The sequence below is a fragment of the Macaca fascicularis genome, chromosome X (assembly GCF_037993035.2).
Source record: "Macaca fascicularis isolate 582-1 chromosome X, T2T-MFA8v1.1".
Classification (NCBI taxonomy): domain Eukaryota; kingdom Metazoa; phylum Chordata; class Mammalia; order Primates; family Cercopithecidae; genus Macaca; species Macaca fascicularis.
The window spans coordinates 92,417,740-92,661,532 of record NC_088395.1 but is presented as its reverse complement, the minus strand read 5'-3'; the positions used below and the strand labels follow the sequence as shown (position 1 = coordinate 92,661,532).

The 243,793-nt window shown below is 37.1% G+C and overlaps 1 protein-coding gene and 1 pseudogene across 20 annotated transcripts; both read left to right on the top strand.

Annotated features, from left to right (window-relative positions):
* The first annotated feature begins 883 nt into the window (after positions 1–883).
* Positions 884–192,100, top strand: CHM (CHM Rab escort protein). 20 transcript variants are annotated; one of them, XM_045383981.2, is made up of 16 exons: positions 884–958; positions 21,657–21,723; positions 74,723–74,795; positions 77,626–77,750; positions 91,075–91,462; positions 96,130–96,246; positions 97,136–97,256; positions 98,705–98,930; positions 142,694–142,771; positions 152,700–152,804; positions 153,179–153,242; positions 159,550–159,646; positions 174,802–174,900; positions 180,290–180,450; positions 183,980–184,035; positions 188,409–192,100. In XM_045383981.2, exons 1-16 carry the CDS (start codon positions 910–912, stop codon positions 188,581–188,583), a joined length of 2,001 nt encoding a protein of 666 aa, XP_045239916.2. In that variant the 5' UTR covers positions 884–909; the 3' UTR covers positions 188,584–192,100. The 20 variants fall into 20 exon arrangements, with proteins under 20 accessions (XP_045239916.2, XP_073885195.1, XP_045239915.2 ...); XM_074029094.1 differs by having other exon boundaries at positions 75,806–77,750; XM_045383980.2 differs by having other exon boundaries at positions 884–1,021.
* An 11,534-nt stretch (positions 192,101–203,634) lies between these two features.
* On the top strand, positions 203,635–204,355 carry LOC102124325 (swi5-dependent recombination DNA repair protein 1 homolog pseudogene; annotated as a pseudogene).
* Positions 204,356–243,793: the final 39,438 nt, after the last annotated feature.

The window sequence follows — 243,793 nt, the reverse complement described above, 5'->3', positions numbered from 1 at the left end:
GGGAAGCGGTGGGAGGTGACAGACCTTGAAGATACTTATGAGAACTCTGTTAGCTGTTAGACATAGACGACCTAAAGTCCCTCGTCAAATACAATCACTTTAATATAAAGGCCATTTAACCTTAATTATTTCTACGGTAGCTTATGGAAACGAATAGATTGGAAACTAAATGTAAACTAAGGAGAATCTTGCATGAACTTATCTAGTTCGTGCGGAAAATCAAGTTCAGACTCAACAAACGCTTATCCAGTACAACTATGGTTTCATATATTTTTTCCCTCTTATAAAACAAGGCTAATCTATTGCCCGAGTGGCTGTCTGGACTAATTAGAACAAATGCGGACGCGGTGAGAGTTCCATTCTGAAGAAACTAGGGTGAGAGGTTTTTCGTGGGTTTTCATTGAGGAGACATGGAAACGAAAAAGATATGGAATATATTTTGAAAGTATTGGTGTGAAAAACCGTGCCTCGAGGGCCAACACGAAAGTACAGACACGACGGCGGGAAACAGTTTTTTAGGCTGGAATGAAAATCTCCTTTGTTCACAGAGCAAACCCCTTTCAATTTCACTCCGCTCTCCGTGTCTCCTAACAATTCTTGCTTCAGTATTGTCAAGGGGTATCCAAGTCTCCCACATTCATCCTAGCTAACGGAATAACAATCTACATTTCTTTCCTACTTCAACCCTCCAGGCTAAATGAGCTACAGCACTCAGCCTGGAAAATCAGTCGAGCTTTTAATTTACGTGTAAACATTTTAAATATAATACTGTAGTCGCCTGCCAGGACCTTCCACCCAAGAACTACACCACCCAGAATGCATTGTTTTCCTTTCCGCCTTCCACTGAGGGAATGCCTAACTTGATCTCATTTCCACAAGTAATAGTCACATGACGCGTTTCCCGTCAAGATGGCGGATACTCTCCCTTCGGAGTTTGATGTGATCGTAATAGGGACTGGTATGTGTAACCTGGTACTTCCTGGACAAAGTTTAGGAAGACTGTCTTGTTTCTATTTTTTCTGTGAGTGGCGAGTTTTGGGACAAACATCGTGGGTCGAGGGTGGGAGGGAGAACGGAAAGGAAGTGAGGTAGTCCGGAGTCAGCGCGGGAATTGGCAGTTACAGGGAGGGGCTTGGACCCGCAGTGCTTATCGCCATTTGAGTAGGGGTTGATCTGGTCGATGCTGATTGCTGAGGTTGGTTGCTGCGGTGATTCCTGTTAATTTCCTTAGAGGGAAGTGGATGTGCAGTGTCATGAAATGGAGGGTCGGGATTTTATCAACGGAGACGACTTTGGCAAGACATTATGATTCCTTCCTTATTGATTTCAAGGTGATATTCCCCATCATTTTGTCTCGCCATTTCATAGGACTTTTTCATAGATTTGTATGATCCTAGGGTACATCGCAGCTCAGGCACAGCTTAATCCTCAGTTTTACAAGAAAGATGCTCAATTATTGCCCATGTGCGTATGGATTTACTAGGGAAAGAAAACGGATTCTATTTTGTTGAGAAACCTAGGGAATTGTATTTTGTTGAGGTAGCCATTATTCCTGCTTTATGGTGCTTAAAGCATTTCTACCGCCCATAACTGAATGTGCTGAGAATAAGGTCCTGAGTTCCAGTTCAGGTGTGTGACCTTATCTAATTCTTTTCCCGTCGTTTGTTCTTCATGTTTTGGGTGGAACCAGAAACTCCTCTGCAATTTCTGTTTGACATATGCAGTGTGCAACACGTAGCAGAAGACATGTGGCAGCAATTTCATTTTTTTTTAAAAATAGTGTAAGGGATGATCATTTTAGGTGGGATGAAATAGGTTGTTTGATGGGGTTTTCTACTGTTTGTAGAATGTGGTAGGCCAGAGAAGCTCTGGTGGATGGGACCCTGTCCATTGTGTTAATGAATTCAGTTCGTTGTCTTCTCAAACAGCCATGATGAGGAGCAGCCATGTTTTCAGGATGGGAGTAAAAATAATAGCTACCTGTTTTCGAATGCTTAAAATTTCCTAATCACTGTGCTAAGCACTTTACAAGCCGGACATAATCCTCACAACCTTGTTAGAGTAGTAGGTACTCTCTGCATTTTGTAGAAGAGGAAAAGGGGACTTGGAAAGGTTGTAATTTGCTCAGGATCACACAGCTTGTAAATTTCCAAAGGCCCCTTCCATCCCAGAAAAACAATCCGTGGTTCTGATCCTCAGAGTTGACCCATATTCGTAGAAACAATTGAGAAAACCTGGTTTTAGGCCTTGCTTAGTGCTAGTGTGAATTGCTTGAATTGGGGCGGGGTGGGGGGGAGGGCGCAGGCACTACATCTCTCTGAGCCTCAGTTTCCTTGTTTTTGAATATAGGGAAGGTAAACTAGATGGGGTTTATGTTGTCTAACAAAAAATGCCTGGGTAATAGTTCTCAGAACAGCACGGACCTGTTTATTCGTAGCCTGAAAATAACAGCATGGCTACAAATAACCTGGTTGTAGTTGCTATGAACAGATGTTGGATGAGAGCTGGAAAGAGCCAATGAACTATTCATTTGTTCTTTCCAGTCTATACTAAAACTGAGAACAACATCCATTTTGGAATAGTTGTTATACCATACTTGAGATTTATAATCTTGCTTTTTTTGTTATGTAGGAACTTGAGGTGTTTTTAACAATTTTTTTAATCAACAATTTTTCTTTCAGGTCTGGGTTCAAATTTTAATTGATGAATGTTAATTCTTATGAATGATGCTAATGCTTTTCGTATATATTTTGCCTTCTGTACAGTTCAGATTTGGAATACATCCATCCTGATGGAGTTTGTTTTGGTAGAGGTAGGAAGTTATAGTGAGTGAGCCAGAGAATTGCATCAGGTGACATTGCTTATATTTGGAAAAAGACTCATATTATATTTATCCCAGTGAGTGCAATATTATTTTTCAGTGTTTGGGAAGAACTTATTTGAAGTTAATCTTAAAACTGAAATTTTTCATATTGTTTATTGGTGACACATTCTAGGTTTTATCAAGCACATTGCTTAAATTTATGATATGTAATTTTGTTTTTAGGTACATCAAAAGTGTAAAAATTGAATAAAAGAGTCATTCCCCAAATAAACGATTCCAACAAATCAAAAGTGTAAAAATTAAATAAAAGAGCCATTTCCCAAATAAATGATTCCAACAATTCCAATCATTATTTATTTTTTAGCGCGCTTGGAATATTTCTCTTGTGAAATAGTTTGCTGAAAGTTGCCTTTAAAATGTTTGCTTTATTAAATGTATTACATTGAGTAAAACATAGAAAAAGCAGTGTTTCATAGATTCAGTTGTATTAACAAAAGTAGAAGCAATAATGCATGCATCAGAAACATGAAGAAATAGGCTATTAGATATACTTTTTAGCATATTTAGTCCTAGGTAAAATGTCCTAAAGGGACAATTGCTTCATCAAGTATAATCATGTGAAGATAATATTTTATAATCCCTTTGACCTTGATTAACTTGCATTCTCATTTTCTGTAATTCAAGATGGAAATTTTTCCTTAAGATCATATTTTCAGGAGATTATGGGAAAAATAAACTTTGTATTTTCTTAGTTAAGCCCATTTCCTTCTGATTAGAAAATACAGTAAATATCTCTTGAACACCCAAAGACAGAAGAGTAAGATAAAGTGAATTGTGGAAAAAATAGAAGAAAATGGAATAAAGAAGGAGGGTCAACTGGAGTCTCAAGGGAGAGGATAAAAATAGATATATGTGGTAAGGGTCTAGAAAGTGCTCCTCCATAGCTTGGGCACAGAATTGTCATTTTTCAGGATATTTTGCCATTTAAAAAGTCATTTAAATGACAGTTTTGTGGATTATAGACAAGTACCATTGGTTTCAGGTTAAAAATAGTCCCAGTAACATAACATCTCACTGGAGGTGACTTATCTGGCAGCCTGTGTAATCTGCAGCACAGCAGAGCCAAGAGCTCAACAGAAGAGCAGTCAAGATGGAAGTTATAAGACCTATATGATAGTATTGAAATGCTTCATACATAGGGGAATCCCTGAGATCATCACTTAGAACATATTCATCTTCATTTTAAAAATAATTCTAGCAAGTTCAGCATATTAGAACCACCCCCTTAGAAGATACAAGAAATGTTATCAACTTCTGAAAAGACTATGTTTGGTGGGGGGTGCTCTTAGGCATATAAATGACAGTTTATATCTGTATAGGAAAGGGAAGAGAAAAACACGTAAAATGCAAACTTAACATCAAACATCACAAGGCCCCGATAACATTTAGTGTAGTGACAGATATTCATTTTTCAGGTCATTCAACCCACGTTTATTGAGAACCTAGTCCCTTCCCTTGTGAAGTTTACTGCATTGCCTATTCTGAGGAACTTTTTGGGCTTCCTAAAAGTCATATCCCCAAAGCTGTTCTTAAGACAATGTAGGCTTTTCATTGCATCCTTCTTTCTTTTTGAAGACCATACAGAGATTCAGCCTGCATTTTTTTTCCCTTTTTAAAAGCACACTGCTCACATCTTTTGGAGTTCTTCCCCTAAGATGGGCTGCAGAGTATGTTAGCTTAATTTTTCTCCTGAATAGGATAAACACATAGATTCTTTTGATTTAAAAGTTTTATTGTTAGCCAAGCATGGTGGCGTGGGCGTATAGTCCCCCTTACTCCATAGGCTAAGGCGCAGGCATCCCTTGATCCTGGAAGGCGGAGGTTGCAGTGAGCTTCGATGGTGCCACTGCACTCTAGTCGGGGAAACAGAGTGAGACTGTCTCAAAAAAAAAAAAAAAAAAAGAATAAAGGTTCATTGGCCAGGTGCAGTGGCTCACAACTGTAATCCCAGCACTTGGGGAAGCCGAGGTAGGTGGATTGCTTGCTCAGGAGTTAGAGACCTCAGCCTCCCAAGTAGCTGAAATGGGCAACACAGCAAAACTGTATCTCTGCAAAAAAATACAAAAATTAATTGGGTATGGTGACACATGCCTGTAGTCCCAGCTACTTGGAAGGCTGAGGTGGGAGGATTGCCTGAACCTGGGAGTTTGAGGCTTCAGTGAGCTATAGTTGTGTCACTGCACTTTAGCTTGGGTGACAGAGCAAGCCCCTGTCTCAAAAAAAAAAAAAAAAAGCTTTATTGCTAAAGATTATGGGGAAAGAGAAGGGATAACAAAGATAAACACGAGGGAAATTATAAGGACTACTGCCCCTAAATCCTGATTATCTTGCTAGATAGTGTTTAGCACCATACAGTAGTAGATGTGGCAGCATGGTATATGGTAATCACATGACCATTCTATTGTGTGATTTTTGGGAAAATTACAGAATTTCTTGCGACATCATTTAGTTCATCTGTAAAGTGAGATTTCAATAGTTGATCTTCAAGGTAGGGATCTACCAGCTCTAAAATTACCATTGTATATTTCTAACACCGTGTCCTTGAGAAAAGGCTAAATTGTGTTCTGTGTAGTCTTTTTAAGAAGGAAGGTCAGTGTTTAATATACTTCAGAAATTTTCCTATAAAAATGGCTGATATGGTTTGGATATTTGTCCTGCCTAAATCTCATGTTGAAATGTTATCCTTATTGTTGGAGGTGGGGCCTGGTGGGAGGTGTTTGGGTCATGGGAGCAGATCCCTTTATGGCTTGGTGCTGTTCTTGTAATAGTGAGTTCATTCTTGCAGGATCTGGTGGTTTATTTAAATTTTTTTTTTTTTTTTTTTTTTGAGACAGGGTCTTGCTCTGTCACCCTGGTGGAGTGCAGTGGCACAATCATGGCCCACTGCAGCCTTAACCTCCTGGGCCCAAGCAATCCTCCCACCTCAGACTTCCAAGTAGCTGAGATCACAGACATGCACCACCATGCCTGGCTAATTTTTTTTTTTATTTTTGTAGAGATGGGGTCTCCCTATGTTGCCCAGGCTGGTTTTGCACTTCTGAACTCAAACAATTTACCTGCCTTGGTGGCCCAAATTGCTGGGATTACATATGGGAGCCACTGTGCCTGGTCGACTGGTTGTTTAAAAGTGTGTGGCATCTCCCCACACTCTCGCTTGTCTTGCCTGTCACCAAGGGAGATGTCTGCTTCCCCTTTGTCTTCTGCTATGACTAAAAGCTCCCTCAGGCCTCCCCAGAAGCCGAGCAGATGCCAGTACCATGCTTGTACAGCCTTCAGAACCCTGAGCCAATTTAATCTCTTTTCTTTATAAATTACCCAGTTTCAGACATTCCTTTATGGCAACATAGGAACGGCCTAATAAAATACAATAACTGATTAGAAATGGCATTTTCTTAAAAATGATAGGCTGCTTTTTTCAGAAAAGGTCATGTAAGTAGCACAGTCCCATTCCTTGATGTTGGTGAATTTAAACATTAAGGTAGTTAACCTTGACTGGCAGCTCATTGACTTATGATGATGTTGGAATAGCATCACTTCTCTAAGCTTTGGAGGATAGTAATATTGTAGGAGGTGTTGTGAAAACTGATATTTACCAAATATCTGTTTGTGCCAGCCTCAACACAAGTGATTTCCTATATATCTAACCTAATCTTCTCCCAGGATGCCTGGATGTGGTTCTCAAATCACAGGATGGCCATAATCCTCCCTGTGTATTTCCAAAATCTTCACATCTATTGTCTACAGTGGATTTTTAAAAATTGTAAGATGCCACCTATTTGTGGATCGTGGCGTGAATTCCAGCATTATAAAAATGAGGTAGACTATATCAGAATGCATGTAGTAAGGATGAATGTTGTTTTTTTATGTATATATAACATATATATAACATATAACATCTATGTAACGTATGTTTTTTATATATATAACATTATATATATGTATATACACACGTGTACACACACACACACACACACACACTCGTTTTTGGAGAGGGCAGGGTCAAAACATTTAAAGCCTAGAGTATATTGATCAGCTGAATGACATAACGAGTAGGAGTGAAATGGTATTTCAAAAGTCGTTTAGTTTTACAAATGCCATACATTACATATATATATTTTTTCACTTTGACATGCGTGTATCTCATTTGAGCGGTATAGTGTAGCGATTGACAATGTGGCTCTGGAATCAGACACTCTGGGTTTGAGTTCAGCTATTCCACTTGTGTCATCTTAGACATTTTCCTTATTCTCTTTGTGTTTCAATTTTCTTATCTATAGGATAAACTTCACAAGACTGTGTTGAGGATTCAATGAAATAATTCCTATAAAAATGCTTAGTAGGTGCTCATAAAATTCAGTTGACTTGTATGGTTGTAATGCCATACCAAGGTGCTTTTACTACTACTGTTATTTCGTGAATGCTTTCCAGGAAGGGGTCACGATTTTCGTGAAGAATGGTGGAAGGATTGAGTGTCTGATTTATGTTTCCGTCTTCTCATTGGCTGCTTGGTGGGAAAGACCTTTATGTGTCTATTATCACTATTTCTATCAGATTTCTTACCTAGTGGCTTACAGGTTTTCTTTTTTTCTTTCTGTTTTGTCTTCTCTTTTGTTCACTAGCTTGCATTATTTATCATTGGTTTTCCTCATAGTTTTTGGAACAGATTTAGCATTGGTCTTATTTGAGGTATACTATGAAACACTCCCTTGTCAATGTAAGAGATGCTATAGGAGCGAAAGATAGCCTGCAGATTTTGCTGTTCCGAAAAATGCTTTGCACTTCTTCAGGCATTTGTTGATGGAAAAGTATGTTTTTGTTTGCTTCCAATACCTAGAAAAGTAAAGAGTTATCTAACTCCGGAGAAGACTCTCTGGGAGATGCGTACCCTTCTCTGTAAATCATGAATTTGAGCCAATACCTCAGAGAGAGCCACATCTGTTACCATAGTTTCCTCTGCAGCATCATTTTCATCTCCCATGCCTCATGTCATTTTTCTCATTTTCTCCAGTGTTTTCATGATGTTTTGGATAACAGGCTACAGCAATTAAATTCAAATATGGCAGCTCACCATTACATTCTTGTGTTTAACATAAAATCCCAATGCACAGAAACAATTATAATTCCATATAATTGACCTGTTAACTCATGCTAAATCATCTGCTATTCAGTTTCAGTGCATTCTTTAACTAAAAAGTTAGTCTGTGCCTGTTCTGTATGTAAATATATTTCAAAGTAAAATAGGCTAAAAATCACTGTTGGTGCTCATTGGAAACATTTTGGGGGTGTTTAGTTGTGGCCAGCAAAATAGGGATACACTGAAAGGTTGATGTTTTGTTTTTGCTTTTCTAATAATTTCATTTAAGGTTTGGTGTAAAAAGAGATGATAATTTACCACAGATATTGCTTTTTTAGAGCATGATTATGAGAGCTAGCATGTTATATTGAGGGTGTTTTTGGAAAAAAACAGTTTGCAAATAGACAGGAGAAGAGGCCAGAGGCAGCTTGGCCAGTATGGTGCTTAATGTAGGTGTTTCATCTCATACTGGATTTTATCAAGAGCTGAAGTAGGTAACGTATTACTTGACTGATTTGGTTTTTATCACATTTTAAAAAGTACTGGTGAAGCAGGATATTTTCCTGACCCCCTTTGCGGGACTTGCAAAGGGGGCACCCTGTTTACTCAGCCCACTGCTTTCAACTCTTCATAGGAGGGAGCAAGCTAGTGAACAAGGCAGGAACTGGAGTACATGAGTGCTGGAGTCGGCCTGCTGCTCTGGCGCCAGGAGGAGTGAACTGCACTCACTCCGACCTGCTGCGTTTCACCCCTCACAAGAGGAGATATGCAGTTGAGTGGGTGCAGGAGCCAGGGCAAGTGCTTTTGAACACTGGCAGGAGACAGCTCTGTGCTGGCCCCATGGTAGCATCTCGGGGGTTGGTGTCTGGCCCCCTGAAGCTTCGGAGGGAATGTTATAGTGCTCTTTTAGCTCTGCTGTGAGCAGACGACTTAAGGGTTAAGAACTCAGGGGGTCCTCTGCCTTTTTTTTTTTTTTTTTTTTGAGACGGAGTCTCGCTCTGCCGCCCAGGCTGGAGTGCAGTGGCCGGATCTCAGCTCACTGCAAGCTCCGCCTCCCGGGTTCACGCCATTCTCCTGCCTCAGCCTCCCGAGTAGCTGGGACTACAGGCGCCCGCCACCGCACCCGGCTAGTTTCTTTTTTGTATTTTTTAGTAGAGACGGGGTTTCACCGTGTTAGCCAGGATGGTCTCGATCTCCTGACCTCGTGATCCGCCCGTCTCGGCCTCCCAAAGTGCTGGGATTACAGGCTTGAGCCACCGCGCCTGGCCTGGTCCTCTGCCTTTTTGCGTTAGTCGGCTGCCTTCTACCAGTGAAGGCAAAGGGCAAGTGTGACAGCCTTTTTGTGTCCACACTCGTGGTTCCAGAGCTCTTGTTTGGCGTCCAGGAGAAATGAGGTTGCATGAATGAATTGAAGGATGGTAAATGTAGGGAATCGTATTGCTGATGGAGATGGCCCTCAGTAGGAAGGGGAGCTGAAAAGGGGATGGGGCAGGAAGGTAATCTTCCCCTGAATTTCAGCTGTCTGGCCGGATTCTTCTTTGAAGTTACGCTGTCAAGGTGTCCCTCTGAAGTCGAGCCACTTCTCTCCAATGTCCGACTGTAGTCTCCAGTGTCCAACTGCTTCTCCTCTCTCTGCTGGCTGAGCCTGGGGCTTTTATGTACACAGGATGGAGTGTGGTGTGGACCATGAGTAGTTTTGGAAAAGGCAACATTCGCACGGGAAAACAGGGATATAAGTTCTCACTTAGTGCCATGGTTTCAGGCTTGAGGGTGGGGTTTTCTCAGGGACTTGCCCTTTTCTGCCTAGAATTTCCCTGCCTCCTGTCCCTATCACTAACTTCTACTCCTTCTTTTGAGTATTCTTACCTGTCTTTTTTTTTTTGGTCCAGGCCAGTATTCTCATTGAGTTATTATGGCTATTAGTTAATGGCAGTTTTAATCATTTTATATTGCTTTGAAATGTTATGAATCATGTTTCTGTGATCTGACTTTGCACATTTGTTAAACTAGTCTTTTATACGTAGATTTAAAATCATCATGAGAAAATTTACACAAGCTATAGAGAAAATAAAGTTTTATACATGGGTATCAGGCATATTAAGAAGATGCTGAGCTGTGAGTTCAAATCCTTATTTTCTGCACCTGTGTTACTTTGGTTTCAGCTATGTAAGCAAAATCAATGATAATTAGAAAATTATTTCTAGTACCTACAACACACTGTCAAACACATGAAAAATATTATCTAACATTTGTTATATGCCAAGCACTTTGATAAGCCCCTGCAATGCACTGTCTCATTTTCACAGTAACCCTGCGGTAGATAGTATATCATCTGCATTTTACAAATGTGAAGCCTGAGGCTTAGCTAAGTTTGACGTAGGTGAAACAGTTAAGACCGAAGTTTTTCTGACTAAGGTTGAGGTATTAGATTAAGATTAGAGTATTAGATTAATACTTAATTAGTATTAAGGTATTAGATTGCTAGAATCTTTCAATTGAAAAAATAGCTCATAGTATCAAGATTAGATTATTTTGCTCTGGGTTTGTGGTTGGCAGTTATTTTATTTTGGAGAGTTACCATTGTTGACACTAAAATCCTGATTCCAACAGTAGCCTCATGATGTCAGCTTCTTATTATTAACAGCATCATGACATCTGTGTCAGCTTGCAAACCTTCTTTTGATGAAGGTGAACAGAATGACCTGGTTGTGTTTATCCCTTAAAACCAAAGAGAGAATCCACCACTAAAGCAATGGCCAGAAATGGGATCAGAGATTACAGTTACATTTTAAGACATGATTTGCTTCTGTAGGAATTCTTCATTGATCCTGTAAAGATCTCAGTTAATTTAGAAAGTTTATTTTGCCAAGGTTAAGGATGTGCCTGTGGCACAGCCTCAGGTCCTGATGACTTGCCCCAGGCGGTAGGAGCACAGCTTGATTTTACACATTTTAGGGAGACATGAAACATTAATCAATATATGTAAGATGTATAATTCATTGGTTCCATCAGGAAAGGCCAGACAACTCGAAGTGGGGAGGAGGCTTCTGGGTCATAGGTAGATAAGAGACAAATGAGGAATAGTTACTTATGCCTTAGTCTGTAGTGAAACAGTAGGGCAAAGGAAGCCATCAGATACGCATTTATCTCATGGGAACAGAGGAATGACTTTGAGTTCTGCCTGTCCTTTGGTTGTCCACAAGGAATTTCCTTATTGGCAAATTGTGAGGGAGGTATGTAGCTTTTTAAAAAATCTTCGTAGCGATCTTATTTAGGAATAGAATGGGAGACTGGTTTGCCCAACACAGTTCCCAATTTGCCTTTTCCTTTTGGCTTAGTGATTTTGGGGAGATTTGTTTTCCTTTCACAATCCCAAGGTACATAATTTCCCACTGAAATATTTGTGCATGTGCTGGGGTTTGCCATTTTATGCCTTTTTTAGTGTTCTTTGCTTGCAAATTTAATTTTCAAGATTAAATATGGGACTCATTGTCCTGTTTATGGAGCTTTTTTTCATTTGGTTGACTATTCTTTTGTTTCCTACAGTCTTCAACAACTGTCAGTGCTTACAATGGATACACCATGCATCTTAATTGACAGGATGGATATGGTAGTACCGTTTTTGGTCCAAGGGCCTGCTCATTATAAAAAGTAGTTTATAAAGCTGAAAAGTTTTTATCTCTATTTTTTGTAAAATGATTTTCATGATAGGATTTTATATAAAGGGGAAGTTTTTTTGGTATGATTTTTATAACATTCTTGAAATAAGTACTCATTCTCTTTCATCATCTATTTTAGACTCATAGCTTTATAAGTAATGCAGTAAAGATCGTGTTTCTTCTGTGGTACATTAGTAAAATATGTTCTGAACACAGAAGCTATTTTCCTTATCACTAATTAAATATTATGTTAAGTTTGAAGAGCACTGGGCTGGGTTATACTTTGCTGAGAAAAGATCATTTTGGTCACTTAAATTACAATAGAAATATTTGTGTTAAGAAAATTAAGTAAAAATCAGGCCAGGCACCGTGGCTCACACCTGTAATTCCAGGACTTTGGGAGGCCGAGGCAAGTGGATCACCTGAGGTCAGGAGTTCAAGACCAGCCTGGCCCACTTGGTAAAACCCCATCTGTACTAAAAATACAAAAATTATCCAGGTGTAGTGGCAGGTGCCTGTAATCCCAGGTACTTGGGAGGCTGAGGCAGGAGAATCGCTTGAACCCGGGAGCTGGAGGTTGCAGTGAGCTGAGACCGTGCCATTGTACCCCACCCTGGGTGACAAGAGTAAAACTCTGTCTCAAAAAATAAAAAATAAAAAAAAAAAGAGAAAATTAAGTAACAATTAGTTGTAGTAGAGACTATTTCCTGGCAAGGTTAAGGTCTTCAGCAAACATTTACATTTATTTAACAAAACTTTAAGAGATTTTGAGTTGATGTAGTTTTCTCCATTTAGATAAAAAACAGGGTATTACATCCATTTTTAAACATTTTACCATGGAAAATTTCAAACACAAAAAAGTAGAATAAAGTAACCCTCCACCTACTAGTCTCCTAGTTTCAACAGTTATCAACTCATGGCCTGTCTTGTTTTCTCTGTAATGAGGACTAAGCTCTGATTTTTTATCTTGCCCAAATTCCTACCTAAGGGATCTCGGGAGTCATGCCCTACAAACCATAAATTCTCATCAGATAAGTTTTATTTGAACCTATATATCGTGACTTATTTTTCCGTCTGACTTTGGTGTAACATTATGAGACAAGGAAATAATATTTAACCCCAAAATATATTTCCTTGTCATACCTTGAAATTGCCCTGCAAAGTCTCTTGTGGGAAAAATCCATATTCTATAGAGAATCGCCTTCCCCCTTTATTTGCTTCCTTTCTTTCCAGATCCAGGAGGTAATCAGCTAAGAGCCAGGCACCTTTTTAGGTCCAATAAGAAACATTTTACAACCTGCTCTGTCTCTGAGGTCTGCTACCTGAGAGATTCTTCTGCACAATAAAACTTGGTCCCCACAATCCTTTATTTTAACCTGAGCATTCCTTTCCATGAACCCCAGGTCTTGAGATAAACTCAACCAATTGTCTGCCAGAAAGTGTTTAAATTTACCTATAGCCTGGAAGCACCTTCCTCTGTGCCCCCACCAGCTTTGTGTTGTCTCGCCTTTCTGAACCAAACCGATGTATTTCTTAAATGTATTTGATTGATGTCTCATGCCTCCCTAAAATATATAAAACCAAGCTGTGCCCCAACCACCTTGGGCACATGTTCTCAGGACCTCCTGAGGTCTGTGTCATGGGCCGTGGTCACTCATATTTGGCTCAGAATAAATCTCTTCAAATATTTTACAGAGTTGGCCGGGCACGGTGGCTCACGCCTGTAATCCCAGCACTTTGGGAGGCCGAGGTGGTCGGATCACCAGGTTGGGAGACCCAGACCATCCTGGCTAACACGGTGAAACCCTGTCTCTACTAAAAATACAAAAAATTTGCTGGGTGTGGGGGCGGGCACCTGTAGTCCCAGCTACTTGGGAGGCTGAGGCAGGAGAATGGTGTGAACCCGGGAGGCAGAGGTTGCAGTGAGCGGAGATCGCGCCACTGTACTCCAGCCTGGGCGACAGAGTGAGATTCCGTCTCAAAAAAAAAAAAAAAAAAAACCCACAAATATATATTTTACAGAGTTGAACTCTTTGTGTCGACAGTATCTGACAGTGTCTTCCACTGTTTCTCTCATTTCACAATTCAATCCTCTGTTATTTTGAAGCAAATCCTAAATATCATATCATTCTATCTGTATGTATTCCAACATATATCAAAAAGTGTAATGGCTCTCCTTTTTAAACATAACTGCTGTTTTGTTTAACATGTGCTTAACACTTGTATTACATGCCCTCCTTTGCATCTTCAGTGTTTTCTAAGGCATCTATCCATTTTGTTTCTTTGGTCTTGTGCTCTTCCTAGTTTAGTTTTCATATCTGAAATGATTTTGTCTTTAATTTGTTAACTCAATTTTTTCCAAATGTTCCTGTCACCTTACTTTTGAGTTTTTCTAATTTCGATTCATGTTGTTCTCTCAGAGCTGCCACCATTTTGTTAATTTCTTTTAGCACATAATGCCATAGGCTATATTTTTCATCTAATTTGTGAGGCTTTCTGACATTCTTTTATTGTCTGTCAGGTTGTTATTTTCTTCCTTATTCCCTTTGGTCGTAATGTACATTGAATGTGGTTCAACTGAGATCCTTTTGCGTTGCTCATTTTTAAGTGAAATAAGTTCTCCCTTTGTTTTCAATAGGAAAGATAGGCCAGTAAAACCATTCAAACTGTTTTGCTGTAGACCTCTCTTCTGTGTTTTCAGGAAGTAATCAAACATGTAGCCTGAAATCTGCCGGCTCTGGCTCTGTTACGCTCCCCTAGTTTTGTCTAGACCTTCTTTTTCCTTTGCCTCTATTTTCCCTGTTCTGCTGAATTTGGATTAGGTTCCCGGCAGTTACTCCTCAGTGCAGGACTGTCCCCTCATTCACAAGGTGAAGTCTGCAGAACCCCTTCCCAGAGTCTGCTGCTGTTCTCAGAATGGCCTGCCAAGCTTCCAGTGAGTGCCTGATAGCACTTTTGGTGTTTTCTGGCTCTCAGGGCTGTAACAATTTTTTTGATCTTCTCTTGATTTCCTTTTGCACACTTTCTTTTTCTTTTTCTTTTTTTGTTTTGAGACGAAGTCTCACTCTTGTCACCCAGGCTGGAGTGCAGTGGCGCGATCTTGGCTCACTGCAACCACTGCCTGCCGGGTTCAAGCGATTCTCCTGCCTCAGCCTCCTGAATAGCTGAGATTACAGGCACCTGCCACCATGCCTGGCTAATTTTTGTATTTTTAGTAGAGACGGGGTTTCACCATGCTGGCCAGGCTAGTCTTGAACTTCTAACCTCAGACCATCTGCCCACCTCAGCCTCCCAAAGTGCTGGGATTACAGGTGTGAGCCACCACACCTGGACTGCACACTTTCTAATACCATGTGGGTGTTACAGCTATTGGTGGCTTGTAACTACCCACTTCTATTTTGGGTTCATGATGATATTGTATCACCTGGCTTTGTTATGGATATTGTCCCTGGGAGTTTGGTTTGGGTATCCTGATTGTACTGGTCTGTTTTTATGGGAGTTATAGGGGAGAATCAACAACTGCTGCCATCTTTACAGAATCCTCTTTTTATCTTTCACTTTATCATTTGCTCAAGAATAGAGGTCAAGTTGTTGACCTAGCATAAACATTCACTTTTCAGAACTTGAAACAAACCTTTGGGTCACTTATTCCAAGCCCTTTATTTTATCTAATAAGGATATCTATAAGGAATCTGAATTCCAGAAGTTAAGTGACTTTCCTGAGGTCACAGCTATTGAAACCTCAGGAAACTCTTTTTATTAGCCATTCCTAAAGGCTCACACCATAGTGAAGTTTTACAAATTAAAATAAATTTTCCAAGTTAATGTTTTAGTGGGTAGTCTATTTTTCAAAAAATTCTAAAATTACATGGCTATAAATACACATTTTCTTCCATGAGGAAGAATTTCGGAGATTTTAAATTACATTTACTAATATGTTTAGTATTTTGTGGGGAGGTCAGAGTGAATAAAAATAATTGTCAATTTAAAAATGATATTTTTGTCTTTATGTTGTGGTAGTTCCCTAGGCTACTTTCATTTCCAATTTTTCCCTTTTTATGGTAGTCACTAAAAAGTAGACTTAAGATGTAAATATTTAATATAGAATTTAAGATAGGAATCAACAAAACTTATTTAAACCTGGGTTGAAATTTAGTTTCTGCTTAATTTTGTGATGTCATTATTTTTTGAGTGGCTGCAACATGAGTTAAGTATGTAGTTTCACCTTTGCATTCATTGCTCAATCAAGTTTTGCTTGCCAGCAATTCTGTTTTTCCTAAAAAAGAAGTTACTCTTTATTAAAGCAGTCACAGTAAATTTTCTAGTTCTATGTAATTTTCTTTCCATTCTGGTCTTCACTGGTTATAAATAACACATGGAATGACTTTCAAGGTAGAAAGCAGGAATCCATTTTGAAATGTTCTGTAAAATAAAGAGTGATTTATGGTTTCATATGATTTGAGCTGAAAGTACTTGGGCTTTACCAGGTCATCAAAGTCCTGCCAGGGGAATCTGTTATTTATTGTTCAATATGCTGGGAGTGGTGTAAGTAGTTTATTTTATGTTTATCTTGTGTAAGCATAGTGTTAGGAAAAATCAATCCCAGATACTAATACATTTTAAGAATATATCATGGGGAACTAACCTAAATATTATAGTTGTAAATGATGAGGTTTGACATTAAGAATTTGGATTAAAGGGAGATTTTGAAAAATGAATGAATAATGGTTTTATCCCTGTAAAATATTTTAGGTGAGATTCTTGGGTCCTGATTTTAACTTAGCTCCTTCATTTGATAATGAAACATCTCTATTTTATCTAGACAGGTTTTTAGAAAATTGCAGAAAGCTGGTACCATACATGTTAGTGTATGATGATATAACATCCATAAGCTTCTAATTTTTTTTCTAGCTGCCGCCTTTGTAATGGAACCGCAACTGTAAAAGGCATGATGGAGGAAACCTCGGTTTCCCCCACTACAACTGTTATGAAATGCTAATTTAATACCTAATATTTACCTGTGTTTAATAAAAATGACTTGCCAAAATTGTTGTCTTGCATCAGAATTATACACGCTTGCTTTTAATACTGTGGCAGAGAAGTTGTTTGGTACAGCCTCTCTAATGAATGTAATAGTTATATTTAATGATGTGAAATGTTTAGATGATATTAAATGTTTGATGAACCTCTTTAATTTACATGAGGAAAAGGTTATTGGACTTTTTAAAAAATGATTTTAAGTTGCTAGATCTTTGAAGATAACTTAAGTAGATAGTAAGCAAGTGATAGTTTTTTTCCTTCAAATAGCTAATCTTATTGAAGGGGAAGGAAGAGGAGGGAAGAGAAGCAACATTTATTGAATGTCAGTGACATGCCAAGAGCCACTGTGTATAGTGTTTAATATCATTTTGTACCTGTTCCTCCCTGCACCCATATGAGATGTATTATTAACTCCATCTTACAGTGAAAAACATTGTACTTGTATATTTGTGCTCACACATTTTACAGAGTGTTTCCAGTGGAATGCTGTGTGATTTGACCCTAATCTAGGTTATCTGTATCTAACTCATGTCTGGCTTTTCCTCGTGGGAGAGACTGTATAGTTCAAAATAAGCACATACATGTTTCATGTAAATGCCTCACAAATTGTGTGAACTTGAGTAGTTGTTCACTTTTTTAAGACCAAAAAGTTTTAAGTATGTTAACTTTTCCTAAATAATATATATATATTTTTTTGAGACAGAGTTTTTCTCTTGTTCCCCAGGCTGGAGTGCAATGGCATGATCTCGGCTCACTGCAACCTTCGCCTTCCAGGTTCAATCCATTCTCCTGGCTCAGCCTCCCGAGTAGTTGGGATTATAGGCATGCACCACCACGCTTGGCTAATTTTGCATTTTTAGTAGAGACGGGGTTTCTCCATGTTGGTCAGGCTGGTCTCAAACTCCCGACCTCAAGTAATCTGCCCGCCTCATCCTCCCAAAGTGCTGGGATTACAGGTGTGAGCCACCGTGTCCAGCCCTAAATAATTTTTAAAAACCATGAAGCATAAAGCTCCAGTTTTATACAAGTTTATCTCCTTGCTTTGACTACATTTTTTATTTTTATGTTTTGAAACCCTGATTTGAGCATGATCTGGCTAAAGTCCTTTCAAGACTCCCTATTCCTTAGAGGTTCAAGTTCAGATACTATAATTTGGCTTCAACCTCTTGGAAATTTTTTAAAATTTTGTTTTATGTTGATAAGAAGACATGAGATCTGTGCTCTTAACAAATTTTTTTAAGTGTACAGTACAGTGTTGTTAACTACAGGTACAATGTCGTAGAGCAGTTCTTTAGAAATTATTCTTCTTTCATAACTGATACTTCATGCTAGTTGATTAGCGACTCCCCATTTCCCTCTCCCCCAAACCTATGGCAACCACCATTTCACTTTTTTATTCTGTAAATTTGCCTATTTTAAATACCTCATATAGGTGGAATCATGCAACATTTGTCCTTCTGTGACTGCCTTCATGTTTGTTGCAACAATGTTCACAATGGGTAAGATGTGAAAATAACCTGAATGTCCATCGAGAGAAGAATGGATAGAGAACCGTGGTATATCCATATAAGGGAATATTACTTGGTTATAAAAGAAAAGTAATGAAGTACTGATCCATGCTGCAACATGGATAACCCTTGAAAACTTTATGCTAAGCGAAGTAGGCCAATCCAAACACTTTTTTTTAAAGCATCACTTTTTGGTTCTCCCTTCCTTTAACTTTACCAGGAATGCTCCTTTCCACTTTCCTTTTTCCGTCTTCTGCACTCCTCAGTTAGGGTTGTTAGAGACCCTTAAAGACCCAGCTAATTTCTCCTGTTCTTTGGAGCTTTCCATGACTCCCTCTACAGAGGGAGTGTTTCTTTCCATTGTGTTTCTATGACAGTTTTAAATAAACTTACTATTTTTTAATCTCTTTAAATTCTTGTTATATAGACTCTGAGCTCTAACAGGTAGGGATTATCTTGCAAAAAAAATGTATGGCAACTTCTCACTACCTAGCACAGTTCGTTCTCACTCTCCCTTCCTGTCCCCTTCCCCCATTTTCTTTTTTTTTGTATTTTCTTCAGCAAATATCTATAAAGAACCTACTACATGCCTCCTGTCTCCTGGAAATTCTGTTTATTGAATGGGTGAGAAGAAATATGAAATCTTGGCCAAGAAGACATTGTTAACTGTATTATTGGTTTGCTATTTTAGTCATTCTAAGCATGAAGATAATAGGCCCTTGCCATTTAACATTAGAACAGCTTATGAATTTCACAAACTTATGGGAATGTTTGGATGGAAGTATTAAGGAAAAACACAAATGATAGTCATTTTGGCTTTATGTAATTTGGACTCAGATCATGTTCAGTATTGAAATCCATTCTTGGCTTTGCTTTAATAGCAGAGATTTGACTTCTGACATTGTTGATCACAGCCATGGAAATAACCACATGCATAACTGCCTACCCCAAGTAACAGTTATTTTGGACCAAATGGAGGCGAGTAATTTTATTACCGTTCACCATTGGAGTTGGCATCTGGTCAAAATAGGTGTATGTTTGGGGTAGTGTTAGATGGAAATATAATGCTTCTGAAATATCGTTCTGAAGGATAATAAGAGTAGATAGTGTTCATAGGGCAAGTACCCTTGCTAAAAACAGAACTGAATCCTATGTGGTAGATCACGATATTCTCATTGATAGATGAAGAAACAAAGGCTCAGAGAAGTCAAGTGACTTATCTGAGGTTGTGCAGCTAGGTAAGTAGCAAAACCAAGATTCAAGTCTAAGTCTGTCTGATTGAGACCATGCCTGTTTCATTTTGTTGCTGTATTGTCCTTAAATCCTCATTTTCAAACTTGCATCCAAGTTGGAGATAGTGAATTAACAAGGTAATTTGAAGTGAGGATATGGAATTACGGAATTACTTGATATTTGGCAAGTTATTTAACCTTTCTTAACCTATTTCTTCACATAGATAATACTGCCTGCCTCCTAGGATTATAATAAATAAATAAGATGATGTATGTGAAAATACAGTGTGAAGGATAAAACCCTATACTAATATTTGGTGGCATTGTTATTAATGCTGTCATTATTACACATAAGAGCATTAATCTTTAAAATACTAATTCTGCTTCTTGAGTATTTCTTTGCCATTATCCTTTTAACTAAGCTGCTTATCAGCTTTTAAAGTACCATAATGACTGCATTTCACTAAAAAGGAGAGTTATTTCTTTAAATGTGACAAAGTTCAGATGGTCTTAAGATTTCAATAAGGGTTTTAACTTAAATAGTACATTAGCTATTTAAAACTTTCTCTTATTTCCCTCTACTCCAGATAGTCTTATTTTGTTTACTTGAATTACATCTAAAGTTAAGGTTGGAACTTTATGATGACTTGTTTTAGTGATTGATATTTAATGGTTATTTTCAGTACATTTGTTAGAACTTTTTTTTTTTTTTTTGAACCAAGCATTACATGCCTACAAAATGTTCAACACTGGAAAACTAGTCCTCTGTGAAGGCAGGCTGGAGTTTGTGTTTAATATGGTTTTTAGCTAGAGACTGACTATATCAATTGTTTCCATATGCATATTGTTTTTTATATACAGAAGATGACTTTCCCTTTTCCTGAAATCCTTGATGCTTAGTGTGTAGTTTAAACCCTTGCCAAAAGACAGGTGCTGTTTCTTTTCCACTAAGTAAGAACACGAGAAGATCAGGATGTTTCATCATGGTGAAGGAGTTCATAGTAGCACTATAGAATTGCACTAAACTTTTAAAGCATGCTTTATTTTTATAACTAATATAAAAAATACTAGCTTCTATCGACATGGTAGATCATATGACAGAAAGTTATTGAAGAGTCTGGAACTTACAGGGTATTAACTATCAAATAGAAAACTTGATTTTTTAAAATCATAAAACATCATTATCTTTGGCAATTTTTAATTTTTTGTTGGTGCTGGTAGAAGTAATATATATATGTCTTTTTATGATAATCAGCTTTATGGTATGATTAAGTTTGATTCCAAAGCAGTAATGTTTTGTTTTCATGCTGCTATATTGGTCAAAAGCAAAATAATGTATCTTATAAGCAGCCAATTTCTAAACTAGCTGACATATTTCTTAAGCTAAAAAATGTGTGCCATTCCTCTTCAGAGGCATTGTGGCTTCGGAGTTATATCTGCGTTTAAATTTCAACTCTAGAACTTTTTTTTTGTTTTAATCATTGGGCAGAAAGTTAAGATATTCGTGTCCCAGGTTCTTTTTCTTCTCTAAAATGCATATGCAGATGGTTACCTCTCAGTGCAGTTGGGAGACTCAGATGAGCTAGTGTGTGAACATGGTTTTTAACTGAATATTATATAGTATTTACAATTCCTCATTGATCGTAATTTACATACAAAAATATTGTAAGTACTTTTAAAAATTATTTTTTCTTGCCAAATTAAGCAGAACTGCTTTTTTAAAAATATCTCTGGCCGGGCGCGGTGGCTCACGCCTATAATCCCAGCACTTTGGGAGGCCGAGGTGGGTAGATCACAAGATCAGGAGACTGAGACCATCCTGGCTAACATGGTGAAATCCCGTCTCTACTAAAAATAGAAAAAATGAGCTGGGTGTGCGGCGCCTGCGTGTAATCTCAGCTACTCGGAAGGCTAAGGCAGGAGAATTGTTTGAACCAGGGAGTCGGAGGTTGCAGTGAGCCGAGATCATGCCACTGCACTCCAGCCTGGTGACAGAGTGAGACTCCGTCTCAAAAAAAACAAAAAAACAAAAAACCAAAAAACAGAATCTCTTCCACATAATAAAATTTTCAGTATGAGTAGTATATGTTTAAGAAACATCTTACAGTATAATTAATATAAAACTTTATAATTCTGAATACTAGCGAGGATGGGTCTCTTTGGTTAAACTATTCTATATAGCAATGGCATGAATTGAACATTTTATGTGAAATATATATATTTCTACATTCTAAATGATACAGGTGTGTGCTTTTATAGGTTTGCCTGAATCCATCATTGCAGCTGCATGTTCAAGAAGTGGCCGGAGAGTTCTGCATGTTGATTCGTAAGTTTATCAACGATAGCATTTAATACTTCCTAAATATCTCTATACAAGATTAAAATTTACATAAACACATATATGTCTGTACCTATGTACATGTATGTGTGTATCATACATAAACTTAAGTTAGGAAAAAGACTGGAATTGTTTAATTTTAACCACTAATATGTGAAATATATAGCATACAAGTTTTACTATTCTGTGAAATAGTGATCTTTCCTTTGAGAATAAACCAAATGCATCATTTTATTTTTCTCATGAGTGATTTTGTTTAAAGTAACAAGTAATTCTCCAAGAGGCTTGGAAACCTCATGCCTGCCCCTTTTCTTCCATATGTGTGTGGGTATATACAACCTATATATGCTGTTGTATTTTAGACTTCATATTCGATGATTGTAAAAATCAGCCAATTGATTTTGAGTATTATTTTCTTGAACTTCATCAAAATTTAAACTTAGGAAGTTTTAACTAGGAAAAATATCTACAATTATGTTTTTCCCTTTTTTCTTGAATGTGATGATAAACAGGAGGTTGATGGAAAACTCGGGTTTAAGATAAAGCATAGATTAAATCTCTCCATTTCTATATCCCCCCCCAAACAAACCCCTAATCTCCCACCTCTCTATTAAGTGCTTTTGACTATTATATCTTGGCACTTCAATTGTTCATTGAATAGGAATAGAAAGAAGAAACATACTTTTTATTTTCTGTTAGATATTAACTACAATGTTTTTCAGAATGCTACAATATTAAAAAAAATTAGATTTATCATAGCTTGTAGTGCCTTCCCAGATGTTATCTCATTGTAAATATGTGGGAATCTAAAAAGTAGCATGAGTTAATCTTCTTTTAACCTGTTCTGAATCCATTTTGAAAGCATATTAACTCCTCTGTTATAATAGCTAAGTTTTGGGAACAACTGGATGGAATTTCTAAATTGGATTCAGTTTTCATACACATCCTGCCTTTGTAATTCGCTTTTACTATTTCACTATTGTATGCACGACTGCTTGTGTTAATCTCTCAATTCAGTCTTTTTGACATATCATGGATTTGCATGTCAGAAAATCTGCTACCTTGGGCCAGATATGGTGGCTCATGCCTGTAACCCAGCACTTTGGGAGGCTGAGGTGGGCGGATCACTTGAGGTCAAGAAGTCAGGAGTTTGAGACCAACCTGGCCAACATGGTGAAACCCCATCTCTACTAAAAATACAGACCTTAACTGGGCATGGTGGTGCATGCTCATAATCCCAACTTCTTGGGAGGCTGAGGCAGGAGAATTGATTGAACTCGGTCCGGAGGTGGAGGTTGCAGTGAGCCGAGATTGCGCCACTGCACTCCAACCTGGGCGACAGAGAAAGACTCTATCTCAAAAAAAAGGAAAATCTGCTACCTTGAAGCCCAGGTACTGAGACAGTATGCTTTAAAATATTAATTCATATATATTTTTGATGAATTTATTTAACCTAAAATTAAAAATAAAATACTTGCTTCTCATTTCTCAAAAGTAGAATGATAGTAAAAGTTGTTATTTGTTGAGCTTGTACTATATGCTAGTCAACATATTAGTTTCTTTATACATGTTATGTAACTTAATTCTTATCACAGCCCATTAAGGTAGGTGGTGTTATCCCAATTTGACAAATGGGGAATGTGGGACATAAAGACATTAAGTACTTTTTCTAAATTTACCTTGTGTAATTTTAGTTTCAAATTTACTTTGTGTGTAGGTATGTGTGTTGTTTTTTTCTTTTTCTTTTTCTTTCCTTTTTTTTTTGACACAGGATCTTACTCTGTTGCCCAGACTATAGTACAGTGGCATGGTAATAGCTCACTGTAACTTCAAACTCCTGGGCTCAAGTTATCCTCCTGCCTCAGCCTCCTGGTAACTAGGACTACAGGTGCATGCCATTGCACCCAGCTAACTTTGAACATTTTTTGTAGAGATGGAATCTCGCTATGCTACCTAGGCTGGTCTTGAACTCTTGACCTCAAAAGATCTTCCCAAAATGCTGGGATTACAGGCAAGAGCTACCGTACCTGGCCTATTTTGTGTTTTCTTATTCCAGAACATGAGGTCTTCCTAGAATGAAGACTATTTTATAAATCAAATTGAGTTTACTCATATTCCAAAAATAAAGTTTGATTAAAAATATAAGAACCTAGATCTTACTTTGACAAGCAGTGAATCAATTAGAAAAGCTTGATAATATGGTTGTCTTAAGACATTATAGTATAATAAAAATGGCATTTCAAAGTGACAAAACTTTTCTTCTTCTCTTGTACATCCTCCGACTTGATAGCTTTTGAAAGTTTAGATACATCTCGATATTGATTCTCCCACACCTTAAGCTTAGATTTGGGGGCTTCTTTGGCACCATTATCTGAGGGTAATGGTTGTCTGCATACTGTTGATATCTCCTGATCTGAATCTGTTCTGAGCCCCAGTTTCATGTACCCTATCATCTGATATCTTCATCTAGATGTTCCACGGGCACCTTAACATGGCTAATATTAAGCCATGAATTCATCCTCCCCATTCTCACCTCAAAATGTACAGAACCCAAAAAACAGCATCCTGCTCCCAGTCTTTTGGAATGATAACATCGTCTACCCAGTTGCTCAACTTAAGACACTTGGAAACTTCTGTTGATTTTCTTGCTTTATCCTCCAGATTTATTCAGATGATTTTGATAATAATAGAAAACATTTATTGAGCTCTTCTAGGTACTATGATACATACTTTGAAAATATAATTTCACTTACATCCCCTAACTTTAATAGCTCTCCATATCTCTTTTTCTTTATGTCACTGTCATTTCCCTCGTTCAAACCTTGTCATTTCTTGGCTGGGTAAGCTCATAACCTCCTGACTTTATCTCCAGCTCTCTAGTTTATTTATCACACTGCCACCAGTCACATCACTCTGCTGCGTGAAATCCTTCAGTGTTTCTCTGCTGCCTATGTTAGTGATTTTCCAAGTTTAAAAAAAGACTTAATGAGGGAACTGAAACAAAACGATGAAAGCAGAACTGCTGTGGTTGAAATGAGTGGGTCTGGGTCAGTTTAGATATAACTGGCTTATAGGAGAAAGTCCAGATTTTCTGTATGTCATACAGTGCCCTCTATGATGTGGCCTTGCTTACACCTCCAGCCTCATCTCTTGCCACTTCAATCTTTAGATGTCGACACCAGCAATGCTGAAATTTGCCGTAGCTGAACATATTGTAGTCTTTACTTCATCTTCCTACTTTTTGTCTGGGATTTGCGTAAGGTATCCCCTCAGCCTGGATTGCCTGTCTCTACCCCTCAGCCTGGCTAACTTCTATTTGTCTTTCAATGTTTAGCTTCCATACCACCTCCTCAGGGAAGTCCCACTTCCTCAAACCCCACTGGCTATGTGTCACAACTATGCTCAGGTTTTTATAACACTGTATAAGAGTGCTATGACATTTATCATACTCTTAATCATTCACTTCCCTGTCTTCCCCACTACCCTTTAAACTCTTACATCATAGGTCTTAGTCATCTTTGTATCTCCAGCACTAGCACAGTTGCTGGTATGCATTAGATATTTGATGGATGGATAAGTACTAATACATATTTGTGTATATGATTTTTTTTTGTTAATGGTTAGTTTGGTGATGTATAATCTTTATGTCACACACATTTTGGATAAATAGCTGTTGTTAGAGATGTAATCTGTGGCTAAAAAAGTATGCAGTCAGTAACCTTGACTTCTAGTGTCATCAAGTTTTTATACTATCACTGTTCATTCATTTTTATTGAGAATCTTTGTGCAAGGAATTATGCTAGAGGTTAAGAATGCAAAGATAAATAAAAATACACTGACTCACAATCTAGTAAGGGAAGTAAAATAGATCAAGTGCTATGCTGTTTGATGGAGGTATATATAAGGTGCTATATGGGGACAACTAACTCAGTGAGAGGGCTCCCCATAGGAGTAGGTACCTTATCTAAGGTTCTAAGGACAGGTAGGATTTCATCGGATGAGATGTACTAATAGGGGTTGGAGCTGGGAATAACATTTTGGACAGATGGAGCAACATGTACAAAGACTTGAGAGATGAAAGAGAATGACAAGTTTGGGAAACTACACATAGTTGAGTATGACAGGCACAGAGAATATACAATTAAGTACAGGGTGGGATGGAAAGTTGAGGGTACAAAGGTAGGGCTCAGGTCAAAGAATTACTTTATCTTATAGACGTTAAAGAGCTATTAAATGCTCTTAAGCAGGGGAATTAAGTGATCAGATGTGTGTTTTAGTACTACACAGTAGAGAGTTGGTTGGAGAAGGGTAGGCAGACCCACTAGGTGGCTGTTTGCAATGATCTAGTTTAGGGATGATGACCTGAATAAGCTATTGGCAATCAGAATGAATAAAAGGTAGAAGGATTTGAGGTTATAGCAAGAATTTTTGGTGGTGGATCAGATAAAGTAGGTGAGGGAATGGAAGGAATTACAGATGACACCCAAGATTCTGGTTTGAGCCATTTGGTGGATGGTGGTGCCAATTTCATTTACTTATGTGAGGAATTCAAGACAATGTTCAGACTTAGGGATAGAGCTGGGGAAGGGAAGATACTGTGTTCAGAATTGAAGATGTTGAGTTTGAGGTACTACTGACATACCTTGGTGAAGAGATCCATTCACCTAGGGATGTGTATGTGTTTGTGTATGTGGGTATATGTATAAGGAGCCTGAGTGGAAGATCTAGAGCTGGAGATAAGAGATTTGGGCATTATTTGTGAATAAATGGCCGTTAAAACCAAAGAAGTGAATAGAATCATCCTGAAAATACATATAGTGAAACACATAACAGGCAAGTATAGAAACCTGGGCAAGAGCAACTTTTAAGGCATGGGTCAAAGGAGAAAAGCCACCAAACGAGATTGAAAGGAAACAATCAGAGGTTGAGAAGAAAAGCAAGAGGGTGTAGATTTTCATATATGGCGACTTTACTCCTTGAAAACCTTAGTATCTCTCTACCCATAGAGGAGAAAGTCTTAAGGAAAGGAACATTTATGTAATGTTTTCCTGCTCTGGGTCAGGATTAAATATTTTCTCATTTAATACTCATTTTAGCATTTAAAACTCTTCATCAAGTTCAGTCTACTTCCCCAGCTCTATCTGTCATGTCTGCTTTACATATAAAATTATACCATATATCTGTGTTCTGTGGACATGCCTTTCTTTGATTTTCTAAAAATAATTTTTTTAAATTGTCATTTAAACATGTAAAGTTTACCATCATAACCATTTTTAAGCATTGAGTTTAGTAGCGTTAAGTATGTTCACATTGTTGTGCAACAGATCTCCAGAGCTCTTTTGATCTTGCAAAACTGAAACTCTGTACCCATTCAACAATAATTCCCTATTTTCTACTGCTCTTCCAGCCACTAGCAACCACTGCTCCACTTTCTGTCTGTGATTTTGACTACTCTGGATGCCTCATTCATATAAGTGTACTTACGCAGCACTGTATTTGTCTTTTTTGTGACTGGCTTATTTCACTTAGCACAGTGTCCTCAAGGCTTATCCATTTTGTTGCATACTGCAGGATTTCCTTCTTTTCTAGGCCTGGATAATATCCCACTGTATGTGTATGCCACATTTTGTTTATCTCTTCATCTGTTGATAGATATTTGAGCTGCTTCCACTTCTTGGCTATTGTGAATAATGCTGCTATGAACATGGCTGTGCAAATGTTTTTTTCAAGATCCTGATTTCTATTTTTTTGAATAAATTAAAGTGGGATTGCTGGACCATATAGTAGTTCCACTCTTCATTTTTTAGGAAGTGCCATGCTGTTTTGCATAGTGGCTATACTGTTTCACATTCCCACCATTCCTATGCTTTGGCTTTATTGGGAAGTTGTATGTGAGCTTTTAAGCCAGAATGCCTGTGTTCAGATCTTGGTTTCTCCACTTACTAGGTGTGTAACCTTTGGCAAGTTATCTAATCTTTCTGTACCTTAGTTTCTTTATAAAAATGACATAATATTGGTACCAACGTTAGCAAAATAAAAAAGGGCATAATATTTAATATCTAAGGTTGTTGTTGGGATTAAATCAACTAATCTATGTAATGGATTTATAACAGTGCTTCATAGTAAGCCCTCAGTAATGTTAGCATTTACTGCTCTTAACAATGCTGCTTCTGCCACTACAGGTGAATAGCCCTTTTCTGAAATGCTTGGGACCAGAAGTGTTTTGGATTTCAGATACACACACACACACATACACACACATATACACACACACACGTATCTGGGATTCAGATATATATACACACACACACACCCCAGAGATATATAGATCAGATACATATATCAGAGCTATATATTGATATATTATGATATATATCAGATATATACATCTGATATGATATATATCTGATATATAAGATATATAAGATACAGATATCAGATGTATATATCCATCATATATATCAGATATATCAGATATACATGATAAATATATATGATACATGGTAAATACATATATATGATATATATATCTCTCTGATATATATCAGAGATATATATAAGAGCATCTACTGCTCTTAATGCTGCTTCTGCTGCTACAGGTGAGTAGCCTTTATCTGAAATGCTTGGGGCCAGAAGTGTTTCAGATTTCAGGTACGTATATATATATCAGAGATATATCATATATATCATATATATCATATATATATCATATATATCAGAGATAGATATATCATATATATCAGAGAAATATCTCTGATATATATGATATCATATATACAAATTTTTGTAATATTTGCAATATATAGTAATATTTGTAATATATATGTAATATATGTATTCGTAATATATATATTTTGTAATGTTTGCAATATATATAGTAATATTTGCTATATATACATATATTTGTAATATTTGTGGTATACTTACTAGCTGAGTGTCTCTAATCTGAAAATCTGAAATGCTCCAAGGAACATTTCTTTTGAGCATCATGTTGGCACTCAAAAAGTTTTAGATTTTGAAGCATTTCAGATTTCAGATTTTCTGATTTGAGATGCCCAACAGGTACTAATACTACTGCTACTATTAGATAAGAATAGTGGGAAGCCAGATTAAAGGAGTGACTAATTATGCCTGTGAGATTTGTGGAAAGCGTCACAGAGGTGACATTTCAGCTGAGTCTTGAATGATGTGGGGTTTAATGAGGAATTGGAGCATTTCAGAAAGAGGGAACATACTGAAAGAGCATGGGATGCTAGGTGAATGGTGAGAATTTTAGTAGGACTGGAAGGTAAGGTAAGTGAATTGGGTTCATGAGAGTTGAAATTAGAAGAATTAAACTGGAATCATTCTGAGGACCTTGTATGCTGTGGTAGGAAGTACTGACTTTTGTCTTTAATAATTATCTTTAATCTCATTCTGTCTTTCCTTCAAACCCATATTTCATGCTTCAGCATATCCTGTCAACTCTACTTCCAAAAACAACCTAAATCTGTTTTCTCTGTCTCCACTCTTCCTCTTAGTTCATCCCACCATCATTGCCATTGGACTACTCTGATAAGCTCCTTATTGATCTTTCTGTTGCTACTACTGCCCCAATTTTTGGCCTTTTCCTCATTTCTAACTGCAGCATTTATGATTCTCTTTCTTGCTTACTATACTGTGCTATTGCTGTAACTATGCACTCATTTTTTATTTTTATTTTTTAGGCTAGTCAATTGAAGCAATGGGAGTTGAAAAGGAGAAGGAGCAAATAAATCTGTAACTGATTATGATCAATTAGTTGTAAATACCACCACACTTGGACCAGCCTCAGGACATTTTTTCATTGTTAATATTATTTATGCCTCTTCTCTGTTTCTTTCTCCTTGATCTTTCTTGCCAGATATTTGTTTGTTTTATTAGTCTTTTCAAACAACCAGCTTTAGCTTTATTGACTCCTTCAGTGTTATCTTCAATATGTACTTTTATCTTTATTTCCTTTCTTTGGCTTGGAATCCATCTTGTGCTTTTTCTAACTTTTTGAATTAAATTCTTAGCTCTTTATTTTTAAGCCTTTTTGCTTAATAAAATCATTTATGACTATATAGTTTCCTTTAAGGACCACATTAGCTCTCTCCCATGAATTCTATGTATTTTCTAATGGCTGTTATGATTTCTTCTCTGTTGGTTATTTAGAGGTTATCTTTTTAAATTTCCAAATATATTTTTAAATTTCAACATCTTTATTGACTTTTAAATTCCAACACCCATGACAGAACATGCAAATGACACAAACTAAAGTAAAAAAGTTCCAGTATGCCTCCTTTTCCTGCCTGCATCCCACCCACTCTGTCCCCTGTCCCACCTCCCAGAAGCAGCTACTGTTACCTTCTATACGTTCTCCAGAGAAGTAGGCTACAGAAAAATATGTATTTATAATGTGTATGTTAGATTTGGTGTAGAAAAATTGTAAGATACTGAGCAGTTAACACCAAGGATCTCTCATGTTGCCTTTTTGTAACCGTATCTACCTCCCTCCTCTGCCACTCCCCTGCCTTCAGTTCCTAACCCCAGTGACCACTAATCTGTTTTTCATCTCTGTTATTTTGTCATTTCATGTATAGAACTGGACAGTTTGTAAACTTTTGGCATTGGACTATTTCACTCAGCCTAATTCCCTGGAGATCTATCCAGGTTGTTGCATATATCAGTAGTTCGTTTATTTTTATTGCTGAGTGGTATTTCATATTACGTATGTATCACAGTTTGTATAAGCATTCCTCTGTTGAAGGGTACCTGGAGTGATTGTATTTTATGGCTGTTACAGATAAAATTGCTATGTGAACATTTATATAGTTGTTTTGGTGTATGTGAACATAAGTTTTTATTTCTCTGGGATAAATTTCCAGGAGTACAATTGCTGGATCATGTGGTAATTATATATATTGAGCTTTTTAAGAAATTGCTATTTTCCAGAGTTCCTATACTATTTCCCATTAACAGTGTATGAGTGATCCCGTTCCTCTGCATCTTTGCCACAATTTGGTGTTGTCACCTTTTTTTGTATTTTTGGTAATTCTCATAGTTGTGTAGTGATATCTCCTTATTTTAATTCACATTTTCTTAATGGCTAATTATCTTAAACATTTGTCATGTGCTTATTTGTCATCTGTATATCTTTTATGATAAAATGTCTTCTGTATTTTGACTATTTTCTAATTGGATCGTTTGTTTTACTGTTGGGTTTTGAGTGCTTTATGCCTTCTAACGAAATACGTTTTTAACTTTAGTTTTTCTTTTGATAATTGGTTACCAATTTATTTATTATTTATTTATTTATTTATTTTTTATATTTAAATATATTTAATTTGTTTAGGTGTGATAATGATATTGAGTGTTACATTTTTTTTTTAAAATTTATTTATTATTATTATACTTTAAGTTGTAGGGTACATGTGCATAACGTGCAGGTTTGTTACATATGTATACTTGTGCCATGTTGCTGTGCTGCACCCATCAACTCGTCATTTACATCAGGTATAACTCCCAATGCAATCCCTCCCCCCTCCCCCCTCCCCATGATAGGCCCCGGTGTGTGATGTTCCCCTTCCTGAGTCCAAGTGATCTCATTGTTCAGTTCCCACCTATGAGTGAGAACATGCGGTGTTTGGTTTTCTGTTCTTGTGATAGTTTGCTAAGAATGATGGTTTCCAGCTGCATCCATGTCCCTACAAAGGACACAAACTCATCCTTTTTTATGGCTGCATAGTATTCCATGGTGTATATGTGCCACATTTTCTTAATCCAATCTGTCACTGATGGACATTTGGGTTGATTCCAAGTCTCTGCTATTGTGAATAGTGCTGCAATAAACATACGAGTGCATGTGTCTTTATAGCAGCATAATTTATAATCCTTTGGGTATATACGCAGTAATGGGATGGCTGGGTCATATGGTACATCTAGTTCTAGATCCTTGAGGAATCGCCATACTGTTTTCCATAATGGTTGAACTAGTTTACAATCCCACCAACAGTGTAAAAGTGTTCCTATTTCTCCACATCCTCTCCAACACCTGTTGTTTCCTGACTTTTTAATGATCGCCATTCTAACTGGTGTGAGATGGTATCTCATTGTGGTTTTGATTTGCATTTCTCTGATGGCCAGTGATGATGAGCATTTTTTCATGTGTCTGTTGGCTGTATGAATGTCTTCTTTTGAGAAATGTCTGTTCATATCCTTTGCCCACTTTTTGATGGGGTTGTTTGTTTTTTTCTTGTAAATTTGTTTGAGTTCTTTGTAGGTTCTGGATATTAGCCCTTTGTCAGATGAGTAGATTGCAAAAATTTTCTCCCATTCTATAGGTTGCCTGTTCACTCTGATGGTAGTTTCTTTTGCTGTGCAGAAGCTCTTTAGTTTAATTAGATCCCATTTGTCAATTTTGGCTTTTGCTGCTGTTGCTTTTGGTGTTTTAGACATGAAGTCTTTGCCCATGCCTATGTCCTGAATGGTACTACCTAGGTTTTCCTCTAGGATTTTTATGGTATTAGGTCTAACATTTAAGTCTCTAATCCATCTTGAATTAATTTTCGTATAAGGAGTAAGGAAAGGATCCAGTTTCAGCTTTCTACTTATGGCTAGCCAATTTAACCAGCACCATTTATTAAATAGGGAATCCTTTCCCCATTTCTTGTTTCTCTCAGGTTTGTCAAAGATCAGATGGCTGTAGATGTGTGGTATTCTTTCTGAGGACTCTGTTCTGTTCCATTGGTCTATATCTCTGTTTTGGTACCAGTACCATGCTGTTTTGGTTACTGTAGCCTTGTAGTATAGTTTGAAGTCAGGTAGCGTGATGCCTCCAGCTTTGTTCTTTTGACTTAGGATTGTCTAGGAGATGCGGGCTCTTTTTTGGTTCCATATGAACTTTAAAGCAGTTTTTTCCAGTTCTGTGAAGAAACACATTGGTAGCTTGATGGGGATGGCATTGAATCTATAAATTACCTTGGGCAGTATGGCCATTTTCACGATATTGATTCTTCCTATCCATGAGCATGGTATGTTCTTGCATTTGTTTGTGTCCTCTTTGATTTCACTGAGCAGTGGTTTGTAGTTCTCCTTGAAGAGGTCCTTTACATCCCTTGTAAGTTGGATTCCTAGGTATTTTATTCTCTTTGAAGCAATTGTGAATGGAAGTTCATTCCTGATTTGGCTCTCTGTTTGTCTGTTACTGGTGTATAAGAATGCTTGTGATTTTTGCACATTAATTTTGTATCCTGAGACTTTGCTGAAGTTGCTTATCAGCTTAAGGAGATTTTGGGCTGAGATAATGGGGTTTTCTAAATATACAATCATGTCATCTGCAAACAGGGACAATTTGACTTCTTCTTTTCCTAACTGAATACCCTTGATTTCTTTCTCTTGCCTCATTGCCCTAGCCAGAACTTCCAACACTATGTTGAATAGGAGTGGTGAGAGAGGGCATCCCTGTCTTGTGCCAGTTTTCAAAGAGAATTTTTCCAGTTTTTGCCCATTCAGTATGATATTGGCTGTGGGTTTGTCATAAATAGCTCTTATTATTTTGAGGTACGTTCCATCAATACCGAATTTATTGAGCGTTTTTAGCATGAAGGGCTGTTGAATTTTGTCAAAAGCCTTTTCTGCATCTATTGAGATAATCATGTGGTTCTTGTCTTTGGTTCTGTTTATATGCTGGATTATGTTTATTGATTTGCGAATGTTGAACCAGCCTTGCATCCCAGGGATGAAGCCCACTTGATCATGGTGGATAAGCTTTTTGATGTGTTGCTGAATCCGGTTTGCCAGTATTTTATTGAGGATTTTTGCATCGATGTTCATCAGGGATATTGGTCTAAAATTCTCTTTTTTTGTTGTGTCTCTGCCAGGCTTTGGTATCAGGATGATGTTGGCCTCATAAAATGAGTTAGGGAGGATTCCCTCTTTTTCTATTGATTGGAATAGTTTCAGAAGGAATGGTACCAACTCCTCCTTGTACCTCTGGTAGAATTCAGCTGTGGATCCATCTGGTCCTGGACTTTTTTTTTTGGTTGGTAGGCTATTAATTATTGCCTCAATTTCAGAGCCTGCTATTGGTCTATTCAGGGATTCAACTTCTTCCTCGTTTAGTCTTGGGAGAGTGTATAAGTGTCCAGGAAATTATCCATTTCTTCTAGATTTTCCAGTTTATTTGCGTAGAGGTGTTTATAGTATTCTCTGATGATAGTTTGTATTTCTGTGGGGTCGGTGGTGATATCCCCTTTATCATTTTTAATTGCGTCAATTTGATTCTTCTCTCTTTTCTTCTTTATTAGTCTTGCTAGTGGTCTGTCAATTTTGTTGATCTTTTCAAAAAACCAACTCCTGGATTCATTGATTTTTTGGAGGGTTTTTTGTGTCTCTATCTCCTTCAGTTCTTCTCTGATCTTAGTTATTTCTTGCCTTCGGCTAGCTTTCGAATGTGTTTGCTCTAGCTTCTCTAGTTCTTTCAATTGCGATGTTAGAGTGTCAATTTTAGATCTTTCCTGCTTTCTCTTGTGGGCATTTAGTGCTATAAATTTCCCTCTACACACTGCTTTAAATGTGTCCCAGAGATTCTGGTATGTTGTATCTTTGTTCTCATTGGTTTCAAAGAACATCTTTATTTCTGCCTTCATTTCGTTATGTACCCAGTAGTCATTCAGGAGCAGGTTGTTCAGTTTCCATGTAGTTGAGCGGTTTTGATTGAGTTTCGTAGTCCTGAGTTCTAGTTTGATTGCACTGTGGTCTGAGAGACAGTTTGTTATAATTTCTGTTCTTGTACATTTGCTGAGGAGTGCTTTACTTCCAATTACGTGGTCAATTTTGGAGTAAGTACGATGTGGTGCTGAGAAGAATGTATATTCTGTTGATTTGGGGTGGAGAGTTCTATAGATGTCTATTAGGTCTGCTTGCTGCAGAGATGAGTTCAATTCCTGGATATCCTTGTTAACTTTCTGTCTCGTTGATCTGTCTAATGTTGACAGTGGAGTGTTGAAGTCTCCCATTATTATTGTATGGGAGTCTAAGTCTCTTTGTAAGTCTCTAAGGACTTGCTTTATGAATCTGGGTGCTCCTGTATTGGGTGCATATATATTTAGGATAGTTAGCTCTTCCTGTTGAATTGATCCCTTTACCATTATGTAATGGCCTTCTTTGTCTCTTTTGATCTTTGATGGTTTAAAGTCTGTTTTATCAGAGACTAGTATTGCAACCCCCGCTTTTTTTTGTTCTCCATTTGCTCGGTAAATCTTCCTTCATCCCTTTATTTTGAGCCTATGTATGTCTCTGCGTGTGAGATGGGTCTCCTGAATACAGCAGACTGATCGGTCTTGACTCTTTATCCAGTTTGCCAGTCTGTGTCTTTTAATTGGAGCATTTAGTCCATTTACATTTAAGGTTAAGATTGTTATGTGTGAACTTGATCCTGCCATTATGATATTAACTGGTTATTTTGCTCGTTAGTTGATGCAGTTTCTTCCTAGCCTCGATGGTCTTTACATGTTGGCATGTTTTTGCAATGGCTGGTACCGGTTGTTCCTTTCCATGTTGAGTGCTTCCTTCAGGGTCTCTTGTAAGGCAGGCCTAGTGGTGACAAAATCTCTAAGCATTTGCTCATCTGTAAAGGATTTTATTTCTCCTTCACTTATGAAACTTAGTTTGGCTGGATATGAAATTCTGGGTTTAAAATTCTTTTCTTTAAGAATGTTGAATATTGGCCCCCACTCTCTTCTGGCTTGGAGAGTTTCTGCCGAGAGATCTGCTGTTAGTCTGATGGGCTTCCCTTTGTGGGTTACCCGACCTTTCTCTCTGGCTGCCCTTAAGATTTTTTCCTTCATTTCAACTTTGGTGAATCTGGCAATTATGTGTCTTGGAGTTGCTCTTCTCGAGGAGTATCTTTGTGGCGTTCTCTGTATTTCCTGGATTTGAATGTTGGCCTGCCCTACTAGGTTGGGGAAGTTCTCCTGGATGATATCCTGAAGAGTGTTTTCTAACTTGGTTCCATTTTCCCCCTCACTTTCAGGCACCCCAATCAGACGTAGATTTGGTCTTTTTACATAATCCCATACTTCTTGCAGGCTTTGTTCATTTCTTTTTCTTCTTTTTTCTTTTGGTTTCTCTTCTCACTTCATTTCATTCATTTGATCCTCAATCGCTGATACTCTTTCTTCCAGTTGATCGAGTCGGTTACTGAATCTTGTGCATTTGTCACGTATTTCTCGTGTCATGGTTTTCATCTCTTTCATTTCGTTTATGACCTTCTCTGCATTAATTACTCTAGCCATCAATTCTTCCACTTTTTTTTCAAGATTTTTAGTTTCTTTGCGCTGGGTACATAATTCCTCCTTTAGCTCTGAGAAATTTGATGGACTGAAGCCTTCTTCTCTCATCTCGTCAAAGTCATTCTCCGTCCAGCTTTGATCCGTTGCTGGCGATGAGCTGCGCTCCTTTGCCGGGGGAGATGCGCTCTTATTTTTTGAATTTCCAGCTTTTCTGCCCTGCTTTTTCCCCATCTTTGTGGTTTTATCTGCCTCTGGTCTTTGATGATGGTGATGTACTGATGGGGTTTTGGTGTAGGTGTCCTTCCTGTTTGATAGTTTTCCTTCTAACAGTCAGGACCCTCAGCTGTAGGTCTGTTGGAGATTGCTTGAGGTCCACTCCAGACCCTGTTTGCCTGGGTATCAGCAGCAGAGGCTGCAGAAGATAGAATATTTCTGAACAGCGAGTGTACCTGTCTGATTCTTGCTTTGGAAGCTTCCTCTCAGGGGTGTACTCCACCCTGTGAGGTGTAGGGTGTCAGACTGCCCCTGGTGGGGGATGTCTCCCAGTTAGGCTACTCAGGGGTCAGGGACCCACTTGAGCAGGGAGTCTGTCCCTTCTCAGATCTCAACCTGTGTGTTGGGAGATCCACTGCTCTCTTCAAAGCTGTCAGACAGAGTCGTTTGCGTCTGCAGAGGTTTCTGCTACGTTTGTTATTGTTTACTGTGCCCTGTCCCCAGAGGTGGAGTCTACAGAGACAGGCAGGTTTCCTTGAGCTGCTGTGAGCTCCACCCAGTTCGAGCTTCCCAGAGGCTTTGTTTACCTACTTAAGCCTCAGCAATGGCAGGTGCCCCTCCCCCAGCCTCGCTGCTGCCTTGCCGGTAGATCACAGACTGCTGTGCTAGCAATGAGGGAGGCTCCGTGGGCGTGGGACCCTCCCGGCCAGGTGTGGGATATGATCTCCTGGTGTGCCTGTTTGCTTAAAGCGCAGTATTGGGGTGGGAGTTACCCGATTTTCCAGGTGTTGTGTGTCTCAGTTCCCCTGGCTAGGAAAAGGGATTCCCTTCCCCCTTGCGCTTCCCAGGTGAGGCAATGCCTCGCCCTGCTTCAGCTCTCGCTGGTCGGGCTGCAGCAGCTGACCAGCACCGATCGTCCGGCACTCCCCAGTGAGATGAACCCAGTACCTCAGTTGAAAATGCAGAAATCACCGGTCTTCTGTGTTGCTCGCGCTGGGAGTTGGAGACTGGAGCTGTTCCTATTCGGCCATCTTGCTCCGCCCCCGGTTTCCAATTTAATTACACTATAATCAGAGAATGAGCTCTGCATGATATCAGTTATTTGGTATTTTTTAGAATTGCTTCATGGTTTGGAAGTATATAGCTCCATGTGGCTTATTGTGTTTAATTGTTGGATATGCAGCTCTATATGTTAGACCAAATTTTTTTTTTTTTTTTTTTTTTTTTTTTTGAGACTGAGTCACGCTCTGTTGCCCAGGCTGGAGTGCAGTGGCGCGATCTCGGCTCACTGCAAGCTCCGCCTCCTGGGTTCACGCCATTCTCCTGCCTCATCCTCCCGAGTAGCTGGGACTACAGGCGCCCGCCACCACGCCCGACTAATTTTTTATTTTTGGTAGAGACGGGCGGGGTATCACCGTGTTAGCCAGGATGGTCTTGATCTGCTGACCACGTGATCCGCCCGCCTCGGCCTCCTAAAGTGCTGGGCTTTTTAGGCTTGAGCCACCACGCCAGTCTCTAGATCAAATTTGTTAATGTTATTGTTTGAAATTTATGTTATCTATTAATATTAACAGATAATAATAATTCTAATTAATAGAATTGAGGAGTATATTAAAACCTCCTATACTGATAGTGGAATTCTTATTTTTCCTTTCAATTCCAATTTTTGTTTATATATTCTGAGTATAGATAGGGGCATACAGGTTTAGAATTTTGATATCCTTGTGTAATTACTCTATTTGCCTAGATTTTTTCTTTTTTCTAGCTTTTTTGTAACTTTTTTCTTTAAAGACTATTTTGTATGATGTTAATGTAATGACATTAGATTTCCTTGTTGTATTAGTTTGTTTTCACACTGCTGATAAAGATATGCCTGAGACTGAGAAGAAAAGAGGTTTCATTGGACTTACAGTTCCACATGGCTGGGGAGGCCTCAGAATCATGGCGGGAGGCAAAAGGTGCTTCTTATGTGGTGGCAGCAAGAGAAAATGAGGAAGATGCAAAAGTGAAAACCCCTGATAAAACCATCAAATCTTGTGAGACTTCGTCACTACCACGAGAACAGTATGGGCTTAACCATCCCCATAATTCAAATTATCTCCCACTGGGTCCCTCCCACAACATATAGGAATTATGGGAGTACAATTCAAGATGAGATTTGGGTGGGGACACAGAGCCAAACCATATCATTCTCGCCCTTGGCCCCTCCAAATCTCATGTCCTCCCACTTCAAAAGCAATCGTGCCTTCCCAACAGTCTCCCAAAGTCTTAACTCATTTCAGCATTAATCCAAAAGTCCACAGTCCAAAGTCTCATCTGAGACAAAGCAAGTCCCTTCTACCTATGAGCATGTAAAATCAAAAGCAAGCTAGTTACTTCCTAGATACAATAGGGGTACAGGTATTGGATAAATAAAGCCATTCCAAATGGGAGAAATGTACCATAGCAAAATGGCTATAGGGCCTATGCAAGTCCGAAATCTAGTGGGGTAGTCAAATTTTAAAGCTCCAAAATGATTTCCTTTGACTCCAGGTCTCACATCCAGGTCACACTGATGCAAGAGGTGGGTTCCCATGGTCTCGGGCAGCTCTGTCCCTGTGACTCTGCAGGGTATAGCCTCCCTCCTGGCTGCTTTTATGAGCTGGCGTTGAGTGTCTGCTGCTTTTCCAGGTGCAAGCTATCAGTGGATCTACCATTCTAGGGTCTGGAGGACAGTGGCCCTCTTCTCACAGCTCCACTAGGCAGTACCTCAGTACGGACTCTGCGTGGGGGCTCTGACCTCACATTTCCCCTCTGCACTGCCCTAGCAGAGGTTCTCCATGAGGAGCCCGCCCCTGCAGAAAACTTCTGCCTGTTTATCCCGGCATTTCCATACATCCTCTGAAATCTGGGCAGAGGTTCCCAAACCTCAATTTTTGACTTCTGTGCACTCGCAGCCTCAGCAACACGTGGAAGCTGCCAAGGCTTTGGGCTTGCACCCTCTGAAGCCACGGCCTGAGCTTTACATTGGCCCCTTTCAGCCAAGGCTGGAGCCGCTGGGACTGGGGCACCAAGCCCCTAGGCCGCATATAGCAGGGAGTTCCCCAGCTTGGCCCAAGAAACCATTTTCTCCTAGGCCTGCAGGCCTGTGATGGATGGGACTGCTGTGAAGACTTCCGACAAACCCTGGAGACATTTTCCCCATTGTCTTGGGGATTAACATTTGGCTCCTAGTTACTTAGGCAAATTTCTGCAGCTGGCTTGAATTTCTTAGAGAGATATATATATTTTTTCTATCACATCGTCAGGCTGCAAATTTTCCGAGCTTTTATGCCCTGCTTCCCTTGTAAAACTGAATGCCTTTAACGGCACCCGAGTCACCTTTTTTTTTTATTTTTTGAGACAAAGGCTCACTGTCTTCTAGGCCGGAGCGCAGTGGCGCGATCTCGGCTCACTGCAAACTCCGCCTCCCGGGTTCAAGCAATTCTCGTGCCTCAGCCTCCTGAGTAGATAGGATTATAGGCGCCCGCCACCATGCCTGGCTAATGTTTGTATTTTCAGTAGAGACGAGGTTTCACCATGTTGGCCAGGCTGGTCTCAAACTCCTGACCTGAGGTGATCCACCCGCCTCGGCCCCCCAAAGTGCTGGGATTACAGGCGTGAGCCACCGTGCCCGGCCCCAAGTCATCTCTTGAATGCTTTCTTTGCTGCTTAGACATTTCTTCTGCCAGATACCCTAAATCATGTTTCTCAAGTTCAAAGTTCCACAGGTCTCTAGGGCATGGGCAAAATGCCACCAGTCTCTTTGCTAAAACATAGAAAGAGTCACCTTTGTTTCATTTCCCAACAAATTCCTCATCTCCATCTGAGACCACCTCAGCCTGGACCTTATTGTCCATATCACTATCACTCTTTTGATCAAAGTCATTCAACAAGCCTCTAAGAAGCTCCAAACTTTCCCACATTTTCCTGTCTTCTTCTGAGCCCTCCAAACCGTTCCAACCTCTGCCTGTTACCCTGTTTCAAAGTCACTTCCACATTTTTGAGTGTCTTTCAGCAACGCCCCACTCTGCTGGTACTAATTTACTGTATTGGTCTGTTTTCACACTGCTTATAAAGTCATACCCGAGACTGAGATGAAAAAGATGTTTAATTGGACTTACAGTTCCACATGGCTGGGGAGGCCTCAACATCATGGTGGGAGGTAAAAGGCACTTCTTACGTGGCAGCAGCAAGAGAAAATGAGGAAGATGCAAAAGTGGAAACCCCTGATAAACCCATCAGATCTTGTGAGACTTCTTCACTATCACAAGAACAGCAGGGGTAAAACCTGCCCCCGTGATTCAGTTACCTCCCACTGGGTCCCTCCCATAACACATGGGAATTCAAGATGAGATTTGAGTGGGGACACTGTGAAACCATATCAGAGTGATATATGAAGAAATTTCTATTCCTTTAGAATAAAAAAAAATAACTTTTTCATGTATATATTGAGACTAAACTTCTAAGCTAATCAAAGTGTTTTCTCAAGCAGTATAAGGCCCGCCCCTCTCATGTTTTTTGTTATGTAGCATTTTGGTGACACTTTGACTTTATACCTCTTTTAATCATTATTATTGTTGTTTTATTTTGTAAATCAATGCTTATCTAGATTTACCTTTGTGCACCAGTTTCTTTGCTTGCTCTTCATTCTGGCACCAGTATCCTGCTTCCTGAAGTTCTTTCACCCTGAGTCTGTTGGTGGTACACTCTGTCTTTGTGATCCGCCCGCCTCGGCCACCCAAAGTGCTGGGATTACAGGCGTGAGCCACCGCGCCCGGCCTATTTCATTGTTTTAAAACATGTAAAGCAAACTTGTTTTATAGTGATACAACATTTTTCTTGGCCACTTTGCCAACCAGGGACCTCCACAGCCAGCAGCATCCCCACTGCCTGGGCCTCACTTGGTCCTGGGCCTTCCACTGGAGGTGACCCGGCCACTCAGCCTTCCTGTGTTGTAGATTGTACTCGAGTTTGGTGGTTCCCCTAGCTCTTTTCCCGCGTTCAGGAAGAATGAGGATACACTGACAATTAGAAGGGTCTAGATGGGCAGAGAAGAATTTTATTGAGCGATGGAAGAGGAAAGGGGACTCCGGGTGGTTTCTCTCTCTCTTAGTGTGGCTGTGTCTGGGGCTTTTTATGGGCTCAGAATAGGGGAATGTGTGCTGATTGTTTTCTGAGTATGCAAAGAAAGGCTAAAGCAAAGGCACCACTCAAAGTTGGGCATAGTAGTGTAGAAAAGCAATTAGGAAAGGGTAAATATAAGTAAAATAGGTGAAGGGTGGGGATCAGTCAGAGGAAAGCATGCCAAACAGGAAGACAGGTTTTCAATGCAATCTGTGGATTTGACTTGTAGCTTGGCTTTCAGGCTTTAAACTGTCTTCAGCTTGGAGGTGGGGTTTCACTGTGGACGTGCCGCTATCTGCCTAGGCCTTTGTCTGTCTCCTGCCACTATCGATAGCTTCTTTCACATATTTCCATTATATTGCCAGGTGAGGTATCAGAGCCCTAACACTGGGAAGTGGTCACCTCGTGGGTTGGTAAAAAGAATTTGCCAACAACAGTATAGGTTTGAAAAAGGAAAGTTTATTAGGAAGAACTCTGCAAAAGGTTCCAGCGGGTTGCCTCAATGAGAGGACTGAGCGTTCAGCCGTGGTTTTTTCCTTAGGGGTATTTGTGGACCTTAATGTGGGAGCTTAGGGTTGTAAAATGAGTTTCAACATGGCATTCCAGAGATGTATAGAAATTTTAGTTACTTATAAAAGTTGAAAGAGGCCTGGAATCAGATGTCAACTTTATATACCAGGGAAGTTTAATTATTTCTAAATTCCCTAGATAAGGAGTTGATCCTCCAGATGGCCTGGTTGATGGTCACCAGGTGGTCTTTGCTCCCTTTTAAATTCCTCAGATAAGGAGTTTTTGTCTCCGGGGCCTGTTCGGTTGCCACCAGGTGATTTTCACTTTCCTCATATATAACGTTTATGGGGGGTTTAATACGATTTGTTATTTTCTCTCCAGCTTTAGGGTCAGTATTTTTCCTTCCTTTTTCCCCTGAAATGTTGAATTTTGAATTTCTCTTAAGTGGAACTTTGCCTGGGGGATCCCTATGTTTTTGCTGAGTGGTTTTGCATTTCCTTTTGCCTCATCACTTACTGCTATTACTAGTGGTCTTAGTTTCCTATTACTGCTGTTATAAATTACCACAGTTGTAGTGGCTAAAACCAATACAGACTTATTCTTTAGGTTCTGTAGGTCAGAAGTCCAAAATGAGTCTTATGGGGACGAAGTCAAGGTGTAGGCAGTGCTGCATTAGTTTTGGAGGTTCCAGGGAAAAATTTCCTTATCTTTTCCAGTTTATAGAGGTCACCTGAATCCTTTGGCTCATGGCGCTTCCTCCAACTTCAAAGTGCATCACTTCAGACTCTGCTTCTCATTCCATCTCCTTCTGCCTTTGAATTTTTTACCTCCTCATTTTAAGGAACTTTGTGATTACATTAGGGCATACCTGGATAATCCAGGATAATCTTCCCATGTCAAGATCCTCAATTGCATTAACAAAAAGCATTATATTTTTTTGCCATATAAGATAATACATTCATAGCTTCTGGGGATTAGGACTTGAACATCTTTGGGGAGCCATTCTGTCTACCACCTTGGGCCAAAGCAGTGTTTGTGTTTATTTCTAGAATTGAGGGTTCCTGTTGTATGTGAGTAGTATAAATTAGAGCACTATATTTGTGCTCCAAGTTTACAGTTATATATGATTGTCAGGAAAATTTCCCCTCCATCTACAGTCATGCTTCAGCAGCATGACACCATGCATCTTGCTGTCTGAATATATATTCTCTCATACCTTTATGCCTTTTTAAATGCTCATCCCCATTGTATGTGAAAATTCTTTCTCCTCCTTCAGGACCCATCTAAAATACTGCTTTCTATTGATGGCTTATTTGATAATCCCAGTAGTATGAATTTTTCTCTTTGTGTTTTCAAGTACCATGCATATTTTTGTAATGTAACATTTTTCATACTGTATTATTGTTTGTAGATCTGTCGGCCCTATTAGACTCTTAAAGATCAGGAATCATGTCTTATACATCTATATATCCTCAGTGCCTAAGAGTGCCTGGAATACAGCAATCCCTTAATAAACCTTTGATAAATGAGTAAAGTTTAAGAATATATATATGTGCCAAGCCACTGTGCTGTTGGTAGTAATTTACAATTGCCTAGTATAATTGCCTAGTATAAAAGAAGAATTGATTCCTTGCTGATCATCTGTAGATTTATAAATTTATGGTAGTTCAGATGGAAGTCATCTGTTGATGAGAAAGTTGAGTGAACCCAGTGTCAAATGGACAGATCACAACAGGACTGGTGCCAAAACTAAGATCTTGTTCCTATTCCAGCATTCTTTGAAATATACCACACTAACTTTGCTGTTGATGATTTGTATTACTCAAACTAATTATAATTTATAGACAAAATACAACATCATTACCTTATATTTTTGGATATTCCTCAATTAAGTTCTACTTTTGAATGGGCTAGAAGCATGCTTCTAAGAAACTGTAGTCGTATTCTGGCACTTGGTAGGGTGATGGTGGAATATAAAACTACAGGATAAACACTGGAGCATCTGCCTGGTATATAAATTTTATTAAATTGAAAACATTAAAGTTTTTATTGATCTAAGTTTAGACTTAGATAAAAGTTGTGAAATTAGTACAGATAGTTTTTGTACATACTTAATTTTACTTTCCCTAATGCTAATATCTTATATATCCATAGTATAATTATAAAAACTCAGGAATTAATATTGGTAGAATACTATTAACTACAGACCTGATTTGAATTTCACCAATTTTTTTCTTTTTCTTTTTTTTTAATTATACTTTAAGTTCTAGGGTACATGTGCACAATGTGCAGGTTTGTTACATAGGTATACATGTGCCATGTTGGTTTGCTGCACCCATCAACTCACCATTTACATTAGGTATTTCTCATGATGCTATCCCTCTCCCAGCCCCCGACCTGCCGACAGGCCCCCGTGTGTGATATTCCCCTCCTTGTGTCCATGTGTTCTCATTGTTCAACTCCCACTTATGCGTGAGAACGTGCGGTGTTTGGTTTTCTGTCCTTATGATAATTTGCTGAGAATAATGGTTTCCAGCTTCATCCATGTCCCTGCAAAGGAAATGAACTCATCCCTTTTTATGGCTGCATAGTATTCCGTGGTGTATATGTGCCACGTTTTCTTTATCCAGTCTATTATTGATGGACTTTAAAATTATTATCATTTATGGATTTTTAAAAAATGTTATTCTGTTCCAGGATCTGGTCCAGGATACTACCTTGCATTTAGTTGTTAATAGTCTCAGATCGTCTTCCCCGTGATACACTGTGGTGTTTTCCTATGCTGATTTTTCAGTTTTTCCTTTCTCAGCTTCATATGTTTATTGCAATTATTTTATAAAGAAGAGCTGAGCCCTCTGCCCCATTTATTTATTTACTTATTTATGTCAATATGGGCTCATGGATATTTATATTATTCTGCTGTTTATAATCCAGTACTACCATTGTTTAGTTTGTTGCTCAACTTGTTCTAGCTTTGGTCACTCTGAGTTCTTTCCTTTTGATTCCTATGTAGTTTTGAATGTCCCATCCTTGTTTAAGTACTTCCTGATACCACAAGATGCTCCATGTTCATTTGTTATTTTTCTTGCTCTTGCTGGAGAATCAACCACTTACCTCTATGAGAGAGGTTTACATTAGGTATTTCTACAAGAGCCTTGCCTCTATGTATTTGAGAATCATGTTTAGAAACCAAGATCTGAGCACTGGTTGTGCTCATTTCTACTAGGCGTTGATGTTTCTAGGTCCTCTGAGCTAGTTAATATATTTATGTATATTGACCTATTCATACGTATATATCTACATTCTGTACCTATCTCCTTCTATATATAGAGAATATATATATTTAGCGTGTATATATGTGTATATATATACACACTAAAAACCATACATCTGTGTTGATACTTTCAATCAAATAGAATACATTTAAGAATATTATTTAAAACATTGATATATAGTGGAATAAGACGCAAAATTTACCAGATTTTTTTGTTAGGATGACCCATGAAAATTAAACATTTTGTTTTTATATAGGACGACTGTAAGCTATCTCCTGGCTTCCCCTATCATAAGCTTTCCCTTAAGCCATGAGAGCTGCTTTGAAGGAAATGTTGGAAGCCTTGTGTTAGTGTACACTTTGTCTGCTCTGAGATGGTTGACACATAGTAGGTACTCAGTAAATACTTTCTGGATGTATGACTCAATATAGTAGTATATGACTGGTGGACCAGAAACTTACATTGTTCCATGATCATGGTCAGAATTTGTAACCCTGGCCATCTTGACAGATGTATATCATTGACCATATGGGAGATTCGGTAAATAAATTAACCCTTTCGATTCACCATCACAGCTAGAACAACAGCAGTTAGCACATATCCTGGCATCATCTTGTCATATGAAGGACCTTCATTGTCTTTGTTACTTGGCAGAGCACCATCTGAGTGTAGACACTTCACAAATGCTGTTTGGTAATAGTGTAGTGTTGAAGAAAGCTTACTGTTCATTTCTATGAAGAATAGTATACGAAAGTTTTCATAGAACTTCTTTGATTTGCTTTTCAGCTTTTCAGTTTTTTAAGATTTTTCCATTTATGAAGAATGAATGCTACTTGATATTTTCATTAATGTTTTAAAACAATCTAAACTGTAAAAATAGTACAGTAAGGACTATGTTCTGAAGGGGTTGGCAAACAGTCCAGTTGCTTTTGTGAATAAAGTTTTTTGGAAAACAGACATGTCCATTCATTTTTGTATTGCCTGTGTCTGCTTTTGTTAGACAATGGCAGTGTTGAGTAGTTCTAACAGAGACCATATGGCTTAAAATATTTACTATCTCACCCTTTACAGAAAGTGTTTGCTGACCCTCCTCTAGAAATTTTTTTTTTATCCTTATAAACGTATGTATTGTATATTTAACTACAATAGCTTTTTTCTCTATTAGAGGAAGATAGCGAATTAAGGATCAGAGAATAATTAAAATTTATTAAAATAGTACTTTTAAAGCTTATTGCAAAATAATACATGTATACAGTATCATGAAGACAGCAATAAAAAGCATACTGCTATCACTTTTTAAAATATAAATGCCATGAATATTAGTTGTGGCATTTTTAAAATTATACTTTAAGTTCTAGGGTACATGTACACAACGTGCAGGCTTGACACATAGGTATACATGTGCCATGTTGGTTTGCTGCACCCATCAACTCGTCATTTACATTAGGTATTTCTCCTAATGCTATCCTTCGCCCAACCCACCACCCACTGACAGGCCCTGGTGTGTGATGTTCCTTGCCCTGTATCCAAGCGATCTCATTGTTCAATTCCCACGTATGAGTGCGAACATGTGTTTGGTTTTCTGTCCTTGTGATAGTTTGCTGAGAATGATGGTTTCCAGCTTCATCCATCCCTGCAAAGGACATGAACTCATCCCTTTTTATGGCTGCATAGTATTCCATGGTGTATATGTGCCACATTTTCTTAATCCAGTCTATCATTGATGGACATTTGGGTTGATTCCAAGTCTTTGCTATTGTGAATAGTGCCACAATAAACATACGTGTGCATGTGTCTTTATAGTAGCATGTTTTATAATCCTTTGGGTATATACCCAGTAATGGGATTGCTGGGTCAAATGGTATTTCTAGTTCTAGATCCTTGAGGGATCGCCACACTGTCTTCCACAATAGTTGAACTAATTTACACTCCCATCAGCAGAGTAACAGCATTCCTATTTCTCCACATCCTCTCCAGCGTCTGTTGTTTCCTGACTTTTTAGTGATTGCCATTCTAACTGGCATGAGGTGGTATCTCATTGTGGTTTTGATTTGCTTTTCTCTAATGACCAGTGATGATGAGCATTTTGTCATGTGTCTGTTGGCTGCATAGATGTCTTCTGTTTGTATCCTTTGCCTACTTTTTGATGGGGTTGTTTTTTTCTTGTAAATCTGTTTGAGTTCTTTGTAGATTCTGGATATTAGCCCTTTGTCAGATGGGTGGATTGCAAAAATTTTCTCCTATTCTGTAGGTTGCCTGTTCACTCTGATGGTAGTTTCTTTTGCTGTGCAGAAGCTCTTTAGTTTAAATAGATCCTATTTGTCTATTTTGGCTTTTGTTGCCATTGCTTTTGGTGTTTTAGTCATCAAGTCTTTGCCCATGCCTGTGTCCTGAATGGTATTGCCTAGATTTTCTTCTAGGGTTTTTATGGTTTTAGGTCTAACATTTTAAGTCTTTAATCCATCTTGAGTTAATTTTTTTATAAGGTATAAGTAAGGGATCCAGTTTCAGTTTTCTGCATATGGCCAGCCAGATTTCCCAGCACCATTTATTAAATAGGGAATCCTTTCCCTATTTCTTGTTTTTGTCAGGTTTGTTAAAGATCAGATGGTTGTAGATATGTGATGTTCTTTCTGAGGCTTCTGTTCTGTTCCATTGGTCTATCTCTCTGTTTTGGTACCAGTACCATGCTGTTTTGGTTATTGTAGCCTTGTAGTATAGTTTGAAGTCAGGTAGCGTGATGCCTCCAGCTTTGTTCTTTTTGCTTAGGATTGTCTTGGCAATGCGGGCTCTTTTTTGGTTCTGTATGAATTTTAAAGCATTTTTTTCCAATTCTGTGAAGAAAGTCATTGGTAGCTTAATGGGAATGGCATTGAATCTATAAATTACCTTGGGCAGTATGGCCATTTTCATGATATTGATTATTCCTATCCATGAGCATGGAATGTTCTTCCATTTGTTTGTATCTCTTTTATTTCCTTGAGCAGTGGTTTGTTGTTCCCTTTGAAGGGGTCCTTCACATCCCTTGTAAGTTGTATTCCTAGGTTTTTTATTCTCTTTGTAGCAATTGTGAATGGGAGTTCACTCATGATTTGACACTCTGTTTGTCTGTTCTTGGTGTATAGAAATGCTTATGATTTTTGCCCATTGATTTTGTATCCAGAAACTTTCCTGAAGTTGCTTATCAGCTTAAGGAGATTTTGGGCTGAGAAGATGGGATTTTCTAAATATACAGTCATGTCATCTGCATGTCAGAGACAATTTGACTTTCTTTTTTCCTAATTGAATACTCTTTATTTCTTTCTCTTGCCTGATTGTCCTGGCCAGAACATCCACCACTATGTTGAATAGGAGTGGTGAGGGAGGCCATCATTCTCTTGTGCCGGTTTTCAAAGGGAATGCTTCCAGTTTTTGCCCATTCAGTATGATATTGACTGTGGGTTTGTCATAAATAGCTCTTATTGTTTTGAGATATGTTCCATCAGTACCTAGTTTATTGAGAGTTTTTAGCATGAAGGGCTGTTGAATTTTGTCGAAGGCCTTTTCTGCATCTGTTGAGATAATCATGTGGTTTTTATCATTGATCCCGTTTATGTGATGGATTATGTTTATTGATTTGCATATGTTGAACCAGCCTTGCATCCCAGGGATGAAGCCGACCTGATCGTGGTGGATAAGCTTTTTGATGTGCTGCTGGATTTGGTTTGCCAGTATTTTATTGAATATTTTTGCATCGATGTTCATCAGGGGTATTAGTCTAATACTCTCTTTTTTTTGTTATGTCTCTGCCAGGCTTTGGTATCAGGATGATGTTGGCCTTACAAAATAAGTTAGGGAGGATTCCCTCTTTTTCTATTGATTGGAGTAGTTTCAGAAGGAATGCTACCAGCTCCTCTTTGTACCTCTGGTAGAATTTGGCTGTGAATCCGTCTGGTCCTGGACCTTTTTAGGTTGGTAGGCTCTTAATTATTGCCTCAATTTCAGAGCCTGTTACTGGTCTATTCAGGGATTCAACTTCTTCCTGGTTTAGTCTTGGGAGGGTGTATGTGTCCAGGAATTTATCCATTTCTTCTAGATTTTCTAGTTTATTTGCATATAGGTATTTATACTATTCTCTGATGGTATCTTGTATTTCTTTGGCATCGGTGGTGATATCCACTCTATCATTTTTTATTGCATCCATTTGATTCATCTGTCTTCTCTTCTTTATTAGTCTTGCTAGTGGTCTATCAATTTTGTTGATCTTTTCAAAAAACCAGTCCCTGGATTCATTGATTTTTTTGAAGGGTTTTCTGTGTCTCTATCTCTTTCAGTTCTGCTCTGATCTTCTTTATTTCTTGCCTTCTGCTAGCTTTTGAATGTGTTTACTCTTGTTTCTCTAGTTCTTTTAATTGTGATGTTAGGGTATCAATTTTAGATCTTTCCAGCTTTCTCTTGTGGGCATTTAGTGCTATAAATTTCCCTCTATACACTGCCTGAAATGTGTCCCAGAGATTCTGGTATGTTGTGTCGTTGTTCTCATTGGTTTCAAAGAACATCTTTATTTCTCCCTTCATTTCGTTATTTATCCAGTAGTCGTTCAGGAGCAAGTTGTTCAGTTTCCACATAGTTGTGCAGTTTTGAGTGAGCTTTTAAATCCTGAGTTCTAGTTTGATTGCACTGTGGTCTGAGAGACAGTTTGTTATGATTTCTGTTCTTTTACATTTGCTGAGAAGTATTTTACTTCCAATTATGTGGTCAGTTTTAGAATAAGTGCGATATAGTGCTGAGAAGAATGTATATTGTCTTGATTTTGGGTGGAGAGCTCTTTAGATTTTTATGAGGTCTCCTTCGTGCAGAGGTGAGTTCCTGGCTATCCTTGTTAACTTTCTGTTTTGTTGATCTGTCTAATGTTGACAGTGGGATGTTAAAGTCTGCTATTATTATTGTGGAGGAGTCTAAGTCTCTTTGTAGGTCTCTAAGGACTTGCTTTATGCATCTGGGTGCTCCTGTATTGGGTGCATATATATTTAGGATAGTTAGCTCTTCTTGTTGAATTGATCACTTTACCATTATGTAATGGCCTTCTTTGTCTTTTTTCTTCTTTGTTGGTTCAAAGTCTGTTTTATCAGAGACTAGAATTGCAACTGCTGCTTTTTTTATGCTTTCCATTTGCTTTTTAGATCTTCCTCCATCCCTTTATTTTGAGTCTATGTGCATCTTTGCATGTGAGATGGGTCTCCTGAATACAGCACACTGATGGGTCTTGACTCTTTATCCAATTTGCCAGTCTGTATCTTTTAATTGGGTCATTTAGCCCATTTACATTTAAGGTTAATATTGTTATGTGTTAATTTGATGCCATCCTTATGATGTTCGCTGGTTATTTTGCCCGTTAATTGATGCAGTTTCTTTATAGCATCGATAGTCTTTACAATTTGGCATGTTTTTCTGTGGCTGGTACCAGTTGTTTCTTTCCATGTTTAGTGCTTCTTTCAGGAGCTCTTGTAAGGCAGGTCTGGTGGTGACAAAATCTCTCAGCATTTGCTTGTCTGTAAAGGATTTTTTTTCTCCTTCACTTAGGAAGCTTACTTTGGCTGGATATGAAATTCTGCAGTGAAAATTCTTTTGTTTAAGAATGTTTAATATTGTTCCTCAGTCTCTTCTGGCTTGTAAGGTTTCTCCCGAGAAACCTATGGGCTTCCCTTTGTGGGTAACTTGACCTTTCTTTCTGGCTGCTCTTAACATTTTTTCTTTCATTTCAACCTTGGTGAATCTGACAATTATATGTCTTCCTTCTTGAGGGTTATCTTTGTGGTGTTCTCTGTATTTCCTGAATTTGAATGTTGGCCTGTCTTGCTAGGTTGGGGAAGTTCTCCTGGATAATATCCTGAAGAGTGTTTTCCAATTTGGTTCCATTCTCCCTATCACTTTCAGGTACAGCAATCAAATGTAGATTTCATCTTTTCACATAGCCCCATATTTCTTGGAGACTTTGTTTGTTTCTTTTTACTCTTTTTTCTCCAACCTTGTCTTCTTGCTTTATTTCATTAATTTGATCTTCAGTCACTGATTCCCTTTCTTCCATTTGATCAAATCGGTTATTGAAGCTTGTGCATGCGTCACGAAGTTCTCCTGTCATGATTTTCAGCTCCATTAGGTCATTTAAGGTCTTCTCTACACTGTGTTTATTCTAGTTAGCTACTCGTCTAACCTTTTTTCAAGGTTTTTAGCTTCTCTGCGATCGGTTCGATCTTGCTTCTTTAGCTGGGAGAAGTTTGTTATTACCGACCTTCTGAAGCCTACTTCTGTCAACTTGTCAAAGTTATTCTCCATCCAGCTTTGTTCTGTTGCTGGCGAGGGGCTGCATTCCTTTGGAGGAGAAGAGGCACTCTTATTTTTAGAATTTTCAGGTTTTCTCCTCTGCTTTCTCCCCATCTTTGTGGTTTTATGTACCTTTGGTCTTTGATGTTGATGACCTACAGATGGGGTTTTGGTGTAGATGTCCTTTTTGTTGATGTTGATGCTATTCCTTTCTGTTTGTTAGTTTTCCTTCTAACAGTGAGGTCCCTCAGCTGCAGGTCTGTTGGAGTTTGCAGGAGGTCCACTCCCGACCCTGTTTGCCTGGGTATCACCTGCAGAGGCTGCAGAACAGCAAATATTGCAGAACAGCAAATATTGCTGCCTGGTCCTTCCTCTGGAAGCTTTGTCCCAGAGGGACACCCGCCTATATGAGGTGTCTGTCAGCCCCTACTTGGAGGTGTCTCCCATTTAGGCTACATGGGGGTCAGGGACCCATTTAAGGAGCAGTCTCTTTGTTCTCAGAGCTCAAACCCTATGTTGGGAGAACCACTGCTCTCTTTAGAACTGTCAGACGGGGACGTTTAAGCCTGCAGAAGTTGTCTGCTGCCTTTTGTTCAGCTAAGCCCTGCCCACAGAGTTGGAGTCTAGAGGCAGTAGGTCTTGCTGAGCTGCGGTCGGCTCCGCCCAGTTCAAGCTTCCTGGCCACTTTGTTTACCTACTCAAGCTTCAGCAATGGTGACGCCCCTCCCCCAGCCAGGCTGCTGCCTCACAGTTCCATCTCAGACTGCTGCGCTAGCAGTGAGCAAGGCTCTGTGGGCATGGGACCCACTGAGCCAGGCACGGGAGAGAATTTCCTTGTCTGCCGGTTGTTAAGACCTTGGGAAAAGCACAGTATTTGGGTGGGAGTGTCCCGTTCTTCCAGGTACAGTCTGTCATGGCTTCCCTTGGCTAGGAAAGGGAAATCCCCCGACCCCTTGAACTTCCCAGGTGAGGTGACGCCCTACCCTGCTTCAGCTAGCCCTCTGTGGACTGCACCCACTGTCCAACCAATCTCAGTGAGATGAACCAGGTATGTCAGTTGGAAATGCAGAAATCACCTGTTTTCTGTGTTGATGATATTGGGAGCTGCAGACTGGAGCTGTTCCTATTCGGCCATCTTGGAACATTTATGGCATTTTTCTATGTTGTACTACATTAGTTAGAATGAAAGAATAAGGGGCTGTATTAAAAAGACCCAGACACAATGGCTTGAAAACAATAACTGAAAATATTTTGTGGGTAAAACAAATGTGAAGGGTCCATGAGGACTCTGATTCCTTTTATCTCATTTTCTTTACCACCCCCTAAGGTTTTCTTTGTTAGCACAGTCTAAACTGGGTCATAGGTTTGCCCAGGTTCCAGCTTTCAGAGAGGAGATAGAGAGTGGATAGACCTTTGTCCTTTTAAGTCCTGGGCCTGGAGTAGCATATATCATCTTTGCTCATAGTTCCCTGAAAAAACTAGTCATAATCCACATACAGTTTTATTGAGTTATAAAACTCATTGCTAGCTTGATTGCCATATGTCTACATCCAGCTGTGGGAGAGGGGAGATTCGGTAGAGAGGTAGTGGTCTTTGCTTTAATTGCATGCAATTTTCAGGGTCCAGAGTGTTAACCATTACACCATGGGGCTGGCTTAATTGCATGCAGTTTTCTTACAGAAGATGTACTTTTTTTTTTTTTCTTTTAAACAACACTTTAACATGTCAAAAATAGTTTTTCAATTGATTGTAATGGGCTGTGATATGGCTCGGATATTTGTCCCCTCCAAATTTCATGTTGAAATGTAATCCCTAGTTTAGTAGGTGGTGCCTGGTGGGAGATGTTTGGATCATGGGAGTGCATCCCTTGTGAATGGTTTAGCACCATCCCCTTGGTGATAAGTTAGTTCTCACTCAGTTCACGTGAGTTCTGGTTGTTTAAAAGTGTGTGGCACCTCCCCCTTGTTCTTTTGCTTCCACTCTCATCATGTGAGATGCCTGCTTTCCCTTCACCTTCTGCTGTGATTGTTAGCTTCCTAAGACCATTTCCAGAAGCAGATGTTGGCACCTCGCTTCTTGTCCTGTCTGCAGAACCTTGAGCCAACCAAACCTCTTTTCTTTATAAATTACCCAGCCTCAGATATTTCTGTATAGCAATGCAAGAATTCCCTATTACTGGCAGTATAGTATTTTTTTAATGCAGATGAACATGTCATGATTTACTTAGCCATTTCTCTACTGTTGCATATTAAGCTGCTCCCAATTTCTTGTTATGAACAAAATGTAAACATATATGCATGTCCTTTCTATTTATAAATGTCCAATATTTAGAAAAAAGGCATTGTCCCACATCTTTGTCATATTTGTGTGTTTATAAAATAGACTTATGATATTTTTCTTATTTGTATTTTTCAACAATTGATCCACGATAGTTGTATATATTTTTGGGGTATATGTGATATTTTCATACCTGCATACAATGTATAATGACCAAGTCAAGCTATTTGGGAAATCTGTCATCCTAAACATTTGTCTTTTTGTTGGAAACATTTAAATTCTTCTCTTTTAGCTATTTTGAAATATGTAATTATTTTAAACTGTAATTTCCCTACTGTACTATCAAATACCAGAACTTATTCTATCTACCTATACTTTTGTACCCATTACCCAACTTTACTTCATGTCCTCTGTTCCCTTTTCCTTCCCAGCCTCTGTTAACTGTCATTCTGCTCTCTACCACCATGACATCCACTGTTTTAGCTCCCACATAGGAGTGAGAACATGAGATATTTGTCTTTTTGTGCCTGGCTTATTTTACTAAACATAATGATCTCCAGTTCCATCCATGTTGCTGAAAATGACAGGACTTAATTCTTTTTAAGGCTGAATAGTATTCCGTTGTGTATATATACAACATTTCTTTATCCATTAAACCATTAATGGACATTAAAGTTGATTCCATATCTTCACTGTTGCGAATAGTGCTGCAGTAAACATAGGAGTGTGGATATCTCTTTGATATACTGATTTCCTCTTTTTTTTTTTTTTTTTTGAATATATTCCCAGTAGTAGGATTGCTGGGTCATATGCTAGTTTTACTTGTGGTTTTTTTGAGGACCCTCCATACTGTTTTCCATAATGGCTATACTACTTTACTGATCTTTTTCTCTTATTTAAACAACTGTCACAAAGTCAGTTTGACTTTTTGAGCTTGTATAATTTCTGTGCCTCAGTAAAACTGAATGTTACAGTAAGGATTTACTGTACTTTTTTTTTTTTTTTCAGGAAGACTTACCAGTAGAACAGTAACCTGAACTAATGAAATATTATTTCATCCTGATAAAACTGTTGAGTAGGGTTATCTTTCTTATTTTCATTAAATCTTTCTTACTTGAAAACATTGAATATTAAATGAGACAAAAACTGTAAGACTAACAGCAAACAAAACTACACTTTGACTATTTTATGTGCACGTATTACATTCATGACTTCGTGAAGATCATCTTAGTACTTGTAATCTTTTGCCATTGTTTGCATGTATATTCCCTTCAAGTGATGTTGGTTGATGATTCTGAAGTGCCCCACTATAAATATCAAGTACAACCTCTGTTGATTTAGAAACACTGTCTGTCATTATCAAGAGCAGCTAATCTTATTCAAAATAGTGACTTCATTGTTGTATTCCCATACATTTCTGTAGACATATGTTAAACTAAAGTGAACTTCTGCTATATTGTAATTGAGGGAGCTCTATTTTTGTGTGCCAGCTATCTGCCTCAGTAAATGTAAAATCTGTAGTTTTTTTCAGAGGCTACAATTACTGTAAATATTAATGAGCTGCGGGCATGTGAAATTTAAAGAACAGATGTGATTTAAAAGAGCAATTTGCAATTCTTAAATGTAGAGATTGGCATTTACTTTAAACTTGAAGTTGTTAAAGGGAGGTGTAGTAAGCACAGAAGTTGATACTTCAACAAAATCTACTTCTGTTTTTGTTCAGTGTAATTTCAATTTCTATAGTTGTTCATTTACATGATCTCAATTGATCCTTTTTTCTGATAATTTATGTCATTTGGTTTTATATTTTTTAAATATCAGTCTTCACTTTCTGTTATATACTACCTTCATATATATATTAACTGAATTCATTTAGATTCAGCTTTTCTTATTATTAAAAAGAGAATACTTAATATTTAGGGTCTTTACATCTCATTATACTAAGTGTTTGGTAAATTTATGTCATGGGTCCAAATAATTGTCATAAATGCAGTTGTTGATTTTTAAATCTTATATAATAACCATATTATTCCTAAAAGTTGAAAACATTATGTTTTAATAATTTCACCAAGTAAGCATATTCATCTAAATAGTATTATGTTAGATTAAGAATTGATGATGTCACTGAAAACATTGTTATATTTTAAATATTTCACCAAGTAAGCATATTCATCCAAATAGTATTATCTTAGATTAAGAATTGATGATGTCATTGTTATATGTCTGTCAGTCCCTGGGCTAGATTTCTCTTTGGCCTGACAAATAAATTTTTTTTTTTTTTCCTAGGTAGGAGTTGTGACTAGTTAGGAGTTGTTTTTTGTTTGTTTCTTGGTTTGAAAAAAATCCTTTTTTGTATAATTATAAAAATATACATATGCTTGTCATAAGAATTCAAGCAACGTATAGATCTATATATTATAAGCATATATGCATACATACATGAAAGATATACATGTCATCCTTCCCATATACCACTCCCAATAGACCATCAATATAGATTGTCCCCAACTTCTGATGGTTTGACTTATAGTTTTTCAACTTTATGATGGTATAGAAGCAATACTCATTCAGTAGAAATCATATCTCAAACTTTAAAATTTGATCTTGGGCTAACAATATAAAATAGGATACTCTCTTGTGATGCTGGAAAGTGACAGCCAGTCACAGCTTCCAGGCAGCCATGTGATCTTGAGGATAAATAGTTGATACTCTACAATGTTGCCTGATGATTTTGTCCAACTGTAGTCCAATGTAAGTGTTCTGAAGATGTTTAAGGTAGGCTAGGCTAGGCTATGGTGTTAGGTAGGCTAAGTATATTAAATGCATTTTTGATTTATGATATTTTTAACTTACTGTGGGTTCATCAGAATGTTATAAGTCAAGGCACATCTGTATACATGAAAAATGAAAAATACGCATTATCTTTCCCACATACCACTCCCAAGAGACTCATTATAGTTTGTTATGTTCTGTGCAGGGGACTTAAGAGAGAAAATTTCATGACAGATGAAGGAACGTATGAGTGAAAGGATGAAATGAAGTGAATCGAAGTAGTGAAAATATGCCATGATAGTATCTCACCATCACCTCTGTGTATTTACTCATTCTTTTCACATTTGAGAATATTATTTAGTAATATTATGTTAAAGAACAATACAAAATTAATTTTTTTTTTTTTTTTTTTTTACAAATAGTTGACAAAAGCTACAAAACTAAATGAGACCATATAGGAATGTATAAAGAAAATTCATCCCAATAGATTTCTTGGGAGCTGTAGAGCTATGGCTGACAGTCATTTCAAAGTGTAGCTTGAAATCTGTGTTGTGCTACTGAAGATTATCAGGATATCTTGTAGTTTCTTCACTTATTTATTTATTTATATAAATATGTTGCCCAAACTGGAGTGCAGTGGTGCCATCTCAGCTCACTGCAACCTCCGCCTCTTGGGTTCAAGCAATTCTCCTGCCTCAGCCTCCCCAGTAGCTAGGATTACAAGCATGTGCCACCATGCCTGGCTAATTTTTGTATTTTTAGTAGAGATGGGATTTCACCATGTTGGCCAACCTGGTCTCAAACTCCTGATCTCAAGTGATTTGCCTGCCTCAGCCAAAATAGTAGGATTACAGGTATGACCCACCGCCACCAGCCAGCTTCTTCACTTTTAAGGGAGAGTTAGAATTTTTTTCTTCAGGGCTTTGTAAGGTAGGGTAGGTAGTAGTGGTGGGGAAAGTGGAGTAGGGGCTTTTTGTGCTCATTTTTTCTCCAGCATTGACTTGACACTGTATTGACATCCGTTTTCTTACATGTCGTTGTTGGCTATGTTGTGGCACTCAAGTGGGAGACCCTAAAACTTGTCAATAATTGCTACTTCTCAAGAAATATAGAAATTATAATGTAATTAGAAAGCAGTTATAAAACTGATTGAGGTTATGTTCTTTTCTAGTTCCTGGGTATCGAGGTGAACAATAAAACAGACTATGACCCCTGCCTTTGTGATGGACCTTGGGCCCTAGGGGGTATAGACATTAAACATGCTCAAATTTTATATTATAAACTGTACTATGAAGGGAAAAAGGGGAGCACTACTAAAGAATAATAGGGGCATCATTTAGATTTGGTGGTAGGAGGTTGGAGTGAATTGGAGTGGCCACAATGCAATAATCCCTTATTGACTTCTCACTATGGATATGACACTCTGAAAGTGTTTGAAATATAAATGAAAGAAAATGACAGAGGCAAGTCTTAATCATATTAGGTTTATTTGCCAACATTAAGGACATGTGCCTGGGAGTTAGGTCTTTGCCTTTCTCCAAAGATGATTTTGAGGGCTTCAGTATTTGAAGGGGAAAGGGCAGGGCAGATGTTGAGGGAAGAAAAATCTTTAAAAACTGTGTCAATAGATAAAAAGACAAAAGGTTTGCATCCTTTTGAATCTTTAATCAGCTTTCACTGAATACACAATTTTCATGTGAGCAGAGGTAGAGGAAATAGCCACTCATACCTTCATCAGGCTCAGTGAATCTGCATTTTTTTTTTTTTTTTTTGGAGACGGAGTCTAGTGGAGGAAGCAATCAGATACTTATTTGTCTTAGTAGTGGTGGGGAAAGTGGGGAATTTCCTTGTGGGCAAATTGTGAGGGAGGTAGGTTGCTTTTTATCTTCATAGCCATTTTATTTAGCAACCAAATGGGAAGCAGATCTGCGTGACCCAGTTCCCAGCTTGACTTTTCCCTTGGGCTTAGTGAGTTTGGGGTCCCAAGATTTATTTTCCTTTCACAGGGAGCCAGCATTATTTTCCTGTTTAATCCTTTTATAGAAATAGTTGATTTTTTTAGTAGAGCCAGATTTTTTTGGCTTGAAAAAGCTCTACCTCATTGACTTATTTCAGAAATTGCATCTGTATTCGTCAAGTCAATTTTATGCTATTTTTCTGCCTTGGAAATTAACTGTACATATGTAGAATTAAGTGAGAAATTTAGTTGTGATGCCCTGCTTTGGTAATGAAAGGATAAAAGTACTATGTGTAGATGCTCAATTGTTATTTGCTCTTAAGAAAACAGTATTCGTTCAACAGCTATTCCTGTGAAGTTTCTTGTTAGTGGCTTGTTTGGAAATTAAGATGGGTTAGTTTATATTTTCTTTACTGCAAAAGTAAAATAAAATGGCTCTTTCTCTTCTACCAAAATAATCATATATATGTGAATAAGGTAACTAAAAGATAAGTATTTTAAAGGTTTTAGATTCAAGACTACCATAAAGGGATAGGGGAATAAAGTAAACATAACTTCACTTAGAAGAAATTATCTATTTAGATAAATAAAACAGTACAACCCTGTAAGGGTGAGAAAAATGTATAAGTATCTAAGAATCAGTGTTAACTTAGTTTTCTCTTTCCCTTTTTCCCCCATGTTGAAGACAGATTTTATGATGTCTGTGGAAATAATTTATGAGTGAAAGTGATTGTCGTTTGTTCAACCTAATCTAGTATTCAAGATGTAACCTGTTGAAGCCAACATGATGTAATAATAGCTACCATTTACTGAACAGTTACTGTCTTACGTGTCCATGTGAAGAGACCACCAAACAGGCTTTGTGTGAGCAACATGGCTGTTTATTTCACCTGGGTGCAGGCGGGCTGAATCCAAAAGAGAGTCTGCAAAGGGTGGTGGGATTATCATTAGTTTTTACAGGTTTTGGGATAGGCGGTGGAGTTAAGAGCAATGTTTTGGGGGCAGGGGGTGGATCTCACAAAGTACATTCTCAAGGGTGGGGGAGATTATAAAGAACCTTCTTAAGGGTGGGGGAGATTACAAAGTACATTGATCAGTTAGGGTGGGGCAGAAACAAATTGCAATGGTGGAATGTCATCAGTTAAGGCTATTTTCACTTCTGTGGATCTTCAGTTGCTTCAGGCCATCTGGATGTATACCTGCAGGTCACTGGGGATATGATGGCTTAGCTTAGGCTCAAAGGCCTGACAGTTACTTGGTGCTCTACTAGGTATTTTACAAGTGTTTTAACTTATTTAATTATTACATTTCTCTAAAATAAGTATAATTTGCCTCCTTTTGCAGATGAGGAAACAAACTCAGAGTCCAATGTCACATGCATATTAAGGGAACAACCAGGTTTTAAATAGAGGTCCATTTGACAACAAAGCTTGTGCTCTTTCCTCTAAGATAAGCTGTAGGGTTGCAAAAGACACAAATACTGGGTTTGATGGTGGGGAGGTCTGGTTCAAGTTATGACTCAGTCACTGATTATTTATGTGACTTGTCTTGTTTTCCTCAACTGTGAAATGGGTCTAGTGCAAAACCTCCTTTGAAGAATCACTGTGAGGGTCCAGTGAGTTACCTGTAAAAAGTTGAGGTGTGGCTGCTAAGGCCTAATAATAAAATGTAGCAGGTTCAACAAAACTTTTTTTTTTTTTTTTGAATAATAAGGAATGTTTTCACCCTCTACTTTGGAGGGCAGAGTGGGAAAAATATTTAAAAGTAATTCATGTATTTGTATGGTCTTAAACCAAATGTCATTATATTTTTAGGTCACTGAAATCCATATTGACATTTGCAAATTTCAGGAGGTTCATTTGCAAATGATAATACAGTTTTTGCATGAAGAGAGAATTTTTTTCCCTTAGAGCTTAAACAGAGGCTAAATGGAGACAGCTCTTAATGTAGAAATTGTGAAACATCAGCTTCTCTCTAGATACCACTTTGACTTGTTTATTCAGTGGATTTGAATTAAGACAGCTTTCATATGACTAGTGTTTGGGTGAGGGAAAAGGGACAAGATGGAGGAAGGTGAACCAGATGGAGCAGTTCCTGTTGTTTCCGGGGTCTTCATCACAGATTTTCCCGCGCCCGGGAAAAGAACCAAATCAACTGAGCCTGCGCAGAATGACGTCAAGCCGGCCGGGGACACCGAAATTCAAGCAGCCACTCCTACACACACGCCCCAAACTCCTCCCCCTCCAGCTCCCAGGCATAAAAGTCCGCCCCCAGCAGGAGCCAGTGTGACTTCTTCGGCCCCGCATTTGTGGACCGGAGAACATCACCCAAGAGCGCTGGCGTGACTTCCCTGGCCCCTCCCCTCCCCCCACACACACACCTGAGGACCAGAGAACCTCGTCCGAGAGTGTATGCATATTTGCAAATAAAAGGCTGCCACTTTCTTCACTCATTTTGGCCTTTATTGATTGAGAAACAAAACAACTAGAAAAATACAAGCAAAGATAATTGAATGTACTGCTTCTGCATACAACTCCCTTCTCCCCTTGAACAATTTCTTTACTATCCTTCCTCTTTCGAAAATAAAGAGAAAGGTTTTTCTATTATATTTTTTTCCTTATTTTTTTGTTTGGTTTTAGTTTTATTGTTTTGTTGCCTTGCTTTGACTTTGAAATGGCAACTGTCCCTACCAACCGTTGGGTGGGGGTGGTACTTGAAGAATATCAGTCAGTTTCACAGCTGAAAGTATGCTCTGCAGCAATAAAGCTTTAAGCTTTTATCTGATATTCTAATTTTGCTATTTTTCCCATTAATGAAAATGAAGTTTAATTTTCCCTTCCAAGAAAAAGGAAGGGTTAAATTTAAGGAACCATGAATACTCTGAAGTAAAGGATGGGGAGAAAGGGAGAGGGAATCATCTGTCCTTAACCCTTTGATCTGTCATTTCTGTCCTCTCAGCTGTGTCCCCATTCTTGTTTCTGTTTGTCTTCTTCCTTCTCAGGGTTGTCAGTGAACGTAGCAATGCCTGACTGGCCCTGGACTGTGTTAATTGCTTGCACAGGGTGCTGGAAACTCCTGTGGGTACATTCTTCTGTGTTCACATTTTGCAAGGAGAAGAGGATGGTGATGATGCTGTTGATAACTTACTATGTGCTAGGCATTGCTTTAAATACTTTCATTTCCATGTTACAGGTAAAGAAATTGAATTTTAGAGTAACTTCTGTAAAATTATTGACTGAGATCTTGCTGCTAGTAAAAGGCACGGCTACAATTTGAATCCAGATTTGTCTGGTGCCAAAGCCTTGATTAATATCATTGTATTCATCGTAATAATTCCCTTAGTTAACTATAATTATTATGCATTAAAGATTCAGAGATGACTAAGCTACTGTCCTTGCCCTTAAGTTGCTCTCAGTGTAGTCACAGGAAGCATTCATGTAATCTAATTATAAGACAGCATGACAAAACTCTAATAGAAGTATGTGCAAAGCTATGGAAGCACAGGGATCGGTTCTTTTTGAAGAGTTGAAGGCTTCATAAAAGACATGATACTGGATTTGAGTAGTTCTGTCTGTTTTTACTAGTTTCATCATTAGTTTTATGGTGGAATAGCATTTGGGGCATAGGCAATAGCACTAATAAAAGCAGAGAGATATGCAGGCACTTGGCTCACTCAAGCAGTTTTGAGTGTGCAGTTGTGGTTGATGCATGGCAGAGAAAGGCAATGTCCAGAGATAAGACTGGGGAGTTAGGTTGGCACTAAGTTTTGAAGGGTCTTATAGCAATGCTAAGGATTTTGGACTCTACTCTAGAAGTATTAGTGAGCCATTAAACATCTTTAAGCTAGAAATGGCTTAATACGGTTTGCCAACACCTGATCACAATGGCAGTAGTGTGAAGATTGAATTGAAAGGGAAAGAAACTACAGGCAGGGAAACCTTTGATAAGACTAATGTCATAGATAGATAAGAGGGAGTGAGGGCCTGAAATAATGCAGCAGTGTTAGGGATAGCAAGGATAGAAGGGGCTTAAGAAATTAACTAGAATGGATATGTGAGGAAGGAATAATGAGTGAGTTTAAGATATTTTTATTTTTTATTTTTTTTTAGCATAGGAGGTTGTAAGGATGGTGTTGCCATTTATTGAGATAGAGAAACTGAATGGATGACCAAGTTGGGGGTGTGGGACAGATAATAAATTTGTCTTTTGGACATGTAGAGACTAAAGTACATCTGGGACTTTTTGTGAAAGGAGGTGTCCAATAAGCTCATGACTCATGATCTATGTTTTCAACCAACTAAAGTAGATTTGAGTCTGGAGCTCACCAGAGGGGCCCAGATCGGAGAAACCAATTAGTGAGTCATCAACAGAGAAGTGATAATTGAATCAGTGGAAACAGATGAGATCTCACAGAGGGAAACAAAAATTGAGGGCAACCTTTATGTATTATTTGCTCATCTACCTGCCTTGGTTGTCTATAAATGGATTTGAATGGGTGGACTAATGTGTAATAACTAATAACTCAAACACAGGAAGATCTCTCTCCAACCCTAATGACTGCAAATACAATCTAGTATTTCTTTCTGGCAGGACGATCTGATTACCAAACTTCTTGTAGATTCATAGGGCTCTCTTAAAACCAAGTAACATTTCAAAACAACATGTTGTACGTGAGAAATATATATACACTTTGTGTTTTGTCAATTAATAAAAGCAAATGAGATCCTGGTCTTCCTCTCTGACATTAGAATTACTTCTGCATACTCTATCATAGAGGCCCACTTTCCTTGGTCTTGGAATGAGGAGATGGTGAAAGGAGCTCAGCTTTCTTGTGTAGCAAGTATGTGGAACTTACAGTAAATGAGAATTTGTATAGGGAGTAAGTCCAGTATATTTTCTAGCCTATTCTATTATTTGTCACCAAGGAGATAGTGACATGTCATGACTCTGTGGTACTTCAACCAAATTTAAATGAAATAGAGACTCTTTTAATGTCTATAGTATATTGTACTCAATAATATCTGGCAAATCAATAGTAGTAGACATGCCAGACTATTATTTTCCTATTGTTATCAAATGTGTGAAGGTATTTGTGCACATTAAATGTGAGATAAACAATAAAATTGGTTGTATTTTAGGTCCTAGAAATGAATAGTTTCCCCAGCTCTGACATTAGAGTAATCATAGCCATGGAATTATTATCCAGATGAATTGGGGTAACAAAATAAAAGCTAGATTTCATTCCATCTACTGTTTGTAAATAGATGCCACTGTCTTTACTTATAGTAAGTCAGATTCCAGAATTTGTATTATATGCTTATGTTTATAATTTAAATATTCTAATCTTGTAAATTATAGGAGACAGCGTGTTTAGTGGAAGGAGCAGAGGCTTCGGTGCCTGATAGTCCCTGGTCTTAAATCTGGGTTTTGCCATTTCCTAGCTGAGTGAGTTAGACAGTATTCAGCTTCACAGTTGTTGTTTTCTCCCTAATTGTAAAATGGGGATAATTGTAGCACCAATCTCTGGATTCTTGTGAGAATAGTGAATATAAAATGCGAAACTCAACGTATTTAGTACCCTATTTTTCTTGTTCTACTTAACATGGATTAAGCCAGCATTTCTCAACATATGCTTTATTAAGCCCTAATCCTTCAATATACTTTTTAAAAAAAACATGTTTGTTGGTTAACTAAATTTGAGAAATTCTGCCTACTGCTATAATTCCCTCTTGGAGAGCTATAACAGACATTAATGTATTTAATCGTGCTGAGAAGCCACCACATAAACAAATCTTTTTTTGTTGCTGTTGTTTAAATTTTTCAACCTAACATTTTCCAAATTTATTTTGTTACTGTGCATTTCTTTTCTTGGAACACCTATTAATAATAGCTCATTTTGATGGGGTACATTTTAGAAAAGGTTAATTTAGTAATCAGGACCAAGTACTACTCAATTAAGTGTTTAACTTCATTGAACCACAGCTACCATTATATCTTGTGGACTAAATGGTGCTAGCCAGCTTAAAAGTTTGGGAATTTGTATGTTGTAATGGACAGGATTAGAGGTCAGGAGAACCGAGTTTCAATTGCAGTTCTGCAAATTGTAACTGTGTGGCCCTGACTAGTGACTAAACTCTACACAGACAAGTCATAGTGTTCTCATCTATGAAATAACACCCTTTCTATCTGCCTCACAAGATTGCCAGAAGAATCTGTGAGAAAATAGTTGTAAAAAACAAGTTGGGAAATTAAAACTGCTGTCAATGGAAGATGGTATTTCTACTACTCTAGGAAAAGGAATTGTAGGAGCAGTGAATGAATAATAGGACAGTCTGAGATTGAGCTATGCTGTTCTTGTTCCCATCGAGCAACCTTGGATATCATCAGCTACCTGCCTGAAAATATTTTCAACTCCTAATTTCTTAATAATTAGAATGGTTCCCAGATGAATGTGCTTGAATGTCAGTAGCTTCATCTTTTGTTACTGTTCTTGGACTTGCTTACAGAAGCCATTTCACAGTACAATATGTAGTTTAGTAGCATTTAGCTATGCCTGCTGCTGAATATTCAACACTGAATTGTAATTATGATGCACAATGGAAAAGAAGATTGTTAGGATTTAATTAATAAGCTCTAGTTAATGGGTTTAATGCTCAGCCTTCTCATATAGTTCAACTTTCTTTGAGTCTACATGTAATATTTCTTTTCTGTTGAGATGTTAAGCAAACTGATATTGCTTTAACATTAAACACCATGTGAAGGATGAGAAAGATCTTGATTTAGTTTCAGTACTATTTTTTTTCTATTATCTTCTTGATGAGTGTTAAGGGAGGGTTGTATAACTTATTTCCTTATTGTTTCTGGAAAACCTTAGGTGGCACTCTGAATAAGCTATGCAAAGCTTTCAAAAGATTACAACCATGTTTTCTACAATTTTTTTTTTTAACTTTTAGGTCTACAGGTACATGTGAAGGTTTGTTACATAGGTAAACTCGTGTGATGGGGGTTCATTGTACACATTAGCTCAGCAACTAGGTATTAAGCCCAGTACCCAAAAGTTATATTTTCCACTCCTCTTCCTCCTCTCACTCTCAAGTACACCCCAGTGTTTGCTGTTGCCTTCTTTGTGTTCATAAGTTCTTATGATTTAGCTCCCACTCGTAAGTGAAAACACTTGGTATTTGGTTTTCTGTTCCTGTGTTAGTTTCCTAAGGGTAATAACCTCCAGCTCCATCTGTGTTCACGCAAAAGACACAATCTTGTTCTTTTCTGTGGCTGAATAGTATTCCATGGTGTATATATACCACATTTTTTTTTATCCAATCCATCATTGATGGACATTTAAGTTGATTCTATGTCTTAGCTATTGGGAATAGTGCTACAGTGAACATTTGTAGGCATGTGTCTTTATGGTAGAATTATTTATATTCCTTTGGATATATACCCACTACTGGGATTGCTGGATTAGATGGTAGCTCTGCTTTTAGCTCTTTGAAGAATGTTCATACTGCTTTCCACAGTGGTTAAATTTACACTTCCACCAACATTGGACAAGTGTTCCCTTTTCTCTGCAACCTTGCCAGCATCTGTTATTTTTTGACTTTTTAGTAATGGCCATTTTGACTAGTGTGAGATGGTATCTCATTGTGGTTTTGATTTTCATTTCTCTAATGATTAGTGATTTTTTTTTTTTTTTTCATATGCTATTGACTACATGTATGTTTTCTTTTGAAATGTGTCCATGTACTTTGTCCACTTTTTAATGGGATTGTTTGTTTTTCTCTTGTAAATTTGTTGAAGTTCTTTTTAGATGTTGGATATTAGACCCTTGTCAGATGCATGATTTGCAAAAATTTTATCCCATTCTGTAGGTTGTGTGTTTATTCTGTTGATAGTTTCTTTTGCTGTGCAGAAACTCTTAAGTTTAATTAGATTCCACTTGTCAATTTTTGCTTTTGTTATGATTGCTTTTGGTATCTTTGTTATGAAGTCTTTGCCCATTCCTATGTCCAGGATGGTATTGCCTAGGTAGTCTTGCAACGATTTAATAGTTTTGGGTTTTGCATTTAAGTCTTTAATCCGTCGAGTTGATTTTTGTATATGGTATAAGGAAGGGCTCCAGGTACAGTCTTCTACATATGGCTAGTCTGTTATCCCAGCACAATTTATTGAATAGGGAGTCTTTTCCCCATTGCTTGTTTTTGTCAGCTTTGTTGAAGATAGGTGGTCATAGGTGGGCAATCTTATTTCTGGGCTCTCTATTCTATTCCATTGGTCTATGTGCCTGGTTTTGTACCAGTACCATACTGTTTTGGTTACTGTAGCCTTGTAGTATATAGTTTGAAATCTGGTAACGTGATGCCTCCAGCTTTGTTCTTTTTGCTTAGGATTGCCTTGGCTATTTGGGTTTTTTTTGGTTACACATACATTTTAAAGTAGTCTTTTCTAGTTCTGTGAACAGTGTTGTTGGTAGTTTGATAGGGATTGCATTTAATCTGTAAATTGCTATGGGCAATACGGCCATTTTAATGATATTGATTCCTCCTATTCATGAGCAGGGGATGTTTTTACATTTGTTTGTGTCTTTTGATTTCTCTGAGCAGTGGTTTCTAATTCTTATTGTAGAGAACTTTTACTTCCCTGGTTAACTGTATTCCTAGGTGTTTTATTCTTTTTGTGGCAATTGTGAATGAGATTGGCTTTCTGATTTGGCTCTTGCCTTGCCTATTATCAATGTATAGGAATGGTAGGGATTTTTGAACATTGATTTTGTATCCTGAAACTTTGCTGAAGTTGTTTATCAGCTGAAGGAACTTTTGGGCCGAGACTGTGGGGTTTTCTAGATATAGAATCATGTAGTCTGCAAACCAAGATGGTTTGACTTCCTCTTTTTCTTTTGGATGCCCTTTATCTCTTTCTCTTGCCTAATTGATCTGACTAGGACTTCCAATACTATCTTGAATAGGAGTGGTGAGAGAGGGCATTCTTGTCTTGTGCCAGTTTTCAAGGTGAATCCTAGCTTTTGCCCGTTCAGCATGATGTTGTCTGTAGGTTTCTCATAGATGATTCTTATTATTTTGAGATGTATTCCTATAATACTTAGTGTGCTGAGAGTTTTTAACATGAATGAATGTTGAATTTTATCAAAAGTCTTTTCTGCATCTATTGAGGTAAACGTGGTTTTTGTCTTCAGTTCTGTTTATGTGATGAATCACATTTATTTATGTATGTATGTTGAAGTAACCTTGCATCCCGGAGATGAAGCCTGCTTGATCGTGGTGAATTAACCTTTTGATTTGCTGCTAGACTCCATTTGCAAGTATTTTGTTGAAGATTTTTGCATCAATATTCAATCAAGGATATTGGCCCAAAGTTTTCTTTTTCTATTGTATCCCTGCAAGGTTTCTGTTTCAGGATGATGCTGGCCTCGTAGAATGAGTTGGGGAGGAGTCCCTCAGTTTTTTTGGAATAGTTTCAGTAGGAATGGTACCAGCTCTTCTTTTGTGCATCTGGTAGAATTCGGCTGTGAATCCATCTGGTCCTGGGCCTGTTTTGGTTGGTAGGCTATTTATTTCTGATTCCATTTCAAAGCTTGTTATTGGTCTGTTCAGAGAATCAGTTTATTCCTAATTCAGTCTTGGGAGGGTGTATGTGTCCAGGAATTTATCCATTTCTTTTATGTTTTCTAATTTGTATGCGTAGTGGTGTTAATAGTAGCTTCTGATGGTTATTTATATTTCTGTGGGGTCAGTGGCAATACTCCGTTCGTCATTTTTAGTTGTGTTTATTTGTGTCTTCTTTCTTTTCAAGTCTAGCTGACGTCCTATCTATCTTATTAATTTTTTCAAAAAGCCAACTCCTGGATTCATTGATCTTTTGAATGGTTTTTCCTGTCTTCATTGAAATTCTTGGTTGCAAATCTTTTTCTTTAAGAATGTTGACTATGGGTTCCCAATCTTTTCTTGCTTGGTTGGTTTCAGCTGAGAGGACCACTTTTAGCTCGATGGGGTGCCCTTTCTCTCTAGCTGCCCTTAATGTTGTTTCTTTCATTTTGCCTTTGGAACATCGGAAGATTACGTGTTTTGGGGATGATCTTCTTGTGTAGAATCTTGCAGGGGTTTTATGTATTTTCTGTATTTGACTGTTGGCCTCTCTAGCAAGGTTGGGAAAGTTATCATGGAAGATATCCTGAAATATGTTTTCCAAGTTCTTTGCTTTTCCCCTTTCTCTTTCAGGGATGCCAATGATTTGTAGATTTTGCCCGTTTACATAATCCCATACTTCTCAATCATATTGTTTATATCTTTTTATTGTTTTTTATTTTTGTTGGTCTTATTTTAGAGAACCTGTTTTAAAGTTCTGAGATTCTTTCCTCAGGTTGGTTTATTCTGCTGTTAATACTTGTGATTGCATTGTGATATCCTTGTATTGTGTTATTCTGCTTTGTCAGATTTGTTAGTTTTTTTTTGTTTTTTTTTTAAAATTATTCCAGCTGTTTCATCCTTCAGCTCTTGTATTGTTTTATTGTGATTCTTAGCTTCTTTGGGTTGGGTTTCTCCAGCTTCCTGAATCTCAAAGATTTTCATTTCTTTCCATATTCTGAATTACATTTCTGTCATTTCAGGCAGCTCAGCCTGGTCGAGAACTCTTGTTGGAGAACTGGTGTGGTTGGTTGAAGGACATACGACACTGGCCATTTGAGTTACCGGAGTTTGTACATTGGTTCTTTCTCATATCTGCCTGTGGGTATTCCTTTAACTGAAGCATAGACTGAGTACAGTCAGTAGACTTCTTTTCTGGTTCTTTTCACAGGACCAAGGCTTTGTGCACAGTCTTTATTGGAAGCTGACTTCTTGTCTTTGGTTTAAGAGAGGGCTATGTTAGTGAGTATTTTTGGTCTTGAAGCCTTGGCGTGTCATCCAGCAGGTGGCACTTAAGTGTACTGGTTAGTTGGTAGATTCTTGCTTGGTCGTGTCTCTGCTACATTTCCTCACAGTTGCAGCCATGTTCCTTATCAATACTCTGAAAGTGTGCGTTCCTTTCCCCCTTGAGTGCTGGCTGTAGACCATGACTTGGTGCTCCTGGGCTGCCCACTGAAACTGGGGTGATCTCAGCGTTTATGTTTTTTCCACAACTTGGAGGCAGCAGAGTAAGGGACCTTAGTAGTGATTTTGGCCAAGGGTATTTTACTTGTACCGTGGGGGCTCCACCCCAGAGAGATGCAGGCCAGCAGTTGCTCAGTGCGAGCAGTCCAGGATTCAGGATCTGTGCTCTGGGCCCAACCTGGGTGTTCTCTAGTGGCGAGCAGTGGGGGGTGGGTGCGACTTGCGGGAAATGGAGTGACCCCTTTTTCTGTCGACTACAGTTAGTTGGAGGTTTGGGTAAAACACTTAGGATCTTTGCTGCTTCACTAGTCCGAGGGTAGCAAGGGAATTCCACTGCAGAGACAGTGGCAGAGAGGCTTTCAGTTGCTCCTGGGGGCTCTGTCCAGGGAGTTGCCGAGCTGCTACTGGCTTAATAGCTCTGGTGAGGGTAGCTGGTGACCCAGGCCTGGAGGACCTGCCTGGTGAGGAGTTATGGGAACGGGCTCCGGTGTAACAGTCTGGCTGCTTTTCTGTAGGGCTCCTATGGTATGCTGGATGCCTGCTCCAGTTGCTAATGACCTTGGATTTTCCAGTACCTCAAAGTATCAGCATTGAAGGCTGTGAAGCAGCAAATATGGTGGCCTACCCCTCCCTTTGGGAGATCTATCTGAGGAAGATGTGAACTTGTTGCCAGACTTAAGGCACCTATAGGATATGGCTGGAGACTTTGGTTGGGAGGTCCTGCCTCATGAGGAGGAATGGGATTGAGGTTCCACTTAAGAAATGCTGTCTGGCCATGTTTTTGTAGAATAGCTGTGCTGTGCTGGTGGACCGCTTCCGTCCCTGGTTGGCTTGGACTCCCCAAAGCCCGAAGGCTGGAATGGCTATGTCACCCAAAGAGCAAAGATGGTGGCGCACCCCTCCCTCTGGGAGCTTCCTTCCAGGGAGTTTTCATATCTCTTTTGGCCAGAGAACACTGGCAAGGGCTGCTGGTTCCAGTTGGGAGGTCCTACCCAGTGAGGAGGAATGGAACTGGAAATCACTTAAAAAAGCAGTCTGGTCACATTTTCATAGAGTAGCTGTGCTTTGCTCGGGGACTGCTTCTGCCCTGGCTTGAACTCTCCAAAGCTCTAAGGGTGGAAGGGCTAAGTTGCCCAAACAGCAAAGATGGTGGCCTGCTTTTCCCTCTGGGTGCAATGTTTGAAAATTTGAAACCAGGGAGGTTTCAAATTTCTTTTTGGCTAGAAAACACTGGTGGGGGTGGCTGGAGGTCCTGGTTCAGAGGTCCTGCCTAGTGAGGAGGAATGGGAAAACAGCAGTCTGGGCCCGGGTGTGGGGGTTCACGCCTGTAATCCCAGCACTTTGAGAGGCCGAGGCAGGCAGATCACGAGGTCAAGAGATCAAGATCATCTTGGCCAACACGGTGAAACTCTGTCTCTACTAAAAATACAAAAATTTGCTGGACGTGGTGGCACATGCCTATAGTCCCAGCTACTCGGGAGGCTGAGGCAGGAGAATCGCTTGAACCCGGGAGGTGGAGGTTGCTGTGAGCCGAGATTATGCCACTGCACGCCAGCCTGGAGACAGAGTGAGACTTCATCTAAAACACAAACAACAACGACAACAAAAAAACGTCTGGCCACGTTTTTGTAGAGCAGCTGTGCTGGTCTTGGGGAACTGGTTCTGACCTGGGATGGCTTGGACTCTCCAAAGTCCAAAGGCTGGAAAGACTAAGTTGCCCAAATAGCAAAAATGGCAGCCCGCCTCTCCCCCTGGGAGCTCTGTCTCAGAGAGTTGTGATGCTGCTCCCTTTGGCTGGCTAGAATTCCAAGCCAGTGGTTCTTATCCTGTGAGGTGCCATGGAAGTGGGGCCTGCAGATTGTTGCTGCCCAGTCCCCTGAATTCAGCCCCTTTCCTAGGGATATGTATGGGGGTCTAGCCTCCCACTTCTTTGGAGTCGCAGCTTCTTTAGCCGGGTTGCCTGGAAGTTACAGTCAAGTCCTGACCCCACTCCCAGTTTGTGGTATTTTTCATCATAGATTAACTTTTTCCACAATTTTATATAAATGGTATCATACAATATGTACTCTTTGGCTAAGGCTTTCACTCAGCCTAATGTTTTTGAGATTCATTTATGTTTATATAGCAGATGATTATTCCTTTTTATTGGTGAATAGTATCCCATTTTATGGATATACGACAGTTTGTTTATTCATTCTCCTGTTGATGGTTACATGGATTATCATCAGTTTGGGGCTATTAATAAAGCTGCTGTGGAAAGATTTGTACAAGTATTTTTGTCAGTATATGCTTTTCTCATGTGTAATTGCCTAGAAATTGAAATTACTCGATCATAAGGCGGATATATATTTATCTTATAAAAAACTGCCAGATATTTTTAGAAAGTGCTTGTACCGTTTTATATGCTCACCAAAATAAATGAGCGTTCTGGCCCTCTACATCAATACCAAGTATTGACAATCTTTTAAATTACTTTGGTGGCTGCATACTGGAATCTTATATGTTCATTTGTAATGCTACTATAATATGCACTTACCTAATGATATTGAGTACTTTTTCATGTGCTCATTAACCATGTTTTTTTGTGACGTGTCTCTTCAAACCCTTTGCCCATTTTTACCTTTTAATATCTATCTTATTAAGTTGAAAGAGTTCTTTATATATCCTGGATAACAAACCTTTAGTTTTACCTTTTTTTATTTTTTATTTTTGAGATGGAGTTTTGCTCTTTGTCACCCAGGCTGGATGGAGTGCAATGGCACAATCTTGGCTCACTGCAGCCTCCACCTCCTGTGTTCAAGCAATTCTCCTACCTCAGCCTCCTGAATAGCTGGGACTACAGATGTGTGCCCAGCTAATTTTTTTCTATTTTTTTTAGTAGAGATGGAGTTTCACCATTTTGGCCAGTCTAGTCTCGAACTCCTGACCTCAGGTGATCCGCCCACCGCGGCCGATCAATACCAAGCCTTTATTATATATATTTTGTGAATATTTGTGTCTGGCCCATTCATTTATTAAAATAATTTATTTTGTAGGGAGGTTTTTCATTTGAAGCCTAATTTATCAATAGTTTTAATTGCTTTTTGTGTCCAAAGAAACTTTTGTCTGTCCCTAATGTTGCATTTTTGATATACATTTATTACTTACATATTGGTATATCCATTCAAATAAATTTTACCTTAATCTTGAAGCTTTCACCCATTAGCCAGTGATGCTCACTTAAGACCTTATGTTGATTGCAAATCAATCTAAGTATCTCAACAAAAAAATATAGAGTCAGTAGTTTCAGGTTTTTTCCCCTCCTTTAAAGCCTAGGATATTTTCTAGTTTTGTAGTTTCAGGTTTTTTTCCCCTCCTTCAAAGCCTAGGATATTTTCTAGTTTTGTTGAGTTTTATATTTGAAGGATGAGAAGAGATAGCAGAAGTGTATTCTTCTCAGGCAAGAGGGATGAAAGTATAAATTGCTATGGGGAAACCTCAAATTCTAACATTCCTCTGTCTTCTCTATAGCTGCCATCACCCACCTTCTCCTTCCTTTCACTGTTCTCTCTGACGCAAGGGGTCACTGCTTGTAGGTTTCCTGATTCCAACATTTTAGTAAAGAGTGGCCATCTAGAATTGCTCCTATAGCTGAAATTCTAGCTAAATTTTAAAGACCACTGGAGATTCTGGACAGTGTATGAATTTACATTATTTCCGAAGAGACTGTCAGATGTAAGTACAATATGATTTATATTAATAAAGCTACTTTCACAGGCGTTTTATTTAACCCTTTTCTCTGTTAGAGAAAAGCAGTACTTGTTTGGTAAAATGCTTGAGCCTAAAATCTGCTTACTTTTCAGACCTATGTCAACAGTTGATTTAAGAAACGTGAATCCGAATTGGGAGATGATCTCTAGTAGCATTATGCAAGAATTATTTTATATTGTATTTTATTTCATTTCATTTCATTATTTTATTTTATGATGAGGTCTTGCTATTTTTCACAGGCTGGTGTTGAACTCCTGGGCTCAAGGACTCCTCTCTCTTTAGCCTCCCAAGTAGCTGGGATTACAAGTGTGTGCCCCTGTGCCTGGCTGGAAGAGTCATGTTAGATATCACATTATAGGTTTAATTTTTTGTTTAATTGTTTAAAAACCTTTCATGAATTTTTATTTTATTAGAGAAGCAGAGAAGCAAAAATAAAAATGAAACAAAACCAAGAATCCGTCCCAACCAGAACCAGAATGGGTGTTGTAGGTGGGGTCAAGTGTACTTAGGGGCTCATCATATAGAGTCAGTAAGTGCAAATCGTTTTACAAGGATCGGAGGCCCAATATGCAGTGAAGAATTAAAGAGTTCTGGTTGCAGAAAATCCCCACTTAATGGTCTAATGTCTACAAAGTTTACCTGATCCTAGTTAGGAGACCTCTGGGTTGTCCAAAACAGCGATCTTCACATGACTGAGGAATGAAGAATAATAGCTCACCCAGTTATTAGTGAGAATTTTGTTTCTGTTATACTAACTGCAAATGTCTTGACGTGATGTGAATAACTGTTTTCCAGGATCTCCTTTTATTTTTGACCCTAAAGGCTAAGAACAGCACAGGGTCTTCCACTTTATCTAGAGTATCCAATTGTGTGTCTGGGTGTTTGTGTACGTTTTGTGTTGGAGATGGGTTTGGTGGTGGGTGGTGGTGGTGGTGGCGGTGGCGGCGGAGGTGTTGGTGGAGGAGGAGGAGATTTAAGTACTTACAGAAAACTTAGCAGTTTTTTAGTAGCTTTTTTTGAGATCTATCAAGATTTTCTTCCTTGCCACATTTGTTAACCCAGGAGTCATATATATTTATGTTATCTGCTAAATGCCCATGTCAAGCTGTTTACATAATCAGTGGAGAAAGCTTTAAGGAAGCCAAAGATGTTTTTTTAACTCCTTATATGATGAAAAATTTCTTTTGGGATCTGAGAGGCCCACTTTTAGCCTACCACTTCCACTTATGTGAGCATTCCAGTTTTGTGTACTTTTGAACTCTTGAGGCAGTAATATTAAAAAGTGAAGTAAGTTTAAGTGTTAAAGATGGTTTGTTGATGAAGATCAGTGAATTGATTTTTATACCCTTTTCTTTACTCTTTTTTTTTTTTTTTAAATTGTTACAGAAGAAGCTACTATGGAGGAAACTGGGCCAGTTTTAGCTTTTCAGGACTATTGTCCTGGCTAAAGGAACACCAGGTAAAGTTTGTATCTGATCTTTTAATTTGCTTTGTTTTATTGTATGTTACATAGTAACCCTGCATTGAAGAAAACCCTAAGCTTCACCTGTAATACGGGATTGATTCTTTATTTTTCTTCACTTATTTTACAAAAAACATATAAAGTCACCTTTTCAGCTAATATTTTCCCAGTGTCTTTATCCCGTTTTAAATATAAATAGAGGCCGGGTACGGTGACTCATGCTTGTAATTCCAACATTTTGGGAGGCCAAGGTGGGCGGATCACCTGAGGTCAGGAGTTCGAGACCAGTCTGGCCAACATGGCAAAATCCCGTTTCTACTAAAAATACAAAAATTAGCCGGGCATGGTGGCACGTGCCTGTAGTCCCAGCTACTCAGGAGGCTGAGGCAGGAGAATCACTTAAACTGGGGAGGTGGAGGTTGCAGTGAGCCGAGATTGCACCATTGCACTCCAGCCTGGGCAACAGGGTGAGACTCTGTCTCAAAAAAAAAAAAAAAGAAGAAGAAATATATATATGTATAGAAATAGAAATATTGGCTGAAGAGTAAACTGTTTATACTTAATAACCATTTTCTAATTATTTATATGCCAAATATGACAATAATTTTTCCCCAAAATCATCTTTAGAAAAAATATCCTAGTCCTTATAAAATCTCACATTTACTGGTTGCTCTTAGAGTTAGTATATTTTGAACAAACACCAAAAAAAAAAAAAAAAAAAAAAAAAAAGCCTAACAATTTGGGGAAGATACATTAATTTGAAATGATCTCCGTGGTGATTTTATATTTATAGATGTCACCTGACAGAATCAGCCAAAAGAAAAATCAAAGAAATTTAGTATGAATTCAGTGATTTTTTTCTAAGGGTAGGATCTCAATACCAAGCTGTTTAATACCATTATAAAGAAACTGTTTAGGGATCATGTATAGCATAATATGGAGAGTCAGTTATGGAGTTTGCTAACTTTTATAAGACATTTTAAAAAAGCTGTCCTAATCTTATGCAGATTGGTACGTGTGGCTTGAAATGAAATTTCTGCTGAGAGCATCATACAGAAGATCAGAAACTGCCGTATCGCAAAAGAATTTCGATGTTTGGAAAGGAGGATGATGTAGTCCAGAAAATTGTATTCAGTTAGCTAAGACTTGTTAAGCATTTATCATGTACCAAGCACCATTGCATTGATTGATTGATTTAATCAGTGTACATGACTTAATCATTGTGCATGACTCAAAAAATGCCTCTCATGATGACAAAGACACTGATATTGAAGATACAGTGAAAATTCAGATTGAATATTGTTGCATGAAATGAGTGTAGAGAAACAAGCAATATTTGTAAAATAGCATTTCATATAATTCAAACTGTGTAAGTCAAGAGAGTAAATAAGTAGATATTTAGCTGTTTGGTCTGTATGCTTAAATATTCATGTATTTACTTTGATCAGAAACTCTTTTTTACATCTTATTTTTGGGAGGTGTATGTGACGGTCACCTTATATTTAGGCTTATTTAGTACTTCCATAAGAAAATTTAGTGTAGATTCTCAGAACAACAATAACAAAATATACCCCAATAGTCTGAATGGAAGTTAAAAAAAATAAATTTGGTGATGTTTTATATTTATTCAAATAAAAATGTTTTTCTGGAAGTTTAGTTTATTTTAATGATTGTTTTACTCCAGGATCTTAACTCTGCCACTGTCTTTGTCTCTCTCCACTCCCTTTCCCTGGTCCACAGTTCTTTTCTTAGGCTGGTAACCTCATATCTACACATTCAAAATTCTTGTATTTCACCTTCTCTTCTACTTACGTTGGGATGTTTAGTACTATCTAATATTATACTTGATAATAAGAGCTGTATGTCACTACTTTTCTTCAGTTTAAAATTTTAAACACAGGACAACAAAGCCTTTTAAAAATGTTTATTGCCTTTATGACATTTGTAAGTTTAGAAATTTTCTGAGATAAATTTACTTAAAAGATGTTGTAATTCTATTTTCCTACTAGTTCCTTCAGTATGTATAATACAATTTCAAAAAGTTTTCTCTGAGAAAGATGTGTATTACACAGCTTAAGATTTTAAACAGATTAAAAATTGATCCTTGACATTTGAAAAAGGTTTATCTTGACACCTTCAAAAATACTCTGTATTCAGATACTCCATAAAATATAATTTGGAATTATTGAACATTTTAACAGACCACTTTCAACCCTTAGTGAGAGTTTACATGCTTTGTTACACATTCTTGTTTTTTATTGTCTTTCTTGTTTTATAAGGTATTCAGGGACTAATTATTATACAGCCCTTATTTATACTGTGCTGAATATTTTTTAGAAGTACTTTTATATGTAATCAAAATTTGATATGACTAGTGACCAACCTTCAAAGATCTGAAAATAAATAGAATGAAGTTATTTTGACTCTGCTGTTTCAACCAAAAAATGTAAAAAAACCCTGTTTTTATTAACGAGTAATGTATATAACAGATATACTTGATTCTCAGCAGATAGAGGGTTAGTTGTCCTAGTTCTTAAGCAATGTCTAAACAGCCATGTCCGAATGACTTTTTCAAAATTTCATATACCCTGATAGAAAAGTATAAATCAGATCTAGTTTTTGATAGTATAGATTTTACACATTGTTTTTCTCTCCTTCCTTTAAAGTTGGAACACTTGTTGGACTGTCTTTCGTGACTCTGGGTTGATATCCTTTGAGTTTTGGTAAGGTGAAATAAGCATGAATTTAGACAAGAGGTACATTTTCTCAGAAAATGACATGTTTCACACTGCCCACTTTAATTAAAACTTATCTGTGTTTTGTTTAGGAAAACAGTGACATTGAAAATGACAGTCCAGTGTGGCAAGACCAGATCCTTGAAAATGAAGAAGCCATTGCTCTTAGCAGGAAGGACAAAACTATTCAACATGTAGAAGTATTTTGTTATGCCAGGTATGAAAAGTGTTTACTGCAGGTAAACTAAGTTAATGTCTTTTTCACTCTTCTTCAGAAGAAGCCAACAATAAAGATTTAGGTGGCATTGGTTGCTACAGGTTACATTAATATGCTGGTTTTGCCTGTTTTTAAATGGAGCTTTCAGTTTTCTCTGTTTGGGTGATAATGATAACATCTTGCCTTAATGCCTTCGAATTTACCAAGCTGTTTTAAATATATTATCTCATTTGATCATTAAAACAATTCTGTGCTAGAGTAGGGCAGATAGTAGTAGTAATAGTTGGATTTTTTACAGAAGCCTCAATGGAACTTAAGGAGATTAAGTAGTTGCAGAAGGTCACGTGGCTTGGTAAATGGCAGGGCCACACTTAAGCTCTAGAGTGGTAGAGCTCAAGATTAAATTCCAGAGTTTTTTCCTCCTGCTCCAGGATTCTTCCAACTATATCATCTTTCTTGAATAATACTCAGTGTAGCAAAATGGAAGATTATAATTTTTGAATAAATAAATTTTGTGGGCATAATATTTGGGTACATATTTTGGTAAGTTAGGATAGAACAGTGGGAAGTAATAATGTTTTAAGTATCTTCCTCTGAGAGAGATTCACTGTTTAAAAACAATTGGGTTAGTTTACTTTTTCAAATGATATATGATTGACAGGTTAAAAGGTAATAATCACATAGTTAAGTCATTCAAGTAGTTGTAGAGTCCAGAGGTTTAGAACATCAGACTGTCAGGCACTTTAATAGTAATTAAAACTTAAAATTCAATACACCAGAGATTCTTCAGGATACGCTTTGTCATCTTACATATCATTTTTGTGGCAGAGTGTTAAGCATGAGCCTGTGAAAAGTTTGGGAACGTGCTTGACTTCTTAAGCTATGTTCATATCTTTCATGTAAGTAGCATTCTTTCCCTGTAATATGCAGTTTGTGTTCTGTGATTTTCTGTAAAAGCGCAGCCTTTGAAATGTCTAGTATAGATTATAATTTGTATAATGCTAAATGCCATTTGGTATGAAAAGGTGCAGCTCACTAGCTATTGTTCAGAGCCAGTGCTGAAAGATTTAAAACAGAAGATGATTTCAACTGAAAAGACATATGCTTTAATGAAATGAGGAATAAATATTTGGTAACTTTCTTGTGTACTTTTGTGTGCCCATGAATATAGCTTGACTACAATATAGTGACAGTCACACTGGCCTTCCGAGAGGTATTATACTTTTGTTACTTCAAGGCCACTGATTACTTTTTATGATAATTGAGGTTAATAGTTTCTAATGGCTGAGTTGATACATTTTTTTTTTTTTTTTTTGAGACGGAGTCTCGAGTTGATACATTTTGAATGCAAAGAAAATTATCTTATTTTCAGTTCCTGATCTCTTTAGTTTCATTTGTATAACTTCTCAAAGTGAGAAACTAAATTGTTGTTGGTGGAAGTTTTGTTTGAAGACAGTGAAATAGAACTGTTATATGTTCCTCTTGCCAGTTAGAGTGTGGGGCAAACAGTGAATTGGGTAATGTTCTATATGTCTTAATTCACTTGGAAAAGTTAGCTGGTTATTAATGTCAGGAAAATAATAGCTGGTTATTTCCTAAGCAGGAAAAGCCTTGAGAACATCCAGGAAAGTAGAGAAAGTACAGAAAATCCATTTGTAAGGGCTGTCTATAGTAAGTGCTGGCAACATGGGTAAATAGGACTAACAATATCTCACTTAGCCCCAGCAAGACTGGCTTCCTTAATCTTTTGGATCATGTTCACAAACTTGAAATTATATGAAAGAGGCTAGGGCCAAAATAGTTGTCACAAAATTTTACATTATACAAGAGGTTATCATCAGCACTCACTTAAATCAAAAGCCTTATTTATTTAATACTTATTTCTGACAACCTCATTTTCTGTGTGTGTGTGTGTGTGTGTGTGTGTGTGTGTCTCTATGGGTGTGTTGTGCGTGGTTGTGTTTCCCCCTAGCATTGTAGTTTAAAGCAGCAAATAGGAAGGGGTATCTGCTAGAGGCAGGCAAACTGAGAACCACATGGAAACTAGGGTTATAGTCCTTAATTTGCTATGTGATACTGAGCAAGAGATGTCTATTTTGAGTCTATGTTTTGCCATTAATAAAACGTGTTTGGAGGGGTTTGGACTAGGCGATCTCAGAAGTCTCTCTGGGCTCTAACATGCTACTATTTTAAGTGCTACTTGGTAGAATAATAAAGGAGAAGACAGCATCGGCAAGCTGAAAGCATACTTTGGGCCATTTAGTGTATGGGTAAGTGGCTTTTCATGTCAGAAGATCCCTTAAGGCCATCACTATATTATAGTCCAGTATAACAGGTGATGATCACAATTGTATCCCAGTGTCTTCAGGCAAAAGTTACATAATGTTCTTTATCCTCTACTTGAAAAAGTAGAGGATTTGAAGTACGTTTTAGAAAGACAAGTATTAAAAATGATTAGAATAAAAATTGTACCATTTTAAGAGACGAGCTTTTGTTATCTAGAAAATTCTCTTACTTCCTCTTGAGTAAGTAAGAGTATCACTATATAGTAGATCTTTAACATTTTTAAAGGATACATTGCAAAATCTTCATGGCTGCCCTTTTGTAAATAATGAAAAATATGGTACAGGTTTCTGGCTTTTTGTCGTTGCTTTTTGAAACATATGTGTTAGTGATGCTAATGTTACATTTTGCAGATATGGAGTTTGTGTGTATTTAGTTCCATACAATTTTATCACATTTGTGGGTTCATGTATTCACTATCACAGTCAAGTTACAGAGCAGAGCAGTTCTATCACCACAAGGACCCCTACTATTGTTTTTCTGTTAGCACATCTGATCTACTTCTTATTCACCCTACCATTCATAACTCCTGGCAACCACTAATCTGTTTTCCAGCTCTATAATCTTGTCATTTTAAGAATATTATGTAAATGGAACTGTATAGTATGTAATGTTTTGGCATGGGCTTTTTTTTAACTCAGCATAATTCCCTGGAGATTCATCCAGGTTGTTGTCTGCATTAGTAGTTTGTTCATTTTTCATCACTGAATAGTATTCCACAGTAATGGATTTACCACAGTTTGTTTAATCATTCAACCATTGAAAAACATCTGACTGTTTCTAGTTTTTGCTATTATAAATAAAGCTGTTATGCAATTTTGTGCATGCATTGGTTTTAATGTGACTTTCTCTGGGATAAAAGTTTTCATTTATCTGGGATAAATACCTAATATATAATTGCTGGGTCATATGGTAATTACATATTTGGTTTTAAAAGAAACTGCTAAGCTGTTTCAGAGGAGCTATACCATTTTACATTCCCTCCAGAAATGTGTAAGTAATCCAGTTTCTCCACATACTTACCTTAATTTGATGTTGTCACTTTCTTATTTTAGCCATTTTGATGGCTCATTTTGAATATTTTTTCATGTTCTCTTATTTGCCGTCCATAAACCTTTTTTGGTGAAGTGTCTGTTCATGTCTTCTGCTTGTTTTAAAATTGGATTAGTTTCTTACTGTTGAATTTTCAGAGTTAAAAAAAATCCATTCTAGATATGTGTCCTTTGTCAGATATGTATTTGGAGAATATTTTCCCCAAGTCTCTAGGTTGTGTTTTCATCCTCTTTAAATAGGATATTTTACAGGGCAAATATTTTTAATCTTGATGAGATCTAATTGATCAATTGGATGATTATTTTGGTGTGAAGTCTAAGAACTTTTGGCCTAACTATAGGTATAGATTTTCTCTTATTTTTTTTTAAATTATAGTTTTATGTTGGATGTTTAGGTCAGTGTTCTTTTTTGTTTTTCGATCTAAGGATATCCAATTGCTTCAACACCATTTATTGAAAAGGCTATTCTTCCTCCATTGAATTACTTTTATACCTTTGTCAAAAATCAGTTGATTGTACTTGGATAGGTCTATTTTGATGTTCTTTATTCTGTTCGATCTATTTGTTTTTTCCTCCACCAATATCACATTATCTTTATTACTGAAGCTATATGATAGGCTTTACTCTTAGATAAATTCCTCTCAATTTATTTTTCCTTGTCAAGATTGTTTTAGATATTTTAGAGTTTGTGCCTTTCCATATAAATGTTTAAATAAACTTGTCTATGTCTAAAGAAAAACCTTGCTGAGATTTTGATAACAATTGCTTTAATACTATAGATTAGTTTGGGAGGATTGACCTCTTTATTATTTTGAGTCTTCTAATCTATGAACATGGTATGTCTCTCTATTTATAAAGCTCATCTTTGATTTTCTTCAATAGAATCTTGTAATTTTCAGCATACTGATCCTGTACATGTTTCGTTAATTGCATACCTAAATATTTAATTTTCTTTGGAACAATTATAAATGGTACTGTCTTTTTAATTTTGGTTTTCACATATTCATTGCTACTATCTAGCAGTGCACTTGCCTTTTATGTTTTGATTTTGGATATTTATTGAAATCTTACTGAATTTACTTCCCAGTTCTGGAAGCTTTTTTGTAGATTGCTTGGGATACCTAGATAATTATGTGTTCAGTAAAGAGGAAAAGTTTTACGTCTTTCTTTTCACTGGCTGCTTTTTTTGTTTGTTGGTTTAGTTTTGTTTTTAAGAATCTATTTTCTGTTGTGAGTCATGTGTTTTCCATCCACAGCCTTATGCCACAGGTTAATTGTGTTTCTGCTTATCCTTAGGATCGCTTAATAAGCCCTACTTTGTTCTTTTTTCCCAGAAAGGAAGTTCTCATCACTTCCTGAGGACATTTTAATTATACACTAATGCTGGGTAATCATTTGAGGTCTCTCATTTGCTGAATATATTGTTCTTCCACATAGTGTCTCAGCATATGCAATTCAAGTCTATAATCTGGCCAAATGACAAATTATCAAAAGTACTACCCTTAAATGATTATTCATGCCAAGAGTTTAGTGTATTTGCTTGTATCAAGCAAGTAAATAGATATAAGTCAAACTTGAATCTTTGGTGCACTATATATGAGGAATATTGTTTTAAATGTTTTTGTAAATTTCTAAAACATGTAAAAATGACTTCATAATGATATGAAGGCTAAAATATTATGATGTGTCTTGTCACTTTAGACCAGATGACTTAGCTTATTTATAGAGTTGGTGTATATTATGGTAGAATCTATGGTTTGATTTCTTTCTTTTTTTTTTTTCTTTGAGACAGAGTCTCACTTTGTCACCACGCTGGAGTACAGTGGCGCCATCTCAGCGCACTGCAACCTCTGCCTCCCGGGTTCAAGCGATTCTCTTGCCTCAGCCTCCCGAGTAGCTGGGATTACAGGCGCATGCCACCATGCCCAGCTAATTTTTGTATTTTTAGTAGAGACGGGGTTTCACCACGTTGGCCAAGATGGTCTCGATCTCTTGACCTCATGATCTGCCTGCCTTGGCCTCCCAAAGTGCTGGTATTACAGGCATGAGCCACCGCGCCCGGCCTGTGGTTTGATTTTCATATATGCCACTTGATTATTTAACATTAAGGAAGAGTAAGATGTATATTTCTTGGTCATAAGCAATATTATAGCTATACTGATAGCCCTTTTATCTTTGATTGCAAGGAGGACTGGGCAAGAATTCAAATGGATTAGTGCAAACCCATTGCCACTGCTTGGAAAATACCTTAAAGAATTTGGGCAATATAATTCTAATATATGTATTATAATATAAATATATAGGGTGTATTTATATATTATGTATTCTAACACATATATTCTAATATAAATATATAGGATAGTTATTTTTTGATTGTCATGACTTAAAAAATATTCTGAAGTATTATTCAACTTAAAGGTTTTCATGATCATTTCAACATTAAATTTAATAGTTTGGGTATTGCCAAAGGATTATAAATTATGCTGCTATAAAGACACATACACACGTATGTTTATTGCAGCACTATTCACAATAGCAAAGACTTGGAATCAACCCAAATGTCCATCAGTGACAGACTGGATTAAGAAAATGTGGCACATATACACCATGGAATACTATGCAGCCATAAAAAAGGATGAGTTTGAGTCCTTTGTAGGGACTTGGATGCAGCTGGAATCCATCATTCTTAGCAAACTATCACAAGAACAGAAAACCAAACACCGCATGTTCTCACTCATAGGTGGGAACTGAACGATGAGATCACTCGGACTCAGGAAGGGGAACATCACACACCGGGGCCTATCATGGGGAGGGGGGAGGGGGGAGGGATTGCATTGGGAGTTATACCTGATGTAAATGACGAGTTGATGGGTGCAGCACAGCAACATGGCACAAGTATACATATGTAACAAACCTGCATGTTATGCACATGTACCCTACAACTTAAAGTATAATAATAATAAATAAATTAAAAAAAAAAAGAAAAAAAAATAGTTTGGGTATTGCAAAACAGGCTAAATACTAAAATGTAAATTGTAGTAATTATTCTATCATAGGCTAGGTTCAAGCATCATAAACTGTAAAGAACTATCCAGATTGTTTTATCAGAGCTTTGTTTTCCTGATTCTTCCTTACAATAAGTGGGCTACTTAATATTTTGTACCTAAAATATTTTTGCTATACAAAAATTGTTTTTCATTGAAGTGATTTTTTGTGATCACACAGTCAAGTTAATGGAAGGGAAATGAAAAAGGACTAGCGTTTATTGGATATTATCTTTGTGGCAACTGTTATAACCTGTTGCTTTACATATTAATTTCATTTGTTCTATGCAACAGTCATGCGCATGAGCTATAGGTACATCTTACTGACAAACAGAAGCTCAGGGAATACTAGAGATGGCAGAACCAAATTTGAACTTGTGTGTTTCTAACTCAAAAACCTGTACTATTTCCATTGTATCATGTATTTCAGTCATCAGGTAAACACTGGTGTGTACAACAAGGGAACCAACCATTCCACCAAGTGAATAAAGTATTTCCTTTGTGAAGACTAGCACCTAAGAAAGTGCATTTACTTTAATTTACTGGAATACTATATAGTATTGTAATGTAGTTGTATCTATAATGAGAAATTAAAGTACCTAACTCCTAGTGTTAGGAAGCTATGGGAAAAATCCGATATTCTTTAGTTGTTGAGACCAGTTTATATGCCATGGGATTTTTAAAATTGATACATAGTAATTGTATATATTTATATGTTTTGATACATATAAACTTTGTGGAATGATGAAATGATCAAATCAGGCTAATTAGCATATCCCTCACCTTAAACCTTCATTTTTTTTTTTTTGTGAGAACGTTCAGAATAATCTCTTCTAGCTATTTGAAATATACAATGCATTATTGTTAGCTATAGTCACCTTACTGTGTGATAGAGTCCCAGAATGTATTCCTCCTACCTAACTGTAACGTTGTACCCACTGACCAACCTCTCCTCATCTTCCCCTCCCTCTTGTTCTCCCCAGTCTCTGGTAACCACTATCAAGTTTTTTAGATTTCACATATGAGTGAGATCATGCAGTATTTTTCTTTCTGCTCTCAGCTATTTCACTTAACATAATGTTCTCCAGGCTCATCCATGTTGTCACAAATGACAGGATTTAATTTTTTTTTTTTTTTTTTTTATGGCTGAGTGGTATTCTATCGTGTATATATGCCACATTTTCGTTATTAATTCATTTGTTGATGGGCATTTAAGTTGATTCCATATTTTGGCAATTGTGAATAGTGCTCCAATAAACATGGGAGTGCAGATGTCTCTTCAACCTACTGATTTCATTTCCTTTGTCTATATACCCAGTAGTGAGGGTGAAGATTGCTGGATCATATGATAGATTTATTTTTAATGTTTTGAGGAACTTCCATACTGTTTTCCATAATGTGCATTCCTGATTTGCATTCCTCCCAACAGTGTATGAGAGTTCTTCTTTCTTACCATGTAATAGTTTCATAGTTTATCTGAGAAAATAAAAGTAGCTATTGTTTCTAGTTTTAGATCTTTAACAGACTATAAAAAGGTGAAATATATTAATTCACACTTAAGTCACACAAACTCAGGTTATTCTTAGGTAAAATCTTGTTGCTTGTTAATTGCATAAAGTCATCTAGTTTCTTTAGTGAGAAGAGATTTTATCTTTCTAAAATATTAACAATAACTTTATACATTTTCTGCCCTATTTTCTGCATTTTACTGAGCATTGTTTCCCTTTTTCTGGTATACTATTAAAGCAGGGTGAAAACTTACTTGTTACATTTAAATGAACCAACTCTATATTCATACCAAAAATAAAGATTTTTTTGTAATAGGAATCTAAAATTCTACTGATTTATTTTGAATTCTTAAATTTTCCCTTAAAAATTATACAAGCAACAGGAGTTTCTTGAACAATAATATCAATTAGAAGAAAGGAATAAAAATAAAATGTAAAATCACTTGTAATTTTTACAGTTTAGAGGAAATTACTCATCACTGTCTACAGTTAAGTGTATTTTAGACCAGAATTGAACCACTGCCCAACTAAATGTAGTTTAAACAAGTACATACGTAAGCGGGTGGGTGGGTAAGTCGAGGATTTGTAATTGTGCTGCTTCAGCCCATCAGAGCACTGGGGTAGCACTCCACATTTCTCTTAGCTTTCCATTTGGAATTACAAGATGTTTGCCAGGATTTCAAAGAGGCTCTTACATAACAAAAAAATCTCTCAACATGAGGAAAAGGGGGAAGAGGTTTTCCTAACATGTTTATGCTTTTTTATTTTACTGGACAGTCTTCAACAAGGGCCCCAAACAGACTCTTCATTATCTTATTGGCTTAAACTGGATAATGTACTTACTTCTAAATCAGTCACCAGCAAAGGGAGGTGAAGTTATCATAATTGGTTTTGATCTGTCATGATCCATCCCTAAGGGCTAAGCAGTTTCTAATATTGGAACAAAATTGGAGCTCTTAAAGCAAGGAGAAAAAGGGTATTTGTTGTTGAGTAGACAACCAACAGTCCTGCTGTACACCATTTTATGAACTTTTGTTCTTGGGTAAACATGACAAGAGGTTGATAGTTCACCTGTATTCTATAGTATGTGTTAACCTTTTAGGTTGGTAATAAACAGGGAAATATATATCTACCAATGTATCATATTGCAGCAGTTCAAAATTGATTTCATTTTTATATTGCTGTTTTGTAGAACAACAATTTTTGAATAGTCTGATTTTTGTAATTCTTATGAATAACCATTAAACATTTATTTTAAGAATAAACAGCTGGGTAGCAGTATAATATATACTGTGAAAATCAGATACAAATGGCCTTAGAACAAAGTATAAACATCAAAGTAAAAGAATACAATGTCAGCAGCAAGTCGTATTGGGTAAGAAAAGGTACAAATGGCTAAAAGATAAATGGTGAACACCTGTGCTGAATAAATTAAACACCTGTTTCTCAGTTTTTCATTTGATTCCTCTAAAAGGCTGTTACAGGGTATTCATAAGACACATTTACTTTGAGGTGTTTCTTTGTTATTACTATTAATTGGTAAGCAGTACTAGATGATATCAGAATTTATACCTCCAAACTCTCAGAGTAATATGTGAATTTTGGCAATTAGTGAAAAATGCACTTACAAAAAGTAGTGTTAAGCAGTTTTTATTAAGAGAAATTATCTCAAAAATATTGTTATATTATAAATGACCTTTGGAATTAAAGTTAGCAATGTAAATGACACTAAATTTAATTTGTGAAATCAATTTTGATTGTGAACATTTGTATAAGAACTAATGATGCAGATTGTTTTCCTTTATCAACAGTCTACAGCTTATGATGGTTTGACTTAATGATTTTTCAACTTTATAATGGTTTTATTGGGGTATTAAATGAATTTTGTCTTACTATATTGGGTTTATCAGGATGTAACCCCATCATAAGTTGAGGAGCACCTGTGTATGTTTTAAAATCAACATAATATCTTAGAACTCCAAGGTTCGTTTGAAGGCTTCTAATGCAGCTACATTATTTTGTAACTGGTAAATGTGTTTTTATAGTTTTCAAACACTTTTAAATTAATAGAATTGAACTATTACTGCATTCTGAGATTTTCTCTGAAAGGTTGAATATCTCTTTAAGAAAATGTCTTTTACCACAGTATAAAGTTTTACATTTGGGGGAAGATAGCCCTTTTAGATGAGCAGAATTTTGCTTTCTGAGGATGTACGTGGAGTTTTAGGAGCTTTTGGGTATCTTTATATTTTCTCATTAGGTATTAACTTCAACCTTGGCAGAACTCCAAAAATACTGTGGTTGTATTTAATGCAAAGTGAGGACAGTGTCATGTTTTTATTGCTTGTGTTTTCTGTAGTGATAGGAATCTCACCAAATTATAATGTTCAGAACAGTAAAACAATAGTTTATTGATATAGAAAAAATTTCTGAAGAATTTCTTCTCTTCGCTTATACCTTTAATTAAGTATTTTGACTTATATCTTCCAGGTTGTTCAGTACTGGTTAATGTATTTCATTCACTTTATAAGGCTCCCCATCACAGAATGTAACAGAGAATCCCTGACTAGATCATTTGCTATGCTCAATTTTCACAGTGTCATCATCGTAGTCTGTAATAAGAGAAGTTGCCATATTCGGTCTTATCTGTAAAGTGTAATTAATTATCCTGTCATTTCTTATAATTAAAGGCATGGAACTTTTTCTTTAAGAGTTAGGTGTAGAACTTTTACTGAAAAAAAAAAAATTAGGCATGGAACTTTTGCTGAAAATTATCCCCTTAGATCCCTCCTGGAACACACTTTAGTTTTGTTGGTTTTCAAAATAATAAAAGTGAATACAGAGTGTGAACAATTCTGTAGAAAATATACAAATCACCTTTCATGTTATTGCACTTCGTTCTTAATGTTGTTAATGGCAATGCTATCATATGCTTATATGACCAATGAGATTTCATCATGTGAATGCAGAAAACCTAGGCATACAGGTTTTGAGTTGACTATTGAGCTATGGGCAGTTTAACAATATCTTATTTGATTAGTATCTTTTTTTTTTTTTTTTTTTTTTTTTTTTTTTAGGACGGAGTTTTGCTCTTGTTGCCCAGGCTGGAGTGCAATGGGTCGATCTTGGCTCTCTGCAACCTCCACTTCCCGGGTTCAAGCAATTCTCTGGCCTCAGCCTCCCAAGTAGCTGAGATTACAGGTGCCCACCACCACGCCTGACTAATTTTTGTATTTTAGTAGAGATGGGGTTTCACCATGTTGGTCAGGCTGGTCTTGAACTCTTGACCTCAAGTGATCCACCCACCTCGGCCTACCACAGTGCTGGGATTACAGGTGTGAGCCACCGTGCCCGGCCTGATTAGTATCTTATATTTGACTAACCTTTTATAGTTTATAAACTACTTTTCATATATGTTAACTTTCTTATCTCACAACAGTTTCATAAAAGGTAGGGCAGGTGGACTGATCCCCAGTTTATAGGTGGTGAATCAGACAGATTAAATGACTTGCAAGTATTTCCTAGGTGATGAGTCTGGGATAGAACATGGATGTTTTCCTCACTTCAGTTTCCTAGATCTCAAAAGTATTCATGTAACATTAATGATATCAATTTGTTTTTTTGTTAGATTTTATTAGAATTACTATAACAGTAAATGTGGCATTTTATTTCTTGACATTTGAGTGTTATTCTTTCATTGCCCCTCTTTGTTTTTGTAGTGTTTATTGTGTTATTTTTAATAAGACAATTATTTTTTTCACTTAACTCAGATTTTCTAATTTGCAATACAATGTTTTTTCCTTGGCCTTATTTTTTGTGTTTTTTGCAAGAAGTTTGTTTCACATTTGAAACAAAAATAGCCTTTGCATGTATAAACCATTATTCATCAAGCATTTATCAGATACCATATCTATAGAGCAGTGCAGTAGGTGTTGTGTGGGGCACAGAAGGAACGGTGCTAAGGTATTCCCTCCAGGAATTACAGTCTGATTGGGAAGATAAAGGATATACTGGAAAACCAAAAGATTATTAAAAAGGAATGGATAAATACATGCTAGGTAAACTGCATGTGTGTATTATGGGAGCATGGTATAATAGAGTGATGAGTGTAATTGGGCTAAGGAAGACTAATTCAAAGTGAAATTTAAACTTTTTCTTAAAGTAGTTTGTTAAAGTATGTGATTATGTTTGAGAATGGAAGAATTGTGATATTATGCAGAGTGGGAAGAAAAGGACAGAAGAGACAAATGATATGAAGCAAACTATCATGATTTGACAATTAGAATTGATAAATTTGGAGTTAGAGATGCCATGTTGGAAAGTAGGTGGAGATGAAGCCAGAAGATTAGTAAATAAGGAAGACGGTTTGATTTAGAGACAGGAAGAGGAAGATTTTTTTGTGGGGTAAGTTTTAGATTTGTTATAAGGAAGGGCTATTGTTAGTTCTTGATCAGTCAACTAGCAGAATTTTAGTTGCCAAGACCAATCGCATACAAAGCATTGTGCCAGATATTGAGCAGTGTGGCAACTCAGTGAAAATAGTGGGCTCTGTGGAGGATAAAATATCATACAGAAATTGCTAAAGCAGACAGACTGAATGGGAGCCTGTTCTATAAATCAAGACAATGGTGGACTGAGAATGTTAACTCTAATAATAAATTTGGAAATGGGACTTCGACTAGAGTAATAGACATCAGTGCTAAAAAAGGCAGGAAATTATACAGAAAGGTCCTATTAGACACCACATTGTGATAGGCCAACTTAATCTTTTCAAGGCAGATTTTTTTTCCCTTTATTGAAGGTCTTCGGTCATATCACCAAGTCAGGAATTCCTCAATAATAACAATGTTGATAACTACCACTGTTGAGCATTTACTATGTCCCAAGCACTGTGTCAGGCTCTTTGCATGCAGTACTTAATTTAATCTTCAGAACAACCTTGTGAGGTGGGTGGTATTATCTCTGTTTCATAGATGGGTAATTTAGGTGGTCTCAGAGAGGATAAATAACTAGTCTAAGTTCACAGAGCTTACTAGTCATATGGTCAGGATTTGAACCAAGATCTGTTATTCTGAAGACTATGTTCTTCATCACTGTGGTAATTTGCCTCCAAAATACAACTCCCCTGTCTTAAATTCTCAAAAATGTGCATGTGACGTGAAATCTTTATATTTTTCAAATCTTAATTTTGTTTCTTATTTTACTGAAACATGAACAGATGAATGTTTAATGTCTGAGTCACATAAGCAAAACGTACACTGAACTTGATAAAAGGGGTAAAGGAATAAAAGTTGCTGTGAAAAGTTAAAGCAATATAAAAATGTAGCAGGGTAGAATTAACAAAAGCCTGGTGTTTATTATTATAATTTCTTATTAGTCAGGATTTGCATGAAGATGTAGAAGAGGCTGGTGCACTGCAGAAAAATCATGCTCTTGTGACATCTGCAAACTCCACAGAAGCTGCAGATTCTTCCTTCCTACCTATGGAGGATGAGTCATTAAGCACTATGAACTGTGAAATGCTCACAGAACAAACTCCAAGCAGTGATCCAGAGAATGCGCTAGAAGTAAATGGTGCTGAAGTGACAGGGGAAAAAGAAAACCATTGTGATGATAAAACTTGTGTGCCATCAACTTCAGCAGAAGACGTGAGTGAAAATGTGCCTATAGCAGAAGATACCACAGAACAACCAAAGAAAAACAGAATTACTTACTCGCAAATTATTAAAGAAGGCAGGAGATTTAATATTGATTTAGTATCAAAGGTAAGTACTAATTTTACCCATCTTTGCATTAAAAACAGTATCTGGACCCATAAACCCAGTTTTTGTAATTCTCTGAGATGCAAAACGTTTGTTTTGTAAAGAGAGAGTAGCCAGACATTTGTAGTTCATTTAAAATATTCCTTAAGTACAAATTAAAAACACGTTTAAAGTGATCACATTAAAATGCTTTAATTATGTTTTTAATCTATACCTGAAGAATACTTTTGTACTTGAGCACATACTACAACCTAATATTCTCTGGACACTATGAATTCTATCAAAAGAAAAATTCTAATGAACATGTTTAGAAATCCATGTTATTTACAGTCCATTTCCATCAATTCTTTTAGCCTTTATATATAGTAACTATTTTCACAACTGTATGATGATGAATACTCAGAATAAACCAATGCATTTTTAAAAATCATGTGTTCACATGGACACAGGGAGGGGAGCATCACACACCGGGGCCTGTGGGGGTTGGAGGTTAGGGAAGGGATAGCATTAGGAGAAATACCTATGTAGATGATGGGTATGTAGGTGACAGGTTGATGGGTACAGCAAAACACCATGGTGTGTGTATACCTGTGTAACAAATCTGCACGTTCCGAACATGTATCCCAGAACTTAAAGTATAATTTTAAAAAAAGAGTCTCAAAAAAATCATGTGTTCAGGTTTGAAAGCTTCAGAGGAAAATTTAATAGTGATGGAGGCAGGAAGGCTGGGAAGAAAGCTATTGTCTTCAGTTATGTTCCTGAATATAACTAACTTGAACGTAGTTCACTGTAACTTCACAGGAGGTCCCTCCATCTTAGAAGGGTACAATATTGCATTTGGTTTATAGGAAGCAAGACTATTTTAGTGTAAAACAATAGAAAATCAGTAAGATAAAGGATTATGGCCTTAAAGGGTTTCAGTACAGGACAGGATAAAAGTAGATAAAAACAGAGACTAAATCCTATAAGTTGAGAGCTAACAATAAGGAATTGAAAAGAAGTACAAGAGGATAGTAAGTAACTTGCCACAGAACTAGCACAGAACTAGGCTTTTCAATTTAATGTACTTTCTTCAAGTTCCAAGTAATAGGGGACAGAGAGGGACCAAAACATTTCCCTTGACAAGTTGTTTCTGCAAATCCCATATCCTCATACTGTTGCTCCCTTTGAACTTGATGCCTGAAAATATAAATATCTTTTTACTACCCATTTTTCTTTCTGTCTGTCATATAGCACTCTGTGTCTGATTTTGCACAGTTGGCTATTGCATTGGTTCTACTTCATACTTCTGTACTATCTCTCCCCCCTTCTCCATCTACTTTGACCCTGTCATGATTTGAAATCTAGCATTTTTTTGCACATTACCTTGGCTGTTCATCTGTGGATGGAAGTTTAATCCTAGCTCACTAATAACCTTCCTGGTCCCATGAGCAGTACTCTATGAAATAGGTTAAACAAAACATAAAAACTGAACAAGTCAAATAACAAATGGGCTTTGTCTTACAATTCCATTTTGAAGTAGTTACTTGGAATTTGTAATGTTTTACCTAAATAAATGATTATATAAATGTGGTTAAGAATCAAGGCTATTTCTTGAAAGTCTGTAACTTTTGTGTTAGCTGAAATTTAGTATGTATCTCGCAAAGGGAAATGGTAGAAGATGGGACTGTTTCAATTGTAGGAATTGGTGTAGAAAATTATTCAGTTGTATAAGAAAATGAATGCTGGTTATGGGAAGAAAAAGATAATTGAATTAGAAGTTGACACATTTGAAGATACTCTGAAGGAGACTTCTGGGTATTTTCATCAGTTTAAATGGTTAGTAATAACCAGTTCTCTTATGGTAAGTAAAAACCAAACATGTCTAGAGGCAGTGGGCTAGCCAGTTGGGACTGCGTCCTGCAGAGTTTCATGGGTTCATACATTCTATAAAATAACTAATAATCATTTAATGTACTCATTTTCAAAACCAGAAGTATCTTACTCGCATATAACCCTAGTAATACAGGAGATTAATTGTCCGTTTTTAAAATGTAAGTCATTTAATACATATTCAGTGCATACTAGATGGAAAGCAATATATTCCATGTTATTGGGGCAATTGGTCACTCCTTGGAAATTTCATCTGTTCTAATAATTGCAGTTAATAAGCATCTAAGTTTTGGATGATTGCCAAATATCTATCTTAAAGCCCTACCTCTTTTCTTTTTTTTCTTTTTTTAATTTTTTTGAGACCGAGTCTTGCTCTGTTGCCAGGCTGGAGTGCAGTGGCGCAATCTCAGCTCACTGCAACCTCCACCTCCGGGGTTCAAATGATTCTCCTGCCTCAGCCTCCTGAGTAGCTAGGACTATAGGCGCGCACCACTATGTCCGGCTAATTTTTGTATTTTTAGTAGAGACGGAGTTTCACCCTGTAGGCTAGGATGGTCTCGATCTCTTGACCTCATGATCCACCCGCCCTGGCCTCCCAAAGTGCTGGGATTACAGGTGTGAGCCACCGCACTCGTCCAAAGACCTCTTTTCTAAAGTCCAACGCAGTATCTCCAAACTACTTGACATTTCTATATGCGTTCAACCTCAAAGACATGGTGATATAATTAACAAATACTGTGCAAATACTGTGGGGTTTTACAGTTGACAGTACACATTCATGTATATAGCCTTTTAAAAAGTAATAGCTCAAGGTAGGTTAAATAAAATATGTATAGTGTCATACTGCTCAGACTAATAGAGAAGATCAGAGATGAAGTTCTTAAAATGAAAGCTCATTTCTAAGTAAGTACATACTCTTAGTAATTATGGAACCAACATGCTAAGTGAAGGAAAAATTATTAATTATTAAATCTAATTTCCATTATTGTAATCAAATTGCACTGCTCTTTAGCCCCTCATCACTGTGGTAGATCACCTAGAGGGTAGTGAAAAAGAGGCTTAGGCTGAGCATGATGGCTCAGGCCTGTAATCCCAGCACTTTGGGAGGCCAAAGCAGGCAGATCACATAAGGTCAGGAGTTCGAGATCAGCCTGACCAACATGGTGAAACCCCGTATTCTACTAAAAATACAAAAAATTAGCTAGGCTTGGTGGTGCATGCCTGTAATCCCAGCTACTCGGGAGGCTGAGGCGGGAGAATCACTTGAACCTGGGAGACGGAATTTGCAGTGAGCTGAGATTGAGCCACTGTACTCAAGCCTGGGCAACAGAGTGAGACTCTGTCTCAAAAAAAAAGAAAAAAGAGGCTTAGATTTGAATATGGTACACATTTATTATTTCTGAGCTTCAGAAACAAAAATCTAGTATAATTTTAATTGAAATTTGTTTTTGTTCTTCTGTGATATCTTAAATGCATTATTTTTCAAACTGGCATTAAACCTTAAGCTTTATTGGATCTTATTAAATAAAAATGCATTTTCATGTTTTATATCTTAATGTTTACGAAATTATTATGGCTACTCAGGGATCCTTGAATCTCAAATGTGTATCTTTTTAAACAAATGAGGTTTTTGAAGTAACTATTTTTTATCACTATTGTAGAGTTAAGAATTGGCAATATATTCTTTAAAGCATGGGTTCTTTCAGTTATGTAGTGTGTTAGGAAGAGGGTAATGAAGTAACATGCCATATTTAATCAGGATAATCAGATTAGTTTCAAAAAAGTGATGTCAATTTTATTTTGCAGAATGCTGAACTATATAAAATTTTACTTGAATGGTATTGATTTACTGGTAGTCTTTACTGACTTATTAGTTGCTCAGACTAATGGTTTAGGTTGATTTTTGAGATTCCTTTTTCTTTGTATAGTAAAGCTAATTTTCCCATTTACTTATTATAGATGTAAAATTCATTTTTAATATTTATTGAGTTGTAGGCATTATTTAAGAGTATCTTAATATAGGAAATAGTCAAATCTGTTGCATTTAACCATGTGGTTAACATGCTAGACAATACTGTTTACATTATTGATTTTATCTCTCTGATATTACTTATGAGATGTTGAAAATTAAATCAGTTTCTCCCATACGTGCCAGCAATAACCATCATCTTCACTTTTTGAGAAAAGCGTATCTCATATAAACCCAGACTTCTAGAATTACAGAGGGACCTTATAATTTGACTCTTTCAGTGTAAATGCATCACAAATATTTTTTTCTTTTTTGATGGGGTGGGGAGGTTCACTGGACTGATTTCTTCTTATGACTACCTGGCTTTATGTAAGATTATAGATTCTTATCCAAAACCCTTAGGGCCTGGTGTGTTCTGTCATTAAGATTAAAAAAGTACATATTTTAGAAAGTAATGAAGTACATATGCTGATATATTCTATGATTACCAGGGTCTGAGGACGCACTCTTAACTAAACACATTATTTCTGCAATGAAATATATGAATATTTATGTTAATTGGGACAAAGCCAGAGTGCCTTATCAGTATAGATCAGGTTTTGCTGCTAAACAAGTTATGAAAAAACTTACGGATTGCAAAGTTTTTTGGATTTTGAATTTCAGCTAATCAATTCTGAACCTGTAATAGATTGTGTTATGTATTATAATATTTATAGATATGACTCTTTCTACAAATAATCAAAAATATAACAAAATTATGTATCTTTATTGTTTTTCCAATTTTTCTAGTATTTCACCTTTTATCTTCTAAAATATTTACTTTGTACAGCTGCTGTATTCTCGAGGATTACTAATTGATCTTCTCATCAAATCTAATGTTAGTCGATATGCAGAGTTTAAAAATATTACCAGGATTCTTGCATTTCGAGAAGGACGAGTGGAACAGGTACTGTGCTGATCAGGAATTATAACTGGGCATCAGCTTAAGTTATTATGGTTTGTTTTGGAAAGATAAGCAAATAAGATTGTTATTTTCCTCATAAAGCAGTAAATTCCAATCCTGCATAGTGATTTACAAATGTAAATGCTTAATTAAAATTTCTAGTGCTAATTTTCTCATGACTTACTCTGCAGCTTGGTGTTGGTACCAAAAAGCACACAAAATACCAAAAAGCATACCAGAGTCACTATACCCAAGACTAGTAGTCACATAAATCCTTTTCTCCCATTAATCAAGATTTTGGAGAGGGAAAAGAAAGAAATGGTGAGTCTTCCTGTCCACTTGATCAGATTCCACACAGAGAAGGAGGCCCAGAGCCTGGTTTGGAAAAAATTCTTACCCTTATGACAGCTGATGAGATCCTGGGTTCTTCACTACAGCTTCCAGAAGAGCAGAGCTTTGCTATCCTGCTTACAGCACCAAAACTGTAGGGGCCAAGGGAAACACTCCCTCTTAAGCCTCTGAAGTTTCACTGAAAAATCAACTCACAAAAGGCAGATTAATTGGAGAAAAGGCATAATAATGTACTAACATATACATGGGGAGAACCACAGTGTTTGTTTTAGATAGCACTGCTAAATTTTTCTCTGTTAGGATGACATGCCATTGGTTTTTTAATGGCATGAGGAGTAACTTGGCAGAATTAAGTAAGAAAGCTCACAGTTAGCCCTGAAGTTAGCAGAGATGCCATTAATACTGATGGAAGGTGATGTGAAAAAGCCTGACTAGAATGGAAATGATAATCCTGTTATATGTAAAGGGGAAAAAAGTGTAATTTGAAATACTTATATCGTTAGGAAGCAGTTTCTTAACTTAAAATTGTAATATTTTTCAGGTTCCTTGTTCCAGAGCAGATGTCTTTAATAGCAAACAACTTACTATGGTAGAAAAGCGAATGCTAATGAAATTTCTTACATTTTGTATGGAATATGAGAAATATGCTGATGAATATAAAGGTATGTTTTTCATTAAGTTGTGTTCTCCAATTATTTGACATTTCTTACTATTTTAATATGCTTGCTCTGATTTAGTGAGCCACTTATTACTGTTTTAAAATGCATTCTAACTCTGTACTATCAATAGGTTAGCCATTAGTAACATGTAGCTATTCAAATTTAAATTAATTAAAATGAATAAAATAAAAAATTCAGTTTCTCAGTCTCATTAGCTATATTTCAAGGGCTCCATAGCCCCATGTGGCTACAGTGCAGATATTTTGACTATTGCTGAAGTGGCATGCTAGATTTTAATTTTTATTCTTATTATTTAAATACTACTGTCAACTGGCTCTTCGTAGATAATAATCCCATTTCATGATTCCATTATTTTTTCTCATAAGTAAAAATACTATATATTTTGCCATTTTCCAGGATTGCTTTTGCCTAGAATCTTGAACTATTTTGTTTGGAAAAAAAAAAAAAAGGCTATATGGTATATGGGGAAAAATACTGGATTCAGAAAAGGCACGGTTTCTATTCTTGGCTTTGACCTATTTCATTGTGTGATCTGGGGCCAGTTACTTCACAGTCTGTTCAAAATTGAATATGCCATTTTAATATCAGAGCTGTATACTTTTAAGTCCATTGGTCTGAAAATGTTATCCAAAATTGGAATATACTATTGATAATTTATTTATAAAGTTACAATGAGAAGTGCAGTGATAGTTTTTTTCCTCTGCAAAATAATGAAAGTCTAATCCTTGCTCTTAAAGCTTCAAGTCTACTAGGATCTGTCATGTTATCCACAGTGGCTGTATAAAATTCAGTTCTCTCAGTAAATTTTTATACTTTTTATTTATGTAAATTATTTCCGTAAAGTTTTTGTCTTTTATCATGGTATGGTATTTCCCACCACTGACAGTCCAATTACATTATATTCTGTTCTTGGTTTAAAGGAGTAACTTTTAGGGGTCCCATATGTTTTGATGTGATTATGTGGCCGTAAGACTGATTCTAGTAGCCACACAGAAATTCATTTCATTATTTTTTAGTTTATTTTCTGATTATTAGTGAGAAGTATTTATCATCTTAAATAAATACATTCCCATGTTGTCATAGTTGTTTAATATTTTCAGTACCATTATTGGCATTATCCTGCAGGTTTCATAACAATAAAGTGAGATTATTGCCAAATATGGTAACCCATTGAGTTATTTAATATTTTCCATTTTTTTAAATGCATGAAATGCTCAATCATATAAAGCTTAAAAATTGTGCCATTACTCCAAATTGGAGAGCGAGATTGTTTCCACTTTTTTCTAAGATCAACCATCAGTGTCCAAAATGTAATACCACCTACGTCCTTTTTGAGGTCTTTTGAAACACACTTCATCTCCTTTTTGTGGGGTGCTTTTAAATAGAAGTTTGGTTCTGATTTTAAGTGATAAAATTTCATCTTTTCATAGGATATGAAGATATTACATTTTATGAATATTTAAAAACTCAAAAATTAACCCCCAACCTCCAATATATTGTCCTGCATTCAATTGCAATGACATCAGAGACAGCCAGCAGTACCATAGATGGTCTCAAAGCTACCAGAAACTTTCTTCACTGTCTTGGGCGATATGGCAACACTCCATTTTTGTTTCCTTTGTATGGCCAAGGAGAACTCCCCCAGTGTTTCTGCAGGTAAGTTTGCCATTGGTTTTCTTGTCCCTTCTAAAGGTGATACTTAAATAACAGGTGAGAATTAGGAACGCAAAAATGAGATTTATTCAAGATTTAGTACATGCAAATATATACTTTATTTTTTTTTTTATAATTGATATACCTGGCTATCTACCCACCTAAGTGATATATTCAGTGTGGCCTGTTTTTGAGCTTTATAAAAATACTATAAGTTCCTTTTTCCACTCAATAGCGTGATGGAAAGTATTGTCATTGCATATAATTTTAGTTAATTTTTATTGCTACATAATATTTTATTGTGAATATACCACAGTCTACTTTTTCATTTTTCTGTTGATGTAACACAGGATGTTTCCAGTTTTTCTGCAGTTAACACCCTTGTGAATATTTCAAGTTATATATATTCAATAATTTCTCTTGGAAACATATCTAGGAGTGGAATTTCCAAGTCATGAGATACACGAATGTCAACGCTTTACAACATCGTGTTCAGTTATTTCTCTAGAGGGCTGTACCAATTATAACCTTTTAGCAGTACATAAGAATACCCAAAGCTTTTCATGTTTGCCAGTATTTAAAATTTTTTTGTCAATCTAACTCATATAAATTATCATTGCATTGGATTTTTATTTTTCATTTCCCTAATTAGCTGTGAAGTTGCGCCTCTTCTCATGTGTTTACTGGCCATTCATGTTTTATCTTCAGGAAATACTTGTTGTGTCTTTTTTTGTTTGTTTTACACATTTTTAAAAAAAATTTTATTTTTTGTGGGCACATAGGAGGCATATAAGTTTGTGGGGTACTTTAATATAGGCATGCAAAGTGTAATCCATCATGGTAAATGGAGTATCCATCCCCTCAAGCATTTATCCTTTGTGTTGAAAACAATCCAATTATACTCTTTATTTTAACATGTACAATTAAATCATTATTGACTGTAGTCACTCTGTTGTGATATCAAATACTAGATTTTATTCATTCTTTCTAACTACGTTTTGTACCTATTGACCATTCCCACTTAACCGCTGCCCCCTCAAAACCCTCCGCAGGCTCTGATAACCATCCTTCTACTCTCTGTCTCCGTATGTTTAATTGTTTTAATTTTTAGCTCCCACAAATAAGTGAGGCTATGCATTGTTTGTCTTTCTGTGGCTGGCTTATTTCACTTAATGTAATGACCTTCAGTTTCATCTACATTGTTGCAAATGTCAGGATCTCATTCTTTTTTTTTTTGAGATGGAGTCTTGCTCTGTCACCCAGGATGGCGTGCAGTGGTGCGATCTCGGCTCACTGCAACCTCTGCCACCCGAGTTCAAGTGATTCTCCTGCCTCAGCCTCCTGAGTAGCTGGGATTACAGGTGTGCCACCACGCCTGGCTAATTTTTGTATTTTTAGTAGAGATGGGGTTTCAGCATCTTGGCCAGCCTGGTCGTGAACTCCTGACTTCGTGATCCACCCGTCTCCCAAAGCGGTGGTATTACAGGCGTGAGCCACCGCGCCCAGCCAGGATCTCATTCTTTTTATGGCTGAATATTACTCCATGGTGTAACTGCACTACATTTTCTTTATCCATTTATCTGTTGCTGGGCACTTAGGTTGCTTCCAAATCTTGGTTATTGTGAACAATGCTGCAATAAATGTGGTGTGCAGATATCCCTTTGATACACTGATTTCCTTTCTTTTGGGTATATACCTAGCAGTGGGATTGCTGGATCGTATGGTAGCTCTAGTTTTGCTTTTCTGAGGAACTTCCAAACTGTTCTCCACAGTGGTTGTAGTAATTTACACTCCCACCCGCAGTGTTCAAGGGTTCCCTTTTCTCCATATCTTTGCCAGTATTTGCTAGTGCCTTTCTTTTGAATAAAAGTTATTTTAACTGGGGCAATAAAATATCTCATTGTAGTTTTGATGTGCATTTCTGTGATGATCAGTGATGTTGAGCATCTTTTTATATGTCTCCTTGCCATTTGTATGTCTTCTTTTGAAAAATGTTTCAGATCTTTTGCCCATTTTTTAGTCATACTATATTTTTTTACCGTAGAATTGTTTGAGCTACTTATATATTCTGGTCATTAATTCCTTGTCAGATGGGTAGTTTGCAAATATTCTCTTTCATTATATGGGTTGTCTTTTCACTTTGTTGATGGTTTCTTTTGCTGTGCAGAAACTTTTTAACTTCATGTGTTCCCATTTGTCAATTTTTGCTTTAGTTGCCTGTGCTTGTGGGGCATTGTTCAAGAAATCTTTGCCCAGACCAGTGTCTTAGAGGTTTTCTCGAATGTTTTCTTGTAGTAATTTTATAGTTTGCAGCATTAGATTTAATTCTTTAATCCATTTTGATTTGCTTTTTATATACAGCAAAAGATAGGGGTCTAGTTTCATTTTTCTTCATATGGATATCCAGTTATCCCAACACCCTTCATGGAAAAGACTGTCTTTTACTCAGTGTATATTCTTGACACCTTTGTCAAAAATGAGTTCACTGTAGGTGTGTGGATTTGTTTCTGAGTTGTCTATTCTGCTTTTTGGTTTATGTGTCTGTTTTTATGCCAGTATCATGCTGTTTTGGTGACTATAGCTCTGTAGTATAATTTGAAGTAAGGTAATGTGATTCGTCCAGTTATGTTCTTTTTGCTCAGGATAGCTTTGGCTATTCTGGGTATTTTGTGGCTCCATATACATTTTAGGGTGTTTTCATTTCTCTGAAGAACGCCATTGGTATTTTTATACAGATTTCATTAAATCTCTAGATTGCTTAGCATAGTATGGACATTTTAACAATATCGATTCTTCCAGTCCATGAACATGGAATAGTTTTCCATTTCTTTGTGTCCTCTTCAATATCTTTCATCAGTGTTTTCTAGATTTCATTGTAGGGATTGTACACTTCTTTAATTAAGTTAATTCCTAGGTATTTAATTGCACTTGTGGTTATTCTAATTGAGATTACTTTTTAAAGTTTCTTTTTCGGATTTTTCAGTGTTGACATATAGAAATTCTACTAATTTTTGTATGTTGATTTTATACCCTGCAACTTTACTGAATTTTCAGTCTAATAGTTTTTTGATGGGGTCTTTAGGTTTCTCCAAATATAAAATTATATCATCTGCAAACAGGGATAATTTGACTTCTCCCAGCCTCTCCCAGTGGCCACCACAGCCACTGGCCCACTGGGAGTTCTGCCAGGCCACGCCTGATGTTCACTTAAACCCCAAGTGCTCTTCAGTAAGCTTGTGTTGAATGCTTCCAGGCTTCGGCCTTACCCTTCATGGCAGTGGGCTCCCCTCTGGTCGAGGGTAGGTCCAGAAAGGCTTTCTAAGAGCCTAGGCCTCGACTTGGGTCCCCAAGAGCCTGCTTGGTGCTCTGCACCCCTGTGGCTGAGTTGGTGTTTAACACACAACACAAAGTCCCCTTTACTTTTCTCTCTGCTTTGCTCCAGCAGAAGTCTTTTGCCATAGACACCACAGCTGGGAATGTACCAGGTCTCACCTGAAACCAGCATGTCTCAGAATCTCACAGCATACTACCTGGGTATTACTGTTGGTTATTTTGTAGCCAAGGGCTTTTAACTAGCAGGAGATGAGCCCTGCCAGGATTGGGTCCTTCCTTTCAAGGTGACAGGTTCTCTTATGGTCCATGGTATGTCTAGAAATGTTTTCTGGGAGTTATTAGAGTCTAGAATGGTAGCCTCATGACTCTACCTCGTGTCCTATCTTATTGTGGCCGAGCTGCTATCCAAGACGAAAGGCAAAGTCCTTGTAATCTTTGCTCTCCTCTTCTCAAGCAGAAGGAATTTGTCACCTTCATTGCTGTGAGCTGCATGGCCTCGGGGTTGGGGAGGGGTGGCAGAAGCAGTCCCTTAGCTGCTCAGGCTGGTTTCTCCTTAGGCCATGTGCTGCCCTAGTCCATGGGCTCTAAGCCCAGCCCAGCATTAGCACTTACCTAAGAATTACAGTCTTTATGTCCTAGCCTGCCTTTCAAGTATACCTAGAACTCCAGAGCACCTTAGCCCAAAGTGGCAAGGCTTGCTGAGACGCTGGAGCTCCAGCTGCTGGGATGGGCCATTTCTCTCTTGCTAGGGCTGGTCCAAATGCTGTCTCAGTGCCAACTGAGCCCAGCATAACTTTGCTCTCCACTGACAGGGCAGCACCGGGTTCAATGCTACATCCCCCAGTTGCTATGCTCTCGCTCCCTCAAATGCATAGATTTCTCTCTCCATGCCGCATGGCCACTGCCGTGGAATTGGGGAGGGGTGGTGTTGACGATTCAAGACTGTCTTCAGTGCCTCCTTCAGTGATAGGAAGTTGCCACCTGGTACTGTGATTGCTTACCTGATTTTTGCTTCTTATGACGGTGCTTTTTTTGTGTGTAGTTAGTTGTTAAAATTTGGAGTTCCTGTGGGAGGGATGATCACTAGAGACTTCTTCTATTTGACCATCTTGCTCCACCCTCTTGTTGACCTTCGACCGTTTGTCTATTCGGTTGTTGTCTTTTTCTTATTGATTTGTAGGAGTTTTAAAATATATCCTGATTAGTGATCTTTTTTCAGTTATATGTGTTGGATGTATTTTATCTTACGGTTTTTATGATACATAAAGGTCATGAAGATTAATACAGTCAAATAGAGCAATCTTTTTTTTTTTATGCTTAGCCTTTTTGGGGAGGTCATATAGTATACCTGAAGTATGGAGACAAGACTGCCTAGATTTAAGTCCTTACTTTTCTGTTTATTAGCCATGTAACTTTGGGTAAGTTTTACGACCTCTCTGTTTTTCAGGTATCAAATTTGGGATTTTTTTTATTCAGTTGTAACTTTGTGTCCTAATTCATTATTTTCTGCTCTTTATTATCTCCTTTATTTTGCTTTCTTTGGATTTTATTTAGATCATCTCTCCCCTCCCCTGCCCTTGGCAATTATTAGGCTGAAATTCCATTAATTAAGTATTTATCTTTTAAATATTTTCTAATATAAGCATTTAAGAATAATTCCTCCAGTTTACATCCATTGGTGGCAAATGCTTCCTAGTTGTATCTGAAAATAACTTTTTCTTCTTTTTTGTCTTGAGTGGAAGTTTACTAAGTAAACAATGCTAGGCTGCCTTTTTTTTTTCTCAATACTTCAAAATTTTGTTCCATCATCATTTATGTTCCACCTTTGCTGCTGAAAAGTTCAATGTCAGCCTACTTTGTCATTTCTTTATTATGACAAGTTACAAAGATATCTTTTTTCTCTTATATTGTTTTTTAATATAGTTTGCTTTTGTATTCTGTATTTTTACTACAGTGAATATTAGGTGTTGATTTCTTTGTATTTATCTTGCTTAGTATAGGTTGAACCATATGAAATTAACATTATTCAACGATTTTAGACCTACATTGTCCTGTGGTTCAACCAAATACATTGTGCTTTTTCTGTCTGTAAATTTATGTTGTTTATTGTTTTGGAAATTTATCAGCCAATATCTTGATAAGTATTGTTTTTTCTTTCTTTTCTCTTCTCACCTTTTTGTAACCCTAAGTAGGTATGTTTTAGAACTTAGCATTTACTCTTCTATATCTCTCAATCTCTTTTTCATATTTGCTATCTTCCTGTCTTTCTGGCTGTATTCTGGGTACATAATTAAGATCTGTATTCCAGTGTATTAATTCTCTTCACCTGTAACCCATTCATTTTCTTTCTTCAATATTATATTTCATTTTCAGAACTTCTACTCACCATCTTCCTTGTCATTCTTGATATTTTTTTACTTGTTCATTTTTTTGAAATTATTTATTCTATTTGTTTAGTCATTTCATATAGAGATATTTTACATTTTCTTTCTGATAACTCTAATATTTAAACTTCATAACAGTATAATATTGCCATGTATTGTTTCTATTGATTCATCTCAATGATTTTGCTTGTGTGTGCAATGCTTTTCCTTAGCTGAGAGTTTATATTTGATTGATTTTAATCTGGGTACCCAAATTGCGAATGCCCTTCTTCAGGGATTATTTGTGTTTGCCTCATCCTGAAGGCACTACAGAATTAGGATCATTTTAGTTCCCTTTGGGGGACCTCACTTAATAATGCAATACAACCTCCACATAGTGATACCGTCACAAGGTTTTGTTGTTGTTGTTGTTGTTGTTTTTAATTTCAGTGTTTATTGCTCAAAGCTTTTATTTCAGGTTAGGGTTTGTATTGTATGTACATGGAGATCGGTGTTTCCCATGGACGTTCCCCTTCCTTCAGTGTCATTGGTTCATAACAATTATTTCATCCAAGACCTAGTTTTGGTATTAACAGGAAGTCTCTTCACAGTATCTAGTTTAGTTTACCACTGGAAATAGATATTCTCAAATTTACATTTCCTAGATATGTGATTTTATGACTTTAGGTGGCAACATTATAAATTTGGAAGTAATTTATTTCCAAATATGATAGATCTGTGTATTTCTAGACAAGCTCTTCGTCTTCTGATCGTCAAAGTAGGAATAAATGGGGAGTGCCATGTCCCGCAGGAACCAAAGGTCCTTCTATCAACTTAATACAAGCGGGGGGAGTTCTGTGGTTTTCTTAGTTACTCTTCCCCTCTTCCTGTGTCATTGCCTGATTCAAAGGAGACGCACCATGTTTTCTCTCATGTTGCCACTTGCTACTCACTCCTATGCAGCTTAGGATAAGGAACAGAAACAGAATGAACAGATCACTGGGAAGTGATCTAAGCTCACTGACCTTGTTACTAGTGTTTTACAAAAATGGAATGTTTAGCCCTATTTATCTTTTTTTCCACTAAATCCCTCTATTTCTAATTAATACATTAAAAAATTCATTTTGTTTTTGTTTATTTCTTTGAAGGGAAAAGACATTTACAAGTTTTGTTTGTCGTGTACAGATATAAAATTTCAGAATGTGATCTTATGTATTGAATCTTAGACAAAGAAAGCATTTTTCTCCAAAGATGGTTGTAACCTTAAGGCTGAGATTTGTCAGCCTTACATATATTTTTATTCTCTGCAGAGCCTACATGTGGCTCAGATTGAATGCTTTTTATAAAAATTATACCTTATCCTGCCAGGCGTGGTGGCTCATGCCTGTAATCCCAGCACTTTGGGACTAAATATATTAAACTTCTGGGTAATTCTCTTGAGTTCTTATATTTTATATACATGAGACTGTCTGTGAATTATAATAAACATGCATTTCCTTGACCTGCAGATAATTAACTTTTAATTTTATATTAGATTCTCTCCATAATGCTTTATAATTCCATATAAATATTGTTTTATTTTTATCCTAAAGTAGTAACACTATCACCATCTATACATCATAGCCTACACATTTTATCACCAGGTTATCAGAATAAGGTGTCACCTGTTCTGTGATTTCTAACCACCATTCTATATTCTGTTTTAATATAAGCCTCTTAAGCATTTCTCAAAGCCAGTTACAGCATGTTCTCATCAAGGCTACTATTATAAATGGTATGCATGCATATTTATGTGAAGGATTCAAAGACATTTGGAAGTCATATCCTTGCATTCTAAATGATTTCCGCATGTGACATTTTAACTACTAGAGATAACTTTCATGAATAAATGTCCTTTGAGGCTTTTATCAATTTAAATAGGTAGATTATTTTTTGGTAAAGAAAATGAAACATATTTATGTTGCTACCTAGTATCCATTAATATGTCAGGATATAATAATTGGAACATATTGGAAGAAAAGTCATTAAAATCTATATATTTTTCTAGTCTAGCAAGCTTTACAGTTTTCCCTAATGTAAATTAATTGGTTGATAAGTTTTCTGGCACATTGCACAGGATATATATGCAGTTTATAGACTTTATTCTCACAATATATCTTCCAAACAGAAGCCCTTTTTAAGCCCTAACTGACATATTTGGTTATCTGTGTGGTTGGTAACATAGTAGCCTTTATAACTACATTCTAGTTCGGAATAAGTTTTATATACTACATCATGTATTTATAACCTGTTAATTGGAGCAGTGTCAGTGGGAACAACTTTTACATTTTTTATATGTAGATGTGAACTGCCCAGAGATTGTTACTTAATTTTGTTAAAAGAGGGCATTTAACTGTCAACCTTCTATATGATTCAGTTTTTCATTATTCTGTGTCCTAGATTTGATCTAATTTTTTCCTTTAATGTGGTAGAATTGTTAAAAGATGAAGGATGAGTATGTTTCACTTTTAGCATGTGATAAATTTATGTATATAAATAAATCATGTAAATTATCACCACCAAACACTTTTTTACCAATTGTTCAACGTCAGATGAAATTTTCCTGAGTATTGTATGTGGAAAATTGAAGATGTGAGATTTATAGGAAATCGTGTAACACAAGCTGATCTCTAACTTATAGCTTTTATTTATTTATTTTTAGCTTTTAGTTTCAGGGGTAGATGTGCAGGTTTGTGCTATAGATAAATTGCATGTCGCTGTGTGTAGTAGGCCATTCTTGCATTGCTATAAAGAAATACCTGAGACTGGGTAATTTATAAAGAAAAGAGGTATAACTGACTCATGGTTCTGCAGGATTTACAGGGAGCATGGTACTGGCATCTGCTCAACTTCTGGGAAGGCCTTAGGAAGCTTACAATCATGGTGGAAGGAGAAAGGGCAGCAGACATGTCACATGACCAGAGCAGGAACAAGATATGAGGAGTTGCCACACACTTTTAAACAGCCAGAACTCATGAGAACTCACTCATTATCATGAGGGCAGCACCAAGGTGGTGGTGTTTAACCATTCATGAGAAATTCACCTCCATGATACAATCACCTCCAAATAGGCTTCACACTTCCAGTACTGGAAACTACAATTCACTGATATTTGGGCAGGGACAAACATACAAACTTATTCTGTCCCTGGCCCTTCCCAAATCTCATTTTCTTATCACATTTCAAAATACAAGCATCCCTTTTCAGTAATCCCCACCAAAATCTTATTCCAGCATTAACTCAAAATTCGCAAGTCCCAAATTCAAATTCTTTTCTGGAAATGAGTTCCTTCCACCTCTGGGCCTATAAAATCAAAACAAGTTATTTACTTACAAGATACAATGGGGGTTTAAGTATTGGGTAAACATTTCTACCGAGACCAACTTGGTCAGGGAGACCCTAACCCAGCAGCACTAGAGGAACTAAAGGCACACACACAGAAATATAGAGGTGTGATGTGGGAAATCAGGGGTCTCACAGCCTTCAAAGCTGAGAGCCCTGAACAGAGATTTACCCACATATTTATTAACAGCAAGCCAGTCATTAGCATTGTTTCTATAGATACTTGATTAACTAGAAGTATCCCTTATGAGAAAGGAAGGGATGGGCTGAAATAAAGGAGTGGATCTGGCTAGTTATCTGCAGCAGGAACATGCCCTTAAGGCACAGATCGCTCATGCTATTGTTTGTGGTTTAAGAATGCCTTTAAGCGGTTTTCTGCCCTGGGCAGGCCAGGTGTTCCTTGCCCTCATTCCGGTAAACCTACAACCTTCCAGCGTTGGCGTTATGGCCATCATGAACATGTTACAGTGCTGCAAAGATTTTGTTTATGGCCATTTTGGGGGCCAGTCTTCCTTAGCCCAATTACACTCATCACTCTGTTATACACATTTCAAAGGGAGTATGTTCCCAACACATTCCAAAAGGGAGAAATTGTCCAAAAAAGGGGAGGCTATAGGCCCCATGCGAGTCCTGTAAGGAGTGGGCTCCCAAGGCCTTGGGCAGCTGTGCCCTGTGGCTTCATAGAGTTCAGCCCCTGTGGCTGCTCTCTCAGGTTGTTGAGTGCCTGTGACTTTTTCAGGTGCAGGGTACAAGCTGCCTGTGCCTCTGCCGTTCTGGAGCCTGGAGAATTGTGGCTCCCTTCCCACAGCTACACTATGCAGTGCCTCAGTGGGGACTCTGCATGGGGCCTCTGACCCCACATTTTCCCTCTGTACTTTCCTAATATAGGTTCTCTGTGGGGCTTCCATCTGTGCAATAGGTTTCTGCCTGGACACCCAGGCTTTCCCATATATTCTCTGAAATCCAGGTGGAGGCTGCCAAGCCCCCACCACTCTTGTACTCTGTGTGCCTAGAGGCTTAACACAATATGTTAGTCACCAAGGCTTATGGCTTGCACCCTCTGAAGTAGTGACCAGAGCCAAACCTGAGCTCATCTGAGCTGAGGCTGGAGCTGGAGTGGCCTGGGTATGGGGAGCATGTTGTGCAGGAAAGCAGGGCCCTGGGCCTGGCTCCTGAAATGTTTCTTTCTAGCCCACAGGGCCTATGATGGGAGGGGCTGCCTCGAAGTTCTCTGAAATGCCTTCTAAGCTTTTTTCCCATTGTCTTGGCCGTTAGTACTTGTCTCCTTTTTAGTTACGCACATTTCTCTAGAAAGAGATTGCTCTGAAGCTCACTTTGATTCTTCTCCTAAAAATGGGCTTTGCTTTTCTACCACATGGCCAGGCTACAAATTTTCTAAACTTTTACACTGCTTTGCCATTAAATATAAGTTCCAACTTAAGTCATTTATTTGCTCCCTCATTGAGCATAGGCTATTAGAAGCAGCCGGGTCACATATGGAATGCTTTGCTGCTTATAAATTTCTTTAACCAGGTACCCTAAATCATCACTTTCAAGTCAAGCTTCCACAGATCCCCTGGACATGAACAGAATGCAGCCAAGGTCTTTGCTTAGGCATAACATGGGTGGCCTTTGCTCCAGTTCCCAATAAATTCCTCCTTTCCGTCGGAGTCCTCCTCAGCCTGGACTTCATTGTCCATGTAACTGTCAGCATTTTGATCAGAGCCATTTATCCTGTCTGTGAGAAATTTTAAACTTTCCCTCATCTTTGTATCTTCTTCTGGGTCCTCTAATTTCTTCCAACCTTTGCTCATTTTGCAATTCCAAAGTCACTTCCATATTTTCAGGTATCTTTATAGGAATGCCCCATTCCTCTGTACTAGTTTTCTATATTAGTCAGTTCTTGCACCCCTATAAAGAAATACCTGACACTGGGCTATTTATAAAAGTAAGAGATTTAACTGGCTTACAGTTCTGCAGCCTTTAGGAAGGATGCAGCACCATAGGAAGGATGGTGCTGTCATCTGCTTGGCTTCTGGGGAGGCCTCAGGAAACTTAGAATTATGGCAGAAGCTGAAGGTGGAGCAGGCACATCACATGGCAAGAGAAGGAACAAGAGAGAGAGGGAGATGCCATACATTTTTATACAACCAGGTCTTATGAGAACTCACTATAGTGAGAACAGCACTAAGAGGATGATGCTAAACCATTCACGAGAAAGCCACACTCATGATTCAGTCACCTCCCCCCAGGCCCCACCACCAATACTGGGGATTACAATTCAACTTGAGATTTCGACAGGGACAAATATGTAAACTATATCATGGGTCTTTGGTGTACATATTATTTTGTTAGCCAGGTAATAAGCATAGTACCTGATAGGTAGTTTTTCTAGTTTTTCAGTCCTCACCCCTCTCCCATCTTGCACCTTCAGGTAAGTCCCAGCATCTATTTTTTCCCTCTATGTGTCTGTGTGTTCCTGTCATTTAGCTCCCACTTATAAGTGAGAACATGTGGCATTTGGTTTTCTCTTCCTGCAGAGGACCTGAACTCATTCCTTTTTATGGCTGCATAGTATTCCATGGTGTAGATGTACCACATTTTCCTTATCAAGTCTTACATTGATGAGCATGTGGGTTGATTCCATGTCTTTGCTATTGTAAATAGTCCTGCAGTGAACATACTGGTGCATGTATCTTTATGGTAGAATGATTTGTATTCCTTTGTATATGTAACCCATAATGGGATTGCTAGGTCAAATGGTAGTTCTGTTTTAAGTTCTTTGAGAAATCACCAAACTGCTTTTCTTAGTGACTGAGCTAATTTACATACCCACCAGCAGTGTATAAGCTTCCCTTTTCTCTACAGCCTCACCAGCAGCTGTCTGACTTACAGCTTTTAAAAAGAGAATTAGAGAAGACCAAAAGTTACAAATATATACATGGATATATGCATCTTTAAGCAGCTTGCTCAAAATTATAGGAGCAACATGGAGGGAATGGAAAAGGAATCTCCCATTTAATGAACTTATTCAGTGATGACAGAAAGAACTATGCCTAAAATGGGACAACATGCTACTGTGATTTTGTCATAACCATGGAATTTGTGCATTTATATAGACTATAAGGTATTTTCTATTGTTTTGTCTTTTCCCCCTGCTTTTAAAAATCCCCTTTTTCAGTCCAAAGTCAATACATTTTACTGAGTGTTTTTTAGTTCTCTTTGGATAAATCATAAGATATAGCATCTCTTAGACCAAAGGAACTACCTTATTTTATTCTATAATAACCAGTGTGTTTTTCTTCAGAAAGTTTTCAGAAATCTAAGAAATGTTTCCTATCCTGGATCAACCTATTAGAAAACCAAGAGAAGTCTTAAAATTGGCCAAGGAGTATACTGTTGGAATATTTAAAGAGTTTATATATTCAACTGCATGTGAAGTCAGAGCAACATTGAGATGGAATTTTAGTGTCTGCCCCTGATGTTGTTGCTCCTCTTCCTTAACAAGTTGAAGTTAGATTATAGATGTAAATTCTTCAACAGTACATTATTTTTTTTTCTTCCATAGTATTCTCCTTAATCTCTTTTCTTGTAAAAATCTACCTACTATTCTGGTAGCAGTACAAAAAAAATTAAAGTTGATAGAACTGTTTTATATTGTATTGACTGGTTGTCTAATTGTTACAAATGAGCAAAGTTAAGATAAAAAGAGACTGAGGCTAGAAACCAGATTTCCTAATATGCATTTTTCTTGACTCACCTATTATATAATTTTTAAACAACCTTTTTGAAAAAAATTAAGACATAGTCTGCAAAAATATTGTGTTATTTTCTGGAACTTGTTATATTTGTGGTATTTCTTAACTTTTAACAACTTGTAATTTGCTGTGACTTATGTATTTTCTCATTATGGATGCATATTCAGTTTCCAGAAAAAAAATGGAGAGAATAAGGGACGTTCTTACAGTGTTCTAGAAATGTATTCCAATTCTGTGCCCAATACAAAATGCCAGTTTAGATAGTTTATTTCAACTTTCCATATTTTAATTAATTGATATAGGTAAAAGGAAAAACAAGCCATGAGCAAATTATCTCCTCCCTTCCCCTATCACTTGAATTTGTGCATTTGATAAGCACTAATGCTAAGGAGCCCAGTAGCAGTTGGAATAGTTAGCACTGATCTTTTTCATGTCCCCAACCCCATTGGTTTCCTTCCACACTGTCATAGAACCAGGCGATATAGCTAAATATAGGTGCAGAAACTGACCCTGTGTCAAATGGGTAGATTTGACTAGTCCAAATGTGTGTGTGTAAAGCTTGATTATTGAATCACAACATACTATCCTTTTGCAGCACTGCAGCTGAGGAGAGCTGCATTGAGATATGTGAAATGTTCTTAATCTAGTGTCCATAAGACCTTGAAATTTATTTATAAAATGTTTTATGTTTCTTCATAAAAGGAGTCCATAGTTTCATCACATTTCACAGGCATCCATGACTTAAAAACAAGGATTGAGAACATTGTTAGGAATTTTTATTATTTTTTTAAACTCAAATAAACATTCCTTAAGAGCTTATAAAAAGAAGAGATCCTAAAGAGTTAATACAAGAGTACTTCTGGGATGTAAAGATTTGGAGTTGGGGGTTGGGGGTTGGGGGCTAAGGGAAGGGGAAAAGTTGGAAAATGTTGCTGTTAGTACTATGATATATAGGTACCTCTTCATATAACATGCAAGCAGATGATATCTATGCCTTAGTCGTATGGGACAGAAATATTATAACAAGTGTAGAATACTGAATAAGAAAGTATATTTTGGAGCCAGACCGATGGGATCATCTCCTGATTCTGCTATTTATTAACTGTGTATCTTTGGGCAAATTATTTGACTTTTCTGTGCTCCTCATTTCTGCGGGGATAATAGTACGTACCACATAGGTTGTGAGGATTAAAATGAGCTAATATGTAGAAGAAAGTGCTTGTAATATTGCTTGCCCAAGTACTACATAAGTGTTAACTGTTATTACTATTACTGTTGTTACTGTGATTGTTTTAACAATTGCAGCTGCTGCTACTGCTGTTACAGAATGCCAGCAGGGCAAATATGAGGCAGTTAGAGACTTAGCCAGGTTTAGTAATCTAAGTTAGGAATCAGTGATTTTTTTTTTTTTTCGTAAAGAGTCAAATATTATCGTACATAGTTTAGGTATTGCAGGCCATATGGTCTCCATTGAAATCTTTTGTAGCCATAGACAATGGATATGGCTGTTTTCTAAAAAAATTATTTCTAAAAATAGGTGGCAGGTTTTTCCAACTTCAGTTGAATAGTCTTTTTTTCTAAAAAAATATGATAATTTTTTAAAACCCCAGTATTAAGAGATTATACAGGAATGTCTTAATGCAATGCCTAGTGTATATTAGTTATGCACTAAGTATTTGATGGATTAATGAATGAATAGCAGATGATGTATAACTGAGGAAATTGTATGTTAAGGAAATGATAGAGCAGTGTTTTCCCAAGCTTTCAGTTGTGTCAGAAATTAAGATTACTAGGCTCCATCTCCAACGTTTCTTACTTGTAGATCTGGGTGGAGCATGAAAATGTGAAATTTTAACAAGTTCCCAGGTGTTGCTCATGCTGCTGGTCTAGGGAACACTGCTGTAGAAGCAACAATCACAAGAATTGTTCTCTGGGCCTAATTCTAATGAACAAGAAAGAAAGGGTTTAGTTAAAATGACCAAAATATTTTGAAGAAGCATCTATGTCTTTGTTGTAAATGTAATTTTTTTTTTCATTTCTTTCCATTTAATTCAACAACAATTTTTTAAAGCATCTGTTCTCTTCTAGGTGTAGTGGATGTACAATATATGAAAAAGATTATGACATAGACCTGGATATCAGTGTCAAGGAGCATCTAGTTAAAGACAGATAGTGTGCACTTATGGACCAATTAGAGAATTAGAAAATGTATTTTATCGGGTTCCAAAATTTGCAATAGAGGTGTCAATGCTGTCGGTACTCAGAAATGATCAGAAGGGGCCTAAGCAGTTATGACATGAAGCTAATCAAAGTAGGCTGACTACTTTGCTGAAGTTATAGGAATCTCAGACTACTGTTAACCCATCCATTCTCAGAAAAGAGCAACGAGATTGGGCTCCACTCTAAGCTAATAGCCGTCGGTGGTCTGATCATACCTATCTTTAACATGGTGCATATATGTTTGAGATACTTAATTGTTCCAAAGACTCGTGGTTTAGACCAGAGTTTCTCAATCTCAGCACTGTTTACATTTTTTTGCCAGGATAATTTTCTCTATGTTGGGGGAAGGACTGTCTTGTACATTGTAAAATGTTAGCAGCATACCTGGCTTCTACCCACTAAATGTCACTACCTTCACCCAACCCATCTGTGACAGACAAAAAGGTCTCTAAACATTGCCAAATTCCCTATAGAGGCAAAACCATACCCGTTTGAAAAATACTGGTTTGCTTCAACTCAGTATATATTGAATTGTTGTAGTCTTTACAATAATATGATGAATGTGTGATTTTCTTTCTCTTTAACAAGTGCCCTCAAACTAGTTCAATGTTGAAAGGCAGTGATGTGGTTTGGCTCTGTGTCCCCACTCAAATCTTATGTCAAATTGTAATTCCCAGTGTTGGGGGAGGGACCTGGTAGGAGGTGATTGGATGAGGGCGCATTTCCCCCTTGCTGTTCTTGTGATAGTGAATGAGTTTGTAAGAGGTCTGGTGTTTAAAAGTGTGTAGCACTTCCCCCTTTGCTCTCTCTTTCCTGCTTCATCATGGTAAGACGTGCTTGTTCCCCATCACCTTCTGCCATGATAGTTTCCTGAGGCCTCCCAGCCGTGCTCCCTGCATAGCCTGCAGAACTGTGAGACAGTTAAACCTCTTTTCTTCATAAATTACCCAGTCTCAGGTAGTTCTTTATAGCAGTGTGAAAATGGACTAATAGAGGCAAGAGGAATAAAATTTTCTTGCATCCTTTCTTTGAATCTTATTACTCATTTTTTTTGGTTCTGTAATCTAGAACAAAGTACAATTTATTTAAGGAACAGGACAGTTTTAGATGTGTTGACATTTGAACCAATGGACTAATTTGTGAAGGTTATTTAGCAAAGTGCCAAAGCAGATAGGAGATACTGAGTAACCACCGATGAGCAAATTCTTGTATACCTTATCTTAGTAGTTAGAAAAAGAATAAGAATATGGGGGGAATAATGTGCACATACACATATCCTCCTCACTCACATTCCACCCTTAGTCATTGTTTAGTTGGTTACATGTCTTCCTACCTTTTGCATGCTTGTACAGGTAACTGTGTATGAGTACATATATGCATACTTTAAAGGAATTTAGATGGCTGTATTGTCTGGTATGAGGGTGTGTATGCCATAACCTAATCATTTTCCTTGTTGGTGTAAGCATCAAAATTATGTCTTTGATATGGAAGAAATATCTCATATCCAGAAATTTTAGAAAATAAGTATTATTTTTGTTATTATAGGAATTAACTGAAATCCCATCACCTGCTAAAAATAACACACTGAACATTTTGGTATATTTTGCTATATTTTTCTTCTACTTTTTTTAGTCCACACATTTGAAAAAGTATATAGCTTCATGCATCACTTAACAGGGATACATTCTGAGAAATGCATCATTAGGTGATTCCATAGTTCTTACACAAACCTAGATGATACAGCCTACTATACGCCTAGACTGTATGATATAGCCTCTTGCTGCTAGGCCACAAACCTGCACAGCATGTGACTGCACTGAATACTGTAGGCAGTTGTGTAACATAATAAGTATTTGTGTATCTAAACATACCTAAACATAGGAAAGGTACAGTAAAAATACAATATTAGAATCTTATGGGACTATCCTCATATATGTGGTCCATTATTCACTGAAATATTATTATGTGGCACATGGTTATAATCTCAATGTTTTTTTGTTTTGGGGCATCTTCAACTATAGAATAAGCAAACTTACAGCCATCATTTAAAAAAAAAAAAAAAAAACACATATATCAGCTTAAAATAGCAATGGAAGGCTGAGTAAATGAAGAGGAGCTCTTTAAATTCAGGAGGCCTTAACCTGATACTCAATGTCTGTAATCAGTTACTTGGGTTTCAGGAACTTAGGGGGTAAATACTCTGAAATTGCATGCCAAATATTGTGTGTATAATGTGCTACATTTTTCTAGGAAGGAAGTTCATAGTGTCTCTATTAGTGTCTCAGAGGAGTCTATGACTGCCCCCTGCAACCCCCCCCCCCCACACAAAAAGATTAGGAACCACTGAGATATACTATCTCAATTGAGACTGTCTTTACTAAATTAGAGAGTAGTGCGTGGTAGATTGACAAAAAACTTCTATCCCAAAAGTTTGAAGGTTGCTGTTTGAATGGAATTCTTATAAACTGTCAAATTTTGGAGGATAAAAGAAGCACAGCAACATACTTTATTTTCAGAATAATTTGTATATGATTTTAAAGACAATTTCCTCTCTAGTTGATAGTTTATATTAGCATGGAGATGATACATGATTATGTTTGTATGATCATTTGTTTGTTTTTCCCTTGAGGAAAGAGTGTTTCTTGGGATAAACAGAAAGGGGTGGTGAGATAATCCATCATTTTGAAACCTATTCTCTGGTGATGGATGGATATATTGGTAACGTAACTCAATAATCTTCATTTTTTTCCAGGTCATTCACAGATCAGTGAACATTGTCGTTAATAAAACAATGGAATGCTTTTGTGTCCTTGCCTGCGTTATTCCTTACATTTTGACAGAAAAATATTTCCCATTTGGGAATAACCTCTTTTAAGACTTACATTTAAGTATGTTTTGTGGAGGAATTATTGTGACTCTCATGAGTATATTGGAATTACATTGGCTACACAGATTATAGAGTTTGATTTCCTTCATTTTTAAACCTTTCCTATGGTGTGGATACAGTGTAATTCCTTTTTTTTTTTTTTGAGACAGAGTCTTGCTCTGTTTCCCAGGCTGGAGTGCAGTGGCAGGATCTCGACTCACTGCAACCTCTGCATCGGGTTTTTCTCCTGCCTTGGCCTCCCGAGTAGCTGGGATTACAGGTGTGCACTACCACGTCCTGCTAATTTTTGTATTTTTAGTGGAGATGGGGTTTCACCATGTTGCCCATGCTGGTCTCGAACTCCTGACCTCACGTGGTCTACCCACCTCAGCCTCTCAAAGTGCTGGGATTACAGGTTTGAGATGTGAGCCACCGTGCCCAGCCTGATTTTCCGTTTTAATAATAGCCTCTTCAGTGCTAACTAACTTAGATACTAGATTACCCTCACAGGTAGATACAAAACTCACCCAGTCCAGTTTTCTCTGTATGCTGTACATGTATACTACTCCAGCTCTTAAAATAATTTTAATAGTTTGTATTAGAATAAAAGGTGGTTGGCTTGTAATAGGGCAAGGCTGATATTTGAATTAAGGCAAGTGTTTGGAGCTGAAATCTTAGTTTGATTAAACTGAAAGATAGTATTATTGCACAGACTAACTTTTTAAAGATTGTTCAAGACAATTCTTGACCCATCTCTTTGGAACCAGTATACCGTTACCCAGATGTGATAGAAATAATATGTGAAGTGTGTTTATTTGCTAGCTAAATTCAAGATTGCCATTCAATAAAAAGTAAAACATAAAACAAAAACAAACAAAACAAAGGCAGCCAGATCTAAGGCTTTGCTTGCTGGGTTTCCGTGTGTTCTCTACTATTCCCCAGTGTAAATTTGTTTTTGTTCTAGATTAAAGTAATCCAATTAATGGGATTGTATAAATTGTAGCAAAGCAATTTATTTCTGATTCTTCATCAGTTTACCTTCTACTTTGGAAGGGAATACTCAAAAACTGAGTCTTTTTATAAAATCTTTGTTACCTCTTATGAACTTTATAAGGTTTTCCATGTGCTACAGAAGTATCAGTCTCAGAACTGGGTTTTGATTCTAGCTTTGTCATGTTGTTATTTAGGTGAACTTTGGCTACTTTGAGACTTGAATGTGATGATGTAAGGAAAAGTGTGTTGAATTTTATCTCACACTCATGCAGAGTATTATTACATAAAAGTTGCATGACTTTGCGGTCTTGGTATTTAGAATGAATGTTTTGGTGATTACTGAAAGATTAATTTATATATTATCGATGAGTCAGTTTATACAAACTAGATTTGGTATTAACATTTAATTATATAATTAAATTAGCTAATAATTTACGTCTGTTGTTAGATGTATTTGCTTTATAAAAGTCATCTCCATCTCTCCCATAGTTCTGAGCATATTGCCTTCTACAAAATGGGTACTCCATAATTTTTTCTTATCAAATTCTGTGTTTTATTCATACACAGTTAATTGCCTAGAACTTTTGTAGGCACATAACAGGTGCTTAGTGAATTGACTTTTTAAAATTTAATTAGCAATTACCATAAAAAGAAATTAAATATTATGAGACAGAAACTTTTTGTTTCATGTACTAGAGAAATAATTTGTAAAAAGAGCTCTCTCGTTAGGACTGAAATAATTAATGTAGCTTTTACTCTTCCTTCTTTTTATTTCTCGATCTCTTCATGCTCCATCCTCTGCCTTCCCTCCAAATTAGGCAGTAGATACATGCTTGCTTAATATAATAAAATAGTATGAAAGTTTTGACAAATAGTTTTATAGTCATGTGCTGCATAATAATATTTCAGTCAACAATAGACCACATATATGATGATGTTCCTATAAGATTCTATTACTATATTTTTACTGTACATTTTCTATGTTTAGATATGTTGAGATACACAAATACTATTGTGTTACTGTTGTCTACAGTATTCAGTACAGTCACACATTGTATATTTTATGATATGCATCCTTCAGTTATTTCATAGAAATCAAATTTTGCCATACAGATACACACATACTTGTAAACAGCTGTATCTCTTAAATGTTTTGCTTTTCCATCTGGAGTTTTTAAAAGAAAAATATTCTGTGTGGCTATTTTTCTTAAGTAAATCTCTTTTCACCCTATTAGAATGTAAAATATTACTTCTTGATCCCAGTCTTTAATTGTGGTCCTATCTGCATAGAATCTTATTCTTCAGGTGTATTTAAAGGAGAAATTAACTCTTAAATAACCCTTTTAAATAGCACGCATTTATTGAACAAATAATTAACTTTGATCCTAACTTTGTGTTTTAACTTCTTGTATTATAAAAGTCTGCAAAGTGTATATATCATAGTGTGGTGGTCAAGAGCACAGACTTTGGAGCCAGACTTCCTGAGTTAGAATCCTACTGTTTAACCTCTCTGTTTTACAATTTCTTCCTTTATAAAAAAGGCATAGTACCTATATCATGGGGTTATTATGAGAATTAGGAAATTGATATTTGCAAAGCTCTTAGGATAATACCTGCCACATGATTAGCACTATATGAGCCATTGTTAGTGAAAATAATTTCCAAACTGTGTTAAGTTGTGAATATATGATTTCAGATTTTTTTTTCTTATTTATTTTATTTTGAGACAGAGTCTCCCTAAATTCCATGCTGGAGTGCAATGGCTATGCAGAGGTGTGATCTTGGTGCACTGCAGCCTCAAACTCCTGAGCTCAAGGGATCCTCCTGCCTTAGCCTCCCAAGTAACTGGGACTACAAGCACACCACTGTGCCTGGCTTTGAGTTTAGGTTCTTAGGTATAGTAGACTGGTCCCAAATACCTGACAAATTGAGAGACAAACTTCTGACTTCCATGATATTTTCATAATCAGCACTTAACTGCCAGGGTGTAGTGATCCTATAACAAGTGTAAATGTACCAAGATCCGAGCTGCTACTGTCACACATCTTGTGTAGTACCTACTTGTCCCTCACTGAATTAACTTTCTTGCTTGTCTTATTTTTGTGAGGTTAGGCCTCACTCTTTTCCATGCACTGTGGTGGGGCGGTAGTATGTGCTATGATGTATACTTCTTTCCTAGAGTATACAGATGAAAACAAGCATTAGTTTTCTTTGTGCTCCAAAAGGAGAAATAAAAAGTGCTGTTTAATGTCTAATTAGGACATGAGAGTTTTAATGTTTGAAATGAGCTCTTTAAGGTCTGCAAACTAAGGCAATCACTGTATTGTACAGATAAATCAAGTGCGACTCAGAAATGTTTTGTCATGTGTTGTTATATGTTAAGTATTCTAGCCATGATGAGACTGCACTACTTATGTCCAGTGCAGTTTCTGTTTTATAATAGAGATTTAATAATATCACAACTTATATGAGAAAAGAAATACTGCTTTATTTCTGAATAGTTACTGGGGCAGAAAATGATTTTCCTTGGATATGTAAACTTTGGAAGTGGTATTTTAAGGCCCTAATAAACACAGCGATGCTTGTTGATATTCACAGCCAATTGAACAAACCAAATATTTCTGCTGTTCACTTTAGCCATTCTTTAGAGAGATAGTCTTAATCCTAGAAATGTACTAATAGAATTGGCCTATTGCATTCAGAAAGGTTTTAGGAGTAGACTTATATAGTGAGGTTAAGAAATACAAATCTGTCAACCTTGCAGATTAAATTAGAGCTTCTATGCAGTTTGCTCCCCCGGAAGATATCAAAGGAGCTATGGATAACATATCTCAATAAGTAGGGATATTTTCTGTAGTGATACAAAGCTAAGTTTGCCAAATTAAGTTGAGTTTAATTCCTTAATGTCAGTTTGGAGCATATTGTTTGTATGTTGAAATGGCATGAGGAAAAGATACTATCTATCAGAAATCAAGCTAGTAAAAATGAGGACATTGAAAGCAGCAAAGCACAAAAGCATGGTGTAAGGATCTCTGGAAGGATACCCTCTTGTTCTGCTAAGAATTGAATACTTAAATAATCATTAGTTCTTTAAACCCATTTATATGTCAACATACATAGTGAATGTGTTTTCACATGTGACTCATTCCCAGGGATGTACCTAGAGTTTTTATAGGCTTTGGAATAGATGAGAGGCTATAGCCTCTGCATGGGTCCCGCTGTGACACCATTTTTTTTCTCCTGTGGGATTAGGGTACAATACTGTCTCTCAGACCATCGAGGTTAAGATCACTATATTATAAAACTCAGCATGAAATTCATAGTAGATCTGTAAGTCATCTGGGAGTGATAGCTTTTATTGATCTTGTTAGATGGAAGTTGGCTTATTAACTGATATGTGTGTTTCCTTATGTTTTAAGGAAAAAGGAGAACACAATTTTAGATTTCTTGTTCAGATGAAAAAATAGTATCTAAGATATGTGAACTATATCTCTTTGTGGGTCTGGATTTTTACGCATTTTTAGTTCCATAAAGCAAATCGAACTGGTCTATTTTTGGCAGTGCATGTATTAGGTAAGGATAGCATTCTGTTTATTTTTTTACTATTTTTTTTCCTAACTTACTGCTGTTCTGTTTTTGGTTGTGCCTCATAGCAAGTTGACCTTTTTTTTCCCCCTGAAATAAAGTATTGTTTTCTTATGAAAATAATGCATGCCTATGATTAGGAATTTGGATAGGAAAGAAGGTATTAAGAACATAAAAATTAAATTGATAATTATTTGTATCAGAATTACCTTGATTCATTTTGGTTTGTTTTAAAAATGGCTTATATAGGCTTATCTTTACTTTGACCATCCTGTTGCTTAGTATCCCAGCCTTAGTTTATGCATAGTGTCAATACTGCTATAATACTTGAAAACTAAAAAGAGCTCTTTCATACTGCTCAATATGGTATCATTTTGTAGACAAGTTTGTTATTGAAGTTTGAAAATTCCCAGGTTTTTTTCGCTCTTCTGTGGCTTCCAGTGTTGCAAATATGTTTTGCCTTTTTAATATTTACATGATTTATTGGCAAAGGAAGAAACTCTGATCCTCCTACAAATAACTCGATAAAGACTTGAATTTCTCATGAGGGGAAGAGTTTCAAGAGGTAATAACTTGAGTCCATAAGTTGGAGAAATTAAGTTATGCGAAAGCATCTCTCTGTCTCTTTGTGTGTTTTTTAAAAATAGTATTATCACAAAGTTTCTGTGAGGACTGGGAATAAGAGAGTAGATTTCAGACATCCATCCATCAAAGTTGAGGCATTTTTCACTAGAATGTAGGAATAGAAAACAGTATATATGTTTATATGCTACTTTTTGCGAGACTGAAGCTTGCCAGTTATTATGACTGTTAGAAACTGGACATTTCAATAAATCAGACTTTTCTACATTAGAGGTTTTTAAAAACAAAACTGTAAAAGAAATTTAAATAGGAACTTTGACCTTGGGGACTTGTACTAGTTTTGATCTCATTTTCTTCTACCCATTGACTATGTCCTCTTTGAAAACGGATCGCTTCCCTGTCCAAAGATTGAGGCCCTAAACCTGTCTGGCAAGTATGTACTCTTGGTCACAAGAGGGACCTCGTAAGAGTAGGAATGGTTAATGTGTCTGTTAGTACCACTACATTAGTGCATTTCTAACATTCTTTGATAGCCATAAGAGTTTTGTCTATGTATGCATACATAGACACACTTTACGGCATGTTAGGTATGGGTTAATGGTTATGGAATTTCTTTCCTTTTTTAAAAACTTTTTGTTTTTTTGAATTTTCTATTTTGAGACAGAGTCTCTGTCGCCCAGGCCGGAGTGCAATGGCATGATCTCGGCTCACTGCAACCTCTGCCTCCCTGGTTCAAGGGATTCTCATGCCTTAGCCTCCCGCGTAGCTGGGACTATAGGTGCATGCTATCACACCTGGCTAATTTTTGTATTATTAGTAGAGATGGGGTTTCACCATGTTGACCAGGCTGGTCTTGAACTCCTGACCTCAAGTGATCCACCTGCCTTGCCCTCCCAAAGTGCTGGGATTACAGGTGTGAGCCACCACACCTGGCCTGGTTATGGAATTTCTTACCAAAGACCTAAAACTAGTATTTTATTAAATGAAAAGTTAAGGGAGGAATTGACTATAAATTCGGGCTGTTTTATCATATGCATATTTAGAATAAAAATTAGGATTCATTTAGTAAATATATACTGAATGTATTTATCCCAGCTCTTTTGCAGGTATTTGGAATACACTGCTGAAAACAGAAAGTCTCTCGTAGAAGATGTTGAAGGCTCTTCCCAGAGAGACAGTAGACAAATACAATTTGAGAGAGGGAATGTGCTGTGAAGAAAATAAAAAACAAAAATAGGGTGATAGATAGGCCAGGGAGTGACAGTTGGCAGGAACAGGGAGGAATTCCTCTTTAGAGGGCATAATGGTCAACTAAGGCCACTAAGGAGGGTGGCATTTGAATGTGTAATGATACCAGAATATGATGGGAATGGATGAGTTTTTGAATATTTGAGGGAAGAGCTCTCTAGTCAGAAGGAACTGTGAGTGTCAGAGGATCTTTTGATATGCAGAAAGGTTGAGTGAGGGAGTTAATCAGGAGTGTGTTTGTGACAATACCAGTGGAGACCATTGGTGAGCATACAAATCATTGCTACTTGCTTTTATGCTGCATCACTGTGCCTCCCTAATTTCTTATGTTCAAGCTTTCTGTCTTTGGTATATGATTTTCTGAGCTTGAGGGTTACTTTTTACTTCTTTTGGAAAATATGCATCATATTTAATTTGCTTTATTGTTTTATATGGTTGTATGACTCAACAGCTTTGATGATAGAACCTTAGCTGAAGGGCTGGGGAACTTTAAAAAACATAATAATAAAATGAAGCCTTAATTTCAGTTCACAGAATGTTCTGTGTATAAAAATAGATTAAATAATAATAATATATCAATGTCCCTTGACATTTTTTTCCTCTGATCTCCCTCCAACCTGTCATGGCCTTGTGCCCAGTGTTTGTCTTAAGGGTCAGAAATGGCCTCTTGTCACCTTTAGGAAAAACTCCGGTTAAGGCAAAGACCTCCTGTTCATTTTTCATATATAGAATCCCACATGCAAAATTTTAGAAATGAAAACATTGCCTTACATATTGCACTTATGAATTTGGAAACTATTTTCAAAGATTCTTTTATGTTTTCAATTTCTAAAGCATTAATACAGTTCAGTTATTATTAATTTTTTAAATTTTGTTTATTTTTTGAAACGGAGTCTCGCTCTGTAGCCAGGCTGGAGAGTGCAGTGGTGCGATCTCGGCTCACTGCGACCACTGCCTCTTGGGTTCAAGCGATTCTCCTGCCTCAGCCTCTCAAGTAGCGGGAACTACAGACGCCCACCACCATGCCCAGCTAATTTTTGTATTTTTAGTAGAGATGGGGTTTCACCATGTTGGCCAGGATGGTCTCAAACTCCTGACCTCTCAGATTATCCACCCGCCTCGGCCTCCCAAAGTGCTGGGACTACAGGCCTGAGCCACTGCGCCCGGCCCTATTTTTATAATTTTAAAATTAGTACGAATGCATATGTATATAATAGCTCTTCTCTTTTGACAATAAAGATACTGGATAAAGAGACACTTTCATTATATCCACACAGTATATTTCTGTCTTAACAGATTCGCTAACCCTGAAGCTTGTCTTCTTTCTTGTTATACACATTAGTTTTTAATTAAAGAAAACTAGTTGGATGCAGTTACTTTCTGTGAAATGAAGATTTATTTTGGAAGTGACCTTCACTTTATTAGCTGAAGCAGTAATCAGAAGAATTAATAGAATAATCAAATTATATACAAACTCATAAATCATCTTGAATAGTGCTGTCAAAAGTTCAGCTATTAATGGGCCAAACTGTTTTGCAGCTATGATTAAGAAAATTACAGCTGCTGATTTGTACCTTGATAGGAACCAAAATTGCTTTTGTAAAGCCTATGTAGAATGGGGGCTACCAGCCAAAAATTTGCACAACTCTTAGTTTATCGGTAGTATAATTTGATGTCACCAGGGCAAAGGTGAAATTCAGTACATGTTGGTATTCTCTGTTTCAGTAAAATCTGACTCGTTTGGATATAATATACTCAATTAGAGTTATATTGATTTAAATGTCTGTTGTTTAGGGTTAATAACATCAAAGAATTTGATTATACTCCAGATATACACAATTATCTGAATAATATACTGTAAAGATATTTTGTTGCTTTTGTGAATTTTTCTCAAGCTTGTGAACAAGTAATTGAAGTGGCAGTTTAATAATTGAAACTTAAGCAGGAAAAATATCTCATTAGACTCAGTACTTCACATTACTCAGAAACTATTTACATGGATTCCCATGTTCTTTTTAACTTCAATTAAAATGAGACAAATGGGAAAGTCCTTGCTGCTGAACATTATATTTTTCTACAGTTGAGTATACAAGAATTGTATGCGAATCGTGATATTAGCTCGTGATACCACAAGTTTCAGCCACAGCTTGTACAGTCAAATGGTACACTCTTGTCAGAGCCTGTTAAATTTATTTTTTTTTTAAATCCAAGACTGTATTAAGTTAGAAAACAATTTTTAAATTACTGGGCAGTATAATTTATTTTGTATTCTTGAAAGGGACATTTTCTTTTTTGTAACAAATTTTTTACAAAAGAAAACCATGCTAACATATGAGGAAAATTGTCTTTTCTCTCAGTCAGTAGTCAGACCCAGATATTAATTTCAAATAAATGCCCATTTTTTTCAAATTAGTATTCCCGTTGTGCTAATTTCAGAACTCTCCAAAACTTCTGAAAAGTATGAGGATTATCTTGGTATTAAATGGTAAATAACTGTTATGTAAAGCATATGAGCATTCTGTGTAAGAATAACTCAGAATAAGGTTTAAACTTTATCACTGTCTTATTTTTATTTTAAATTAAATTTTAATTATTAAAAAATCTTTATTAAAAAAGGATGTATTACAAATAAGGCCAGAGTGCCCTTAAGGCATTTATCCTCCTCAGTTTCATCCTTAGCCCCCTATAACCCTCTATTGAAAGGTAATAGCTCTGGCCAGTTTTTGGTGTATTTTTCCTAATCTTTTGCTATGCATTGAAATATATATATTTTTTTCTCATCAGAGGAAATATATAGTATTCTATAGTTTTTTTTTTTTTTTTTTCCTTCTGAAGTTTCAAGAAACAGGCCAGAAACCATAGAGCAGTAAGACTAACTATTATTGTGGCATGACAGTCAATTTTGTGAAAAATAGCTAAAGGATGAAATTCTTGAACATATAACCCACAGGAGAGAAGAACCTGGTTTTTGTGAGGTAATTATACCTCAACCATCTAACGGAGTTCTTTGAGAGGGATAAATAAGGTATGAACAAGGAGGAGCCAGTGAACATTTGAATTTCCAAACAGCCTTTGAGAAGATTTTATACCAAAGACTGCTTTAAAAAATAAATATTCTCCCACCATGGGGTTGGGAATAATGTTTAGTCATGCGTAATGATCTAGTTTAAACACAATATGGAAGGAAGGGGGTGGTTTATATGAGCTCTTACCTGCATGGGGAGATTTTTATAGTAGGCTTTGCCAAGAATCAATGTTTAGTTTTTTGTTTGTTTGTTTTCTTCACATTTTTATAAATGATTTAAGAGTCAGCATAATAACACACTTCCAACCCACCTTCCAGGTTATTGTTCATTCTGAGAGCTTATAGATAGTAAAATAAAATGCTAAGCTGAAGAGTATTTGCTAATGGACTGTTTCCCAAGGACCCTGTGATAAAGCAGGAAAATGGCATGAGTGGCCGTGTTTCTGAGAAGATCGTCTCTGTACATTTTTCAACCCATGAAAGGGATCTAGGAGTTGTTATGTAGGGCTCCCTAAAGACATTCGCTTTGGATATTTTTGTTTCTACATTCAGAAAAACTGACATAATACTGGACATAGCCGTGAAGAGCATTAGAAGTAAAAGAAGTATATTCTTATCTGGATTCAAAATGGATGTCTCTTTACGTTTATGTTATTTGTACAATTTGAATTTTCAAGACTAGGCAGCAAAATAGAACAATGATTTAAATAAGGATTATTCAAAACAGAAATGAATATATCTCATACAGAACATTAAACCAGAGAAAGAGCCCAAGAAAGGAGATTGAGCAAAAGAAATCTTATAGAGAGTCTAAGTAGGATCGCTATAGACTAGTTTGCTACACCCCAAAAGTTTGAACCAAAGACTTTCTTTTGAATATAAAAAACCTGTTTTTGAATGAATTTGCTTAGATAGCTCTGCGGCAGATAATAAAGATGGGGCAAATGGTATGAGTGTTCAGAATGAAAAATTCAGTTTTATTGAGAGCTTAGTTTAAATTACAATATGTTTAAAGAGTAGTCAGGAGACGCCAGTGCTTTTCCATCAGAAGTTCCATTGACATCATTGTGATAAGCTATATTGAGGAATCATTGAGTTGGCTCGGTGGTTCTGGCCCTTGTACGAACCAGATAGTCACTGTACTTGTGAAACATAGATATGGAGGCTAGGTTTTGACGCAAGCATGTAAGTTGACCCTCAATATTTTAGAAGGCTTTATGTTTTAAAGATTGAGTGAACACTTGTAGTCTATAATTTGTGCTAATTTATTCTGGACCCCTGGTGCAATTACTAATACAGATCTGTTTTTGTCATCCAATCCATAGTTTTATTGTGACTTTCCTATAGAAGGTTAAATTTAAGGACAGCCGGAAAAACTGAAAAATAATGAGTATATCATCTACAGAGTCTCATCAAGAATAGGGGAAGCTAGATAAATGGCTAAGATTTATAAAAAGGAGGCACTTTTTGGGAGCAAGTTTTCTGAAGGCTATGTGTTGGGTTTTTTTGACAGCTTTTTCTAGATTAAACATGATGATTATGCCTTCCAAGATTGACAGCGATTCTAAAGGGCAGTCCATCTGCCCACAACCTTTTCCTTGAGTGAGAAATCTACACCAGAAGCCCCGTTAGACTCAGATACTTGTACTAAATAATTTCTTGAATTAGCAACTGTGCTGTTATTCCAGGTCCATGACGACTCCTTAAGGCACAGAAACTAACCTGTTCCTTGTGCCCTCCTATATAGAAATTAGTACCCAGAGTATTAAGTTGTAATCTTGATGAATGGTCAAGAGATAGTGGTTTTTGAGGTTGGTAACAATTTGCTGTCTCTAATAATCACTCCACAGGTGGAGTAAGAGTGCTTTCTGGGTATTCCTTCACAGCAATACTTGTATAGGAAGACTATCAGGCTTGAGCAGTTGCATTTGATTATTTCACATTTCATGGGGGAGACTGCTTTCATGAATATGCACGTTACCTTATACTTGTTCTCAGGAAGACACCTCCCTTCTGCCTCTAGTCCATTAGCAATTCTTGTCAGCTTTATGACTTATATATGTCCCCAGCCTCTCCACTTCTTCATCTGTACTGCCATTGCCTTGATTTAGGTCACCATCTTCTCTCACTTGGTCTATGGTAGACATAACTGGCCTCCCCTCTTTCACTCTTGCCCCTTTGAGAATTCTCCACAGAGCAGCCAGGCCCATTTTTAAAATAATACAAATCTGATCGTGTTGCTGCCTTGCTCAAAACTTGCTGGTTCCTACTCATTGTACTTAAGAGTAAAGTTTAAGATCTTTACCCTGGCCTTGAAAGCCTTGCAAGATTAGGCCCCCAACTATGTGTGTCCTTGTTTCCTACTGTATTTCTCCCTATTCACTGTATTCCAGCTCCATTAGGCATCTCTCTCTTCCTCAAATATACTGAGCTAGTTTGCACTTGAAGTTTTGAAATTTCATTTTCTTTCTGCTTGGAATGTTTTTCCACCCTTTCATGTGGTCAGTTTCTTCTGATCATTCAGGTCTCAGCTCAGATATCAGTTCCTCAAAGAGACTGTCCCTGAATACCCTGTCTAATGTTCCAACCCCCTTATCACCTTCACCTTACCCTGTTTTATTATCTTCAGAACACTTATCACTATCTACTCTTATCTTATTTTTTGTTTGTTGTCTCTCTCTTGTACTAGATAAGTTATATGACAGCAGGGACAGCATTTGTCTCACATACTTTTGTATCCCCAGTGCCCAGAATTACACCTGGTACATAGTAGGCCTCGTTCTACAAATATTTGTGCATAAAGGTATAAATGTTGTTGCTTGTTGCCGTCAGCATTAACATTTTTCTTAAAACTGTCACAAGTTCCTCTGTAGAAGGTAGTTGAATTGACCAGGTCCCCAAGTTGCTTGAATTCTGTTAGAAACTATAGGGCTTGAACACCTGGAGGTGGACTGTCACACAGTCAATAAGAGCAGTGTAGCCTACAAACCCCACATTGGTGGTACAATGTGTAATCATTATCTCCTTTGCAACAGAAGGTGATAGCTAACACAAGCTATGATGTATTTAACATTTACGATGCACCAGGAAGACAGTAAGCACTTCACATGTATTAATCCATTTAATCCTTGTGGCAAGTCTGTACAATAGATATCATTATCCCCATTTTATAGTCTTTAGAACTGAAACGCTGTCACACAGCTAGTAAGTGGGGGGAACCCGGAAAAGAACCTAGGCAGTCTGACTCAACACTTAGAATGTCCACATTACTTTCACAATCACCCCCACGAGTTGATCTCATTCCAATTTGCACATCATGACTAAAGTTATACACTTGACTTCTAGTGACCTGGTAATTTTGATTTTGGTGATCACTGCTTGCTAAACAAGCCCACTCAGTTTCTGTCATTATGACTCGTATCAGGTCGCGCTTGCTATTTTGGCAATACTGGATCACTGTGAATGAGGCTGTGTTGTAGTGGAACATTGATTTGAAGGCTTTTTTGATGGCCTTGCTGAATAGAGTAAAACCTTATAGATAATGAGTTTCAAGAGCTTATAGCAGAAGATGAGGCCTGACTTGGGATTGTTTTGAACATAACTGTTTCCTGAGGCTGCAGGAGTCATTGCCTATGACAGATCATCCCCAACTAGGTTTGACTTTAGGTTTTGTTTGACATTAAAATGGTATGAAAGTGATACACATTCAGTACACTTCTCAACTTATGATGGAGTTATGTCCTATTATATCCATTGATATTTGCAATTTACAAGGCAAGGAACATCTGTATTTAGCTACTGCTCTTGAGGAGGCATTCTGTTTCAGGCCAATAGGAAGTCTACGCTGAGTTGGATTCCAATATCTTGAGTCCTAGCAGGCATCTTGAGGAGAGATGATGCTATGGCATGTGCTATCTAATTTTGCCTTCCCAGGAACCAGATCCACTACAGCAAAATGCAGCATTTACTTCTGACACCCACCTTACAAATATTCTCCTTCCGTCTACTTCTTGCTCAAAGAAAGATACCAAATACCAAGAAAGGAAGAAAAAAAAGGGGGAGGATGTTAGCATAAGTGAACACTGCTAATTTACTATATACTGTAGATCATATAGCATGTTTGTGGGTTACATACTTATATATTTATATTACATCATTTATATTAGTACTATATGATTTAGTAATATAAATACGTGATATAAGTATGTAACCCCACAAACATGCTATATGATCTACAGTATATAGTAAAACTGCATTTATAGTGCATGAACATGTATGTAAACAGCAGTAAGACCATCCCGTGTAAAAACTGCATTTATAATGCATGAACATGTGTGTAAACAGCAGTAAGACCATCCCGTGTAAAAACTGCATTTATAGTTCATGCACATGTGTGTAAATACCACTAAGACTTTTGGAATCCCCTTTCCGTGTGTGTGTGTGTGTATAAAAATAAATACGTGCATTTAGGTTTCCCTACATGTATTTTTTCAGACTGGCAGCCACCAACCAGGGCAACATTACATGACAGAAAACTCAATATGTTGTTTTAAATATAGTGTTATGATAAATACATATGTATGAATTTAGTTACAAGAAACGAGTTGAACTTTTTACAGATAGATGCAATCACTGAAGCCTTATAGTATCTTGTGACATGTAGACATGCCTACTTACTGTTGGAATGGAACCTCCACTTTTCTGTTTACAGTTTTAGCTGGGGTGTCACTAAAGCACAATGATGATCAATGGTCACTCTAATTTTTCTCTTGTAACAGACCTCTTTGGTTTGTTTTTAATGGAATTTAATAAAGAGTTCTAATGTATTTTTGTAGTGACTTTTTTGGGGATAGTCCTACATACTGTGTTTAGTAGATTTCTTTTTTAGATAAGTCCTGCAAAATTTATATTTGATTGCCTCTAGGCTGCATACTACCCTTTGGAAGGGAAGTGTACAGAGCTGTCTTATCAGGCGTTACGTTAGACCTTAGGATGGCTGCTATAAACTGCACGAAAGCTGGAGCCTACCTGACATCTCAGAGATGTTTCTCATCTTCAGTTGCTTAATTGTCCATCACTAAGGCATGTTAACCTGTGGGTTGTTAGGCTGCCATTTAATGCACTGGAAGAAAACGTGTCATGTGGAACCTTATTACCTCCCCCCAAATCATGGTAAAGTATTTACCTTCTACTCACAGCATTTTCTTTATTTAAAAATTTCTAGCTTACCAGTATACTTTATACATCACTTTTTAAAATGTGGATTACAGGATAGTCATAATTTGCTACGTACTCTGAAGACCACTATTCCCATGGTTATACTTACTTTGAGTTTTTGCACTATCTAAAATGAAGTCACACATAATCCGTTTAACATGTACAGACAGAATAAACATGTACTTTCTTGAGAGAAAATAATGTGTAGAAGCTGAGGGATTATTTTACTCTTTGTAATAATGTTTGCAATTCAACAGGAATTAGAACAAGTCTTAGAGTAACTTTGATCATCTGATTCTGTTGCTTTCCTTTTTAATCCCAAGAAGGATAATACTGACAATGGGGCAGGTTGGTATGATGGTTAACAGAGAAACCTCTGAGACCAAATCACTTGGATTTTTACCCCAGCAATACCATTTCCTAAATGACCTCAAGCAAGTCACTTGACCTCTTCCTCAGTTTCCAAATCTGTGAAACCCTGGCTTATAGGATTATTGTAGGATACAATGTGTTAATACATGTAAAACTTCTGTTGTGTAGTAAGCACTCAATGCTAGTTGTGATTATTATTTGTATGGTGGTGGTTGTTGGCTTTGTGCCCCAAAGAACAATATGTAACCAATAGTTATTTCCCCACATATAATTCCCTACTTCTCATGTAAATGCCTCCTATTTGGGTTTTGAATACAGCTCTCAAGAACTCCCTGCTATTGTGCTTCTTACCCACTTATGAAATATTTCCACTGTTGCTTATTGACACCAAGTAGTCCTCACACCCCCAACCAAAACTTTTTTTTTTTTTTTTTTTTAAAGAGTATGGGAATGACTGATAAGAATAGCATACAGAAGAGTCTTTATATCAATACTCATTCTGTGTGGCACTTCTTACAAATCACTGTTTTTTGTTTTTGTTTTTTCTTCACTTGGGCATAAGATACAGGAAGAAAATACAGAGGTGACAGAGAACAAATGCTGCCATTATGAGCTACACATAGCTTCCCTTTCTAACAAAGACTGGTATGGGGGAAAAAACAAATGAGAAGCAGTATGAAAAATATATGTACACATGTAACCATATACCTTTCCAAGAGCACAAAATACTTCCTATGTTCTCGTTTAAAATTGAGAGGATATTTAAATGAATTATCACAATTCTGTCTCATTATTAAACTTCTTCTATAATATTTCTCATCATTCACACTAACTAGTTCTCAACATTCTTTACATTCTTGTGTTTTTTTCCATATAGTATATATCCACTGTTAATAAATTATATTGTTGAAAATCAGATAATTTTTTGATGATTTACTATAAGTAGTTATAGATGCCCCCTATATCTTGGCATCTATAACTGTATTTAAATGCATTTGAGGCCCCATTTAGCCTAAAAATACTTTATAAAATTAATTTTCAAAGAAAAGGATACTTAATAATATTATAAAGTAACAGTATATTTCATAAACTTTATACTATTTCATAAAAGGAGGTCTTTATAGACAATTACATTTAATTTTGGTTAAGTGGATTATTTAGGCTTTTGATAATGTAATAGCCTGTGGCATATTGTTTTATATTTTTTTAACCTTATACAATTTCCAGTGGGTTCTGAATTTATTCCTTTGTATTTCTTGTAATGTGGAAAGACATTTAAAAGTTATTTTTCTCCAGTGGGGAATTGATTCAATAATATTAAGTTTTATCTAATGATGTTTTTCTGTGTGTGTATGTGTATATGTAAACATGGTCCATCTGACTGAAATGGAAAATTCAGTAGGTTGGTTGGTAACAACTCATGTATAGCTGCTTACGAAGAGCTTAGAAACACAGGTGCTGCCATTCACGTGGCATGAAGATATCCTCAGGCAAATTGAAACATGGATTATGTGGTCTACTATACATTTCTGCAATTGCAAAGGTGTATAGCTACATAAGCGTATACATTTTTCATACTGCTTCTGATTGTTTTTTTTCACCATACCAGTCTTGACTGTTAGAAAGGGGAGATATGTGTAGCTCACAATGGCGGCATTTGTTTCCTCTCTCACTTCTGTATTTTCTTCATGTATCTTATACCCAACTGACAGGTTTTTTTTCCTGGTCTTTTTGGGGGCCTCAACCTAACTCAGCCTATTGACGTGGAATGGGCCTGTAATATTTCATGTATATATTGGCTCTTTCAGTATCAATAGGAAATTGATGGTGAAGATTGGTCTGATTGTCTTGATTACATCAGTTTCCCCTATATCAGTATCCCCCTATCAACAACAGGAGGCAGACTACCACTTGGGCGTATTTATTAATCACATTTATTGATTTGCATATGTTGAACTAACCTTGCATCTCAGGAATAAAGCCTACTTGATTATGGTGGATTAGTTTTTATGCTGCTGGATTCAGTTTGCTAGTATTTTTTTGAGGGTTTTTGCATCTATGTTCATGAAGGATATTGGCCTGAAGTTTTCTTTTTTCATTGTGTCTCTGACAAGTTTTGGTGTCGAAAGACGCTGACTTCATAGAATTAGTTAGGGAAAAGACCCTCCTCCTCGATTTTGGGGTAGTTTCAGTGAGATTGGTACTAGCTCTTTGTACGTCTAGTAGGATCTGACTGTGACTCTGTGTGGCCCAGGGCATTTTCTGGTTGGAAGACTTTATTACTGATTCAGTTTTAGAACTTATTATTAGTCTGTTCAGTATTTCAGTTTCTTCCTTGTTCTGTCTTGGGGATTGTAGGTTTCTAGGAATTTATCCATTTCTTCTAGAATTTCTAGTTTGTGTACATGCAGGTGTTCTTATAGTCTCCGAGGGTGTTTTGTATTTTAGTGGGGTCAGTGATATGTCACCTTGTCATTTCTGATTGTGTTTATTTGGACCTTCTCCCTTTTTTTTTTTTTTATTAGTCTAGCTAGTGGTCTACCAATCTGTTTATTCTTTCAAAGACTTACCTTTTGGTTTCCTTGATATTTTGTGTGGATTTTCGCAGCTCAGTTTTGTTCAATTTAGCTCTGATTTTGGTTATTTCTTGTCTTGCTAGCTTTAGGATTGGTTTACTCTTGGTTTTTTTGTTTTGTTTTGTTTTGTTTTTTAATTCTTTTAGATGTGATGTTATGTCATCGAGGCATTTCTAACTTCTTGGCATTTAGCGCTATAAGCTTTCCTCTTAATTCTGTGTTAGCTATGTCCAAGAGATTCTAGTATGTTGTATCGTAGTTTTTGTTCATTTCAAAGCATTTTTAAAAAATTTCTGCCTTAATTTCATTATTTCCCTAAAAGTCATTCAGTAGCAGGTTATTTAATTTCCATGTAATTGTGTGGTTTTGAGTGATATTTTTGGTATTGACTTCTATTTTTATTGCTCTGTATTCTGAGTTTAGTTGGTTTGATTAAAAAATTGTTGAGAATTGCTTTATGGTTGAACATGTGGTCAATTTTAGAGTATTTGCTATGTGCAGATGAGAATATTGTATATTCTGTCATTTTTGGGTAGAGTGTTCTGAATTTGGGTCCTCAATATCTTGGTTATTTTTCTGCCTCAGTAAATCTAACACTATCAGTGGGGTGTTGAAGTCTCCCACTATTATTGTGTGGTTATCTAAGTCTCTTCGTAGGTCACTAAGAAGTTGTTTTATGAATCTGGGTGCTCCTTTGTTGGGTGCATTTAGGATAGTTAATTCTTTTTATTGAATTGAAAGCTTTATCATTATGTAATGCCCTTGTTTGTCTTTTTTGATCATGTTTTGCTTAAAGTCTGTTTTGTCTGAAATAAGAATAGCATCCCCTGCTCTTTATTGTTTTCCATTTGCTTGATAGATCTTTTTCCATCTGTTTACTTTGAGCCTATGGGTGTCACAGCATGTTAGATGAGCCTCTTGAAGACAGCATACCGTTGGGTCTTGCTTCTTTATCCAACTTGCCACTCTGTGCCTTTTAAGTGGGACATTTATCTTGTTTACTTTCAAGGTCAGTATTGATATGTGAAAATTTGATCCTGTCATCATATTGTTAGCTGGATGTTTTGTAGACTTGATTGTGTGGTTGCTTTATAGTGGCAGTGGTCTGTGTACTTTAGCATGTTTTTCTGCTGGCAAGTATCTTTCTTTTCCATATTTACATACCTTGAGGACCTCTTTTAAGGTAGATGTGGTGGTAACGAATTCCCTTAGCATTTGCTCGTTTAAAAGTATTTTATTTCTTCTTTGCTTATGACACTTAGGCTAGATATGAAATTTTGTGTTGCGATTTCTTTTTTTAAGGATGCTGTATGTAGGCCCCTAATCTCTTCTGGCCTGTAATATTTCTGCTGAAAGGTCTGTTGTTAGCCTGACGGGGTTCCCTTTGTACATGATCTGCCCCTTCTCTCTAGCAGCTCTCAAGACTTTTTCTTTCGAGTTGACCTTGGAAAGTCTGATGACTGTGTTTTGGGGATTGTCATCTTGCATACTATCTCACAGGGGTTCTTGGAATTTCCTGAATTTGTATGTTGACCTCCCTAGCAAGGTTGGGGAAATTTTTATGGATAATATCCTCAAATATGTTTTCCAGGTTGCTTGCTCTATCTCCATCTCTTTCAGGAATGCCAATGTGTTGTAGGTTTGGTCTCTTTATGTAGTCCCATGTTTCTCAGAGGTTTTGTTCAGTTTTTCACTTCTTTTAAAAATTTTTGTCTGTGTTGATTCGAAGCATCAGCTCTCAAATTCTGAAGTTTTCCCCCTCAGATTGGTTTATTTTATTTATGCTTCCAGTTGCATTATTAAACCCTGTAGTGAATTTTTTTTATTTCCAGAAGTTCTGTTCGGTTCCTTCTTAAAATGGCTAAGTCATCTTTCAACTTTTGGATCATTTTACTGCTTTACTGGGATGTGTTGTTGAAACGCAGGTCGCTTCTCCTGTATCTCATTGGATTTTCTTCCCATCCAGGTTCTGAAATGTATGTCTGTCATTTCAGCCATTTCAATCTGGTTAAGAACCACTGCTATAGAGCTAGTGTGGTTGTGTGGAGGTAAGAAGACACTCTGCCTTTTAGGGTCGCCAGAATTGTATTTTGTTTGTTTTTTCTTTTTTAAAAAACTTTGATTTTAAGTTCAGGGCTACATTTGCAGGTTTGTTACATAGCTAAACTTGTGTCATGGTGGTTTGTTGTATAGATTATTTCATCACCCAGATATTAAGCCTAGTACCCAATAGTTATTTTTCCTGATCCTCTCCCTCCTTCCAGCCTCCCTGACCCATAGGCCCCAGTGTATCTTGTTCCCCTCTATATGACCATGTGTTCTCATCATTTAGCTCCCACTTATAAGTGAGAACAAGTGGTATTTGGTTTTCTGTTCCTGTGTTAGTTTGCTAATGATAATGGCCCCCAGCTCCATCCATGTCCCTGTGAAGGACATGAGCTCATCTTTCTTTATGGCTGCATAGTATTCCACAGTGTATATGTACCACATTTTCTTCATCCATTCTGTCATTGATGGACATTTAGGTTGATTCTGTGTCTTTGCTATTGTGAAGAGTGCTACAATAAACATACATGTGTATGTTGTCTTTACAATAGAATGATTTATATTCTTTTGGGTATACACCCAGTAATGGGATTGCTGAGTTGAATGGTATGTCTGTCTTTAGGTCCTTGAGGAATCTCCACAGTCATCCATAATGGTTGAACTAATTTACACTCCCACCAACAGTGTATAAGCATTCCTTTTTCACCACAACCTTGCCAGCATTTGTTATTTTTTGATGTTTTAATAATAGCCATTCTGACTGGTGCTAGGTGGTGTCTCATTGTGGTTTACTTTGCGTTTCTTTAATGATCACTGATGTTGAACTTTTTTCCATATGCTTCTTGGCGGCATGTATGTCTTCTTTTCAAAAGTGTGTGTTCATGTTCTTTGCCCACTTTTTTATGGGGTGTTTTTTTTTCCTTTTAAATTACTTTAAGTTCCTTATAGATGCTGGATATTAGACCTTTGTCAGATAGATAGGTTGCAAAAATGTTCTCCCATTCTGTAGGTTGGCTACTCTGTTGATAGTTTCTTTTGCTGTGCAGAAGCTCTTTAGTTTAATCAGATCCCATTTTTCAATGTTTGCTTTTGTTGTGGTTGCTTTTGGCATCTTCGTCATGAAATCTTTGTCCATGCCTATGCCCAGAATGGTATTTACTAGATTGTCTTCCAGGGTTTTTATAGTTTGAGGTTTTACATTTAAGTTGTTAATCTATCTTGAGTTAATTTTTACATATGGTGTAAGGAAGGGGTCTGGTTTTGATCTTCTGCATGTGGCTAAGCCAGTTATCCCAGCACCATTTATTGAATAGGGAATCCTTTCCCCATTGCTTGTTTTTGTCAGTTTTGTCAAAGGTCAGATAGTTGTAGGTGTGTGGTCTTTTTCTGGGTTCTGTATTCTGTTTCATTGGTCTATGTGTCTGTTTTTGTACCAGTACCATACTATTTTGGTTACTGTAACCCTGTAGTATAGTTTGAAGTCAGGTAGCCTGATGCCTCCGGCCTAGTTCTTTTTGCTTAGGATTGCCTTGCCTATTCAGGCTCTTTTATGATTCCATATAAATTTTTAAATAGTTTTTTTTCCAGTTCTTTGAAGAATGTCAGTGGTAGTTTAATGGAAATAACATTGAACCTATAAATTGCTTTCAGCAGTATGGCCATTTTAACAATATTGATTTTTCATATGCATGAGCATGGATGTTTTTCCATTTGTTTGTGTCATCTCTGATTTCTTTCAGCAGTGGTTTGTAGTTCTCCTTGGAGAGATCTTTCACCTCCTTAGTTAGCTGTATTCCTAGGTAGTTTATTCCTTTTGTGGCAATTGTGAATGGGTGATCTTTCCTGATTTGCCTCTCGACTTGACTGTTGTTGGTGTATAGGAATGCTAGTGATTTTTGCACATTGATTTTGTATTCTGAGACTGCTCAAGTTGTTTATTAGCTTTAGAAACTTTTGGCTGAGACTGGGGTTTCTAGATACAGGATCATGTCATCTGTAGACAAGATAGTTTGACTTCCTCTGTTTCTATTTTGATGCCCTTTCTTTCTTTCTCTTGCCTGATTGCCCTGACCAGAATTTTCAATACTGTGTTGAATAGGAGTGGTGAGACAGGGCATCCTTGTCTTGTGCCAGTACTCAAGGGGAATGCTTCCAGCTTTTGCCCATTTAGTATGATATTGACTGTGGGTGTGTCACAGATGGCTCTTATTATTTTGAGGTATATTCCTTCAATACCTAATTTATTGAGCATTTTAAACATGAATGGATTTTGAATTTTATTGAAAGTTTTTTCTACATCTATTGAAATAATCAAGGATATCGGCCCGAGGTTTTCTTCTTCTGTTATATCTCTGCCAGGTTTTGGTGTCTGGATGATGCCAGGGTTTCCAGAATTCTTATGGTGGTTGTTTCTCATCTGTGTGAGCTGGTGTTTAATCTCTGAAGTTGCTGGGTTTTATATTTTTTAATTTCCTTGAAGGTTTATTTGTGATACAAGTTGGGTTTATTTCATTGGTTTCCTTTCTGGGTACTTTCAGGTGGCCAAGGCTCAGCTCACCTGTCTTGGGCTGCATGCCCTAACCCTAGGTGGCTGGGACCAGGCCTGCTGCTTTGTTCTGGTTTATTGAGGTCAAGCACCTGCTGTGCTGGAGGTGGTGAGGTGTTCCCATTCCAATGGCAACAATTCTTCAACAGGGGCTGCTGGCAAAAGTGCTGCAATTGGGTGTGGGAGGCACAGAGTGGGTGCTGTGGCAGCTGGGGCACAGGCAAATGTACACCAGCAGGGTGGTGTTGGGCTCCATGGGTGACTGCAGCAATGGTATCGCTGAGGGAGGGGCTCCCAGTGTGTCAGTGGGACTGCGGTTGGTTTGTGTGTGCATGGGCACTGATATGGTGGTGGTAGATTCTTATACATGTGGGCTCTGGCAGCGTGGCTTGGGGAGGCTGTGGCTGAGTGTGCACCGTTGAGGGGAGGCTGCAAGTGGATGCTCACTGGTGGAGGTTTGTCTTCAAAAATACTCTGATGGGAAGGTGGATACTGCCAGTCAATGATCTATGATAGTGAACTCTGGCAAGGATTTTGTCAGGGCAGCTGAGGCTGTGCTGCAAGCAGGTGTGGCCAGAGCAGATACCAGCAGATTGGGGGGGTTGTTTAGATCACACCAACCCAATCCTGCAGGTAAGATAGCCTTGCACTCTCCAGGTCCAGCTGTTCACAAAAGGGTAAAACCACCTAGAGGAGCATGGTGAGCCTTAGGGGATGGGCTCCCTTGGCTGTGCTCCACTGCAGCTCTTCCCATGCCAAACCTTCTGGACTCCAAGTAGACTGGATTTCTGTCTCTACCAACTCTCTGGGCAATTCTCCTTGCCATCTCAAATGTCCATGGGGCTCATAGAGGCTCCTGCAGCTAGCATTCCAGAGGTCTGTGACAAAGATGAACCATTCTATGCCTATGTCACTGACCCCTTCTTTAGAAGCCGCTGGTGACTAGGAACAAGTTCCGGTGTTTGAGAACCCCGTGGAGTATTCTGGGCCTCCTCCCTTTTCAGCCCTGGGGCCTGCGTTCTTTCTCCCTATATCCACTCTCAGTGCCTTCTTCCTGAAGATCTGTTCACAGTGTGTTTGTCTACTTGATTGTCTGGTCTCTTTTGGTGGGAGAAGCTTTTACTGGCTGTGTCTAGTGTGCCATCTTGGCTCTTCTCCTTCCAAATCATTTTTTCATGGTTCCATTCTTTCCCCACTGCTTTGTAATGCCACTTCTGTCATCATTTCCATACATTCATGGATCTTTCTGTTACTTTCCTATTGGTACCATAACAAACCTAGTAGCTTATGACAACACAAATTTGTTATCTTACCATCCTGGAGGCCAGAAGTTTAAAACTGGTTGGCAGAACTTCATTTCTTTTCGGGCCTCTAGGAGAGAATCTGTTCCTTGTCTTATCTAGCATATAGAAGTTGCCTGTATTCCTTGGCATGTGCCCCACTTCCAACAGTGGGATCACTCTGATGGCCACTCCTGTCTTCACATCATCTTTTTTGACTTTGACCTTCCTGCCTCCTCCCCTCCCCTCCCCTCCTCTCCCCTCCCCTCCCCTCCCCTCCCCTCTCTTTCCCTCCCCCCCTTCCCCTCCCCCCTCCTCTCCTGTCTCCTTTCTCCTTTCCCCTTTCCTTTTCTTTTTCTTTTTCTTTTTTTTTTCCCCACAGAGTCTTGCTCTGTCGCCCAGGCTGGAGTGCAGTGGCACAGTCTCAGCTCACTGCAACCTCTGCCTTCCAGATTCAAGTGATTCTCCTGCCTCAGCCTCCCGAATAGCTGGGATTAAAGAAGTGTGCCACCACACCCAGCTAATTTTTGTATTTTTAGTAGAGACAAGGTTTCACCATGTTGGCCAGGCTGGTCTTGAACTCCTGACCTCTGGTGGTCTGCCTGCCTTGGCCTCCCAAAGTGCTGGGATTACAGGCGTGAGCCACTGCTCCCGGCCCTGCCTCTTTTTTTTCTTTCTTTTCTTTTCTTTTCTTTTTTTTTTTTTTTGAGACGGAGTCTCACTCTGTCACCTAGGTTGGAGTGCAGTGGCGCGATCTTGGCTCACTGCAATCTCTGCTTCCCAGATTCAAGCAATTCTCCTGCCTCAGCCTCCTATGTAGCTGGGATGACAGGCATGCACCACTATACCCGGCTAATTTTGCGTTTTTATTAGAGATGGGATTTCACCATGTTAGCTAGGCTGGTCTCAAACTCCTGACCTCAGGTGATCCACCTGCCTCGGCCTCCCAAAGTGCTGGGATTACAGGTGTGAGCCTCTGCTCCCGGCCACCTCTTTCTTTTAAAGATACTTGTGATTATGTTGCACCCACCAGAATAATCTCCCAATCTCAAGATCAATACATTAATCACCACTGTAAAGTCCTTCTTGCCAGGCATGGTAATATATTCACAGGAACCAGAGATTAAAATGTGAACATCTTAATGGGAGAGTGCATTTTTCAGCCTACCATAATCGTCTTTCTGGACATTCCATTATTATTTTCTTGTGTTTTTGATTCATTCACTCTAAGCATACCCATATCTCAATCAGATAGTTATACTAGCCAAATAACATTTTGGGGAGTTTAATCCTGCTATTTCTTTTGTCTGCTCACTCAAAGTAAGATGTGTTTCCTCATGTGTTGTATAATTTTAGATTATAAAGTCATTATGTAGGTATCTGTGGCAATCTCATGTGGCCTTGGTTAGTCTTATTCCACCACAAAGCTTTAGCTATTGCTTCCCCTAAGTGTCCAGGAGTCTACTCACTGACCCAGAGCCATTTCTCATGATATTTTATATTTTACTGGCTAAGAGCTTCTTGTATCATATAGTGGTATAATTTCAAACCCCTAACATGTATGAGGGCAGACTACTGATAATAAATACACAGTGTAGTCTTCCTCCATTCAGGGATCCACCCAAACAAAAATGTTTTGTTTTTTTTTTTTTTTGCTTGTTTTCTCCCTCTTTTAGTTCATGTATTTCTTTTCTTGGTTACCCTTTAACTGAGGCATAGCTCTTTAATAATCCAGACATTATAAGAAAATATCTCCTTTTCTACTTACTGCCTTGTTTGGATCTTAAGGGCTCTCCTCTCCTTATGTGTGCATTAAAACTTACGCACTTAGATTACTACTGAGATAGGCACACTCCCTAGGGCTTCTGCTGCATTAAGTCATGCTTAGTGCTCTAGCTTTCAGTTCCCAGTTTAGTTTTGGCTACGGGAGATTTTGCTTACATTTATTGTAAGTAAAATATCTAGGAGTTTTCCAGAGTCTTCCCTGCTTAATTCCTCTTTAACACTTCTCAATGGTGATTTCTCTTGGGTGTGTCATACATACATTACCTCTTGAGACTGTTTGTGTTCTTTGTACCTTAGGTAGGCAGGAGCTGATTTTCAGGGGATAATTGGCTCTTGCTTAGGGACACTTTTGGTTTGGTCACAGTTCTAAATGTCAGCATTATATTATTATCAGTAGCACTTCTACTGTGTCAAGATATTACTGATCTTGCCTCTGAGAGACTTTTAGTACTGTGATAGAGAAAATAATACATTATCAAAATGTTTTTTCTGTAGTACCAATTATGAATTGTAAAATACTTAAAAGAAGATACTTTTACCTTAATTTTCAACCCAATTACCCTAATTCTTATTTTCCCGTTCTTTTCCTAGGATGTGTGCAGTGTTTGGTGGAATTTATTGTCTTCGCCATTCAGTACAGTGCCTTGTAGTGGACAAAGAATCCAGAAAGTAAGGATGATATAAGTAACCTTCATATATATGTATATATATCCCAAACACAGGTGAAAAATGCTGAAGTCAATTTAAAAAAAAAAAAAGATTCTTCAAAGATCCTCCTTGGTATTAATAACATATCAACCTTGATTAAAAGTAATTTGTGTTTAGGTCCTCCAGAACAAGAATAGTGAGTTCAGAATATAGAAACTAAATTAATTTCCCTGCAATATGCCTATAGCTCCTGGTCATCCAAGCTTGGAAGACAAATCATTTCAGCTGCCAGGGGGTGGGTGATGAGTGATGTTGGTTTTCCTTGTGGCCTTACCTCCTCTAATTGATTTTCATCAGATGACAACAAAGCCCTCTGTTATTGCATTTTTAAAAATGGAATTCACCTAAAGACTCATCAGATTAATCTCTGCTGATAATGCATGTCACTCCAAGAGAAAAGACTTTAATGAGTTTTTTAGGTAGATTGTTGTCATAAACTATGCTGCCCTCTTATCTGAGGATAAATTTTTTACAATAGTATCAGGCCTATAGGCTGCTTTAGGATTGAAATAAGAATTTACCTGTTCTTTAAAAGACTGTTTACTGTGTATTTTATATTTCAGTTATAATCACTGGTCTGAATTACACTGGATAAAATACTCTCTGATTTCTACCTTCTACACTGAAACTTAAATATTTTAGATCCAGTTTTAGATACTATCTAAATTGCTATGTGTTTTTCTTTTTTGTTACACGTTCTCAACAATCTACTGACTTGTATTTATTGGATGATTGTTTTTAGGAGTATATAGTTAAATAGTATTTTTGAGGTTATAAAACATTTTAATATTTGAACTGGAAGCTTAAATAATATAAATTTTAAGCTGTTTCTTTCATTTTACAAAAGTTTTGTATCGTCTAAATGGCATACAGTGTCTCTTAACTTCTTATAGACTAATTGTAGTGAAAAAACTAGTATTTTGAGGTATGGTGAAGAAAATCCTCAACTCTAGAAATATGTAATGCTTAGATAGTAAATTTGCTTTAGAAGGGTAATTCTGTAGTATAAGATAACACTGATACATATTTTAAAAGGCTTGTAAAGTACCTTTAGCACTTTTATAGAAGGATAGTACAAAATGAAACGTGATAATTTGCAGAGAAAAATTAATCCCTGAAGACCCAGGATGTTAACATCTTGATTCCTGAAGAACTCTATGGAAGTTAAGGAATAGTTGTCTTTAGACTTCTAGAATCATTTTTCTTTGTGCATTCATTTTGCTACAAGAGTATGTTCCCATGACAGAAAGCCAGATAATGAATTGCTTATTTGGTATTTATTTGCTTATATTCTTTTATCCTTGGGGTCCCATTTCAGTCCCATGTGACATGAATAATTTGCATAGCTCATTTTTTTTTTAAAAAAAGGTATGCTAGTATAGTAATTGCATTTGTTGAACTAAAGGCTACCTTTTCCTTACCTTTGTCTTAGTTTTTATGACCTGCTCTGAACAGAGGAGCTCTTTTTTATGATCCGGTACAGATTCCAGTTGCAACAGATAGCTGAAAGCTAATGGTCTAGAGACCAAATGAATCTCTAGATTGGTGGTTTTCAAACTTTAGTGTGCCTAAAAATTACCAGGTTATCTTGGCAAAAATGCAGATTTCTGTTCTTCACCCTCAGAAAGTGAAATTAGTTAATATGCTTAGGGGGAATGCAGTAATTTGCAGTTTTAAAGAAAACCCCAAGTGAATCTAGTATAGGAAGTCCTTAGATAACACTGATCTATAAGGTAAAATTGAGGGTTTAGTTAAGGGTACTGTGTTCCATGGCAAACTGGGATTTCTAGGTCTTAATTCAGTCTAATCCTTATCAATTTGAAACTGCCAGATATACCGACAATCAAATGTGAATTCTAAATAGCAGGCAGACTGCTTCTAAGAATATCTTCATAGAAAGACATGTCTTGTTTTGTAACTTCTAAGGCATGAGTAAAGGTTGGGTAGCCCTTGAAGATTTGGATTTCCATTAGTGCCATGAATGACAATAGGCAAATCCTTTCCTCTAGACCGGATCCTTTATCTGTAAGATGAATGACATGGACTCTGCAGTAATCTCTGGATCTCCTTCTAGATTTGACATGCTTTGGTTGAGTTATTTAATGCTCTTAGAAAGTACTTGGCTTTTCCTTAATATTTAGAAATAAATTATCTTAAAATATTTTATATGCTCAAATGTAAGCCATTCTCTCATAATGCATAATCTTCAGTCCCAGTGAGAAATTTAAAAAAAGTTGAACAACTTGGATGTGCCTGCTTTTATGAATGTAAATTAAATAGCACACAGTCTTCTTGTGCTATTAATTATATTGTTATATTACTAGAACCCCAGTTTTCCAGTGAGCATCATCTTCATGTCCTTGTTTTTTTAGAATGCAATGATTTTGAATTCTGTATATGAATCTCATCCTGGAAAATTTATTCTAAGCTATAACTATTTATTTCTGTAACTTGACAGTTTAAAAAACTTGACCTGTAATCATAATACTACTGTTATCTACAATATTCTTACTATACTAAATTGCTTAAGTGATCTTTAAAAGTTTTAAGAGTCAAGCAATACTTGAATAGTATAAGTTCATATTTATACCTTCAGTAATAATTACCATATTTATATTAAAATTTTCCTCTTTAAACAAATCTGGCAAGTCAAATAGTCTTTATAAATACCTAAAGCTAGCACTGGCTGAAGTTGGCTCAAGTCAGTATATCTTTACCAAACACAGCTTTGCCATTCAAAATCAAATATACAAGAGAGATAACCAGTAATAGGAGATATTTTGTTAGGACTTGAAAATAAAGTGAGGGGTAGTTTTTTGGGGGAAAACCTTGACCTTGTATCGGGCAAATGCAACATACATTTCTTTTTAAGGATCCAAGGCTGGCTTAGACAGTTGTTATATTCTAGGTATAATTAGGGTACCAACTAAGGAATCTGCAAAGATTTGCGTTCGTCTCCTTATGATTTTAGTTTGCCTTTCTTTTCCTAGTTTTCTATATGTAACACTTGACATCCTCTCTCCTGTTTAGGACAGTTAAGAACTACTTATACTTTGAGTCAAAATTCTGAGTTTATTCTGTGATCCCACAGAGTACATCAGAACCCTCTGTCAGTCTCCACTCCCCACTGTCATGTCCCCTCGTATGATCATTTCATAAGTTCTTTTTAAGAAAAGGAAGGATCTCACTGTTGTATCTCCAGAACCCCCCAGCAGGTTCCTAGTAGCCATTATACTCAATAACTTTGACTTAAATAAATGAATAAAGATTAAAGACTGACTATAATCCTTTTTGTGCTTTTCTTTGCACTGTCCATTTAGGAAAACTGAGAGAGGCGTAAGTGATCACAGCATTGAGTTTAATGTGGTGATTATACATCAAAATACTGTACCAACTTTGAGAGAAGAAATAGGGCATTGAGGAGGCACATTAAATCATGGTATATGGAATATGTAACCAAATGCATACGTATTTTCAGCCAGATTTTATTTTTCATTTTTGTTTGATTGATTCTGCTTTCTTATTTGAGAGGATGTAGGTATGTATCAGTGGTTCTTTTCTAAACCTTTTCACTAAATTCTAATACTGCATGCTTCCGTTGACTGTTTTTGGAAACACTGAATGTTCTAGTTGAATAGTTTTGTTTTCCTTTGCAGCTATGCTGACCAGGTAAAACTCCTGTAAATTAGATCTGGCCATTTAGTAGTATAGTATTTGATATTTTGGTAGGGTAGAAAAGACCTTGGACCAGGACCAGATACATCTATAACCAATAGTTGTAATTAATTACTTCAGCTACTGTTTCCTGTGTACTTCAGCTGTCTCACTTACCTGCTTTCCTACTATGACTTTCTCTTGATGTCAGGAATATATTTTTCTGATGTCAGGAATATATATTTTATGATGTCAGATATATTTTTCTGATGTCTATGCCTTTTTTTTTTTTTTTTTTTCTATTTTTGAGACAGAGTCTCGCTCTGTCACCCAGGCTGGAGTGCAGTGGTGCAATCTCAGCTCACTGCAACCTCCCCCTCCCAGGTTCAAGTGATTCTCCTGCCTCGGCCCCCCTAGTAGCTGGGATTACAGGCATATGACCAAGCTTGGCTAATTTTTATATTTTTAGTAGAGACGGGGTTTTGCCATGTTTCCAGGCTGGTGTCAGACTCCTGACCTCAGGTGATCCACTGGCCTTGGCCTCCCAAAGTGCTGGAATTAGAAGCATGAGCCACCATGTCCAGCTGTCTGTGCCTTCTCTAGATACTTGGAAGTTAGTAATGAATAGAATGTTAGACCATGTTTGAGGTGACTGATTCTTAACACCATTTGTCATTGCTGAAGCACTGATTTTAGCATGGCCTGCTTGCAAAATGGTAGTGGTCATATTCTAGATACTTAACATCTGCCACCCCCCATGCTAGTTGTTATGGGCATAAAGAAGTGAATAAAACATGGAACCTGCCCTTGTATACAAGGAGACTTCAGTAAAGAGTACAGCTCTAAAGTTAGATAGATTGGATTTGGATCCTGACTTTGTCACTAGCTGTGTGTACTTGAGCAATTGTTTAACTCTCTATGACCCAGTTTCTTTATCTAGAAACTTGGACAATTGACTACACCTACCTCGTAGGGTTATTATAAGTATTAACTAAATAGATAAAGGTTGTAGAACCATTTGTTACACATTTTAAGTGCTAGCTATGTTAGCTAACAGTAACTGTTAATACAGTTGGAGACCTTGGAATCCAGTGGTGGGGGATACCTATTGTGAAGATTCTTCTGTGCTATGCTAGTAAGGAATTTGGACTATAATCAGATAGTTTTAAACAAGATTAGATTTGCTACTTTTAAGTTGGTAATTCTGGCAATGATTTGGAAGAAGCACTGTGATGGAAAGTGATTCTTCACCTCCTAAATCAGAGATTCGGTATCATTTTTTTCCTGTCTCTACACTATTCACAAGTACAGAATACTTCATTAACCATCCATCCATTCACCCATCCATGCAACAAGTATTATTTGTTTTCTTTGTGCCAGGCACTGGGGATACAGCAGAGAATAAGACAATCAGAGTCTTTGTTCTCATGGAACGTAGAGTCTACTGGGGGACATTACAGAACAACTAAATTTATAAGATAATTGCACATTGAGATCTGTTCAGTATGCACATCTGGCCCCCTCATTTAAAAAGCTTCAGCGCCTTTATATAATCTCAGAATAAAGTGTAAGACCTTTTTATATGACACATGATGGGTGAGACTCTGTAATCTGGCGTCTGTTTCCTTGTCTAGGCTCATCTCTCTTCCCTACTTGCCTTTCATTTTATTGTCACATAATACTGAACTGTTCATGGGTCTCTGTACCTGCTCTTCTCTTACTTGCCTTTGTAACCCTGCAAATGCTGCCCTTCTACCTGAGATATCTGTATCCTTATTTGCTTGCTTAACTGTATGTTATCCTTTAAAAGCAACAAATGTGTCACTTCCTCCAAAGAGCATTCCCTGATGCTCCATCCCTCCACCATAAGATGAGTTAGGTATCTCTTCTAGTACTGTGCAATTCCCTATCCTTATCTGTTATCACCGGACTTTGCTATTGTCTTAAAATTGTGTCTGCCTGAATCTTCAAAAATTGTCTCTGTCTGAATCTTGTCCTTTAGAGCAAAATATTTTTATTCTTACCTCTTAGAACAGCACACATGGTTGTTATGCTATACATTTATGTTAAACAAATGAACTACCAATTTGCTAGCAGATCATCTTATTAGACATTATAAGAGTCTAAGTCAGTATCAGTGGAGATGGAGAGAAGAGGCTAGTTTCAGGAAGTATTTATAAGGTGGAATCAAAATGTTATAGCAGACTAGATATAAGAAGAGATTTGAGGTAGGAGAACTGCTGGTTATGCCATTAGCTGACATAGGGATTCCATGGGAGTGGGAGCAGGTGAGGAGCCATGATAAACTCAGTTTGCAGCATGCTAGTTTTGAAAAAACGCTTGGCTAATAATACTGTATTTCTCCTTGAGATTTGGTAAGAGCAGGTTTTAAGTTCCTCATGACACCCACAGATGGTAGTGATGGGTGGCGATAGATGTGTTAATTTGAGGTAATGACTACACAGTGAATATCAAGTCATTACATTATGCACCTTGAATATATACAATTTTTGTTTTTCAATTATTTATTAAAAGGGAGCTTGGAGTCTATCCAGAAAGTAATAGATAATAGACAGTTACAAATATGGATACAGAGCTTAGCAGAGGTCAGAGCCTAAAACTATAGATTTGAAGTTATTTGCCTGTTAATGGTGTTTAGAACTATTAGAGTGTTTTTCACCCAAAAAAAATGAGTGGGAAGCATTTGAAATGGTTTTATGGATGAGGTGGCGTTTGAACTAGTGTGTTTGAGAAAGCTCAGAAGGCCATAGTGACTAGGGAAAATTATTTTGTTTTCTTTAGTGATTGAGAGTCTTCTAATTTCCTTATACATTTTCCTTTAAATTATTCCATATGCGATTGCTGCTTTCTTTATCATAAAATTATTTGGTATATTCATTCTGAAGATCACAGAGATTGAATACTCCTTTTAGTGTTATTTTTCTCTTCTGGGCCAAATTCCAGATATTGAGTTTTCATCTTACTATTTTCTTCCTCATCATCATTTTGCTATTTACACACTTATATCATTGAACCAAGAACTGAGTAACTTGTGATTTGTTGATTTAGAAAGCTTAGCTCTAGAAATGTTCTCTCTGCCTTCAGTGTTTTGTATGATCAGCTTGGTCATTGTGTCCCTGTAACTGGGGACACCTGTTATGTTCCTCCTCAAATTACTATCTATGAGGCTCAGCAAGGCCCTCAACTAAATCTTACATGATTTAATCTTTCCTGGCTTCCTCAGGTTTATGTGGGAAGGGTATTTTCATGACTCTGGCAGCACTGTTTAATTTTGCTGCTTTCTGTTAATTAAATGTCATCTGATTTTTTTAAATGAATCTTTATAATACAAAGACTAAATTTAGATCAAAATCAATGGTTTTTTATTCATTGTTTTCTCAATTAGGCCGAATATATGACAGTAAGTTAAATGTCTGAGAGGAAAACAAATCTTATTACTTGCTTAAACATGTCTTGATTTGAGCAGCTTTGCTTAAGCCTAGAGCCTTAGTACTTCAGCGTGATATTATCAGGTGAGTCATGTGATTATCATCTACCAGACTGAGACTTGGGCATATACGACCATCACCTCAATTTTTGCAGAAACGTATTTTATCTGTACCAGTAGCCCTTGACTTTTCTTCACCTAGCACAACATAAAAGATACAACAGTAACAGTGACACGCTTGACAGTGATTCTTTCTTGGGATTTGGGAGCTTATCAGAATCTCCAGGGGTACTTTATAATTTAAAAAAGTCCCCCAGGTGTGATTCTGATTTGCTTCCTTCTCCTCCTTCTCCTCTGAGAATCACCGTTTCATTAGAAGCCTCAGCATAAATAGGCACATGTGTTAGTATCTTTTCCTGGTATGGTTGAGCTCCCTAACTCCCACACCCCCATTCTTGCCTTTTGAGTGATCTCCATTAGTTCTTTCTAATATAACTTTTGAAACAAATGTCTGTCAACAAAGGTATGGCTACCACCAAAACAACCTTGTTCATGTTTAGAAGCCTACAAAGCTTGAGGGCCAGGTTTAATAATGCAGTTTAAATGGGAACCCTTTGTAAAGACTTACACTCAGGTCTGAGATTTATATTAACACTGACCCCCTCCCCCAGTTTTATTTTAACATTTTATGATGAACATTTTCAAACTTATACTGACATGGAAGGAATTTCGAGAGAACACCTGTATATCCACCTCCCGGATTCTATAATTAACGTTTTAATAAACTTGTTTAGTCACATATCTACCCAAATATTAACCCCTCTATCCTTGTATCGATTCACCTTTTTACTGCATTTTACTGTAAATTGCAGATGTCAGTTAAATTTCCCCTAAATACTTCAGCTTACATTTTATTAACTGGAGCTCAATATTTGTTTAGTGTTTTTCTTTTGATGTAAATTTACATACAGTGAAGTGTCCAAATCTTCAGTGCTCTTAACTGAGTTTTAACAAATGATAAATCTGTATAACGTAAGCCCCTATCAAGATACAGAAATTGAACACCCCCTTTTTTCTGCCCAGTTATTTCCTCTTGACTTTACATAGTCTCTGAATTAAAGGTAAGAAAAAGGCTTGTCAGTGCTTACAGGACAAATAGAGATTGATGTTTAATGACAGCAGATTTCTCTTCTCAGTTGCCTGAAGTACTTTGTGTTTCAAATGGTATATGAGTGTTTTAAAATAGAAGACTGAGTGAATTACTTATATTTTCAGTTTTTAAAACATTATTTTGGAAAATATCAGATGTAAATACTTCAGATGTATTTTGTTAAGTATTTTATAAGGCAAGAGCTGTAGTTCAATGAAATATGAGGAGGTATGTATAGAAACTGAAGTGTAGAAGAGAAAGAAGGTGGAGATGAGATGGAAAAAATCATGTAAATATTACTGTAATATAACAAACGTTATATTTAAAGGTGGTTAATTGGTTAAAATATCTATTAATGTACATGTGACATCATTAGACATCATAGTCTATCCTTACAGCAGTGCGATGCCATTTATTCAAAAATACCAGCATATCATAATCTGCCTTTAGGAAATGCAAATTAAATTCCTCTCACTACTGGTCTTGAGTGTTGGACATTTTATTTTTAATGCCTTTATTCCTGGAAAATATCACTTATATGGCTTATTTTTAGAGTCATTGAACAGATTTTAACTTATACCAGTATATTTCACAGTATGCTTTCGGAATTAATTTGCTTACATTTTATGAGGGACAACACATAAGTTCATTTCTAATAAAATAATTCTATTCACCAAAGGAGAAGCTGTGACACAAATAAATTGATATTTCCATAATCAAAAGATATAGCAAACACACAGTCATTTGCATATAGTTCCTGAAATACTGCATGCTGGCTTTGTCAGTGCTGGTAAGTCCATTTCAAGGATGTTGCCCTTAGTCCATTAGTTTGGATAATGAGCCCTATAAAGTACATTTATAACTTGTGGCACTGCAAGGAGATGGATTCTAATTTTCATCCTTTTATCTAGACACATTGAAAGAAGGTCAATGGAGGGTTCTATATGATTCATTGTCCCAACACATATCAGATGACAGAGACCTGATAATGTCCATGCATAAGTGTTTTCCTTATTTGGAAACAGCACTTCAAAGAAATCTTTCTGTGATCATCCTTTGAAGTAAAGTGGAAACAGATATTAAAAGAAGCTCTATCACATTTTTCTGTTTCAAACATTATCCAACACGTGATCATATAGCTATTCTTGGACAAAAGAGAAACAACGTTTAACAGAAAAATAAAAGCCCTGTAAAAGGCCTTTACAGGCTGTGAATGGTATAACAAGGTATTTAATCAATTTTTCTCTCTTTCTTTTCTTAGAACTGTGAAGGGGGATGGGGAGAAAGCCTGTTTTCTAAACAAAGGAAATGCTTCTATGTTCCTAAATATTAGGAAACTTCCGGTTACTATAATTCTTATCCTGACTTTATTCTTATTAATGGCATTCAAAATACATGTTTAAGTTGTATTCCATGTTCATTTTGTACTTCAAAAGCCCTCAAAACAGCAACAAGAATATATATTCTGTCATTTAGTGTCAGTTTTGTGTCAGAAAACGTGGAATTGTAGGCAAGTTTTAAATCTTGTCTTCATAAGAAATTCATTTTAGATTCAAAATTGGTAGCTGATTATGTTGTTTTTCTCAATTATTTAATTATTAATATGAACTTTTATGGTATGCTTATCTTCTTTATAGATGTAAAGCAATTATAGATCAGTTTGGTCAGAGAATTATCTCTGAGCATTTCCTCGTGGAGGACAGTTACTTTTCTGAGAACATGTGCTCACGTGTGCAATACAGGTAAGGCCCCCTCCACCCATTAGCAAGTGAAGGTAATTTTACTGACATTTCTGTATAATTCTGTTCTTCAGGTAACTTGCAAATAAATGCCAAACCAAAGATATATTCAATATCTTACTTGTTTTACAGGGTCTGGTATTAGGGGAGCCTAGCATAATTTCAACTCCTTTACTTCAGCTGGGGTTTGTCTGTAGGTCAGGCATTCTTCTTTCATGAGCCAAGAAAAGATTAAAGCCGAACTTGACTTGGTTTGGGGAGGTGACACTTTTATCCTGACTTAAATCTTTGAAACGTGCCTTCTGGTGGTTATATAACTATAAACGGAACTTATCCATGGAATCAGAATTACTGCTTCACTGTTTTATGCATTACAGGCAGATCTCCAGGGCAGTGCTGATTACAGATAGATCTGTCCTAAAAACAGATTCAGATCAACAGGTAAATTCAGTCCTATATATTTTTAATAAAAGTTGTATATATGAAGATGTTTTGGTATATATATACATGGTGAACTAATCACTGCAGTCAAGCTAATTAACATATCTCTTTACATAGTTACCTTTCTTGTGGTGAGAACACTTAAGATCTACTTTCAGCAAATTTTAAATATACAATACCATATTATTAACTGTAGTCTTGTGCTGTACATTAGATCTCTAAAAGTTATTCTTTTTGTGTAACTGAAAGTTTGTACCCTTTGACCAACGGCTCCCCATTTTGCCTAACTCCTGGCAAGCACCGTTTTATTCTCTGCTTCTATGACTTTGAAGTTTTTTGTATTTCACATATAAATGCAATAATGCAGTATTTTCCTTTTTGTTTCTGGCTCATTTCACTTAGCATAATATCCTCCATGTTCATCTATGTTCTTGAAAATGGTAGGGCTTTCTTCTTTAAAGATTGAATAACATTCCATTGTTTACACGTACACACACCCCATTTTTTAAAAACCCATTCTTCCATTGATGGACACTTAGGTTGTTTCCAAATCTTGGCTGCAACGAATACTGCTGATTGAACATGGGAGTGCAGACATTTCTTTGAGATACTGATGGATGTATATCCAGAAGCTGGATTGGTGGATCATAGGATAATTCTATTTTTAATTTTTTTGTAGAACCTCCATACTGTTTTCCATAATGTTTGTATAGATTTGCATTCCAACCAACAGCATACAAGGGTCTGCTTTTTTCTACATCCTCGTCAACACTTGTTGTCTCTTGTCTTGTTGATAATAGCCATCCTGAAAGGTGTGAGATGATACCTCATTGAGTCCTGTGCTTTCTAATAACATTGTTACTAATTTAATCTACGTAGTAATATGTATAAATCAATATTGGCAAAATACAGCATATTAAGCTATATGTACTAAAGTTTGAATATCCCTTCTCCTAAATGCTTGGGGTCAGAAGTGCTTGGATTTTAGGGTTTTTTGGGGGGGTTTTAGAACATTTTGGATTTCAGATTTTTGGATTAGGGATACTCGTAGTATTTTTTAAATGTGTTTTTAAAAAATACACGCTGGCAATAATGTAATGGCATTGGTTTCTTAAGGATTTCCATCCAATGGAACAAATAGTTGCATCTTATATAATAGATTTATTTTAGGAAAATCAGACTAAATACTAGATTTTGACAATTATTTCTGGGAAGTTGAAAATACATTGTTATGGGAAGAAAAAGAGAATCCCCAGATAATACATTTAAAAATCTGGGAGGAAAAGACAGTAGCCAACCCTATGGCAATGATTGTAAGTCCACTGTTAGGCCTGGTGTGAATGAATTTCCACACATATCCCCAGTTATGGTGTTTCCTTACTACCATTATTCATTTTGGTACTCTCTTCTTTCTCCTTACCCCCAGTTCCATAGAGGAATGGCATTATGCCTCTAATTTTTCCTCAGTCAGACCTCTTAAATTCCAGGGTACCCAGTTCTCCTTCTGACCATATTTTATAGTTACTGATAAAATCACCTTACTCAGTAGATGTGATTGTTGGTTCTGTATGCCGCTGCTAAAAGTAGGCTCCTATAGTTCCTTAAGTTGAAAGCTGCTTCTTATATAAAAGAAGTGTGTAAGTGGATAAAGTCAATTCATTTGTCCCAATTTTTATTGGTAATAAATGAACATTATATACAAAAAAGTCCCCCAAATATACTTGTTACATGTGTAAGTATAAATATTTTCATTAAGCCATTCAGCAAACAATGAGTGCCTTTTACCTTCCAGCCAGTGTTGCTGCGTTCTAAGGAGACAGTGGTCACTATGATAGCATCTCTGCTCTCAAATAGCTTACAGTCTGGAGAATACGGATACTGATAAGGATTAACTGTAATTCAGTGTGACAAGTGTGAGCATGGGCATGTAGAAGAAATAGTATAGCAGCTATTATATTACTTACTCCACTCTCCTACAATTACTGGTTTATTATCTGTATATCCCAGTAAGCTATGAGGTTTGTGAGTGGATCAAAGAGTGCCAGGGAGGCAGAAGAGTGAAGAGAGCAAATAGAGATAACTCTTGGAGGAAGCTAAGCTGTGAAGAGAGTAAGAGAGAGGAACTGGTCTTTGAAGAGGGACGTGGAGATGAAGAGGGTGTTTCTTTACTTTAAAAGATTAGTGTATATATTTCAGCTGATGGGATGAAGCCAGTAGAGAGGGAGAGGTTGAAGATACCGAAGTAAGGAGGAGGATAATTGATGGATCAAGGTCCAGGCAAAGGCTGGGGAGGCTAAAATTCAGAGAACAGGCAGAAATGTTGCCCTTGGATGGAATGGGAGACACGTTGAAACCAGAGGGTTAATACATTTGTAGATTTGGGAATTCCCATCTTATGGGTTACATTTATTCTTTAAATTATAAACAAAGTGAGGCCATCTTTTGAGAGTGGGGTGTGCAAATGTGGATAGGTAGAAGCTCAAGGAAAGATATAAAATAATCATCATAAGGAGTTGGAGAGTGTACTGTCTCATGGTCAAATTGCTGAGCAATGTTAATGGCCCAGTTGAGTCTGAAGATCATGGATCTATAGTGGCATTAATCTGCCCCTATCCTTCCAACTCTTTCATTCTCTTACCTCCCCCTGCTCCCCAATCTGTTGAGATGTACAATTCCTCATTCCCTCTGTTTCTTTTCAGTTTATCTCCCTTCTGCCCTTTTCCTTTTCCCTATGCTAGACCCCATAGTAAATCTTCTGAATTGCTCTTTGTCTGACACTCCCAGTACCCATGTTGTCATATCCTTCCACTACACCCACAGAGGAAGATCCCATCCCTGAGTCAGGCTATAATCTTCACCTGGATCACTGATGGCTGCTTAAGAAAACCGTACAACCAGACAGACTAACCATGCCACAGATGCAAGGGTGCCAGCGTTATTCAGCTGGACCTTCAGCACACATCACCAGTCAGTTCTTCCACTGGCCTGACATCTCCCTTTCCCTTTTCCCTCAGTGCCTAATGCAGGTCTTCATGATTTTACCCACCCTGCTTATCCCTTGCTCCTCTCACCCCGCTGCCCCTCCCCCGACCTTGCTTCACTGAAAATAGTGAGGCTATCCACCACGCACAGTAGTCTTTGACTTCCTGTCCCACCACCACGTGTGTACTTTAACTCACGAATGAATCAGGAGGCTCCCCTCCTTGTTCAAAGCCAGCCCCTTTGACAAGTGCCCTTGACACACACATACACACACACACACCCCCACACACACCCCACCCTTTATTGCCTGCTCTCTCTCCTGTATCTTCAGCGTCTCCCCACTGTTGCTGGCACCATTTTGTTTTTGAACAGACATACACACACATACACACACACACACACACATACACAAGCAAGCATTTTCTATTTCATATATGCTAATATATATATATACACACACACACACTAGCATTTTCTATTCTAAAAATAAAAAAGGAACCACTCCCTTGATTCTGTCCCCATCTCTAGCTATCTTCCCTCTTATCAACATTTTCAAGACAGTGTCTATACTTGCTGCCACCAGTTCCTTACCTCCCATTCATTTCTATGACACTGCAACCTGGTTTCTATCCTCATATTTCTGCCACATTTTTTTTCTTGCTAAATTCATTAATAACTTCACAGAAGTCAGAGCTAGGGGATATTTTTTAGTTCTTGTCTACTGGGACTTTTGACAATGTTATTATTCCATTTCTCTTGAAAGTCTGTACTCTTGGCTTCCATGAAACTCTGCTCTTGTGGTTCCCCTCATGACTCTGTTTCCTCTCTACTTCGTTAGTGGGCTCTTGTTCCTTTACCCAGTCCTTAAATATCAGGGCTCCTCAGTGTTTTTCTCTCAGCCCACAGTTTGTCTTGCTGTAGGCATACTCACTAGATGACTCTGTGTAGTCTCATGATATCAATTCTGCATAAATCTTGGTGACAGACACTTCTATATCTCCCAGGAATGTCTGGCCCACAAGCTTCCTGCTGGACGTCTGTCAAATGGAACACACTCAAAACTTAACTCACCATCTTCCCTCTGCAAATTGCTCCTCATCCAGTGTTCCCTACTTCTGGGAATAGTTCTGACATCCTTTCAATGGCAACTTCTTCCTTCCCTCTCTGACATCTCATCAACTTCACGTCCTTCAATGTACTTTCTAAAAGTTGCTTTGATCTGCCTTTTCTCACTGTTCCAGTTACGGGACTCATCATCTCTGACTCATAATTGGTCATTCTTCTCTCATCTTGTCTACTTCAAATCTGCCTTCTACATATTCTTCAGAGTGATCAGTCTAAAGTGTGTGTCCTGCTTGTCTTTTTTTGTTCCCTGTAGAGAGTTTTCTTCCTTCATCTTCTCCGCCCCCCCTTTTCTTTTTTTTTTTTTTTTTGAGTTGTACAGTATAGATAGAATGATGGGACTTAGAGGGAAGAATAGGTGTGGGTCCAGGTAAATTTTATGGTATTAGAGGGTTGAGGGAGTTCTTTTTTGATGGTTTTTATCATCTCTATGAGGTTTAAGACAGTTAACTTCTCAGAGTTCAGGTGACGGAGGTACTGTAGTAGGAGGTTACTAATTGCATCTCAGTTAAAAAAAAAAAAAAAAAGTGATAGTTGTAGAAATCAAAAGAAGTCCTTACATGTTATTGCACCCATTAAGATACTTTTCCAATTATGGTCATGTTTTTAGTTATACTCATTTAACTGTTGTTCAACATTCAATGTCTTAGTGGCTACTATCTCTTTAATGCCAAAGTGCATTTCCTATCATGAACAAAGGGAGTTGAGAGGAACATGGAGAAATAAGTTTTTGAAACATTTTGAGGCCAGAAATGTACATAAAAGTAGGATAGTCATGGTTATCAAAATAATTTCTATTGTAAAATTTGTTTTAGGTGTTTCCTCTTTGGGCCATCACTGTGACATTCTCAGTCAAAATGTAGCATAGCACTTATAGGGCAAAGTGCAGATGCACTTTTCCCTTTTGATAAGTATTTTCTATGTGAGAGGATAAAATTTCCTGAGATTGAAGATTAGATTGAGGATTAGTATTGAAACTTTAGGATCTACAAAGAAACATTGACCTGGGCCGGGCGCAGTGGCTCATGTCTATAATCCCAGTACTTTGGGAAGCCAAGGTAGCTGGATTGCTTGAGGTCATGAGTTCGAGATCAGCCTGGCCAACATGGTGAAACCCCCATCTCTACAAAAAATACAAAAAAAAAAATATATATATATATATATAGAGAGAGAGAGAGAGAGAGCCAGGTGTGGTAATGCATGCCTGTAATCCTAGCTACTTGGGAGGCTGAGGCACGAGAATCATTTGAATCCAGGAGGCGGGGGTTGCAGTGAGCCAAGATTGTACCACTGTACACCAGCCTGGGCTGGTGACTCCATCTCAAAAAAAAAAAAGAAACATTGACCTGAAGATCATTTAAAGTTTTTAAATATAAAGCCATCTAGCATATCATTAATGCCTAGGATAGTATACTACATATCAATAAATAGTACTTAAGAATAATTTTACATTTTACTTTTGATTCTGAATTCCTACTTTTATTAATGGAGTGTTTAAAAATTATTTGTTTTCAAATGTTTTGATATATATTTAGTTTGCTTGCTTCAATATGATTGGAATGGGTAACATCTTTAATTATTAGTGCTAGTTGCTTTTTTTAGCCATTATGAGTAATCAAGATTGATTTAATATGGTCTAATTTCAAACAGCAAAGTACACATATTTCAGAACTAAGAAGTCCTAATTGTATCCTTTGAAAATACAAATTGAATATCCCTTATCTGAAATGCTTGAAACCAGAAGTGTTTGGGATTTCAGATTTTTTCAGATTTTGGAGTGTGCCAGTTGAATGTCCCTAATTTGAAAATCTGAAATCCAACATGCTCCAATGAGCAACATGCTCCAATGAACATTTCCTTAGAGCATCATGTCGGCAGTAAATTTTGGATTTTGGAGTATTTTGGAATTTAGATAATGGTTACTCAACCTATAATAAGTTTATAGTAAGAAACCTATAGTAAGTAAGGATTAAATAAATATTAAATGTATTTAAAATAGTTGTTATCTATGAGAATTATGAAAAGATACATAAATATGTTTCAAATTCTGTTCCAAAATTAAATCCTTACAAGCCATATTTTTTTCAGACATCAAGAGATGTTTGAAAAAGATACTCAGTTTAGAAGTTAATAGCATTTTAATGTTAGAAGAATGAAAATGAGATCTAACAGCTGTGTCTGATACTTTATTTTTGCTTTTTAGATTTCCATTTTGACAGTGCCAGCAGAGGAACCAGGAATGTTTGCTGTTCGGGTCATTGAGTTATGTTCTTCAACGATGACATGCATGAAGGGCACCTGTAAGCATAGTGGAGTGGTTATTTGTATTTTGTGTTTGTTTAGGGGGTAAAGGGAGCAGCTATTACAGTTGTGAAGGTGCTATTTACAGAGATTTTCTCGCTTTTTTATTATTCACAGTTTTTGTTTATACAAAATATGGTTATAGAGTAAGTCATTTCATACCATCCCCTTACCTGTAAACATTTCAGTGGCTAAATCTTCACAGGCTTAATGTTTTAGTTCTCCAGTGAAGGAATTTTATGACTTTCAATTCTAACTTTTATTTAGCTTATTGGAAACCTGGTTGCATAACATTTTTTTTTTTTACTGCTAATTGTTTTTTCTTTACTTTCTGTCTTAGTCCATGTGAGCTGCTATGAAAAAATACATTAGACTGGGTAACTTATAAACAATAGAAATTTATTGCTCACAATTGTAGAGGCTGGAAAGTCCAAAATCAAGGTGCCAGCCGATTCAGTGTCTGATGAGGACCTGTTCCTCATAAGTGACACCTTCTGTGTGTCCTCATATGGGCAAGGGAGTAAAAAAGCTTCCTTGAAGCCTTTTGTAAGAACACTAATCTCATTTATAAGGGCAGAGCTCTTGTGACCTAACCATCTTCCAAAGGCCCTACCTTTTAATACTTTTGCATTGTGGGCCTACTTGAGGTATTAAGAGGTAATACTTTTGCATTGCATATGTCAACATATGAATTGTGGGGAGACACATATATACAAACCATAGCACCTTGAATTCTAAATTCTAAATCCAATTACTGAACTTTTTTCATGTATAAATTTTCCATTTATTTTGTTTTTTTATGAGACTAAAGTTAAGGACTACTTTACGTGCTCTTTCACTTATATGTTTCAAAATTTTTGTTTCCAGCAGCATTAGATATCATGCATTCTACAACATTATTCTTGATATTTCAGTAAATAGGAGTCAATAAGTATACATTATACATCACTGTGCCTAGACCTAAGCTATGTACTATAAGTATTAGAAGCAGAAGGTGAGATGCCTGATTTGAAATGTTCGTAATTGTTCTTACTGCTCACCTAATGGAACAAGACAATTTATTTATTAACTGAGTACGACATATTGTGCTAGGCATTTCATGGTACGTAAAGATGAGTAAGATAACCCCTGACCATAGGGGATTCACAGTCTAGTTGAACAGATAAAACAAGCACAAAAGTAGCTGGAAGACGCAAAATATGAGAGGTACCAACAAACAGTGTACTCTGGGGATTCATAGGAGGGAGACATAATATCATTAAGTAGAAAAATAGTTTTTGATCCTGTAAACGTGTTGCTCAGATTGTTACGTGAATTCTGAGAAGCAAAAAGAACTAATATGGTATTGCGTGGTCACAAGGAAAACTTTAGTGGGGAAATGTAGAGCTACTACTTAAAAATGGAAAGTCTGATGCCAGCAGAGAGGGTTAAGAAAACTTTTCAACATTGCTATAATCCTAAACTTCCTTTGGAAAAGTAGCTCAGAGGACCATTTCTCCTTTTATAGTGTATTAGTTGGTTTTCATGCTGTTAATAAAGACATACCCGAAATTTGGAAGGAAAAGAGGTTTAATTGGAATCACAGTTCCACATGGCTGGGGAGGTCTCAGAATCATGGCAGGAGGTGAAAGGCACTTCTTAACATGGCGGTGGCAAGAAAAAAATGAGGAAAAAACAAAAGCAGAAACCCCTGATAAACCCATCAGATCTCGTAAGACTTATTCACTCTCATGAGAATAGCATGAGAAAGACCAGCCCCCATGATTCATTTACCTCCCCCCGGGTCCCTCCCACAAGATGTGGGAATTCTGGGAGATACAATTCAAGTTGAGATTTCAGTGGGGACACAGCCAAACCATATCATTCCACCTCCGGCCCCTCCGAATCTCATATCCTCATATTTCAAAAGCAATCATGCCTTCCCAAGAGTCCCCCAAAGTCTTATTTCAGCATTAACTCAAAAGTCCACAGTCCAAAGTCTCATCTGAAACAAGGCAAGTCCTATCTGCCAATGAGCCTGTAAAATCAAAAGCAAGTTAGTTAACTTCCTAGATACAATGGAGGTCTACGTATTGGGTAAATACAGCCATTCCAAATAGGAGAAATTGGCCAAAACAAAGGGTTTACAGGCCCCATGCAAGTCCAAAATCCAGCGGGGCAGTCACATTTTAAAGCTCCAAAATGATCTCCTTTGACTCCAGGTCTCTCACATCCAGGTCACACTGATGCAAGAGGTAGGTTCCCTGGTCTTAGGCAGCTCTGCCCCTGTGGCTTTGCAGGGTATAGCCTGCCTCCTGGCTGCTTTCACAGGCTGGCGTTGAGTGTCTGCAACTTTTCCTGATGCAACCAGTTGGTGGATCTGTCATCATTCTGGGATCTGGAGGACAGTGGCCCTTTTCTCACAGTTCCACTAGGCAGTGCCAGAATAGAGACTCTGTATGGGGGCTCCAACCCTACATTTCCCTTCCACAGTGCCTTAACAGAGGTTCTCCATGGGGGCACCACCCCTCCAGCAGCCTTTTGCCTGGGCATCCAGGCATTTCCATACATCTTCTGAAATCGAGGTAGAGGTTCCCAAACCCCAGTTCTTGACTTCTATGCACCACAGGGTCAACACCACATGGAAGCTGCCAAGGCTTGGGGCTTGCACCCTCTGAAGCCACAGCCTGAGCTCTACGTTGGGCCCTTTCAGCCACTGCTGGAGTGACTGGGACACAGGATACCAAGTTCCTAGGCTGCACACAATATGCAGGGGGTGGCCCATGAAACCACTTTTTCCTCCTGGGCCTCTAGGCCTATGATGAGAGAGACTGCAGTGAAGGTCTCTGACGTGGCCTGGAGACATTTTCCTCATGGTCTTGGTGATTAACATTAGGTTCCTTGCTACTTATGCAAATTTCTGCAACAGGCTTGAATTTCTCTCCGAAAAATGTGTTTTTCTTTTCTACTTCATCGTCAAGCTGCAAATTTTGTGAACGTTTATGCTCTGTGTCCCTTTTAAAATGGAATGCTTTTAACAGCACCCAAGTCACCTTTTGAATGCTTTGCTGCTTAGAAATTTCTTCCACCAGATACCTTAAATAATCTCTCTCAAGTTCAAAGTTCCACAGATCTCTAGGGTAGGGCCAAAGTGCCACCAGTCTCTTTGCTAAAACATAACAAGAATCACCTTTACTCCAGTTCCCAACAAGTTCCTCAGCTCCATCTGAGACCACCTCAGCCTGGACCTTATTGTTCATATCACTATCAGCATTTTTATCAATGCCATTCAACAGGTCTCTAGGAGGTTCCAAACTTTCCCACATTTTCTTGTCCTTCTGAGCCCTCCAAATCATTCCATCCTCTGCCTGTTAACCAGTTCCAAAGTCACTTATACATTTTCGGGTATCTTTTCAACAATGCCCCACTCTACTGGGACCAATTTACTGTGTTGGTCTGTTTTCATGCTGCTGATAAAGACATACCTGAAACTGGGAAGAAAGAGGTTTAATTGGACTTACAGTTCTATAGGCTGAGGATGCTTCAGAATCATGGCAGGAGGCAAAAGGCACTTCTTACATGGCAGCAGCAAGAGAAAAATGAGGAAGAAGCAAAAGCAGAAACCCCTAATAAACCCATGAGATCTCATGAGACTTACTCACTATCATGAGAATAGCATGGGAAAGACCAGCCCCCGTGATTCAGTTACCTTCCACTGGGTCCTTCCCACAACACGTGGGAATTCTGGGAGATACAATTCAAGTTGAGATTTGGCTGTGGACACAGCCAAACCATATCATATAGTGATTTGTGCTACAGGAAAATCTTAACCATGACAGTTGTTATTTTCTATTATTACTTTAACTATTTTTCATGTCTTTTTATCTGTGTTAGCTTCTTAGATATAAAATAAAACTGCACCTGTTATGATTTTTGTAATTTGTATTTATTTTATGTTTGTGAATTTACTTTTTCAAATTTCCATTTTTAGTTTAGATTCACGGAGTATATGCACAGATTTATTACAAGGGTATATCACATGATGCTGAGGTTTGGTCTTCTGTTTATCCTGTCACTCAGATAGTGAACATAGTACCCAATAGAAGTTTTTCAGCCATTTCTTCCCTCTCTTCCTCCTTTTGGAGTCTTCAGTGTCTGTTGTTCCCATCTTTATGTCCATGTGTACCCCAGATTTAGCTCCCACTTATAAGTGAGTTCATGTAATATTTGGATTTCTATTTCTGTGTTAATTCACTTAGGATAATGGCCTCCAGCTGCAGCTGCATCCATGTTGCTGCAAATGACATGATTTTGTTTGTTTTTTATGACTGCATAGTATCCCATGCTGTATATGTACCGCATTTTTTTAATCCAGTCCACTGTTGATTGGCAGCTAGGTTCCATGTCTTTGCTCGTGAATAGTGCTGTGATGAACATGGGAGTGCATTTTTTTTTCTTTGTGAAATGCTTTATTTTCTTTTGGTTATATACCCAGCAGTGGGATTGCTTGGTTGAATGGTAGCTCTGTTCTAAGTTTTTAGAGAAATCTCCAAACTGCTTTCCACAGTGGCTGAACTAATTCACATTCCTGCCAACAGTGTATAAGCATTCCCTTTTCTCTGCAGCCTGGACAGCATCTGGTATTTTTTGAATTATTAATAATAGCCATTCTGACTAGGGTGAGATGGTGTCTCTTTGTAGTTTGATTTGCATTTCTCTGATTAGTGATGTTGAGCATTTTTTCATATGTTTGTTGGCCACTTATATCTCTTCTTTTGAGAAGCGTCTGTTCAAATCCGTTGCGTACTTTTTAATGGGATGGTTTTATTCTTGTTGATTTAAGTTTTTTATAGATTTTGGATATAAGTTGTTTGTTGGATGCATAGTTTTTGAATATTTTCTCCCATTCTATAGTTTATTTGTTTACTCTTTTGATAGTTTCTTTTGTTGTGTACACGCTTTTTAGTTTAATTAGGTCCCATTTGTCAATTTTTGTTTTTGTTGCAATTGCTTTTGAGGACTTGGTCATAAATTGTAAATAGCCTTCATAAATTGTTTTGTAAATTATTTTTCCGTTTGTCATATTTTAATATCCCCAGTCTAATAATTCATGTTCACTGTTGATAATTTGGAAGATACAAAAAAGAAAAGTTACTATAATTCCTCTACCAAGTAATGATAAATACCCTTGGTGTATGATTCTTTGTCCTTTTTTCTTTGTATGGGCATGCGCATGTATTTTCATAAAATGCAGTATTGTTTTATGTACTGTTTTATAATATGTTTTTTAATAAATGTAGTACGAAAATGTTTTTGCATGTCTGTGATAGCATTTTCAGTTATTTTGGTTATGCCATTTAAACTGAAGTGAGACCTCAGTTTTTTCAGTGGTGCTTGGCAGGAGTAGAGGAATTATTGTCCCAAAGTTTTCTGTCTTGCTAAGATACTCTTTCCTGGTCTTTTGCTAGAGAGTGTAGGTTTTTGTTGGGGCTTTTAAAATCTGAGTCCATTGGTGTTTCCAGTTGTCAGTTTCTATGGCTCTCACTTGGAGATATATGGTACAAAAGAAAACCCAGGGGACTCTGCCATTTTGCTCTTTTGGTCTCAAGTTCTCTAACCGGTCTGCTTTCTTCGTTCCAGTTTTCAGAGTCTTGCTATGTTGGTTTTATATATTATGTCCAAGATTTTTAGCTGTACTCAGGAAAAACCAGGATAATCTCCTTTATTCTTTCTGGATGTGGAAGTCTCAAAGTGCCCCCAAAGTTATACCGACTTACACATCCAATGGCAGTTTGTAAACAAACATGTCTGTCTTCTTCAAAGCTTCAAGAGCACTGAGTGTTATCTTATCAAAACTCCTTTGCCAGTTTGAAAATTGAAATATTGTGTTTAAACTTGCATTTAATAACTCATAAAGTTATGAGTTATGAGCTGTACTTCGGCCCCTTTTAGCCATGACTAGAGCAGCTGGGATGCAGGGCACCACATCCTTAGACTTCACACAGCAGGGGGTCCCTGGACCTGGCCCATGAAGCCATTTTTTTCCTCTTAGGCCTCCAGGCATGTGATGGGAGGGGCTGCCGCCAAGGTCTCTGACATGGCCTAGAGACATTTTCACCATTGTCTTGGTGATTAACATTTGACTCCTCATTACATATACCAATTTCTACAACCAGCTTGAATTTCTCCTCAGGAAACAGGTTTTTCTTTTCAGTCTCATTGTCAGGCTGCAAATTTTCCAAACTTTTATGCACTGTTTCCCTTTCAAAACTGGATGCCTTTAACAGCACCCATGTCACCTCTTGAATGCTTCACTGCTTAGAAATTTCTTCCACCAGACACCCTAAATCATCTCCCTTAAGTTCAGAGTTCCGCAGATCTGTAGAGCAGGAGCAAAATGCTGCCAGTCTCTGCTAAACATAACAAGAGTCACCTTTACTCCAGTTCCCAACAAGTTCCTCAGCTCCATCTGAGACCACCTCAGCCTGGATTTCATTGTCCATATAATTATCAGTGTTTTGGTCAAAGCCATTAAACAACTATCTGTGGAGTTCCAAACTTTCCCACATTTTCCTGTCTTCTTCTAAACCCACGTCTCCCTGTTACCCAGTTCCAAAGTTGCTTCCACATGTTCAGGTATATTCTCAGTAGCGCCTCACTCTAATGGTACCAGTTTACTGTATGAGTTCATTTTCATGCTGCTGATAAAGATACCGGAAACTGGGCCATTTACCAAAGAAAGGGGTTTATAATGGACTTACGGTTCCACGTGGCTGGGGAAACCTCACAGTCATGGTGGGAGTCAAGGAGGGGCAAGTCACGTGTTACATGGATGGCAGCAGGCAAAGAGAGAGAGCTTGTGCAGGAAAACTCCCCCTTATAAAACCATCAGATCTCTTGAGACTTATTCACTATAACGAGAACAGCATAGGAAAGAGCTGTCTCCATGATTCAGTTACCTCCCACTGGTTCCCTCCCACAACATGTGGGAATTCAAGATGAGATTTGGGTGGGGACACAGCTGAACCATATCACCATAGCTTAATCAGTTTATCAGTACAAAACTAGACAAAGGGACTGGGTTTGGTTTTTTAGTCTTAATAGTAAGGCTTACACCAGGAAGGTTGGCTGAGAGAGTTAAGTTTCAATTTATTATTTATACTATGCCTTGTTCCCAATAAAAAGAGAAGTTAATGTTCATTTAAAAATCTTGTATGCATTCTTTTTACAATAACATTCATTACTGGAGTAGTGCTATAATAGAGTTAATGTTTAATGTGTAATATATAACAAGACTTAAGAAATACACTGAGATAGAAACTGATATTTTTATCATTCACTTGCTCTTATTAAAGCTTAGATTCTTTTTTTTCTCCTTCTTTTTTAATGCTTTTTGCCTGTTCATAGACATTCAAGAACAATTTGTAACTTGGACGTTAAAGGTCTTTAATGGTGTATTTTCCTGCTGCTGCCCTAATTGAGAGTCATTGACGTCACAGATAGTTGCAAATTGTTCTGTTCTCAGTCTGTCTTCTGAAACAACTAGCCTTATAATCTCATAGAAGGCTTTAAACCACCTTTTTCTTTTCTATTGGTTTCTTTCTGTTTCAAGTCAGAAGAAAAGAAAAGAAGCAAATATACCCTGTGTTTATTTTATGTATCCAAACCTGTTTGTAACTCATTTATTTTTCTCTTTTTAAGCTCCCCAACTATGAGCAAATTATTTAGTTTAGAATGTTACACAGTCATTTCTCTTTCCTAACTACTTTAACTTTCAAATCTCTTTTAAGGGTTTTGACTTTCCTATACCTTTTGAATAAAGCATCTCCTGAGCACAATGGAACATGTTTTAAAATTCACATAATTGTTTCTTTACAGAATAATTTAGAAACATAATTTCATTATTTTCCAGGTCAAGCTCCAAAAACTGAAAATGCTAAATATGCTTATTTGTGCCATAACATCTCACTTTTGGGGGGGAAGGATGTGTGGAATTTGACATTACTCAATTGGAAAGAAATGTATATTCAAAAGAATTTGTTTCAATTAGAATTCTTGGTGGAAGACTTTTTACCATTCTATCTGAATGGTGTTATTTATATATGTTTACATTAGCTATGTGGTGGAATTCTCATATTTGTAGTAATTATGTTGTTGAAATGTTTGCGATCATCCATTTGATCATAGTTTTGTAGAAATCAAACAATAAAATAGTGTTTAAGAAGAATAAATTTTAAATGTAAATTTTATATTTTAAAAAAATCACTAACTTGAAATGGATTTTGTTGTGACTTATTTTCTCTTCAAACGGTTACTTAAAATAAGTGGACAAACACATCTATACATTTAAACTTTGGTTCCATTGTATAAGTGGCAGACATGTAATCAGTATTGCTAAATGAGTGGAACCAAGTGCCTTCCTTGCCCTAAAACTTGATGCTGTAATAATGAAATCATGAAATAAACTTACTGTTCTTCCTGTCGGAAGAATCATTTGACAAATATTGGCAAGTACTGTAACTGATGTAGTTATACTTGAATAAATCAAATATAATCAAAATATAGACCAATGAGACTTTGTGACTTGTACCCATACCTCAAAGTTTATAAAATGAAATTTATAGAAAGTAAATGATGTAAACTTTGATGATTTAGAGTTCAGTTGTTTAACAAAGAATGTATTTTAAAGATATGTTATTCACGAGCAAATTAACTTAGACATACTTATTACAAAATTATGGCTTTTAGAGAAATTATGGGAATTCTTCAGTAAAAATTTAAGCCTTTTTGTAGTTTTAAACACTGGATTTCATTTATGTCTAATCTAGTATGTCCATTATTCATTAGCCATAACAATCTATATATGAAGATGTATTTTTCTTTGAAAAATATTACTGATTTTAAAGGTATTATTTTCCCCACATAAATCCAAGTAGATGAGGAAGTTTAAATTTGTCACAGGTACTCCACTCTTAACTATGAAGGTTTTATGTTGTCTTTAAGTACATATTAAGTATTCACTTGTTAACTAATTCTGATACTCATTTTATCTTTACTTCTCTTCAGTATCTACTACCCAAATTTATCCATTCTTAAATCAGCACAAGCTTTTACTTTCTTCCCATTGAGCACGGGGTAGAAATTTGCAAATTTTTAGTGTCGACTAATCAGGTTTGACTAATACTGTGACACTTTATATTAAATATTATTTAATTATTGTCACTTTCAGTGGTGTATAATATATAAAACATTAAATCTTAATGTTTTAGATGTCATGTAATAAGGTAGAATGTATAATTCTCAGTGTTTTCAACTTCTCAGCCACTTTTGTCTTTATACAAGTCACACTTTTTACGCTTTTTATTTTTAATCCTGTGCTATGCAAATGCTATATTGTATGTAGTCTTAAGTGTGTGCTCAAGAATGTGCTTAAGACATAAAACTACCTCAGAGTTCACTTATACTTTTTATTCTCTTTAATGACTTTTCATAGATGTCACATTGCCTTAAATTTGGTTTGATTTAGAATTTGTAAAACCATAAGTATACCACTGAAGTTTACCTTTACAGATATGGAAATAGTATATATGAAAGGTTCTTGAAAGGCAAATAAATAGTTCACTAAACAAGGGAGATACATTTCATTAACACAATCCGTATAGTGGTGGAGAACATAGGCTGGGTTCAAATCCCAGTTTTTACTAACTACTTGACTAACCTTAGGCAAGTTACTTAATTTCTCTGTGCCTCAGCTTTCCTATCTGTGAAATAGGAATAATGATAGTATCTACCTCAGGACTGTTATTAGTATCAATGTTACTTAAGCCGATATATTGATAGACTGATAGGAAATCATGGTTACCCAGTAATGTAGGCATTTTTCTAAGCAACTTTGGGTTAGCCTCGTTTTTGCATCTGTTTTTAAAGTAGTAGAGTTACGTTTTGTAAAATCTAAAGTCCGCTTAAATTTTCCTCCCCTCAGCTAATTTGGTTCAGGTTACTGAGATTGTTAAATAACTGAAATGTATTTGTTTATTGTGTTTTTCAAAGCTAAACAAGCCATATTTTTTTTCACAGAGTTCATCTTTCAGGACATACCTAATATATTTATTTCTATTCATCTTATATCCTAAGTGAATTTAATATGAGATTTACTTTCTTTTAAAGTCATTTGTAAATGAACAAAACATTATCTTTGCAACCCTTCCATTTGACGTTCATTTTCATGTTCTTTGCAGTATTTACTCATACACTAGACATTTTGAATTTTTTTCATACATACTAATCAGGCAATAACAGCTGTTTTATTCTGGGACTTGATGTTACAGGATGTTATTTATCTGTGATATGATTATGTATTTGTGAATATATAACGTGAAATATATATGTGATATACATAATAACACAGAATTTCATGCAGATACTGGTTTATATACTTTTTCTGCTTTTGTGACCCTATTTTTAAAGTGCTATATACCTTTTATAAAAATGAGTTAGATACTGATTTAAAACAATTATCAGTGCCTTTTTCGTTTGCTTTTTGAAAATATGACATTTCAAATTATTATTATTAGTTTTGTCACAAGACAAAGATTTGATTTTATTATACGTAAACTAATTTTTCTTCCTGATCTTAAGGTGACGTTCTGGATTTTTTTTCTTAAATTCTACTGAGAAAGTATAAGTTGACTATAGACTTTTTCATAGTAGAATTTAAAAATTAAATTGTGTGTCATATGTCATCAAACTCATTTCCTTACTTGCTACCATAGAGAAAGTGTGTCTGAGCCTCTCTGTTTTATTGATACAGTCATATCCTCATTTGTGCTTTATTACATAAATTACATGTGGCCTTTATAGTTATATGAAAGATATGTTACCAGCCACATTGATCTCTATGTAAATTCATTACATATTTCTAGTTAGGTTGCACAACAAAGCCTACTTGCTGACTAGCCTATGAATAAAGATTCTTTAAATGCATTTGGAACAATTTTGCCTGCTTGTATAGAGTGAATGACTGCTATATGTGGTAACCTCAGAAGCTTGAGGAATAGATTTCCTGCCTTTTACAGCAAACATTTACTTAGGTTTTACATTCACATTTGTAATGCCATCCATTTTGATTTAAAATCTGTCATCATTGAAAGAATCGTAGCTGGTGAGTAAGGAATTACTTTCGTAAACTTGAGACTAGAAGAGGTCTTATAGATGGACTAATTGTACCCCTTCATTTTAATTACAAGGACACTGAAGCCAGAGAGAAGAACTGACTTGGCCAAGTAGATATAGAGAGCTGAAGTGAATACCAGACCCATGTAATCATCCTATACTATGTCACTCTGCTACTGTACATTGGACTTGTTGCTTTTAAATGTGCTCATTATTATACTTGTGCATATTCTGAGTAGAAATCCTACTTCTTATGTGTTTCAAAACAACTCGTAAGAGCGATCAGCATTCCAAAGGCAGTTTTGGAGAACTAAAAGTGTGTTGTTATTTCTAGTTTTGTGTTGAGTTACTTCTCACTTCTAAATTAAGACTTACTTTGCACTAAGATTTCTTTAATGCCAATACAAATCAAGTATATTGCCAAAAGAGGGATTGTGATAGGAAATACATGTTTTCATTAAGTCTTTGGCCATTTTTAGCTCATTAAGCCTTTAAGCAGTTGCTAAATGAAGTCAAAGGAGCATAATTTATAAAAAGATAGAGTTAGGATTTAAATTTTTTTTTGTTCAGTTACAATCTCACATGGTGCCTGTGGGAAATGTTTCCACTTGTATTGCATCTTCCACAATCTTAGCAATAGTTGTCAATTGGTACTAATGAAATGTAATACTTTTAGGAAAGCATTTGCCCTGCGTGATCTAACTGGTGGTCGTTGTTGGCCTGTATTGAGCAAGTTAATTATTTGGAGAAGAATTAAAGTCACAAAGATGCAAAGAAGAATTTTACATAATTGAATTTTAGTAGAAATGTGATAACATGTTCTACATGTTTGGTTTTGAGTTTACCTTATATCCTTAAGGTCTTCAGACTTTTTGCTCATTTATCCCTTGAACACTTTACAAGTTGACATACACGGTTTTTCATCAGAAGAGTCAAATAATTGCAAAGAATATAATTTCTAACATCATAAATATTGACTTATAGTAAAACTATAACATTACTCATTTAAATGTATTCAGTGGAATCTAAGTACCAGGGATCTTTGATATCCATCACCTATTTAAAAAATAAATGCAAATAGAATTGTTTTGAAACTTTCTAGGGCAATAAGCTCCTAATTATCTAAAATTTTCTTCTGGATTTAGTAATTAGTGCAATTATTATTTCTACAGAATTAATCTGTCTTAAATATATTACAGTTTTGGTAAATATTAAACAGAATAAGTAAAATTTGTTGAAATGTGTCACTGAATGAAGTAGGAGAGGTGGAGCTGAGCATCTGTATGAGAACCCCCTTATAGGTGATATAACTTGTGAAAAGTCCTCTTGTATCCTCACACACATCCCTGTTTGAATGCTGCTGACTTAAGTGACTGACTGTGCCTTCTGCAGGATAGAATCACATAATATAATTTAGTGACTAAGGGCAGACACTCTGCAGGCAGACCATATGGGCTTCAATTCCAGCTCTGTGTCCCAATTCTTCCTTGTGCTAATTGCATGACTTTAGGAAATCTGTGTAACCCCCCATCCCTCTGTTGTCTCATCTGTAAAATGAGAATAACAGTTTGCTGTTGCACAGGTAAAGTGAAATAATACTTGTAACATGCTATATATGCTCGTAATATGCTATAATACTTGTAACATAATAGTGTCTGACACATGCATGTTAGTTGTTCAGTCAACTCTAGATATTCTTTTAAATGTATTTTGAGAATTTTATAGATATATCTTAATGTGTTTATAAGCATTTCTCAGACAGATTTAAGTAATTTGAGATTACCAATTGGTACTTCCCTTTCCTCTTTCCTGGTAAATCAGATAATTTCCCACATTTTATACAAGAAACTAATCAGAATTTCCCCATGAATATGTACACATAGATCTATTGGTATAGGAATGCATATCTATTTAAGCACAAGAATACTTAATGTTTGTCCGTGACAGTGAGACAAATTATAATTAACAAACATTTATTGAATACCCACTTTAAGTAAAAGTTGTATTTAACAAAAAGGAGAAAAATCGACTCTAAAGCTTGCCCCTGCAAAGGACTTACAAGATATATTAAGATTAATAAACAAATGTTGGGAATCATTGAATTTTACAAATAGCACAATCAGCAATCTCTGATTTGAAGAGAACCAAAATGAATTCAGTGATCTATACTAGAAGGTGACCTAGGTAGCAGGAAAAGTAGGAAGGATAGGGGAAAAAATAGTTATTCATACCTTAAATTCATATTAATAGATCAATTAACAATGTAGCCTCTAAGCAAAGTCAAGGTATAGGGATTCGAATTCAGCTTATTAATGTCTTTGTAAGAATTGTTATAAAACTCATTAATCATGAGATGATAATCTTACACTTCACTACTAGACATTTTTCCTAGCATAACCTGAACTCTCTGTTATGTTGGTAAGAAATATAATGATATATTAAGTGTATCTCTTTAAAATATATGTCCTGTTTAACAGAACCAATAGTTTAGCCATTAAGATATTTTTCAAAATATACTTATTTATATCCAGGTTCATCTGCTTTTTCCCTAATAAACATAAACAAACAAAAAAACTGGAAAATTGAGAACTTTGGCATGAGCATTTGTATTTCATGAGATTTTGAAATAAGAGACAGGATAGGTTCTCTCATATGGATTGCTGACCTTCGTAATTGCATACCCTGTTTAATTCAGTAATTATGTAGGAGGATTAAGTCTTATCCCCACTAATGCTATACAGCATTTGAAAAAAGTTAACCAAAATAATTTTTGTTATGATGCTCATTATATCTTTGGAAATAATTAGTACTATACATCCTACAGTATCCCAGAACCAATGAGAATCATTGTTAAATTCATGTAAAAATAATGCTTAAATAAGGTAGACCTATTATTAGGCCTTGAGTAATTCAGGAACCATCCTAAAATATCACTTCCTTTGGTGGGCCTGGGAGGGAAAAAGCTACAAAATTTGATTTTAGTTCCATGGTTATTAGAGTCCCTCAATTTATGCTTAGATATATTTTAGAATAGTTGAATATGGAATGAATTTTGATAATGTGAATCTTATTCTGATGTTGGCTTTCATGATAAAATTTGAACTGTCTTCCTGGAGTTTAAAAAAAAAAATTCTACTAGTCTGAAACTCTTGGAAAAGAAGTGGGTGTATCTTTCTCCCCCTACTAATATAGTGGGAGGAGAAATTTCTCAGTACTTACTGTTCTCTAATATATTCTTTCTGCTATTATTGTATCTCATCCCAAATAACAGGACCATAAGAACTTCTTTCATTTGGAGATCCCCTTACTCCTTTATTGCAAAACACAGAACTCTATTCTTTCTTCACCTTTTGTGCATAGGCCTGTAGGAGTTTTAACGGAGTTAGGCTACAATATTTTACTTCCGTGAAGGGCCTTTTTTGTACATGATTTTCTCTAACATAAACATTCTGCAGGTTTCAGGCCCCATAACTCTGTAAATGCAAAAGGAAAGTAATTTGAAATTCCTGAAAATATTATAGACTGTTTTAACCTATGCCGTTTTATGTGCTTTCAAGTATATGTGATTGTAACTAAATCAGCAGTGTTCTCCCAAAAGGTTTTTCGAGAACCCTGTAATTCATAGATGATGTGTTGTTAACTTATCAGCAAACATGTATAAATGGATTTTTCTGTCTGCGGTGTATGAAGTGTGTTCTCTTAGGTAAATACATACCTCACTTTCAGCCTTTCTTTACCCAGTTAATCTTTAGGAATGTCGTAAGTTATAACAAGCTCTTTTCTGTGAATAAATGATGTCTAAGATTTTCTACTCTGTTTTATCAAATTAACATCAACTGGTTCTTCTTGGGTACTTCTTTTAGCTCTTAGTTAACATATGTTGTAACTACCATGACTTGCTCAGCTCTCTATTATCCATAATACCAGCTTCATGCCTTAAGTATGAGTAAAATAGATTTGTGATGAGAAGGAACTCAAACTTTTTTTTTTTTTTTTTAAACAGATTTGGTTCATTTGACTTGCACATCTTCTAAAACAGCAAGAGAAGATTTAGAACCAGTTGTGCAGAAGTTGTTTATTCCATATACTGAAATGGAGATAGGTAAGAAAAATAATTGACTCATGATGGAAGGGTAATGTAACCATCATAATCTTCTTAGATATATCATGAAAGTTTCTGCAACCTAAACTGAAATGTGATGTATTTAACAACAATTCACATGTTTTGGTAAGATGGTTAAGCATAGTGTCTGCCTAAACATGTAGGAAAATGTTCACTCTACAATGTTAAAGGAAATATATGCATCATACACACACAAAAAAGCATAATTAAGCACAAAAATATACATTTATATTTATAGTTACACAGAAAAAGGATTGTTAGAAAATTTTGGTGGGATTATGGGCCATTTTCCTTATAATTTTCTTTATTTTACAAGTGTTGTACAGAAAGCATATATTCCTTTTTCAGAAAAATGTATCTTCCTTTAAGGAAAAAAGATCCAAGTAATAGATTAAAATATTAATTGGCAGATGTAGAAATCCTTTCCTATCTAATAGTCTTTTTTTTTTTTTTTTCCTTTTGAGACAGAGTCTCACTCTGTCGCCCAGGTTGGAGTGCAGTGGCGTGATCTTGGCTCACTGCAGCCTCCACCTCCCAGGTTCAAGCAATTCTCCTGCCTCAGCCTCCTGAGTAGCTGGGACTACAGGCGAGTGCCACCACACCCAGATGATTTTTGTATTTGTAGTAGAGACGGGTTTTCCCATGTTGGCCAGGGTGGTCTGGAACTCCTGACCTCAGGTGATCCGCCCACCTCGGCCTCCCAAAGTTGTGGAATTACAGGCGTGAGCCACTGCATCCGGCCTCTAATAGTCTTTTAATACATAATGTACTAGTGATTTAATAAATATTTAACTCCCAAAAGTGTATATGCTACTTATTCATAGGGGAAACACATTTTAAAATTTTCCCCCTATATAATAGGGTAGCACTTGCAGCTATGAATGGAGAAAATATGGCATATTTTCTGTGTAAATGATAAAAGAAGCCTTTTGAATTTTCTCTTATATGACGTGAAGGTGATTTTTATTATAGGATTTGCATGTGCACTTGAATCTTGATCATTTTCTTCCATTGATTTATATGTCTTTTTTTGCATGTCACTTTTGTTCATGCAACCATTTATTTACTCATACCTATTCTGTTTCCTTGCAGCTCATTTCCTATGTGGGTTGCTTATTTTCTTAATGCAGAGATAGTGCATAGAGGGGGGTTTATTTACATGAGAAGACAAGCTGTTCTTTAGTTTTTTTAATTTTATGGGTACATACTAGGTGTGTATATTTATTGGGTACATGAGATATATTGATACAGGCATACAATGTGGAGTAATCACATCATAGTAAATGGGATACCCGTCACTTTAAGCATTTATCATTTCTCAGTGTTACAGTCATTCTAGTTAGACTCTTTTAGTTACTTTAAAGTTCACTGTAAATGACTGTACTCACCCTGTTGTGCTATCAAATGCTAGATCTTATTTGTTCTGTTTATGTTTTGCGCCCTTTAACCATCCCCACTTTTCCCTCTTCCTTCTCCATTACCCATCCCAGCCTCTGATAACCATCATCATACACTCTATCTCCATGAATTACATTGTTTTAATTTTTAGCTCCCACAAATGAGTGAGAACACATTAAGTTTGTCTTTCTGTGCCTGGCTTATTTCACTTAACATAATGAACCTGTTATGTTCTCAGGGGCTAATATCAATTATGTTTTTTGGGAGCTATCCAAATAAAGTATTTGAAAACTTCACTTTAGTTTGGGAGTTAATTTAAAAATTAAATTATTTTAGTTATAATTTATTAATTTGTAAATTGCTTATATGTTTTCTTTATTGGAAAGTATCATACAAGTGTTTGGATTATTAAAAATTTGATTGCCAAGGTAAAACACATGATAATATTCCTAAATCTAATATGGAATCATAGTTTTTTCTTTTGGCTTTAATTACAACTATACTTTGTGTAGAAACCCTGAGTTTCTTAATTATTTCTGAAATTTTAAATAATTATTATGTTGTAACTTCATTGTGTGGTAGTCTTAATGCACTAAATATGAATCATATCATTACTCTTCACTTTTTAAATGCATTTAATTTTCTTTAAAAAAATATCCAGCTGGGGGATATTACATGTTCATTACTTAGCATCCTCTATCCATTTTAGATTTTTAAACATTAATCTTAATAGTTAAAGTGATCCCATTTTTGAAATGATGTATTGTTTAGAACCTGAGAGGAATTCTTTGGTAAGAACTATGTGCTCAGAGGGGTCCTCAGGTGCACTGAGGCACTGAAAAGCTAGTTTTCACTGCCACATGGGCCTTTTTATCATCAGGATGAGGTAGTGGTCATATTTTAATTAAAATGTCAGAACAAATACTGTTGGAGTTATTGAAAATGAATCACCAGATAAAGTGAGCACTGGGCCATGGCAGGTCAAAGAGGCAAAGTCACCTGGAGAAGAGAACTCAATTCATTTTCCTGCCTAAATGAGGAAGAAGGAACTTTATGAGCAATATGAACTTTTAATACTTTAAAGCACATTCTTCTCTGTAGCAGAAGCCCCTGTTTTCACAGATTGATGGCTTTTAGTATTATGTTTTGATTATTTGACATTCATGTAATACCTTATGCTTTACTGCATTGTAAATGTAGTTTAAAACGTGTACCAAAGGAATAACATTATTTGGGCTTATTTTCTTTTTGTTTGTGTTTGAATTCTACATTCTCTGTGCTTCATAATCCTCGGTGAAAGTCAGCCTAGTCACCTTTTAGAAAAAAAATCTGTGTAATAGCCATCCTAGTACGTGTGAAGTAGTATCTCATTGTAGTCTTGCTTTGCTTCTCCCCCAATGATTAGTGATGTTCAACATCTTTTCAAGAGCTTATTGGCCATCTGTCTATCTTCTCTGGAGAAATATCTATTCATTGCCTTTGCACATTTTTTTTTATTATTATTATACTTTAAGTTCTAGGGTACATGTGCACAACGTGCAGGTTTGTTACATATGTATACATGTGCCCCTATGACAGTCTCCACCACTCTGCCGGTATTACCAACATAGTTTACTCTATCCCTAAACACGGCATGCAACTGTAGACACCATTTCTTGCTTTGTTGTTGTTGTTGTGCTATAGTTGCTTTTCTTCTACCTACCCTATTCTACACTTACTCCAGTTTAATTTGCCCAACATCCTATTCCAAATTGCCTATTACATCTTTAGTCCTTCTTACTATTAAATTGAATGAAATGAGCTACTGCAGAAAACCAGTTCTACCACCGGCAACTTGTGATGCACTCCTAGCCAAAGCTCAGCAACTTTAATATTTTTTGACAGTTCTGCACTTCAGAACTGCATGTTATTTTTCCAGCTATCTCTTTGCCTTCCAGCTGACCTCAAAGAAAGATGAAGCAGTTATATATCTCTTTAAGGTTTTAAGGTCAAAGCCTGATAATGCCCTTGTATCCAGAGCATTTATCTTCAGTCTGTGTCAGTTTTTCACCTTCCTCATGGTTTCTTTTCAAAGTTTCAACCTCTATAAAATTAGTTTAAATCTATTGGATTATTCGTTTCCTCCAGCTTTTATTAAGTGGAGTGTTCCTTTGAGCTGGATCTTTAATGAGATACAAGATAAACTCTCCTAGTATATGCTTAGAAATGGGCTGGGCAATATTAAAGACTTTCCAGACCTTAGCCCACTTGTTAGCAGTGCTCCCCAAGTCTGGTATACCAAATCATAGGAGATACATTTAAGTACCTTCCCATAAGATTTGTGTGACTAAACTCACTAATCAGTTTACTAAGAGCCATATGGTGTTAGCTATAAAATATGAATTCCTTATGTTCCTTTATTTTGTCAATAGATTTAACCACCTAATATGTTCCTACATGAAGTTAGTGATATCTTAGACGACTCATAGATCTTGGCACTAGAAAGGGGCAGCTGAGGAGATCACTTCTTCCACTCAGAGTTTCTTCATCCTATTCCACTAATAATTATGGATTATTCAGGATGAACTAGGAAAATAACTTATTTGGTATTCTTATAGTGGAGATACTGTAAATTACATATAATAAAATCCTGTTTATCCTGATGTGGGAAATAGGGCTTTCTTGTTAATTGAATACTGCAATTAGGTAAAAATTTCTCTACATTGATTACCAATTAAATAATAGTTATTAATGAGATAATTATGCCTTTAACATTTTCTTTATTATTCATGAGGTACTTCATGGTCTTGGGCAATCTTCATAAACATTCATTATTATTTTTGTACAAAATTTGAACTTTTGTTCAGATTCAGGCTAAAGAAAACTCTCTGTCAATGAATGTATCCACAGCAATATTTTATGTTTTCAAACAAAGAAAATCTAATTATAACAATTTTAAAGAGGAGAGGCAAATAAATGATTGTCATATTAGCAAGAAATAGGCTTTATGCATTGAGATTAATAACATTGGACCTTTTTACAAGCATATCGTACTTTGATCATACCTGAAAATACAATAACATCAATTCAGAAATTATTTACTGAGCATCTGTCATGTGCTAAGCCCTATATTAGGGAACCAAAAACAAGGGAGGAGAGTAAGAACTAAGTCTACTTCATGTGTGTATCCCCAGCTCCTAGCTCAATGCCTAACACGCGTAATAGACACATGCTCTTAAATGAGAGAACATATGCTCAAAATGGCATTCACTGTTATGACTTCATTTTTGATATTTATTGGTTATCATTAATTTTTTAATCCAATAAGACAAAGCATTAGGATGTGAGTTAGGACAACAAAGTTTTAATCCTATATTTACTATTTTTGTAATAATAACTTTATCGATATATCATTCATATACCATATGATCCACCCTTTTGAAGTGTGCAATTCAGTGTTTCTTAGTATATTTATAGAATTGTCCAAACATCACCACCATCAGTTTTAGAACATTTCTATCACCCCCAAAAGAAACGTCATACCAATTAGTGATCACCTCCCATTTGCCCCCAGTTTCCTTCAGCCCTAGGTAACCTACTGACCCACTTCCTGCTTATCCTAGACATTTCATGTGTATATACTATTGAATTACTATATAGTTTATCAAGTTGGTTTGTCCATTTGAAACATAAGGAAATCAATTTATGTTGTCTTCTGTCTTTATAGGGAAAATTTAAGCATGAATGTGATCATAAACCCTTTGATACTAGTGAGAAGTAATAGAAGTCCAAAAGAGCACGATTGGAGTAAAATCTAATTAACTTACTCATCAAAATCGTGTGTAGATGCAAGTTTACTGATTGTTTACATACAAAGCTCTGATTTACTACAATGTCTAGTCATGGCTTAATCGGTAATAGGCTACACAGTGTAGTAATTGACAAGCATATTGTATTTTAGAATGTAAATAAAATTTATTTATATGTTTAGAAAATGAACAAGTAGAAAAGCCAAGAATTCTGTGGGCACTTTACTTCAATATGAGAGATTCGTCAGACATCAGCAGGAGCTGTTATAAAGATTTACCATCCAACGTGTATGTCTGCTCTGGCCCAGATTGTGGTTTAGGAAATGATAATGCAGTCAAACAGGTAAGGCTGTTGATGTTTCTCAGTTTTGTGTTAGGATGTTTGTGTGGTTGGGAAATATTTTTTCCTCTGGGAGGAGAAAAAAGTCTAGAAAAGCATCTCTCAATACCATTTCTGTAATTTGCCCTAAAAGTTTTTTCTATGTAGCTTCTACAAAGCTACTTTAAGTATACTTTAAATACAGGATCAGGTATTTTCACTTTCTTGAATAAAATGTTGAATTACAGAGATTTTTTTATGAGTTCCATTGTGGGAATAAGGATAGAAGATGCTAAAAATACATATTCATAAATAAGAATTTATAATGCCAGTATTCTAAAGAAACATTGTTTCTGATTTAAACAGTTGAACCATTGGTATATTATTTTGAAATACATAAATTATTTTTCTTGATAAACAGTCATTTCAAGAAGGTTGTAACTAGTAAGTCATATAAAATTAATTTTACAGTAGTCTTAATGCATTTTTTTAATCATAGAAAAGAAGTTATAGCATAGTTTTACATAGTTAACATGATTCCATTAATGTTTTGACACAAGTTCATGTCCCAAGAGCTACCATTACTGATGCTGAGGTCTGTTGTAAAGTAAGGTGGAAGTTTGTGATAGCCATCCTGGTCAGGGCTATGAAGAGGCACAGACTGATACAAGCTGCTAAAAGTGAGCCATGATTCCATTAAGCTGAATATTGATATGTATATATAAATATACTTCTTTGCCCTGGACAGGACGAAAAAAACAGAAAATATTTTTTGATGATACATTTCTAAATTTTGCACAGGTAGAACTGGCACATCTGTCCATTAAGTCAATAAATGGGTAATTTAACATTGTTCTAAGACCACAGATGGAACTTTCGTTCCTACCAGTGGCAAGGATCTTATAGTAGCAAATGTCCTGGTTGAGCCTGTAATCTAATTTTGAGTCGTGGTAGCAAAGCTATGTCTATGATGAATATACAAACATCTGCAGTTTTTTTCTGGAATTCTTGTTTATTTTCTTCAGTGCCTGATGGTGATCCTGTATAATTATATTCAGCCAGTGACACCAAACAAAAGCAGAAAGTCACATCCATCTCTCATCCATCATTCATTCTATTAGTTTAGTAAGAACCCAAGATGGCTGAAGATCTGCATTTATAGCTTGAAATGATCAAGTCATTTTTACTTTGATGTTCTAATTTTTTGCAAGTAGAAATTGCCAACAAGTTTTTAGCAAGGTAGCTTAGGTCATTTTTATCCCTGAATGAACTTTAATATTTTTTAACCAAAAAAATTTAAGTAAGGGCTTATAATACAAGTACTAATGTATTCTAAACATCCGAACTGCATGCTAGAAGATTATAATTGAGGGATAATTTTATCATGAGGTCATTTGCTTCTCAAGAAGATAATCTTCAGAGGTAACATGCTGTAACAGTAGAAAACAGCACAGTGCTAATTTTGGTACTAATTAATATATGCTATTAAATGTAAGCAGTTTTAAATTTGTTGTATAGCTTTTAGTCTCATCAATTTTGGGGGAAATATTATGATGCCTACTTTTAAAGAGCATTGACAATATTTATAAATAGCTTGTGTATTCAGATAAACTGCATGCTAATTCCTGTGTATCAGCCTGTAATTATATCAATCACTAATTGGCGATTTCTGGTGATTGGTATTTTCCAAATGAAGATTATCCATAAAGGCTCTCAGAATATCACCTAGACTTTGCTTATGTAGACAACACAAGCCCATGCAGATTTCTTTATTTTAAAAAAACAAATGAAATACTTCATTTTACCAGTTGGCAAGGTGACATCTTTTCTTATTTGTAACATGTATAGAGGTTGAGTAATGTAAACTTGACACTCTTGTGTTCATAGGGAACTATTTGTGATTTGAAGATGCACCAAAAACATAAAGTGATATGTCTATAATACCCCCAAGTTCAAATTGTTTGTCCTGGCCTCCAAGACATTCTCTATTGTCACCACAAAACCAACCTAAGTGATAGTTGCGATTCTTTCTATGACTTGCTCATTTTTGTATTTTATGTTGCTTCAGATTTGTTTTTATTTGTCTGAAACTGACATCTGAGATATCTCTTTTTCTTGGCAGATGTTGTGTATCATTTACCCAAACATACTGATGGACAGTTCCATAGTCCTCATTCCCAAGACATTGATGGCTCACTCCTTCAGGAGCCCCACCCTCTAGGAGATGTCACTACCATGGGAACAAGAATAAATAGTACCATACTCTTTGTATTTTACTTCAAGTATAAAATGAGTTAAATTGGCTGATGTTGGGCTGGACTGGCAACCTAACCTCCATTTAGAACATGGTTTTATGGACAGATTAGCCAGTCACTTACGACGTTTGATACACAGCCCATTATTAAGTTGAGAGCTAGCTGTATAGATTGAACTATCAGGTTGTTCACATACTGTAGTACCGTTTCTTTTCTCATGCCTTTGAGAGAGAGAGGGCAATTTTAGATGTCATATTTTCTGTAGCTGCCATTCATTTGAGCACTTTCTATGTGTCAGATTCTATCCTTGGCATCTCATATATATTATCTTATTTTGTCCTCAAAACAATCTTGCAAGATAAGTATTTGTGATATCCCCATTTATAGATAAGGAAGCTACATCCTAAAGGGGCTAAATAACTTGTCCAGAGGTCACATAGCTAGTAAGTTCTTGAGCCAAGAATTAAACTCAACTCCTTTGGATCCCAGTGCTTGTACACTCACCCAGTGAGTGTTATATGCTACTTTCAGCTTATGAGTAGGCCTACATCCTAAAAACATTAAAGTACTATATTAATGAAATGTTTATTTTTGTTTTGTGTTGATGTATGTTAACTAAACTTAAAAATATTTTAAATAATTCACTTTGTTCTATCCGTACATCCCAGTGTGAGCACACCAAGTTACAATATAATTAGCACTTTCCAATTTTTTAACCACCTGAAATTTTTTACCCTTTGAGCTAACTTCTGGCTTAAAGGTGAAGAGGATGAAAAGTTGCCAATTAACTATTCTGTGCTTAGAACTAGGTTTAGTTGGCAAACAAAATGCAGCAGACCAAGAAGCATTAGATACACTTTCCAGAGCATGGCAGTTGACCCTAAGAGGTTCCAGCAGTTAGAGAGAGGAGAGATTTGGGAAGGACTGGAGTCCGGCTATAGGAAATTGGCATCAACAAGGGCCAGGGCAGATGGGCTAAAGGTGGGAGCTTCATAAGCAGGTAGAACACAAAGAAGAGTGGTGTGGCAACTGGCAACTGGTGCTAATCTTAGGAGGCGGGTGGTGCATGACAAGATGTATGGAAGCATATGGTGTGGGATCCAGCCACAGAGATTGGAGTTAAGGGTAAAAGCTATTCTGTGGGAAGGAGACAAAAGGGAGACAAGGTGTCAAACACAGAGGAATTGGCATAGAAGTAAAAGAATTTATAGTAATTATTATTATTATTATTATTATTATTATTATATTTATACTTAGTATTTGTATTAAATGTTACTGACATTCTATTTTATGCCAAGGCACTAAGGATCGAGTTGACTAAAAGTGTTTGTCATCCTGGAGGAATCACTGTCAGGTAAAGGAGAAAAGCATGTAAACAAATGACAGTGTAGTGTGCTATATGTACTAATACATCCAAAGTCTAGAAATAATATAGAGGAGCAATGAGCCCAATCTCGGAGTCAGAGAACCTTACAGAGAGGGGTATAATAGATGAGTAGTAATTCTCCTTCTAAATCAAAGACAGTAGAATTGAAACATTCTGGGTGTAAAGAATAACATTGGTACCAGCCCAGTATGTAAAAAATAAGTATGGTGTATTGTTTCATACAAATAAACAGGTATTAGTAAATCAAGAAGTCTGAGAGATGCAGGCTAGATGAAGTGGTATTTGATAAGATCAGAGAAGTTAGGCCTGAAGGGTTTTATTTTCTATAGTAGGGATCTTGGATTTTATCCTATTGGTGATGGGGAGTCATTGAAGAATTTTAAGCCAAAAGTTGAATAAACAGAATTTTATTTTCCATAGACCCATCTGAGGGTGGCATGGAGATGGATTTTATGGGCGGACTCTAGAGGCAAGGAGACCAGTCCAATTCCGAGGCTATTGTAGTTGTCTGGTTGAAAGATGGTGCATGTCTGGGCTATGTCAGTGGGGAAGGAGCAGATGAAGTTAAGAGATAGAAGATAAAATTGATAGAATTTGATGATTGTTTGCATGCCAAGTGTAAAAGGGAGGGAGAACTTTTACAGATAGTAAAGATAAAGATGTAAGACAAAAAAGACCATTAGGGGAACGGAAGTATGAGGTAATGGCTTTGTCTGACCTAGATCCCGCTTCTACAGGGACTGTGTTTCTAGCAAAGGAGTATGGTGAGTTCCCGGGATGGAGAGCAAAGATAGGCATCTGTAATGTTTAATTTCCAGATAGCCACAATAAAAACTGCAGTTAGCTATAGTTACCATGCTGTACATTAGATCCCGAGAACTTATAACTGAAAGTTCATACCCTTAAACCAACAGCTCTTCACTCCCCAGCCCCTGGCAACCACCCTCAACTTTTCTAGATTCTACATATAAGTGAGATCATATGGTATTTTTCTTTCTGTGCTTGGCTTATTTCACTTAGGATAATGTCCTCCGGGTTCATTCTTCTTGTCATAAATGACAGAATTCTTCAATTCAAATTTGACAAGAGAGCAGATTTTAAGTATTCTTACTAGAAACACACACACACACACATAGTGGTAACTATTGGTAGTGATGGACGTGTTAACTTAATTGTGGTAATAATTACACAGTGTATATCAAATGACCTTGTACACCTTGAATATAAATAATTTTTGTCAATTAAGTATTTAAAAACTTCAAAGAAATTGTCTATAGCAATTGGCGTGTCCAAAAACATACCCTTGAAGTTTTTTTTATTCTGTTACCCTGTCATACTAATAAGTTCAGCTTAAATCTTGACATTTTTACTTATGTTATTATTAGTAATAATGAAAATAGCTACCATATATGTTGGCTTAATCTCTGATATTTTATAGATAAGGAAGCCAAAGCTCAGAAATTGAGTAAGCATTCCCCAAATCACATAGCTGCTAAATCGTAGAGCCAGTATTTTTACTGAGGCTATCTTTTCAAAACTCATGTGCTTAAACAAGTGCTGTAGTCCTTAAAGTCCAGGAAATGGGAATTATGTCAGAAAGCAAATAGTTGAACAAACAGTGAAGCGTTTTCTTCATTTGAACAGTGACTTGTTAAAATTGCTATATGCTAAATTAGACTGTACCAGTATCATATATAGGCTTGTATTAGTCTGTCCTCACACTGCTATAAAGATACTATCTGAGACTGTGTAATTTATAAACAAAAGAGGTTTAATTGACTGACAGTTCCTCATAGCTGGGGAGGCCTAAGGAAATGTAAAATCATGGTGGAAGGCAAAGGGGAAGCAAGGCATGTCTTACATGGTGGCAGGAGAGAGAAAGCGAAGAGGGAACTGCCAAACACTTTTAAACCATCAGATCTTGTGAGAAGTCACTATCACGAGAACAGCATGGGGAAAACTGCCCCCATAATCCATTCACCTCCCACCAGTCCCTCCGTAATACTTGTGGATTACAATTGCAAATGAGATTCGGGTGGGGACACAGAGCCAAACCATATCATTCTGCCCCTGACCCTCCCCAAGTCTCATGTCCTTTTCACATTTCAAAACCAATCATCCCTTCCCAACAGCCCTCCAAAGTCTTAAAACTCATTCCAGCATTAACTCAAAAGTCTATGTCCAAAGTCTCATCTGAGACAAGTCAAGTCCCTTCCCCCTATGAACCTGTAAAATCAAAAGCAAGTTAGTTACTTCCAAGATACAATGGAGTATAGGCATTGGGTAAATGTCCCCATTCCAAATGGGAGAAATTGGACAAAACAAGGGGGCCATAGGCCCCATGCAAGTCCAAAACCCGGCCAGGCAGTCATTAAATCTTAAAGCTCCAAAATCTCCTTTGACTCCAAGTCTCACATCCAGGCCATGCTGATACAAGGGCTAGATGCCCACAGCCTTGGGCAGTTCCAACCCTGTGGCTCTGCAGGGCATAGGCACTGTGCCTGCTTTCACAGGCTGGCATTAAGTGCCTGTGACTTTTCCAGGTGCATGGGGCAAGCTGTCAGTGGATCTACCATTCTGGGGTCTAGAGGACAGTGGCCATCTTCTTACAGCTCCACTAAACAGTTCCCTAGTGGTGACTCTTTGTGGGGGCTCCAAGCCCACATTTCCCTTCAGCACTGCCCTAGCAGAAGTTCTCCATGAGGGCTCTACCCCTGCAGCAGACTTCTGCCTGGCCATCTAGGCGTTTCCTAACATCCTCTGAAATCTCTGCAGAGGCTCCCAAACTTCAGCTCTTGTCTTTTGTGCACCCTCAGGCCCAACATCACATGGAAGCTGGCAACACTTGGGGCTTGCACCCTCTGAAGCAACAGCTCAAGCTGTACCTTTATTCCTTTTAGCCATGGCTGGAGCTGGAGCAGCTGGGATGTAGGCTATCATGTTCCAGGGCTGCACAGAGCAGTGGGGCCCACCCAGCCCACAAAACCGTTTTTCCCTCCTAGGGAAGATCTCTGACATGCCCTGGAGACATTTTCCCCATTGTCTTGTCTATTGACATTTAGCTCATCATTGCTTATGCAAATTGCTGTAGCCAGCATGAATTCCTCCCCAGAAAATGGGTTTTTATTTTCTCCCACGTGGTCAGGCTGCAAATTTTCCAAACCTTCATGCTCTGCTTCCCTTTTAAACGTAAGTTCCAATATCAGACCATCTCTTTGTGAACACACATGACTGAGTGCTTTCAGAAGCAGCCCGGTCACCTCTTGAATGCTTTGCTGCTTAGAAATTTCTTCTGCCACATATCCTAAATCATCTTTCTTAACTTCAAAGTTTCACAGATCTCTAGGGTGGGGACAAAATGCCACTAGTCTCTTCGCTAAAGCATAGCAAGAGTCACCTTTGCTCCAGTTCCCAGTAAGTTCCTCATCTCCATCTGAGGCCACCTCAGCCTGGACATCATTGTCCATATCACTATCAGCATTTTGGCCAAAACCATTCAACAAGTCTCTAGAAAGTTCCAAATTTTCCCACATTTACCTTTCTTCTTCTGAGCCCTCCAAACGATTCTAACTTCTGCCTGTTACACAATTCCAAAGTCACTTCCACATTTTCAGGTTATCTTTTAGCAGTACCCCACTCCTGGTACCAATTCTGTGTTAGTGTCTCTTACACTGCCGTAAAGATACTACCTGAGACTAGGTAATTTGTAAACAAAAAAGGTTTAATTAACTCACAAGATCACATGGCTGGGAAGGCCTCAGGAGAGTTATAATCATGTCAGAGGGTGAAGGGGAAGCAAGGCACATCTTACTTGCTGGCAGGAGAAAGAGAAAAGGGGGAACTGCTAAATACTTTTAAACCATCAGATCTTGTGAGAATTCACTATCACAAGAACAACATGGGAACAGTCACCCCCATAATCTAATCGCCCCCTAACATGTGGGGATAATAATTTGAGATGAGATTTGGGGGGGGGACTCAGAACCAAACCATATCAAGTCTCTATGAGATATCATATAAGCAATATTAAGGCAATTGTATTTCTTTCGATATGTAGAATGAATGTGTTTCAGTTCTCAACAATCTGAACACTTGATAATGAACCTGATGAGATACTACCGTCCTTGAAGTGTTGACCTGAATACATGTATAGAATTAAAGGGAGAAGTCACAGAATTCTGAAAACAGACTTATAGAAGTTCATGTATTCTGATAAAGTACTATAACCTGCTTAAGGAAAATTTTAAGGATAACACTTAATTGTTTTTAGTTAATGCCAGAAATGCACACAGATTTTAAACCGATTTCCAAAAATGATTTATCTTTTCTTCCTTGGCCAGGCTGAAACACTTTTCCAGGAAATCTGCCCCAGTGAAGATTTCTGTCCCCCTCCACCAAATCCTGAAGACATTGTCCTTGATGGAGACGGTTTACAGCCAGAGGCTTCAGAATCCAGTGCCATACCAGAGGCTAACTCAGAGACTTTCAAGGAAAGCACAAACCTTGGAAACCTAGAGGAGTCCTCTGAATAATGGATATACACCGAACTGGATACCCAACTTTGGAAATTTCTACTGGTCTCAGAGTCTACTTGATAGAAGGACTGTTTGAAAAATGTTAGAAAGCAACAGCAATTATAAGGCAAAATAGGTAATAGAAATCCAAAAGGGGATTTTCCTTATAGAGGACGTTACAAGAACACACAACACTTACAAAGCACATTGACTTGCTCATTTTGAATACCAAACTTGTGTGACTAGCAGATGAAAATTATAAATCAATTGATTCTCAGGAATGTAACTGTGGATATGAAAGTGATCCTATGCATTGTTAATAATTCCGTGGTCTTAGGACAATTTTGCTTACCACTATGGATCTTTGTTTGAAAGCCACATTTTCAGAACCAGCTCACATATTTTCTTTGGTTATTTGAATTATATTTTCTTTATGGACAAGAGCATCATAACATAATGATAAAAACATATAGAAAAACTAAAGTATCATGATCTAGATAGAAGCCTGTATTTAGAATACAGGTTTGTTTTGTTTTGTTTTGCTTTCTATGTTGAGAAGCATTGAAAATGCTAATACAAAGGTGTTTAGACATTGTTAAGAACAAGTCAGTAGTGTTTTTTAGTATCAGTAGTGATATTTGTTTGTAAATTATTTACATATTGGGAAAGGTCAATAATGAAGAAGTGAAAGAATGGAAGGAAATGTGTGGATAGGCTCATTGATATTTGGATGTTCTGTCTGTCAAATAACTAGAGTATTAGGCTAATTGTCTACAGACCTAATTTAATCCTGGCTGTCCTTCTGATGATATGTGGTAAATTGTTTAATTTCTGAGCCTACGTTTCTCCATATATAAAGTGGAAATAGTATTACTATGCCTACTGTATGAGAATGATTATGAAGACCAATGCAATGCCATGTTTAGAATGGGTTTGCCAGAAGAAAATCGTTTTAGAATTTTCCCATTGACTTGATGAATCTCAGAAGTCTCATGCAGGAAATAATTGCTTGTTGTCAGTCAACAAACGAAATGGATCACAGCATTTTTATTGCATTAAGCTTTTTAAATGAAAATTTCTTTTTAAAATTAGTATTTTATATTCTTACATACAGACCAGTAAAAATAGTAACAAGTAGAATTGTGGTTTTGAAATATTACTAAGGAAAACACTCTATAAATTGTTAATATTCCTTTTCTGGTAGGTAAACCTGCAACCACCAAGGGCTCCAAATTGTGTATGACAGTTGGCAAGCCCTAAAATACACTCTACATAAAAATGTTAGGGTTGCCTCTAATCCCAGCACTTTGGGAGGCTGAGACGGGCAGATCACTTGAGGTCAGGAGTTTAAGACCAGCCTGGCCAACATGAAGAAACCCCATCTCTACTAAAAATACAAAATTTTAGCTGGGTGTGATAGCGGGCACCTGTAATCTCAACTACTTTGGAGGCTGAGATAGGAGACTCACTTGAACCAGGGAGGCGGAGGTTGCAGTGAGCCAAGATTGTGCCACTGCACTCCAGCCTGGGTGACAGAGCAAGACTCTGTCTCAAAAAAAAAAGAAGTTAGGGCTGTACATAGGCAGCAAACCAAGCTACAGTGACGTTGCCTGTATTTAAATTTTCTCAAATGGCCAAGCTCTGATGGTCTACTTTAAGTAATAGTTTAGACTTACAATTGCCTGTAAATAAACAAACAAATGCACTCTTAGTTTTTTTGTTTTTTTGGGTTTTTTTCCACAAGATCTGGCCTATATTGTCTGTCAGGAAGCCATGGCTCCAATGTAAAGTACATAGTTCTTACGTACTTCAACTGCAGCTGGTCCCTGACCTCACCAGGTTTCAGAGATGTTCTTAAAGGAAGCCAGCTGTGACAGGTCACAGATTCATGGGAAATGGAAAGAACCAAGGAACGTAGCTCTTGCCTCACCTTTCTACCCACTGCAGATGTAGTTCAAGCCAGAATAATGGAAGAACTTAACTTACTAGCCTCTCAGGCTGCTCCTATCCCTACCTCCCAGTGTACAGCCCCTCCCCATCTCTTTAGTCCCCTTTCCTTCGCTTCCCCTTTTATAATGTCACATAAATCAGGGACAGTAGGATCACATTATAACCTACTTTGTCACAGGGATTCGATTTTTCTTATATCAAATCATGTTTCCTGAAACCCAGCTGGGGCATATGCACTCAATGTCTTAATACATAGCTATTAATGTACCGGGTATTGGCCTTGCCCCTGAATATCAGCAATATATTATAAAAGGTTCCAGTAGATGAGACGATTGAGTCTGAGTACAATTGCAGTAAATTCTGCCAATAAAGATATTGTACTGTTACGGTCTTAGAGTTAAGGCCACTTGAATGCAGTATGCACATTCATGTAAACAGACAATCAGGGTAGGCCTAGAATAACCACAAAAATTCTATTGGCCTTACTACAGCCGCCTATGTGTAGAACAATGGAGGAGATAGTTTGTGGTCCATTATTGTACCCTGTTTCATCCATTAGCCAGCATCAGAATCTTTCAGGTCATTTATTAAATACGATTGAAATGTTTAAAAGTTCCTGAACATGATTCGTGATGATTAAAATATCATATGACTGATAAAAGACTTTAAGAACTTTAGATATTACCTGTTGCCTCAAAATGTAACAGAAATTATTCTTAGAGCTTTCTTTTTAGCTATCCTAATTACTGCAAATAAATATTTGTTCTTATAGTTTTAAATCTAAAAGAAAAATCTTTTGGTTTTGTTTTAAAACCTTAAACTTGAAGTCATATTAATAAAATTAATATATTGTACATAGTGGAAAATTTTCAGTAGCTAATTTAAAATTTCAAAAAATGCTATTAAAGAATTTTGATTCATATATTTAAACTTTTTAGTTATGCATGCTTCTTACTAACCAAAAATGATAATACCATTCAGTTTAGTGAGCAGTATGAGAACCAATACCTAATCCTTATGTTGCTGTTGTATTTTTTCCTAGTGGTGTGCCTGCTCAGAAAAACATACACTGTATGTGTATACATACCTGTGTATATATAAAAGGTCAATTTATATATTTTTCTATAGGAAAATGGAATAACAATTTCCCTACCTCCCATAATATGTATTTGTCCATATTAAAATAGTCACATTGATGATAATTTCTAGAACTAGTTTTTGAGATTGTCAGCCCTTTGTCTAAAATAATGGCAGTATTAATGATTGACTTCTGTCACTGCCATAGTTACCTGGATTGGCAGCCTTAGTAGCCTTTGTCTAAAGTCCTAAAGAGTTCCCAAAAAATGTGTTGAAATTTAATTGCTAAATAGTGGTTGGTGATTCTTTACATCAGGAATTGTAATAATTTTCTTGCAAATAAGTTATTTACTGCTATTGATATTGAAGAATTCATCTTTTACTCAGTTAATTTTATTATATGTATTTCAAAAAGCATGAATATATGATTATTCATAAAGTGTACACTTTAACAGTAAGTTTTCAAAGGAAATAAAGACTTTTAAATCCTTTTCAGGCATGGTGTCATATTTTGTAGTACTTACATCTTTTATATATGCCAAGAAGTTGAAGATTGCCTTTAACCTGATTTATGTTTTAATATTAGTCTAGTATGTAAATAGTTAATTGTCAAGCTGTATATTTGGTTTTGTTTTTAGGCATCTGCCAACTGTGTTAAGTTTGTGAGAAAGGCAATGAAATAATATAGGGCGTGAGTTACTTTGCAAACTGTTCTAGATGCCAACATTAGTGCCAATATCAAACAAAGGTGAATGAGACCTTTTTCTGTTTGGAATCAGTGCTCTAGAGGCTGTGCAGCATGGGCTATGAATTTATAGTACATTGATTGCCTGCAGACTGGTTTCACATCTCACTTACATGATGAGAATCTGAAAGGTGTTTCATATCTGCTTGGTAAATGAGAACCTGAAATATTTTTCTTTAAGGGGTTTGAGTCCCCAGCAACTCATTTGCAACAGACAAGAGACTGCTGATGTTCTTTTTATGCAGAAATTATTCAATAAACTATGATTTGCTATTGAGTCAAATAAAGCAGACTGACACTTTTTGTCAATTTCAAGTAGTTTCTAAAGTTCCTCAGTAAGGAGACATTAAAAAAATAACAAGACTCTCAAACCTGGCGGTTTATCTGTGAGATTATTAATTAATCAATTTTAAGAAAGATAAGATTAATTGAATTTTTAAATAAATGCTGTATTATCCTTCAAGCACCTTGAAACTCATACAATATTCACACTTTAAAAAAAAAAAAATGGTTCCAGATGTTTGAATTTTCTTTAATGATGGCTGTTTAAAAATACTGGTTAAGTGATTTAACACTTAGTATCCCAAGTCACATTTTGAAGGCCACTTTTCTTTCCATTGATGCACAATTTAGCTTTGGGGCTGCAATGAGATACCCTTGTGGTGTAAGTTGCCACGTCTGCTCTTCTGATGATGACTCCTAGGACAGTATGACAGGTAATCATTAGAACCTGGATCCTGGTAGACTGTAGGGTCTTTTTGGTCTATCGTTGCAGGGGGATTTATGCTTGTAACTCCTATTAATGTTAATAGGACTTGCATGTGCAAATCTTCCTCCTGTCAATGAGACAGTCGACCCCAAAAGAAACATTCTTTAGAGGTGGACACTGTAGCTGATCTAGAAGCCTCAATGAATTGTCCTATTTAGGATTTTTATGTGTGGGGGAAAAAAATGGAATGAGTGTACCAGCTTAGCAGAGTATTTTCTCCAGAGCTTGGAAAGATGAAATGCTAGCACTTAATTTTCTATTTCCATTTCTAAAATATGTTAGAAACTACTGCTCTATGTGTACTATTAACATAGCTTTTTTTTCTCTTATTTTTAAAAGTAAAATAATTTTGCCCAGGGTTGTGTTGAAATCACATTTTAATATGTTAATACTATCCTGAAAGTTCTGGAAATTAACATTTTAAAGCTATATAATAGGATCCAGTCTCATAACAATCAAGGAAATGCAGACAAACCCAGGGGATATATTTTGCTTATCAGGTTGGCAGAATCCCAAATACTGATAATAGCCAGAGTGGTAAGGACATAGGGGAAAAGACACTCTTACATGTGAATAAGAAAGTACATAAATAGGTTACAGCGTATTCAAAGGGCAATTTGGCAGAACCTGTCAAAACTTTTTTTTTTTTTTGCAGATTATTAAAATGACATTATTTTTGATATTTACAAATTTTTTCATTGCCACCTTTATCTTCAGGCAGTACATATGAAGGAGTATTACATGGGAATATTGCATGATACTAAGGTTTGGGATATGAATCCCATCACCCAGATAACATAGTACCCACGAAGTAGTTTTACAATGCATGTCCCCCTCCCTCTCTCCCTCCCTCCCCTAGTAGGCTGCATTGTCTATTATTACCGTGTTGATGTCTACATGTGATCAGTGTTTAGCTCCCACTTACAAGTGAGAACATGCTGTATTTTGGTTTTCTGTTCCTGCATTTGTTTAGGATTATGGCCTCCATCTCCATCCACATTGCTGCAAAGGCCATGATCTCTTTTTTTGTTTTGTTTTTGTTTTTGTTTTTGTTTTTACAGCTGCATAGCATTTCATGGTGTGTAAGTACCACATTTTCTTTATCCAGTCTACCATTGATGGGCACCTGGATTGATTCCAGGTCTTTGCTATTGTGAATAGCTCATTGATGAATATATGAGTACATGTGTCTTTTTGGTAGAATGATTTATTTGGCATCAGAAATGCAAATCAAAACCTATCAAAACTTTATTTATTTATTTATTTATTTTATTTTATTTATTTTTTTTTTTTTTGAGACGGAGTCTTGCTCTGTAGCCCGGGCTGGAGTGCAGTGGCCGGATCTCAGCTCACTGCAAGCTCCGCCTCCCGGGTTTACGCCATTCTCCTGCCTCAGCCTCCGGAGTAGCTGGGACTACAGGCGCCCGCCACCTCGCCCGGCTAGTTTTTTGTATTTTTAGTAGAGACGGGGTTTCACGGTGTTAGCCAGGATGGTCTCGATCTCCTGACCTCGTGATCCGCCCGTCTCGGCCTCCCAAAGTGCTGGGATTACAGGCTTGAGCCACCGCGCCCGGCCCCTATCAAAACTTTAAATGCAGATAACCTTTGGCCAAACGCTTTCATTTCTAAAAACCTAGCTTATAGACTGTTTTGTACATGTACACAAAATACAAGGTTCCACACTATAGCTTTGTGGTTTTATTTAATTTTGGAAATAACCTATATGTTCATTAAATGGAGACTGACTTGAATTGTTAATACATGCATTTAATAGTATAGAATACTATGCAGCTGCGAAAAATGAGGTACATCTGTATGAAATAGATCTCCAACATGTTTAAAAACCAAGTCTCAGAATGGTAAGTATATATGTGTAAAAATAAAATCCCTGTGTTTATTACATATGTATGCCTATCATAGGAAATTTTTAGGAATTTGCATACTAAAGTGGTAACTGATTATGTTGGGAAGAGATTAGTATTCGTAGGGGGAGAACAAAAAGACTTTTTTTTTTTTTTTGAGACGGAGTCTCGCTCTGTCGCCCAGGCTGGAGTGCAGTGGCACGATCTCAGCTCACTGCAAGCTCCGCCTCTGGGTTCAGGCCATTCTCCTGCCTCAGCCTCCTGAGTAGCTGGGACTACAGGCGCCTGCCATCGTGCCCGGCTAATTTTTTTGTATTTTTAGTAGAGACGGGTTTTCACCGTGTTAGCCAGGATGGTCTCGATCTCCTGAACTCGTGATCCACCCGCTTAATTCTACATAATTGTTTTAGTTTTTCAGTTTTTTATAACTAGTAAGTATTCATGTATTGTTGTATTAAAAATTTGAATCTGTTTAGTAATCCACCAAATTCTTAGGTGGCATGTGGTACCTTCAAAAATAGTGACTTCGAACTTTGGGTTACATTGATGTTTTATAAAGTGCAGTTCAGATAGGAAAGGTAATAATCAATGGGTGACTAGTTACATAAACTATGATTCATCTCTTACAGTGGAGTACTATGTAGTTGTAAGATGGAATTAGGAAACTACTACTTATGTGATCACCAGAATATACTTATAAGTGACAGAAGAATACACACAAAGGTGCGTGTATATCTTCATTTTGTGTAAGAAAGGGGCATTCCAAAACACATATTTAAATAGTCACCTATTGTGAAAGGGAGGAGGCAGGGTGAAGGAATGGAAGCTAGACCTCCTTTTACCTTGTTTTATAGTTTTGACTTTCAAACTAAAAGCAATCCATAAAATTTGAAACCATTAATAACCATGTATTGAGTTGTTGGCATAACTATATGTAGAATTAAGTGACTTTAAAGCATTGGTATGGTCTGGATCTATGTTGCCACCCAAATCTTATGTTGAATTGTAATCCCTGATGTCGGAGATGGGGCCTAGTGGGAAGTGATTGGATCATAAGGGCATATGTCTCATGAATAGTTTAGTACAGTCCTCTTGGCACTCACCTCACGATAGAGAGTGAATTCTCACGAGACCTGGTCATTTAAAAGATCTCTTTTGCTTCTGCTTTCACCATGATTGTAAGTTCCCTGAGGCCTCCCCAAAAGCCAAGTAGATTCTAGCATCATGCTTCCCGTACAGCCTGCAGAACTGTGAAACGATAAAACCTGTTTTCTTTATAAATTGCCCAGTCTCAGGCATTTCTTTGTAGCAATGCAGAAGTGGACTAATACAAGCATAGTGTTTAACTATATATTGTAAGATATGGAGATGGGTAGAGAACACAAAGAAATCTTAAACTTTATTGAGTGGACTTGATGGTAGTGCTAATATTTATTGTGAAAGATAACATTGATGGAATTATTAACATTTTCTAGAACAAGAAAATAATATAAAAACAAAGATAAGTAAAAACCCTGTCCTCTTTAATTTGAATCAGATCAATGTATGCATATGTTCAAACTCATCAAATTGTACAGATTAAATATGTGCAGTGTTTCGATTTCAGTTAAACCACCCCCCAAAAAAATCAATATAAACTCAAGATGCAGTTACTTCATTCTAAAAATATATATTTTCTAGCTAGAAAATTGGCAAAGGCTACTGGTGTCATGTCAAAAGAACATCAGAACCAATGTGAAGGAACTCCCATTGGTCATAGATAAGGCCATTTGAACATCAAGAGGGAATAATGGTACTCCAAAAAGCAAACGAACCTCATTGACCAGGCATGAAGATTGCTAAGGCACTCTTTGTTCTAGAAACTAATAAGTAAAGAGAAGGAAGCGATTATCACATATATCCTGTAAAGACTGTATTTCAGGATATCCAAATAGTTGATAAGGAAAGTTCTTGTAGAAGAATCACAATTAATAAATGCATGAGGAATGATAGAATTAGAAAAATCACTGTTTTGTAAACTCAATACAGTATAATAATGTACCTAGGCAATGATTACCAATGACTGCTAAAGCCTGTAGTTGAAAGGCATCACTCAAACCTACTGATAAAATTTAAATTACTACAATTAGAAAGGCAGACATTATAAGTTTCCTTGTGTGTTGAAATAGAAAGTATACAGCATTACCTAGGAAGAATTCTTGCCAAAATAAAAAATAAAATGGACCTAAATCTAATCAGGGCTTTAGCTGTAACTACCAGCTTACAGGCATGAGGGGGACAGGAAAGCATGCTAAATGACACCATGAAGATACAACGTGTAAAATTTTACAGGACAAATGACCCAATTTTATCAACAATTAACTGGCACAGGAAAAAAAATGTAGGAAGCATTATTACAGACTAAAGGAGATTTTAGAGATATCAAGGACCTGCAACATTGCTGACCTTGTTTTCAACAAATGACTTCTTTTTTTTTTTTTTTTTTTTTTTTTAAGATGGAGTCCTGCTCTGTTGCCCAGGCTGGAGTGCAGTGACATGATCTGGGCTCACTGCAACCTCTGCTTCACGGGTTCAAGCAATTCTCCTGCCTCAGCCTCCCAAGTAGCTGCTGGGATTACAGGCGCAGGCACCAGGCCCAGCTATTTTTTTCCGGCTATTTTTTTTTTTTGTATTTTTAGTGGAGACGGCTTTTACCATGTCGGTCAGGCTGGTCTGGAACTCCTGACCTCATATGATCCACCCACCTCGGCCTCCCAAAGTGCTGGGATTACAGGCGTGAGCCACAGCACCCAGGCTGACATCTTTTTTTTTTTTTTTTAAAGCAAAATCCAGACCGTTTTGAGACAATCAGAGGGAATTGAACATTTACTGGATGTTAGTTGATACAAGGAATTCATATTAATAGTGTTGAATGAGATAATTTTAATTTTTAAAAGATATCTCTTAGACATTTTAAAAATAGATGAAACAAGTATAACAAAATGTTAACAATGGTTAAATACATGATATATGGGGAGTTGTTTCTATTATGTATTTTTATTGTGTTTAAAATTTTTCATAGTAAATTTTTAAAATGACAGATAAAGGTTAATAATAATATATAGGTTAATAATAATAATAACCTACCTGTACATTGTTTCTTCCTTTATAACATAACTACTCTCCACTATTTCTGAAAAGGAGGTCCTATAGGATTCAGTTCAGTCCTATATACTTTGTTTTATAATGTTTTGAAACCAGGGGCTCTAAAAATCACCTGTTTAAATTTATTACCTTTGATCGATGTCTTCCCAGGACAGAGAAAGAAAGAGAAAGAGGTAGTGTGGCTGAGCAACACTGGCACAGGGCAAGGTCAAGAAGAATAAACATGTTTACAGAGTCAATCCCTCTCCCTCTCTCTTCCCCTGTCTTAGTTAAAAATTTAAAAATGAAAATGGCATTATTGAGCACCATGGAGTGGAGGGAATTTATAGTCTTACAACTTAGATTGCCTACTTTATTATCACCAATCAATGATAAAATTGTTAATGCTTTTTAACCTCTAAAATGTTTCTATCTAGGCAGTTTTTAGAAGTTGCAACATGGAGCCTGCTACTAATTTCCACACATGAAACCTTTCTGATGCCTCACATTTGGACTTGTGACACTATTCTATGAGAATCTGTTGAATTTTTTGTTTCAGAAACAGCTGAAAATGTATATTGTGTAATATATGCCCCAATTATCCAGTAAACAATTCAATCTTTGCCCTATATTAAAAATATAATTTATTGTGAAATGATACATGTATACATTGTGAAATGATTACCACAGTCAAGCTAATTGGTATATTCATTTCTTCACCTTTATGTTTGTACATTTGTGGTGAGAACACTTAAGTTCTACTTTCTTAGCAAATTTCAAATATACAATACAGTATTATTAACTATAGTCACCATGCTGTACATTAGATCATTTCACAATATATACATATATCAAAAAGTGTATACCATAAATATGTATAATTTTGTCAGTTGTATCTCAGTAAAACTGGAAGGATATAAATATAGTTTCACTGTTACTAGCTGTTGCCTTCAACAATTATCAGTGATGAGGCAGTAGATCTATTGTGTGTGTGTGTTTTTTTTTAAATATACTTTAAGTTCTGGGATACATGTGCAGAACGTGCAGGTTTGTTACATAGGTATACACGTGCCATGGTGGTTTGCTGCACCCATCAACCTGTCATCTACATTAGGTATTTCTCCTAATGCTCGCCCTCCCCTAGCCCCCACCCCCCGACAGGCCCCGGTGTGTGATGTTCCCCTCCCTGTGTCCATGTGTTCTCATTGTTCAACTCCCACTTATGAGTGAGAACGTATGGTGTTTGGTTTTCTGTTCTTGTGTGTGTTTGCTGAGAATGATGGTTTCCAGCTTCATCCATGTCCCTGCAAAGGACATAAACTCATCCTTTTTTATGGCTGCACAGTATTCTATGGTGTATACGTGCCACATTTTCTTTATCCAGTCTATCGTTGATGGGCATTTGGGTTGGTTCCAAGTGTTTGCTATTGTGAACAGTGCCACAATAAACATACGTGTGCATGTGTTTTTATGATAGAATGATTTTTAATCCTTTGGGTACAATTTTGTTTGTCAGTGATATCTTAGTAAGGCTGGAAGAAATAAATATAGTTTCACTGTTACTAGCTGTTGCCTTCAACAATTGTCAGTGATGGGGCAGTAGATCTATTGTGTTTTAAAATTTATTTTTATTTTATTTTTTTTTAGAGAAAGGGTCTCACCATGTCCCTGAGTTCAGTGGCGCAATCATAGCTCACTGCATCCTCGAAATATTAGGCCCAAGCAATCCTCACCTCAGCCTCCTGAGTAGCTGGGAAAACAGGCACATGCCATCACACCTGGCTAATTTTTCTTTTCCTATTCTTCTTGAAGGGCTGAATGGAGATCATGCCAGTTATTTTTGTCTAACTCATGCTACCAATGGAACAAATGAATAAACCAATTGAAATCTGGAGGATTTTTAAAAATCAAAATAGTTGATCCAGTAGAGTCAAAGGATCTATTAATCTTACTTACACACATGGTAAATTACAATTCATCACTTTTCCTCAATTTCCGCATGCATTTGGGCACACAATCTTAGTGATTTTTTATCTCAGAATATCTTCCTGATCACAGCCACCTCCTCTTTATTCCCACGACCCACTGTTATCATTCTCTTGCAGACTATTCTAATGAGTCATCCTGACACCAGGCTCTTCCGTCTACTCCAATACCTATTGAGGTAGAAATAACCACATTGGTTCCTTCTTCTGCTTATGCATTATGGGAAGGGGGTCATTTAGCATAGTAACACACCACAGATACTTAAGACTGAAGCCATTAAGTAGGTATCCCCAGCCTGCACCATATGTGGCTGTGACAAGGTAGAGCTTGGGACCCTGAGCATAGCTCAGAGGATAGGAAAAAAATTACAGGTAACACTCATAGTGCCTACTATGCAACAGGCTCTCTTCTGTTAATCTCATAATAACCTGTAAGTAATTATCCTTTTTTATTTTTATAGACGAAGACATTGATGAGGAAACTGAAGTGCCAAGAGATAGAACGATGTCCAAGGTCATATTTGGAAAGGCTTGGATTGCACCTCTGAATTGGTACACACCAAAAAATGTTTGTGAACTAGTAAATAGTAAGATTCTATTCTTTCTCATCATAATGAACTGTATCTGCCTGCCCTACCAGTGGCAGAGTTTCACCCAAAAATTAAATACATATAGGAGCCCTGATCATGTCAGTCCTTTAAAACTGTTGCCTATAAAATACAATCTGACCTCTTCAGTATAACATATGAGTTCACCTCCCCAAAATACAAAATACTCTTCTCTTGCTTCATCTCCTGTCATTCTACCTCCCTTCTCACCTCTCACTCTATTCTTCAATCACAATGAACTCCCCGCTATCCTCAGACTCTGGCCCACTGCACGTATCATTTCTTTTTCTAAAATGCCCTAACTCAGCGGTCCCCAACCATTTTGGCACCAAGGACCAGTTTTGGGGAAGACAATTTTTCCACAGACGGGAAGCAGGGCAGGGATGGTTTCAGGATGAAACTATTTCACCTCTGATCATTAGGGATCAGTTAGATTCTCATAAGGAGCACACAACCTAGATCCCACACATGCCAGTTCACAACAGGGTTTGTGCTCCTATGTGAATCTAATGCAGCTGCTGGTCTGACAGGTGGCAGAGCTCAGGCACTAAGGCTTGCTTGCCTGCCACTCACCTCCTGTTGTGCTGCCCAGTTTCTAACAGGCCGTGGACAGGTACAGGTCTGTGATCCAGTGGTTGGGGACCCCTGCCCTAACCTCCCTGTGCTACTACCACACCCCTTTTCTTCCAACAAATTTATATTCTTCCTTTAAAATCCAGATGTAGTGTTACTTTGACTGCTAATACTTTGGCAAAACTACTTTTTCCCTCTGTGGAACCCACAGTACTGTTCATAAAGCACTTACTTCGTTGGATTCTAAGTTTTCTGATTTTGTTTCTGTCTTCTAGACAGTGAACAACTTGAGTGCAGGGACCCTGCCATTCATCCCTGTGTCCTCAGCACATGACAATGCCTGACTCATTGCCATGCATCACCTGCATAACCCTGTTCCTCTGGCCACAGTAGACTCGACCTAGGGTGGGGACAGGCCCCTGACCCACTTTGAAGTTGAGATCCATCATGAGTTTTAAATTTTCTCTATGGCTGATCTGTACTATGAAACCTCTTTAGCTATAGGCAGTCGTATTTTCCACTAGGTGGACAGTAGAGCAGAGAAAATCTGTTTGTAAAGAAAAAAACAGTGATGAGAGACACAGAACTGCCAGGTGAACCTAGAATTCGTTTCTGAGCTCTTTCTAACTCTAATGATACTGGAGGTCCAGTATCATTCCTGACCTGGGGGTTTGTGATACACTCTTGTATCCTTATAATCGAATCCCCTGCTTTGATGTTCAGAAAACACCACTGGATTTCTGACACTTGCACACAAAATACACACTTCTGGGAAATGTCATTTATTAGAACCTCTGAAAATGCCTCTACCTGTTTGAGTGCAGGCACATGATCACCTGCACCAAGTGTAGCAAGCGCATGAGCAAGTGCCCCACCTGCCGGCAGTATGTGGTGCGAGTCGTGCACACGTTCAAATCCTGGAAACAAGGAACTCCCAACAGGGAACTTGCCCCTAAACTTGATCCCTAACATTTCAAAGCACAGAAGGGATTAGAAAATTACTCTTCAAAGGCTAAAATTGTTTTCAAAAAGTATTTTCACAACTAACCGGGGGACAGAAAGATTCATCCAAAATCGTAGAAACATTGGTCCATACTATACTCCTGTCTGCATGTGGACACACTGAATTTCTTGGGTTCTGCCAGGATTTATTACATGTCCCCTATCACTCACTGTTGAAGTCAGGCTGTTTACAACATGTGGTCATCAGATACTGCTCTTTGCAGGACACTTAGCCGGTTTTCTTTTTTTCCTTTCATCATTTTTTTCTAACTTAAACTACTCAGATGTTTAAAACGTATGTTCTTTTTGGATGAAATCACTGTTCACAAGTGGCCAACGTGAAACATGCTGATCGATGGTCTCTCTTATTATTCATGCATATCTATATGTGTATGTCTGTGAATGCATTTGTGTACTAGGCAAATTTACATTTATACTGGTTAGGAAGGGTCATAGAAGGTTCAGGTCCAAAGCTCCATACAGAAGGGACAGTAAAACACCAGCACCATTTATTGAGGAAGGTATCCTTTTCCCTATGTATATTCTTGGCACCTTTGTCAAAAAATCAGTTGGCTGTAAATATGTGGTTTTATTTCTGGCTTTCCTGTTCTTTTCCATTAGTCTATGTGTCTTTTTCTATCAATGCCGTGATGTTTTGGTTGCTATAACTTGATACAGTATATTTTGAAGTCAGGTAGTATGATGTCTCCAGTTTTGTTCTTCTGTTCAGGATTGCTTTGCCTATTGAGGGTCTTTTGTGTTTCCATATGGATTTGAGGATTGTCATTTCTATTTCTGTGACGAATGTTACCTCTGATCATCAGGCATCAGTTAGATTTGCATTTTGATAAGGATTGCACGTAATCCGCTTTGGGCAGTCTTCTTATTTTAATGATGTTCGTTCTTCTGATCTATGAGCCTGGAATGTCTTTCCATTAGTTTGCATCCTCTTCACTTTGTTTCATTAGAGTTTTTTAGTTTTCCTTGGAGAGGGCTTTCAACTCCTTAGTTAAGTTTATTCCCAGGTACCTTTTTGTAGCTATTTTAAATGGGATTGCTTTTTTTTCAAAATTTTGGTAAGTACTTAGTAGATGTATATATTTATGGGGAATATGAGGTGTTTTGATATGGGCATGCAATGCATAACAATTGCATAATGGAGAAAGGGGTATCCTTCCCCTCAGGCATTTTTCCTTTGTTTTACAAACAATCCAATTATACTCCTTGAGTTATTTTTAAATGTACAATTAAATTTTATTGACTATAGCTCTCTCGCATGGCCCCGCCTTGGGCACAGGATAGATTTATGGCCGCAACTACATGTGCTTTCTGCTCACACTGGGTATAGCAGAGAGGTAAACCAATATTTCATTTTCAAGATGGAAAATCAGTCAGACTCAGCTGTGGTTTTGCCTAGTACCACAGGCCTTTGTGAATCCATCATCTCCCCATACAACTAGTTCATGAAAACAACCTATGAGTGCAACACTTAAAGAAAGATTAAGGAAAACAAGTTCTTCATTTAATTCCTGTTACAATGTGATAAAACATCTTAAAGTAGAGAATGAAGAAAACAATAAGAACTTCTCAGAGAAACCAACATCTTCCACAGAGGAAAACTGTTTGGAATTTCAAGAAAATTTTAAACACATAGTCAAGTGAATTTGAAAAAAGCACATATTTGAAAAACACCTTCAAGAATATCCATGTGAGTGAATCTCAGTCACTTGATTCTGTGTCATGTAGTGTTCTTCAAAATGAGTCTGTGAATTAGAATCTTCCTAAACAAGAATTAAATGAAGAAAAAGCAAATTTGGTGAAGCAGGTTCAGGAGAAAGAAGACTTTCGTTGGAGGCGAAATCTTGTCCAAATGTATAGATGAAAGAATGTTGATCAGTCTCAGTTACAGATGTTAATAAAGAAATGGAGAAGCTGTAGCCAGCTGTTGATTTATGAGTTATAGTCAGCTATGTCTGAAGAGAACAAGAAACTAAACCTACTCAACTGATAGACCACTATGGGTTAGATAATAAATTGCTACACTATAACAGAAGTGAAGAAGAATTTATAGGTGTTTAATTCCTAATCATTTCTCCAGATTATCTTTGAGAATAACAACTTAATTAAAAGATACTTATACATTTTAAATGGAAGATAGAAACAATTAGGGCTTAGAGGAAGGTATCCTGATGAACATCAATTTAGGACACTCTACTATATAAATACAAATTAAGTTGTAAAATGAAAATGTAGTATTTGGATAGATTTGCCAAAGAAAATTTGACATTTAATGGAATGTGAAAAATATTTAAATCATGTTGAAAAAATCATTTGGGCAATTCTCTAAACCAGTTTTAATACATTGCTTTGTGTTTTTTTTTTTTTGTGGCAAAAAGATTTATTTTAAATGCCAAAAATTGTCCAATCTGGTGAATGTCTAAATTTCAAGTGGTCTAAAAATGCCTGCCTCTCTCCTAAGTATATAAACCTTTTTTCCATCAATTTACTACATATTTCCATCTGATGGTCTAGCAGGTAATTAAACTCCTATGTCCAAATTTTTAAAAAATAAACATAAATTATTATTGACTCTAGTCACCCTGTTGTGCTATCAAATACTAGGTCTTATTCATTCTATTTTTTGTCCCCACCTCCTCCCCACACCCCCACTACCCTTCCCAGTCTCTGGTAACCATCCTTCTACTCTCTATGTCCATGAGTTCAATTGTTTTCATTTTTAGATTTCATAAATAAGTGAGAACATACGATGTTTGTCTTTCTGTGTCTGGCTAATTACAGTTAACACAATGACTTCAATTCCATCTATGTTGCTGCAAATGACAGGATTTCATTCTTTTTATGGCTGAATAATATTCTGGTGTGTACCACATTTTCTTTATCCATTTATCTGCTGATGGACACTTAGGTTGACTCCATATCATGGCTATTGTGAATAGTGCTAAAATAAACATAGGAGTACAGATATCTCTTCAATATATTGATTACCATGTTTTTGGATATATACCCAGCAGTGGGATTGCTGAATCATATGGTAGCTCTATTTCTACTTTTGTGAGGAACCTCCAAATTGCTCTCCATAGTGGTTGTACTAATTTATATTCCCACCAACAGTATACGAGTGTTTCCTTTACTCCACATCCTTGCTAGCATTTGTTTGTTCATTTGTTTGTTTTCTTTTGTTTTGTTATACTTTAAGTTCTGGGATACATGTGCAGAACGTGCAGGTTTGTTACGTAGGTATACATGTGTCATGGTGGTTTGCTGCACCCATCAACTCGTCATCTATATTAGGTATTTTTCTTAATGCTATCCCTCCCTTAGCCTCCCACTGACAGGCCCCAGTGTGTGATGTTCCCCTCCCTGTGTCTATGTGTTCTCATTGTTCAACTCCCACTTATGAGTGAGAACATACGGTGTTTGAATTTCTGTTCCTGTGTTAGTTTGCTGAGAATGATGGTCAGGAAACAACAGATGCTAGAGAGGATGTGGAGAAATAGGGACACTTTTACACTGTTGGTGGGAGTGTAAATTAGTTCAACCATTGTGGAAGACAGTGTGGCGATTCCTCAAGGATCTAGAACCAGAAATACCATTTGATCCAGCAATCCCATTACTGGGTATATACCCAAAGGATTATAAATCATTCTACTATAAAGACACATGCACATGTATGTTTATTGCAGCACTATTCACAATAGCAAAGACTTGGAACCAACTCAAATGCCCATCAATGATAGACTGGATGAAGAAAATATGGTACATACATACCACGGAATACTATGCAGTCATAAAAAAGGATGAGTTTATGTCCTTTTCAGGGACATGGATGAAGCTGGAAACCATCATTTTTTCTGATTTCTTTGTATTATTTATCTGTGTTCTTTTGCATCTCACTGAGCTTCTCTAATATCATTTTGCATTTTTTCAGGCATTTTATGGATTTCTTTTTCAGTGGAATCTATTGCTAGAGAATTATTATGTTCTTTGGAGGCGTCATAGTTACTTGTTTTTTCCTTTTTCTTGTGCTCTTATGTTGATATTTTATGTCCGATGTAGCAGTCACTTCTTTTATGGATAGGATTTTGTAGGTAAAAACTGTTTCTTGTAGATGTATCTATAGTTCTGGTTGGATTGGGTGATTTTCCATTGATTCTGGGTGCATGTTTTTCTGTAGTCTCTGGATGATTTATTTGACTGTAATCAGTGTTAAATGGTGTCTGTGAGTTCTTCAGTGGCTTAGGCTGAAACTGTTAGTGGAGGCTGTGGTAAGGCCTTACTGGAGACAGGGATGCCAGATAGGCTGATCCTTGGGCCCTACTGGTGGCAGCAGTGGGCCAAACATGCCAGTTGTTGGGCCCCCATGGAGGCGTATGTGAGATCTGGTAGTAGTGGGTCGATGCAGGTTGATCCTTGGGCCTCCAGGTATCTTATTCATGTGCCAGCAGTGGAGTGGTAACAGTAAGTCAAGTGTGTCTTTAGGTCCCTGGATGGTGTGTGTAGCATCGACAATGGTGGTGGCAGTAACTGTGGCAGGTCAGCTCTTGGCCCTTCAGGTGGTGGTACGCACAGACATCAACAGTGGCAGCTGAAAACTGGGTGGGCCAATCCCCAGGTTACCAGGTAGTTTATGCAAGTAGGTGCTGACAGTGGTGGTGGTAGCAGGCCAGGTAGGCATGTCCTCAGACCCCCAGCAGGAGTGTCTGGATGCCATTGGCAGCAGGTGAGGCAATCCAATCCCCAGAACCCCCAACGACATATATGGGCACTGGAGGATATGGTGCCAGGCAGGGCTGGCCTATCCTCAGGCTCCTAATGGTGCACACAGATGCAGGCTGTGGCAGGTGTGGCTGGTTGATCTCCAGGATCTCAGCTGATATGCATAGGCACCAGCAGGCTGGACTGGTTTGTCCTCAGGTTTCTGAAAGGGGTGGGTGGACACTGATAGCATTGAGCTGGTGGGTCGATCCCCAGGCCCCTTGTCAACATGCGTGGGCACTCATGGGTATGGTGCTGGACTGTTAGCTGTAACTCTTAGCAAATCATTTCAATCTTTATAGTTATCAGTTTCCTTTTTTGTTAAACAAGAATAATGATAGTACCTACTTCATAGAATGTTTGTAAGAGTGAATACGTCAAAATCCATGTGAAGCACTCAGCAAAGTACCTGGCATGTAGAATAGAACTCAAGAAAAGATAGCATTACTGTTTGCATGATTAAGGACAGAGCCAGGATTAGGAGCCAGGTTTTCTAATTACCAGGTCACTCTTCTCTCCACCATGATTGTAACAGCAGCTGTGCTGGAGAATTTTTAGTGAACTTGAACCGAGATTTTCTAGTATAATCAGACTAGAGTCCTTCTCATTACTTGGTGTTAGTGGTTTTAGATACTTAAACCTGCAAGCTGAAAAGTGACATCTATAAGAGTACATTCAAAGAGGCAATGAAGTCTAAATATTCAGATTTAATCCCAAGAGAAATGACCCATCATTATCTCCAAGTGACACTTTATCAAACAAGCTTTCCAAATACCTGAAATTTGGTCATGAGACACAGGAAATTTAGGCGGTATGTGAAATTCAATATTTTATTGTGAGAAAAGCATCTGTTATGGATTCCATCACTATATTTATTAACAGGCTTTTTGCCCTTATTCTAATAGTGTGATTAGTGCTATACAGGCTGAAATGGAAATACTACAAATCTCTGTGGCAAATGGGACTTGTCTTGAAAAAAAAAAAAAAAAAAAAAAAAAAAGATCCAAGCAGTTGCAGTAGCTACCAGCATGGGAGGTCTAATTAAAGGAAGCTTGTGTCAGAGCTACTTGACTGGTAATTCTATTTGTGGTTTAAAAAAATTGCTTGGATGGATAACAGAAATGTGCTGTATATTTGAATAGAGTTTTGTAAAAAGAGTCATTAACTTGCTTCTCTCTTCATGTTGCAGTCCAGATCCAAAGAACATTTTCCAGGTATTCTCTAGAAAGGCCTCAACCTGTGAATGGAAGGTCCTCTGAAAATTATCTCAGTGCCATTACAGTGATAGGCACTCTCTCCTTATTTCTCCTTCGTATATCAAAATACTTGTCTGAATGATTCATGTTGATGTTACATACACAAATGATAATGCTTTTACAGCAGTAACAACAATACCTTTAAAAAGCATTGAAAGAGTTCAGATTTATGTATACGCATGGTATTTGGGAAAGTGCCTGGAATCTAGTATGCACTATAAGTTATTGTTAAATAAATAAAATAGGCAATTAATGTCATGGAAAAAAATCCACAATGTATGGTTAAACCAAAAAGCATGTTATGAAAGTGGCATGTATGTGGAATCCCACATTGTGTAAAAGAGAGCTAGAGACATCGATGTGCATATATGTATGTGTGTGTACACAGAAGGGTAATAATAGTTAGCTGTGAATTTAGGAAATTTATGAACAGTCTTTTTTCTTTCTACTTTTGAATTTTCTACATTTTTTGAAATATTCCTTTACCACCATTTATAATATAACTTCTCCCTAAATGTAAAACTGTTGTTTGGTGTGTTCTTTCAGATATTTTTCTCCACATATGCATGTGTATACAAACACACACACACACACACACACACACACACACACACACATACACTGAGTATAAGGGTATAGGATCTTTTTAAATGTTTTCTAAAGACATAAGTTGGCTCACATCATAGTTCTGTAACTGGCTTATTTCAACAACTATATCTTAGACATCATAAAATAAAAGCACATAGGAATGTTCTTCCCTCTTATTTATTGCTGCATAGCATTCCATGGTATGAAATCCATTTATCCAACAATGATTAATGAATATTTAGGTTGTTTTCAATTTTATTGTTCTTGTAAGTAATGATCCAACAAACATCTCATACATATATCTCTGTTCACATGCATATCTCTGGTAGATAGAGTCTTAGTGGTTGAATTACTGGTTTAAAGGGGATATACACTTTACATTTTGATAGACTGCCAAATGGTACTTTACAAAAGCTGATTTCCACTCATTGATACTAGATATTACTTTTTAAATGTCTGCCAATCTAATGAGCTAAAAAATATGGTATCATATTGTTATACTATGCATTTCCCTCCTTATACATCGAAGCATATATTCACGGCCAGTTTTGAGTTACCTCTTCTATGATTTCTAAGTTTATGCCCTTGCCACTATTATAACTTGAAAAAAATTCTTTTTATATTTTCATATTAATACTTCATTACACATATTGAAAATCTTTTTTTCATTCTAGATTTTAACTTTCATGGTGTGATTCATTACCTAGAAATTTTAAATTTTGATGTAGACAGTTCACTTAATATTTTCTTTTATGGCTCTGGACTTTGCATCTTGTTTAGAAGAGCCTTTCTCAATTCATTAGTAGGAAAATATGTTCCTTATGTTGCTAAAACACCTGTGATGGTTAATATCGAGTGTCAACTTGATCGGATTGAAGGATGCAAAGTATTCTTCCTGGGTGTGTCTGTGAGAGTGTTGCCAAAGGAGATTAACATTTGAGTCAGCGGACTGGGAGTGACAGACCCACCCTCAGTCTAGGTGGGCACCATCTAATCAGCTGCCAGCATGGCTAGAATAAAGCAGGCAGAAGAAAGTGGAATGAGGAGACTCGCTGAGTCTTCTGGCCTTCATCTTTCTCCTGTGCTGGATGCTTCCTGCCCTCGAACATCAGATTCCAAGTTCTTCAGCATTTGGGCTCTTGCACTTACACCCGTGATTTGTGTCTCTTGGGCCTTTTGGCCACAGACCAAAGGCTGCACTGTCGGCTTCCCTGCTTTTGAGGTTTTGGGACTCTGACTGGCTTCCTTGCTCCTCAGCCTGCAGATGGCCTATTGTGGAATTTCACCTTGTGATCGTGTGAATCAATTTTCCTAATAAACTCCCCTTCATATACATATACATATATACTAAGAGTTCTGTTCCTTTATAGAACCCTGATTAATACAATACCTTTATAGATTTTTTTTTTTTAAAAAAACCTTTAGCTCTTTAATTGACCTGAAATTTATTTGGGGGATTTATGTGAGATAGAAATCTACCATAATTTTCATATATGAATATCCAATTTTCGTCATGCCATTTTTTGAGATCATCTTTTTCATACTAATCTGAAATATTACCATTATCAATTATTAAATTCTTATACTTGAAATCTGTTTCTGAACTATTCAATGTTATTGCTATTTTGTCCATTCCTACACTAATATGATGTTATTTTAATTACTGGAACTTTGGAACATGTTTTGATACCTGGTAGAGTCAGCCTTTCTGCCTCACTTTTTTAGTTATACTTGGCCCTTTGCTCTTTCATATACATTTCGGAATCATTTTGTCAAGTTCCACACACATACACATGCAAATCCTTGTTGCCAGTTTGAGTGGAATTGCATTCAATACTATTTCACTTTCCCATCCATGAATGGGAGGGTATATCACTCCTTTTATTTCATTTTTTACCATGTTTTCAAAATAATATTATACTTTTTGGCAGACACTGATAGTGTCCACCAAATATCCATGTTCAGATATGTATTTCCCATTCTGCTTTGAAGATAAGTTCAGGTAGTTCGGCAGTTAAGAGCCAGTTCGCCTCTTGCATTCCTTTTTCTCCTTTCTTTAACTAACCAGTAATCCAGATGGCATTGCCACAGTTTGGAAGCTTCCAGGAATCTTGAGTCAGCTCTTGAAGGGAAGCTGTGCCAGAGAGCCACCTGACTCACATTAACTGTAACTGAAGCAAGAAATAAATTGGTGTTGTGTTACAACATGGATATTTCAGGGATTACTTGTTACCACAGCATAGCTGACATTACCCTAATTAAAAAGTCTTGACCATCTTTTATGTATTCCAAGATGCATCATATACTTTCTTCCCTTCCTTCCTTCCTTCTTTTTCTTTCTTTCTTTCTTTCTTTCTTTCTTTCTTTCTTTCTTTCTTTCTTTCTTTCATTCTTTCTTTCTTTCTTTCTTTTTCTTTCCTTCTTTCTTTCTCTTTCTTTCTTTCTTATTCTTTCTTTCTTTCTCTCTCTTCTTTCTTTTCTCTTTCTTTCTTTCTTTCTTTCTTTCTTTCTTTCTTTCTTTCATTCTTTCTTTCTTTCTTTCTTTTTCTTTCCTTCTTTCTTTCTCTTTCTTTCTTTCTTATTCTTTCTTTCTTTCTCTCTCTTCTTTCTTTTCTCTTTCTTTCTTTCTTTCTTTCTTTCTTTCTTTCTTTCTTTCTTTCTTTCTTTCTTTCTTTCTTTCTTTCTTTCTTTCTTTCTTTCTTTCTCTCTTCTTTCTCCTTCCTTCCTTCTTTATTTATTTATTTATTTTTTGTTTTTTTGTTTTGTTTTTGAGATGGAGTCTTGCTCTGTCCCCCAGGCTGGAGTGCAGTGGCGCGATCTCAGCTCACTGCAAGGTCCGCCTCCTGGGTTCACACCATTCTCCTGCCTCAGCCTCCCGAGTAGCTGGGACTACAGGCGCCCACCACCATGCCCAGCTAATTTTTCGTATTTTTAGTAGAGACGTAGTTTCACCGTGTTAGCCAGGATGGTCTCGATCTCCTGACCTCATGATCTGCCTCATGAGCCTCCCAAAGTGCTGGGATTACAGGTGTGAGCCACCGCACCTGGCCTCATATACTGTTTCTTAAACTTTTCTTTTATAATAATTTGCTGTTGATGTATAGGAACAAAATTAATGTTATATGTTGATCCTGTAGCTAATAACCTTGCTAAACTCTCTTACTAATAATTTATCCATAATTCTTTTCCGTTTTCTATGTTGATAATTATATAGTCTGTGATCAATGACAGTTTTATTTTTCCTTTTCAATCCTATATATTTACATTCTTTATCTTGTCTCACTGAACTGCCAAGGACCTCCAATACAATGCTAGACAGAAGTGGTGATACTAGACATACTTCTAATTTTCCTGACTGTGAAACAGGAAAGGTTAAAACAGTTCACCATTAGGTGTATGTTTGTTGTAGGTTTTATTAAGTTAAGGGAGTTGACTTCTATTTCTAGTTTGCCAAGGAGCTTTTATCATGAATGGGTCTAGAATTTTGACCAAAGCTTTTTCTGCATCTATTTATTGATTGCCTATTATGGGCTAAGCACTAATCATGCTTTTCCCTCCTTTCATCTATTAATGTAATAAACTATAATAGGTTTTTAAATGTTAAACCATTCTTAAATTTATCCTGGTGACATAGATGCTCTGGGTTCATTGTAAGCCTGTGTGTGTTGCCAGTGTGTAGCATAGCTGCTGGCATAATATAGGCAAAATGTTTTACTCATGTTCCTTATTATTTTACTTAATAAATGATATCTTTTATTACTGTATTTGTAATATTTCTAGTAGCAGAATACTATAAAACACGTCTTAAATAAATTTATGTTAAAATAAGGCAGAAATGTTCAACCAATCCCAAGATAAGGGTTATTATGTGACATGAAAGTAGCCAATACTGAGTATTCTTTGCTCCCAGTTGCAGTTTCCTTTGGTGATATGAAAAATGTTTCTAGATCCATTGTAATATATTAGCACAAAGCTCTTGTCTTGTTTGTTCCTGGAAAAAGTTTTTACAGTCCGTAACTGCTGTTTTCCAAATTAGTCCCCCTAAGCAAATTAAAGAAAGCCAATCAAAATGACAATGTACATACTTTAATGTTAAATGCAAAAAAAATCAGAATAAAAAATTATTAGTATATATCTCCTAATTTTGTTCACATACATATAAGCAAAGAAAAAATACTTGATGGAAATGAGGCTCATAGGAAACATATTAAAGTAGTAAACTCAAGGTAGGATTTGAAGTGATTTTTATTTTGTTAATTAGAAAATATTTAATTGACAAATGATTATATATACTTATGGGGTACAGTGTGATGTTTTGATATGTGTACACATTATACAGTGTTGAAATCAAACTGATTCCTGTATTTGTCACCTCATCTTAACTTTTCTTTTGTGGTATGTATTAGTCCATTCTCATGTTGCTACAAAGATACTACGCAAGACTGGGTAATTATAAAGGAAAGAGGCTTAACTGACCCACAGTTTAGCATGACTGGGAGGCCTCAGGAAACTCACGATCGTGGTGAAAGGGGAAGCACACACGTCCTTCTTTACAGGGCTGCAGGAAGGAGAATGAATGAGTGCCCAGTGAACAGGGAATCCCTTTATCGGATCTCGTGAGAACTAACTCATTATCAGGAGAACAGGATGAAGGAAACTGCCCCCATGATTCAATTATCTCTGTGGGGACACAGCCAAACCATATCATGGTGCCAGCATTTAAAATCTATTCTCTTAGCAATTTTGAAATATTCATTATGTTATTAATACAGTTGTCGCCATTCTGTGCATTAGATCTCAAGAACTTAGTCCTCCTATCTAACTGAAATTTTGTATCCTCTCACCAACATGTCTCCATTCCCCTCTCACCCACCTCCCGAGGCCCTGGCAGCCACCATTCTACTCTTTTACTTCTATGAGTTTGAATTCTTTTGATTCCACATATAAGTGGAATCATGCAATATTTGTCTTTCTGTGCCTGGCTCATTTCACTTAGCATAATGCCCTCCAGGTTCATACATGTTGTTGAAAATGGCAAAATTTCCTCTGTTTTAAGGCCAAATAATATTCCACTGTACATATATACCACGTTATCTTTATCCACTCATCCATTGATAGACACATTTTGCCAATACTTTTTATATTTAACATATATTAAAGATAAGTCTTTAATTTTATCATTGTAAAAACATACATTTTAATTTTTCCTATATTGAGTTAATGCTTTTAATTTAAATTTTATGTATATTTTAAAGTGAAGGGTTATGTGTTTAAGTCTCTTGGAACTACTGTCTATTAATATACAATAGGACACCATGTGTGAAAGTTTTCTGAAATCTCTATATGATCACTCACTGGGTAAGTAACAGGCCTACACCAGAACCAGTGTTTCAAAAGTCATATTTTCCCAAGATAATTTTAAACGCCATGGCTAACCTACAAATCCAGAAATCAGCCCACTCTACAAACAAGGAATTGGGAGGGTGAAAATGATACATAATGCTAGATCTCTTCATATCTGTTCTTCTTCCCTATGCCCTCTTCTCAATCTACACACTCTCCTGGGGTAATTGCATCCTCTCCCATGGCTTCAAGTATCATCTCTTTGCTCAGGACTCATATTTTACTGCCTATGGAACGTCTCCACTTAAATGTCCCTGGGGAGCACTCACACTTAACTCATCCAAAATCGAAAGCAACATCTCACAGCTTCCTACTCTTAGTTACTCCTTATTTCTTAATAAATGATACACACATGAAGCCAACCTATTGACCAGAACCAGAAACCTAGGAATCATCCCATCATTCTTTGTATCTTTCACTACCCTGTATCAATTTTTAGTAACCAATCTTTGTGATTTCTACTTCTGAAATTTCTCTTGAATATATCTCCCTATTTCTATCCCAACTCTCTGGTCCAAGACATTATCATCACTCAGCTGGACCCCTAGAATAGCTTGCTAACTGGTCTGCTTTGCTTGCCTTCACTTTTAGTTCCCTATAATCCTTTTAACACAGTACAATCAGAACAATCTTTCTTAAAAATATGTAAATATTATCACATCTTTTCTCTACTAAAAATATTTTAATATCTTTTCAATCACTACCCCACCTAGGGTACCCCACTACAGCACCCTAGGTACCTTACCCCACTGCAGCCTATGCTCCAATCATTTAGAATTATTTGCAGTTCATTGAAGATGCTATGCTCTCTCTTGCCTCTGTGCATTTGCACATGCTATTCCTACTTTCTTGAATGCCCTTCTCTGCCTGGATATCTCCTACATAGACACTCACAGGTTAGCCAGGCATGGTGACTCACACCTGTAATCCTAATGCTTTGAGAGGCTAAGGCAGGAGGATTGTGTGAAGCTAGCAGTTTGAGATCAGCCTGAGCAACGTAGTGGGGCCCTGTCTCTACAAAACATTAAAATTAAAAAAATTAGCTGAGCATGATGGAATGTGCCTGTAGTCCTAGCTACTCAGGAGGCTGAGGTGGGGAGATTGCGTGAGCCCAGGGGTTTGAGGTTATAGTGAACTATGATTGCACCACTGCACTCCAGCCTAGGCAACAGAATAAGACCTTGTCTCAAAAACAAACAAGCAAACAAACAAAACCAAAACAACAACAAAAACAAAACCTCTCAAGCATCACCTCTTCCAAAAGCCTTCCTTGTTACCCCCAGTCCAGGTTAACTGCCAAATTAGGGTACATTCTCCATACCTCCATTACATTGCTTAACATTGGCACTGCCTAGTTTTACAGGTTACTCTAACAGACTGGTGAGCTATTTGAGAGCAGAAACTGTGTCTCGGTCATCTCAGAGTTTCAGAATTTTGTTCTTTTAAGTCTTTGGTTATGCACGTTTTACAATAATATATCTGCTCTTCTCAGCAAAGCTTCAGTTTCAGGTTTTTTTCACTATCTTGCATCCTACAATTTTCCTTCTATGGCAACACAAAAATCAGTTAAAAATTACCATTATCTGAAAAATGTTGCTCAGAACTCAGAATACCTAAGTTTGTCTCCTTTCTTGGGATGAGAAAGAGAAAATATCTACAAGCAATGAGAACAAACCCAAATTCCTATGTCAGTAAATGACTTTGTGATAGAATAGAGATGCCACTTAAGGAAAATAAACTGCTACTATGGGAAAAGCCTTGAGAGGTTCTCAGTTTTGACTTCTTTATTTTCCTAAAGCAGGTCAAAATTCTCTATTATTTTCTCTAAAGCACAAAACACATTTAGTAGTAATTAAATTGTGCATTCAGAATTCAGTTCAAAATTGAGTAATTATAATAAAATAAAAAATATTTTGTTAAATTAAAATGGTATGAATAGAAATGAAATTTATTTATGCTATATGGGGCCTGGATTTGAAACATCTAGCATAAAGGTTTTTGATTAAGACATCTTAGAATTATAGGGATAATAAAAATATTCTTTTTCAGATAAGGAACGTTTTCAGGATTGGTGTGGTGGCAAAAAAATATGACATACATCTACAGTTTGGAAAAATACAGGATTCTAACTCACACATTTTGTCAGCTAGGAAATGTCTACTTATTCTACTTCCTGTTTCTGCTGTATCGTTAAGACTGAAAGGCTTTAAGAAGAAGACAGCTGCTAAAATTGAACATCAAAGTGCTTCCAAATTCCACTTGGAGCTTTCAGCATGGACCTAAGTTAATGAGTCAAGGACAGGATGTTACAAATGCTGCTCTCATTCTTCTTTAACATGCTCAGAGGTAGATATAAAATACCTGCTGAAATAGGAGTTTTATTTTCTGGACAATCTCAATCTGAGAGCAGGAAAGAGGTCAGGGGAAATATCGAACAATTAAATAAATGAGATTAATAGAAAAAGCACAACAAGCAAAAGAAACTTCCTAGAATGGCAAGCGTGTGTGTGTTTAAAAAACAGAGTTAACTTTTATTAATTAGATTTTATCATTTACTAAGACTAGTTAATAATTAGCTAATAGCTAACACCCACAAAGCAGATACTCTGGAACAGGCATTGTTTTAGGTGCTTTATATACATTAGTTCAGCCAGGAATGCAGGCACTATTAATCCTCATTTTTACAGATGAGGAAACTGAGTCACAGAGCGGTTAAATAAATTAACCAATATCACACAAAGCCAAGGTGTAAACCCAAGCAATCTGATTCCAAAGCTTCGGCAATTAAAACGCATGGGACTTTGGTTATTTGGATTATGTAAAAGCAATAAACAAATCTGAATGCATACTAGCGAAATTCCCTGCTCCCTTTCCCCTACTAACTTTGCATTGTCTCTTTCATTTGATGGTAGTTTAGGGGGTTAAACTAAAAAAGAGCAGTAGCCAAATGTTTGATTTTGATGCAAATCTCTCACTTATTTAAAGTACAAATATTGGACAATTTTAGTAGCTCAATTTCTGTAGAATTTTTTATCCAACAACTTGAGAGTAGAAATGCCATGATAGGCCATCTATAACCTCACCATGGCAGAGTTTTCTTATTTGACCTCCATTAAGAGAAAGTAACATATTTCATATTTAGAATCTTCCAGTCTAATAATGTAGTCTGCTGAGAAATAGTTTCATAGACATAGTTTTCACTAGCACAGAGAAGTGCAGAGTTTACTACACCATCAGATAAATGAATGCCTGGTCTAATATTTCAACAAAATTAAATGAATCTCATCTTAAGCAGGCCATTTTGCCCAGGAAAACTGGGCCCTGACAGGAAAGCTGGATCAATCAGGCCCAAGTTGCTTGCTAAGGAGACTGGATTATATCCAAGATGTGAAAGACAGATTACATTCTTCCTCACCTAATGCAAGAGATATGGCCCTGTTCAATTCTTAAAAGACACTAGGCAGTGAGCAAAAAATAAAATTTGAGCTAGGTGGCACGGCTCAAGCTTAATTGGTGATGTCAAAGCAATTGTATGAAGATTATGTGTTTCAAATGGCTCTAAATTTTAATCAGATATACTGTGGCAATAAAATGTAGCCATTGCTGCCAGTGTATCCTTGAAAGTGTATTGTCTCAGTATGCAACTCAAATTATTTATTCTGCCTGATTTAATTGTATAGCCTGATTGACAACACGAAGTGCAAACAGTCCATTCTAGTGCCTTTTGACTGGAATACCTGCGTGCAGGTTCATAAGCACTGCCAGAACAGTGATAAATGGCTACATAATCTTCTTCTGACACGTATAGCAGCACAGTGTGAAGTGTTGTTTAGCAGAGAAAACAGGGAGTGTTAATGATAAGCCAAGAACATGTGCTGGAAAAAAAATGCTAACCACAGGTGCAAACAATTTTCTGTGTGGAAAATCAAATATAGTTGTAATAATACATGATGGAACAGCAGACGTTTCCCAGACCAAGTATGACTTCCATCACTAATATTTATTTTTTTGAGTCACTTTTATTGACCCACAAAACGTTGCTTTGTTTGGAGTTTAATCAAAACAGAAGCAATCAAAGTATAGCACAAAATGACATTTTATTAAAATATATTTTACTTCTGCACATGATTTGCTAGCAGAGTAAATGTTAATGTCATTATATTCTTGCTTGATAAGGCTGTGAACTTTTCTTTTATGAGCAGGTGCTGAAAAAGGTCATATTTACACACTGACATTTTTCCAACTATAAAATACATATTTTAAATGTTTCAAAAAATATTCTTTTTTTTGCATATTTCAAATGAATTGGTGTTCTTTTTATGTTTTATAGTTTTTTTCTTTCTAACTTTTAGGTTCAGGAATACATGTGCAGGTATGTTATTTAGGCAAATTGCATGTCATGGGGGCTTGGTTTACAGATTATTTCACCACCCTGGTAATAAGCATAGTACCTGATAGGTAGATTTTTGATCCTCACCCTTCTTCCGCACATCACCCTCAAGTAGGCCCCAGTGACTGTTGTTCCGTTCTTTGTGTCTATGTGTACTCAGTGTTTAGGCTTTAAGTGAGAACACGTAGTATTTGGTTTTCTATTCCTGTGTTAGTTTGCTTAGAATAATGGCCTTCTCCTGTGTCCATGTTGTTGCAAAGGGCATGATTTCATCCTTTCTATGGGTGCATAATATTCCAGGATATATATGTACCACATTTTCTTTATCCAGTCTACCACTGATGGGCATTTAGGTTGATTCCATTTCTTTGGTATTGTGATTAGTGCTGTAAAGAATATATGTGTGCATGAGTCTTTGCGACAGACTTATGTTCCTTTGATTACATACCCAGTAATGGGATTGCTGGGTTAATTGGTAGTTTTGTTATTATGTATTTGAGGAATTGCCACGCTGTTTTCCACAATGGCTGAACTGACTTATGCGCCCACCAACAGTGTAAAAGTCTTCCTTTTTCTCCAGGACCTTGCCAGCCCCTGTTATTTTTTGACTTTTAAATAATTGACATTCTGATGGGTGTGAGATGGTATTACTTTGTGGTTTTGATTTGCATTTCTCTAATGATCAGTGATATTGTTTTTGATATACTTGTTGTCCAATGTATGTCTTCTTTTGAAAAGTGTCTGTCCATGTCCTTTGTGCATTTTTAATGGGGTTATTGTCTTTTTAAAATTGTTTATATTTTCATAGGTTATTGGGGAACAGATGGTGTTTGGTTACATGAATAAGTTCTTTAGTGGTGATTTGTGAGATTTTGTTGCACCCATTACCCGAGCAGTATATACACTGGACTCAATTTATAGTATTTTATCCCTTAATCCCTTCCCATCCTTTCCCCCTGAGTCCCCAAAGTCCATTGTGTCATTGTTATGGCTTTGCCTCCTCATAGCTTAGCTCCCACTTATGAGTGAGAGCATGTGATGTTTGGTTTTCCATTCCTGAGTTACTTCACTTAGAATAATAGTCTCCAATCTCATCCAGGTTGGTGTGAATGCCATTAATTTATTCCTTTTTATGGTTGAGCAATATCCCATCATATATATCACAATTTCTTTATACACTCATTGATTGATGGGCATTTGTGTTGGTTCCACACTTTTGCAATTGTGAATTGTGTTGCTATAAACATGTGTACAAGTATCTTTTTCGTGTAATGACTTATTTTTCTCTGGGTAGATACCCGGTAGTAGGATTGCTGGATCAAATGGTAGTTCTACTTTTAGTTCTTTAAGGTATCTCCACACTGCTTTCCATAGTGGCTGTACTAGTTTACACTCCCATCAGCAGTGTAGATGTGTTCCCTGATCACTGTGTCCATACCCACATCTATATTTTTGTTATTTTTTGGATTATGGCCGTTCTTGTAGGAGTAAGGTGATATTGCATTGTGGTTTTGATGTGCACTTCCCTAGTCATTAGTGATGTTGAGCATTTTTTCATATGCTTGTTGGTCATTTGTCTATCTTCTTTTGAGAATTCTCTATTCATGTCCTTAACCCACTTTTTGATAGGATTGTATGTTTTTTCCTTGCTAATTTACTTTAGTTAGTTGTAGATTCTGGATATTACTTTTTTTGTCAGATGTATAGATTGTGAAGATTTTTCTCTCACGCTGTGGGCTGTCTTTTACTCTGCTGACTGTTGCTTTTATTTATCTTTGTTTTTATTGCATTTGCTTTTGGGTTCTTGATCATGAAATCCTTGCCTAAGCCAATGTTTACAGGGTTTTTCTGATGCTATCTTCTAGAGTTTTTATAGTTCCTGGTCTTGGATTTAAGTCCTTGATCCATCTTGAGTTGATTTTTGTGTAAGGTGGGAGATGAGGATTCAGTTTTATTCTCCTAAATGTGGCTAGCCAATTTTCCCAGCACCGTTTGTTGAATAGAGTATCCTTTCCCCACTTTATGTTTTTGTTTACTTTGTCAAAGATCAGTTGGCCGTAAGTATTTGGGTTTATGTCTAGGTTCTCTATTCTGTTCCATTGGTCTATATGCCTATTTTTATATCAGTACCATGCTGTTTTTGTGACTATGGCCTTATAGTATAGTTTGAAATCAGGTGATGTGATGCCTCCAGATTTGTTCTTTTTGCTTAGTCTTGCTTTGGCTATGTGGGCTCTTATTTGGTTCCATATGAATTTTAGGATTGTTTTTTCTAGTTCTGTGAAGAATGATGGTGATATTTTGATGACAATTGCATTGAATTTGTAGATTGCTTTTGACAGTATGGTCATTTTCACAATATTGATTCTACTGATCCATGAGCATGGAATGTATTTCCATTTGTTTGTGTCATCTGTTATTTCTTTTAGCAGTGTTTTGTAGTTTTCTTTGTAGAGGTCTTTCATCTCCTTGGTTAGGTATATTTCTAAGTTTTTTTTTTTTTTTTGCAGCTATTGTAAAAGAGGTTGAGTTCTCAATTTGATTCTCCGCTTGGTCACTGTTGATGTATAGAAGAGTTACTGATTTGTGTACATTAATTTTGTATCTGGAAACTTTGTCAAATTATTTTATCAGTTCTAGGAGCTTTTTGGAGGGGTCTTTAGGGTTTTCTAGGTATACAATTGTAATATCAGCAAAGAGCGAAAGTTTGACTTCCTCTTTACCAATTTGGATGCCCTTTATTTCTTTCTCTTGTCTGATTGCTCTGACTAGGATTTCTGGTACTATGTTGAAGAGAAGTGGTGAGAGTGGGCATCCTTGTGTTGTTGCAGTTCTCAGAGGGAATGCTTCAACTCTTCCCCATTCAATATTATGTTTTCTGTGGGTTTGTCATAGATGGCTTTTACTACATTATGTCCCTTGTATGCCGATTTTGCTGAGAGTTGTAATCATAAAGGGATGCTGGATTCTGTTGAATGCTTTTTCTGCATCTATTGAGATGATCATGTGATTTTTGCTTTTAATTCTATGTGGTGCATCACATTTATTGACTTGCATCTGTTAAACCATCCCTGCATCCCTGATATGAAAACCAGTTGATTATGGTGGATTATCTATTTGATATGTTGTTGGATTCAGTTGGCTAGTACTTTGTTAAGGATTTTTACATCTATGTTCATCAGGGATATTAGTCTGTAGTTCTCCTTTTTGGCTATGTTTTTTCCTGGTTTTGGTATTAGGGTAACACTGGCTTCATAGAATGATTTAGGGAGGAGTCTCTCTTCTCTATCTTGTGGAATAGTGTCAGTAGGATTGGAACCAGTTTTCTTTGAATGTCTGGTAGAATTTAGCTGTGAATCCAGCTGGTCCTAGAATTTTTTGTTGGTAATTATTTTATCACTGTTTCAATCTTGCTGCTTATTATTGGTTTGTTCAGGGTATCTAATTCCTTCTGATTTAAGCTAGGAAGGTTGTAAATCTTTCCAGGAATTTATTCATCTCCTCTAGGCTTTCTAGTTTATGTGCATAAAGGTGTTCATAGTAGCCTTGAATGATCTTTTGTATCTCAGTGCTGTCAGTTGTATTATCTCCTGTTTCATTTCTTTTTTTTTTTTTTTTTTTTTTTTTTTTTTGAGACAGAGTCTCGCTCTGTCGCCCAGGCTGGAGTGCAGTGGCCAGATCTCAGCTCACTGCAAGCTCCGCCTCCCGGGTTCACGCCATTCTCCTGCCTCAGCCTCCCGAGTAGCTGGGACTACAGGCGCCCGCCACCTCGCCCGGCTAGTTTTTTGTATTTTTTTAGTAGAGACGGGGTTTCACCGTGTTAGCCAGGATGGTCTCGATCTCCTGACCTCGTGATCCACCCGTCTCGGCCTCCCAAAGTGCTGGGATTATAGGCTTGAGCCACCGCGCCCGGCCCTCCTGTTTCATTTCTTAATGAGGTTATTTGCATTTTCTCTCTTCTTGGTTAATCTTGCTAATAATGATCTATCAATTTTAATCCTTTCCAAGATCCAGCTTTTTGTTTCATTTATATTTTGTATTGTTGTTTTTTTGTTTCAATTTCATTTAGTTCTGCTCTGATCTTGGTTATTTCCTTTCTTCTGCTGGGATTGGATTTCGTTTGTTCTTGTTTCTCTAGTTCCTTGAGGTGTGACCTTAGATAGCATGTGTTTTTTCAGACTTTTTGATGTAGGCATTTAGGGTTATGAACTTTCCTGTTAGCACTGCCTTTGCTGTATCCCAGAGGTTTTGATAGGTTGTGTCACTATTGTCATTCAGTTCAAAGAATTTTTTAAATTTTCATCTTCATTTAATTGTTGACCCAATAATCATTCAGGAGCAGGTTATTTATTTTCCATGCATTTGTGTGGTTTTGAAGGTTCCTTTTGGAGTTGATTTCTGGTTTTATTCCACTGTGGTCTGAGAGAGTGCCTGATATAATTTCAATTTTCTTAAATTTATTGGGGCTTGTTTTGTGGCCTATCATATGGTCTATCTTGGAGAATGTTTTTCTTTTTTTGCATTGATGAATAGAATGTATATTCTGCATTTGTTGGGTAGAACGCTCTGTAAATATCTGTTATGTTCATTTCTTCTAGGGTATAGTTTAAGTCCAGTGATTCTTTGTTGACTTTCTGTCTTGATTATCTGTCTAGTGCCATCAATGGGGTATAGAAGTCCCCCAGTATTATTGTGTTTCTGTCTATCTCATTTCTTAGGTCTAGTAGTGATTTTTAAAATAAATTTGAGATCTCCAGTGTTAGGTGTATATACATTATTGTGATATTTTGCTGCTGGATGAGGTCTTTTATCATTATGTAATATCCTTCTTTTTCTTTTTTAATTGCTGTTGCTTTAAAGTTTGTTTCTCCTGATAAAAGAATAGCTACTCTTCCTTGCTTTTGGTGTCCCTTTGCCTGGAATGTCTTTTTCCACCCCTTTACCTTAAGTTTGTGTGAGTCTTTATGTGTTAGCTGAGTCTCTTGAAGGAAGCAGATAGTTGGTTCATGAATTCTTATTCATTCTGCAATTCTGTATCTTCTAAGTGAAGCATTTAGGACATTTACATTCAACATTAGTATTGAGGTGTGAGGTACTATTTCATTCATCCTGCTATTTGTTGCCTGTATACCTTGTTTTTTGGGTGTGTTTTTTTATTTGTATTTTTGTTTTATAGGTCCTGTGAGATTTATGCTTGAAAGAGGTTCCATTTTAATGTGTTTCCAAGATTTGTTTCAAGATTTAGAGCTCCTTTTAGCAGTTCTTTTAGTGCTTGCTTGGTAGTGGCAAGTTCTCTCTTCGTTTGTTTGATAAAGACTGTATCTTTCCTTCATTTATAAAACATAGTTTCACTGGATACAAAATTCTTGGCTGAAAATTGTTTTTTTTTTTTTTTTTTTTTAAAGGAAGCTGAAGATAGGGCCCCAATGCCTTCTAGACCGTAATGTTTCTTTTGAGAAATCTGCTGCTAATTTGATACGATTTTCTTTATAGGTTACCTGGCGCTTTTGTCTCACATCTCTTAAGATTCTTTCCTTCATCTTAACTTTAGATAACCTGATGACAAGGTGCCTATGTGATGATCTTTTTGTGATGAATTTCCCAGGTGTTCTTTGAGTTTCTTGTATTTGGATGTATAGGTCTCTAGCAATACCAGGGAAGTTTTCCTCAATTATTTCCCCAAATATGTTTTCCAAACTTTTAGGTTTCTCTTTTTCCTCAGGAACACCAATTATTCTTAGGTTTGGTGGTTTAATATAATCCCAGATTTTTGGAGGCTTTGTTCATATTTTCTTATTCTTTTTTCTCTGTCTTTGATTGGATTAATTCAAACACCTTGTCTTCAAGCTCTGAAGTTCTTTCTTCTGCTTGTTCAATTCTATTACTGAGAATTTTCAGAGCATTTTGCATTTCTAAAAGTGTGTCCTTTGTTTCTTGAAGTTTTTATTATTTTTTAAATTTATGTTATCTATTTCACTTAAGATTTCCCCCCTCTTTTCTTGTATCACTTTTTTTTTTATCTCCTTAATTTGGGCTTCACTTTTCTCTGGTGCCTCCTTGATTATCTTAATAACTGACCTTCTGAATTTTTTTTCAGGTAAATCAGGGATTTTTTTTGTTGTTGTTTGGATCCTTTGCTTGTGAGCTAGCATGACATTTTGGAGGTGTTAAAGAACCTTGTTTTGTCATATTACCAGAGTTGGTTTTCTGGTTCCTTCTCATTTGGGTAAACTCTGTCAGAGGAAAGGGATAGGGCTCAAGGCTGTTGTTCAGATTCTTTTGTCTGATGGGGTGTTCCCTTGATATAGTACTCTTCTCCTTTTCCTAGGGATATGGTTTCCTGAGAGCTGAGTTGTAGTGATTGTTATCTCTATTCAGGATCTAGCCACTCAGCAGGTCTACCAGGCCCTGGACTGGTACTGGTGGTGGTCTGCACAGAGTCCTGTGATGTGAACTGTTGTGGGTCTCTCCGCTGTAGATACCAGAACCTGCTCCAGTGGAGGTGGCAGGGAGGTGAAATTGACTCTGTGAGGGTCATTAGTTTTTGGTTGTTTAATCCACTATTTTTGTGTTTGTTGGCCTCCTGCTGGGAGGTGGCACTTTCAGGAGACCATCAGCTGTGGTACTATGGGGAGGATTAGATGGTGGACAGGGCCCTAAAACTCTCAAGACTCTCAAGAGCCTTTTGTCTTCAGCTACCAGAGTGGGTAGGGAAGGACCATCATGTGGGGGCAATGATAGGCATGTCTGAGCTCAGACTCTCCCTGGGCAGGTCTTGGTGTGGCTGCTGCGGGGGATGGGGGTGCAGTTCTGAGGTCAATGGAGTTATGTTTCTGGGAGGATTATGGCTGCCTCGGCTGTGTCATGCAGGTTGTCAGAGAACTGGTGGAAAACTAACAGTCACAGGTCTCACCCAGCTCCCACAAGATCCAGAAGGCCAGTCTCACTCTCACCATGTTTCCCCCCAACAGCACCAAGTCTGTTTCCAGGCAGTGGGCAAACAGGGCTGAGAACTTGCCCCAGGCTACCTGCCTTCCAGTGACAAAAGCAAGTAGGGCTTTGTGCTTCTCTGCCAGTGGAGTCTGCACATTGGATTCATGCCTTCCCCCAAGTTCTGGCCAGGAGACTTCTTGTATGGTTGGAATTGTTACAAAGTTCAGTTGGAGGTTTCCTTCTCCTTGTAGCCTTTTCCCAGTTCCACTGGCAGCCCTCCCTAGGTAGCTCTGTGAGACAAGTCAGACGTGGCTTCCCTGGGAACCCAGAGATCCCAGAGGGCTTTTCCTGCTGGTTTCTCTACCCACTGTATTTCACTTAGCTGTCTAAATTGACTTAGATCCAGGTAAGGTCAGAATCTTCTCCCATAATCTAGACCTTCAGGTTCCCCAGTGAGGGTGTGTGTTCAGGGGCAGATAATCCCCCTTTCTTATTTCCATAGTTTGGGCACTCACAGTATTTGGGTTATCTCTCAGGTCCTGCAGGAGCAATCCACTTCCTTCAGAGAGTCTGTGGGTTCTCTCAGCTTTCCTGAATTATTCCTGCAGTAGTCCTAGAGCAAAAGTTCATGATGTGAGACTCCATAAGCTGCTCTTTGCATCTGAGTAGGAGCTGCAATCTAGTCCTGCCTCCTGTCTGTCATGATCTTCAGGACTCTATTGTCTTGTGTATTAAAGTTCCTTATAGATTATTGATATTAGATCTTTGTCAGATGTATAGTTTGCAAATATATTTTCCCTTTCTGTAGGTTGTCTGTTTACTCTGCTGATAGTTTCTTTTGCTGTGAAGAAGGTTTTTAATGTAATTAGGGTTTACTTGTCAATTTTTGTTTCTGTCATGATTGCTTTCTTTGGAGTTTTCATCATGAAATCTTTGAGAGGTCCTATGTCCAGAATAGTGTTTCCTAGGTTATCTTCCAAAGGTTTTATAGATTTAAGTTTTACATTTAAATCTTTAATTCATTTTGAGTTGATTTTTGTATATGGTATAAGGAAGGGGTCCAGTTTCACTTTTCTCCATATGGCTAATGCCAGTTATCAAAACACCATTGATTGAATACCGAATCCTTTAAGCATTGCTTGCTTTTGTCAGTTTTGTGAAAGGAAAGATGATTGTAGGTATATGGAATTATTTCTGGCCTCTCTATTCTATCCCACTGGTCTATGTGCCTATTTTTGTACCAGTACCATACCATGTTGTTTTGGTTACTGAAGCCTTGTAGTATAGTTTGAAGTCGGGTAATGCAATGCCTTCACATTTGTTCTTTATACTTGGGATTCCCTTGGCTGTTCTGACTGTCTTTTGATTCTATATGAATTTTAACATAGTTTTTTTTCTAATTTTGTGAATAATGTCATTGGTAGTAAAGTGGCTACATTTTCTGGGGTGTATACCCTGGGGTTCGTCATCTCGTGCCAGGAAAACTTAGGACACAGAAACGCACAAGGAGTTTATGAGCAGAGGTTTAATAGATGGAAGAGAACGATAAACAGCTCTTTCTAGAGAGAGAGGTGTCTCCAAGTGGAAAGGACTGGCAGACAGTGGATGCACTGGATTTCATAGTCAGGTTTGAGGAGGTGGTGTCTGATTTACATAGGGTTCACAGATTGGTTCGATCAAGTATGACATTTACATAGTGTGTGGGGAAGGCTGGCTGCTCCAGCCTAACCTTATTATGCAAATGAACTGTCCATTGACACCACCTTGTCTGCTCCTTACTGTAAACATGACTAATAAAGAAAAGGGAAGATGGAGCCACTATTTTGATCATGTTTAGCACAGCTGCCAGCATCTATGTCTGCAGCTCGATTTTATAGGCTGCTCTTTGTTAGAAAGGAGAATGATTTGTTAAGAGGAATACCTTATGAGAACATTCATACCCTCAGTATCTGCCTAAGTAATTTCTTCTTAACTTCTGTATCATTGCCCCCTGTGGAGTGCTAACCCTAACTGCTGTGAGAGGGTATTGGATGACAACTCTTTCTGCCTACTTCCTGCTGAAAAGAGGCATCATGTGGGGAACAGCAGCTATGACTCCTCCTGTGGTCAATCTAAGGATCCTCAGGAGAAAGGCACGTTCATGTGTGGTTCTGTCTGCAGCACCATTTGGAGTTTGATTGCTGTCAGTCATTCCAATGAGTTGTAACACTAGTGTGCCTCCACCAGATGTTGCTGAAACATTAATATAAAAGTAACATTTCTTTTAGGATAAGTGGCATTGGATTTGGGTGGCTAAAGTAACTTTAGTGTTAACCTTGGCTAAATCTTTCCTGCAATTATTAATCCCTTCATGACTTCCACAGACCATTGAAGACATGCTTAAAATTTCCGACTTGTCCTAAACATCCTTCTTTTTAAACAACCAATTATTCTGCTTGGGGAAAGTGTTTACCATGCAAGATTCTTTCTTATATAAACTCTGTTTCCTTTATAACCTTCTTTGCATAGCCAGGGTGTGACATATTACCAAACCCAATAAAAAGTCCTAGCGGGCTCAGTGATAGAAAAGCTTTCATGCTTCCTTTATGTTGGTAACTATTATCCCTGCTATTAGGATGATAACTAAGCAAAATACTACAGCAATTGAAACTCTATGTTTGATATTCCAGTTAGAAGATGCAACAGTATATCGTCTCACTGCAAATAGAGTGAGTATAGCAATTCCCACAAGTGTGACATCATTACCTGGCAGAACTTCAAGATAATTGCTCAGAATTAGCATATTGATCCAGATATTTGCATTACCCATCCCTTTTTGCTTCTCTCAAGCTGCAGGAGATCACCACTTAATTCACAGGAATAAGAAGGTTAGTCTAAAATGTAGGCAAAAAACTTAAAAACCATTAATGAGACTAGGATTTAAGGACAAATGTATGATAAGCTTTGGAGCATAATTTCTCTCTCCAGTCCTCATTTTTGGTAAAAGAACAATTATGATAGGACCATGTTGTTCATAGAATAAACTTCAGTCTTATACTTGGTCTGGTTATTTGCACAATGTGCAGCAAGAATAATTATCTCTAAATGGGCTTTTTCAGTTGGCTTTGGTGGAACTCTGTTCCACAAGGAATCTCAGATAAAACCTTTCAAAGTGGAGCTCAGCCATGGGTTTGTATCCTCAAATGCCTATGAGTTGGGTGAGTCTTTTCTCTTAAGATTCCAAGATAAACTTGAAGCTCTTGGACCTGTTGGAAAGTGACATTCTTTACTGACCACAGGTCAGAAACTCTGTGCAGGGACTGTGTAGACAAGGTATGGTGCCAGTCTTCCCTAAGGGGCTTTTATTGGCTCTGCATGTCAAGATTGATTCCTTAAAGGGAAACGCACACTTCCAGTCAAAGCTTCGTAAGATAACCAGTTTTTCTTTCCAATTGTGTCCTGTTGCAAAATAAAAATGTAGTCTTATTGCACTGATTCAAAAATCTTATTGCCAGAAGTTAAGAATACTCAGAGATAGTTTCCAAATTCTAGAGGAACTAGGAAGAGTGAAACAAACATGCCCCAAATTTTGTATACAATAGTATAGTTTATTCAATTATTAAAGGCTTTAAATAGTTCAAAATAAGTTTCCTTGATTCTGAAAAACAAAACAAGGATCAACAATATTCCAATGAAAAGTCAAAGGAGGTTGCTTTAACTTTCTGAGTGTAGTCTATTCAGTTAACTCTTGTTTTGTTCTACATTTGTCAACATTTCAGCTCTTCATGAGTCTTGTATATTTTCTCTATTCCAGTGTTACAATCTTCAAAGCTATTAGAAACCTGCATTTGAGAACACCTTTAAAGTCTTATAGCTTGATTATAAACCATCTTTTGAGAAGGGACAAAGCAAGACAATTGTATGTGAATGACAAAATTCCCAGGATAGTTACAGTTAAAAATATGACTGACAAAGAAGTTTAATTATCTCTGTGGTTTACAATAACTTTACCCTTAATTATGATTGTTAGCATATACTTAGACATTAGAATTTTAGAAGTCCCACACAATTTTGGAACATACATTAGTATTATTCACTAAAATATAACTTAAGTTTGGACATCATTTTGACAATCCCATGTAACTAAACATGTCAAATAACCCTGTTCACATCTTTTCTGCATGTTTTGGGGGCCCTCTGAATCGTCTAGAAAACCAGGCATCAGGAAAGACAATTTTGCAATTTGATTTTGGGGAGCCTGTTAAATGTTAGAGGTTTAAAACACTTGATGTTATGAAATAGAATTCCAGATTGCCATAAATTATTTATTTTGCCAAAATGATGATTCAAAAAGAATAAAATATTTTATTAGCCTTTGCTATTACATAAAAATCCTGTTTAAAGCCAAATTTAACCCTTGCATTTGTTTGTTAATGTTAACCCCAATTTTAGTGAAACCTCATAGAAAATTCTATCTAATCTTAACCAATTTGACCATGAGGTGAAATCTTTAGAAACCTATTATGACCCCTTTTGCTAAAGGGCAGATTAGCATCTTAAGACAACCTTGCTGTGTTTTTATTTCAGTGCTCAATTTATGAAAAGACCATATAATACCCATTTGAATCTAATGTTTACAAATGGGATTTTGTGAGATTAATTTTTATAATCTTTCTGTAACTTACTTAGGCCTCTAGCTTTATCTTATTAAATCTAAGATAATTCCTCATCCCTTGGAAAAATTTACATTTCCATGCTTTCTCATAATCTTTTACTAAAAAACCACATTTTCCTGATTTTCCTGTTTTTATATGCCTTACATGTAAACTTGCTTAGTGGTCTCAAATACATGTTGCACTGTTAACTCTTAGCAATTTTTACTTTTGATAAAAAACCTGGTTAGTAAGCTATTTCAATTATGTACCAGGTGTGGAGCCTAGAATCTAGACAGAAGTGCAAGTAAGGTCTGACTCTTTCCAATGTCTAACTCCACATATCCCAGGCCTTAGGTATCTGTAAAATAGGCAGTATACAACCTTGGAACATTTAGGAAACCTAGTATCTAAGTTGTATGATTTAGACCACCTATTTGCAGTTTGACAACACTTGAATTTTACAAATAATCCTTAAGACTATTTTTATTTCTTAAAGATTAAAGTAACGAGAACTAAAATATATTTGATTTAAGCACTTATTTTTCTTTAAGCCAATCAATTAGAGCTCTTTTTATAGACATTACACACAACACATATATAGCAACACAAACAAATAGAAGATTCAGCGCTTGTAAGATGTTTCATTTGCCAGCTTTTTGATTGGATTACTGGCTTCAGGGTGGAGCCCTTGGAGGAACAGGGCTAGAATATCATGCATTTTGGGGGCCTAATAAGCAGGCATAGCTGAAAGAAAAAGATAGATCCCCAAAATTAAGGGTGCTATTTTATACTGGATCTTGGATCCCCAAAAGGAGGGAAATACCATGGGAGAAGACATTGCAGTGCTTCTCCCATGCATTTCATTGCAAGGCAACACAAAGCGAGTTGGCTTATTTTGTAATCAGCCCATCCCCCATGGGAGTCTCATCTCTTAGTGTGGGGTGGAGATGTTTCCATATCTTCTGGTGACCAAGAGCATGCTTCTCTGATTTAAATGTGCAAAGAGTTAAGTATTCCTCCATAACTACTATTAGCCATCCCTTAAAATATATTTCCTACCCACTTATTACACACCAAAGCTCTCTCATAATGTGAAGTACTTTGATACCCCCCAAAGTCAAAACTGTCAGATAACACAATGCAAAACAGTACAGAGCCTTTAAATTTGAGAGGGAACTGTCTGCTTCTAATTCCTGGGGTTTCAGGGTTTTGTTTTCCAAGGAGTCTCAGGCTACCAGAAGTTATCTTAGGGCCTCTCTTGTGTGCATTAAGAGTGGCAAGACAAAAAAAAAAAAAATGTAGAAAAATAATTCAATCGACTGAAAAAAAAAAAAAAAACTTTTTCCAGAAAAACAAGATCCAAGAAGAGAAAAACATAAAGACCTTTTAAATATGCCTGTAACTTGAATATACACTTTTAATTAAGCTGAGTACTCTTTAAGAAAATCCTTTTAGATCCCTTGTTACTCTACTTTAGCCATGCCAAGAGTTAAGATTTTGGACTCTTGAGCTTTACAGAAAGTAACCTAACTGGTGAAATCAAGAAGCCATAATTAGGTTATGACTTAACCACAAATGTATGAGGTATTTTCAAAGGGGTGATAAGCAGTTTTTGAAACCATCATTGCAAAATTGTGACTGAGAAAGTGAAAGAGATTCGACCCAAGCAATTCTATTTTGTTTTCAGTCCCCAAGCTTGCCCATCCCTGGACGTAGGCTGAACCAACATTGGGAGGAGTCTGGTTTACAGTTTGTAGTCCAAAACAAAGGTGATGACAGCTCCTAAGACATGCTTCCCTTTTGCCAGGAGAACAGACCAAGAAACTCATCACAAGATTAGAAACCATGGCTTAAGAAGCATATAGGTGGAAGCTACAAGATTTTGACTCTCCCTTAACTGCTCTCAAGATCAGTGCTTAAGATATTTTGTAAACCCTGCCTTTGATGGATTAGCTGGCCCCACCCATATTGATAAACTGGCTTATCTGATTTTGTGGTCCTCACCCAGGAACTGACTTAGCGCAAGAAGACAATCACCATTGTAAAATGGCAGAGACTAAAACAAAGTATTGCCACCTGGTTACAGATCATTTTGCCAAGAACACATAACAAGATGGACACCTGTTGCCATGTTTGTTATTGACTATGTTGTTGGGCTGGCTTGAACAGCAGGTTTATGGGGTCTTACGCCTGTATCCTAACCTAAATTACCCTTTCTTTTGACAGAACCATATAGAAAGACACATAAGGTACACCAGATTGGTTACAGCTTAAGAACAACCTCACAAATACTTTTTCATTAATTAAAACTTAAGAATATAAACAATGATCCTTATTATTTCTTTTACCAGTTTTGCAGGGAGAGAGAAGCCAAAAGGTCAACTGGTAAGAAGTTTTTACCCTTTTGCTGGTATGCCAGGCTTCTGTGTTCCCTTCTCCATAGCTCAACTCTAAGCTGAGCATTTTAAGATTTGTAAATTTATCTTTTCCAAGGTTGGAAGAGCGTTATAAAAGGAGATAAAGCCATTTTAAACCATGAAAGAAGGAAAAATACCATAGAAAAGTCTGGGGGTTTCAATTAAGGTCTTCAAGAGATACTGCCTCTCTTCCTACTGGCAATGTGTTTCCCCTATTTCTTTGCCTTCCCTATTTTCTCTTTTCCCTTTTGGCCTACTATAGGAGAGATATTGCTCATCTCCACAATTCTCTCCTGATTACAGAGCTTCCTGTTTGTCAGCTGCAGTTGGGGTTTGGCTTAGGAGCAGCCTAGCCTCCCTTCATGAGAGATAAAAAATCTGAGTTAAATTTTGGAAAGCTTCTATATACTTACCAGCATCATTAGAAAATTGGCCTAAATCTCACTTTATTTGAACATGGTCCTGTAATGAGAAGGGAACTCAAGGGGGCCCCAAATAAGGGGGATCCTCAGATGGTGCTCCTGGAAGTTGCTTCTCTAATTTTGGAGAATCATTCTTTATAAGCCTGCCTGATATGGCTGCTAAAAGAGCTGAGGTGATTGTGCAATGCTTACAAAAGTCTAGTAAGAAGACCATGCCCTCATGCAAAAGAAAATAAGCCACTTTTTCTTCAAAGTCTCAGGGTCAAAAGAGCTCCTGTGCTTCAGAATGCACTCCAGGAGTACAAGTTGAAGATGGTCTGTTACCCATCTAGAAAGAGAAGTGAGAAAAAGGCATCCGTTTAGTCTCCTTCCTTTTGGTGTTACCCAGGGTGTAGAGGAAGACAGGGGGGGTGTCTTCCCTGCTGTTTCCCCTCCATGGTTCCTGGGTACTGGCACCTTGTTAAATGTGCTGCCCATGGCTGCAAGCATGAACTCCAGCCATGGAACCAGAGGAAGTAAACGGTTAGGATTAGTCACGCTCATCCATGTGTCTCTGGTCATATACCTGTGATCTCCCTTTGACTTCTTAGACTTGTGTGACTTGCCTGACTCCCTGAAAAAATGGATCTCAGGAGAGACTAGGTGACAGTTGTATTTCCCTTCTTAATGGAGGAAGTGTTCTGGTTTGAGCTCTATATCCTGTTTTTATGGCCCATGCTGAAGCAGTTACCCTTAGAGAATGGTCCTGGTTAACTTCTGAACTTAAAATCCCCTTACTAATTAAGTACCATGTAAATTGGAGGCAGAATAGATGCCTTAAAAATGTGGGGGCTGAATGGCCATTTTCCTGTTGATGGGACAGTGTCAAGACTAAAATTTGGTTCCAGAGGACATTTTACTCCTAATTGTTGAAGGTAGAGTTTTCCTGTTCACAGAAGCAGCATGAAACCTGTTCTCTGGTAGAGGGGCAAAAAAGGGGAGAATTGGGAAGCTAGAGTGTTTTGGTAAAGGACTGAAAATGTGCCTCATGGAGAGGATCTCTATTCCACTAGGTGGGGCTGTTGACCTTGAAATACCATGTGCTCTACAGATCAAGGGCAAAGAGTGATGCTCACTGTGGTGGGTGGGGACACTCTATTCCTAGAAAATCACAAAGTTGCCTTCCGTTGAGCTATCTCCCCAGTTACTATGACATTCCCTGATCTTGCCAAACAAGATTACTTCCCTGAACTGTAAAACTTCCTGCACATTGCATACACAGAGAGGTTAAGAGATATGGCCGTCGCAAACAAGAAAGGAGGTAATTATGATAGGAAAATTGGAGATCCTATTGCCAACATCCCATCAGGCAGTTGGAGGCTGAGGTCAGAACGGAAGTCTTTGGATAACACCAGGGATAGCCTCAGCCAGAAATCCTCAGTTACCCCAAGACTTCTTCCAACTCCACATGACAGCAATTCCTATATGAAAGGAAGCTGGTTGAAACACAGCTAACATGCCCAGCAACCCATGAGTGCTAGGGAATTCTCCATGTTCTCCCCAGTAAGCCTGTCCTCCAAACCTTGTAAGGCTGGCAGCCACACTAATCATTTCTAAATGGCTGAAAGGGGACCAGTATTTGATTTGATTTGGTTCTAAAATGGAGGCCAAGAGCCTCAAAATGAAAGGATGGATTTGTAGTCTACTCCTCCACTCACCGTTTTGAGGAATGTTGTACCTTGGTATCCTGGATCAGCCCCCAATATGAAGCAGCTATGTTGTCTGGGGTATATATCCTAGGGTTTGTTGTCTCATGCCAGGAAAATTTAGGACATAGACACACATGAGGAGTTTTGGAGCAGAGGTTTAATAAGCAGAAGAGAAGAGAAACAGAAACAGCTCTCTCTATAGAGAGAAGTCTCCAAGCAGAAAGGACCAGTGGGCAGTGGATGTGCTGGATCATATAGTTAGGTTTGAGGAGGTGGTGTCTGATTTACATAGGACTCACAGATTGGTTTGATCAGGTATGACATTTACATAGTGTGTGGGGAAGGCTGGCTGCCCCACCCTACTCTTAGTGTGCAAATGAACTCTCCCATTGACCAGTGCTATCTATTCTGCTCCTTATTTTACACATGGCTGATAAAGAGAAGGGAAGATGGGGCTACCATTTTGAACATGATTAGCACAGCTGCTGGCATCTATGGCTACAGCTCAATTTTACAGGCTGCTCTTTGTTAGAAAAGAAAATGATTTGGGTCTGCTTTTCATTAAAAGGACAACATTACTGAGGATATTTATACCCTCATTATCTACCTAAGTAATTTTTTCTTAAGTCCTGTATCAGTATTTTGATACAAATAGCATTGAATCTGTAGATTGCTTTTGGCAGTATGGCCATTTTTAGGAATACTGATTCTTTTACCAATGAGCATGGAATGGTTTTCCATTTGTGTCAACTCTGATTTCTTGTAGCAGTGTCTTCTAATTCTCATTATAGAGATTTTTCACTTCCCTGTTTAACTATATTCCTAGGTATTTTATCCTTTTTGTGTCTTTTGTGAATGGAATTGTGTTCTTGATTTGGCTTTCCCAGTTTGGATATTGTGGCTATATAGACGTGCTACTGTTTTTTGCACATTAACTTTCTATCCTGAAACTTTGCTAAACTTGTTTATTAGATCAAGGAGCTTTTGGGCAGATTATGGGGTTTTCTAAGTATATAATCATATAATCTGCAGAGATATTTTGACTTCTTGTATTCCAATTTGGATGTGTTTTCTTTCTTTCTTTTGCCTGATTTCTCTGGCTAGGACTTCCGGTACTATGTTGAATAGGACTGGTGAGAGAGGACAATCTTGTCTTTTGCTAGTTTTCAAGGGGAATTCTTCCAGCTTTTGCCCATTCAGTATGATGATTGTTGTAGGTTTGTCATAGATGGCTCTCATTAATTTGAAGTATGACAAACTGAAATTCTCATGAGAATGAATGCTATTGAATCTCATTTATTTTTCTATTATTGTAAACATGCAAAATAGTGAATCTCACAGACAAATAGTCTTATTTCTAAAACTTTGTGTCTATAAGAATGGAGAGAGAGTAAGAGAAATGAAATGAAGCACATGGGTATGTAAATGTATAACTGCAAAGAGGTAGGATTGGTGAAGAAGGGACACTGGTTCTATAATCAGCATGTTACCACTAAGAGGTTTTTTATGGATGAATGGGAGAAAGCTTCCCAGGTTCTGGGATTAGGGAGGGAGAAGTCATGCCTTTTTAATAAGGAAACAATACAAGAAGAAAGAAATTACGATTTTTTTCCTTCTCTTCCAGAGTTAGGGTATTGTAAGCATAATATCATAGTGTGAACTAAGGCACTCAGAATAGATTAGGATGTGCCAGAATCCAGAAGGATATCCTCAGGTTCTGAAATGGCTGCTGGAAACAAAGACAACTAGAGCTTTAAGAAAAGTGAGAGAGTTTGGAACACTAGGAACAGTATAGAATGGCGGGGAGCTGAAACAAGTGTGTTTCCTATCTTTTCAGTTATTAAGTTTGAGATGATGAGCATTCAAAAGAGTAGAGTTTGGATTAAAATGTGGAATTTTAATCTCTAATAAATTATACATGCACATTACTTGTTATAGCTTATTTTTGTTAAAATTATGTTTTTTATAAATTTGTATTAAGCTCTAAGAAAGGGAGACTCAAAATGTCTTTTTTTAATAGAAGCTATTTCCAGAACTGCTGAAAGGGATGTGTGTGTGTGTGTGTGTGTGCGCGTGCACATGTGTGTGTGTGCGCATGTGTGTGTGTGTCCAGGAGCATGGGTCTGGTAGTGTGAGTGAAGCAGATAGAAATGTTAGTCAAAGGTAAGGTATGTTATGACAATTTCAGTTTCATGAAAGATAAACCAACTCAGACTATTTAAAGAAGAGAGAAATCTTGTTTTGTGGAGTTGGAATGTTCAGAGCTTCAAGCAGAGCTGATGTCAGACCCTCAAGGAATGGCTTTTTCTTTCTCTCCTTTATTCTGATTTCCTCTGTGTGTGCTTCATCCTCTGGAAAAATCTCTTCACACAGTAGTATCAGGTACAGGCTTACATTATATCTCTCACATTGCAGAGATAGGAAGAAATATATTAAGGTCCAACAAGAGTCCTAGAATCTTCCCTCATCGAGAAACTTAGGTCACTTGCTCATTCCTGGACTAAACATTTTGTCCGAGAAGATTGGACACTCCTATTTGAAAAGTCTAAGTAATCTTACCACTCCTATGGTCACAGAGAGCAGTCAGCCCAACAACAAGTTGCGGTTACCAGAGGAGGAATGGGGTGGGAGAGGAGCATGCTGAGCAGACAAAACTATAGCTAACACAAAAGCCTACCAGCAACATTTCCAAACTGATGATATGAGGGCACACATGAATGTAACGAAACCCAAAGTAAATAACTTCAATCATAATTGTCTGGATATTTTGTGTAAAAGTATAGCTTGGATGTTTGTCCATTTTTAAATAAAACAGCCTTCTTTCTTATATTAATCTTTCTTCATTGTAGTCTTTGGACAAACTGTATCAGAATTATTTGAGGATGCTTGTTTAATAATGTAATTTCCTGGGCTCTACCCTAAACCTCTTGGAGCAGAATCTGGATTGTTGGCTAGGAATCTACACCACCTTAGGTAATTATGAAGTGTGCTAAAGTTCCAGAATAATGTCTGTTTGTTATTTAGACACATTGAAATTTTTTTTTGAGACACGGTCTCACTTTGTCACTCAGGCTGGAGTGCAGTGGTGTGATCTTGGCTCATTGCCTCCATCTCACAGACTCCAGTGATCCTCCTGCCTCAGCCCCCCAAGTAGGTGGGAATACAGGCTGGCTAATTTTTGTATTTTTGTAGAGATGGGGTTTACCATGTTTCCCAGGATGGTCTTGGACTAATGAGCTCAGGCAATTCTCCTGCTTTGACCTCTCATAGTGCTAGGATTACAGGCGTGTGACAACATGCCTGGCCTAGACATCTTGAATGTTAATACCAGGAGAAGCCATTATGTCTGGGTTTGTAATTAGGGTTGTATTCCAGTCAAAATCATTGTTGTTGCTCAACAGATATTTGATTTATTGAATAATCATATCCTACTAGTTTAGACTAATTAGTTGGAAGCCCCAATACTTATTGAAAATTCAATGCTATAAGTCATTTTAAAAAAGAAATGGGAGATGGCTGACTAGATAAAGTCAGGTGGAAAAGCTGCCACCAAGAGACAGAGATGACTGATGCACTCCTAACAGATATTCAGAGAGAAAGTATGGAGAATAAATAGAGGGAAGAGACAGCAGCTGCTCTGAAGGGGGAGGAAGCTGGGAACTCTGCATGGGGCTACCCCACACCAGGACTTGTTTCTGGCCTCCAGTGATGCCTGGGAATGGGTGAGTTGAACTGGCAAGGAGCAATCCACTCTTGCCATGGGCCTCTGGAATTCCAGCAGTAGGAGACCCCTCAACCACCATGAACACTTGAGTTGGCAGGGAGAGCTGCTTAGAGAAAGTGGTAGGGGCAGCATACCTGTTGAGGTGGAGTCCAGAGGGTTTTGTGTGGGAGCATCAGTAGTGGAGTATGGCCAGGAAAGACCATCTCCCTAGGCTCTATTTGCTGCTTTAGCTTTAGGGGAACTGTTATGCCTGAACTCTTCAGGTCCATCTTGTGGGGTCAGTCCCACCTGAGCACCCCTTGATCTGCTGTCTCTCCCTGGGCCCTAGCCTGGCTTGACCTGCTTGTAGGAAAGCCTTGGGTGCCCTCGGGGCCTGTATCATAGCTTCTGTGCTGGTGTACTGTTTCTGACTAGTGAAGAGCTCCAGCAGGATGGCCCCCACAGCCTGACCAGCTCATTTCCCACAGTACAGCTTCCTCTGACCTCACAGGAATTCCTCACATCACTTTGCTAGTGCATGTGTGCACAGGCAGGTTTTGCCTTCTTTGCCCCGTCAGTGTGCACGTGTGTTGTCACCTTCCCTTGCCACTGCTGTGGTGGGTTCACTCCACTTCCCCGTGCCCCGGCTGGACCATTATTGCAGTCACAGCCTTGGCAGGCACAGAGCCAGCCATCCCTGCCCCCTTCAGTGCCCCTCCCTTGCATCAACACTGCCATAGCAGTAAAACTGGGCACAGAGAACAGCAGACACCCCCACCCTGAGCAACCACCCCTGCCTGTGGCACAGAGAGTGCACACAGACCTGTGCCCACCTGTGTTTCACCCCTATGCTAACAACACCACCAAGGTGACTGTATGCACACTTAACAGCAGCCCCTCCCCATCACCCCCAAGCCACGCTGCCTCTGTCACGATGGTGAATGCTGGGAAAGAGGCAGGCACCCTGGCACCCACTAGCACCCTCTTTCAGCTGAAGAGTATGCACCCCACTGGGCTGCTGCTCCCACTGCTGCTGGCACATGTGAATGGAGGGTGAATTTTGCTGCCACCACACTATGAAATAGTTTGACTGGTAACACCCATCAGAGTGTAGTGATTAGTGGTTCAGGAGCAACTTGGCCACTCCAACACAGTTGTTTCCTAACCTTGAGAGACAGAGAACAAAGTTGAGGACCAATACAAGTCTCTCAGTATTAGAGAATACAGTCCGGGAGTTGGAAGTGGAGCATTGCCCCCCGCCCCCCGCCCCAATCAAAGTATTCCAGAAATGAAGCCAGTTGGCTGAATTCACCTTATACCACAATAAAATCCTCAAGGTCACTAAACAGGATAAAAGAAAAAAATATCCTAAGCGCAACAACCTCAAAGATTGAAGAAACTGCAGCCCACAAAGATGATAAAACCGACACAAGAACTCTGACAACTCAAAAAGCCAGAATACCTTCGTTCCTCCAAACAACCGTACCACCTCTCCAGCAAGGGTTCTGAATTGGGCTGAGATGGCTGAAATGACAGAAATAAGATTCATGATATGAATAGGAATGATGATCATTGAGATGCAGAAATATGTTGAAACCTAATCCAAGAAAGCTAATAGTCACAATAAAATGATAGAGGAGATGACAGGCAAAATAACCAGTATATAAAAGAATGTAACCAACCTCACAGAGCTGAGAAATATGCTACAAGAAGTTCACAATGCAATCGCAAGTATTAATAGGAGAATAGACCAAGCTAAGTAAAGAATCTCAGAGAGAGATTGAAGACTGGCTTTCTGACATAAGACAGTCAGACACAAATAGAAAAAATAAAGAAAGACAATAAACAGAACCTCCAAGAAATATGATAGTATGTAAACAGACAAAATCTAGGACTCACTGGTATTCCTGAAAGAGATAGGGAGAATGGAACCAACTTGGGAAACATTTAAGAATGTCATCCATGAGAATTTCCCCACCCTAGTTAGAGAGACCAACATTCAAATTCAGGAAATGCAGAGAACCCAAGTAAGATACTTCACAAAAAGATCATCCCTAAGACACATAATCATCAGATTCTCCAAAGTCAAAATGATAGAAAATATGTTAAAAGCAGCTAGAAAGAAAGGTCAGGTCACTTACAAAGGAAGCACCTCAGACTAACAGTGGACCTTTCAGAAGAAACCCTACAAGTCAGAGTAGATTGGGGCCTATATTCAACATTCTTAAAGAAAAGAAATTCCAACCCAGAATTTCATATCAGGCCCAACTAAGCTTCATAAGTGAAGGAGAAATAAGATTCTTTTCAGACAAGCAAATTCTGAGGGAATCCATTATCACCAGACCTGACTTACAAGAAGTCCTGAAGGAGCCACTATATATGGAAAGAAAAGACCATTACCAGCCACTACAAAAACACACTAAAATATACAGACCAGTGACACTATAACGCAACCACATAAACAAGTCTGCATAATCCCCAGCTGACATCATGATGACAAGATCAAATACACACATATCAATACTAACTTTGAATGTAAATAGGCTAAATGCCCCCAATTAAAAGGCACAGAATGGCAAGCTTGATAAACAAACAAGACCCATTGTTATGCTGTCTTTTAGAGACCCATCTCATATGCAATGACACCCATAGACTCAAAATAAAGGGTCAGAGAAAAAACTACAAAGCAAATGGAAAACAGAAAAAAACACGGGTTACAATCCTAATTTCAGACAAAACAGACTTCAAACCAACAAAGATCAAAAAGGACAAAGGAGAGCATTGTATAATGGTAAATAACTCAATTCAACAAGACCTAACTGTCCTAAATAGATATGCCGCAACACAGGAGCATTCAGACTCATAAAGTAAGTCCTTAGAGACCTTCAAGGAGACTTAGATTCCATACAATAATAGTGGGAGACTTCAATATTCCACTGACAGTATTAGATAGATCATCCAGGCAGAAAATTAACAAAGATATTCAGTACCTCAACCCAGCAATGTATCAAATGGACCTGATAGACATCTACAGAACTCTTTATCCAAAAGCAACAAAATATACATTCTTCTCCCCACCACATGGCACATACTCTAAAATTGACCACATAATCAGACACAAAACACTCCTCAGCAAAGTAAAATAACTGAAATCATAACAATCTCTCTTTCAGAACACAGTACAATATTATTAGAAATCAAGATTAAGAAATTGGCTACAAATTATACGATTACATGAAAATTGAATAACCCCCTCTTAAGTTACCTTTGGGTAAATAATGAAATTAAGGTAGAAATCAAGAAGTTCTTTGAAACTAATGAGAAAAAGATATAATGTATCAAAATCTCTGGGACATAGCTAAGGCAGTGTTAAGAGGGAAACTTATAGCACTGAATGCCCGCATAAAAAAGTTGGAAAGATCTCAGTTTAACAAACTATCATCACAACGACAATAACAACAAAACCCTAGAGAACCAAGAGCAAACTAACCTCAAAGCTAGCAGAAGAAATCAAATAACCAAAATGAGAGCTGAACTATAGGAGGTTGAGGCACAGAAAATCAAAAGTTCAATAAATCCAGGAGTTGGTTTTTTGAAAAAATTAATGCAGTAGGCCACTGCTAGACTAATACAGAAGAAGAGAAAGAAGACCCAAATAAATACAATTAGAAATGACAAAGAGGATATTGCCAATGAACCCACAGAAATACATATAACCATCAGAATATATTATGAACACCTCTATGCACACAAACTAGAAAATCTAGGAGAAATGAATAAATTCCTGGATATACACACCCTCCCAAGACTGAACCAGGAATAAATTGAATCCCTAAATACACCAATAATGAGCCCAAAAATTGAATCAGTAATAAATAACTGACCAACCAAAAAAAGCCCAGGACCAGAGAGATTCACAGCTGAATTCTACCAGATTTACAGAGAAGAACTGATACCATTTCTACTGAAACTATTACAAAAAATTGAGGAGGAAGGACTCCTCCCTAATACAATTTATGAGTCCAGCACCATGCTGAGTTAAAAAATAAACTGGCAGAGACACAACAGGAAAAGAAAAGTTCAGGCCAATATTCTTGAACATTGATGCAAAAATCCTCAACAAAATACTGGCAAACTGAATCTAGCCACACATCAAAAACCTCATCCACCATGATCAATTAGGCATTATCCCTGGGATGCAAGCTTATTTCAACATACAAAAATCAATAAATGTGATTCATCACATGAACGTAGTTAAAGACATGACTATCTCAATAGAGACAGAAAAGGCTTTCAATAAAATTCAACATCCCTTCATGTAAAAAATCTCAATAAGTAGGTATTGAGGGAACATATCTCAAAATAATAAGAGCTACCTGTGACAAACTCACAGCTAACATCATACTGAATGGACAAAAGCTGGAAGCATTCTCCTTGAAAACTGGCACAGGACAAGGATGCCTTCTCTCACCACTCCCATTTAACATAGTATTGGAATATCTGGCCAGAGCAAGCAGGCAAGAATAAGAAATAAAGGGCATCCAAATAGGATGAGAGGAAGTCAAACTATCCCTGTTTGCAGATGACATGATCCTAAAACCCCATAGTCTTGGCCTGAAAGTCCCTTAAGCTAATAAACAATTCCAGCAGTCTCAGAATATGACATCAACATTCATTAGTAGTTTGACAGGAATAACATTGAATCTATAACTATCTGATCTTCAACAAAGCTGACAAAAATAAGCAATAGGTAAAAAAAAGCCCCCCCTATTAAATAAATGGTGCTGGGATAACTGGCTAGCCATAGCCAGAAAATTGAAACTGGATCTTTTCCTTACATATATACAAATCAACTCAAGATGGATTAAAGAGTTAAATGTAAAACCTCAAATTATAAAAACCCTGGAAGGCAACCTCTGCAATACCATTCTGGACATAGGAATGGGCAAATATTTCATAATGAACATGCCAAAAACAATCACGATGAAAGCAAAAATTGACAAATGAAATCTAATTAAACTAAGGAGAATGGGAGAAGATTTTTGCAAACTATGCATCTGACAAAGGTCTAATATCCAGCATCTCTAAGGAACTTAAACAAATTTACAAGAAAAACAAAACAACCCCATAAAAAAGTGGGCAAACGACATGAGCAGCACTTTTCAAAAGATGACATACATACGGCCAACAAGCATGTGAAAAAATGCTCAACACCATGATCATCAGAGAAATGCAAATCAAAACCTTGATGAGATACCATCTCACACCAGTCAGAAAGGCTATTATAAAAAGAAAACAATACAAAAC

Coding starts and splice junctions, on each gene's coding strand:
- CHM (XM_045383980.2), top strand. CDS start 910: ATGGCGGATACTCTCCCTTCGGAGTTTGATGTGATCGTAATAGGGACT. Junction 153,243..159,549: donor AAACAGATTCAGATCAACAG/GTAAATTCAGTC, acceptor TTTGCTTTTTAG/ATTTCCATTTTGACAGTGCC. Junction 159,647..174,801: donor GACATGCATGAAGGGCACCT/GTAAGCATAGTG, acceptor TTTTTTAAACAG/ATTTGGTTCATTTGACTTGC.